This window comes from Phyllostomus hastatus, unplaced genomic scaffold (assembly GCF_019186645.2).
Source record: "Phyllostomus hastatus isolate PE091 unplaced genomic scaffold, TTU_PhHast_1.1 phas_scaffold_78, whole genome shotgun sequence".
Taxonomy (NCBI): Eukaryota; Metazoa; Chordata; class Mammalia; order Chiroptera; family Phyllostomidae; genus Phyllostomus; species Phyllostomus hastatus.
The window spans coordinates 83,415,711-83,647,596 of NW_025334041.1; the positions used below are offsets into that span (position 1 = coordinate 83,415,711).

Sequence of the window (231,886 nt, forward strand, 5' to 3'; positions counted from 1 at the left end):
AAATGCAACATGGCCCCAGCCTCCTACAGCCTGTAGCTCTCTGCCTGAGGCGGAGGAATCAGAGGATCCTTGTTGGTCCACGCTCCTGACCTCCCGCCTGGTTGTCGGGTTGAGGGGGCTGGCATAGCCCAACTCGGGGGGACAGAGGCCTGACTGCCCAAGCTGGTTACATCTTGGCCGATGTTCCCCTAGACCAAATCCCCACTCACTTCCAATGGAGTCTTTTTTTAATTTTATTTTTCAAGTACAGTTTACATTCAATATTGTTTTGTATCAATTTCAGGTGTGCAGCACATCAGTTAGACAAGCATATGGTTTCCAAAGTGATCCCCCTGGTGTTTCCAGTACCCACCTGGCACCGTGCATAGTTATTACAATATTACTGACTGTGTTCCCTATGCTGTGCTTTAGGTCCCCATGACTATTTTGTACCTGCCAGTTTGTACTTCTTCATCCTTTTACTTTTGTCACCCAGCCCCCAATATCCTTCCCCTCTGACAACCAGCAGTCTCTTCTCTGTGTCAGTGAGTCTGTTTCTGTTTTGTTTGTTCATATTGTTCTTTAGATTCCACATGTAAGTGAAATCACATGGTATTTGTCTTTCTCTGACTTATTTCACTTAATACAATACCCTCTAGGTCCACCCATTCAGTTCGCCGCATATGGTAAGGTTTCATTCTTTTTTATGGCTGAGTAATAATCCACTGTGTATGCACCACCACTTTTTAAACAGTGTTTTCCTGAAGGATCCATGTGAGGGGCCCAGAGCTGTCGAGTGATGCATCTGTCTGTGAACTGGAGGGCGATGACTGGGCCAAGATGGTGGGCTAAGGGTAACGGGAATTAAACTGGGCTTCAGACAGAAGCACCAGATACGACATACAAGAAATGTTACTATGAGACTGAAGACCAAAATGTGGAAATATCAAAGGAGATTGTCAAGACAGTGTAGGGGGTTCCCAAATGTTGCCAGGGGGGCAAGGAACAGGAACTGATGGCTTAATGTGTGCACGTTTTCTTTTGGGGTGATTAGCAAGTTCTGAGACTTAATATACATGGTTGTACAGCATAATGAATGCACTAAATGCCACCAAACATTTAAAAATAGTGTTATATAATTTTTAAAAGATTTTATTTGTTTTTAGAGAGAGGGGAAGGGAGGGAGAAAGAGAGGGAGAGAAACATCAATGTGTGATTGCCTCTCGCACGCCCCCTACTGGGCACCTGCCCCCCCCGCCCCTCCAGGCATGTGCCCTGCCTGACAGGGAATCACACCAGGGACGCTTCAGTTCGCTTCAGGCCTGCACTCAATCCACAGAACTACACCAGCCAGGGCAAATGCCATACTATTTTTTTTTTAATCGGGAAAGAAAGGATGAGTTAGTTGGCCCCTTAATCCAAAAAGAGGATAGAAAAGTTTGGAGAGCAAAGGTGTTGAGAGGTTTTGACTGGGAGAGGTGCCGCTGCGCTGAGCCCGCCCTTCGCAACCAAAGTGTGGAGGGGGCGCCATGTTCAACCCAAGGCCGCCCATAGGAGAGGCCTGGGGCACCTGTGTCTCTCTGTGGTCGGAGCAAAAGCACTGACCCCAAGGAGTCTGAAAGTCATATGGGCGCCTATGGGCCTGGAACTTTGGCAGAGGAAGGATGTTGCTGGTGTGCGCCCGCGTGTGTGTGTGTGTGTGTGTGTGTGTGTGTGCGCGCGTGCTGGCGGCGGTGCTTCTGAACCGGGCTGGGGCTGTGGGTCCTGCCAGCCCCTGGGATGCAGACAGAGGTGAGGCAGGGCGTCCGGGCATCCGCACCGGACAGGTCTGTGATTTGCGCAGGGACCCACTGGGGCAGATGTGGGAGACTGAGTTTTCCAGGAAGCAGGGAGGGCATGGGCCATGGTGATTTTCCAGGTCAGGGACTCGAGCCCAGCAGGAGGAAAACCCAGAATGCTGACTCCAAACTTCCCTTCCCCGTTCTTCAGCTAGTAAGTAATTTGCTCAATCTGAAGGTTGAGGTTTTATTCTGAACTTGGTTAAAACTTAAAGACATTAAGGTTTCCTTTTATATAACAGTGTATAGTTTATACTAGACTTTTTTTTTCTCCTGCACTCGTCAGTATTGGGTTCATTCAAGCATGGCTGCCCGCTGTGCTCCCCCAGTCTGCCTGCTCTTCTTCTGCTTCGTCCTCTCTTTCCCCTTGTATTCTTTTTATGAACATAAAATTGATCATTTTAACATCTTTTAAATGTATAGATTGGTAGCATTAACTACATTGACAATGTTGTCTACATATCAGCAGTATTCTCTGTCCAGAACTGTTCAACACCCCAAACACAAACTGTACCCATTAAGCAGTAACTGCCCATTCCTCCCTCTTCTCAGCCCCTGGAACCACTTTTCCATTTTCTGTCTCTAGGAATTTGCCTTCCATTTTCTGTTGTCTATTATTTGAGTGGGATCATACACTGTTTGTCCTCTTGTGACTAGCTTGTTTCATTTAGCATAACGTTTCCAAGGTTCATCCGTGTGGTAGCAGGTGCCAGAATTTCATTAATGTTTGGAGGTTCAGTAGTATTCTGTCATATATACATACCACACTTTGTTTAGTAACTCGTCTGCTGACAGACATTTCATTTCCACCTTTTGACAAGTTACTGTATTTTGCTGTGTACATTGTGCACATTTTTGCCCAAATTTTTGAGGGAAAAATAAGGATATGCATTATACAGGAGTGTAAAAGTTATGTATCATGAATTTAATAATCCCATGTAAACTGTGTACAAAAATGTATGTATGTATGGGTAGGCATTATACATGGAAAAAATGCAGTAATTTATTTTTATTTTTTAATATATTTTATTGATTATGCTATTACAGTTGTCCCATTTCCCCCCTTCATTCCTTTCCACCTTGCACACCCCCTCCCACCCACATTCCCCTACTTTAGTTCATGTCCATGTGTCGTAAGTTCTTTAGCCTCTACATTTCCCATACTATTATCGCCCTCCCCCTGTCTATTTTCTACCTACCATCTATGCTACTTATTCTCCATACCTTTTCCCCCTCTCTCCTCCTCCCACTCCCCTGTTGCTAACCCTCCATGTGATCTCCATTTCTGTGGTTCTGTTCCTGTTCTACTTGTTTGCTTACTTTCTTTTGGTTTCTGTTTTAGGTGTGGTTGTTCATAATTGTGAGTTTGCTGTCGCTTTACTATACATATTTTTATCTTCTTTTTCTTAGATAAGTCCCTTTAACATTTCATATAATAAGGGCTTGGTGATGATGAACTCCTTTAAGTGCTGAGAAGCACTTTATCTGCCCTTCCATGCTAAATGAAAGCTTTGCTGGATAGAGCAATCTGGGATGTAGGCCCTTGCCTTTCATGACTTGGAATACTTCTTTCCAGCCCCTTCTTGCCTGCAAGGTCTCTTTTGAGAAATCAGCTGACAGTCTGATGGGAACTTTGACTGTCCCCTTATCTCTTGCTGCTTCTAGGATTCTCTCCTTCATTTATACCTTGGCTAATGTAATTATGATGTGCCTTGGTGTGTTCCTCCTTGGGTCCAACTTCTTTGGGACTCTCTGAGCTTCCTGGACTTCCTAGAAGTGTATTTCCTTTGCCAGATTGGGGAATTTCTCCTTTATTATTTGTTCAAATAACTTTTTCACTGGTTGCTCTTCCTTTTCTCCTTCTGGTACCCCTATAATTCAGATGTTGGAACATTTAAAGATGCCCTGGAGTTTCCTAGGCCTCTCCTCATTTTTTTTAATTCTTATTTCTTCATTCTTTTCTTGTGGTTGTTTTTTTCTTCCTTCTGTCCACTCCATTGATGTGAGACCCAGCTTTCATTCCATCACTATTGGTTCCCTGTGCATTTTTCTTCATTTAACTTAGCATAGTCTTCATTTTTTCATCTAATTTGCGACCAAATTCAACCAATTCTGTGAGCATCCTGATCAGCAGTGCTTTGAACTGTGTATCTGATAGCTTGGCTATTTCTCGGTAGCTTAAAAAAACTGGCTCTGGGGCTTTCAATTCTGTTTGAGCCATCTTTTTTTTTTTTTTTTTCCTTTGGTCTGGTTGTGCCTGTTACATATAAGGGATGGAGCCTTAGGTGTTCACCAGGGTGGGGCACCCCAGTTGTTGGGTTGTGACGTTGTATGTGGGGGGGATGTCTGAGAGGGTATAATGGCGCTTGCTGTGCTCTCCGTGGGACCTCAGTCCCTTCCGCTGCTTCCCCCAATCAAACTGGGCCCCTCTGGTGCCAATTCCCGTGTGGGTGGACTTGTGCACTCTGTGGGACCCTCTAAGGACCTCTCCTGAGGCTGGGAGTCCCTTCCTGTGCCTCAATTCCCACAGGTGTCCTCAATCAGTGCCCCAAGGCTCTATTTCCCAGCGCTGTGATCCTGGGTTGCACGCAGTGCCTTGCTTCGCAATCACCACCTTGCTGGGTCTGCCGGTTACCACCCCTTGGCCAGGGTCGGCCAGCTGCCGCCTGCACATTCAGAGTCCACCTGCTGTGGTCTTGCACACCCAGATGCCTCACACACCTGGTCCCAACGCTCTCTGCTCTCCAAGCCTTGACCTGCACCTGGCTGTCTGACTCCACCCCTCCTACCGGTCTGGATGACAGCATCTATTTTCTTAGTTGTCTGACTTCCATTCAGATCCATTTTCTGTCAGTTTTGGTTGTTATTCTGTTTCTGAATTGTTGTTGTCTCTATCTTGGTTGTGTGAGGAGGCACAGTGTGTCTAACTGCCTCCATCTTGGCCGGAAGTCTATTTTTATTTTATTTTAATTGTTCAAGTACACTTTTCCGCCTTTTACCCCTAGTCCAGCCCAGCCCAGCCCAGCCAGCCCTTTCCACCTCCCTCCCATTTCCACCCCCCACCTTGTTTTTGTCCATGTGTCCTTTAAACTTGTCCCTGAAAACCCTTCTGCTTTTCCCCTGACATTCCCTCTGGTCTCCCCTCTGGTCACTGTCAGCCTGTTCTCTATTTCAGTGTCTTTTGTTATATTTTGCTTGTTTGTTTGTTTTGTTTATTAGGTTCCTGTTAAAGGTGAGATTCTATTCAGCAGAAAGAAAGAAGTAGCTCCTACCCTTTGGGACAGCATGGATGGAACTGGAGAGCATAATGCTAAGTGAAATAAGCCAGGCAGTGAAAGACAAATACTATATGATCTCAGTAATTTATTTTTAAACCATTCAGCAGGAAAAAAAACATTTAAGCTTAAATAGGGGCATAGTGAATTTTTAATCAGGAGTCAGCATCCCAAGTGTGTGGGGTTAGGGGGTGCTGTTCCTGAACAACCCGTGTGCATGTATTCAGGTCTCATGGTTGCCTTCTGGAAAAAATAAGTGTGGAAATAAATGCTCATACTTGTACACTGGGGATAAATTAATTTAGTTAAATAGGAGTCTTGTTATAAGTTTATTTTAGAAACAATTATGTAGGAAACAATGGACTTGTGACCAGGTGGCAGACAGACTTGAGACTAGTAGCTGATTGGAGAAAATGGGAAGACATTTACTTTGAGCATCAGAGGAAACTGGAAAGAGACATGGCCTGTGGTCTGAACTACTTAAAGCTAGAGTTACCCCACAGGGAAGGGCAGAGCCTGAAGGTTGCTCCCTCCAGCCAACATCTCCCCTCTGGGGAACCTTAACTCAGTAGAGTGTGAACCAGGGGCAGGGACACCTACTGCTTGAAGCAGCAGCCCCATTAAGTAGAGAAGCATCCATGGGGGAAAGTGAACCCTCCCCCCACCCCCACCCCGCCATGGCTTGTAGGTCTAGGAAACAGGAGGCCAGAGTAACCTGCCAGGGTGCTGGAATGGAGCCTTGGTGCTACCAGAAGTGTGGGGGTTCAAGGAAACTGCGCTTGGTAGGAAGGTTGGCACCAGTGGAGCTCTCAACACGGGGCATTCTGATTTATTAGTATAATGTCCTCTAGGCCCACCCATGCTGTTGCAAATGGTAAGAATTCATTCTTATTTGTGGCTGAGTAATGTTCCTCTGTATGTGTGTGTGTGTGTGTGTGTGTGTGTATCACCATTTCTTTTGTCCACTCATCTACTTATGGGCACTTGGGTGGCCTTCATATCTAGGCTATTGTATATAATGCTGCAAAGGGCATAGGGGTGCATATATTTTTTTAAATTAATGTTTTGGATCTCTATGAATGGATATATACTCAGAAGTGGAATTGCTAGGTCATAAGGCAGATCTGTTTTTAATTTTTTAAGGAACCTCCATTCTGTTTTCCACAGTGGCTGCACCAGTCTGAATTCCCACCAACAGTGCACAAAAGTTCACTTTTCTCCACATCATCACCAACACTTGTTGATTCAGTGATGATAGCCATTCTGACCTGTGTGAGATGATGATATTGTAACAGGGTGCAGCTAAGGGGGGGACCCCAAATAGGGATTTGGAATGGGGTCCAGAACTCAAGGTGTCCAGGAAATATTAGGATGTCCTCACCCCTACCCCCAGGTGTGGGTTGGGGGATGGGACACATGGAGCAGGGCCTTTGAGAGCTGTTTTGCATAGCAACAGCCTTGCAGCTACCCTCTGGCATGGTCATTTAACATATCTATAGCCTTTAACTGGTTGCATGGATATATTAAATAGCTGTGGCCATGTTCTGAGCCAGGGGAATGGAAGTAACTTCCCCACCAAGACATAACTGGGGGGCAGGTCCCCTGAGTTACAGTGCCTGCGTGGAGCCAATGACTGGCTCCATGATATGGGGCCATGCCTGCCTGGACCCATGATGGCAGCCCAGTAAAGCTGGAAGGATATGAGAGTGCTGGAAATGGGGCTGTAGAGGAAGATTGGCATGGGTATTTAAACCCAGACATGGCAGCCATTGCAGGGGAGAATCATGTGGTTTTGGCTGAATGGAGACTCCCGTGGCCCTGGGAGAGAGAACCACACGCCGTTGCCAGAGCGGGGACCCCCACAGCTTTAGAAGGGGGAACCACCTTCCGGCTTTAGCAGAGATCCCGGCGACACAGCTGATGGTGCCGGGAACTGAGGGAGGCCTACCAGCCGAGATGGAGTACTGAGAAGAACTGGAGGCTGCCTGAGTCTCGGACTTCTTTTTCTTTCCCTGAGATATGGTACCCCAGACTGGGCAAAGGGGGGAAGGAAGGACTGTGTGTATTTGTGGGTGTTTTAAGGGACTTTGGGATTTTGATGAAGACATTAGGTCACTACTTTAAGTTTATACAGCATTAAATAAACATTTCCTTTCCTTTTCATGAATCTCTGGCATTGAGAGACATCTTTCTTCTGACAGCGGACATAATGAACCTGGGGGGTTCCTTTTGGTAATATTATATTGCCTTTGGCCACCCCCCTTGGTGTTCAGTAACAATATCTCATTGTGGTTTTAGTTTTCATTTCTCTGATGATTAGTGATGTTGAGCATCTTTTCATATGTCTACTGGCCGTTTGTTAGTCTTCTTTGGAATGACTATTCAGGTCCTCTGCCCATTTTTAAATTGAATTGTTTGTATTTTTTGTGTTATGTGAATTCTTCATAAATTTGGGATATTAACTCTTTATGGGAATATCTCATTCAGTAGGCTGTCATTTCATTTTGTTGGTGGTTTGGTTGTCTTTTTATTTTGTTAATGATTTCCTTTGCTGTACAAAAGTGTTTAGTTTGATGTAGTCCCATTTGTTAATTTTTTGGTTCCCTTGCCCAAGGAGTTATAGCAGAAAAAATATTGCTAATAGAAATGTCAGAGATTTTACTGTGTTTCCTTCCCAGAATTTTATGGTTTTGAGTCTACTATTTAAGTCTTTAATTAATGGTGAGTTTATTCTTGTATATGATGTAAGAAGGTGCTCTAATTTCATTTTCTTGCATGTATCTGTCCAATTTTCCCAACACCACTTATTGAAAGACAGTCTTTACCCCATTGTCTATTCTTGCCTCTTTCATTAAATATTTGACCAGGTAGGTGTGGGTGTATTTCTGGGCTCTATTCTGTTCCATTGACCAATATGTGTGTTTTTATGCTACTACCATGCTGTTTTGATGACTATGGCCTTGTAGTATAGTTTAATATCAGCTAGCATGATACCTCCCTTTGTTCTTCTTTCTGAAGATTACTGTGGCTATTTGAGGTCTAATGTGGTTTCATATAAACTTTTGGATAATTTATTCTAGTTCTGTGAGGAATGTCATTGGTATTATGATAGAGATTGCATTGAATCTATAGATTGCTTTGGCTAGTATGGACATTTTAATAATGTTAATTCTTCCAATCCATGAGCATGGTACATACTTCATTTATTCCTATCTTCAATTTCTTCCCTCAATGTTTTATAATTTTCTAGGTACAGGTCTTTTACTTCCCTGGTTAAATTTATTCCTGGGTATTTTATATTTTTTGATGCAATTGTGAATGGGATTGTTTTCTGTTTCTCTTTCTGATAGTTCATTATTATTGTATAAAAATGCAACTGATTTCTGAATATTTATTTTGTATACTGCTACTTTACTGAATTTATTTATCAGTTCTAGTAGTGTTTTGTGGAGTCTCTAGGGTTCTTTATATACAGCATCATGTCATTTGCACATAATGACAGTCTTGTTTATCCTTTCCAATCCGAATGCCTTTACTTCTTTCCTGATTGCTGTGGCTAGGATTTCTACATCTTTTAAATTTTAAAACTTCTGTTGATATTTTAAATATTTTAATGTAGGCTTTTAAATTCTGAGAGATACGTATTCTTTTTTATTTTTAATATTTTAATTGTTCTGAGAGATATAATCCACAGATTTCTTGATGTTTGTGATTTTTCTTTCTTTTAAGTTATAATTCCTTTCATTATATTTTATTTATATATTTATTCTGGAAAATACATATTTTTCCACAGTGTGTGTTTTTCCAAACTATGTATTTTACTGTGGAAAATATAACCTGGAAATATACAAAAATAAAATTTGGCATTTTAACCATTTAAAAATATTTTATTTATTTTACTTTTAGAGAGGGGAAGGGAAGGAGAGAGGCAGAGAAACATAAATGTGAGAGAGAAACACCAATTGGTTGCTTCTCATATGCACTCCAACCAAGGACTGAACCAATACCCAGGCACATGCCCTGACTGGGAATCTAGCTGGCCACCCTGTGCTTTGTGGGACACACCCAGCCAACTGAGCCACACTGGTCAGGGCAGCATTTTAATCACTTTTTTTAAAGAAGATTTTTTAAAGTTTACTTTTAGAGAAGGGAAGGGAGGGAGAAGAGGAGGAGAGAAACATCAATGTGTGGTTGCCTCTTGCGTGCCCCCCACTGGGGACCTGGCCTGCAATCCAGGCATGTGCCCTGACTGGGAATAGAACTGGTGATCCTTTCATTCACAGGCTGGCCCCCAATCCACTGAGCTACACCTGCTGGGGCCATTTTAACCATTTTTAATGGTACAATTTAGTGGCACTAATACATCCACATTGTTGTATAACCATCACCAATATCTATCTCCAGAACATTTCCATCATTCCAAACAGAAACTGTGTACCCAGTACATAACTCCTTGTTCCCTCCTTCCTGAGCCCCTAATAGCTGCTATTCTACTTTCTGTCTCTATGAATTTGCCTACTCTAAGTACCTCATATAAATGGAATCATACAGTATTTGTTTATCTGTGATTTTGCCTTTCACTTCACTTTGCTTTTTTGCCTTTCACTTTAAATGACTATTCCTAAACTTTTATGTCATTGGACTTTTGTCCATTTTATTTGCTTCTTTAATGAGAAATTGGTTTATGGTAGGGATTTTTGTTTTGTCATGCTGACAGGGTCAGTCCTTATGGAAGGCTGACCTTCTGCCCTTTGAACATTAGGGAGGTTGTTATCCTAATGCCCTTCAATAGATCTTCTATGCTCTTCAAGGCTGGCTTTCCAAAGGAGTCTCCTGTATGACTGGAGACAGATTCAAAATCCTTCTCGTCTTCCATGAGCAGTATTTCTCTAACCTACACAGCAATTGAAAGGTCTCCTCCTGCTGTTACCCCTGCATGTGTCCTGTTGCTGCTGGCGTCCACTTACAGGCTGCCCTATAATAGCTGTGGACTAGGGTTGCCAGGTAAAGTACAAGATGCCCTAATGTTTGAATTTCACATAAACAATGGGTATTATTTAGTATAAGTATGTCTCAACTATAGCACGGCACAGACTACACTAAAAAAATCGTTCATCTAAAATTCAAATTAAACTGAGATTCCTGTATTCTATTTGCTATATTTGGCAGCCCTACTGTGGACGCTGCTCAGAATACCAAACTCAAATCCAGTCTATAGGCTGCCAGCTTTCTCCTAGAAAATATAGGAGGAGAATGGACTGCACTTTCACCTTTCCTTAGGCTCTACAGAAAAATATAAGATTGGGTTAATCTGTGCCAATTTACTTACCATAGGGCCAGGGCCAGTTCAGAAAAGGAGGATCACAATGCAGGCGCATGATTTCCAGACCGTGGCAGGCCTTCACCACTTGGGCAGCTCGATACACACTCCCTGCAGTTGGAGAGGCTCAGTGGGTCTAGATGGCGAGCATGGGCCTTGCTTGGATATGGCCGTGGGGTTGGCCTGCACTCCCAAGTGTGCTGGGAGAGGCTGCGTGTTTTCTGACGACTAGATTTGGGACTGGCCGGCATGGAGCTGTTTTCAGCCCTGCCAAGGAAACCGAGTCTCCTTAGAGTGACTACCAGAAACCAGGCTTGGAGCAGAGTGGCCAGAGGAAAACCTGTCACCTGCCTCACAGGAGCTATGGTCCAATGTTTCAGTTGAGGGCCTCAGAAGAACCCATGAAAACACTGAGGAAAGTCACTCTGAGACAATGGACTCTCAGGGCCAGAGAGGATGAAGCTGTGCTGCATGCCCCCCGCCACCCCCGTTGACCACACAGACATGCACACACAAAGGTGGGACAGAAACCCCATGACCTGCTGGGGGAGATGTGTCAGCTCCTCCAGATGATGCCTAGTGGGGCTCAGCTGCCAAAGGGAGATTTTAATTCTCAATCAAGTTGGAAGGTTTCATTATCAGTTGGGACTGGACACTTCTTCATATTGAGTGGAGAGTGGGTTTTCAATAAAAAGTGAGCAACATAGAATGCAACTCATCTCAAGGTGCTCAGGACAGTCAGGGGATCCCCGAGCTCTCTCTCTTCTTTAGTCCAAGGAAAGGAATCCCCGATAGGTCACTTAGATGCAAAGTTGAGTCCTGATGTTTCTGGCAGCATTGCTCAGAAGAGTTAGAAATTATGTTTAACTACTTATGGGTGTTCAACAAAATGCTTACTGTAGGGTTAGAAAATATTTGAGACATATAAAACAATCTCACATAAATTATAATGCATAGTTAAATGAATATCCATGAACCCAACTAAAGCACTAGAAAGATGTCACTGCTTTTGATATATAACTATGTCTCTTCCCCAACCACATCATCCTCAAAAGGTAACCACTATTTTTTTGAAACCCATCTTTTTATCCTTTATCATCTGGAAACCATGTGTCCATTCGTGTTCCTAAAGCGATATGCTGACCTTGGCTTGTTTTTGAACTTTAAAATGGTGGTGTTATACAACTTTCTTCTGGAATTTGCTTTTGTCTACTAACCATTGTTTTTAAGATTCATCAAGCTTAATGTGTATGACCAATCATTTATTTTCTTTTCTGTCTGGGATTCCATTGTGTAAATATATAACTTTTCACGTATTCGTTCTCTTGTCAAAGTGTGGGGGACAGTGAAGGCTGGCGTCATAGCCAAGAGTGAGTGCTTGACAAAGCCACACTTGACTGCTTGCATCTGCAAGGTGGATCAAGCCAGCAGCTGAAACAGCCAGAACCTGCGGGGGTTGAGAATGAAATAGCCACAAGCTTCAGCTGTATGCGCTATAACTTTTGCAGAAGACATATCTATCAGTTAGCCTGGGAATGGAACAGCGTCTCCCTAAGTTTGCAAAATGTGCCTGCAGTGTCTCCCTAAGTTTGCAAAATGTCCTTCAGCTGTATCTAACCAACTCCTATAAAATAAGCACAGAGACTGTGTTTGTGGCTCATTGTCTCTCCATCAGAGGACAGTGTCCCACCAAGCTCCCGCTTTTCCTCAAACCATCTGTGTTGTTTCTTTTCTAATCTGCCATCACCCCCACTCAAGGACCCCCACTCAGCGCTGGTCGCGGCATCAAGGGACATCGGGGTTGTTTCCAGTTCTTCGCTATGGTGAGAAACGTTGTTGTGAACATCCTGGGGCTGCTAACAGGTGAGCCCCCTTCCCAGAGCACACACTTAGAACTGCCTGTTGTAGAGCAAATGCCGATTCCCTCATGTGGCATGTAAATTTCATTCCGTCCACATCCTTGCCAACAGGGTCAGAATTTTTTTTCCCAATCCAGTGAGTGTAAAACAATAATGTGCATTTTCTAATTAATAAAGTTAAGCAACTTATCATACTTTTATAGGTCAGCTGTGTTTGTTCTTCTGTGAATTGCCTGCTAATTTTTTCCCAACCTATCTTCCTATAGATTGTGCCTTTTTAAAAACAAGGACTCAAAACGTCTGGCCAAGATGGAGGCGTAGATAGACACACTGTGCCTCCTCGCACAACCAAAATAAAGACAACAACAATTTAAAAACAAAATAACAACCAGAACTGACAGAAAACTGAACTGTATGGAAGTCAGACAACCAAGGTGTTAAAGTAGACACATTCATCCAGACCGGTAGGTGGGGTGGAGTCGGGCTGCTGGGCAGAGAGGGGTCAGGGCACAAAAAGCTGTGGCAACGAGCGCACAAGATGGAAGCTGGCGGACCCTGGGCACGCAGGCGGTGCCTGGCAGACCCCAGGTGTGCGGTGGCTACGGGCAGACGCAGCGAGGTGGCAATCCTGAAGCGAGGCATGGTGTGCAAGGCAGCTGGCTGGCTGGGCGATCCCGCATTCTCATGCAGATAAACCAGGTGAGGCGGCGGAGCGAGACAAACTGCGGAACCCAGGGTCCCAGTGCCGGGAAATAGAGCCTCAAGGCACTGCTTGGGGACATCTGTGGGGGTTGAGGTGCATGGAGAAACTCCTAGCCTCACAGGAGAGTTCGTTGGAGAGACCCACGGGGTCCTAGAATGTACACAAGTACACCCACACGGAATCAGTACCACAAAGGCCCAGTTTGCTTGAGGGAAGTGGCAGAGGGGACTGGGATCTGACAGAGAGCACAGCAAATGCCATTGTTCCCTCTCGGACCCCACCCCCACATACAGCTTCACAACCCAGTGACTGCATTGCTCCACCCTGGTGAACACCTAAGGCTCCACCCCTCATACATAACAGGTGTGACAAGACAAAAAAAAATGGTCCAAACAAAAGAACAGATCAAATCTTGAGAGCAAATACAACTGGGCAACCAAGAGACAGCCAACCTAGCAGATGCATAGTTCCAAGCACTGGTGATCAGGATGCTCACAGAATTGGTTGATTTTGGTCGCAAATTAGATGAACAAATGAAGACTATGCTAGGTGAAATGAAGGAAAATGCAGAGGGAACCAATTGTGAAGGGGAAGAAAACTGAGACTCAAACAAATGAGTGGACCAGAAGGAAGAAAGAAACACCAAACAGAAAAGAATGAAGAAACAAGAATTAAAAATAAAAAATGAAGAGAGGCTTAGGAACCTCCAGGAGATCTTTAAATGTTCCAACATCTGAATTACAGGGGTACCAGAAGGGGAAGAGGAAGAGCAACCAGTGAAAAGTTATTTGAACAAATAATAAAGGAGAAATTCCCCAATCTGGCAAAGGAAATACACTTCTAGGAAGTCCAGGAAGCTCAGAGAGTCCCAAAGAAGTTGGACCCAAGGAGGAACACACCAAGGCACATCATAATTACATTAGCCAAGGTATAAATGAAGGAGAGAATCCTAGAAGCAGCAAGAGATAAGGGGACAGTCAAAGTTCCCATCAGACTGTCAGCTGATTTCTCAAAAGAGACCTTGCAGGCAAGAAGGGGTTGGAAAGAAGGATTCCAAGTCATGAAAGGCAAGGGCCTACATCCCAGATTGCTCTATCCAGCAAAGCTTTCATTTAGCATGGAAGGGCAGATAAAGTGCTTCTCAGCTAAGGTCAAGTTAAAGGAGTTCATTATCACCAAGCCCTTATTATATGAAATGTTAAAGGGACTTATCTAAGAAAAAGAAGATAAAAAACATGTATAGTAAAATGAGAGCAAAATCACAATTATGAACAACCACACCTAAACCAAAAACAAAAACTAAGCAAACAAGTAGAACAGGAACAGAACTACAGAAATGGAGATCACATGGAGGGTTAGCAACCGGGGAGTGGGAGGGGGAAAAAGGGGGGAAAGGTAGAGAATAAGTAGCATAGATGGTAGGTAGAAAATAGACAGGGGGAGGGCGATAATAGTATGGGAAATGTAGAAGCTAAAGAACTTATGACACATGGACGTGAACTAAAGGGGGGGAATGTGGGTGGCAGAGGGTGTGCAGGGTAGAGGGGAATGAAGGGGGGTAATGGGACAACTGTAATAGCATAATCAATAAAATATATTTAAAAAACATGAACTCATACCTCTTTGACTACAAATCCTTTCTTGATGACATGTGGTGCAATTATGTTCTCCCATTTGTGCCTTGTATTTTCAGTCTTTATGGTGTCCTTTGATAAATGAAACTTTTACATTTTATCAATTATCAATATTTTTCTTTATGGTTTGGACTTTTCTGTGTGTCTTAAGACATTTTTAAGTTCTTACAGATACTCTCCTATATTTACTTCTAATGTTTTTTCTTTCATTTACTTTAATTTCTTAATCTTATCAAAATCATAGGCATACCTACCCATTTTAAAGGGTCAGAGATCGTAAGTCTGGGTGAGAAAGAGCGGCCCTCCCACTTGCCCCATGTGCGCTCGCTCCCACCTCTTCAATGGGTGGTGGGCCGGCGTGTGTGGCTCCTTGTTGATTGCTGTTTTGCCACCTGGGGGTTGGACACCTTGTCTCCAATATCCATATGCACTTTTCCTGCTCCCCAGCTTCCCAAAGTGGTTAGGACCACTTCCCAAAGTGGTCACCGTTTGGGGTGCATCAATATTCTGTGTTTAAGTTAAGCTACATATTAAAACCAAGATTACTTATCCTCTCTTGTAGGTTTTTGTTTTGTATTCTTTCCCTTAGAACTTTATCTTTAGTTTTCTATGTATTTATCATGTATCCAACTCCAAACTATCATATATATATATGATAGTTTATATATATAGATACATATATATATGTATAAAATCTCATGACATTCAGGTGCTTCATATAACCTGTCAATTAGATCTCCCTGAAGTCTTTCCCATGGCCTTTGGCCTCCAACCTCAACTGATCACATTCTGTGTGCCATTCAACAAATCCTTATTAAGTTAACCATGTGCCCACACAGTGTGCTAGGCCCTGGCAAAAGAAAGTTAGCAAGACAGTCATGAATGATTCTTGCCTTCACGGAGTTAACTATCTAATAGTTGATTCTGAAACAATGAGGTTTTTTTTTTTCTTAATAAAAAGATTTTTTTTTTTTTTTAGAGAGGGGATGGGAGGAAGGGGGAAACATTCACATGAGAGAAAAGCATCAGCTGGCTGCCTCTTGCAAGCCCCCAACTGGAGACCTGGCCCAAAACCCAAGCCTGTGCTCTGACTGGGAATCAAACCAGAGACCTTTCAGTTTGTGGGGTGATGCCCGAGCCATTGAGCCACACCAGTGAGGGCCAGTGGTTTTTGTTTCCTAGTTATTTCCCAGGGTCCAGAACTGATGCCTGCCTTTCATAAGATAGCACCGGACATGTATCTCCTGAGTATGAGAGGGCTGCTTCCTGGTTTCCTCCCTGGCCAAAGCTCAGCCTCTAAGTTAGGGGCCGACGGTGGGAAGTATATGAACATTTTCCCACTTTTTCTCAACTGGGTCCTGTCTCATAAAATGAAGTTATAGTAGGCATTTTTTTTTTTTTTTGTCCAGCCCCACTTGCCCCATGATTCGTTGAAGTTCTGGACTTAGATTCAGATGTGAGGTGCAATGGTGAGGCTGGGTGAACAGTGATGAGAATGGGCTGGGGATCCTAGAAACATGTGAATCTGGCCACACTTCCCTGGGAACATGCTGGACCCAAACCACAGGCAGAAGTCTAGAAAGCTGGGCTGACCTCTGAAGAGGCTCTATTTTCTCTAAGTTCAGAGCAGACTCAGATTTCCCCTGTGCCACAAGACCACCCAGAGTAATGGAATCTGTGGCAAAGGGAGGGAGGGAAGGAGGGGGAAAGAGAAAAAAAAAACCGAAAAAGAATAATTTACTTCAGTATCTAAGGAGGGGCTAGCTTGGGCTACTACTGGGTATTTTTGGGCCAACTGTTGCTGTCTTAAAGACAGGTAGGAGAGGAACAGATAGGACTACAGCTGTGGACCAAGACAATGAAGAGCACACATCTATGTACCTTGTGACTGTAATCACCTTAAAATGTGGCCCAATCAAATTTGGAAAATGATCCAGCATTGGGGTGTTACCAAAAGGACCCATGGGGGGCCCAGATACTGTTACTGAAACAAGCCCCCTGCCCTGGGGTCTTCCTGTACTAGGTTTGTCTTGCCTACTGCCAGGTAGGAACTGTGGCTCTCAATGCCAGTTTGGTAAAAAAGAAAGGAACTATTTATTCAAAAGTTATACAGGTTTAGAATAATGGTGGAGTCGCCAAAGTCCCTTTAAAACACACACACACACACACACACACACAGAGTTCTTACCTTCCCCCCTTTGCCCAACCAGGCCAGTCAGGGGTACTGTATCTCAGGAAAAAGAAAGAAGTCTGTAGCTTGGCTGGAGTCCTGGTTCCTCCTGGGAATGCGTGCTCAGCTGGGCAGGTCTCCCGCAGTCCCCAGCACCACCAGCTGTGTCCTCGAGATCTCCAGTTCTTAATCCAAAACTGCATGGCACCTCCTCATGGCCACAAGGAAGAGTCCTTTCACCCCTTTCCTTCCTGCATGGTCTCCCATTGTCTTCTCACATTGTCCTGCACTGTCTCTCATCTCACCTGGAAGCCCACCTTTAGTTTAAATCCCAGCCTGGAACATCCTCCAAAACCTCACTTTGGACTGTTCCCATAATTGGCTACACCTGCCAGCATCCCATATTTTCTGCCTTTCTTGGCTGCCATAGTTAGTCCAGGCAGGTGTGGCCCCATGGTGTTGAGCGAACCGTCTCAGTGCTCTCACTCGGGCACTGTAACCAGGGAGCTGCCTCCCAGCTCCATCATGGATCAAAGTCACACCCATCTCCCTAGCTAGCCTGCTATTGATATGTAAAATAACTCTCAATGGCCCTGCTCCATGTCTCCCTCCCCCCAGCCAGGCCTATGGGGGATATCCTATATTCCCAGGCACTCCAAGTTCTGGACCCCATTACAAATCCCTCCTATGGGGGACCCTGGAGCCTCCGAGCCTACACCCTGTTACAGGAGGAAGTGGAGTTTCCTTACATCAGGATCTTCATTTTCAGTTATGGTGGTGGGGAAGCTGTGAGATGAGCCAAGAGTGCCCCCCTAGAGGCCAATAAATTAGTATTGCTATTATTCAGCCCAACCAGAATTCATGAGTAGTGAGAAATTGGTAAAGGGCTGTAAGCAAGGGTTTACAGCCAGTCAAAATAAAACTGTAGCTTAAAATCACCCAACTCCCAAACAGGTAAAGATAAAGACCATATCAACAGTTCAGCTTGGTCTAACTTTCTAAGGACTGTGCAGTACAGTCATTGGGACATAAAGTGCACTGTGTACAGATAAAACACTCCTTCTCTATTTCCTCAGCCCACACCTGTGGATGGTCACTGGAGGCCTTTATGGGGGAGGTGCAGGAACAGAAGCTGCCCTCAGGGAAGAGGAGTGGTTGAGGAGGCTGGAGCTGACCTCCAGGAGAAAAGAGGGCAGTTCTTAGGTTAGGTGTGAACTAGATGTAGGAAGAAGCAATTCAAGAGTAGATCAGAACCTGCAGCAAAAGTTCAGCCTAGGCCTGGGCTTCTTGCATCTGTGCAAGAACAAAAAACAAAACAAGAGTCTCAAGATCCCCACAGGGATAGGAAAAGGCCCTTTCAGAGAAAGATCCTGGAGTGGTTGTTGGGGGTGGGGTGCTGGTAGAGTGTGGGGGCGGAGCAGCCTCATAGCCACAGGAGTGAGGGCACAAGGTGGTGACTTTGTGGCTTTTGCCAGGTGCTCAGCCTGAACCACTGCAGGCACAGTGGGGAAACCATCCTGAGCTCTGGGCGGCAGAACAGATTCTGGGAGAGAACCATGGCCAGTGCTTAGATTCTGCAAGAAGCACTCAGCCAAGGAAAACCACGTTGTGAGAACTCTCAGCACCCCTCCCCCACGCTGTGCTTTGACTTGGCATCCTGACTGTGTGCCTGGGGCTCCTGTTTAAATGATCTTCCCCAAGGCCCCTGTCCTAGCATTCCTAAAGTGTGCTCTGACTGGGGTAGGACCTATGGCTTCCCAGACCCTGAACCTAAAAGCTCTGGGAATGTGCTTGGAAGACACAGCACAGGTGTAGAGAATCACACTCATCATTCTTAAGAGGACTCCATCCTGTCTGTTCCCTTGCAGACCCAGGTTGCCAGACAATGATCACTTTGTCTGTATTCTGAGTAATGACTTCCCATAATATATGTAAACAGCCACAGCATTTGAGAGCTCAAAGGAGGTATAGACATATTTATGCTCTTATTTGGCAGGTAAACTGGCCTGAAGTAGTTAATTACCCTGCCTTCTTCACATCCTCCTTCTGATTTAGGGAGGGAGCCCAGGTGGCACCATTTGAAAGCTTTTGAGCTGTGCTTGGTGGCGGGGCCTCTTCTTTGATGGAGACTCTCAGGGAGCCTTTTGGGGAGGCAACCAGCCCTGCTGCCCTGCTGGAGCTTCACGGAACTTCGAAGAAGGCTTCTGAGCACCTTCCCTGGTTCAACATTAGGCCTTACTTGTAATTCCAGGTCTTTATTAAGTCACAGGTCACAAGATTAAGAGCTTTATGCGCATTATTACATATATTAATTCCTGCTTTTCAGAAGTGGTTTGAAGCTCCAATCCTGCAAACAAGATGGTGAGTGGAGGAAATTCACCAACGGCTGCTTTTCTTCGCAGCCTACAAAGTCATCTTCTGGGGCAGTTCAGACGAGACTAAAGGGAGGCACCAGACATATATGCCTGTGTCTGCTGGGAGTCTCTGGGTATGCCCAGAGAGAACCCTAACTAGACACTCTCTCCGCAAAGCCCATGACAGGGCTCTTGCCGCACCAAGCTGTGTGTTCTAAAGAAAGGCCACATTTCACCCTCACAGACCATTTCCCTTGATTGATCCTTTCATTTATCTTTTAACATTGATTTGAGAGAGAGAATTTGTTGTTCCCCTTATTGATGCATTCACTGGTTGACTCTTGTGTGTGCCCTGACTGGAGATGGAACCCGCAACCTTGGTGTATCACGGCGACGCTCTAACCAGCTGAGCTACCTGGCCAGGGCTTGCCTGACCTTTTAGATTGGGGCTTCCAGTGTGCTTCAGGGGGGACATTACACAGTCCCCTGCACATCTCTAGAAGGGAAAGAAGTGACCCTCTGTGACTTGCTTTACAATGAGCCAATAAGAAGGTATTTATTTTCTAAAAGTATAAAAACACATACAAAAAGGGATTATTTCTTGGCTGAAATTAAGAGATAATATGGTTATAGCAAACATCCCCGTGGACAAGGCCTATGTAGAGAGAGTATTGCTCCCAACCATTAATAATCACCACTCTGCCGCAGACTGAAAGGTCACTGCTTCTAAATTACACATGGATAAGGAGTTAGTTTTATTACACCAGGCTCATAAAAACTAAGGAATGTGCTTCTTCGGGTTGATAAAATAAAATTCCAAGGCTCTGAAGAAAATAATTTTATGTCAGTCCCAGGGAACTTTCCTTCCCAAGAGTCGGTTGGTCACTTTCTGTGGAAGGAAACACAGGCAGGAAGAGGTTAGCAACTTGCGGTCAGAGGCAGACAGACGCTCCTCACTGCAGACCCGTTGCTGAGCCAGCTGGTTCTGCCCAGACCTTGTTCATCTATCTTCCCCAACTACAGAAACTATGGTGATTATACAAAAAATTGTTTCTGAAGTATTTAGGAAAGATGATCTATAATCAATATCTATTGATTATTTCTATATAGATACAGATCTCTATAATCCTGATAGACTGATCCATCCAGTTCACAAACACAGAAGCACAAAGAGAGGCTGACACAGTGACTAGGGCCTGTCCACTTGAGGGGGCCTAGCCTGAGCTTTGGGGTGTGCTTCAGAGGCAGTTTTCCAATCCCACATCAGTCTGGTATGAACTCGTCTTTTGGTTTATGACCTTCAGAGTCCTCTTGGGGTGAAGAGAGGGGGCTGGGAAATAACCAGGACAGTGAAGGATATGGGCCTCCGGGCATAGTAACTGATTTTGTTTCTCAAGGAATAATTGCTAGCAAGTCCCCTGGCCTGTGTGGTCCCGGGATCAGCAGCACTATTGACTGTGCTGGGGCCATGGGCAGGAAATGGTGTGGCCTCGAGGCTCTGGCTCCCCAAGCCACCTACACTTAAGCTATACTGGGACTTTTTCCAGTTTATTGTAAAAGTTCTAGAGGTATAAAACTACCACCTGGGACTCTGGAATAAAAACCAACAATTCACCCTGGCTGGTGTGGCTCAGTGGATTGGGTGCCAGCTTGCAAACCAAAGGCTCGCCGGTTTGATTCCCAGGCACATGCCTGGGTTGCAGGCCAGGTCCCTGGTGGGGGGTACATGAGAGGTAGCCACACATCGATGTTTCTCTCCCTCTTTCTCCCTCCCTTCCCCTCTCTCTAAAAAATAAGTAAAAAAATTTAAAAATAAAAAAACCAAAACAATTCTACTAGACAATAAAACCCCAACATTTCTATCATGATATACATCTAAATTGACTCCCAAAGATGAAATTTGGCTTCTTTCCAAATGTATGCATGGAAGGTTTCATTTTAGACTTGCATTTTTATTTTTAGATTTGAAATCTTATCATAGGTGCTTTTATCTTCTAAATTTCAGCGGTGGTATATGATACATTATGAGCTTAAGTTCACTCCCCACACGCAGTCAATCAAACAGGTTAGATGTGTTTCTCTCAATTTCTTTTCCTTCTGATAAACCCGACCAATCCCACTCTAGGACTGACTGACCTTTTTATACAGCTGGGCTCGCAACCGGTATGACTTATGTTCCAGTCTCCTCTTTTCCTCTTCTCTCTTCTTCTGTACTTCTGGGAGCTGCTCATAAATCCTTAGAAATGGCACCAGTGGAAAGACAGAAAGCAGCGAGGTTACCTGACTACAGGGGCACATGGTGTCTTCTCACCTAAGCTCTACTGCTCTCAAGGCATTCAGTCCCTCACAGTCAGGCCCTGGGCCTGTTGTGTGCCCAGCGTCCTGTTAGACACTTGGACACAAAGAATCCTGGCCTGGGGTGCTTATGATCTGGAAGGGAAGACAAACAAAAACACAATAAAATCCTGCTAACAGTATTTACTTCTGGGAAAGGAGTGGGATCAAGGGGTGGAAATAACCTGCTTTTTACTCTATATGCAAAAAATGTACATCTTTAATATGAATAATGAACATGTATTACTATTATATTTTTAAACATAAGGGTAATAATGGAGAGATAGTTCAATAATAGTCCTATCTCCAAAATGTTATACAATATTATAGGAAATGAAAAAACTTATTCTGAGTGAAGTAGGTTGACGAAGACCAGAGAGGAGATTAAGTCTGAGGTGGGTCTTGAAAAATAGGAGCAGACAGGGGATGGGAGGAGAAGGGAGTAATGGTAAGTAAGAGCTTCACAGAGGGGTGTAGGGGAACAGGTGGGAAGCAGATGGGGTGGAGGTGAGGGAGGTGGTGGAGGGTCTCACTCACAGTGATGTGAAAACTTGGGCTCTGTCCTATTAGGAATTGGTGTCACTGATTTTAAGTAGGGAGGAACATGATCAAACGTACACTTGGTAAACACACTCTAATGGAAAATAACCTAAATTTCCAACAAAAATAGTTAAACAGATTATGGAATAAAATAAAATTATTACAAAGCATAAAAAGATGTCTCAAAGAATTTTTAGTGTTATGGGAAAATATTCAAACCTGTATATATTAATTAGTTTGATCAGTAAATTTGGGGAAAAGTGTGTGTTAACAGCAAGTCTCTGCAGAACCCCTACTCCTGCCAGACACAGGAGTAGTGTGAGTTATGTTTAATGAAAGGAAGAGGGAGTGATATGTATTTTCTTATTTCAAATTTTCTCTGTATTTTCCAACATTTTCTATATCTGAAAAAAATCATTGAAAATCACTGAAAAAAGAGGCTCTGTGGAAAAGAGATCAAAGCAGGCAGAGAGCAGAGGTGGGGAGAACAGCAGTCTTCTGTGAGTGGAGGCCAGCCCACACCAGGAGTGAGAAGAGGCTTCCAGAGAAAACAAGAAGCCTGGTCTCCAGGATGTGCAAGCTGCGAGCATGTGCAGTGATAGGTAAAGTGACTGCTCCCCTGCTTTCTGGCCGTGCAAGTGGGTGTCCCAAGCAAGTATGGGAGAGAATGGGAATTCCATTTTGGACATAGTGAAGGTGATCACAAACTGAAAAAGCAAAAGTGGAGGTCAGGAAAGAGAACAAAAAGGAGTAAGTATACACTTGTAAAAGTCACTGTTCATGGAGAAGGATCCAAGATGATGGAGTAGTAAGTGAAAGCCAACTTTAACTTCCAACTCCCAGGACCAATCTGGAATTACAGCCAAACTGTAGAGAAATCATCCTAAATTGAACACTAGCTGGAGAGAAGCCTTATAACCAAAGACAGACTGAAGAAACCACTTCACCACAATGAGACTGGTAGGGAGTGTGGAGGAGGCGCCAGAGGGTTGGGTGGGTTCCCATGCAGCTGAAGTTCCAGAGGGGTATTTCAGTGGCTGAGGGGACTTTGCCCTGAGAAGTGTGGGGTCTAAACCCCAAGCTGGGCTCACAAGCCCCTAGCAACGGAGCCAGAAAGAAACCCAGAAAACATCCAGCTGTGAAAAGCAGCAGGGTTTCTGTCTGCCAGGAAGAGACTGCTGGAGATGCAGACAGTCCCTTAAAATGCCACACACACAAAATTTTGTTTGCAGCTACTTACCCTGGGTCTATCAGAGGGAGGGCAGAGTGGACTAGAGACAGCCAAGGGAAGTTTGGGGTTGGTGGCTCTGGGGAGAGAACTGAAGGAACAGCTGCCAGGATGCCTATGCTGAGTTATTCCTCACACTGCTGAGGCCATCTTTCTCAGGCAGAGCACTCCTCTCCAAGTGGCATCAACCTGAGGGGAAGCAATAGCTCTGCCCACAGGAATTACTCTGCCCCACCCTGTGGAGCTTAAGCCAGGCTGCTGATTACAGGTTGAGGCTATATCACTGATGGTTTAACAACTATGGTGGGAAATACAAAGAAGCCAACATAAAGAGAAGACAAAGAAAGAGGCCCCAAATGAAAGAACAAGATAATTTTCCAGAAGAAGTACTAGATGAAATAGAGACAAACAGTTTACCAGATAGAGAGTTTAGAGTAATGATTATAAGGATACTCAACAGCATGAAAAAAAGACATAGAAACCATAAAAAAGGGCCAGTCAGAAATAAAGAATAAAATATCTGAAATAAATAACACACTGGAAGGAATAAACAGTAGGTTAGATGAGCAGAGGATCAAATCAGTGATTTGGAAGATAAGATAAAAAAACAAAACAAACCAACAAACAAAAAACACCCAGGCAGAGTAGCAAAAAGAAAAAAGAATTTTTTTTAAAAAATGAGGAGAGCTTAAGAAACATTTTGGACAACAAGAAGTGTAATAACATCTGCATCCTCTGATCACTAGAAGGAGAAGAGCGAGAGCAAGGGATCGAGGACCTGTTTGAAGAAATAATGACTGAAAACTTTCCCAATCTGGTGAATAAAAAGATATATAAATACAGCTAAGAGAATCTCAAACAAGTTGGACCCAAAGAGGCCTACAGCAACGCATCAATAAAATGACAAGGCAATGACAAGGAGAGGATCCTAAAAGCTGCAAGAGAAAAGCAGGTAGTCACCTACAAGGGAGCACCAATGAGATTGCCATCTGATTTCTCAGGAGAAATATTTCAGGCCAGAAGGGAGTGGTGTGAAATATTCAAGGTGATGAAAAGCAATGACCTACAACCAAGGCTACTTTACCCAGCAAGGCTATCATTTAAAACCAAAGGAGAAATAGGGGCTTCCCAGACAAGAGAAAGCTAAAGGACTTTGTTAACACCAAATCAATAATGCAATAAATGTTATAGAGCTTGCTTTAAGGAGAAGAAAAAGAAAGAAAGAAAAAGGAGGAAAATAGTGTAACAATAAAATGGGCTAAATACCTATCAACAATCTTATATTGATAGATATGTACTTATATTGATAGATATATATTGATAGATAAGCCATTTAGATATATGTACCTTACATCTAAATGGTATAAATACTCCAACCAAAAGACACAGGGTAGCTGAATGGATAAGAAAATAAGACCCATATATATACTGCCTCCAAAAGACACATCTCAGACTGAAAGATACACACAGACTAAAAGTAAAGGGATGGAAAAAGATATTTCATGTAAATGGAAAGGAAAAAAAAAAGCTGGGGCAGCAGTACTTATATCCTAAAAAACAGACTTTAAAACCAAGGCTAGTAAGAGACAAAGAAGGACACTACATACTGATAAAGGGAACATCCAACATGAGGCCTTAACCCTTGGAAACATTTATGCACCCAACATGGGAGCACCTACGTATATAAAGCAAATTTTGATGGACATAAAGGGAGAGATCAAGAGAAATGCAGTCACAGCTGGGGATTTAACACTCCATTGACTTCAATGGATAGATCTTCCAGGCAGAACATCAACAAGGAGACAGTGGCCTTAAATGACACCGTAGATCAAATGCATTTAATTGACATCTTCAGAGCATTTCACCCCAAAGCAGCAGAATATACATACATTTCAAGGGCACATGGTACATTTTCTAGGATAGTCCACATGTTAGGACACAAGACTCAATAGATTTAAGATGACTGAAATCATATCAAGCACCTTCTCTGACCATAATGCTATGAAACTAGAAATTAATCACAAGAAGAATATTGAAAAACACACGAAGACATGTTAGGTAAATAACATTATTAAACCATGACTGGATCAACAATGAGATCAGGAAGAAATCAAAATACCTTGATGCAAATGAAAATGAGGATACAACAATCCAAAACCTATGGGACACTGGGAACCCTTTTGCACTGTTGGTGGGAATGCAGACTGGTGCAGTCACTGTGGAAAACAGTATGTGGACACCTCAAAAAATTAAAAATGGATCTGCCTTTTGACCCAGCAATCCTACTTCTGAGAATATATCTGAAGGAACCCAAAATGCTAATTTGAAAGAGCATAAGCACCCCTATGTTCACTGCAGCGTTATTTACAATCGCCAAGACATGGAAGTAGCCCAAGTGTCCATCAGTAAATGAGTGGATAAAACAACTATGGGAAATTTACACAGTGGAATACTACTTGGCCATAAAAAAATAAAAATTTACACTTTGCAACAGTATGGATTGACCTGGAGAACATTATGCTAAGTGAAATGAGCCAGTCAGAGAAAAGACAAATATCTTATGATTTCACCCATATGTGGAATCTAATGAACAAACTGAAATAAGAAGGAAAATGGGGACATACTCATAGATGGAGAGCAGGATGACAGCTAGGTGGTGGGGGGTGAGGTGAGGGGATGGAGGGATTGAGTAAAAAGGACAAAGGACTCACAGGCATGGACTACAGTGTAGTGACTGCTGGAGGGATGGGGTATAAGGGGACTAAATGGTAGTGGGAAAAAATACCATAAAGATTAAATTAAAAAGTAAAATAAATAAAATCTTTTAAAAAATAATGAAACTATAAGTCACTGCCCATGAAAAACATAATGAGATATCACCTCAAACCTGTCAGAATGGCTATTAAAAAAGAGAGAGAGGGAACAAATGCTGGAGAGGATTCAGAGAAAAGGGAACCCTTGTGCACTGCCAGTGGGGATGTAAACTGGTAAAGTACTATGGAAAAGTTTTTCCCCTCAAAAAAATAAACACAGGACCACCACATGATCCAGCAGTACCATTTCTGGATATTGATCCAAAGGAGATGAAATTATAATCTTAATGAGGCACCTGCACCTCCATATTCATTGCAGCAAGTCATTCATTCCACGTCTGCCACCTATTTTTCTTCTTTTTAGTGAGAAAGTACTTTCACAATTAATTTTCTTATAATGTTTTGACTTGAGCAGAATGCCTTTATTCGGGGTCAAGCCAGAGCTCTTGACCACTTGCTGGCCTGACCTGTACTCTTCTAATTACTCTTATTTTTGGGGCCTTACCGTTTAGACCTCTGAATCATTTCCTTCTTTCCAATGGGCCTGCCCTTCTGGGCAGCCAGGAAACCTAAGCAAGAGAAAGAAAGGGTTTTCAGTGAATATTGACTTAACGGGGAAGGGTATGGTATGCAAGAGCTGTGTGAGAGAGCTGCTAGGACTCTGTGGCCCTACTGTGAGCTGAGAGTGCTAGGTGGTCACCAGGGGCCAAGGCCACAGCCAAGGTTAGACTATGACTGTGACAGCAGCCTAAGTCTCCTGAAGACACAACACTGTGGCACAGACTAGACTGTGAACTTAAATACTGCCCAATTTATAGGTGATGTGATGAAAGCACTAGGTATACTTTCATATACTATTTTATATATATTTTCACAGCTTTCATGTATTATTTTATTGATCTTACACCTAGCATAACTGTAAGGAGCACAGATTCTGGAGCCAGCCCGCCTGGGTTCAAATTCAAGATTAGGTGTGTAATCTTGGGCATGGTACTTAATCTCTCTCTGCCTTAGTTTTCTCCCCTCTAAAATGGGGATATTAATAGTATCTGACTCAAGAGGTGTAAGCATTAAACGTGAACAATTCTGGGTAAAACATTTCCGGGTAAAACACAAGGGCTAATAACTATTATTATTATTACCACCACTACTTCTATTATTATCATTGCCACCCCATAAAGTAGCCAAGCCTAGAATCTGCCCCATCTTTAATGAAAAACAAAACAAAACAAAAGGTTATACTACTTTTAGAACTAACCTGCTCACAGACACAGAGCTTCTTTATAAAAACACCATTCTCACCGAACACGCTTGTTTTTAAGATCCAGTGACAGGGCGAGAGTAACTGGGATTATTTGGATCATGCAAGTACTGACAGCTAAACTGGGCAGCGTCTGCTACCTAAGGATATGTAAGTCTCAGCAAGCACAGATCTTGCCTTCCTTGCCCAGTAACGGGAAAGTGAACAGAGTGTACCTCTCTTAGGGAGCGGGCGCATGGGGTCCCGGTGGCCCTGCCATTCTCTCACAGTGTTGAACAGTGCCTCCCGCTCACTCTGAAACATGTTCTGCAGCTTCCTTTCCTGGACTATTAACTTCAGGCGTTTTATTCGCTCCCCAGAGCGGGAGATGAAGTCAGGCCTGTGAAGCTGAAGTGATTCCTGAGGAGGAGAAAATGCCCCCGTCCACACATTAGCGATGCAGTCTGCTCTCCAAGGGTCTGGAAAAAACAGTACCTGACCAACAGATTTGAAGAGCCTGTTTCTAAAGAAAATGAACATATTTTCTATTTCTATTCTCTAGAAATGATCTCAAGTTGAAAAATAATCTAACAATTCTGTAGGGGAGAACTCCAGTAGGGAAGTCAGAGGGATCAAAGATATGCCTTTGGAATAAGCCAAGAACCAAGACTGTGGTAATTACAACTCTTCCAAATGGGACAGAACTTGGCCCATTGTGCTATTTTAAATTTCCCTTCAAACAAATACAGGGTGGAGCAAAAATAGGTTTAAAGTTGTTCATAGGAAAAAAGTAATACAATTAACAAATAATACAAGAATAAACTTACATGTACTCACAACTATAAACTTACTTTTGCCCCACCCTGTACATCATTAAATAGCATTTCCTGTAGCTCCCAAGGGACCTATAGAGAAGAGACTTGGCACCTGCTAAACCCTGTGTTAAACAGGAATAGGAGTTACTGAGGAACGAATACAAGGCTGATGCAAGCACGAGGCTTCCAGAGCACTGCGGGTGTCTACAAACCCCATGAGCAGTGTTGCAACATCTTCCTTTCGACTGCCTTTTCCCCAGAGACTGAGGGTGAGGCATGATTTAAGGTTAGAGTAAGGTAACCTTTAATTAACAAAGAGAGTGAGAACATATGAATGATGGAGGTGCTAGAAAGTAGGGTCACATGACTGTACTTCTGAAGGCCAACTCACAGATTTAACTTCTTTGTGTCTCATCCTTTCTCCCCGCTTAAACACAGGGCTAAAATTAATGCAATGTCATTGTACCTGTAGAGTTGCTCTCACAAATGGCTTCAGAGGACCTCTGCCTGGGCCTGCTAGTGACCCATGGCTGTCTGTGTGCTGACCCTGCCAGTTCTGTTCCCGGAGTGGTTCCCTCCAGGGTTTGATGTTGGTTATTGGTGCAAACCAGGAGATACCGGGGCCACGATGTTTGAGCAGATTTTCCTTCTTAGGACCAGACTTCACATTTTCCACAGGAACAAACCATGAAACTCCTATAGGAAATATTTTTAAGAAAAAAAGATTTTTCTTTTTTCCCATCACTGACATGTGCATAACAGGGCTTCTGCAGAGCCTGCTGTTAGAAGCCATCATGGTGCCCAGGAGTCTGCTTAATTGCAGGTATGACTCTGTAACTGTAGTGCTAGATACTTAAAGTTTGTTTTCCTTGCCATGGTGGTGCTGGGGGTAGAGATGAGGTCAAAATAGAGTCATTCAGAAAAAAGAATCCGAGCATTGTAAGAGACTGAAAATTCAGTAGTTTTTCTGCAAAACTGGGAATTAGAAACTGACCTTCAGAGCAACTCTGCTTGTTCTTCCTTAACTTTTTGTCCCCAAGATAACTGGTAATGAGCCTTTTTTCTTCTATTTTTCCTTCTGACCAAGTAGTCACATCACTGTCCTCTTCCACTCTAACCTCGCTAGAACTTGGCGTTGGGAAAATCACCCCAACATCTCGAGTGTGTTTTCTGACACCATTCACAATCTCCAAGTTACCTGAGGGGAAAGATCACAGATGTCTCTGGGAGCAGCCTTGAGACTTAGTTGGCAGGTACATTCAAAGTTTTTAAGGCTCGAAAAACCCAGTCTGTTATCTTTGCTGGGTGGGTTGGGGCTGTGTGAGGGAGAGAAGGTGGAGGGGGTGGGAAGAAGGGGTTGTGAGAGAGAGGGGAAGAGGAGGAGAGAGAAGAGGGAGAAGGGAGGGGAAAAAGAAAGAGGGTTTGTATTTCTAAGTCCATTTAGATATTAGAGAGAATTAATTACTACTAATATAGACTCAATAGGAAAAGGATTTCAGTTCTGAACCCAAGTGAGAAAGGCAGTAAATGCTTGTAGTCCTACCGGCATCCCCCAGGTAAGGAAGAGGTTGACAGATGTAAAGACAAGACTTGGGGTGGGCGGGGAATCAGGGCAGTTTATTTTTGTTTTATAAAATCAAAAGATGTAGAAGGGCATAAAATGAAAGGTTCCTTTCTACTCCTGTTCTCTATTCAGTCAGTTTATAACCCCATGATTCCAGAGAAATTTTTTTTGTGCAGTTAAGCAATTCTCTTCCTTATTTTTTAAATACATGTAGTAGCATGCTATACACTGTTCTGTACTTCGCTTTTTCTTAATTATATATCTTGGAGATTTTCCATGTTGGTGGAGAGAAAGACCTATATTGTTCTATGCAGAATTTCATTATATAGATGTGCAATAATTTAACTATTTGGCTATTGATAGACATTGAGGTGAATTTAATTTTCTGTGATAATAAATACCTAGATTAACTTTGTGGCTAATTGTACATATTTGTCATTTTGCACGTATGCACAGTATATCTATAGGCTAAATTCCAAAAGTAAAAGTGCTGTGTGAAAGTAGTTTTGACAGAAACTGCCAAATTGCCTGTCACAGGCATTGGGCCTATAACTTATACTCCCACTAGAATGTATGAGTGTATTTCCCTACACTCTTGCCCACATACTTGTTATCAAGCTTAGATTTTTGTCAATCTGATTAGTGAATAATGGCATCTGAGTATAGTGTTAATCTTCATTTTGTATGAGGTTGAGTATCTTATGTTTAATAGCTACTTGTAATTTGAAGAAATGTTTAAATTCAAGTAATTTACCTGCTTGCACTCCCTTATTTAACATATGTACATTTTGCTTGTTGCAAAGGGTAGAGTTTGAGCTCCAGAAACTACCAGTAGAAGATGAAATAGAGTCAGAAGAAATCATATGGTTTGTCACCTAGAAAAAAACAAGAGACAGTTACCATTACATGTAGTCAATGGCACAATTACCCACATGATAAGAAAATATACAAAGTCAGCCAGATGACCCGATTCAAATTGTTGAGATAAAGTTGCCAGGAAGCTGTGACAATGTTGACATGCTGCCACATAATTTCTGATAGGGAGGAGAATGTGATTGAATAAGGGCCTGAGCTCTTTCCTGAAGGTAAGACACACACTCACAAAATGGTATATTCCTAGGATGAAAAGTTCTGAAGAAGATGTGAGCCAAAAATTAGTCTGGTTGGTTTTCAGAATGAAATTCCAACTTGACACCTGCATATGCTTTGATGCGAGAAAGAAGGCTGGGGATAATTAAGGAGATGGAGAGCTGCAGAGTGCTTTCTAAGATGAGACTCAGATACCTACACAAGGATAAATGCCAAAGAGCTGAAAGGCCCCAGGGAAGTCCTGACTCAGAACTGCAAAAAGCACTAATATGCCAAAAAATGGCCTTTTTAGTTACATTCAGAGCAAGGGTCAGAAAGTTTATGGATTTAAGTTGATGGTGGAATTTAGTGGGCGGGTGACAAAAAAATTTATCAAAATGGAGTTGAACAAATATAGTATAAAATAGTATTTCTTAGACTTGCATATCATAGCACTCCTCTGGGGGAGGAACCCTGATTCAAAAAAATGAGTTGAAGTCCTGTGGGGAGGGATGTGGGCACTGTATTTTGAATAAATGCCAGGTGCTTACCTCCTTAAGCAAATGTTGAAACCCAAGTCAGAAAGGAAACTGAAGGTATTTGCTCCCCTGAACTAAACAGATTATATTCCAGGGATTTAGGAACCTTAGCAACAGAATCCTGGAGGAGAGGAGCTATGTTAGATGTCTGGGGACACGAAGTGTTTTAATTTTCAAAAAGATAAGCATTGTAAGCTGGTGGGTTTAACACTAATGACTGGAGAGATTTTAGAATGGGTCACTAACCTGATAATTTGAAGCATCTGCAGGCCAAAGAAAAGATTAGCACATTTCATGTAGGGCTTAGTAAGGCGGGCAGCACAAGCCTTGCCCAGTCAGCCTTGTCTTCCCTCACAGACATGGTCACTAACTGGCAGTTGGAAAGAACGTGTAGTAGAGTACTTCATTTGAGTAAAATGGTGAAACTTCTCATGACATCTTTGAGGGCAAGATGGACTCATTTGGGTTAAATGATAATATGAATTGGTAGAACCCTAATTGGTTGAAACACTCCCAACTATTATTGTCAACACAGTGAGAAGCCTTTACTGAGTGATACACCTTGCATTCAACAACAAATATTCAGTAAGCACTTACTGTGTGCCAGTCACTAAGTTTGCTCTGGCTATTCCTTCTTAACATTTTTATATATCAATGTCTTAGAGATGTAGAAATAAGACTTTCCTACAATGCACATCTGCAAGGGCCTACATGCTGCCACAATCTGAAATAATAACAGGAACGAACAGGTCCAATCAAACAAGAGACAATTGTGAAGTGCCATCCTTAGGCAGGAGGAATGGCAGAGACTTGGATGCAGTACAAAAAACTCTGGGTCTGGAGTCCAAGACCTAAACCAGACTCACACCTTCTTTTTACTAGCTGTCTCTGCTTGAATAAGCCATAACCTCTTTATGCTAGTCTTCCCCATCTAGAAAGGGAACACCTACATTTCTGAAAATACGGAAGTGTTAGAACAAATGATCTAGATCATAAAGAGTAAAAAGCTAATATAAAACAATGAGATTATTACTGTTAAAAAAAAACCCAAAATGTACAAGCACAGAAAGTGTGGTGAGGAAGATGTGACTGACCAGCAATATTCTACACCTTCTTTGCAGCTATAAAAGAAAAAGAAAAAAAGCAGTTTAGATACTGAAATAGATGGATTTTTCAGATAGGTTATAAGTACAAAAAAGCAAAGTATGCTGCCATTTTTGTGAGAAAGGGTATAAAACGAATGCAGGCATTTGCTTTATAATGTGTAAATTAATTACCTGTGAAGGAAAACCCAGATTGAAAAGGGAGAGGTAATGCTGTTTTTTATTTGCAGATGGCATGATCCTATCTGTAGAAAATATGAAGGAATCCATAAAAGGCACTAGAGCTAAAATAAGTTTAGCCAGATTGCAGAATGTAAGATCAATTAAGATAAAAAAATCAATCTGTGTTTCTATATTCTAGCAATGAGCAATCTGAAATAAAATTATAGAAAAATTTCAGTCATAATGACATCAAAAAGAATAAAATACTTAAGAATAAATTTAACAGAAGTGTAAGCTTTGCACTCTGAAAACTATAAATCACTGATGAAAGAAATTAAAGATCTAAATAAATAGTGAGATATTCCATATATATAATTTAAAGGTAGGTAAAGCATCGAATACACATTTCACTTAAGAGATATGAATGGCCAATAAACATATGAAAAGATGTTCAACATTATCAGTCATTAGGAAAATGCAAATTGAAATCACAATGAGGTCACTTCACACCTACTAGGATAGCTGTAATAAAAAAGACAATACTAGGTGTAGACGAGAAAGCAGAGAAACTGGAAGCTTCATACATTGTTGGTGGGAATGTAAAAATGGTAGTCACTTTGGAAAACACTTCGGCATTTTCTTAAAAATTAAACTTAAACTTAACATATTACCCAGCAATTCCACTTGTAGTAGGTATATACCCAAATAAGAACATGTTCACACAAAAATGTTTACATAAATGTTCATAGCATATTACTATCCAAAAATTTTAAAAACCCAATTTTCTAATAACTGGAAGCTGGGTAAGTAAAATGTGGCACATCCATATAAAGGAATACTGATCACTAATGGAAAGGAACTACTGCCCTGACCAATGTGGCTCAGCTGGCTGGGCGCTGTCCTGCCAAATGAAAGGTTGCTGGTTTGATTCCGCATCAGGGCATATGCCTGGGTTGTAGATTTGGTCCTTGGTCACAGCATGTTCAAGAGGCAACTGATCAATGCTTCTCTCACACGTTGATGTTTCTCTTTTTCTCTTTCTCCCTCCTTGCCCCCCTCTCTAAAAATGACATCTTAAAAAAAAGGACCTACTGATATATACCACATCATGAATGAACCGTGAAAACATGCTAAGCAAAAAAAGCCAGATGGAATAAGACGACATATTATATAATTGTATTTATATGAAATGTCCAGAAAAGGCAGAGGCAGGTTAGAATTGTCTGGGGCTGTAATGTGGATTGATTGCACACCTTTTTGGGGGGTGATAGAAGTCTTCTAAAACTGAATTGTGGTAATAGCTGCACAAGTCTGTAAATTTACTAAGAACAATTGAACTGTACACTTGAAACAGATTACTTTTATGTTATATAATTATACTACCATAAGCTGTTTAAAAATCTCTGTAATGATGTGCAAGAACAAGTAACACTGAGTGAATCTGGAAAGCTGGTGCCTTGGAGACAGAAGTGGGAAGGAAACTCCATCAAATACTTTTACACATTTTAAATTTTGTGCCATATGATTGTATTACTAGTTTAAGAAGTGAGAATAAACAAAACAAAAACTTGAAGAGTGTGGCAACATAGGTCTAATGGCTCTGGTGAGTTCAACAGGAGGGAGTAAAATATGTGTTAGGCCATGGAAATGTTCTAATCACAGACAAAATCTGCTGTCAACCTGCTCTCACCATCTGAAGTTCAGCATGCTTAGTGTAAAAAGACATGCTTAAAAATAGGATGACAAACTTAATAGACCCAGGAAAGCTGCCAACTTAGGAAAGGGGAGTAGAAAGCATGACCTGAGGAGACTGGTTCAAAGGGTGAAGACCAGAAAGAATAAAAACAGTTCACGGAATAAAGTGGGGACCCAACAGGTAGAATGATCAGACCTATATTCTGTGACTTCAGTGTGTAAAACTGGGAACAGAGCCAGGAAATCAATGCAGGAAGATTTTGGATCTTTGTAAGTTATACCCTTTGATAACTGAAGTCTTACACAAATGGAACGAGCTGCTCATGAACAGTGAGTGGTGCTCTTGAAGCAGAAGCTGGAACACCTTGTGGTACATTTGCAGCCTGAGTCTGTGAGCCTCTTACACTTCCAAAGCACACACCAAGTTGTGGTATGCAACACCACTGCTGGGAAAGAACACACGTTTACATCTGATAAAATGAGCCTTGGTGTGTGTGTTTCCACTTATAGGTCAAGTATCTCTGTTAATTCCTGCCTAGAAAAAGGTTAACATTTAAAAATAGAAAATAATCTAAAAATAAATTCCTTTTCAACAAAATATATTTAGTTAGTCCTCTACAATGGTGAAGATAAAAAGGACATTAAAAAACAAGTGTTTTCAAGGATGTGGAAAAATCGGAACCCTCATACATTGCTGTGGGAATGCAAAAGGGTAACTATTTAGTAGTTCCTCAAATGTTAAACACAGAGTTATATATGACCCAGAATATATTCAATCCTAGGCATCTGCACAAAAGAAAACATATGTCCACACAAAAACTTGTACATGAACATTCACAGCAGCTTTGTTAATGACAGCCAAAATGTGGAAGAAATCCAAATGTCCATTAACTGATGGCTAAATAAATAAAAGGGTATCTTCATATAATGGAAGTGTTATTTGGTAATAAAAAGGAATGAATACATTTTACAATGTAGAAGAACCCTGAAAACTTTAAGTGAAAGAAACTTGTCTTTTGTATGATTCCATTTATATGAAATGTCCAGGATAAGAAAATCTATAGAGACAGAAAGTAGATTAAGTAACCATAGCCAGAGGCTGGGGCAGGGGTGGGATGTTGGGGAAATGAGGAGTGACTGCTAATGTATACAAAATATTTTGGGGGGGTATTAAAATGTTTTAAAATTAGATTGGGGTGATGGTGTACAACTGTGCTGTGCATACACTAACACCTGCTAAACGGTTTACTTTAAAAATGTATTTATTCATGTATACCAATGGACATACATGTAGATTATGAAGCCTCATTTGGAGGGAAAAGCTTCTCATGCTTTATGGTTCTGCATCTCCTGTGTTACTGAATCAGGGATACAAAAACAATGGAAGGTGGTTGACTTTGTCATTTTCACATAATAAAAAACAGTCCTAATGAAAATGTGGGTGCTGGATGTTGTAGGTATGATGAAACACTATACACACTCTATGGTTAGAGCTAAGTGCCAGTATCAGGATCATGCAATCATGCCATGTGACTCCCACAGACTCACAATAACCACGGGGCACAGGCCTGCATAGTGTTGGACCATTTGTGCTGAGAACCCACCAAGGGATAGAACATTTTCTGATATTGGTAAACCACAACAGTTCACTTTCCTTGGTCCATGGGAAAGGCTCAGACATCTCCTCTAATGATTTTATCCCCCAGGGCCTGGGGTTAGCCAGGAATGGATCAGCCTGCTCAGTTCTCTGCAGTGGGGCTTACATGTGACGATTTAAGTGACTACAAGTCAACTGACATTATCAACTACCATGATTTAAGCTTTCTGTTGTAGAGAATCTTGGAAGGAGAGACAGGCTGGCTTGCAGCTTCTGTTTTAATTTCTACTGTTATGGGAGAAAACTCACTTGCTGATGCTTTATTCCACATTGGGAAAAGAAAGTTAACTGCCATCATCTCAAGAAATGTTTCAGGCTTTGTTGTAGCACTTTTTAATTTAACTAAAATCTATGTGAGACTCATTCCCGTATTTGTTGATCAGAGGCACCATCAAATATATTCAGGAAAAAAAAAGCTTTTCAATTAAAATTTACTTTTTAAGTGTCAATATGAAAACATATCTAACTTTAGGAGAAAAAGGCCAAGTTTTCTTACATGGAAATATGGATCGGTTGCCTCTCATGTGCACCCCAACTAGGTGCCAAAGTCACAGTCTAGGCATGTGCCCTGGCCAAGTACGGAACCCACAACCTTCCAGTTTACAGGATAATGCTCTGACCAACTGAGCCACAGTGGCCAGGTTGGGAGATGTTTTGTTTGTTTTCCCCCAGATGAATGGGTTTAATTAATTTATAACCACTCATATTTAGGACCAGAGATACACAATGGTAAGACAGTCAGAGTCAAAATAAGAAATACAGCCAATGGCATCATCAAACTTTTTCCTTGTGAAAAGTTTTTAGCTATGTGCAGATCAAATTGGCAGTGGTAGTTGCAATAATAAAACTAACCAATAAAGGGTGACACAATCACAAAGTATCTACCCAAAAAATAACATATTAACAGTTTCAATTCCTAGTGACAAGAGTAAAGCTTAAAAAACACTACCAGTAACTCAGGTGATAACAAATCAGTAGAGATTATGGAGATGGAATGATTCTGAATCATGCCAAAATTCAAAGTATGGTCATAAGACCAGATGGTTAAAATGAGAAATGAATTCAGAAACTCTAACAGGATAGTAAAGTTTCCCAGATAATGAGAGGGCTTGGGATAGAAAAAGAGAAAAGGAAACTAGTCCTCAATTAAAATATGGGAAAAACCAGGTTAACAAATGATCAGGAAAATCTTGTAAAGAGTGGCAGAGCTAGATGGCATGGGTCCCAAAAGATTTCCTATCAGGTTTGAAAATTATGGTGTGGAAGAACCTCTCCCCCTTCCTTCTCTGCATTCTCTCAAATCTTTCCTATTGGCTTTAATATTTATGAAGATTATGACCATCTTTACATGATGACTCTAAAATTTTTATTTCACTCATGATATACTCACGAAGTCAGATATATCTATGTTAGATATTTCCATTTGGATGTTCTGATCTAACTTCAAGATTAATAAATGAAGGGGGCAGAAGCATAAAATGGAGTAAGAATAGCCTCTTTAACAAATGGTGTTGGGAGATCTGGACAGCTACATGTAAAAAAAAAATGAAACTTGACCACAAACTTACACCATACACAAAAATAAACTCAAGATGGATAAAAGACTTAAATATAAGTCACGACACCATAAAAGTCCTTGATAAGAACATAGGCAGGAAAATTTCTGATGTTCCATGCAGCAATATTTTTGCCAATATGTACCCTAGAGCCAGGGACATTAAGGAAAGAATAAATGAATGGGACCACATCAAATTAAAAAATTTCTGCATAGGTAAAGAAAACATGAGCACAATGAAAAGGTAAGCAACCTTATATATTTGCCAATAATATATAAATATATTATTTGCCAATAATACCTCAGACAAGGTATTATTATTGGGAAAATATATTTGCCAATAATACCTCAGACAAGGGTTTGATCTCCAAAATGTATAATGAACTCACTTACAGAACTCCACACAAGGAACACAATCCTTAGAAAAGGAACCTGAACAGACACTTCTCCAAGGAGGACATACAGAGGGCCCAGAGACATATGAAAGGATGCTCAGCATCACTAGTCACCAGAGAGGAGCAAATTAAAACCACAATGAGATACCACTTCACACCGATCAGAATGTCATCATTAATAAATCAGCAAACAAGTGCTGGTGAGGTTGTGGAGACAAGGGAACCCGAGTGCACTGTTGGTGGGCATGCAGACTGGAGCAGACACTGTGGAACAGTATGGAATGTCCTCAAAAAACTAAAAATGAAACTGCCTTTTGACCCTGCAATTCCACTGCTGGGATTATCCCCTAAGAATCCTGAAATGCCAATTCAAAGGAACCTATGCACCCCGGTGTTCATAGCAGCGTTATTTACCATAGCCAAGCACTGGAAGCAACCTAAGTGCACATCAGGAAACTGCAGTTTTTTGATCCACACATGGAATACTACACAGCAGAAAGAAAGGAGCTCTTACCCTTTTCGACAGCATGGATGGAACTGGAGAGTATTATGTTAAGTGAAATAAGCCAGGCAGTGAAAGACAAATACCATATGATCTCACCTGTAAGTGGAACCTAATCAACAAAACAAACAAGTGAGAAAAATAGAACCAGAGACATGGAAATAAAGAACAAACTGACAGTGACCAGAGGGGAGGGGATAATGGCGGAGAGGAGGGGAAGGGTCAAGTCAATGAACATGTATAAAGGACCCAAGGACAAAGACAATGGGGTGTGGGGAGAGGATTGAATGTGAAAGGTAGGGGGTGGGTAGGGCAGGAGAGAGTAATGGGGGAAAAATGGGGACAATTGTAACTGAACAATAAAAAATTAAGGAAAAAGATTACTAAATGAAATGTCTTCACATTTTGGTCTGAAATAGTTTCCTTTTTAGATCTCTCCATTATGAAAGGTATTTGTGTATTATTTCAGTTATTTTGAGAATTTAGAAAGAACCATGGCCATTAATTACCAAGTCCGACTAAGATTGGAGTCCAACTTAACAAAGGAATATTAGCTTTTTCTAATAAATTGAGGAATATCACTTTATTTAAAAACCTCTATTGACAATTAGCTGAACATGAAAATAAATCACACCTATACACACAAAAATAAATTTCATGTAAATTAAGGGTTTAAGTGTATTGTTCCCTACCCTAAAAAAAAGTATTAAAAGAAAAACAGGAGGAAAAAAAACTCTTGAGGTTGAGCAAATCTTCCTTAGCATGGATCAAAGAAATGAAACTGCGTATGTGACAGTACTATAGGCATACCTTGTTTTATTGTGCTTTGCTTTATTGAACTTGATACTGGTTTTTTTTACAGTTTTAAGGTTTGTGGCACCCCTGCATCGAGCAAGCCCTGCATCAGTGTTGTTTTTCCAGTAGCATGTTTACTTTGCGTCTGTGTGTCATATTTTGGTTATTCTTGCAATATTTTAAACTTTTTTATTGTTATTCAACTTTGTTATGGTGATCTGTGATCAGTGATCTGATGTTACTACTGTAATTGTTTTGAGATGCCATGAACCTCACCCATATTAGATGGCAAACTTGACAAATTGTGTATATATTCTGAATGCTCCACTGATTAGCAGTTCCCACATTTCTCTCCTTTCTCCTTGGGCCTCCCCATTCCCTGAGATACAATATTGAAATTAGGCTAATTAGTAACCCTATAATGGCCTCTGGTGTTCATGTGAAAGAGCTGCAGGCCTCTCACTTGAAATCCAAAGCTAGAAATGATTTAGCTTAATGAGGAAGACACACTGAAAGCTGAGACAAGCTGAAAGGTAGGTTTTTTGTACCAGTCAAGTTGTGAATGCAAAGGAAAAGTTCTTGCAGGAAATTAAAAATGCTACTCCAATGAACACATGGATGTTAAGAAAGCAGAATAGCCTTACTGCTAATATAGAGAAAGTTTTTTCTGGATAGATCACATCAGCTACAACATTCCTTTAAGCCAAAAGCTAATTCAGATTAAGGCCCTATCTCTTCGATTCTATGAAAGCAGAGAGAGGTGGCAAAGTTGCAGAAGAAAAGTTTGAAACTAGCCGAGTTCAGTTCATGAGAATTAAAGAAAAAAACGCACCTTGATAACATAAAAGTGCAAGGTGAAACGGCAAGTGCTGATTTAGAAGCTGAGGCAAGTTATTCAGATCTACTTTAAGACAATGAAGGTGGCTACACTAAACAAGATTTGCAAGATAGACAAAAGAACATTATATTCAAAGAAGACATCACCTAAGCTTTTCACAGCTAGAGAGAAGTCCATTTCTGGCTCTTTTTAGGAGCTAATGTAGTTGCTGACTTTAAGTTGAAGATAATGCTCATTTACCACTCCAAAAATCTTTTGAGAATTATGCTTAATACTCCACCTGTGCTCTATAAATGGAATAACAAAGCCTGGATAATAGCACACCTGTTTACCACACGGTTTACTAAATATTTTTTAGACTCAGAAAAAAGGTTGTTCTTGAAATATTACTGCTCATTGACAATGCAGCGGGTCACCCAAAAGCTGTAACATGTACGTACTATGAGGTTAATGTTCTTTTCATGACTGGTAACACAACATCCACTCTGCAGCCCATAGGCTAAGGAGTAATTTTGATTTTAATAATGTCTAATTATTTAAGGAATACATTCCATGCTCTGACTGAGTAGCTCAGTTGGTTAGACCATCATCCTAATACACCAAGTTTGTAGGTTCGATTCCTAGTCAGGGCACACACAGGAATCAACAAACAAATGCATAAGTGGAACAACAAATTGATGTTTCTCTTTCTCTAAAATCAATAAATTAAAAAATATACATTTGCAAAGCTATATATAGACAGTGATTCTTTTGAAGGAATGGGCAAAGAAAATTAAGAACTTTTTGGAAAGGATTTATCATTTTAGATGCCACTGAGAACATTTGTGATACATGGAAAGGTCAAAATATCAACATTAACAGGAGTTTGGAAAAAGTTGATTCCAAAATTCATGAATGACTTATGAGTTCAAGAATTCAGTGGAGGAAGTAACTATAGATATGGTGGGAAAAGCAAGAGAACTGGAAGTGGAATCTGAAAATGTGACTGAATTGCTGCAATCTCATAAACCTTTAGTGGATGAAAAATTGCTTCTTATGGATGAGCAAAGAGGTTTCTTGAGATGGAATCTGCTCCGGGTGAAGATGTTGTGAAGATTGTTGCAATAACAAAGGATTTACAATATTACATAAACTTCATTGATAAAAGCAGCAGCAGGGTTTAAAGGATTGACTCCAATTCTTAGAGAAGTCCTACTGTGGGTAAAATGCTATCAAATAGCATCACATGCTACAGAGGAATCACTCATGAAAAGAAGAATCAATCAATGTGGCAAACTTCACTGTTGTCTTATTTTAAGAAACTGCCAGTCACACCAGCCTTCAGCAACCACCACCTTGCCAGTCAGCAGCTATCAACACTGAGGCAAGACCCTGCACTGACAAAAAGATTAGGACCAGTTGAAGGCTCTGTTGATGGTTAGCATTTTTGAACAATAAATTATTATTATTTTTTTTTCAAGAGAAAGTGAAAGGGAGGGAGAAAGAGAGGGAGAGAACATTCAACGTGAGAGAGAAACACTGACTGGTTGTACTGGGGACAGAACCCACAACCCAGGCACGTGCCCTGACTGGAAATGAACCAGCCATCTTTTGCTTTGCGGGATGACGCCCCACCAACTAAGCTACACTAATTTAAGCTACACTAAAATTTAAAGTATTTTAAAATCAAGGTGTGTACATTGTGTTTTTAGACACAATGCTTTTGCACACTTAGAAGACTACAGTATAGACACAATCTTTACGAGCTGGGAAACCAACAAATTCATATGACTTTCTTTCTTGTGATAATTTTTTGTGGTGGTCAACAATTGAATCTAAAAAACAAATTAAGCAAATAAGAACAAAGATTCATGGATATGGAGAATGTTTAGATGGTTGCCCGATGGGAAATGGGTTTGGGGAGATGGGTGAAGAGGTGAAGTGATTAAGAAGTACAAATATGTAGTTACAGAATAGCCATGGGGATGTAAAGTACAGTATAGGAAATGGAGCAGCCAAAGAACTTATATGCATGACCAATGGACATGAACAAAGGTGTGGGGATTGCCTGAGGGAGTAGGGGATGCTGGGTGGATGGAGGTAAATGGGCAAGTATTGGGAAAACTGTAATAGCATAACCAATAAAATATAATTTAAAAAAAGCAGAAATAAAAGTATTCTCACTCCAGGATATGTTTTATTGATAGTTTGGGGGGAAGGGGGAGGGAGGGAGAGGGCGAGAGAGGGAGAGGGAGAGAGAGACAGACAGACATCAATGTCAGCAGAAACATCAATCAGATGCTCTCTTGTATGTGTTCTGACTGGGAATTGAACCTGCAACCTAGCTATGTATCCTGACACAGGATTGAACCTTCAACCTTTTGGTATATGGTATAACGCTCCAACCAACTGAGCCACCTGGCCAGGGCTGAATTAAACCTTTTTTATGTGCATACTTAGTAACTCATTTATTCTATGTTTAGAAATGTATCTTGAGGAAACAGAAATATTCATAAAGATCTAATAAGACTATCATCAAAGCACAGGTTATGATAAAAAGTTCAAAACAATGTAAATTCTGTCATTAGGGAACTAATTAGATAAATACTATATTTATACAATAAAACCCATAAAGCCATTAAAAAGGATCATATAAATCTTCTTTTGACATAAAGAGATGTCTATGATATACTAAGTAGAGCTTTAAAACAATATACATAATATGATTTCATTTTTTACTGTTGTTTCTTTCTACATATGAGAATGGTTGTAAAGACTGATATGAAATCAGTATGTTTTCACTGGGTATTTAGCTATATTAGAAAATGGACATGAAGAAATAGATCCAACATTAGCAGCAGGTATATGAATCATAAAACACAAACCTGGAAGCTTATTTATGAAAATGTTAATCATGACTATTTCAAGACGGTGAGAACTATGGGTGATTTCCAAGGTCTTTATATTTTCTATATTATCTGAACTCTTTATATTTAGTAATCTTTTTACCTTTATACTCAAAGGAAATAAACAGATATCTTTTTGACAAAATATTTGATAATAAAGAGAGAGAAAAATATGGAGTGGTAGAAGGACCGAAAGAAGCTATCCTGACAGGTAAGTCATCCACTGTCTATGATAAGGAAAGACATAAGTATGGCTCTAGTTGAGAGGAAGAAGCCTACAGAAAAAGAAGAAATCCAATATAAAAGATAAACACAGAGAAAATAGATGAATGAATTTTAGAAAATATGACAGTATAATGGCTTAATGAACCTCTTCTTCAATAACTGAAAGACAAACAAAAAGTGAAAAGAATATTCAGAATCTAGGGAAAGGATTCAACTCATACCACAGAATTCCAGAAATACTGTCTAGAGAAACAACTGGGACCAAATTTAAGGAGCTGTCACAAAGCTCTTTCTACACAAAGGATCATACAGAAGAGTCCATTAAATTAAGACATACCCTTCTGGTATCTCAGAAAAGGAATTGAGGTAATAAGTGTCCCTGGAAAAAGATAAATGTTCTAACTGGAGACATGTTCCCTATAAAAAAAAAATAGCACCTTATGCCCTAGCCAGAACACATTCTCCCCTCTGGTCAGGAACAAGTCAGAATAATCTCTTAAATCTAAATACCTTAGTTGTATTACTAAGATTTGCTAGAAAATAAAGTAAGGCCTCAGCCGTATCACTGCTCACACAATGCCACAAAAGCTGCCTCCAGCTGACCGTCAGGTAGTACAATAACAAAATCCTAAGGGAATGTTCCACAGAACTAGGCACTTTCCTTATCTCCACAATTAGTAAGGGGGCCATCAGTCTAAGAGTTTTAAAAACAATAGCAGATAAAACCGTCACCTATAGTAGCTGTCCAGAGTCTAAAATCACCTACTATCTCCCTGCCTTTCCCAACTCTGAGGGAAAAAGAAATACAAGCCATATACAATTTGTCTTTAGGTTCAATTGCTAGAAAGAGGATTGAAGTAGTATCTTGAAAACAGGTAATAAGACAGTCATAGAGAATTCTACATTGCTTGTGGGCAAATAAATGGTTTCCACAGAATTGTTCAGAGATAAAGACAGTAATATGAAAACAAAAGAGAATATGTAAATATTTTATGGCATTAAAGTGGAAGAAAGGGAAGAGAAAAAGAATTTCTTTGCAAGAAGTTTTACCCATTTTAGTCAATAAATCATTTATATTTTTACCTCACAAAAAACAAAACAAAACAAAAAACCCCATGGACCTAATGATATAGGTCCACAAAAAGCTAAGACAATGGAGGGAGATTAAAAGGCAGTTGACAAAATTAACATAATTCCTCAAAAAGACCAGAGAAGGCACTAAAGAAAACAAAGGTAAAAAATAACAGCATTATACCACTTCAGAACTAATTTATGCAATTGAAAATAGAAACTTTAAAAGAAATATTTAAAAGAAAATTAAGCCAGTAGAGTAAATTACAGATTGAAAAGTCTCATGAAACGCAGAAAAAGATGCAGGAAATAAAAATAATCAGAATGCTAGGAGAGGAAGACTACAACAAAGATCAAATACGTGGGGAAGAGGGCTTGCTGCATCCCTCACTCTTAGGATAGAGAACAGCCTGAGAGAAAAGGGAAAAAATATTTAAGGATACAGTTAAAGAAAATTTTCGTTGAAGTGAAAGCAAATCTGAACATACAAGGGATATTGAGTTACTTGGTACCAGAAAAAAGTTAATACCCCAAATACAGGAAGCAAACCTGACAAAAATGAAGGAGAAAACAGACAATTCAACAGTAATAAATGGAGAGTGCAATATAGAACTTGCAAAATGGGTAAATCAGCTAGATAGACCAATTAAGAAACAGAAGGCTTGGACAACACTATAAACCAAAAGATGTGCGCGCGCACACACGCGCGCACACACACACACACACACACACACACACACACACACACAGAATACGTCAACAAAAGCAGAACACACATTCATCTCAAGGGCACATGGAATGTCCAGAAGACCATATGCTAGACTGTAAAACAAGTCATATTACACATATGAGGACTAAATCCTACAAAGTTGGAAATCAGTAACATACAGAAATTTGGAAAGTTAAAAAATATGTGGGAAAAAACATACTCTTAACCAATGGTCAAAGAAGAAACTACAAAGAAAATTAGAAAATACTTTGAGATGAATGAAAATGAAAGCAAAACATACCAAAACTTACGGAATGCAGTGAGGGTAGAGCTTAGAAGGAAATTTATGTATAAATGTCTGTATTAAAAGAAAGATTTCAAATCCATAACTTCCCCTTTTACTTTGGAAAACTAGAAAATGAAGAGCAAACAAAACCCAAAGCAAGCTGACAGAGGGAAATTATAAAGATTAGGGAGAAAATAAATGAAATAGAGAATAAAAATAAAAATCAGAGAAACCAAACATTGGTTCTTTGAAATAGCAACATTTACAAATCTTCAGCTAGATCAACACTAAAAAAAAAAAAAAGATAAAACTCAAATCACTGAAATTGTGAGGCTGCCTTATGCATTGGAAGATGTTTAGCAGCACTCCTGGCTTCTACCCATTAGAAACCAATAGTGGGAGACAGCTGATATACTATACTCAAAATATCCAAATCAATAAAATTATTGGTGAAAATGAAAAAAAATGTGTCTTTTGTGAAAAAATACACAGACATTTTGGCCAACCCCTTAGATTATATGGATATTAAGTTAACAGAAAAAACAAGTCAATTTAAAAGAAAATTGTATAAAGATGTAGTCCAACCCATGTCAGCAGATGACGGCGTACTTCAGATCCTTTCTATATCTCCACAGTGAACTCATCAACTTGTTATAGGGTAGTACTTTGCACCCTGGCTAGTATGGTTCAGTGGACTGAGCACTGGCCTGTGAACCAAAGCATCACAGGTTCAATTCCCAGCCAGGGCACATGCCTGGGTTGCAGGCCAGGTCCCCAGTTGGGGGCGCATGAAACACAACCACACATTGATATTTCTTGCCCCTTTTCTCTTTCCCTTCCCCTCTGTCTAAAAATAAATAAATAAAAATCTTAAAAAAAAATAGTAGTACTTTGCAGGAGCCATTTCAACTCCTTTTCTAAAATTCAGTATGGTCATCCTGATAATGGTCACACTAGCTCTACAGAATTACTTTCTGAAATCTCTAGAGTTCTAACCCACTCAGTTTTAATTTTCTTTTCATTGTTGTTCAAGAACAATTTTCTCCATTTTCACCACACCATGCCCCCTCCACCCATCCCCACCTCCCACCCTCGAACCCACCCTCTTTGGCCTTGTCCACATGTCCTTCATACATGTTCCTTGATGCTCCCCCACCATTATCCCCTATTATCCCTCTCCCTCCTCCCCTCTGATTACTGCCAGATTATTCTTTATTTCAATGTCTCTGGTTGTATTCTGAACAAACGAAAAGCATTAACATGAACCACTTTCAACCCCTTTAATTTAAATCTCAACATGTTAAAATTTGTAAATAAAGATATATTTTCCACCTCTTTGTCTAGGTTGTTCCTTGTGCTTATGATGGGATTCCTAATGGCATTTCAGCCTCTGCTAAGGCCACCATATTTTAATATCAAGGTAGAAAAGAGAGATAATTCCTAGTTAATTGTATTTTAAGTCTCAGCTTAGTTATTGAGTTCTTCTATTTAAATATGCTTCTGTAAATTATGCTGAAAAGTTTGCCTTGAAAACTCTATTTTTAAAATTAGTCATATTTGAAGCTTTTCATGAAAAAAGTAAATGTGAATAGTAGAAATTTTATTCCCTTAGTTGACCCATGTTGTTAATTCATTAGTGCTTTCTAAATTCATAGAGAAGATTAGGAGAATGCATTTCTAACCATTATTTACTGCACTATGGGTAGTAAATATATATCAATGCCAACTTTAAATGTACTGTAAAAATAATACAACCAGCAAAGTTAATCATATATATGCAAAGGCTATATCATTCATATCTAATACAGAAATCAGGAATCAAGTCCATTCACCAAATTTCAAATTGATGTTTAATAATATTTTTATGACAGAATATAAAGTGTGTAAACTAGATACCATTAGCATATTATTATTTAATGTACTTACCACTGGATTGTTGGCATACATTAATCTGGTTAATATATTTAAATTTGCTTTTTTCCCCCTCTTTCTGAAGGTTCTGTTTATAATATTTTGTGACACAACTGTAAAGTTGAACTATATAAATAAAAAAAGTTTGGACAGTAAGAAAAGGAAGGAAGGAAGGAAGGCAGGAAGGAAGGAAATCATATAGCAATGAACAAAAAAGATTGGAAACAGTAAGAAATCATTTAAAAAATCATAAAAAACCCCAAAGAAGCAAAAACAGTTTTGAAAGGAAGAACAAAGGTGGAGGACTCACACTTCCTGATTTCAAAACATATGACGACAGTGGGCCCTGGCTGGGTTGCTCAGTTGGTTAGAGCATTGTCCCAGTATGCCAAGGTTGTGGGTTGAATCCCTGGTCAAGGCACTAACAAGAATCAAACAATAAATACATAAATAAGTGAAACAACAAATTGATGTTTCTCTCTCTCTTACTTCCCCACTTTCTCTCTAAAATTGTAAATAAAAAAATTAAAGAAAAACATATTACAGTGGTATAGTAATATAACAGAGTGGTTCTGGCATAAAGACAAATAGATCAACGAACCAGAGTGGAGAGCCCAGAAACAAATTCTTCTGCAGATGATATATGGTCAAATGATTTTTGACTCTTGACGAGGTGCAAGACAACTCAATAAGGAAAGTGCAGTCTTTTCAACAAACGGTGCTAGGAACACTGGATGTCCACATGCAAAAGTATAAAGTTGGAGCCTTATACCACACACAAAAATTAACTTGAAATTGATTAAAGACCTAACCATAAAACCTAAAACATCTAAGACAAACACAGGAGAAAATTTCATGGCATGTAACTTTGTAATGATTTCTTGGATATGATACTGAAGTATAGGCAATAAAAGCAAAAAGAGACAATTAGGACTACATCAGTTATTGATTTTAAAAATTTAAAAATTACCTGGCTGGTGTGGCTCTGTGGATTGAGCACTGGCCTGCAAACCAAAGGGTCCCCTGTTCGGTTCCCAGTCAGGGCCCCTGCCTGGGTTGCAGGACAGGCCCCCAGTTAGGGGCACGCAAGAGGCAACCACATGCTAATGTTCCTCTCCCTCTCTTTCTCCCTCCCTTCCCCTCTGCCTAAAAATAAATAAATAACATCTTTTTTAAAAATTTAAAAATTATTAAAAAGATCTGTGCATCAAAGGACACAATCAACACAACACAGTGAAAAGGCAACACACTGATTGGGGAAAAAAGTTTCCAAATCATATATCTGACATGGGGTTAATATTCAGAATGTATAAAAGACTCCTACAACTCACTGACCAAAAAATAAATAACCTGGTTCAAGAATGGGAAATGAACAGACATTTCTCCAAAAGTGATAAATAAATGGCCAACAAGCATATGAAAAAATGCTCAACATCAGTAATCAATAGAGAAATGCAAATCACAATTACAATGAGATATTATTTTATGCCTATTAGGGTGGCTAGAACCACTCCCTCCAGAAAATAACAAGTGTTAGCAAGGATATGAAGAAATTGGAACCCTTGTGCACTGTTTGTACACTGTTGGTGGGTTATAAAGTGGTTTGGCCACTGTGGAAAAGTATGGCAGTTCCTCAAAAAATTCAAAACAGAATTATCATATGATCTACCCTTTCCACTTCTGGATATATATACAAATAAAGTGAAAGCAAGGTCCAGAAAAGGTCTTTGCACAGCCACGTCCACAGCAGTACTATCCACAATAACCAACAGGTGAAAGCAACCCAAATGTCCATTGACGGCTGAATGAGGAAACAAAATGTGGTATATACGTACAATGGAGTATTATTCAGCCTTCGAAAGGAAAAAAATCTGGTCACATGGTTTTGTACAACATGAATGAACCTTGAGGGCACTATGCTAAGTGAAATATGTCTGTTCCTAAAAGACAAATATTGTATGATTCCATTTATATGACATTATCTAAGGTAGTCAAATTCATAGAAATAAATAGAATGGTGAGCAGGTGCTCAAGACTGAGGGAAATGGGGAGTTGTTTAATTGGTACAGCATTTCAGTGTTGCAAGATAAATTTCTGGAGATTTGTTTCACAACAATGTGAATATACTTAATGCTACTAAATTGTACACTTAAAAATAGTTAAGATAAATTTTATGCACTATGTTTTTTTAACCACAATAAAACGATCATTTCCCCAGTTTAGAACAGGAAAAAAAGATAGATAAAATTTAAACTAAATGTATTTGTTATAACTTTGAATCTAAATGAAATAAATTCACCTCAAAAAAAAAACCTCCTCATAATTACTGGGGGGAAAAAGTTAAATTCAACCAGATGCTACTTATACTTGAGTGAAGTGACTTAGGAAAGCTAAAAATGAAGTGATGAGCACAGACCAACTGTGCAAATGTACATTTAAAAAATCACATTGGGCCCTGTCTGGAGTGGCTCAGTGGATTGAGTGCCGGCCTGTAAATCAAGGGGTCACAAGTTCAATTCCCAGTCAGGGCACATGCCTAGGTTGAAGACCAGGGCCCCAGTAGGGGGCATGAAAGGGGCAACCACACATTGTCTCTCTCCCTCCCTTCCCCTCTCTAAAAATAAAATAAATCTTTAAAAAATTGCATTGGATGAAACAGAATCAAAGACAAAACATATTAAAAATGGAAAATGAGACTTACTTTGCATGATTTATGGTATAATTCAGAGCTAGTAAAAAACTATCATCTATGCTTATATGCCAGGCATAAACATATACATTACCCTTCAATTACCACAAAGACAAATCAACTTTCAAATATACTCTTTGAAGTCTTTAATAGATTAAAGAAACCAATATTTGGGAAGAATATAATAAGCATAATTAATAAAGATAATTTACTACATAAAATCACAACTAGAAGGTCATATTCTGTATGGAGACTCTGCCTCCTTTATAAATAACCTTGGAGTACTTATTCATACATTAAGCCACAAAGGTAATCTCTACATATCCTAAAACAGAAACAGAACTGAGTACAATCTCTACTTACAATACAATGAAATTATAAATTAATATGTAGTGACAATATACCCAAGCTAATGGAATTAAAAAAAAAACTTGCCCTAAATTCTCTTGGATCAAACAGGAAATCCAAGGCTATGATTAAAACACATCTAAAAAGTACTACTAATAAAAATACCACAGGTCAAAATCTACTAGATATATACATCTGTTTTCCATTTAAAAATCTAGAGTTGAATAAAGTGTGCTCCCATCCTTATAACCACCACCACCACCAACAATAAAAATGTATCAATTTTAATTTCACAGATTTTTCTGGAAGTCAGAGTCAAGGTCAAAGGTCAACCCTGGCCCAAAATATAAAAAGAGTTTGCCACTGCCTGCAAAAAACATCCTCACATGAGTGGAGGAATTTGAGACATGAGCACTAGATTCCCTGGTGATACAACTGGATACAATTAAGAAGGCTGGAGACTGGATTTAATGCTGGACAAGTGTGCACTGATAAGTGTGTATGAAGGCCCTTGGGTGCTACAGAAACTGAGGGAGTCTGCATCCTTTTGCTGCTATTTCTCTACAAACTTCACCAGGAAAAAGAATGAAGAGTTTTAGGGGTGTCCATTACATAGACCCAGGGAAGTGGAACAGCAGCTGTAGTGGGAAGGGCACAAAACTATCTGGGAGGGATGTCAGCAAAACTGGCAGAACAGGGAGAGCTCCAGGGACTTATCCCTCTCCTAGGATCAAAAACCCAACAAAAACTGTCAAAACAAAAAAAATGTGAAAATCAGCCTTATCAACTCTGAAATACAAAGGTTTATGGCAAATAAATAAAAACTTAAGCAGGAGCAAGGCCAATTAAACAAAGTAGAAGAGTTCCCTGTTCCCCAGCAAGGTACAGAGGACAGCCACCTGTATTCCCAGTGTGGGTATCTGCTTCCAAAGGAAGCACAGAATATCTTGTTCCCAAGGAACTGTTTCTTTCAACCTGCCTGAGTATGCCCTGACAGACTGACACAAGGGGGCCTGCCTAGGTTTCATTAAACTTGGAATTCTCTTAGGGAATTTCAGAAATAGAGATTTCCTTGAAAACACTGAAAGCCAATTTAAAAAGGTGTTACTGCATAAAATAAAAAAATAAATATAAACAAACAAACAAACAAACAAAAACAATTGGGGCAAACAATAGCCACAGTGAAAGCCAGAGAGAAAAGCAGTGAAAATTTTGGGGAAACAGGATTTTGGAAATCTCCCCTGTACCCTGGGGAAACTAGAAAACACATGCATAGGGCAGGATGTATGTGCAGGAAAGACCCGAGAAGACCTTAAGGTTTCACTACTGGTTGATGTTTAAGCTTAATACAAGGAAGACATTGCCTAAAGTAGAGTTGTAAATGGCCTCTAGATAACCACTCAAGTCTCTAATACACAGACCATCTACAAAGACCCAGTGAACTCTTTTTCCTTTCCCTTCTTTTTCTTCTTTCTTTCCCTTTCCTGTCTGCCCCATCCCCAGGCATTTCAGGAAATCTGAACAGAGACATTAGAGACCAACAAACAACATAATCTGTACAAAAAATGGTTTAGAAAAGTCCCTAAACATACCAAGATCTTTAACCCATAACAAACAGTAGCAACAAACCCTAGGGAGGGAGAAGGAGAATCTGATTTCCAGATTTATTACATTACGATATCCCAAATGTCTGGTTTTCAAGAAAAAATTATGAAGCATTGCAAGAAACAAGAATGTATGGAACATTCACAAGAAAAAAAATTAACAGAAACTGACCCTCAGGAAACAAACACTGGACTTGCTATACGAAGACTTGAAATCAACTATCTTAAATATGTTTAAAGAGCTAAAAAAATCTATGAACAAAGAAACAAGGAGAATGATGTCTTTCTTACCAAAGACAGAATATCAAAAAGTATAAAGATGTAATCTCTGACTATAAAAATATAAATGGTGAGGGTACAGGCTTATACAGAAGCAGTGTTTTTGTGTACTACTGAAATTAAGTTGGAATCATTTCATATTAGGCTGTTACTGTATTTTGTCATAAATAATGTGTGTTTAAATATAACATGCACCCATGTTTTTGGTTCAAACTTTCAGGAAAAAAGTCTTTAGTTTTAATTTTTTAATTCAATTTATTTATTTATATTTAGAAAGAAAACCAATTATTGTATTCCAAGGTGTTACTTTGCATGTGGATATCATTATTGCTTTCTACAACAACACTTTTAATGCACAGCATAAATAAAAGAATTAAAAACATTTATATAGATATGGAATCAGTACTACCCATGTATAATGTGCACCCTTACTTTTCCCTCAAAAAATTTGGGCAAAAACTGAACATTATACATGGCAAATTATGGTATACGCTAAAGGTATTAACGATAATCCCCAGGTAACTACTAATAACTAAAAAGTATAAAGGAAGGAGAATGAGAAGGGGATCAAAACTGTACATTACAAAAATCAATTAAGTATAAAAGAAGACAGTGATGGAAGAATTGAAAAAGAAAAAAAGATACAAGACATAAACAAGTAGCAAAATGGAAACAAGTCCTTTCCTATTAGTACCTAGTTACTTTAAATGTAAATAGATTAAACTCTCCAATTAAAAGGCAGTAATGGCAGATGGATTAAAAAAAGCACAATATATCTCTATGTTATCTAAAAAAGACCCACTTTAGATCTAGAGACACAGAGTTTCAAAGTGAAAGGATAAAGATGATATTTCATGCAAATAGTAATCAAAAGAGAGTTGTGGTAGTAGTGGTAGCTATACTAAATTCAAACAAAAGAGGAGTTAAATTAAAATTTGTTAAAGGGAATTATTAACTGATAAAAGGGTCAACCTATGAAGAAGTTACATCAATTATGAATATATACACACCCAATAATACAGCCTCAAAATATATGAAGCAAAAATAGACAGAAATGAATGGAGAAATAGTTTCACATTAATAGCTAGAGACTTCAATACATCACTTTCAATATGACAGGAAAACTAGACAAAAGACCAATAAAAAAATAGAGGACTTGAACTATACTACAAACCATATGAAACTAACATATACAGAACACTCCAACCAATAAGTGCAGAATACCCAATCTTCTCAAGTATACACAGAAATTCTCTAGGAGAGAAGACAGGTAGGCCATAAAACCGTTACAAAAAATTTAAAAGGAATGAAATAACACAATATATATTCTTTGACCACAATGATGAAACTAGAAATAAATAACAGAGGAGAAATTTGGGAAATAAACAAATATGTGATAATTAAATAGCCTTACACTATTAATGGTCACAGATGGAATTGTAAGAAAAATTTGGAATGAATGAAAATAAAAACAAAACATCAAAACTTATAGAATGCAGCAGGCAGAGTTTAAAAGGAGATTTATATCTTCAAAAGCAGTTCTCAAAGGAAAATTTATAGCTGTAAACACCTATATTAAAAAACGAATAATAATTTCAAACCAATAATATAATGAAACTCTAAATAACTAGAAAACAGCAAACTGACCCTAAAGTAAGCAGAAATTATAAGATCAAAGTAGAGATAAAATATAGAGTAGAAAAACAACAGAGATGGATAAATTCTTAGAAACATGCAAACTATAAAAACTGACTCAAGAAGAAATAGAAAACCTGAGTAGACTTATTATAACAAAGAGATTGAATCAGTAATAAAATTCCCCTAAAAAAAAAAAAACAAACCCATGACCAGATGGCTTTGCTGATGAATTCCACCAAGCAAAAAGAATTAACATCAACCATTAACACAGTTTTCAAACTCATCCAAAAAACAGATGATGAGGGAAAACATTTTAAGCATTCTAAAGGCCAGTATCACCCTGATACCAAAGACAGACAAAGATACCACAAGGGGACTACAGAACAATATCCTTTACAAATAGAGACTCAAAAGTCCTCTTCAAAATTCTAGCAAATCAAATACAGCAGCATATGAAAAGGATAACGTACCACGACCAAGTGAGATTTATCCCTGGAATGCAAGGCTGGTTCAACACATGATTATTAACATTCATATTAATATTTAGAATAATAATAATAATAATAATAATAATAATAATAGTAAACCATATGATCATCTCAATAGATGCTAAAGTGTTTGACAAAAACCAGAATGCTTTCATGGCAAAAACACTCAATAAAACAAGGGAAAAAAGGTAACTTCCTCAGCATGATAAAGATCATATATGAAAATCCACAGCTAAAACTGTTCTCAATGGCAAAAGATTGAATGCTCTCCTCCTAAGATCACAAACAAGACAATGGTGCCTGCTTTTGCCACTTCCATTTGACAATATACTGAAAGTTCTAGCCAGATCAATAAGGCAAGAAAAATAAAGGGCAAACAAATTTAAAAAGAGGAAGTAAGACTATCTCTATTCACAGATTACATGATCTTATTTGTAGAAAATCAGTTGTGTTATCTATATACTAACAATGAACAATACAAAAAACTGAAGAAAACAATCATACTTCAAATAGCATCAAAAAGAAAATATACTAAAAATCATGGAATCCCAATGGACCCTTAAAGAGCCAAAACAATCTTGAAAAAGAATATGGGTGGAGGTATTACACTTCATCATTTCAAATATTATTTAAAAAAATACAAGTAATGCAAAACAGTGTGGTACTGGCATAAAGACAGACATAGAGACCAGAAATAAACCCTTACATATATAGTCAAATGATTTCTATGCTCAGACCATTTAACAGGGAAAAGACTTTCTTTTTTCCAACAACTGGTGCTGGGACAACTAGATATCCACATGCAAAAGAATAAAGTTAAAGCCTTACTTTACATAGTATACGAAAAATACATCCTGTGTTCAGAGATTGGAAGACTTACTAATATTAAGATGGCAATAAATCCCACAGCAAATACAGACTTAATGCAATTAATATCAAAATTCCAATGACCTTTACAGCAGAAATGGAGAAGCTGATCATAATAGTCACGTGGTGATACAAGGGATTGATTGAATTGTCAAAACAGTGTTGAAAAGAACCAAAGTAGAAGAATCACCTTCTCAGTTCTAAAACTTACTATAAAGCTATGGTAATCAAAATATTGCAGTAATGGCATGCAAATAGGAATGTAGATAAAAGGAATAGAACTGCAAGCCTATAAATAAACTCTCAATTTTATGGCCAGTTAAGTTTAGACAATGGAGCCAAGAGCACTCCAGGGAGAAAGTACTCTACAATATCTGGTACTGAGACAACTGAATATCCATGTGGAAAAGAAGGAAGCTTTGACCCTTAATTCACACTATAGACAAAAATTAACATATGTCAAAGATGCAAATAAAAGTGCTAAAAGTATAAAAATTTTAAAATAAAATATAGGGACAAATCTTCATGACTTTGGATTTAGCAATGGTTTCCTGGATGACATGAAAAGCACAAGCAACAAAAAATACATGCACTGGGCTCTTCACCAAAGGACAGGAACAGTGAGTAAAAAAACAACCCAGAGAGTGGGAGCGAACATTTGCAAACTATACATCTGATAACCGTCTACAATCCAGACTATATAGAGAAATCTTTCACCTCAGAAACAACAATTAAAGAGTAGGTAAAGACCTGAACAGATATTTCTCCAAAGAAATACAAAAGGCCAATAAGCACATGAAAAGATGATGTCATTAGTTATAAGGGAAAGGCAAATCAAAATGGCAATGAGCATGAGATACTACCTCATTCACACTAGGATGACCCCCCAAAAGGTAAGTAAAAAGGGTTGGTGAATGTGGAGACACTGGAACCCTAAGACATTGATGATTCAATATGAAATAGTATAGTCACTGTGGAAAAGTTTGACAGTTCCTCAATGAGCTAAACAGATAATTACCATAAGACTCAGTAATTCCACTCCTTGGTATATTCTCAAAAGAACTGTTTACAGTGTTCAGGGGAAAATTTGTACACTTCATGTCAGCTCTATTCCCAACAGCCAAAAGATGGAAACAACCCAAATGTCCATGAATGGATGAATGGATAAATAAAACATAGTATATAATGAATACATGCAATGAAGTACTGATAAATACTAAGGCATGGATGAACCCCAAAACATTAAGCTAAAGTAAAAGAAGGCTGATGCAGAGGCCACATATGGTATGATTCTGTTTATATGAAGTAACCAGAACAAGCAAGCTCACAGAAACAAGAAAAGTTAGGCAAGTGATTTCCAGGGGCTACTGGGAAAAGAGAATAGAGACTGCTTAATGGATACGAGGTTTCTACTATGATGATGAAAAAGTTGTTGAACCGGACAGTGGTAATGGTTGTAAAACACTGTGAAGACACTCAGTGCCACTAAATTGTACACTTTAAAATGGTTAAAATGATAAACTTTGTTATGTGTATGTATTTTACTACATACATAAAAATGCCTCTACCTGGATCCTTTCCCCTTATCTCCTCTATGGAACAAAAAGCCTTAGTCAGTACTATTCCCAATTCTTTCTTATTTATAAAAAGGTCATACTGTACTATTTATATATGTAATCACTATCATTGAATACCTATCAAATCTCAATTATGAGAAAAAGTATTTATGGTAAACTGTCTAAACTTCTGTGCCTTCTTTCTTCTAGACTAGTGGTCTCTTAAATTATTTGATCATGGGTCCTACTGATAAAAGTATTTTTTAAAGATTTTATTTATTTATCTTCAGACAGAGAGGAAGGGAGGGGGAAAGAAAGGGAGAGAAACATCAAAGTGTGGTTGCCTTTCTCACGTCCCCTACTAGGGACCTGGCCTGCAACCTAGGCATGTGCCCTGACTCAGAATCGAACTGGTGACCCTTTGGTTCACAGGCCAGTGCTCAATCCAGTCAGGGCTGATAAAATATTTTTGAGCATCAATTACCAAAGTAGATATTTACAGGGTGGGGAAAAGTAGGTTTACAACTGTTCATATAAAAATATAATAATTAGTAAATAATAATACAAGAGTAAACTGTTTTTGCATTAATCACAACTATAAACCTACCTTTGCTCCACCCTGTATTTATAAATTACATATTACTACTGTACTCATATATTACAAACATATAAAATATAAATTTTAAATTAGAGAAAAATAAATATAAATTTAAAGTTTTTCTTTCTATACTCCAAAGAACCATTTTGCAAGTATCACTCTTTGTAAAGCACTTCTCTAGATACCCTAAATTTCATTCTTGGGTTCAAGTAATTGTCTGCATTTGTTGACCCCTTGAGATATGTCTTTACTGAACTCCCTAATAAGGTCACATCAGCCTTATAGGCATTGTTACCGAACCTTACTGTAAGGATGCTGCTGAGGACTCTGTTACTGTGGTGCCTTCTAGCTGAGGACAGAGGAGTAAATTTCGCTCAGGTTTCAGTACCAGAAATATGTGATGCTTTTGAAATTTTGTTTTCATACTATAGATACATGTGATTGATTGATCACAAAATTCTAGGGACACTAACCAGCAGAAAAGAAAGCAAAATTAGTGGCTCACAAACATATCTACAAGGTAGGTTTTATCTCCCCTCCAGCATCAACTTGTCTTCCCATTACTCACAATTCTTTATTTATTTTTAAAAATCATGTTATAGCTCACTCCTCTCTGGCTTTCGTAATTTTCTTTCATTCAAATTCTTCATTTATGTTAAAAAAATCATATCGTATTATGTGTGTGTATATGTGTTTAAGAGCAACTCAAAATTTCTTTAAAGACAGGGAAGTATGAATAAACAGAAAACAAAAACAAAAAACCCCAGCAATGTTGCTCAGAATAAAGGTCATTCTAAACTCGAAGCTCCCCCATGCCAGGAATGTACTTTGCGGATTCTGAAGCAGTTAGCAGCCACAGGGTAATTTGTAAATGAACATTGATGAAAAGAAAGACAACTCACAATAGCACTGTACTACACTTTCTCACTCTTTTCCAGTTGGTAAGAAATATAGTGAGGAAAGGGCAAATGGCTTTTTTTTTTCCACCTGTGTGCAAAGCTTAACCAAAAAGTCCATGAAAAAGGAAGTCACACTGCCAGATGCAATTTGTAGCCATGTACCTGGATGCGTTTCCTTCTGGTGTGTTCAGAAGTCATTTGGGGATAACTTGTACTCAATGTTTTCTTCTTGTTCTTGCTCCGTTTCTCAATGTATCTCCTCTGATGGTCAGTAATGCTGCTATATAATTTAATTCGCCTGGGTGACAAACAAACTCTCTCATGGCCAAAAGCCTGGATCAATCGGGCAGTGTCAATGGTGGAAGTAGAGCTGCTCCTCTCATGCAAAATCATTTCTTTATCTGTTTGGGTCAATATATCTGATTCCACGGGAGAGGTGGTGGTGGAAAGGATGTTGGTGGCAGTATCTGTGAGCAGCTCACTGTCCTCTGACGGTCTAGAATCTGAAGAAGTGCTGTTCATATAATGAAAATCTGGCTGTTTTCTCAGAATATATTTATCAAATTTAACCTGTTCAATTTTAATCTGATTGGAACCTCCAGATTCATGAGTAGAGAGCACCTTGCTTTTTTTAATATCTCCTATGTTTTTATAGCATTTCTCCAAGCTTTTATACCGCTTCTTTTTCTGAAGCTTGTTTTTCTGTTGTTGCTGTCTACCCCTGCATTCTTTAGCATCTTGTTGCTCTCTGCTATCATCCTGTGTGCTGTCTAAGGGCCAAAGAGAATGCGTGATGGGATGCTGAAGAAGTTTAGCCAAACGATCAAGTCGCTCCACTAAGGATACTTCTTTCCTATCACTGAACCCTGGAGGTTTCCGCTGCTTCTGTCGCTCCTGATACTTGTTCCAGAGTTCATTCAAACTTGTAATGTGCTGAGCTGTGGGCTCTGGGGTGACTTGAAGATCCTTTTTTTGATCATTAATTTGTTTGTCACACTTTGCAGAATCTCTAGCCTGACTTTTAGTAGGATGCATCACTTCTTTGTTTTCCAAATTTACATCGATACTGACACTCTCTATTCTGGTATAATCGGTCTTTGTCTTTTCCTCATTTTGAGAAGGGGGAGGCAGACAACTATGTTGTTTGTTTGGATGATGGTGAAAGAAATCTTTCCAAGATTGCCTCATGAAAACACTTTTCCCTAAAGATTCATGACAAAAGTCTTGATCACTTGGCAGGTGCACTGGATGATGAAAGTAAAACTTGGCTGACCTGAACACAGAATGGGTAGTATTTTCAAATTCTGAATGACATCTGGACTCTGAAAAGGAGAAAAAAAAGATTTTAAAGGACTTTGAAAATATTTTCATTCCCTTTAGAAACAGTATTCACACTTATAGAGAAAAGGAAACAACAGTTTATATGAAGTTTCAGAAAACTCACTGCCTCACTAAAGAATTTATGCCTAGGCCCTGGCTGGCGTAGCTCAGTGGATTGAGCGCGGGCTGGGAACCAAAGTGTTCCAGGTTTGATTCCCAGTCAGGGTACATGCCTGGGTTGCAGGCCATAATCCCCAGCAACCGCGCATTGATGTTTCTCTCTCTCTCTCTATCTCCCTCCCTTCCCTCTCTAAAAATAAATAAATAAAGTCTTTAAAAAAAAAGTTATTTATAAAAAAAAAAAAAAAAAAGAATTTATGCCTAGTGACCAGATTGGCATGGTAAGCATTTAAGAGACTCGGAGTCAGAAGACCTGGAATCTGGCTGGATGACCTCAAGAAAGACACTTTAGTCCTCTGGACTAAACAGCAGCTGCTTTGTCTTAACTGCTTGCTACGTGCGGGGTATTACACTATGTACGTACTCTGTATCTTCTTCTTCCCCTTTTCATTCAAATGTGTTGATAAAACCAAGCGATAGGTATTGTTACCTCTTTCAGCGAAGAAACCTGAGAATTCATTTTAATCATCAGTAATTAAATGTGTGGGATAAAAAAAGAAAAACTCTACATGTTTTAGAGCCTCTTAATATTCCTTTCTGTGAACCATCCTTACATTTTTTCCCCCTCCAATTTTGTTTATTGTGGTAAAATATACCTAACACAAAATTTACCATCCTCCAAATTCACTTTTTGACAGTTATTATTCCATGTCAAAATGGGCATTTTTAGATGTAATAACATCTTACAATAATAAACCCTAATTGTAAATAGTGATGTAAGATCCATATAGATATATTTTTGGAGAAACAAAGACACATACATGCAACAAAGTAACACTTGTAACTATGGGATTCTTTTCACTTAAACTACATATTATTGGCAACTAGAGTTTTCATTAAATACTTTGGGAATCCCTAAGGCAATTTCCCCATAATATAGTAAGGCACATGAAATCTGCTATTATGTCAGAAGTATAAAAATACAATCAAACTTCCCAATGAACAAAAGCCCAGGACCAGATGGCTTTACTGGTGAATTCTACCAAACAGTTAAATAAAAATTAATATAAAACCTTCCCAAACTCTTCCAAAAAACAGAAAAGGAGGGAACACTTCAAACTCATTTTACAAGGCCAGAATTACCCAGATACACAGAAAAGGACATTACAAGAAAATTACCAGCCAATATCCCTGATGAACAGAGATGCAAACCAACTTCGATAAAATATTAAAAGGGTCACGATAGGTGGAATTTATTCTAGGCAGAGATGCAAGGATGGTTCGATGTTTGTAAATCAGTTATTGTGATACACTACATTAACAAAATGAATAAAAATCATTTGATCATCTCAACAGATGCAGAAAAAGCATTTGATAAAATTCAACATCTATTCATAATAAAAATTCTAAACAAAGCCGGTATAAAGAAAATGTATCTGTATTTAATAAAGGCTATATAGGACAATACCACAGCTAACATTATACTCAATGGTGGAAAATTAAAACTTTTCTTCTAAGATCAGGAACAAGATAAGGACATGTCTATTCAACACAGTACTGGAAGTCTTGTCAGAATAATTAGGCAAGAAAAAGAAATAACAGGAGACTTCTGGCCAAGATGGAGGTGAAGGTAGACACACTGTGCCTCCTCACACAACCAAAATAGGGTTAGCAACAATTCAGAAACAAGGTAACAACCAGATATGACAGAAAATTGAACTGTATGGAAGTCAGACAACCAAGGAGTTAAAATATACACATTCATCCAGACCGGTAGGAGGGATGGAGTCTGGCAGCCGGGCGGAGACGGGTCTCAGCACAAAAATCGGTGGTACCAGACGCGTAAGGCATCCTGAGTGCATAAGGCATCCTGAGTGCAAGACTGCAGCAGGTGGACCCTGAACGCACAGGCAGCTGGCAGACCCAGCGAGGTGGTGACTGTGAAGCGAGGCACTGTGAGCAAGGCACCTGGCTGTCCAGGCCACATACACGTGCAGATAAACCAGGCGAAATTGGGCAATGAGACAGACCTCACAGCCCAGGGTCCCAGCGCTGGGAAATAAGGCCTTGAAACACCGACTGAAAACACCTGTGGGGGTTGAGGCACAGGGAGAGACTCCCAGCCTCACAGGAGAGTTTGTTGGAGAGACCCACAGGGTCCTAGAATGTACACAAGCCCACCCACATGGCAATCAGTGCCAGAAGGGCCCAGTTTGCTTGGGGAAAGTGGTGGAGGGGACTAGGATCTGACAGAGAGCGAAGCGGGTGTCATAGTTCCCTCTCAGACCCCACCCCCACATACAGTGTCACAATCCAGCAACTGGGTTGCCCTGCCCTGGTGAACACATAAGGTTCCTCCCCTCATACATAACAGGTGTGACAAGACAAAAAAAAAGTCCAAACAGAAGAACAGATCAAAGCTCCACAGCAAATACAACTAAGCGACCAAGTGATAGACAACCTAGCAGATGCACAGTTCAAAGCACTGGTGATCAGGATGCTCACAGAACTGGTTGAATTTGGTCACAAATTAGATGAAAAAATGAAAACTATTCTAAGTGAAATGAAGGAGAATACACAGGGAACCAATAGTGATAGGAAGAAAACTTGGACTCAAATTGATGGAGTGGACCAGAAGGAAGAAAGAAACAACCAAACAAAAAAGAATGAAGAAAAAAGAATTAAAAAAATGAGGAGAGGCATAGGAACCTCCAGGACATCTTTTAACGTTCCAACATCCCAATTACAGGGGTACCAGAAGGAGAAGAGGAAGAGCAACAAGTGGAAAGGTTATCTGAACAAATAATAAAGAACTTCCCCAATCTGGCAAAGGAAATAGACTTCCAGGAAGCTCAGAGAATCCCAAAGAAGTTGGACCCAAGAACACACACCCCAAGGCACATCATAATTACATTACCTAAGATTAAAATGAAGGAGAGAATACTAGAAGCAGCAAGAGATAAGGGGACAGTCACCTACAAAGGAGTTCCCATCAGACTGTCAGCTGATTTCTCAAAAGAGACCCTGCAGGCAAGAAGGGGCTGGAAAGAAGTATTCCAAGTCATGAAAGGCAAGGACCTCCATCCAAGATTGCTCTATCCAGCAAAGCTTTCATTTAGAATGGAAGGGCAGATAAAGTGCTTCTCAGATAAGGTCAAGTTAAAGGAGTTCATCATTACCAAGCCCTTATTATATGAAATGTTAAAGGGACTTACTTATCTAAGAAAAGGAAGATAAAAACAATGGACAGCAAAATGACAACAAACTCACAACTATCAGTAAATGAACCTAAAAATATAAAAGAAAAAAACACAAAAACTAAGCAAACAACTAGAACAGGAACAGATTCAGAGAAATGGACATCACATGAAGGGTTTTCAGTGGGGTGGGGGAAGGGAGGAATGGGGGAAAGGTAGAGGGAAGAAGCATAATTGGTAGGCATTAAATAGACGGGGAGAGGTCAAAAATGGTGTAGGAAACAGAGAACTCAGAACTCATATGTACAACCCATGGACACGAACTAAGGGCAGGGGAAGAAAGCTGGAGACTTCAGGGGTGGAGGGTGGATAATGGGGGGAAAATTGGGAAAATTGTAATAGGATAATTAGTAAAATATACTTAAAAAAAAAACACCCAAAATAAAACCAAGCAAAAGAAGTGTTAGTGATAATAGAACTACCATAAATGATCCAGTGATCCCATTATGGGTATTTATCTAAAATAATTGAAATCAGGAACTCTGAGATATTGGTACACCTATGTTCACCGCTGTATTATTCATAATAGCCAAGATGTGAAAACAACCTAAATATCCATGGACAGCTGAATGAATAAAGAAAATGTGGCATATACATAAAAAGAAGAAAATTCTGTAATATGTGACATATGAATGAATCTTGAGAACATTATGTTAAATAAAATAAACAGTCACAGACCCAGTACTGCATGGTTGCACTTACAAAATATTTATTTATATACTGTACCCACAGGCCCCAGTGAAGGCATGTGCCCCAGGTCCTGCTGCTCTGTCTTCACCATGTCTTGACTTCCTGTGTACCTCCTCTAAGACCTGTGAGTAATAAACTCTCAACTTCAATTTCCCTTTTGGTCTTTTGTTGAACCACTGAACACTCCAGTACTCAACAAATGTTAAAAAGAAAGCCACAACAGTTTGGTATTGTCAAATTGCCCTATCCTTCAAAATATGTTGTGGCAAATTTGCATTTGTAACAACAGTATTGTCAAAGTGTATGGATGTTTCCTCATATACTCAATACTGAGGATAATCAAATCTTTTCATCTGTGTTATTCTAATAGGCTTTTAAAGAAATCTATAGTTTTAGTATATCCCTTTGATTATCAAAAAGGTTAAGTACTGTTTCATATCTTTGCTATTTGTATTTCTTTTATAATAAAATTCCTGTTCGCATTCTACGTTTTTCTACTAGATTGTCTTTGGTTTATAAAAAGCTCTTTGCATACTAAGAAAATTAGCCCTCTTAGGTTTATAAATTAAAAATTGTCTTGCCATTTTCTATTTTAAGTTGACTTTGCATTTGGTTATTTTCCATTAGGCAGAAACTCAAATTTTAGTATGTAGTCAAATTTATCAAATCTTTGCCTTTATGTCTTCTAGATTTTGTCACCTCATTTTATAAACAAAGTAATAACAACCCTGCCTTCATCTAGAACTTTTATGATCTCTTTTTTAGTTAGATCTTGACGATACAAAATATGGTAACAGGAGTAAGATAGGGGTACAACTTGAATCTGTACACCAATTCCAAATAGCTAGCTAGTTATCTTAGCAGAACGTATTGAATAATCCAACTTTTTCAAACTCATCTGAAATGGCTTTTACCATAGAATAAATTCTCATTGTATTTGTTTATTTCCATTGATGTATATCACTCAGTCTCTTGCCCCAAGAACAACCTTTTAACTATTATCACTATGTAATTCATTTTAATACCTTATAAAGCCAAACCCTACACCACACCCATCATCTGTTTCAGACTCTGGTAAATCTCATATATTCTTTAAACATTTTATTTAAAAAATTTTTTCCAGCTCTACCAAAAATGTCCAAAAACAGTAGAATAAACTTCCATATATTTCTCTTAGATTCACCAATTGTTAACATTTTGCTACAATGGCTTTATATCTGTCTTTCACAACCTATAATTATATACATATTACTAATATTTTATCTGAGCCATTAGGGAGTAAGTTATTGAGGTCATGTCCTTTCAGTTCCAGCAAGTACAGTATATATATCCCAATGAGAAAGATGTTCCCTTACATATCATGGTATAATTATCAAATACATTTAATTTAACATTGATAAAATATTAATGTGTAATCTATGGTCAAATTTCAGAAATTTTCCCAAAAGCATCATTTATAGTGGTTTTTCTCCATGGACTAGAGTCCAATCTAGGATCATGACTGCATTTAGCTGCCCTGTCTCTTTAGTCTCCTTTATTCTATAATGGTTCAACTTTTGTCCTTCATGACACTAACATAGTTTGAAGAGGACAGATCATTATTTGCGGAAAGTCCTTCAATTTGAGTTTGTCTGAGTTTCATTATGATTAGACTCAAGTTATATATTTTGACAAAAAACTGGGTATGAGTAATGTGTCCTTCTAAGGGCATCAAATCTTAAAGTACTTAATTTCAACTTGCCCCATTATCAGTAATGTTAACTTTGATTCCTTGGTTAAATGATGTCTAGGGATCTCTACTGTAAAGATTAACTTTCCTCCACTTTGTAATTAATGAGTAATGTGGGGAGATATTTGGGGCCATATAAGTATCCTATTCCCTAATAAATTTTCACTCAATGGTTTTATCATCCACTGAAATTTCTTGCTTAAATCTATTGTTACTATGATAGTTATAATACGGAGATTTTCTAATTCTATTTGTCTACATTTAATTAGCACTATACTGTCAAGAACAGTTTCATCCTTTCTTATGTAATCAATCTAATCTATTTTGTCAAACTGTTTTAATATCTGTATGAATACATGAATTAAAAAAATACTCTTTGAGAATACTTTAAATTTATAAAAAAACTGAGAAGACAGTTTCCCTATATTCCATATCCAGTTTCCCCCATTAATACCTTATAATAATATAGTATATTTATTACATTTTAAAAACCTATGAAGTTACATTATTATTAACCAAAGTCCATACTGTATCAGTTTTCCTTAGTTTATACCTAATGTCCTTTTTCAGTTCTAGGATCCCATTTGGTCATCATGTCTCCTGTGACAGTTCCTTAGACCCTCCTTATTTCCCATGAAGTACTAAGAAGTACTGTTCAGGTATTTTGTGGAATGTTGTTCACTTGGGTTTGCCGGATGTTTTTCTTATTAGACTGGGGTTATAGATTTTGAGAAGGAAAACTTTAAAGTACATTTTCATCACATATTAAAGGCACATAATAACAACATGACTTATTTCTGTTGATGTTGACTGTGGCTACCTCTCGGAGATAATGTTTGTCATGGTTCCCTACTGTAAAGTTATTTTTTGCCATCCTATACTAAACTTGTTGGAAGGCAGTTACTTTGTACAACCCATTCTTAAAGAGTAGAGAGTTATGTTCCACCTCCTTAAGGGCAGAGTATCTACAGAGTATTTAAAATTCTGCACAGAAGAGCTGTCTATTTATTTCTTCATCCATTCATTTAATAATTTACTTAGATCAGTATGGATTCCTGAATATTTATACTTTTGTTATAATTCAATACTATTGGGTTGGCTATTTGAAAGCTTGTTTGTTTTTTTCAGTAAGATGACTCTTGTAGTGCTTAGTTGTCTTTGACTTCATTCGAAACAATTTTGTTAGATTGTATTGTATCAGTGAGCATTTAAAAAATCAAAATTTGTAAATTTTTGTGCAGCCACTTTAATATCGAAGATGGATGAAAATATGCAACATTTTGGACATATTATGCTTTATTATTTTAAGAAAGGTAAAAATGCAACGGAAACACAAAAAAAGAATTGTGCAGTGTATGGAGAAGGTGCTATGACTGACTGAACGTGTTAGAAGTGGTTTGCAAAGTTTTGTGCTGGAGATTCTTGCTGGATGATGCTCCACAGTCGGGTAGACCAGCTCAAGTTGATAATGATCAAATTGAGACATTAATTGAGATCAACCTTATACTATATGAGAGACAGCTGACATACTCAAAATATCCAAATCAATCAAGTTATTGGTGAAAAATGAAAAATGTGTATTTTATGGAAAAAACTAAACAAAGTCAGTATACTACTTGAACTGAAGCAATTTTGGCCCATGGGAGCTTTCTTATTGGCAGCTCCCGTGTCCCTTTCACACAGTACTATTACCCATCATAGTGAGCTTTTTTCTTTAGTTTCTAGCATTACAAAATGTTCCAGCTGTATATTCTGTATTTCCTGCTCTAATCCTAGAATCAGCCATTTTTCCAAGAAGCCCTGGAAATTTGTTTCTCTGGGTCTCACTTCTGCTTTTTTTTTTTTTTTTTAAATGTTTGGGGTTTTTTTTGCTCATAGTGCCTTAACTATGAGTTTGGCATTTGGGGGAATATTTATAGAGGTCTGAGGTTTTTTAGGGAGATATGCATTTACTTCAGCCAGGTATGTGAGCAGGCTACCAAGCTAGGGCCTTTTAAAATTTTGGGCTGGAGGTTTTACTGAACACACATGTATTAGTGTACCAATAAATTGTACCAGTGCAAAATTCATGACTATAAACATATGTGAAAGCTGGTTTGTGGTTAAATATTCTCAAGATAAATTTGCTGCTGTCTTATCTTCCCAAACTCATTATCAAGGTTGAGACAGGTAAGTTTCCTTGATTTCTTCTTTTGCATGGATGTATTTCTTTTATATTTATACTTTGACTGCAGCCTACTGGAGGCCCAGCTTTAAGCAGGAGCACCCTTTAACATTTTTCACTATTGGTGTGCCTAAGTTTTATATTTTTCCCCCAACTTCATGTAGGCATCAAATATAAATCTCAGATCTACAGAACTCAGCTAAAACCCTTACAGTGATAGTTTGCTTTAGTCTTAATTACATTTCAGGAGGTTCTTCCTTTCACTCTATTTTTGGGACCTGAAGATGCTTTCTGGCCATGTCAACTCTGTGATGAGTTTAAAAAGAGTTTTGATATTTTTATCCAGCATTCTAGTTATTTTTTTCAAGGGAGTTTTTCAGGATATCTAATTCACCATACTGTCAGAAGTAGATAAATATATTTTTAAAAAAAAGTAAAACAGCAGATGTAATTCTAACTAATTATCAACAATAACATTAAATGTAAATGGATTAAAACTTCAACCACAAAGCAGAGACTGTCAGATTGGTTTTAAAAATCATGATTCAACTATAAGCAGTCTACAAGAGACATACTGTACAATCACAGATACAAACAAACTGAAAATATAGGGATGGAAAAACATGTGCAAATAGCAATCATGAGAAAGCTCTAGGCTACCTGAATAGAAAAAAAATCCTAAAATAAACATTATGACAGATAAAAAACGGAGTATTTCATAATGATATGAGTTCTTTGTGAGGAAAGTACAAGAATTATAAACAAATATCTTTCTACCTGGTAAGAGAATCAAAACACATGAAGCAGAAACTGACAGTAAAGGGAGAAATGGCAAATAAAATTTGAAGACTTAAATAGTCCACTTTTTAATAATAGATAGAATGACAAGATAGTGGGTAACTGAAGTCCTGAATAACTGTAAACCAAACAGACCTAATAGACATCTATGTAAAACATTCTACCCAACAATAGGAAAATGCACATACTTCTTTTTCTTTTTAATCTATCTGTCTTTCTTTTTAGAGAAAGCAAGGGAGGGAGGGAGAGAGGGAGGCAGAGGGAGAAAGAGCAACATCATTTTGTTGTTGCATTTATTTATGCATTCATTGGTTGATTCTTGTATACGCCCTACACCTTGGCATGTCAGGACAATGTTCTAACTAACTGAACTACCCAGCCAGGACTGCACTCTTCTAAAGTGCATATGAAGTAATTGCCAGAAAAGACCATCTGCTAGACCAAACTTCAATAAACTGTTTTTCTCCTTTTTAAAATTAAATTTATTGGGGTGACATTGGTTGATAAGATCATATAGATCTCAAGTGTACATTTCTATGATACATGATCTTTATATCGCATTGTGTGCCCACCACACAAAGTCAAACCATCTTCCACCACCATGTGACCCCCGTGACCCCCTTCCACCCGGGAAGCACCATACTGTTGTCTGAGTGTATGACTTTCAGTTCTATATCCCACATGAGTGAAATCATTTCATTCTTAGCTTTTTCTGACTTATTTAGCTTAGCATAATATTCACAAGGTCCATCCATGTCAGTATTTCATTTTTTCTTATGGCTGAGTGGTATTCCATACTGTATATGCACCACATCTTCTTTATCCAATCCTCTATCAGAGGACACTTTGGTTGCCTCCATGTCTTGGTCACTGCAGATGCTTCAGTGAACATCGGGATGCATATATCTTTGTGAATACATGTTTTTGAGTTTTTTGAATAAATGCCCAGAAGAGGGATTGCTGGGTCATATAGTAACTCTAGTCCTCATTTTTCAGGAAGCCACCAGACTATTTTCCATAGTGGCTGTACCAGTTTACATTCCAACCAGCAGTGAATGAGGGTACCTTTTCTCCAAAATCTTTCCAACACTTGTTTATTACCTGTGTTGTTGATAACAGTCATTCTAACAGGTGTGAGGTGGCATCTCATTGTAGTTTTGATTTGCATTTCATAAGAGCTAGTGAAGTTGAACATCTTTTTATATACTGTATTTTGCCGTATATAATGTGCACCCAAGTTTTCAGGAAAAAGAATCTTTCATTTTAATTTTTAATTCAATTATTTATTTATTTATATTTAGGTATGTGTTTTTTGTATTATAAAGGAGTTTTAGCATTTATTTTTGAACATATTTTGGTACAAGAAATTTTATGTAACAAATAATTACAAAACACAAGAATAGATACAAGGTACAAGAAACTTTATGTACTGGTATCATCCATGTATAATGTGTAATGAGAGAAAAAATTCTTATTTTTCTCTCAAAAACTTGGGCAAAACAGTGTGCATTACACATGGCAAAATATGGTATCTGTTGGCAGTGGGTATGTCTTTTTGGGAGAGGTGTCTTGTTGAAATCCTCTGCCCACTTTTTAATTGGACTGTTTAGTGTTGAGTAGTATGACTTATATAGTCTAGCCACTGTTAATATAATGAGAATGGTTTCTGTGACATCAATGTAACCTGGCGACAAGGAGAGTGGACTGTAATGTGCATGCATCACAATTAAGTAGGGTTCATTCCAGGCGCAAAAAGATGATTCACTATACATAAATCAATCAGTATAATACAGCACATTAATAAAACAAAGGATAAAAATCACATGATCTTATCAATAGTTATAAGAAAAGCATCCATTTATGATTAAAATACTCGATAAAATGGGTATAGAAGGAAAGTATTCAACACAATAAAGTCTACATATGACAAACCCTTAGCTAATAACATACTCAGTGGTGAAAAACAAAGCTTTCCCTCTAAAATCAGAAACCACAAGGATGCTCACTCTCCCCATTCTTATTCAGCCTAGTTCTGTAAGTCCTAGCCACAGCAATCAGGCAAGAGAATAAACTTAAAAGGATAGAAATAATACAAAGTATACTCTCCAACCACAACAGAATGCAATTGGAAATCAAGAGAATAAAATTTGTGAACCTCAAATATGTAAAAATTAAACAAAACATTCCTAAATAACCTATGAATTATGAATAAATCAAAGAGAAATCAGAAAATACTTTTTAATAAATGCCAACAGAGTTAGGGGATACACCTAAAGCTAAAAGGGAAATTTATCATTGTAAATGCCCATATCAAGAAAGACAAAAGATGAAATAAAAAAGCCTAAATTTCCACATTAAGACATTGGAAAAGATCATATTAAACCTAAAGCAAGCAGAAGAAAGAAAATCAAAGTTAAGGTGGAAGTTAATGAAATAGAGAATTTTAAAAAGAGAATAATTGAAAACAAAGACTAGTTCTCTGAAAAGATTAAAAAAAAATCAGCAAACTTTTAGTCAGATTGACCAAGAAAAAAATGAGAAGACTCATATCCAAAATGAAAGAAAGAACATTACCAATAAATAAATTTTATTTATTGAAACAAAAATATTATTAAGGAATACTATAAACTAAACTAGATAATTTAGATGAAATGAACACATCCCATTCCTAGAAAGCCACAAACTATTGAAAATGACTCAAGAAGTAATAGATTATCTGAACAGAACTAAAGCAAGTGAAGGGTCTGAATTAATTTAAAAAATTTCCTTCAAAATAAGTCCAGGCTCAGATGATTTTACCCCTGAATTACATCAAACATGTAAAGAATAATAATTTCTCCAATTCATTTTAGGAGTCCAGTACTACCTTGATAATAAAACTCAGTAAAGATATCACAAGAAAACTACAAATGAACATTTTTATGAATACAGACACAAAAATCCTCATCAAAATATTAGCAAATGAAATCTAACAACATAGAAAAAGAATTATATAGCATGACCAAGTATGACTTACCCCATGAATGCAAGTTTGGTTCAACACAATACAATATACAGATGAGGTTTTATAGAACTGTAACCCTGAAACCTATATAATTTTATTAACCAATGTTACCCCCAAAACTCAACTAAAAATTAAATAAATAAAAACAACAACAAAAGAAAACTTACTTGATAATCTGAAAGACACACAAAAAGCATCTGACAAAATCCAATCACTTTCTTGATAAAAACATTAAAAAAAACTAGCAGTAGAGGCAACTTCCTCAACCTGATAAAGGGCATCCATGAAAAACACACAGCTAAAATCACACTCAACTTGAATGTCTGACCCCTAGACAGGAACGTACAAGGATGTCTTCTCTTACTAATTCTATTTAACACTGTACTTGAGGTGTTAGCCAGGGCAGTTGGGGTTGGGGTAAGGCATGTGGATTTCAAAGTAAGAAGTAAAGCTATATTCAGACATCACTATTTTGTATCCAGAAGATTGTAAGAATACTTTTAAAATCTATTAGAACTAATAAACAAGTTTAGCATGTTGCAGGATAAAAAATAAATATTTAAAATCAATGGCACTGTTATATACTTACATTTAAACTGAAAAAAATTAAGGAAACAGTATTATTCACAACAATGTCAAAACAAAACATTTAGGAATAAATACAACAAAAGTGTAGCATTACTACTCTGAAAACTACAAAACATTGTGGAAAGAAATTTAAAAAAGATCTAAATAAATGGAAAACACCCCATGTTCATGGACTGGAAGACAACATTGTTAAAAAGGCAGTATCTCTAATCTGATCATATATTCAACACAATCCCTATCTGTTTTCCTTGTAGAAACTGCCAAGCTGATAGCAAAATTCATATGGAATTATATGGGATCCAGAACAGCCAACATAACACACACACACACACACACACACACACACCCCAAAGTTGGAGGATTCACACTTCCCAATATCAAAATGTACTATTATAAGGCAAAGATAAGCAAGAGAGTGTGGCACTGACACAAGGATAAATATGTAGATCAACAGAATAGAACTGAGAGTCCAGGAATACACCCAGATATCTACAGTCGACTGATTTTCCAAGAAGGGTGCCAAGCCCATTCAGTGAGAAAGGAATACTCCTTTTTAACAAAGGATGCAGGGACAACTGGATATCCACATGGAAAATAATAAAGTATTATACCCTTACTTCACATGACATAAAAAAAATTAACTCAAAATGGATCGAAGAGCTAAATGTAAAGCTGAAACTAGAAAACTCTTAGAGGAAAATATAGGGCTAAATCTTCATTACCTTGGATTTGGCAAAGGATTGTTAGATATGACACAGACAGCACAAGCAGCAAGAGAAAAAGTAAATCAGGCTTCATCAAAGTTAAAGATCTTTGCTCTTTAGAGGATACCTTATTTTTATAAGCATACTTTTACACATTATCTATTAAATCAACCTTATTACTTGCATTCCCAGATGAATTTTTAACTTTGCTTTTAAAAAATTTTCATTTCTATGACCTAGTATGAGCTAAGTATGTGTGTTCAAGCTCCTAACCACTAGTCTGTATTGTCCACTTCTTCACGAAGGCCCTCTCAAGTTTTGGACAGTTTATGGATGGCTTTGCATTCTTCCTCCCATGAGGAAATCTCCCTATCCCCCTAAGCACCTTTGGCACAATATAGCATAGCAGTTGTTTTCACATAATTCTGTTAAATTCATTCTTTTATAAGGCAACATAAACTTCGTTACTGATGATGCTCCCATTTTTGTTTTGTATATTTTTATGCTCTTTCATGTTTAAATATTCAGGTGTATGATCCCATTGTGAATTGCAAATCAGTATAAAAACATTACTCTTTAGTTCCCATAACACTTTTGATGTTGAATTTAATCTCACCTATATTATCATGCCTCCATATTTCTTCATATGTCTCTAGCTTTCCTTTTATTTTTAACCCTTCTGAGTCATTTTATTTTCAATGTCTGTTATATACAGTAGGACTGAGTTTGTTTTTTAAACTAATATGAGTTTCTTTAAATAGGTGAATTCACCCCATGTATTTATTTATATAGGCTTATATACTCTCCATTCTCTCATTTTATATTTTTTCATTTATTACAAATTTAATGTTTTCTTTAATTCCTGTCTCACACCCCTGTTGCTCCTACCATTTTACTAAATATTTTATTTTAATTGTTGTTCAAGTACACAATTTTACTTAATATTTTGAATGATTTATAATTTAACTCTTTCAGAGGTAACTTTTATAATTTTAGCCTTATACTTACGTATGTATTTCTTGATTCATCAACTTTAAAGATGAAATTAGCTCACTTGCATTTCCTTTGACTTCCATTTACTCTGCCTGTCCCCTTGCTGATTTTCTTTTTGCTTTTTCTCCATGCTTTTTCTGCATGGATGCCTGTACAATTTGTTCTTTCTCTTTGAAGTTCAGTGCTATCACCAACATACATTTGGGTGTTGATTATTACATATAAATTTTTCCTAGGACTTGGTATGTCCTTTCAAATTGCAGGTTTCACTTTCTTTATACATTTTTCCTTTTTTTGTTACCTTCTCTCGAGATACCAACAGACATCATTGTGTTGAGCTTTCACTGAGTCCTGAAGTTATTTTTTCTAATTGTTTTCATCTCCTTTTTCTATTAATCAGTATAATTTTCTCCTTTAATTTGTTCTCTCATCTCCTAAATCTCTTCTTATATCTCATTAGTATCTCAATTTTTATTTAATGTATTTCATGTCTTCTAGAATTATTTTTTGTTCTTCTAGAGTATGCTTTACAGAATAGATTCCCATCTTTTCCAAACTATGTCTCCTACACTACCCATTGCAGAGTTGCGATGTTCTGTTTTTATATCTTATACATTTTTATTGTAGTAAAGAACATATATTAATTAAATTTAACATCTTAGCCATTTTAAGTGTATAGTTCAGTAGTACTGAGTATATTCACATCGTTATGCAACTGATCTCTAGAACATCTTTATTTAAAAATTTTATTTAAAATTTTTTAATTTTTATTTTTAGAGAGAGGGGAAGGGAAGGAGACAGAGAGGGAGAGAAATATTGTTGTGCAAGAGAGAAACAGTTGTCTCTCACATGTTCTCAACTAGGAACCTGGCCTGCAAACCAGGCATGTACCCTGACTAGGAATTGAACTGGAGACCTTACAGTTTGCAGGCCGGCACCCAATCCACTGAAGCACACCGGCCAGGGCTGGAACATCTTTATACTGCAACACTGAAACTCTATATCCACTAAACATGAATTCTTCCACCCTCTCCCTCTCTTGGCAATCACTTTTCTACTTTATATTTCTATAATTTTGACTGCTTTCTATATTTTATATAAATGGAACATCCAGTATTTTTTCTTTTGTGAATGGCTTATTTCACTTAATACAATGTCTTTGAGGTTCACTTATGCTGTAGCAATTGGCAGGATTTCCTTCTTTTTTAAAGCTGCAAAATATTTAACTGTATGTTTTTATCACATTTTCTTTATCCATCTGCTGGGTTGTTTTCATATCTTGATTAATCTGAATAATGTTGACATGAACATAGATGTGTAGACATCTCTGAGATCTGCTTTGATTTTCTTTCTTTTTAGATACATACCAAGAAATGGGACTGCTGGGTTATATACCAAATGTATTTTTAATTTTTTTAAGGAACCCCCATATTATTTTCTTCAATGGCTACACCCTTTTATATTTCTACCAACAGTGCACAATGGTTCCAGTCTTTTTGCATCCTTGCCAACAACTGTAATTTTCTGTTCTGATAGTGGTCATTCTAATGGATGTGAAGGTGTATCTCACTGTGGTTTCAACTGACATTCCTCTGATGATTTGTGAAATTGAGCATCTTTTCGTATGCTTCTTAGTCTTTCATGTATCTTCTTTGGAGAACTGTCTATTCAAATCCTCTACCCTTTTTTTTAAGTTGGATTTCTCTATTATTGTTGAATTAGAGAAGTCCATATATAATCTGGATAAAAAACACCATGATTTACGAATACTTTCTCCCATTTCACAGATTGCCTTTTTGTCCTGTTGTGTCCTTTGATAGTTTTTAATTTGGTATAACTTATTTTTAATTTTCCTTTTGTGGCATGTCATTTTGGAGTCATATCTACGAAATCACTGCCAAATCCAAAGCCATGGAGTTTTCCCCTATGTTTTCTGCTAAGTTTTATAATTTTAGCTCTTATGTTTAGACCTTTGATTCATTTTGAGTTAATATTTATATGTGGTAAAAGGTAAGCATCCAACTCCATTCTTTTGAACATAGATGTCCACTTTCCAACACCATTTGTTGAAGACAATGTTTCTCCCCGACTATGTTGTTTAGGCATCCTTGTGGACAATGATTTATCTTATACATTCTCAGTGTGATCAGCTGCCCCTATACTAGTTTCAAAATAAAATATGGATAGATTATAGCTCCTTGACTCTTTCTTTCCTTATCTGGGTATTGTTCTCTGTCTTCCTCAAAGAGGTAAAGTACAACAGTCAGGTAGTAATGGCTTGTGTCCTCTGAGCTTTTCTTTTGTTAGAAAAATGGGGCCATGAATAAACATAGATAGATACAGTCTTGGCTCTTTTTTACTGTAATTTTTTCAAAGTTTGTACTGAGGTTCTTTCTGTTTTTGTTACAGTCTTCTGGAATACTTTTATGTTTTTCCCTGAGTCAATACTGAGACATAATACCTCACTTGTAATACTATCAAATATTTATTTCCAATCTTGTTTCCGAGTACCTAATATCTTTTCCTAGATATAACAATTTTACAAATCAATATGTGTATCCACGTAAACAAAGTAGCAATGAAGTAATTTATAATTTATATAAGAAAGCAAAAAAAAAGAAATTGATATTTGTTTAAATCATGAGGCTATATTCTCATCAAAATGAAAACAAAACAAAACACATACACACAAAACAAACAAAAACCCACCCCCCAAAAAACCCCCAAAACCAGTCATAGCACCATCCAATATACACACACATCCCAATCCCATTACCTTCAATATTTATCTGCAAGGATTCTTTATCTTCTGTCCAGGCTTCCTTAGGAAATGTCCTCTTACTATGGATCTCCTCTTTCTGTTTAATGGCTTTAGTGTCTGGCAGCCTTTCAATCTTTGTGTCTTGTAGTTGAGCTGAGAGCTTTGCAGCAACAGCATCACTAGAATCTAAGAAAGAGGAATTAACATTCTATTCAAATAAGAATTTGACAAAAATGTTTTAAAATACTTCTCCAGCATCTATTATGTGAAAAGCAATTATTACTGGTGTTGAAAAAAATTAAAAAGATCAATCAGGAATGTTTTTAGAAACAGCTGCCCTAAATTGGAGTTTACAAAAATGTACAAAAAGAAACATCATACAAAATAAAAGAGTTACACTATAAGAGAAAGACAGATAAAGAAATGCAAGTACTCAAAGGAAGTAAAACCAATTCCAACTAGGAGGATCATGCAAGACCTCCGGAGTAAAGTTAACTAAGTTTGCTGTTAGAAGATGGCTGAGGGATTTCCGGTGAAGACCACGGTGTAGGCATATATGGATGGCCTTCTCGCACACCTTTATCAAAATTACAACTAAATTATAGAAAACCATCACTCAGAACTGTTAGAAATTGAATTAAATGGACCTCTGACAACTATGGAATAAAAAGGAACCACATCCATCCAGACTGGTAGGAAGGGTGGAGACATGAAACAGGCTGGTCCCATATCCACATGTGGTAGATAAAAATTTGGGAGGGATATCTTGGGAATGATGAGTCCCAGCCCAGGGTTCCACTGCTGGGAAGATAAGTCCCCATAACTCATGGCTGCAAAAATGAGTAGGAATTGAGTCAGTGGAAGAAACTGCTAAAGACCCAAGTAGTTCCTGTTAAAGAACCTGCACAAGGACTTACTTAGATTCACTCCCTCTGAGCTCCAGCACCAGGGTAGCAGTTTGAAAGGCACCAGCAGCATACAGGGAGGAACTGAAGTGTCTGGCATCAAGGTGAGAGCTGGGAGGGCTTTCTCCCAGACAGAAAGGCGGGCAGAGGTCACTGTTCCTTTTCTGAATCCTCCCTCCACAGAGACAAAGAGTTGGCAGGCAGGTGCCTTATCTGAAACTCCAACCCCACCCTGGAGATTCCCTGAGGCTCCGCCCTACCCCAGTTATGGCCCACTCAAGTTGTTAACAGTGACTTTTCCATGTGAATGGCTGGTCTTGGGTCATGCTTCACAACTTTCTAAATCCTTTCAAACATTGGCAACAGCCAGCCTCAGTGAGCGCACTGACCTGTACCTCTTGCTAAGTGGCTCCAGGCCTGGCACTAGCAGCAGCCAGCTTAGATTCACAGCTTACCTTCACCTGGGAATCTCCAAGCCCTGCACAAGTAGCAGCCATCTTAGACTGCTTTGCAGTTCATGCAGTGTGGTCCCAGGCAGAATTTAGGTAGGGGCTGACCTTGGTCTGCACCACCAGGGAAATTGCAGGGCCTGCAAACCCAGTGGACAGCTACAGACCACGCTGGAGCATCACCACCCTTCCCCTGCACAGCTGATCCTCCACGGAGGGTGGAGGTTGGTGGTCAGTGGTCACAGCCAGACCTTGCATCCTACTAGCCTGGGTAAATCCCTCCCACTGATCTACCAATAACAACAAAGACTACTACAAGAGGGGGGTGTACGCAGCCAACAAGAAGGCATACCTCAAGTACCCAGCTTAGATGATATGGTAGCCTCTGCCACTGGATCCTATAGGACACCTACTACATTAAGCCACGATACTAAGACAGGGAGTCAGTAGCTGTATGGGGAAGCTGCCAAAGTAACTTGGCTGAAATGACAGAACAGATCAAAATACTGGTTATAAGAATGCTCAATGAACTTAGTGAAGATAACAACATAAAAAAGATCCAGTCAGAAACAAAGGACATACTAATTGAAATACAGAACAATTTATAGGGAAACAACAGTAGAGTGGATAAAGCCAAGAATCACATCAATGATTTGGAACATAAAGAAGCAAAAAACAACCTATCAGGACAACAATAAGAAAAGAGAATCCAAAAAAACCCAAACAAACCTGAGGATAATGTAAGCAGCCTCTGGGACAATTTCAAGAGGACCAACATTCGTAACATAGCCGTGCCAAAAGGAGACGAGAAAGAGAATGAAACTGGAAATCTATTTGAAAGAATAATGAAGGAAAACTTCCCTAATTTGGTGAAGGAAATGGACACGCAAGTCCAGGAAGCACAGAGAGTCCCAAACAAGATGGATGCCAAGAGGCCCCTATCCAAGACAGATCAAAATTAAAATGTCAAAGGTTAAATAAAGATAAAGAGAGAAATCTTAAAATCAGCAAGAGAAAAGTGGTTAAGTTAGCTACAGGGGAGTTTCCATAAGACTGTCAACTGATTTCTCAAAAGAAACTTTGGCTAGAAGGGATTGGCAAGAAATATTCAAAGTCATGAAAAGACTGCTCTACCTAGCAAAGCTATCATTTAGAATCAAAGGGCAGATAAAGAGCCTCCCAGGCTAGGAAATACTAAAGCAATATTCATCACCAAGCCATTATTATATGAAATGTTAACAGGACTTATTTAAGAAAACGATCAAAACTATGAACAATAAAATGGCAAAAAATACAAATCTATTGACAATTGAATCTAAAAAACCAACTAAGCAAACAAGAAGAACAGAGACAGAATCACAGATATGGAGAGTGTTTTGATGGTTGTCAGTAGGAAGGGGGGTGGAAGGGAATTGGTGTAGAGGTGAGGGCATTAAGAAGTACAAATAGGTAGTTACAGAATAGCCATGTGGATGAAAAGAGCAGTATAGGAGATGGCATAGCCAAAGTACTTATACGCATGACCCATGGACTTGAACAATAATGTGGGGATTGCCTGAGGGAGTGGGGGGTGCTGTCAGAGGCAGGCAAAGGGGGAAAATTGGGACAACTGTAATAGCATAATCAATAAAATAATAATAAAAAAAGATAGCTGAGCTGGGATACACACTAAGATGAAAGCACAAAGACATTTTAAGGCAGAGGTGACTACATAAGAATAGAGTCAGGAAAGCAACTAAACATCTAAGAAATAGAACAAGTATATGGTTTGATTACAGAATTTATAAGAAACAGAGATAAAAATTAGCATTTGAAAATTTGGGAGCTGACTCTATTGTTCTGAAAGACTGTGGTAAAAGATAAGTTTTATTCTTAAGGGCAATGAAAAGTTTTGATTAGATTAACATGATCAAGAGTATTTCTGGAACACTGAAAAGGAAGATAAAATTTTGAAGTGTTGAGCAGAATACAATATGAGTTTTGAAAAGTAATACAAAAATAAAGACAGGTGGCTAATTATACTCCAAAATATTTTTGTTTACATTGTGGCATACTACCAGCTGTCCTCTGAAATCTATTCTCCTTTTCCTTTAAAATAGATCCCTGACTTAGCTGGCCTTTACTGGAATAAAGATATTTCCCAGCCTCTGTGGCAGCATAGCTTGGTGAGACCATGTAACAAAATCTGTCCAATAGCATGGAAAGGGAATACTACAAGTAAGTACTGAGGAGTATTATAAAGAAGGACTATGTTTTTTTCTCTCCCTTTCTTACTTTTTGCTGGCTGGAATATGAGCCAGATGGCTACAGCATGATAATGGAGGCTAAAAATGTTAGAGCAACAGAAGACCAAAAGCTTTGTTTCCTGATAATATGGAGTACCATGTCATCCCTGGATGTCTACCTCTGGGTTTTTACAGGAAAGAGAAAAAATTTCCTGCTTTCTTTACACCAATGTTATTTTGTTTTTGTTTTCATCTCTTAGAGTCAAAACTAATCCTAACCTAAACATACTGTATTATAGACACTTTTATATAGCACAGTCCCATTAAAGTAAACTAAATGGATAGCTAATTAAGAAAGTAAACAAGCTAAATTCATAAAGCACAGAAGTTTCTGTACAACGATGTTAGAAAGTCAGCATCTCATGGCACTGAATTTTTAATAAATGTCCATTGTGTGAAATTCTGTCAATGAAATTGTGTACTATATTCACAAAATTCTCTAGGAATGCCTCAAAAAGCTTTAAAAATGTTTTATAAAACATTTGGTTTTATACCTGTCAATGTATAATAAAAATTACAGCTAATATTTATCTCACATATGAGCAAGATAGAGAACGGTTGAAGAGAGCAAGAAGAGAATAGAGAATATTGTTCTGCTTATTCTCATTTCAGAAGGCCAGATAATCCAGTTCAGCTACCTGCAGTGTCTTTCTGCAAGAAGTCTGTTTCTTCAGATTGGGCAGGCTTAGTCATTGCCTTTTTATTGTAGATCCCCTTTTTCTTGTTTTTGTCTGAGAGGTTCTCATCTTCACTGATAAGAACTTGAACTTGGGCATCTGAAATAACATCATTTCACACCAGAGAAAGAAAAGATAATAAAAACAAAGGGCAAATAACCCTACTCCCCCTACCCCAAAACACCAAACTGCTTTATATATCAGGAAAAAAGCACCTCTTAGGCCTCATGATGTAAAAGCTGTGACAGTTACGGAGTATTTATGACATGAACTGCAAAGCTTTCTGCATTTTTCTGTATACAACAATAAAATATCACTTTAAATAAAATCTGTCCTTGCAGTTTGATACAACAGTAAATAAAACAAAGTCGAGATAGGTATCTTTTTCAAAGTAGAAAAGTGTATTTCCCCAACTCTTTCAAGTTCTTTGGCCTACTCAAAGTTTTTGTTACTTATGGAGACAGTTTTGATATTCCATCTAATCCTAGAAAGTACTTATATAATGTATATTTTATATATAGTACTCATATAAATTTTAAAATCTTAAATTATAGCCTTTTAAACTTGTCTAATACTTTCAAATTTCTTTTTTTTTCTTGGTCATACTTTCTAGAGATTTATCTATCTTATTGGTCTTTTAAATCAACTATTTACTTTTTTATTATATGAGAAAATGTAAGCATAAACTAATATGTTAGTAAATATATTCAAAATCCACCAATATAACTAAGGTACCAGTTGTCAGTTAATAATGGTTAAGTTTTTATAATGGATTAACAAGAAAATCATTTCCTATCTCTAATTATGAATATTTTCAACAAAAAAATCAGAAAGGCAATAGAGATTACTAAAAATATAACACAATGAATACCAATATGTCTACCACAGCTTAAGAAATAAAACATTACAGATATAATAATTATAATAATTCTATGTATTAAGCCACAATGATTCCATTCTTTCTTTTCAGTAGCAAACTTTGCATAGAGCTCATCAGTCTCAAGGATTTATTTCTATTTGTTTTATTATATTACATGAATTAATCAACAATGTACAGGATTGTTCTGCATGTCTTTAAACTTTATGTAAATGGTATGATACTTTATGTACCTCTAGGCAACATGCCTTTTCACTCAATATTAAGATTTGGGAATTTACTCACACTAATATGAGTATATATGGCTCTAATTAATAGATTTTCTGTTGTCTCTTTGGAACATCTGTTTTTTTGAGATTGAATCTTTTGAGCCAATCTAAATTTTCTTTCCTCACTTTTTTATGTTCTATCTTCTAAGCAATTTCTCATTTTTAGATTTCAGTCCTTCCACTGAGACTTTTATTTCTCATATACCAAATGCAGCCCAGGGGTGAGTTATAGCTGGTGAGTTCTTTATGCAGGCTTCTAATAAAGTTCCCCTAGTCTATCACTTTGTTCCCTGCCAAATTTTCCATTTCCTCTCTGTCCTTCAACTGATTGTCAGTGGGATCAAAGGGTTATCTATATATACCAAATTGCCACTAGTTTGTACCATCTGACAGATAAACTCATCAGGCAATTTAATCAAGATTTTCTATGGATTCTAGTCTCTAAAACGTACTCTACTGGATATTATTTCATTTCAAAAGTTGTAACTTATTTTATCTTCCATAGTAAGAATAAAGTTTACAGGTTTCAAAAATCTGTGAAGCATCTTAAAGATTTTATAAATAATTCTACTTTTTTCTATATACCCATAAAATAACTTAAAAAAAAGTTTATATAACAAAGCAGTAAAAGACTGGATAACATTCTTATTTAAAATGAATGGGAAGTAGAAGCCACAAAATATACAAAGCCAATCCAGTTACCTGCACTATCTTTCTGAAAAGGTTTTTGCCCCACCAATGAGGATGTCTTGGCTGCTGCCCTCTTACTGTAGATCCCCTCTTTATGTTTTATATTAACAGGAAGTGCTAGGTCATCATCTCTGGTGCCTAGCACCTGAGCTGGGAAGTGTGGAGCAATGGCATCATTGGATCCTGAGAAAAATAGGAAAGTAGTGCAATGAACACAAATTTAGACATGAAGTTGAAGGCAAAAATTTACCCCTTAGCCCACTTAAATAAAAAAGGCACTACAACGGGAATGTGTAGGGTAATCAGAAGGAGACGTCGAACTGAAGGTGTCAGACATGTACAATAAATAGCAACAATACACAGTGGAGAAACAAATAAGAAATATAAAGTAGACTAATAGCTCAGAAGGGAGACAATTTCCAGCTCAGGAAGGTTTTGAGAGGAAGAAAATAGACTGTACCTTGGAAAATAAGTGGGCTTTTTGAAAAACACAGAGGAAGGAATAAAGACATTTTAGGCAGAGGTTACAGCATCAGTAGACAAGGAGGCAGGAAAGCAAAGACTATATAAGAGCTGCAGACACATTTGTGGTCAGTTACAGAATGGAGAGTACATAAAAAAGAGTGGTGGGAAATATTAAAAGTAATTGTTCTGGACAAAATTCAGCATGGCATGGAATCCCAAGCTAAAGAGTATAAATTTTATTGCACATGAAATTCTCTTTTTAAATCAAGGGAAATGAAATCAGCTATGTTTTAGGAAGATCAATCTGATAACACAAGGACAAAACAGTGAAAGGAAGCTCATGTGATAAAGAAATACAAGATCTGAAACTATTTTTTAAAAAATTTCAGTGCTCCTATATTCACTGATAAGTTTATCTATGCCACATATAAGGGACAAAAGAACATCTTTGAACATCTAAGAGTTTGCAGTAACTTTAGAATTATCTTGTACAAATGTTTTTTCTTTCTAATCTGGGATTCTGTACTTCATGCATTTTCTGGGCACCTAAAATGTATATGCAATAAAAGTTGGGTAGGTATCAGTATCATCAGTACAATGCAAGTATTTAATACACCATGAAGAATTTTTCAAGACAGATTGCAAGGATCCTTCTAAGCCTTATTAGTTATGATACTGATTGTATTTGGATTTTTCTCAGTTGCTATGGCATCACTTTCTCTTATTTGCTCCCTACCTCTCTGGCAAATCCCTAGTAGCTTTTCTTCCACCAAATCTCTCATTGTAGGAGTTCATCAAGGGGTCAGAACCGGGCTTTCATTAAATCCTGGGTAAAATCAACTTCCCAATGTATGAAACACTATCTATATGCTGATGACCAACAAATACATGTCTCTAACTGGGACCTTTCTTCTGAGCTTCAGATTCTAGCATTCAGGACACAGCTAGTCCTTACAGCATTTTATGCTGAAATTAGAAAACCAGTCCCTTCCTCAATTACAAAAAATTTAAGTTATTATGTATTATGGTAGAATACAAGCAACTATACATGGGGGTCACTCTTCTTACAACTACTTCCAGATAACCAGAGAACACACACTGCAAGAGCAGCATACACATGCACACTCTTCACTACCTTTACTACCACCTTTCATTCTCCAAGACAGGTGACTATGTCAGCTTCCGAGTCAGGTGGGGAACAATAACTAAGTTCCTGAGAGCAGTGGATGGATAAGCAAGTGAATCAATCTTAGTGGAGCCGAGAGGCATCTGAAAGAGTAGAGCTATATACGTGTTTGTGTATGTACTTGTTTTCCTGCACCTGTGCATAGCTCTAGGATGTGTAAAGGTAAATTTATGTTTGGGGCAGGAAGAGTTAACACTGCTATTCCAAGTCTCTGACAGGAGGTCTTGAACCTTCATACCCACCTGTGTGTTTTCATGAAACAACAGCATATGTTTATGATGTGAATAGTGCCACCGTCTTTGTGCTGCCCTGGCATAAACCTCAACATCTGTAAATTGACAATGCCTACATTCAATTGCAGATTTAATATCTCTACGTGGATGTGGAATAGGAATCTCATGTTAACATGAGCAAGGCAGATATTTTGATCATCTTCCTCAAATCTGCTACTTCTTTAAGATTTCTCTATCTCAGAAAATGACATTTCTACTCAGTTTCTAGGTAAGTTGCTTGCTTACTCTAGAACACTAAGTCATTTTTTCACATCCTTATGCCTCACCACATTCTATTGCCAAGTCCAGGAGGAATTACTTCCTAAAAATAAATTGACTCTATCTACTTCTCTCCATCTGTGTCGCCATCACTCTCTAACCCTAGATATTACCATCTTTGGTACTGACTTCTAACTAATTGGTGTCCTTACTTCCTGACACTCCCCACAATGGCTCCCTGCCTTCCCATCTACGTGCTATTCTCCAGAATAAATTTTACAAATGTAAATGAAACCACAATTGCCTATTAGATATTCAAATAGTTTAATATGGTTTACTCTAAACCCTTTATGATCTTGGACCTACTTATATTTACCCATATCTAGCTACCACTCTGTTCTACCTACATTGCTTTTTTTCTCATTTGTCAAAGGTATCGAACTTCCCTGCTTCAGTAACTTAGGCCATATTGTTCCCTCTGGTCATAACATTCATTCTCCATCCTGCCTTCCTAACTCACATTTAATCTCCAGAACTCAGCTCAAATATTTCTTCTGTCTTGGAAAATCCTCCATAAGCTCCTAAAACTAAACCGGGTCCTCCTATTATGCTCTTAGGATTTTGTCTTTTCTTAGCACTCATCATTTGTAATCCTGTACTTATTTGTGGTCTATTTGTTTAATTTGCTTAATCTATCTTTCCACTTTAACCTGCACTTCCTAATTATAGGGGTCACTTTTATTTCCCATACCCCTGAAATGTAACACCTAGCACAGTAACTGCCAGGAACACAGTAAGAGCTTTAACATCTTTTGATTGAATAAAATAAATGAACATAAGCTGAAAGCTTTCTGTCACCTTAAAAAAACCCCGACCTGCTTATCTTAGAAAATTCTTAGAAAAGTACGCAGAAAATAAAAAAACCCTGTAACTTTGATTATATATTCTTCTAAGTGAACATATGAGATCACAATGTATGGTTTCATATATTTTTACTCAGAGACATTTTAAATGGAATTTAGAATTTAAAGTCAGCCCATAAGTTGAAAAACCATGCAGGGTCAAAATCAACCTTGAAGGTTCCTAAAGAAGGCATCATGTCAAAACTGACATCCTATCCGTACAATAAATCCACTGGTGTTGGAAACCGCCCTGCCTGGTTTCAGGAGCTGTAACACCCCATGGCTGAGGCTGAGTGAGTGACCTTTGGACCATAAGTCACTAAGGTGACAAAGCTTATCTCCCTGGCAGGGGCACCGTCTCTGCCTTTTTTACTTCACCCTGCCTGATCGGTTAGCCAATAATGGTTAGCCAATGATGGGTAAAATTCCTCAAGGCAGGGACAACCTAAGACAGGCACAATCACAGGCCCCCCCCGCCCCCGGCCAGGGAAGGACTTTCAGGCTACAGAAAAGGGGTGATGGACCCTTGCCCCTTGGTTTTGATATAGCCTGAGTCCTCATTCTGTCTTCCAGAACTCTCCTAATCTCTTGGCTGCCTTACTTCCCCTGCCTGACTTAAGCCTGAAACAATGCCTTAAGCCTGAAACAATGCCAGTGGTGGGTGCAGCCCTGTGCTAGAAAGGGCGGGTTCCCTCGGGAGATCAGGCCTAAGAAAGAATATGTAAAATACTGTGAAACCCGCTTTGTTTAGGATGTTCTCAATTAAATGATAAGGGTCCAAGCAGGAAGTGAGTTTGTTCCCCAAAGTTTTATGGCCATTTAACTATCTGACCCTGACTCAAAATAGGCCCTCAGAGTTCTTTGTATGTTATCTATTGTTTGATCCTTACTGCCTGATAATGACTAATGAGCTTTATGTATACACCCTGTATTCCTATGCAAATGAAATCCAATAAAAGCTTCTCAAGGCAAGGGTTGGGGTGCTTTCTTCTTGAGAGGGTGGCCAAGGCGCTTTGAGGCTTGCTCTCCCCTTGAGAGAGAAGTCTCACCATCCCTTTTCCCCTCCACAGGACTTGACAGTCCATGTGAATTTATTCCATCTCATCCGTAACACCACGGACACTGCGGGCCAGTGTCCATGTCACACAGGAGTCTGCTCTTTTCTCCTGGCTTGCAATGAGTACCTGAAGAATTACCTGGCTTGGGTTTAGAGGCCATATTGCACCAAAAAGACACTTTTAAACTCTACAATAAGGGAAACAGAATAAAGATAGGATGCTTAAACTATAAAAGGCAAATGAGGACAATGAATTTTGAAAAAGGGAGGTTTCCCATCTCCCATTTCAAACTCCCTCATGGTAATATGCTCATAGAGTATAGTGCACAAAACACTTGCACTTTTTAAAATTCTTTCTTAAAATTCTTTTTTTGTTGTTTTTATTTGTGGATTCTTTCTGTTAAGAAAATATAGAGTACTAAGAGAATAAGAGGATCTATTTTAGTTTTAGGAGTTCATGAAGGATTTTCCAAGAAGAAACTTTCCTTGTCTTTTGTTAAATATAAGCAACTGAATTTGCTTAAGTTAAATGCATGTGAGACAATGCCATTGTATGCTAACATTATTTATAACAGCTAAAAACACTTCATTGTAATCCATTCAGCTGATTTGTTTATGCTATCTTAAGTTTCTATTTCTTTTTTTCTGTTATTTTGCTAATTTTGTACACTCAACAATAACTCGGAAGATAGATATCTAGTTTTAAAATTTAACTGTGGTTTTATTTAGTTGTTTTTTTTCCTAGTATTTTTATGGTGGTAAAATATACATAAAATCTACCGTTTTAACCATTTTTTAAACACACAGTACAGAGCATAAAGTACTTCATTCACATGGCTGTGTAATCATCACACCATCCATCTCTAGAATTCTAAACTGAAACTGTACCTATTAAATAATAATTCCCATTTCTTCCTACCAACCCGTGGTGACCACCATTCCTACTTTGTCTCTACAAATTTATAGGTCCCTCATATAAGTGAAATCTTATAAAATTTGTCCTTCTGTGACTGGCTTATTTCATTTAGTGCACTGTGTTCAAGGTTCATTCACAGCATAGCATATACTAGAATTTCACTCCTTTAAAAATTTTTTTAATTTATTTTTTAAATCTTTATCATTGCATGTATAGGTCATATTTTTATTCATTACTTCATCAGTTGATAGACATTTGGGGTGTTTCCACCTTTTGCCTATTGTAAATAATGCTGCTGTGAACAAGGGTATACGAACATCAGTTCAAATTCCTGAGTTCAATTCTTTTGGGTATATACTTAGAAGCAGAAATGCTAGATCATACAGTAGTTCTTTTTTAAAAAGATATTTTTTTAAACATTTTATTTATTTATCTTTAGAGAGGGGAAGGGAAGGAGAAAGAGAGGGAGAAAAACATCCATGTGTGGTTGCCTCTCACACACGTCCCCTACTAGGGGACCTGGCCCACAACCCAGGCATGTGCCCTGATTGGGAATCAAACTGGCACTCAATCCACTGAGCCACAACACCAACCAGGGCACAGATCATATAGTAATCCTATTTAATTTTCTGAGGAACTATTGTACTATACTGTTTTCCACAGCAAATACATCACTTTAAATTTCTACCAGAAATACACGAAGATTCCAATTTCTCCATATCCTCAGCAACTCCTGTTATTTTCTGTTTAACAGCCATCCTAGTGGACATGAAGTGGTATTGATTGTGGTTGTCATTTGTGTTTCCTTCATAACATGATGTAGAGCATATTTTTGTGTTCTTTTTGACCATATGTATCTTTCTTGGAGAAATATCCTGCATACATTTTAAACTTATATTGTGTTTTACTGTTGTTGTAAAGTTGTTAGAATTCTTCCTATATCCTGGATATTAATCCATTACCAGATACCTAATTTGCAAATTCTTTTCCAAATTCTGTATTACATTTTTACTCTGTGGATAGTGTTTTTGTTTTGTTTTGATTTCACTTCCGTGGGTAGTGTTTCTTGACAGACAAATTTTGAATTCTGATGAAGCCTAATTTATTTTTTCTTTTGTTGCTGTGCTTTAGTTTCATAAAAACTTTTTTAACCAGTCAAATCACCAAGTCATGAATAAAATGAAAGCCCATTAGTTTCTTCTATTAAAAACACAAGATAGAATTAAATTGCTTTTTCTTTCCATGACTTTCATTCCAAAATTAACTTTTGGCATTCTCTTTCCATCTTGAAACTAAATTATCATTTTAAATGGGTGTTATGTTAAACTGGCTTCAAAGTTCACTACTAGACTTTCAGCACTACTTCCTTTCTTTTTGAACTCTTGTTTCCATCCTCCCTTCAGATGGGTGAATCTTCAAGTGAATTTTTCAAGACGGGACGGCGATTGAATATATTTTGTAGTTCTTGCACATTTGTGAGAATGTCTTCTCATTGTCATAATACTTAACGAATATGCAATTGGGTTAATATATCTTTGAATATATAATTAAATAATGATTTTGCTCCATTTATGTTGCATTTTATTTTAAATAAATTTGATTATCAGATTGCATTTTGTTCCCCTGAGTATATAACCTTTTTTAGAAATATAACTATATGTTTGTATAATTTTTTCTTTCATTTTAATTCAAAATCTTTTTCTAGTATATACATCAGTCTTTCTACTGATTTTTGCCTGGACCATATAACTTTTAATCTGCATACTGTGTCCCCTTCTTCAGGAGTAAGAGGTTTTCCTCCATTAAGTCTTTGATACTACTTTTGTTCACATTGTTCTTCAGCTACAGATACAATTCTTGGTTTGTTTTTCTTAGCTGTGACTCTCATGTCCCTCATCTTCTTTTTCACCATTTTCATTTTGTTTTTATTTTTTCCTCTGTATTTTTGGAAAATTTTTTAAGTTTGTCCTCATCACCAATTCAATTCCCTTCACATTAATTTTACTCTTTATTGCCTGCAAATTGTATTTTAAATGTACATAGTTTTTAAGTCCTCATCTGAGAACATGTTCATTGATTTTAGAGAGGAAAAGAGAGAAAGAGAGAAACATCAATCAGTCACTTCCCACACGCACCCTGATCAGGGTATCAAACCCACAATCTAGTACGAGTCCTGACTGGGTATCTAACCCACTACCTTTCCGGTGTATGGGATGATGTTCGAATCAACTGTGCCTTCTGGCCAGGGCTGCAAATGTATTTTAAATCTGCTACCAAAATCTTTAAATGTTCTTGCAGTCTTTCCTTCATTTGTTCATTCCTGCTCCTCTTTTTTTTTAAAAAAATGAGATATAATTCAGGTAACACTTAAATAAGTATACAATAAAGTAGTTCTCAGTATTCTCCCAAACATCACTTCTATCTAATTACAGAACTTTTTTGTCACCCTAAAAAGGAACCCTATACACATTAGCAGATACTTTCCATTTCTCCCTCATCCACAATTCCTGGCAACCAGTAATCTACTTTCTGTCTATATGAACTTGCTTATTCTATAGTTTTCATATAATGGAATTATAAAATTTGAGTACATGACTTTTTGCTTTTGGCTTGAGTAATTTCTCTTGTTGTTGTTGTTTTTTTTCTTTTTAATTCTGTCTGTTTTTCTTTTTGCATTTAGGACTCTGTGGCCAGGTGCATATACATTTAAAACTGTTAATCTTTTTGATGATGAATTGACACTAATCACTATAAAATGACCTTGTCTATAGTAATAGTTTTTGTTTTAAAGTCTTTTAATGAATGTTATTGGGTCAAATAAGTAAATTTCTTTTCTTAAATATATTTTATTGATTATGCTATTACACTTGTCCCAGTTTTTCCCCCTATGAACCCCTTTCCCCGGGGCCCCCCATTCCCTCCAGCAATCCCCTTAGTTCACATCCATGGGTCATGCATATAAGATTTTTGGCTCCTCCATTTTCTATACTGTTTTTTTTTTCCTAAAAAGATTTGTATTTATTTTTAGAGAGAAGGGAAGGGAGAAGGAGAGAGAGGGAAGCACCAATGTGTGGTTGCCTCTCACATACCCTCCACTAAGGACCTGGCCTGTAATGCAGGCATGTGCCCTGACTGGGAATTGAACCAGTGACCCTTTGGTTCTCAGGCAGGCACTCAATCCCCTGAGCCACACCAGCCAGACCCCTATACTGTTCTTGACATCCCCCTGTCTATTCTGTACCTACCAATTTGTACTTTTTTTCCCATGAACTAAAAAAGAAATTTGCTTATTGAGGGCAACAGGATGCAAGCAATATAAAAACCAAAAGCTTATCTGGCTTTAATTGGCTTTTCTTTCTCTTACCAAATGTAGGGTGGGATCTTATTTGTATATTTTCTAAGGGTGCCAATCTGTTCATGAAATCCTTACATAGGAAGAAGCAGCTGGGCAGAGCTGCTTCACCAGAGATTCCTCAGGTGACCTACTGGGAGAATTCTTTATTAGGGAGGAAGTAGCTGCTCAGCAGCCTACTTCTTTCCCTTCTGCTTCAGGTATACTACAAAATAGTCACTGCATGTGATGGTGAGCCCAGCAATCAGCGAAAAGAAGCTCTGGAAGCCCCCTCAGCCATCTCAGCATTGGTCCAGATCTTTCAATATTTTGTCTATGGCCAGAGAGTCTTTTGAGTTTTCAAAAATCCAGGGAAATCCTTTTCCATGAATACTCTCAGGTCCTCTTTTGTTAAGTAGCCTTTATCCCCAGCATATTTGTGAAATGTGAACATCATGGTTTCCATGGTGTGCTCCAGCTGAGACAGGATTTTGGTGAGGTCTTGGCCCGAGGTGCGTCAGGATTGCTAGTCTGGATGGGATGTGTGGCCAGTAAGTCCCAATTGGTACTTCTTAATCCCTGAATCTTTTCCCCCCATTCTCCTCCTCCTTCTTCCCAACTGATAACTCTCCAAGTGATCTCCATGTCTATGATTCTATTTGTTCTGCTTGTTTGTTCAGCTTGTTTTTTAGATTCAATTGTTGATAGATATGTTGTCATTTTATTGTTCACACTTTTGATCTCTTCTTTTCCTTAAATAAATCCCCCCCTTTAACATTTCATATAATAGTGGTTTAGTGATGATAAACTCCTTTAGTTTTTTCTTGTCTGGGAAACTCTTTATCTGACCTTTGATTCTAAATGACAGCTTTGCTGGGTAGAGCAATCTTGGCTGAATGTCCCTGCTTTTCATCACTTTGAATACTTTTTGCCAATCCCTTCTAGCCTAGCTTCTTTTGAGAAATCAGCTTACAGTCTTATGGAAATTTCCCTGTAGGTAACTAACTAATTTTCTCTTGCTGCTCTTAAGATTCTCTATCTTTAACGTTGGCATTTTAATTATGATGTGTTTTGGAGTGGGCCTTTTTGCATCCATCTTGTTTGGCACTCTCTGTGATTCTAGGACGTGCATGTCTATTTCCTTCACCAAATTAGGGAAGTGTTCTTTCATTATTCTTTCAAATAGATTTCCAATTTCTCTTCTTCTTCTCATACCCCTATGATCCAAAAGTTGGTACATCTGAAGTTGTCCCAGAGGCTCCTTAGCCTATCCTCGTTTTTTAAATTATTTTTTCTTCTTGCTATTTTGAATGAATATTCTTTTCTTTCTTATGTTCCAAATCATTATTGATTCTTGGCTTCATTCACTCTACTGGTGTTTCCCTGTAAATTTTTCTTTATTTCACTCAGTGTAACCTTCATTTTTGCCTGGGCCTTTTTGATGTTGTTGAACTACCCAATGACTCCCTTAAGCATCCCTAATAACCAGTGTTTTGAACCCTGCATCTGAGAGATTATTTCTCTCCATTTTGTTTAGTTCTTTTTCTGGAGTTTTTTTCTATTCTTTCATTTGGGCCACATTTCTTTGTCTCCTCATTTTGGCAGCCTCCCTGTGTTTGTTTCTGTGTATTAGGTAGAGCTGCTTTGAATTCCTGTCTTAGTAGCATGGCCTCTTACAGAAAAGCGCACTGGTAAGATGGATGGGTTGAGCTCTAGGTAATCACCAGGATGAGGCAACCTGTGTGAATCAGGTTGATGGAATCTCCAATATAGTGTTCCTGCTCTGTGGCTGTGTGGGGGAGGACTCAGAAAGGGCACAATGCCACTGCCTGGCCTCTGGAGTTTTGTCTGGGAGGAAGCTGTGCCCTGGCACTCACTCTGACGTCAGATAATTCAGTTTCTCCCCATATGCCACTGGTGTCCTTTCAGCTGCTGCCCCAGTGGTGAAGCCCAAAGGGGATAAGTCTGTGTAAGTCCTTTAGTTAAGTCTGTTGCAGGTTCTTTAACAGGAGACTCCTCAGAATTTTGCAGTTTCTTAGCTGCCCCAACCCCCACTGGTTTTTACAGACAGAAGTTATGGGTATTTATCTTCCTGGCACTGGAACCCTGGGCTGGGTGGTCTGGTGTGGGGCTGAGATCCCTCCTGATTTTTATCCACCACATGTAGGTGTGGGGCTACCTATTCCACATCTCCAGAACCCCATGCCTCTCTGCCCCTCCTCTCATCCAGATGAATGTGACTTCTTTAATTCCTTGGTTGTCTGACTTCCATATAGCTCAACTTCTGATGTTTCTGGGTGATATTTGTTTCGTAGTCTAGCAGTAATTTTTGCTGGAGTTATGAGAGGAGGTGAGTCATGTTAACCTACACCTCCATCCTGGGGGGAGAGAGAATTTGCTACTATAATAAGTAAATTTCTGACATCTATCTATTTCTTTGGGATGTTATTACCTTTGTCTTATCTGTATTTTTTAAAGAATTTTATGAATTTAATTGCTTACCCATTCTCAATTAAGGAGTAATCTATTTGGCCCAAATATTTGCTAACAATAACTAACATATGACTTGCCTTGGCCCCAAACTCTAATTGGATTCTTCTCATATCTGTGGATGTACAACACATTAATAAACAATGGGTATTAGAACAATTCCAAGGCTTTCATCTGGAGTAACTTCACTGGTCTAAGGAAGGATTGTTTTCTCAGAATAGATGGAGAACATGGAAAACTACAATCTCAAGTATGTACAGTTACCAGTTCTCTTATCTTATTGAGGCATTCAGTACTTTATTTATAAGAAAAATATTTCTAGGAAAAAATGCACTACCCCACACCTCTGAGTCATTTTCTCCTCCCACCACTGTCCAATTTTACTCAAAGTTAATGCTTCTAAATAGATGAAATAGTCATGGATATGAACAGAGAATAGGAAAAAGTATTGGGACACCTGATCGGATCTGTTGATAAAGACATCTGTCTTCTAAAACAGGGGGCTAAAAGTGATAGAGAAATCAAAGATTTTCATACCTACACTCAATTGAGTGAGCTAGGCTTGTTTCAGTTCTCATAGCCATTAAGTATGTTTTTAAAATCATAGCGTTCCAAGTAATAGAAATTTCTTCCAGTTTCTGGTTAAAGGCTTAGTAATCAATCCTAATATGTGGTAATATGAGCACTTTTATGATTCTTTCTTTCAGTGGTATCATTGTGGGGAATTAAGAACAGTTATACCAGGGACTTTAACTCAATTACTATCAGATACTAGTTTTGTCCTCTCAAAATTAACCAAAACCAAAACCAAAACAAACAAACAAAAAACAAATCCCAAAACAAAACTGCCTAAGACCAGAACAACTTATCCTTTCTGTGTAACTTCTGCACATATAAAGATGCCTATTGACAAGTCATGTAGAAAATAATTTGTATCTAAAACCGAACCAAGTCATCTCCTGTAAACCACTCAAAATGTTATTCCATCAATCAAAACCCCACACCACATTTATTCGGTATCCTTATTTTAAAATCCCCATGGGAAGTATTTATTGAGAACTCCAGGAGGTGTTCTTCATTTTCTAGATTTGCAGTTGCCCTGGGATGATCTCATAGGAACGCTATGGGATATTTTAAAATTCTAGGGAAACAACAATGATATTTGCTATCTGGTATACACTACACAAACTACTAGCTTAAGGCAAAGTTTCAATATTAGATAGTGCTACATTCCTTTCAATACTGTTGTATCTTCATAAATTTGATTTTTGACAGTTTCTGAAATAAAAGCAGGAAAATAGGGTGGTTATGTCCAATTTTATCTTAAGGTGTGAGAAGGTGTACAGTGCCCTAGCTATTTCACATGTCTCATTAGTAAATAACTGCTTATTTCTATATGACTTGTCTAAGGCATCTTTATATGTGCAGAAGTTACACAGAAAGGTAAGTTGTTCTTTAAAAGAGCAAAACCAAAACCTAATATTTTTATTTTTTATGTTGTCACATCAAAACAACAAGCATTTGTATACTAATAACTTACTAGTTATTTGAAAAAATACTTCTTATAATTTTGAGTTCCACATAATGATGAGGAAAAATAATCACTGAAATACAGAGGGCTCTGTAAACAGAGAAAACTTGGAAAACTTTGACCTAGACAGAGTCCAGTAACTCAAACAAAAAACTGTCCATACAATTTTCTTCATCAAATATTTAATATTTTGTTTAAGTGTACATAATATATCTGACCAAATAACTTGTCTATCTGAACCAAAGACTGAAGCATGGAAAGCTCCATATTTCCCAGAAAAATTAAATAGCATGAACTTTCATATGTCATTCCAGAATTAACTAGCCAATTCACATATAACATTTCAAAACAAAAAATTTTAAATAATTCTGTATAGTACCTGAGTGTGAGCTCTCAATGGTGGTGTCTGACTTGGAATCCAGAGATGAAGGAATTTGACCTAAGTGTGGAACATAGTACATCTTCACACTGCCAGAAGGTTTATATGGCAACAGTGAAGGCTGGGCTAAGGAGATAAACATCAGAACAATAAGTAAGGAAACATTTAATAACTCAAAAAACAAATACTGAGTATCTTCAATGTGCCAGATTTCTTAGGATCTATCAGTGAACTACACAGAAAAGTACTTCTGCCTTAAGAGGAAGATTAATAGTAAACAACATACTATATAGGTAAATTACCTAGTATTTTAATAAATTATAAGTGATTTAAAGAAAATAATTAGAAAATGATGAGGGCAATTAGGAATACCAAGGAAACTGGGGCAGGATGTAGGGCTAGTAAAGTCTCAGACTATTTAGGAACACTTATATCACTCCACCAGGCAAAAACAAAACAAAACAACCCCCAAAACAAAATAAAGCAAAACTAAAACCAACAACACACACACATGCACAAAAATCCCCCCAAAACCTAGCCAATGAGAACTTGACTGAAGTTAAGAGGAACAAAGTATCTGTAGAGGGAAGCATTTAAATAACAGAAAAAATTGCTGTAGCCTACATGTCTATTTGGTCACTGCTGCAATCATTATTGTTAGAATATGGTTTTATTAGTTTTTTTCTACCAGTGTACATAAAGCTTGATAGTGATGGTTAAATTTACCATTTATTTCAAAGGTTGCAGAAAATGAGTAACAACACTGAGGCAGAACTACAACGGACCCAGAGCAAGAACAGTTATAATGTGGAGACAGAGAATTCTGAGAAAGATAAGTGGCCTTTTAAAATTCTTATCAAATCCAGTTTATGTTTGGATGTAATAGTCTTAGGGATAGTCTGGACAGCTTATCTTTGGGGGAAAGAAGTGACTACACAGCAAATAATGGTTGCTTTTGGGAAAAAAAGAACAGCAAAGGGTTATAGAAAGTTCAACTATAAATTTCGTCAAAAAAACTTAAAAATAGAACCAAATAGAAACAGAGTAAATTATTAAAAATTTGTTAATTCATAACAAATGGGCAGATAATCATGTATTTAATGTATCATTCTTTGTACTTTAAAATGGCTCCACATACAAAAACCCCATAAAATTTTACTTTTTAAGTCAAGGTATTAAAAATATTTTATTAATAAACCAAATAATATTAATTCTTTAAAGGGTGCTACCAGGTATCTGTACATAAAAGTAAAATCATAAATTGTGGCTCTTATACAGATTAATCCATTTTGATGTGAGGAAAGGTTTAAAATACACTTTCATGGTTGGGTTTCCCCTCCTCTGCTTCTCACACCATCATGAAAACAAGGTACATACCCTAGGGCAGTATTAGCCTGGGTTTCAGAACAAGGCAAGTGGAACAGAACTAAGCCATTTCTGCTGCCTAGAGTCAAACTCCAATTGACACACAAGCCAGTGAGTGAGAAAAGCAAATGTTTGTTGTTATAAAGGACTGAGATTTTTGGGGGTTGTTATGTAGTATCACTGTGGCAAAAAGTAACAGACACATAAAAGTGTTCTTTGTAATATTTATTAAAGTGTATACTTTGGCAGTTTTATTTCACAATAAAAATGTATAAGAAGTATAACCATCTTAACATATAAATATACTTATTTAATATACTTATTTAAATTAAATTCAATGCAATTTAAATGCTGAACCAAGCAATCTTCTTTATCCATTTAGGCATATCCCATCTGTATCCAGATAGATAAACTTTATGCATAAGTAGGAAAATTTTAAAAAGATTTAAATAGATTTGAGCAGAATTCCAGCCAAGATGGAGGCATAGGTAGACATGTTGTGCCTCCTTGTACAACCAAAACAAGGACAACAACAACTGAGAAACAAAAGCAACTAGTACCAACAGAAAATTGAACTGCATGGAAGTCCAACAACCAAGGAGTTAAAGTAGACATATTCATCCAGACCAGTAGGAGGGGTGGAGTCGGGTGGCCGGGCAGAGAGGGGTCGCAGCAAAAAATAAATGGTGGCTGATGGACCCCGGGTGCGCAAAGTGGCGGCTGGTGGAACCCAGGTGTACAAGGTAACAGCTGGCGGACCACGGGCACGCAAGGCAGCAGCAGGCAGACCTAGCAAGGTGGTGGCCTGTGGAGGAGTGCAGCACACAAGGCAGCTGGCAGACCAGGCGGTCCCACATTCACACACAGATAAACCAGGTGAAATTGTGGAGTGAGACAGACCGCGCAACCCAGGGTCCCAGTGCTGGGATATAAAGCCTCAAAACATGGACTGAAAACACCTGTGGGGGTTGAGGTGCTAGGAGATACTCCCAGCCTCACAGGACTACAACGGACCCAGAGCAAGAGTTTGTTGGAGAGACCCACAGGCTCCTAGAAGTACACACTCACCCACATGGGAATCAGCACCAGAAGGGCCCCATTTGCCTGGGGGAAGTGGGGGAAGTGACTGAAATCCAGCAGAGAGCCAAGCAAGGGCCATTGTTCCCTCTTGGACCCCGCCCCTACGTACAGTGTCACAACCCAGCCACATGGGTTGCCCTGCCCTGGTGGACGCCTAAGGCTCTGCCCCTCACTATATAACAGGCGTGTCAAGACATGGTCCAAATGAAAGAACAGATCAAAGCTCCAGAAAAAATATAACTAAGCAACGAAGAGATAGCCAACCTATCAGATGCATAGTACAAAACACTGGTGATCAGGATGCTCACAGAATTGGTTGAATTTGGTCGCAAATTAGATGAAAAAAGGAAGGCTACGCTAAGTGAAATAAAGGAAAATGTACATGGAATCAGTAGTGATGGGAAGGAAAATGGGACTCAAATCAATGGAGTGGACCAGAAGGAAGAAAGAAACATCCAATCAGAAAAGAATGAAGAAACAAGAATTCGAAAAAATGAGAGGCTTAGGAACCTCTGGGACATCTTTAAATGTTCCAACATCCGAATTATAGGGGTACCAGGAGAAGAGGAAGAGCAACAAGTGGAAAAGTTATCTGAACAAATAATAAAGGAGAACTTTCCCATTGTGGCGAAGGAAATAGACTTCTACGAAGTCCAAGAAGCTCAGAGAGTCCCGAAAAAGTTGCAACCAAGAAGGAACACACCAAGACACATCATAATTACCTTAGCCAAGATGAAAGATAAGGAGAAAATCTTAAAAGCAGCAAGACAAAAGGAGACAGTAACCTACAAAGGAGTGTCCATAAGACTCTCAGCTGATTTCTAAAAAGAGAGCTTGCAGGCAAGAAGGGGCTGGAAAGAAGTATTCCAAGTCATGAAGGACAAGGACCTACATCCAAGGTTGCTCTATCCAGCAAAGCTTTCATTTAGAATGGAAGAACAGATAAAGTGCTTCTCAGATAAGGTCAAGTTGAAGGAGTTCATCATCACCAAGCCCTTATATGAAATGTAAAAGGGATTTATCTAAGAAAAAGATAAACATTATGTACAGTAAAATGACAGCAGACTCACAATTATTAACAACCATGCCTAAAACAAAAACAAAAACAAACTAAGCAAACAACTAGAGCAGGAACAGAACCACAGAAATGGAGAACACATGGAGAGTTAGCAACAGGGGAGTGGGAGGAGGAAAGAGGGGGAAAAGGTGCAGAGAATAACATAGATTGTAGGTAGAAAATAGGGGGAGGGTAAAACTAGTATGGGAAATGTAGAAGCCAAAGAACTTGTAAGTATCACACATGGACATGAACTAAAGGGGGGAATGTGGGTGGGAGTGGGTGTGCAGGGTGGAGGGGAGTGAAGGGGTGAAAATGGGACAACTGTAATAGCATAATCAATAAAATATATTAAAAAAAGAAAATAAATAAAATTAATAAACATATCCTTGGGTGAGGATTAAAAAAATAAAATACATAGATTTGTGCAAACTATTATACTTTATAAATAGTAATCTATAATTTCCATTCTCAGTTGGGGGAAGAATGGAAACTTAATTATTAATTTTCCTGTTACTGGTCTGAAAAAGAAAATAACTTACTCTAATTTTGAATATTATATAGTGTAAGTACTACTGAAATATCACTGTCACAGTAGCATTCTCAATGTAGACCTTATGTTAGAGATGGCTAGCTGTTCACCAAAATCCGTCTCTTCTTCACCATGAAAAACACAGCTAAACTATTCCTATACTGTGGAAAGTCATCCAAGCCACTTTCTGGTCTACCCCATAAAAACTTCCCACATGCACTCTCCCATGATTTTTGTCCCTTCCAGTTGACTGTGATAGTGAACTCAAGGTCATAATGGGTTCCATGTTTCAAGAACAGCAGGGCCACAGCTAACCTGGGTATCTGATCATTGTTTTATGATATTGTATTTGCATTATTACATTTATTTGTACCTATTTATTATAATATATAACATTAACTATAAGACAAAATGCCAAAAATTCACCTGCCTACCTAAATTCGAACCACTACAGTTTTTTTTTTAAATCCTCACCCAAGGATATACTTATCGAGAGACAGAGAGAGAGAGAAATAGAGAGAGAGAGAAACATTGATTTGAGAGAAACATCGATCAGTTGCCTCCCATACATGCCCCGACCGGGGACTGAACCCACAGCCTAGGTACGTGCCCTGACTTAGGATCAAATCTGCAACCTTTTGGTGTACGGGACGACACTCCAAGCAACTAAGCCACCTGGCCAGGGCAGGAGCTCTGTAGTTTTTAAGTTTCTACGTAATATCTGTGTTCTTATTACAAGTATTATGAGTTAAAAAATATATCAACCACAAGCATCATGAGTTCCATATTTGTTAACTCCACTAGAAATTAAGGTAAAAACATAATAAATCATATTCTCTTCATGGCTGTGCATTTAAAAGTTAAGTATAATCATGTGGCTCCTAATGCTTACAAGTAACACTAGGTTTTCTGACTACAAAGATACAATCACAAATTTCTAAGATAATTACACACAAAAGTTGATAATGTGACCTAAAATGCAACCCAATTCTCTTACCTCCATTTGTGCCATCAGGAATAGTAACCTGTGGGACTGAAGATGATGAAGCAAACCTGACAGGAACTTTGCCCACCTTCTGGGAACTGGGCTTTGAAATTTCATGTCCGCGATCTTCACTATTAATAAAAATCTCAGATGAAAACATAGCCTTTCCTGGACTTTCTGTTGTAATCTGAGTGACTGCATCAGATGATAATTTTCCAGAGAAGGCAGAAAATGCGGGTTTAATCTCCAGTGATCTGAACAAATAAGAGAATGGGACAGCAGGTCATATCTTTGGCTTATAAAATACCATAATATTTTCCCAAAAGTGGCTTCTAGGAATACTTAAGTATTTTCAAGGAATGTTTTGTACATACATACCAACCTTAAACGGTTATTTCTGCAGTAACCTTTGCTTTCTTAGATACTTATTACAATGCAATCATACAGGAGTTTACTTTTGTTTGTTTTATAATCTACTTTTAATTTAAATCAATGCTATTGCATAATTTAGCTAAGGAAAGAGTATGTTTCAGTTCAAGCAAAAATCCATTTGTTCATTCATTCATTTTTATAAAAATTACTAGAGATCCAGTATAAATTAGGGGACTGTGCTAAAGTATAGAGTACATAAACAAGAAAAAAAGCCTTCCCTCAAGGAGTTTATGTCAGTGGGGGAAACATAAGTTTTCAAAGTTGTAATTACATATTAAGGTTATAGAGAATGCATATTAAAACAGAATGGAGCAAATAAATGACTGAATAAATATCTAACAGGAGAGAAATGACAAATCTTGCTTACAGAAGAATTCCAAATAATAAATGTAGATTACCATCCTCCAACCCTCTTCACAAGGAGGTGAAGATTAATCTCTCCTTCTCCCTTGAGTATGGACTAAAATTTAGTGGCTGGATTCTAAAGAACAGAATATAAGAAGGGAGAAACAGGTCCTGACTGGAGTGGTTCAGTTGGTTGGTCGCCAGTTCAATTCCTGATCAGTGCACATGCCTGGGTTGTGAATTTGGTCACAGGTCCGGGCATGCAGGGAAAGGCAACTGACTGATCAATGTTTCTCTATGACACTGATGTTTCTCTCCCAGTCTTTCTCCCTCCCTTCCCCTCTCTCTAAAAGTAAATACATAAATAACACCTTAGAGCAATTATCCTAATTATTTTGAAATGTAGAGAATGTGCACTGTGAGAGTAGCAACAAAGTAAGGATGCCAACTCTTACCATTTATACTCAACATTTTACTAAAGGTCTTAAATGGTATCAGCAGTTAAAACAGGAAAAAGAATGATAAGAAAGGAAGAAATAATACTGTCATTTTCATATTTGATATAATTTTGAGAAAAAACCTAAAACAATCTATAGATAACTTATTAGAATGTTTTTAAAAAATTGCCAGATATGAAATTATATTTAAAAAAAATATATTTTTCAGTATTAGAAATTATGAAATTGAAAGCTAAAAAAAATACCATATATAATATTATAAAAAATACCTAATAAGTATACTAAAAGATATAAACACTCTAAGTAAAATACTGTTAATACATGACAGATAGAAATTAAAAGTAATCTAAAACAGGATCCACTTCCAGGAGGTTGTTGTAGATAGCCACAGGCCATCATTCCTACTGTAATAAGCAAACTAAGTTGAATAAATTATAAAAATCATACTAAAAAATTAGAGAGTTATGGGAGCAATAGGAAAACAATGCCAACTGATATGCTAGAGAAGGGCATCTTAGAAATTATGGGCAGGGGCTTGGTATAAGCAGACACTCCACAGGAAAAAGTGAAACCAACAGAGTTTTTGCTGAACCCATGGGCTGGCACGATAGAGTGAATTCTAGCAGAATGCCAAGTTGATTTCCTCCACAGGTCATTTCCTTAGTGTTAGAGTGGTATGGGAAGATGGGGAACTCAGCCAGAAAAGCAGAGTGAAATCTCCTGCATAATCATGGCACCAGTAACAAACTAATTCCCACTAAATAATGGGGCTTATGATAAACCTCAGGTCTCCTCACATTTGCCAGATTTTGAACCTACATAAGGCAGGAAGCTAAATAACTAATGCTGGATGTGGAGAACTTTCAAGGCGAAAAATAAGAGGTCTACCAGACTTGCATTAAAAAACCCATAAGTGCTGCCTCTAAGAAGGGAGCTGAGAAAACAGCGAAATATATCTGTAACCTTTTGAGTGCTTATGAAACAAATTTCCATTGAGAAAGTATAACCACAAAAACATATAACTAGTTTTCCCTTACATTCTGAAGCTGGGAAAGCTGAGAGTCCAAAGAGCTGAATTCAAACATCTGAAAGACTGAACTGAATATCTCTCACTATAATTTAATTACTGAAGAATAAAAACCTTGTCAGCTTAAAGCAAAAATCCAAACCGATCATTAACAATCATAGGTATTGTGAGTCAACTAAAGCTCCAAGCCTATTCTGATCTAGTAAAATTCCTGAAATTTTGATCAGGCATTCTATCTTGTTAACAGAGAAAAGGGCAAATCTTTTCTGTTGCAAAGTGATAGCATCTTCAGTCTATAATTTTTCTATTCACAATGTCAAGCATACAAGCAAAAATTATTTGTGAGGCAGGAAAAAAGTAAAAATTGTACGAATACAGGAATTGATTTACAGGGGATTCAGACACTGAAGTCAGCACAGAAGTACTTTAAAATGATTATTAATGTACTAAGAGAGCAAAGATGGTTGATAATAAAAAATATAAAGAATCTCAACAGAAAATTACAATCTATTTTAAAATAGAAATAAATAAAAAGGAACTAATTCCCCAACAGACCTCAGGAAATACCAAAAGAAAATTTTTTTAGGCTAAAGTTAAATGATCCAACAAAGTAAAGAACTGCAAAGAGTAAAGAATAATAAAGAGCACTTAATGAGTATCATATACATGTACATATACATACATATACACCTTTTATATATACATATAATTATATACTGTATTTCACATATATTTAATGGAATAAACAAGGAACAGTAATAATGTCTTGTGGGAATTTATAAATATGTAGAACAGTGGAGAATTTTGGTAGATACCACTTTACTCAGTGATCATGGTTAATGCATAATGCATGTCAATATCACCCACAATGCATGTCAATATAATGTGCTCCCTGATAAAGTACATTAAACATGCCTAACCCTGGCCATGGCTGGGTAACTCAGTTTGGAACAACAAATCAGATGTTTTTCTTTCTCACTTAGAATTCAATTTTAAAAAATGCCTAAGCTCAATCTAATCTTGAGACAGTATCACACAGCCAAATCAAAATACTTTCTCTAAAATAACTAATCAATTCTCTTCAAAGTGGCAAGGTCATGAAAAACGAGGAAAGACTGAGAAATTGACACAGGTTGGAGGAGACTAAGGAGATATGACAACTAGAATGCAAGCTCTTAGATTGGATCTGAAACAGAGGTGGTTCATTTGTGGAAAAACCAGGTAAAATCCAAATCTATCTATAATTTAGCTATAATTTTGTATGAAGGATACTTTCCTGGTTTTGGTAAATGTTTTGTGGTCATAATGTTATTATAAGATGTTAACATAAGCAGAAACTTCTGTAAAAGGAATACTGGCAACCTGATATTCCCCAATAATCACTGCCTCCTGGTGTTCATACCCCTGTGTAATCCCTAACCCTCCAGGGTGGGCTAAAAATAGTGATTCATTTCTACCAAAAAGAATGTGGCAGAATTGGTGAGATTCACTTCCAAGATTAGGTTACAAAAAAAAACTGTGGCTTTTGCCTCAGGCACCCTCTTTTGCATTCTTACTTGCTTTGCTCATTTGAGGAAAACTTAGCTTTCATATTGGAGCAGACTTATAGAAGGAAGGAACTGATGTTTCTTGCCAACAGTCACATAAGCAAGCTTGGATGCATATCCTCTCAATCAAGCCTTGAGATGAGACCACAGCTACAGCCAATACCTTGTTTGCAACCTTGTGAGAGACCCTGAGCCCAAAACACCCAGCTGAGCTATGCCTGGATTTCAGACCCACAGAAACGTTGGGATAATATTGTTTTAAGTTGCTATATTTCAGGTAAATATGTTACACACATCAATAGATAGTACAGGGACTCAACTATCCTTTGCAACTCCTCTTTAAGTTGAAAATTATCTCAAAATAAAAATTTTTTAAAATATTTAATACTTGTATGTTTTATCCATACAAACACACAAAATCATACCTTGCATAATAACGGGGGTACATTCTGAGAAATGAATCCTTAGGTGATTTTGTTGTTGTGTGAATATCATAGAGTGTGCACTTACCCAAACCTAGGTGGTATAGCCTACTACACATGCTATATGGTATAGCCTATTCTTCCTGGGCTGTAAGTCTACACAGCATGTTACCGTATTAAATACTGTAGGCAACTGTAATACAGTGCTAAGTATTTGTGTGTCTAAACATATCTAAAGACAGAAAAGGTACAGTAAAAATATGGTATAAAAGATGTAAAATGGTACACATGCACAGGGCAATTACCACGAATGGAGTTTATAGGACTGGAACTTGCCCTGGGTGAGTCAGTGAGTGAATGTGAAGACCTAGAATATTACTGTACACTACTATAGACTTTATACACACTGTATACTTAAACTACACTAAATTTATTTTTAAAACTTTTCTTTCTTCAATAATAAATTAACTTGGGCTTACTGAACTTCTTTACTTTTTAAAATTTTGACTCTTTTGTAACAGCACAGCTTAAAAAATACAAACAAATATTGTACAGCTGTACAAAAATATTTTTCTTCGTATCTTTATTCTATAACCTTTTCCTATTCATATAATTTTTTATTTTAAGACTTTTAAAAGACACAGACATACACATTAGCCTAGGCCTACACAGGGTCAGAATCATCAGTATAACTATCTTCCAGTTCTACATTGTGTCCCACTGGAAGGCCTTTGGGGGCAATAATGGGCACCTCCTATGATAATAATGCATTTTGGACTACCTCCTGAAGGACCTGCCTGAGGCTCTTCTGAAGAGGTGGGACTCTTTTCAGAAATATGTCCATGGTGGTTTGCTTTGCTGTTTTTTTTTTTTCATCATATATTTGCTCGTAAGGAGATAATGCACCATGAATACTCCTTTCTAGGAATGAAAACATTTCAGCCTCGAGGCCCATATTTTCAAAAATTTTTAAGGAGCTTGTTGAGGTCTGCAAAAGCTTCTGCTAAAACTTTCACTGTACATTTTCTAGGAATTCCTTTTCTTCTGCAGTCTTACTTTCTCTTGCCTCTTCAGTTAAGCATTCCTTTTCCAGTTCCAACAACTCCACTAATTCCTGAAGAATTAGTCAATTCTTCTATGAATTCCTCAATGTCATCCTCACTCATACCCAGGTTACAGTTTGTCATCTCAACCACAAGTTTGTTATTCTTGAAACCTCATCTTTGGCAAATCATCTGGAGTTACAGATATCATCAGGCAATAAGAATTTTTTAGCTCCATTATAATCTTGTTAGACCACTGTCAAATATGCCATCCATCAGTGAGCTAAACGTCATTATGTGGTATATGACTATATACATAGTTTGAATTATGTATGAACTCTGGAGTCAGACACACCTAGGTTCAAATGCTACCTCCAACACTTAATGCCATGCAATGTCAGGTAAAACAGTTAATTTCTTTAAGTATTAGGCCTTTTAAATCTATAATTGAAGTAATACTATCTATCTCTGATTATACTGAATAAAAAGAATGATATAGGCAACCACTACGATGCCTGGCATTTAGTACATTTTGAACAAAAGGCATTATTAATAGTTCATATTTATAATTATAATTTACTTCTCATTAAAGGAACTCAACTCCAATAAGTATTTTATCACTTTGATGAGTTTAAATATTATATATAAATTTGTCAATCTTTTAATTTCTAAACAATTTTCAAAAAAATTATCAATAGTGGTTTCTACTGCACCTTACTATTTACAATATTGAAACTACAGATTCACCATTTGTTTGTTTTGCCCCAATTCAATTCTCAAATCATTAACTTTTAGAGCTGAAGGGACCTTCAGGATAGAAACCCTTTCCCTTCCACCATCATCCACATGAGTGCCAAAGATATTAAATGACTTGTCCAAGAAGATAGTTGGTAGAAGAGCTGGAAGTAGGGTTCAAGATTTGGAGAGACAGTATAATGTGGTAAACAAATTCTTGCTTTGATTAAACTTACATTTGAATGCCCAAACTGCTGCTTACAAACAGCATTATTTGAGACAATGCTGTTTGCTGACAAAGTAGCAATGTCTATGTCTCAGTTTCCCAGAGTGTAAACATGGATACCACCATCTACCCTGTAGGGTTATCATGAGTGTTAAATGATATAACATGTTTAAGTCTCTCATTGCCGAGACTACTACATGTGGATATTGAAAAACATTTTTTCCCTTTCTCCTTTCCAAGGCTAACTGTGACATGCTGGCTTTCCAACTCTAAGATGAAAACATTAAATGTACAGGGTGGTTCTGTTTAGCCATAACAGAAAGTTATTAGTCTCTTGTAAGAGACTAATGTAAAACTGAATTAATGAGCCTTAAAATTAGGCTAAATAATATAAATCTAATGTATTTCTCCCCCGAACTGGATTTCTTTCATTACAATACATTATGAAGTAGGGCATCACATGAGAGAGAACATTATGCATTACTGGTAATGTTAACTTTGATTATTTGGCTAAAGTGATGTCTGCCATACTTCTCCACTGGAAAGTTACCTTTTGACATTGTTTATACTAAATATTTGAGGTAAATCATGAAATGGAAATGAAAAGAGAGGGAGAGAGAAGGGAAGAGAGAATGTGCAGGAGAGCAAGCATGCACATGCATCCCCCCGAAAGCCTGGTCTTCAGCATGTCTCTAACACAATGAGGAATTGATAACTTGTACCACTGCACGATCAAAGATTCTTCTCAAAGTAATTCAATGTTTTAAATAGTTGAAGCCAAGTTACTTTCTGGTATTCTTTTTTACTTTGATATTTATCCCTGGAAAAACTTCTAGCAGATTTATCAGATATAATCTCCCTTAAGAGAATCATATTGCTTCCCCCCAGAAACTTACATTTGCTTAGTTATTTAAAACCCTTTATGACAAATTCCATCAGCTTGCTTGTCATCACAATGAGACTCACCGATCTGCAGATATTGAAGTCCCTTCTGGATTGGAATATTCTTCCAAATCTGAAAAGTTCACTTGTGTTTGCCTTGATGTTACTATCTGGCTATTTTGAAAAGGTCTGGTTTTCAAGTCTTTAGTGCCAGTATTACCATCTTGAAGAGACTGTTTGACTTGAAAGTCCGGTGAAGATTTAGGTCCTAGAAAACCTAAAGATTCTTGATCATGTGGTACAGGTTTACTGATCAGTAATTTGGAGGTTGGTCCCAATATTCTTGAAGATATAGTTTGTAGGTCAGGATTAAACTCACTATTCATCCTTGTTTTAGAAGCAGGATCCAATGAAAGAAATCTTTTATCTAAGGCTCTGTTATCCAAGCTGGAAGAAGTCTTGGGGGAAATAGTTATATGCACACAAGAAAGTGCTTTTCTGTTTGAAGGTGGAGTAGATGCAGGAGATATTACTAATGTACGTTGATTTGGGGCTGATTGGGAGGCCACATTATTGACCTTAGTTTCAACATTTATGTTAGAAATGTGTGATTTAGGCTTATGTTGACCACTGTTTTCTACTACACAATCCTGATCTTGAGGAAGAGGGGAATATTGTTTTTTAATGTGGTGATCTATATCTGGGGCCTTGCTTTGTTCAAAGAGCTGACGTTGTTCAAGAAAAATGGAAGAAGGAAGGTCTGAAGCTATATAATCCTCACCTTGAGGAAGGGGAGAGTGGTGTTCTCTCATCTGATGGTCTACATGTGGGGTTTTGCTTTGTTCCAAGGGTTCTCGGTTTTCAAGAAAAATGTGACAAGGAAGGTTTGGAATCACATAATGCTGATGTTGAGAAGGAGGAGAATGGTGTTTTCTAACATAGTGATCTGAATGTGGGGCTTTGCTTTGTTCAAAGAGCTCTTGTTGTTCAAGAAATATATGTGGAGGATTTGGAGTTAAAGTTACATTCTTCTCTTCTACTCCTAGTGTGGAACTTGGTCTGCCCATGCTAATGAGAGTATGGTTATCAGAGAAATGGACTTCTTTGAATTTGCTACAATTTGTATTGGTACTGGGCTCAGAATGATTGCCTTTAAAATCTGGTTTTTCTAAAAGTTTCTCTTCTTGGTGGGAATGCTCAGCAGATAATTTTTGGCCTTGGCTACTACTCTCTGCTAAAATAGTCACAGCTTTATCTGGTGAATGACTAATGATTTTAAATAATGATGAGGAAGAAGTTTTCTGTTTTAGATCTCTAGGAGGACTCTGCTCTTCAGTGGAATGAGAATTAAATACCCCTACAGATGTTCCAGAACACTGGCTATCTTCAGTAACACCAACCTTAAGAACAGAGGAATCTGAAAAGCATTTAGAATGTCGGTGAGATGAAAAAGTGATGGAGGTAAACTTTTTCATGGATTCTGGGGGCAGCATTTGTGATGAAGAATGACAATCCATTTCTTCAGGTGGCAAACAATTAGGTTCTACTAATTCTGACAGCCAAGGGTCCATCTTTTCACGAAATGGCATTCGAAAATCCTTGGTAATTCTGAAGTCGTCACCTGTAAAGTTTTGAAATGGGGAATGATTTTGTAACGGCAAGGAATTCCAAACTTTGAAGTGGGGGTTGCTCTGGTCTAGTGATTTGGAAAGGTTGATGTGTCTGGGTCTCCATGATAATGGGCTCCGTTGTCTTCTGATAATTTCTAAGGGTTCAGCTGATCTGAAGACACAGGGATGGCTGTCCAGCTGTGGTTGTTTGGAAGAGAGAGTCCTGAAACATCCTTTTTCATGGCTCTCAATAATAACATGACTACACAGAGCTTCTGGCTTGCATCCTATTCCCCGTGGACTCTGCAACCCCTAGAAAATATAAATAAGATTTTACTTGAAGTAGTACTAATATTTATACAAAAATCATTTTGTTGATGTTTTATAATAAAACAGGTAAGGACAACAAGAATAAGACAGTTAACTATATAATAAAATGGCCCAAGATGACCAAGACCATGCAGCTAATTTCTTCTGCAAACTGTTCAGAAAAGTAACAACAGCAGACTACTGCTGTCCCCAGTATTCTCACCATTTTTCTTTCAGTAATCACAATTCCATACCACAGCTTTTTCTGGTCCCATAGCCACTAAGCTGCAGATAGTTCTAGTTTCATTTGAAGGCAGGAATAACTATATGACTAGGTTTAGATCAATGAGATATGAGCAAAAGCCGTTAAGTACAAGTTTGCTACTTGTCCTTAAAAAAATTAAGTTCTAGACTTCCACATTCAACCTACTACCACCATCACTACAATCACCATTACTATTGCCAATTGAAATAGGTGATATCTAGAATAATCTTGGAAGCCATGTAAAAGGATGACTCAACTACCCACCCAGCTTGGGTCCTTGGATAACCTCAGGGAGCTTGCTTCTGTTCCTACCCTAAACTATCATGTTAAAAAAAACCCCAAACTATCACATAAATGAAAAATAAAATTCTACCTTATTTGAGTCATTGTATTTTTGGGTTTCTTTGTTGGAGAAATCTAGCCTACACCCTAATATCTTACCACTTAGAAAAGAAAAAAGAATTAGTACCTCTTTCCCCTACGATTGAAGATTAGTATCCAATGCTACCATAAATGTAAGTTTTCTTTGAGATTTCAGAGTTTTACCTATAAAGTCGTGACTTGGCATTCTATTGGATGATATAGCCATACTTGATATTACATAAAAATATTTAAAAATATGTTGTCACTTCTGGCATAATGGAGTAGATGTGATTTTGCCCTATTCTACCTGCTAAGTCCAACCAAAAATCCTGAACATCATACATAAAACATACTAAGAATCTGAAAGATGTAGAAATGAAGGCAGACTGGCTAGGGACCTTGGCACCTGAAGAAGGACATGGTAGTGAGATCCCTGGGTTCTCTTTTTTACCTCATGTACCACCGATGTGGATCTGAAAAAGCCAGCAGCCCAAAAACAAAGGGCACAGACAAAAGTTCTAACAAAACTTTCTCTTATTAGCTAAAAAACCAGTAAAGGTGAAGTCTAGCAAGACAGAAAACTTTTAGACAAAAATGGATCTATTCCAGCCACACACCATAGGAAAAAAATGTGGCCTCACCCTACCCATACCAGTAAAGTCTAAGTGAGGAGCACAGACCATGCAGGAGCCCAGAACTTATTTCCCTCCCTGTGGTGTTACTGGAGACCACGCAGGAAAACTGGATCTTCATTCTTATTCAGCAATAATGAGGTGGCCCTCTACCCAACTACCAACTGGAAGAAAATATTTGCAAATCTCATATTCAATAAAAGACTTGTATCTAATATATACAAAGAACCCTTAAAACCTAACAGTTAAAAAAAAGAGAATTCCATCAGAAAAATGGGCAAAAAACCCATATATACTTCACTAACAAGGATAGAGAAGGGAAATAACGTCATGAAAAGATGTTCAACATGATTAATGCATTAAGAAAATGCATCCCTGATCAGATAGCTCAGTTGGTTAAAGTGTTGTCCTATTACACCAAGGTTGCAGATTCAATCTACAGTCAGGACACATAAAAGAATCAACCAATACATGCATAAATAAGTGAAACAAAAATCTCTCTCTCCCCCCATTCCTCTCTCTCTTTAAGGTCAATAAACTAAAAAGAAAGAAAGAAAAGAAAATGCAAACTGAAGGCACAATGAAATGTCACTACAAACCTATCAGAATGGCTAAAATAAAAAGTCGTGACAATATGAAATGTAGGTGAGGCTGTGGATTAATGGAATCACACATCACTGGTGGGAGTGTAATATGGTACAACCAACCTAAAAAATGGTGTGGCAGTTTCTTAAAAAACTAAACATTACAACTGCCATATGACCCACCAACAGCACTCCTGCGCATTTATCCCACCAAAATAAAGACATATGTTCACCAAAAATATGCACATGTTTACAGCAGCTGTATTTGTAATAACCAAAAACTGGGAAACAACCAAAATATCATTCAATAGGTGAATTTTTAAACAAACTGGTAACCTCTATACCATGGAACACTACAGAGCAATACAAAGAAACAAACTATTGATACACTCAACAACTTAAATATTCTCTAAAGAATTACACTCAATGAAAAATGCTAATACCAAAGGTTACATAATATATGGTTTCATTTATATGACATTCTTGAAATGACAAAATTATAGAGAGGAGATTAATGACTACCAGGTTAAGAAAGGGGTAAGAGCTAGAGATAAGTGGGTGTAGTTGTTAGAGAGCAACATAAAGGACATTTGTACTAATGTAAATGCTAAGCATCCTGACGGCATCAGTGCCAATATCCTGTTTACAATATGTTATTATAGGTTAGCAAGATACTACCATTGGTAGAAACTGGGTAAAGAATAAAAGTATCTATCCATGTTATTTCTTACTACTGACTATGAATCTTACATTTACTTCAAAATAAAATGTTGAGCTTCTTTAAAAGACAATTAATTAAACACCACAGGACAAAACTAATAACAAGATTGTGGTAGATTAGAAGTTACACTCACCTCCTCCCAGAACTAAACCAGAATTATAACTTAATTATAGAACACTCCACCTGAATAACCAACTGTAGACTAGATGAACAGAAGTCTTATAACCAAGGATTTACCGAAAAAGCCACACTAAGACTGGTGAGAAAGGTGGAGACTCAAATTTGGCAGGTCCTGCACCCATGTGTGGTAGCTGAGGATCCAGAGGGATAATCTCAGGTGCAAAGATCCTCCTATAAGGAGCAACAGGGTTCAAACATGTGCTAGGCTCCTCAGCCTGGAAGATCAAAGCACAAAGGAAGAGCCCATATAACATCAGGATGTGAAAATCAGCTAGGATTATGTCTGTCAGTGGAGGGAAGGTGGCTCAGAGCAGACCGGAGTCATACAGGGAGAGAGTGGGTTGTGTGGCTTTGGGGAGAGGGCCAAATAAACAGCTGCCAAGGTTCCTGTACTGAGTTCCTCTCCCACACCACCCGCAGAAGTCATCTTTCCTAGCTTGAGGACTAGACCTACCATCCCAACTCCCTGTGGCCCTGCCTGCCCTGCCCTGTGGAAGAGTCAGCTGGCTAAAACTAGGCTGGGACCACAGTGCAGTCTTTCTTGGAAGGTTCTCCAGGTCTGGGTAGATTCAGGGGATGGCAGAGATGCACAGGGAGAGACTTAAGTTGCATGGCTCTAAGGTGAGGGCCTTTTTTCCTTCGACAACTGGCACCACTTGGCACCACTGCTCTGTGCAGAGACTTCCTTCTATGTAATCAAAACCTTGACCTGTTTTACCCTGATAAACTCAGCTGGCCTCATGCTGATGACTGCATGAGGCCCCACCCCACCTAAAAGATCTGCAGGTGACAGCTGGCCTTGGTGTACACTGACTGAGATTTTTGTTGAGTGACCTCATACTCAGCACTGACACTTTGAATCTGTATCAACCTGGTGACCACCACTTGCCCCTACCTGGTGACTCTCTGAGAACCTATCTTATGGAACTCCCATACTGCCAGAGGCTCTTTCAGGGCCTTGGTATGCAGCTGGGCAACTCCCACACATACCCAGGCGCAGCAGAGGTAGCCCCAAACTGTGGGATCACTTTGTAGCTCCAAACAGATAGCCCAGGGCTGGTCACAGGCTGGTCACAGGCAACTTCTGACATTGATCTGCATTGGAGGCTCTCCCATAAGGCTTGAAAACCAACATACCCTGGTGGCAGGCTATAGGCCCGATCAGGGAATGACCAAATTAGTTCCACAAGTGACTACACAAAGGGAGATCTCAGCATGCACCAGAACCTGCACAGCCACTTGTACACTGTGGTTGGGGGAGGCGGTCAAAACTCATAGCCAGCCAGACAGCCAGAGGATCTCCTACCCATGGATGGACCAAAAGCAGTTGAGACTAAACTACAACAAGAGGGCTCACAAAGTCCACACAAGAAACACTCCTGGAGCAACTAGCTCAGGTGATCAGACTCTACAGCACTGAGACCCAGAGGATACCTACTACATAAGGCCACCATACCAAGAGTGGAGACATAGTAGATCTACCTAACACAAAAATACAGAGAAGCAGCCAAAATGGGGAGACATAAAACATGCCCCAAATAGGCAGGAAAGGTGGCTGGCAGACCCAGCGAAGTGGTGGCTTGCAGACTGGGTGGTCCCACATTCGCATGCAGATAAACCAGGAAGACAACTAGGGAGTGAGAAAGACCATGCAACCAGGGTTCCAGTACCGGAAATAAAGCCTCAAACCTCTCACTGAAAACACCTGTGGGGGTTGAGGTACAGCAGAAGAAACTCACAGCCTCATAGGAGAATTTGTTGGGGAGACTAACAGAGTCCTAGAACATACACAAACCCACCCACCAGGGAATCAGTACGAGAAGGGCCCAATTTGATTGTGGGTAGTGGGGGAAGTGACTGAAAACCGGCAGAGAGCAGAGTAAGCAACACTATTCCCTCTTGGACCCCTCCTTGACATATGGCGTCACAACGCAGCAACGTGGGTTCCCCCACCCTGGTGAACACCTAAGGCTCCGCTTCTTACTACATAACACGTGTGCTGAAAAAAACGTCCCAATGAAAGAACAGTTCAAAGCTCCAGAAAAACTACAACTAAGCAACAAAGAGATAGCCAACCTATCAAATGCATAGTTCAAAACACTGGTTATCAGGATGCTCCAGGAACTCATTGGATACTTCAACAGCGTAAAAAAAGACCCAGGCAGCAATGAAGGTTGCATTATGTGAAATAAAGAAAAATCTATAGGGAACTAACAGTGACGAGAAGGAAACCAGGACTCAAATCAACAGTCTGCACCAGAAGGAAGAAACATTCAACCAGAACAGAATGAAGAAACAAGAATTTGAAAAAATGAGAAGCTTAGGAACTTCCAGGACATCTTTAAACGTTCTAAAATCAGAATCATAGGGGTGCCAGAAGGAGAGGAGGAAGAGCAAGAAAAAACTTATTCGAAAACATAATGAAGGAGAACTTTCCCAATCTGCTGAAGGAAATAGACTTTTAGGGAGTCCAGGAAGCTCAGAGAGTCCCAAAGAAGTTGCACCCAAGGAGGAACACATCAAGGCACATCATAATTACATTACCCAAGATTAAAATGCAGGAGAGAATCCTAGAAGCAGCAAGAGAAAAGGAGACAATTATCTACAAAGGAGTTCCCATCAGACTGTCGGCTGATTTCTGAAAGGAGACCGTGCAGGGAAGAAGGGGCTGGAAAGAAGTATTCCAAGTCATGGAAGGCAAGAACTTACATACAAGATTGCTCTATCCAGCAAAGCTTTCATTAAAAATGGAAGGGCAGTAAAGTGCTTCCCAGATAAGGTCAAGTTAAAGGAGTTCATCATCACCCAGCCCTTGTTAAATGAAATGTTAAAGGGATTTATCTAAGAAAAAGAAGCTAAAAAATATGAACAGTAAAATGACAACAAACTCACAGTTATTAACCGAACCTAAAAACAAAAACAAACTAAGTAAACAACTAGAACAGGAACATGATCTCCATAGAAACGGAGATCATATGGAGGGTTATCAGTGGGGGAGTGGAAGAGAGGGGGAAAAGGTACAGTGAATAAGTAGCATAAATGGTAGGTACAAAATAGACAGGGGGAGGTTAAGAATAGTATAGGAAATGTAGAAGCCAAAGAACTTATTTGTATGACCCATGGACATGCCCTGAAAGGGGGGAATGCAGGTGGAAGGGGGTGCGCAGGGTAGAGGGGTATAAAGGGGGGAAATGGGACAACTGTAATAGCATACATAATTAATAAAATATATTTAAAAAATGCCCCAAATAAAAGAACAGGAGAAAGCTAAAAAACACCCACAAAAAGAGCTAAATGAAATAGAGGCAATCTATTAGATACAGAGTTTAAAAAAATAGTTATAAGGATGCTCAAGAAACTTAGGGGAAGAATGGATAAGCTACTAAGTGAGAACCCCAACAAAGGGAGAGAGAGAGTAAACAAAAAAGGACAGAGAAACCATAAAACATAACCAGTCAGAAATGAAGAATACAATGTCTTGCTTACTACAACACTTTCTATTCAAGTGTGAGGTGGTACTGAGACTTCTAGGCTGTTCTCCACTGACTCTTGGTCTTTAGAAAACCAAGATACATGTCAAGTCTCATAACCTTATGGGGTTCCCCCTTTAAACAGCTTACTTAGTTGCTTGCCCTCACTACACCCATTAGATGGGTCCACATTTTGCACCCTACTGAGGGTTAGTGAATTTAATTTCTGTTAGGAGGACCTCTACCATGCTGTAGATGCTATCATCACCACAGCACCCCCACCCTGACACACCCTCCAGGATCACAACCACAGGGTCACCTGTCTACCTCACCCTAAGCAGACCCTTTCCTACCATCACCACTCAGGACTCTACAATCCTCCCATTCAAGACCTCTAACAGTCCAGAATTATTAATAGTTATTTTCTTTCTCTCTTCAAACTGTGTATCAGGGGCTGACTTTTGGTAGATTGTAGTGAGTCTACCATTTTTACACAATCGGCAGGAACCAGAGCTCATTTTGGGCGACTGCGATAATTACTAGGCACATTAGCAAGCTCAACAAAAACTTTCCCCCACCTTATTGGCCTACCTGGCTGATTTTTTAAAAAAGATTTATTTAGTTTTAGAGCTAGGGGAAGGAAGGGGGAGAGGGAGGGTAGGGGGACAGAGAGAGAGAGAGAAACATCAATGTGAGAGAATCATCAATTGACTGTCTCTCACGCATGCCCCAACCAGGACCTGAACCCACAACCCAGGCATGTGCCCTATCTGGGAATCCAACCACCAACCTTGCGCTTTGCCGGATGATGCCCAACCAACTGAGCCACATCAGTCAGCGCCCTGGTTGAGCTTTTAACACTGCCTCCATTTGCCTAAGAGAAGGCACACCATTCAATCCTGCAGCTTTCCCAGATACTCTCTGTGGGGCTTAACTACTTCCATGCAGTACACTTGCCATACAGTATGTGGCATTTGGCAGGAGTACCACAAGTGCTTTATAATCTTCTGGATGTGCCCAGGCATCCATCACAAAGAAGAACATGACCTACACCATGTCCCAAGGAGCATAATCCCCAAAGCACTGAGCCTCACAGTCTAGTCACTCAGGGGGAACCCTAAATTACATCAGCTTCCCCAATCAGTTAGTGACCACTGCGCATCTAGGGCCCTGGGTCCATTACACATTTGTGGTTCTCCATATGTGCACTTCTCTTCCGCTCAACTTCTTTGCTAGTCCAGAGAAGTCCTGTATATTCATATCAATGTACTTTAGTCTACTTGTCACCACACTTACACAAATCAGTAAACAGGACCCTCAATCCATCTCTTTTTCTGTCTATCACATGAAAAGGATGTGGTATACACCCCCATTATGCTGGAAATAGGTCTGTCTGCTACTATTTCTTACAGGAACTGGGTTACATATCACAATAGGCACATAAGAACAAATTATTGAGGCAAACACCAACCTGTCACCTACATTGGCTGAGCATACTAAGCTGTTACTCTAAAGTGTAATATAATGCAACAAAAACATGCTTCTTCAGTGCAGAGAATTTTAGATAACCGTTTGGCTTTAGATTACTGATTGGTCAAGGAAAGAGAAACACATTTTAAGTATACCACTTGCTGCATGTATATTAATAATTCTGGACAAAATAAATTTATAAAAGATGGCCGAACATGTACCAGTATTCCATAATCTCACCCAAGTTTTTAATCAAATACCTACCATAACCTTATCCATGGGCCTTGATTTTTTTCTTGGCTGCAACCCAACAAATATGGGGATGGTTACAAACAGGACTTCAAACTATCCGTCATCTACTGATGTTCTTGATTGGCATTTTTACTTTACTCAAATGTTTCATATGCTAGGTGACCAAAACCCTGCCAGTGGCTGTTAATATCTCCACCATCTAGACAGTGCCCATGATTTCCCCTAAAGACTAAGGCCTAGGCATCACAGGGTCAATTGTGATGAGAAAAAAGCTATTTTGAGTTGCTGCCTAGGCATTTTACAGTATGACAACCCTGCTCACACTGTCCAGAGTATGGACAGTTACATAAGGACTTGACTTTAGGATTCTTGCCAGAAGTTCCCTCTTTGCTTTCTCCAGGGTACCTTAAAACAATCACTTAGAGTCGAGCCTGTGGAAAGTCAGTGACCTCTGCCTCAACAACCTTGTAAGAAATAAGTGCTTACTACCCTGCTCTCTAGCTCCTGCCTGGGACCTGGACAGAGGACTGCCCTTCCCTCAACTCAATGCACCCCAACCCCCAGGCTTCTGGAATTTGTAAGTAATAAATCTTGTGTCTTTACTTCCTTTGTGTGAGTATATTAAAACTGTACCTTCAAGCAAAATGACCCAGGGGGTTTTAATTCCTCAAAGTGGGAGCTCAGATGCTGAGAAAGCTACCTACCTACCCCAGTGGCTTGTGCCTGCACACTCAAAGGTCATAATCTACATATTAATTTAATACACCAGTTACAGGGTCTGAAACATAAAATACTACAAAGCAAAAAAAAAAAAGTTTGAAGAGACAGAGCTAGAATAAAACTAAATATGGCAGGAATGTTGGAATTACCAGACAAAGAATTTAAAATAACTATGATTAATATGCTAACGGTTCTAATGGCTAAAGTGAACAGCATGTAAGAACACAAACACAATGGAAGCAGAGAGATAAAAATCCTAAGAAAGCATGAAAAAAAAATGCTAGAGATCAAGAACATTGGAATGGAAATGAAGAATGCCTTTGATAGGTTCATTTGTAGACTGTACACAGCCAAGCCAAGAATCTTGAGCTTCTGATATCTCAAAAGAAACACCCAAAACTGAAAAGCAAAGAAAAAAATTTTAAAAGCCAGACCAGAACATCAAAAGACAATAGGACAACTACAGAAGATATTAATACATGAGCAACAGAAATACCAAAAAGAGAACAGAAAAACTTAAAAAAAATACCTAAGAATTTTGCCCAAATTAATGTCAGATACCAAAATACAGATTCAGGTATTTCAAAGAACATGAAGTAGGATAAATGTCCTCTACCCCCAAATACCAGAAAAACTACACCTAGGGTATAACATTTTCAAAATAAAGAAAATCAAAGATAAAGAAAAAATATCCTGAAAGAGGGACAAAATATCTCATCGACAGAAGCAAAGAATTACATCCAATTTCTCCACAGAAACCATGCAAGCTAAAAAAGAATAGAGTGAAATATTTCAAGTGATAAGATAATAAAAAACCCAGCAACTTAAAATTCCATAGCCTATGAAATTATCCTTCAATCTAAAAGAAGTAAGACATTCTCAAACAAAAATTGAGGGAATTTGTGCCAGTAGACCTGCCATTCAATATATGTAAACAGCAGAACTTTACAGAGGGGAGTTCTGGCCAAGATGGAAGTGTAGGTAGAAACCCTTTGCTTCCTCACACAACCAAAAGGAGGATAACAACCAATATAAAATCAATAAACAACCAGAAGTGCCAGAAAATCAAACTGCATGGAACTCCAACAACCAAGGAATTAAAGAAAAAATCATCCAGAACAACCAGACAGGTGAGAACCTATGGCGAGGCCATGCAGGTAGGGCTAACTTAAGGGGAAACTGAGACTCAGAGTTGACTGTGGAATTGGTAGGCATTAAATAGATGGGGAGAGGTAAAAAATGGTATAGGAAACAGAGAACTCGAAGAACTTATATGTACAACCCATGGACATGAATGGGGGGAAGAATGCTGGAGGGCTGGGAGCATAGGGTGGAGGGGGGATAAAGTGGGAAAAACTGGAAAAACTGTAATAGCATAATCAATAAAAAATACTTAAAAAATAAAATCGTTCTGTAAGAAAAAAAATACCAAATTTGAATTATGGTTGACTTTCAAATGGAGAATATAGATTTTTAATTCTTAAAAAAATAAAAAGAACTTTACAGGGAAAACTATAGGTCAAAAACTCAGATCTACATAAAGAAAGAGCATCAAAGGAGGAGTAAGTAAAGGTTAAAAAAAGCCCTAAACGTTTTTCTTATCCTGAATTCATCTGATAAAAAATAGTTTGTTTGAAATACTGCCATGTACCATATTTTGCCGTGTATAATGCACATGTTTTTTGCCCCAATTCTTGAGTGGAAAATAATGTACATTATGCATGGATACTACTAATTTGTTACCAGTACATAAAATTTCTTGTACCTTGTATCTGTTCTTGTTTTGAAATTATTTCTTACATAAAATTTCTTGTACTATAATATGTTCAAAACTAAATGTTAAAATTCCTTTATAATACAAAAACAAGTATCTAAATATAAATAAATAAAAAATTGAATTAAAAATTAAAACAAAAGATTTTTTCTCTGAAAGTTTGGGCCAAAAACATGGGTGTGCACTATACAGGGGAACACATTATACAAGGCAAAACATGGTGTGTGTGTGTGTGTGTTTGAAATGAATGACAGGAATGACACAAGGGATGGGGGGGAAGAATTAGGATTATTTGATTGACAGGTACTCACACTACCTGTGAAGTGGCAGTGTTATTTGAAAGTGATTTATTTGTAAGTATACATATGTTACAATCTCTAGGGCAATCACTAAAAAAAGTAAAAATAATATATTTATAACTTATATGCTAAGAAATGAGAGAAAATGTAAATAGCAAATGCTCAATTAAAACAACAAAAGGTAGGCCCTGGCTGAATAGCTCAGTTGGTTAGAGCATCATCCTGATATGCCAAGATTGTGGGTTCGATCTCCTGTCAGTACACATATAAGAAGCAACCAATGAATGCATAAAAAAGGGGAACAACAAATTGATGTCTGTCTGTCTATCTCTCTCTAAAAAAATCAATTAAAAACATTTAAAGATAAAAAATAAAACCATCAAAGGCAGAAAAAAATGGAAATAAAAACAGGAACAAGGGCAACATAACAAGTACAAAACAGTAATAAATATGCTAGATATTAACTGAACTATATCCATAACTGCCTTAAAAGTCAATGGTCTAAGTGCACTAATTAAAAAACAGAAACTGTCAGAGCATATCAAAACATAACGTCCAACTACAGGGTATCTAATGAGAAAGCCACTTCAAATATGAAGACATATAATTTAAAACTAAATAAATAAAAAAAATACCATGCTCACTACCATGCTCACTCTAATCAAAAGGAAGTACGAATACTATTACTCATTTTAGAGAGAACAGACTGCAAAACAGGAAAGGTTATCAGGAATAAGGAAGGACACTACATAATGATAAAGGGGTAATTCTCTAAGACATGACAACCTTAATGTGTATATGTGTAAACATGGAGAAACAGAAAAACCTACTTACAGACTTCAGCAACCCTCTATCAGCTGAACAGATCCATCAGGCAAAAAATCAGTAAAGATATAGTTGAGCTCAACACCTCCATCAAGCAACTAAATATAATGGGCATCTACAAACTATTTCAGATAACAACAACAAAATATGCATTCTTCTCAAGCTCACACAGAACAGTCACCATAAAACACACCTTTTAAAACACAACAAATTACAGGCAGTTTTGAAAAGGCAAAACTATTTTATCACAAAAAATATATTTTTTAAATCCATGACTTTTGATTATTTGAATAGCTTATATGACCTGAATAAAGGGTCAGCATAATTCTATGAACATACCAATGGCATTGTTCACAGAACTAAAACAAAGAACCCAAAAATTACATGGAATCACAAAAGAACCCAAAAAGCGATGACAATTTTGAGAAAGAACAACAAAATCAGAGGTATCAAGCTACCTGATATCAAATTGAACACATTGCTAAGTGAAATAAGCCAGTCAGAGAAAGACAAATACCATATTAATTCACTCATATGTGGATTCCAATGAACAAAATAAATAAGCAAGCAAAATACAATCAGAGACATTGAAATAAAGAATAATCTGAGAGTAACCAGAGAGGTGGAGGGAGAAGGGTAATAGGAGATAATGGAGGTGGAGGGAGCATCAAGGAACATATATGGACACATGGACAAGGCCAAAGAGGGTTGGTTCAAGAGTGGGAAGTGGGGATGGGTTGGGATTGGGGCATGGTGGGGTGAAAATGGAGAAAATTGTACTTGAACAACAATTAAAAAATAATAAAAAAAATGTAAGCCTTTTAAAAGGCCTATTATACCTACTGCACTAGCTGTTTAAGGAAAGAAAGATGAGTAAGATACCAATCCAACATGAGGAAAATTAGTTTCATGGGGAAACAGGAAAAAGAAAAAAAAATGGACAGAAGACCTGAATAGACACTTCTCACAAGAAGATATACAGATGGCCAAGATACCTCATACCTGTCAGAATGCCTATCATCAATAAATCAACCAACAAGGGACCCCTCCCCCACATACAGCCCCACAACGCAGCAACATGGGATGCCCCACCCTGGTGAACACCTAAGGCTCTGCCACTTACTACATAACAGGCCTGCTGAGACAAAAAAATATGGCCCAAACAGAAACAGATCAAAGCTCCAGAAAAAATACAACTAAGTGATGAAGAGATTGCCAATCTATCAGATGCCAAGTTCAAAACACTGGTAATCAGGATGCTCACAGAAATGACTGAGTATGGTCACAAAATAGAGAGAAAAGTGAAGGTTATAAAAAGTGAAATAAAAAAAAAATTTACAGGGAACCAACAGTAAAGGGAAGGAAACCAGCACTCAAATCAATGGTCTGGACCAGAAGGAAGAGATAAACATTCAACCACAACAGAATGAAGAAACAAGAGTTCAAAAAAATGAGGAAATGCTTAGGAACCCCCAGGACAACTTGAAACATGCCAACATCTGAATCATAGGGGTGCCAGAAGGAGTAGACAGAGACAAAAAGTGGAAAACTTATTTGAAAACATAATAAAGGAGAGCTTCCTCAATCTGGTGAAGGAAATAGACTTCCAGGAAGTCCAGGAAGCCCAGGGAGTCGCAAACAAGTTGCACCAAGGAAAACACACACCAAGCCACATCATCATTACATTACCCAGGATCAAAGATAAGGAGAGAATCTTAAAAGCAACAAGAGAAAAGGAGACAGTTTCCTAAAAAGGAGTTCCCATACGACTATCAGCTGATTTCTCAAAAGAAACCTTGCAGGCAAGAAACAACTGGCAAGAAGTATTAGAAGTCATGAAAGTCAAGGACATACATCCAAGATTACTCTATCCAACAAAGCTTTCATTCAGAATGGAAGGGCAGATAAAATGCTTCCCAGATAAGGTCATGTTAAAGGAGTTCACCAAACCCTTATTATATGAAATGTTAAAGGGACTTATCTAAGCAAAAGAAGGTAAAAAAAAAACTGTGAACAGTGAAATGACAACAAACACAACTATCAACAACTGAACATAAAAAAAAACAAAAATCAAAAAGGAACTAAGCAAACAACTAGAACAGGAACAGAATCACAGAAATGGAGATCACATGGAGGGTTATCAGCAGGGAGGGGGAATGGGGAAAATGGGGGAAAAGGTACAGGGAATAAGAACCATAAATGGTAGGTACAAAGTAGACAGGGGGAGGTTAAGAACAGTATGGGAAATGGAGAAGCCAAAGAACTTACATGTACATCCCATAGACATGAACTAAGGTGGAGGAATGATGGTGGGAGGCAGGGTATAGGGCGAAGGGGAATAAAGGGAAGAAAAAAATGGGACAACTGGAATAGCATAATCAATAAAGTGTATAAAAATTTTTAAAAAGAATGAAATCCCACCATCTGTGATAGCATGGATAGGCCTAGAGGGTATTATGATAAGAAAAGAAGGCAGACATAGAAAGACAAATACCATATGATTTCACTTACATGTGGAGTCTAAAAAACAATATAAATGAACAAGCAAATCTGAAATAGGCTTGGATACAGAGAACAATTAGTGTTTTCCAGAAGGGAGAGGAGTTGGAGAACTGGGTGAAAAAGTGAAAAGATTAAGATGTACAAGTTGGTAATTACAAAACAGCCACAGGGAAGTAAAGGCCAGAATAAGGAATATAGTCCATAATATTGTAATAACTATGTATGGTGCCCAGTGGGTACTTGAATTATCGAAAGGTCGCTTTGTAAATTATGTAACTGTCTAACCACTATGCTGTACATCTGAAACTAACATAAATATTGAATGTCATCTGTAATTGAAATTTTTTTAAAGTCCTGCTATTAATAAATATGATGTCTTTCTAATTAATTAGGTTTTTTTCTCTTTTAGTAGAAATTTTAATATTCTTCAATAACAATCATATATCTTTTGTTAGACTTACCCCTTGATATTCTTTAGGTTTTTTAGTGCTATTAAAAATAGTTACCTGGACTTCTGGCCAAGATGGAGGCATAGGTAGTCACAAAGTGCCTCCTTGCACAACAAAAATTTAGAAATAAAATAACCACCAGTACTGACAGAAAATTGAACTGTATAGAAGTCTGACAACCATGGTGTTAAAGTAGACACATTCATCCAGACTGGTAGGAGGGGTGCAGCTGGGTGATCAGGCCGGGAGTGCTCCCGGCAAGGCGGTGGTTGGCAGACCAGGTGGACCCACATACACATGCAGATAAACCAGGTGAAACTGCGGAGTGAGACAGACTGTGCAACCCAGGGTCCCAGCACCAGGAAATAAAACCTCAAAACACCGAGTGAAACACCTGTGGGGGTTGAGGTGCCAGAAGAAACTCCCAGCCTCACAGGAGAGTTCGTTGGAGAGACCCACAGGCTCCTAGAAGATACACAAACCGACCCACATGGGAATCAGCACCAGAAGGGCCCAGTTTGCTTGTGCATAGGGGGGAAAGTGACCAAAATCCAGCAGAGAGTGGAGCAAGCCCCTCCCCCACATCCAGCATCACAACCCAGCCATGTGGGTTGCCCCACCCTGGTGGACGCCTAAGTCTCTACCCCTCACTATGTGACAGGCATGTGTCAAGACCAAAAAAAAAAAAGGAAAGCCCAAATGAAAGAATAGATCAAAGCTCGAGAAAAAATATAAGTAAGCAATGAACAGAGAGCCAACCTATCAGATGCAGAGTTCAAAACACTGGTAATCAGGATGCTCACAGAATTGGTTGAATTTGGTCGCAAATTAGATGAAAAAACGAAGGTTATGCTAAGTGCAATAAAGGAAAATGTACAGGGAATCAGTAGTGATGGGAAGGAAACTGGGACTCAAATCAATGGAGTGGATCAGAAGGAAGAAAGAAACATCCAATCAGAAAAGAATGAAGAAACAAGAATTCAAAAAAATGAGGAGAGGCTTAGGAACCTCTGGGACATCTTTAAAGGTTCCAACATCTAAATTATAGGGGTACCAAAAGGAGAAGAGGAAGAGCAACCAGTGAAAAGTTATTTTAACAAAGAATAAAGGAGAACTTCCCCAATCTGGCAAAGGAAATAGACTTCTAGGAAGTCCAGGAAGCTCAGAGAGTCCCAAATAAGTTGGACCCAAGGAGGAACACACCAAGGCACATTGTAATTACATTAGCCTAGGTAAAAATGAAGGAGAAAATTCTAGAAGCAGCAAGAGATAAGGAGACAGTAACCTACAAAGGAGTTCCCATCAGACTGTCAGCTGATTTCTCAAAAGAGACCTTGCAGGCAAGAAGGGGCTGGAAAGAAGGATTCCAAGTCATGAAAGGCAAGGACCTACATCCAAGATTGCTCTATCCAGCAAAGCTTTCATTTAGAATGGAAGGACAGATAAAGTGCTTCTCAGATAAGGCCAAGTTGAAGGAATTCATCATCACCAAGCCCTTATTATATGAAATATAAAAGGGATTTATCTAAGAAAAAGATAACATGTACAGTAAAATGACAGCAAACTCACAACTATTAACAACCACGCCTAAAACAAAAACAAAAGCAAACTAAGCAAACAACTAGAACAGGAACAGAACCACAGAAATGGAGATCACATGGAGAGTTAGCAACAGGGGAGTGGGAGGAGGAGAGAGGGGGAAAAGGTACAGAGAATAAGTAGCATAGATGGTAGGTACAAAATAGACAGGGGGAGGGTAAGAACAGTATGAGAAATGTAGAAGCTAAATAACTTGTTAAGTATCACATATGGACATGAATTAAAGTGGGAGAATGTGGGTGGGAGGGGGTGTGCAGAGTGGAGGGCAGTCAAGGGGGGAAAATGGGGCAACTGTAATAGCATAAACAATAAAATGTATTAAAAAAAGAAAAAAGAAAAGAATTATATGCACAGGATATGAGAGTAGAATTTGGTCAGTTCATGCTTTTTAAAAAACACCACAGTATGATATGACCAGAAGTAATCAAAAAATACATTAGCTAAAAGAGAATTACTACATATACTTTATGCTGGTCAGAACATATGAAATTTTGTGCTTGATGTTATTTAAAACAATGTATTTTAAGAAGAATAGCTTTTAAAAACTAGAGTTGAGCATTATGCTAAGTGTAATAAGCCAGGCAGTGAAAGACAAATACCATATGATCTCACCTAGAAGTGGAACCTAATGAACAAAACAAGCAAATGAGCAAAACAGAACCAGAGACATGAAAGTAAAGAACTGACAATGACCAGGGTGGGTGGATGACAGGGAAAAGAACGGAAAGGGGCAAGTCAAGGAACATGAATAGAGGAGACAAGGGCATGGACAATGGGAGGGTATTGACTGTGGGAGTTGGGGGGGACAGGGTCGGGGAGAACAATGAAGAAAAACGTGGGACAACTGTAACTGAACAATTTAAAACAAACAAACTAACTAACTAACTAACTAGAGTCTACTCAAAGAAAGGTAATTTGATTGCTGCAAGGTCTGAAAACATCAGCATTATGATCATTAATGAAACAAGGAAATGGAGATCACTGGGAGAAGTATGTACTTTCAAACGATGACAACAAATTACCCATATTTATTAATTGTGTTTTTCATAAGCATATGTGTGAACCTAAAATTCAATCTAATCTTTCCAAAATTGCTAAACCAAATAATTATGCCATATCTCTGATGAACTATATTATAAGAAACTGTATGAATTAAAGTCTATGCATTTGGTAGCTATATCAATTTTTACAGGAGTAATAATAATGACAACAGCTGCCAATTGCTGAGCACTAGTCAGATATCACACATTCTATTAAGCATTTCTTAATGCTTAGATATTAAGCATTATCTCATGTAAGCCATAGATAGATATGGCTTACATATTATCTCATGTAAGCCATACCAAAACACTATAAGACAGGTATCATTATACTCTATCACTATTTATAATAGTGGACCAAATGCCCTATCAAGAGATTGAATAAACTATGATATATCCATACACTGAGTATTTACAGAAATAAAAAATAAACTAAAACTATACACATCTACATAGAAGAATCTCAAAAACCTAAGACTAGATGAAAAACAGACATCTCAGAATATACACTACATTAATTCCATCTATTAAAGAGTTCAAAACCATACTGAACAGCAAAAAAATCAATACATGTCCCCTGGCTGGTGTGGCTCAGTGCACTGAGTACTGGCCTGTGAACCACAGGGTTGCAGGTTGGATTTCCAGTCAGGGCACATGCTTGGGTTGCAGGCCAGGTCCCCAGTGGGGGTTGCGTGGGAGGCAACCACACATTGGTGTTTCTCTCCCTCTCTTTCTCCCTTCCTTCCCCTCTCTAAAATAGATAAATACAATCTTAAAAAATAAAAAAATAAAATCAATACATGTCAAAATAAGGAGTAAAAAGAGTTATGACTAGGGAAGGGGGCACACAGGACTTCAGTGTCATTTGATAATATTCTATTTCTCAAGATGTGTGGCTGATATACAGGGATTAACTTTAGTTTATATATATATATATTTCATGTTTTTTCCTATGCATGACACAGTTCGAAGTGGAAGGAAAATAAATACTCTTAAAAAGGAAGTGAGCCCTAACAGGTGAGGCCCAGTTGGCTGGGCATCATTACTCAAAAGGGAAAGGTCACCTGTTCAATTCTGGGTCAGTGCACATGCCTGGGCTGCAGACCCAGTCCCTTGTTGGGGTACATGAAAGAGGCAACCAACTAATGTCTCTCTCCCTCCCTTTCCCTCTCTCTAAAAAGTAAATAAATAAAATCTTAAAAAAATAAAAGTGATTTATACATAGGCTATTATAGTTCTCTGTTCCTAAGCAGAAAATATATATTTGAAAATAAGTGGACTTTATCTGCATCTCAAGATATCACCTTCAAGAGAAAATAAGATGGACAACAATATATTGATAAAACAAACCTATTCTTATTTTCCAAAGGAGGTAATTTTTTTCTTTTTTGTTTTAATTGTTGTTCAAGTAGTTGTCTCCATTTTCACCCCAGCACTGCCCCCCTGCCCCACCCAATCACACCTCCCACCCTTGAACCTACCCGCTTTGGCTTTGTCCATGTGTCCTTTTATACATGTTCCTTGATGGACCTTCCCCTACTTTCCCCCATTATCCCTTTCCCCCCGTCCTCTGGTTACTGTTGATTTGTTTTTTATTTCAGTGTCTCTGGTTATATTTTGCTTGTTTGTTTTCAATAGATGAATTTGAAATTAATCAAAAACTTACAGAATCTAATCTTAATCTTAATTTTTGAAGAATTAAGACTCTTAATACTTTAAGCCAAACACTATCAGTGACTCAGCTAGTCATGAAAGCCGAGGTAAGAGATCTAAATTCTACTACCCTTTCTTTTACATTTTCTCTTTTCACTTCTACATTTTTTTTTATACCTTGGATAAGTCATCTTGGCCAAACAATTTTGCTTTGATCTCTTCTACTTTTCTCCTGTCATCTTCATTTAATTCGGAAATGGAGTAGCCACACTCATGAGCCATATTAAACTTCAGATTCCAGGCTGTAGAGAAAGCATAAGACACTTGAGATAATACAATGCAAAAAGTGATCATTTATCAGTCATTTTAAGAGCACACATCATCATACCTACTTTAATGCCTAACATGTACTTATCAAAAGTGAGTGCTCTAAATTATATGACAAACTGTTAAGTTGTTGAGAGAATATTTCATTGAAAAGTCTGACTTTTTAAAATCACATTCTACAGACTTTTCTCCAAAGAGGCTCCTTTAAATATGGTATTCAATCATTTTTATCATAATCATCCTTCTAATCAGGACAGTCCCTTTGCCGTCCCTATTAGCTCCTGCTATAGTTACTGCCACTTCCATAAGAGCTAATATTTTAAAATAAATAAAACTTGGGAGTTTTTTTGAGAATCAAAATATGCATAAGTGATTAAAGGAATAGTTTAGGAAGATAACCTCAAGGAAAAGATTCCCAGATAGGCATCTATTGCTTATAAGTTGTACTCTATTATATATTCCCCACATTGCCCTAAATATTTTTAAAAGAATTCCACTATTAGAGATTAAAAGGATCAATATTCTTTTTTAAAACTGTAATCCAAGTACTAGTATAAAATACCCCGGTTAGTTTTTTCCAATGTCTACCTAAGATCTGCTCCAAGAATTTTATTAGCAAAGGGGATGAGAAAGTATATGTAGTTTTATGATACAAAGTAATTTAGCGCAGAACAAACTGATTTTTTTTTCATCTCCAAAATAAGGGTACTATAATGGATCAGAAAAACATGAGAACTTTAGGAACACTCAAACTCCCTACCCTCCTTCAGACATCAGAACTTCCTTTTCCTAAGACCCCAAATTCAGACTAGCATTAATAATATAATTAATATTGTGATTTAGCTACATTATTGATTAAATGGGCTTATTCTGGATTACTGTAGAAGATGTAATCATCCTAACAGTTCTATAAGAAAATAAATTCAGAATGCCAAACACTTAACTTTAAATAAATTATTAAACTACAATGTTTATAAACTTCACCTGCCGTTATAACAAATTATCAGTTCCTACCTCGTGCGCGTACCCGGCATTCCTCTTCCTCTGCATTTCTGAGTATTTGTTTAGCATGGTTCAATGAGGATTCACATTTCAGAAGGTTTTTCACATGTGCAGCCAGTGAATCTACACTACTACCACCCCCATCATCACTCTCGGACACACACTCTTCCTCTCTGCTATCTGTCATGCTTGTCTTCTGTGAAGCATATGGAAATAAGTTTAGTAGAACGTCAGAAACTGACTCTAAGGAATTACTGTCCCATGAGCAGGAACTTGCATCACTACTTGAATCACTTTTTATGATAGTCATCATAGGGAAAAGAATTTTATTTCCAAAGGTTCCACTACACCCTTCAGGTTCAGATCTCATTACAGATCTGGCTGCTTTATATTGCCTAAGGGTTTCATCTAATGCCACTCTGGCTTTGCTTTCTGCTTCCTGTATAGGACTTCTAACTGTAGTTGAACTAATAAACTCCCAATTTTCAATGCCTCTCTGGCATTTCAGATTCGCCTCTGTGTTAATATCCTTCTGTATGTACTTGCTGCTTGGGTTCTCCTCTGTGAATGGCTTTCTCTGAGGCAAATCACCATTGGATTCATCAGGTGTACAGGGTTCTTTGAAGCAAACAACCTTCTTAGATTGAATAAATGAAATATCACTAACATCTCTGAAAGGTACAAGGGGAGCAGGAAAATTACATCGTTTCAGTGCTATATTTTCTGCCTCCATTAAAAGTGTCTGAATCTGTTTAAGAGTTTTAGAACTATTATCTGTATATTGGATTTCCTCAGAGCCAACATCTTCAAAACCTGAAGGTTCTGTCTTATTTACTACAACTCTATAATCACCTTGAGAATTTAAAGGCATATTGTTTGAGATAATACTAGAGTTAGAAGAATCCAAATTATCTATTAGCCTTTGGACATGGTCTGAAACAAGTTTGTGCTTCTCACTATGTGAATAAGTACCAGAGTGACCTGTTGATAACCCAGTATTCTCATCAGCTTGCCCAAGACCACTTGAGAACTTTGGAGAATCTTCAGTTAGATGTCTATCTGGCAAATCCTGTTGATAGAATATATTTGGTTTTTCTCTGTGTGGAAAAAAATGAGGAGGAGCTGTTGGTAACACAGTTTTCTGGTTATCTGGTTCTAGAACTGTGGATACCTTCAGTACATCTTCAGTTAGATGTTTCTCTGGCAATTCCTGTGCAGATAAAATATTAGATTTCTCTCTGTTTGAATAGGAACTAGAAATAGGTATCTCAGAATTCACGTCAGTTGGTTCAGGGACAGATGAAGCCTTCACGATATCTTCACTATGATGCCCACCTGGCAAATGCTGTTTAAAGAAAATACTAGGCTTCACTCTCTGAGAATAAGAATTACGAAAAACTGTCAGTAACGGAGTCTTCTGGTTGTCTGATCCAATCACAGTTAAATTCTTGGGCTTTTCTCTATGTGAGTAGGAAGTAGAGGAAGCTGTTGATAACTCAGTCTTCTGGTCATCTGGTAAAACTACAGTTGAAATCTTGGGTTTCTCTTCAAGGGAGTGAGAACTAGAAGGTCCTGCTGATATCTCACTCTTTTGGCCAGCTGGCACAGGAAGAACAAAAACTTTTAAAGCTTCTTCAGTAGTATCTGGCAACTCATGTTGGTAAAAAGTACCACCCTTTTCTCTGTATGAGTAGGAACCTGAGGGGATTATTCGTATTCCAGTCTTCTGTTCAGTTGGTCCAGCAACAGTTGAAACTTCCAAAGTTTCTTCAGTAATATCTGGAAACTCCTTCTGGTAAGAAGAGATGGGGACCTCTCTATGTGAATAGGAAGAAGAGGGAACAATTCGTATATCAGTCTTCTGGTCAGCTGGTCCAGGAACTACTAAAATTTTTAAAGCATCTTCATTATGATCTGGCAACTCTTGCTGATAAGAAATGATGGGCTTCTCTTCATGAGAGTAAGAAGTAGAGGTTACTACTGGTATCCCAGTTTTCTGGCCAGCTGGTCTGGAACCCCCTAAAACTTTTAAAACCTCTTGAGTAAGATCTTGCTTATAAGAAATGATGGGCTTCTCTCTATATGAATAGGAATTAGATGGTACTGCAGGTATCCCAGTCTTCTGGTCAGCTGTTCCAGGAACACCTGAACCTTTCAGAGCCTCTTCAGTTAGATGACTACCTGGCAACTCCTGTTGGTAAGAAATAATAGGCCCATCTCTATGTGAGTAAGAATTAGAAATTGCTGTTCGTTTTCTGGTATTCTGGTCACCTGGTAGAGGAACAGCAGAAATTTTCAAAGCCTCTTCAGTTAGCTGACTATCTGGCAAGGCCTGTGGGTAGAAAATAAAGGACTTCTCTCTTTGAGAGTAGGAAGGAGAAGATACTGTAGGTAACCCAGTCTTCTGTTCAGCTGGTTCAGGAGAAGCTGAAACATTCAGAGCCTCTTCTGTGATACGTCTATCTGGTAAGGCCTGTTGGTAAAAATTAATGGACTTCCCTCCAACTGAGTAGGCACTTGTAGGTACTGTTGGTATCCCAGTCTTCTGATCACCTGTTCCAGGGACACCAGAAACTTCCAGAGCTTCTTCAGGTAAATGACTCTCTGTCAAGCCCTGTGGGTAGAAAATAATGGGCTTTTCCCTATGTGAGTAGGAACCAGAAGGTTCTGATGGTATCCCAATCTTCTGGTGACCTGGTTCAGGAACAGCTATAACTTTCAGAGCCTCTTCAGGTAAATGACTCTCTGTCAAACCCTGTGGGTAGGAAATAATGGGCTTTTCTCCATGTGAGTAGGAACCAGAAGGTTCTGATGGCAACCCAATCTTCTGGTCAGCTGGTCTAGAAACAGCTGAAACTTTTAGAGCCTCTTCACGTAGATGACTGTCTGGCAAGGCCTGTGGCGAGATAAAAACATGCTTCTCTCCACGTGGATACGAAGTAGAGGGTACTGTTGGTATCCCAGTCTTCTGGTCAGCTGGTCCAGAAATGGTGGGAACTTTCAGAGCCTCTTCAGTGAGATGACTGTCTGGTAAACCCTGTGGATAAAAAATAATGGGCTTCTCTCTATGTGAGTAGGAACCAGAAGGTTCTGATGGCAACCCAGCCTTCTGGTCAGCTAGTTCAGGAACAGCTGTAACTTTCAGAGCCTCTTCAGGTAGATGACTGTCTGGCAAGCCCTGTGTGTTGAAAATAAAGGGCTTCTCTCTATGAAAGTAAGAAGCAGAGGTTATTGTTGGTGTCCCAGTCTTCTGTTCAGCTGGTCCAGGAACAGCTGAAACTTTCTGAGCCTGTTCAGTTAAATGACTGTCTGGCAACTCCTGTTGGTAGGAAATACCGGGCTTCTCTCTATGTGAGTTGGAACTAGAGGGTACTGTTAGTATACTAGTCTTCTGGTCACCAAGAAGAGATGAAACTTTCAGAGACTCTTCAGTCAGATGACTATCTGGTAATGTCTGCTTATAAAAAACACTGGGTTTCTCTTCAAATGAGTAGGACCCAGAGGCTCCTGATGGTATTCCAGTGTTCTGCTCAGCTGGTCCCCGAACAGATGAGACTTTTAGAGCCTCTTTGCTTAGATGACTATCTGGAAACTCTTGCTGGGAGAAAAAAACGGTCTTCCCTCTATGTAAGTAGGAAGTATGGGGTATTACTGCTATCCCAGTCTTCTGTTGAGCTGGTCCAGGGACAGCTGGAACTTTCTGAGCCTCCTTAGTTAAATGACTAATTGGCAACTCCTGTTGGTAGATAATATGGGGCTTCTCTGTATGTGAGTAAGAAGTAGAGGATACTGTTGATATTCCACTCCTTTGGTCATTAAGTCCAGAAGGAGCTGAAACTTTCAGAGCTTGTTCAGTGAGATGATTTCCCGGCAATATCTGTTGATAGAAAATATGGGGTATCTCTCCATGTGAGAAAGAAGTAGAAGTTCCTGTTGGTATCTCAGTCTTTTGGTCACTGAATACCGAAACAGCTGCAGCGTGCTGAGACTGTTCAGGTAGACGACTGTCTCTCAGCTCTTGCTGGTAGAAAATAGTGGCCTTCTCTCCATGTGAGTAAGAAGTAGAAGTTCCTGCTGGTATCCCAGTCTTCTGGTCAGTGAATACAGAAACAGCTGCATCTTGTTGAGACTGTTCAGGTAGATGACTCTCGGGCAACTTTTGCTGGTAGAAAAGACTGGGGTTCTCTCTATGTGAATAAGTAGAGGATACTGTTGGTATTCCTGTTTTCTGCTCAGTGGATCCAGGAGCAGCTGAAACTTTCTGAGCCTGTTCAGGTAGATGACTTCCTGGCAATGTCTGTTGCTGGAAAGTAAGGGGTGTCTCTCCATGTGAGTAAGAAGTAGAGGTTCCTGTTGGTATCCCAGTCTTCTGGTCAGAAAATCTGGAAACAGCTGCAGCTTGCTGAGACTGTTCAGGTAGATGACTCTTGGGCAACTTTTGCTGGTAGAAAAGACTGGGGTTCTCTCTATGTGAATAAGTAGAGGACACTGTTGGTACTCCTGTTTTCTGTTCAGTGGATCCAGGAGCAGCTGAAACTTTCTGAGCCTGTTCAGGTAGATGACTTCCTGGCAATGTCTGTTGCTGGAAAATAAGGGGTGTCTCTCCATGTGAGAAAGAAGTAGAGGTTCCTGTTGGTATCTCAGTCTTCTGGTCAGTGAATACAGAAACAGCTGCAGCTTGCTGAGACTGTTCAGGTGGATGACTGTCTCTCAGCTCTTGCTGGTAGAAAATAGTGGCCTTCTCTCCATGTGAGTAAGAAGTAGAAGTTCCTGTTGGTATCCCAGTCTTCTGGTCAGCAAACCCAGAAATAATTGCAGCTTGCTGAGACTGTTCACGTACATGACTTTTGGGCAACTTTTCTTGGTAGAAAAGACTGGGGTTCTCTCTATGTGAATAAGTAGAGGACACTGTTGGTATTCCTGTTTTCTGCTCAGTGGATCCAGGAGCAGCTGAAACTTTCTGAGCCTGTTCAGGTAGATGACTTCCTGGCAATGTCTGTTGCTGGAAAATAAGGGGTGTCTCTCCATGTGAGAAAGAAGTAGAGGTTCCTGTTGGTATCCCAGTCTTCTGGTCAGTGAATACAGAAACAGCTGCATCTTGTTGAGACTGTTCAGGTAGATGACTCTTGGGCAACTTTTGCTGGTAGAAAAGACTGGGGTTCTCTCTATGTGAATAAGTAGAGGACACTGTTGGTATTCCTGTTTTCTGCTCAGTGGATCCAGGAGCAGCTGAAACTTTCTGAGCCTGTTCAGGTAGATGACTTCCTGGCAATGTCTGTTGCTGGAAAGTAAGGGGTGTCTCTCCATGTGAGTAAGAAGTAGAGGTTCCTGTTGGTATCCCAGTCTTCTGGTCAGCAAACCCAGAAACAGTTGCAGCTTGCTGAGACTGTTCACGTACATGACTCTCCAGCAACTTTTGTTGGTAGAAAAGATTGGGGTTCTCTCTATATGAATAAGTAGAGGACACTGTTGGTACTCCTGTTTTCTGCTCAGTGGATCCAGGAGCAGCTGAAATTTTCTGAGCCTGTTCAGGTAGATGACTTCCTGGCAATGTCTGTTGCTGGAAAATAAGGGGTGTCTCTCCATGTGAGAAAGTAGTAGAGGTTCCTGTTGGTATCTCAGCCTTCTGGTTAGCAAATCTGGAAACAGCTGCAGCTTGCTGAGACTGTTCAGGTAGATGACTGTCTCTCAGCTCTTGCTGGTAGAAAATAGTGGCCTTCTGTCCATGTGAGAAAGAAGTAGAGGATACTGTTGGTATTCCTGTTTTCTGCTCAGTGGATCCAGGAGCAGCTGAAACTTTCTGAGCCTGTTCAGGTAGATGACTTCCTGGCAATGTCTGTTGCTGGAAAATAAGGGGTATCTCTCCATGTGAGAAAGAAGTAGGGGTTCCTGTTGGTATCCCAGTCTTCTGGTCAGCAAATATAGAAACAGCTACATCTTGTTGAGACTGTTCAGGTAGATGACTCTCTGGCAATGTCTCTCGAAAGAAAATATGGGGCTTCTCTGTATGTGAGTATAAAGTAGATGATACTGTTGGTATCATAGTCACTTGATCAGCTGGTCCAGCAGTGGCTGAAACTTTCTGAGCCTGTTCAGTTAGATGACTGTCTGGGAGTTGTTGCTGAGAGAAAACAATGTGTTTCTCTCTGTGTGAAAAGGAGCTAGAAGGCAGTGCTGTTTTCTCACTCTTCTGGTCAGCAGGACCAAGAACAGCTGAGACTTTTGGAGCCTCTTCAGTTTGATCACTATCTGGCAATGCCTGTTGGGAGAAGATACTGTGCTTCTCTCCAACTAAGTAGGAACTTGGAGGTATTGTAGATGGGCTGGTCTTCTGGTCAGTAGGTCCAGGAACACCTGAAACTGTTAGAGTTCCTTCAGTTTGATTGTCTCTCAAGGGCTGTGGGTAGAAAATACTGGGCTTCTCTCTTAATGAATAGGAACTAGAGGGTAGTGTTGATATCCCAGCCTTCTGGTCAGATAATTCAGGAACAGCTAAAACTTTTAGTGCCTCTTCTGTTACATGGCCATCTGCCAATATCTGTTTGTTAAGATTGTCAGTATGTAGATGAAGAGTATTCTCCACAGAAGATCTTACAACAAACTGAGGAAAGTCCTCAGGGGTCAAGGGTAAATAAGATCCAATATCTGAATCTCCAGAAGTGGTAGTGATGCCTGCCTTCAAGTTGGATAGAGTAATTTCAGTTATGCTTCCTTCAGAAATATCTCCTAAAAAAATGAAATTACTTAATACTGATGATAGTATATGTTTTTTGAATTAAAAATATTTCTTTTATTCACTAAAAGAAAGGAAGCATTCCCTCCTTGGGACTTTACACTCTAGAAAGGAATCCTACAGAAATAGTCATCAAAGGACACAAATATTTACACTCAAAGATATTTCTTACAAAGTCTCTTAAAGCAGCAATCTAATATATGAATAATTTAAATATTTAACTACAGAACAAAAGATTAAAAACAGCAGTATAGGCCCTGGTCAGGTAGCTAATTGGGTTACTGCATTGTCCAGGTATGACAAGGTTGTGGTTCAATCCCCATCAGGGCACATACAAGACTCTTCCTCTCTCTCTAAAATCAGTAAATAAAAAATTAAAATTTAAAAATAGCAGTATAGTCATTTCATAAAATATTATGCAAATCCTTAGGTGATTTTTAAAGAATTTTCAACATGGTTATGAAAATGCTGTCTACTTTGGGATTTGATTTCACACTGCTTATAAGCCGACAAGGTACCCTGTTACTGTGTCACATATGCTGGCATAAGAATGACACTCCTCAACCAAGACAAAATATTTAATTCCATGGAATAGCAAAGGATCATCAGCTTACTTTCATGGGTTGCCTTTCTTTCAAGTAATACAAGGGCAATGCAATATGGCCCAGATGGATGCTATGCTAGTAAGTGCACCCATAATAAGATATACATTTTTAACTATCTGAAACTGTAAATCCTCTAAAAGAAATTGTAAATCCTGTTGAACTTAACTCATTATGGCATATACAGACAGAATTATATTGCAGAAATAGAAGTTCTGGGTGGGAAGGGGACGCAAAACTGTAAGTAGTACTAACTGAACTTTCTGTAACAACAGAAATATTCTATGTTTGTATTGTCAAACACAGTATCTCTAAATAAAAAATAGTTCTAAATGGCAGTGGAAAGTAAATGACTGCAATAGCAATGACAAGATTTTAGAAATAATGCATTCATTCATTTGTTCATTTAAAAAAACCACGAATGTTTACTATGGGTCAGTCACTGTTACAGATGTAGAAAGTAGGAGAGAGAAATATACACAAAGCTTACAATCTAATTCTGTCTCACAAAGCTTTTATTCTTATACGAAGAAACAGACAAAAAGTAAATTGGTAAAATATATGGTATATACAGTAAATATTAATCTATACTTTGCAGATAGAAAAATTGAGTTTCAAAGGTAACAATGTAACAGTGCTACTCCATGTAAAGATCTTGTTAGATTCTGATTCAGCAGGTCTGGAGTGGGATCTCAAATTATGAATTTCTAATAAGCTCCTAGCTAGTGCCTAGTACTTTTGGTCCACAGAGTTGTACAGTGAGTAAATAACAAAAACTGGCACTTTAGTTTTCTAATTCTAACGGATAATTCTGAACTCTTTTCACAATAGACTGCCATTCTAAACCCATTGGTAAGCTTCAAAAAGGTAGCTGAAAATAGACTAAAAAAAAAAACAGAACAATATACAAAGCCCAAAGGTACCAGAAGGAAGGAAATAACAAAGAGCAGAAATAAATGCTTAAAAAAGACTTAAAAGGTCAACAAAACTAAGGTGTGATTCTTTCAAAAGACAAATAAAATAGACAAACCTTTGGCTAGGCTCACCCCCCCCAAAAAAAAAGAAAAGACAGGACTCAATTAAAATCAGAAAAGGGGAAAGGACGTCCAAGATGATGGCAAGAGTAGGTGGAAAATATATTCACCTCCTCCCAGTATCAAACTAAAATGTAGAACAATCAACCTGAATAACCAACTGAAGACTAGTTGAAGAGAAGTCTTATAACCAAAGATTTACAGAAGAAGCCACACTGAAATTGGTAGGAAGGGCAGAGGTGCAAACAGCGCTGGCCCCACCCCAGGTGAACCAGCTGAGATTCCAGAGGGATAACTTAGCTGCAAAGGGTCACACTTGAGGAGTGTGGAATTGAGATCCCAGACCAAGCTCACCAGCCCAGAGCACCACAGCCAGGAAGAAGCACCCACATAATATCTGGCTGTGAAAATTCACCATGGAGAGAAAGCAGTCTGCTGGAGACACAGAAACCCTACTAAAAAGCCAAAGCACAAAATCTCTTTTGCATTTACTCACCCTAGGCTTTGGCAGAGGGAGGGCTGAACAGACCAGAGTTGCACGAGAAGACACTGGGGGGTTGTGGCTCTGGGAAGAGAGCTGACGGCACAGGAGCCAAAATCCCTGTGCTGAGTTCCTCTCCCACATCACAGACATTTTCTTAGGTGGAACACTCTCCTCCATAGGGCATCAACTTAGGGGGATGCAAAAGCCCTACCCTCTAGACTCCCTGTCCCTCCACCCTGCCTCTCCCTTTGCTGAGTCAGTTGTCTGGGCCAGAACCTAAATGTCTGGGCAGAGTCAGGGGATGTCAGTGACTGAGTTGTGTGGCTTTGGGACAGAGGCCATTCCTCCAACATTTCTGTGAATGACACCGAAGCTTTCCCCTCACAGGAGATTTGCTAGACCTACCCTCTGGTATCCCAGTGGCCCTGTCCTGAAAAATGCCTGCTCCTCAGGAAGTCTGGGCAAAATTCGAGATAGACTTAGTTGTCTGGCTCTGGAGCAGGGTCACTCCCCACTCATTCCCCCCCAAGACTGACCAGTGCCTCCTTCATGGGAGATCCTTTAGTCCCACCCTCCTGAATCCTGGTAGCCCTGTTTTGCTAAGCTCTGGCTTCTGGAAGAATCTGGGACAGACTGAGTTGTGTGGCTCTAGCACAGGGAACATTTTTCCCTTGCCCGTCACACTGGTACAGAGCCTTCCATTTACATGGCCAACTCTGCTGGACTCACCCTGATGATTCCCTGAGACCTGAACCCACCAAATAGGTCTGCAGGCACTGGGATTGGGGTGTGTGGATAGACTTGGTATACCCTGGGACTTCTGCTGAGTGGCCTCAGAATCATTACTAGCACTAAGTTTGACCTAGTATCAGTCTAGTGAACAACATTCACCCCTACCTGGTGACTCACTGAGAACCAACCTCAAGCTACTTGAATACCACCAGAGGCTCTTTCAGTGACTGAGCCAAAAAGGCAGCCAACAGGCAAAGGAATGACAAGGCAAACCATGGAGTGCCTTGGGCCGTTTGCTGACCTGTCCCCAGGCTTGGTACTGGTGGAAGGCTGGTCTTGGTGCAGCTTGCCCTTCCTATGCACACCAAGGCCCAGCAGAGGCAGCCACAGCTTTGGATAGCTTTATAGCTTGAAACAGGTTGATCAGGGCCAGTCACATGCTGTGTCTAAGAATGACCTAAACCAGAGTCCCTCCCAAGAGGCCTGGGAAGAGACACACCCAGTGGCCAGCTTCAGAAAACATCAGAGCAGAATCCAATTAGCTTAGCAAGTAGCATATCCAAAAACAGATCTCGGCAAGTACTGGACCCTGCTAAGGTGAATTCTACTTTGTGTAGTCAGCACCTGTGCAGTAACTCCTACACTGTAGACTAGGTCAATCCTCACGGTCAGCCACTGTGAGAGATGACTTCATGCATGAGCAGACCAAATGCAATTAAGACTCAATTACAACAGGAGGGCTTGCATAACCACACAAGACAAATTCTTGGAGCATTCGACTCAGGTGGTCAAGCAGACTGTAATTACTGGGTCTCATAAGACACCTACTACATAAAGTCACCCTACCAAGACTGGGAGACATAAAGACCTACCTAGTACATAGAAATAAACACCAAGAAAAGGATGCCATAAGAAGGAAAAAATGAAACATGTCCCAAATGAAAGAAGAGAAATCTCTAGAAAAAGAGCTAAATGAAATAAAAGCAAGCAATTGGGAATTGCTAATTGATAAATATACAGTTCAAATAAATGGTTATAAGGATGCTCAAAGAATATAGTTAAGAACTTCAAGGAATAGTGAGAACTTCAACAGCCTGAAAAAGGACACAGAAACCATAAAAAAGCAAAACAAAACAAAACTCAGTCAGAGAAGAATACATTAAAAGGAGTAAACAGTAGGCTGGATGAGGGGTACATCAAACCAGTGATTTGGAGAACAAGCAGCGAACAACAAATTGGAGCAGCAAAGAAATAGAAATAGAAACAGAAATACAAACAAAATGAGCATAGTTTAAGGGACCTTTGAGACAACATGAAGTATATAACAACACCTGCATTACAGCAGTACCAGAAGAAGACAGAGAGCAAAGGATTGAAACCCTAGCTGAATAAATAATGGCTGAAACTTGCCTAACGTGGTGAAGAAAAAAGACATAGAAGTCCAATAAACACAGAGAATCCCAAACAACATGGACCCAAAGAAACATATGCCAAGACACATCATACTTACAATGGCAAAGGTTAAAGACAAAGAGCGAATCTTAAAAGCACTAAGAGAAAGACTTACCTACAAGGTAGCTCCCATAAGACTATTGGCTGTTTTCTCAACAGATACATTTGATGCCAGAAGATACTGATGAAAAACAAAGACCTACAACCAAGACTATTTACCCAGCAAGACTATCATTTAAAATTGAGGGAAAAACACAGAGCTTCCTAGACAAGAAAAAGCTAAAGGAGTGCATTACCACCAAACCAATATTACAAGAAATGTTAAAGGGTCTTCTATAAGAAAAACAACAACAAAGAAACATTACTATAAAAAATAAAACGGCAATAAACACGAACATAACATTAACTGCTTTAAATGTACCCTATTTTGCTGTGTATAATATGCTCCCGTGTATAATGCACACCGATGTTTTTGTGTGGACTATACACAGGATTATTATACCATTATACTCATGGTATATAATCATTATACTCATGTATAATGCACATCCTTATTTTTCCCTGAAAAATTTGGGCAAAAAAGTGCGCTTTATACACAGCAGAATTTGGTGATGGCTTAAATGCTCCAACCAAACATAGAAAACAAGACCCATATATATGTTGTCTACGAGAGACCCACCTGAGAATGAAAGATACACACAGACTGAAAGTAAAGGAATGAAAACATATTTCATGCAAATAGAAATGAAAAAAAAAAAAAGAAAAAAAAAAAAAGCTAGGATAGCAATACTTGTATCAGACAAAATAGACTTGAAATAAAAAAAATACAGCTCTGGCCGGTATGGCTCAGTGGGTTGGAGAGTCATCCCATTAAAAAAAAACGGTCACAAGTTCAATCACCAGTCAGGGTATGTATGAGAAGACAACCTATTGATGTGCTTGCCTCCCATGCCCTCTCTCTCCACCCCCACAGCCTGCCCCCCTCCCCGCCCCCACCAATCCACTCTCTAAAAGCAATATAAAAAAAAAGCCCTCAGGGTAGGATAAAAAAAAGGGGCTATAAGAAGAGACAAAGAAGCACATAATAACAAAAGAGTCAATGCAACAAAAGGATATAACCCTTGTAAACATTTATGCACCCAACAGAGGAGCACCTAAATATATAAATCTTGATGGACATAAAAGGAGAGACGGACAGTAACAAAGTCATAATAGGGGATTTTAACACCTCACTGACAAGAATGGATAGATCTTCCAAACAGAAAATCAATAAGGAATCAGCACCCTTAAATGAAATACCAGATCCCATGAATTTAATTGGTATTTTCAGAGCATTTCACCTCAAACTAGCAGAATATACAACCTTTCCAAGTACACATATAACATTTTCTAGGATAGACCACGTTAGGACACAAAATAAATCTCAATAAGTTTGACAAGACTGAAATCATATCAAGCATCATTTCTGACCATAATGGAAACTAGAAACCAATCATAAGAAAAAAATTTAAAAATACACAAAGATGTGGAAGCTAAATAACATGTTACCAAACAATGAATGTGTTAACAGTGAGATTAAGAAAGAAATCCAATACCTTGAAAAGAATGAAAATAACACAACAACCCCAAAATCTATGGGACACAGCAAAAGCAGTCCAAAGAGAGGAATTCATAGCATTACAGGCCAAAGTTAAGAAATAAAAAAACTCAAATAACCCAAATTTACACTTAAAGGAACTAGAAAAAGAATAAACAAAGCCCAAGGTGAGTAATAATAATAATAAACATCAGAGCAGAAATAAATGAAATAGTATCTTAAAAAAAAAAAAACAATACAAAAGCTCAATAAAACCAAGAGCTGGTTCTTCAAAAAGATAAACAAGATTGACAAAACTTTTGCCCTGGCTGGTGTAGCTCAGTGGATTGAGTGCCAGCCTGAGAACCAAAGGGTCACTGGTTCCATTTGCAGTCAGGGCACATACCTGGGTTTCAGGCCAAGTCCCCAGTAGGGGGCGCACAAGAGGCAACCAACAACACATGGATGTTTCTCTCTCTTTCTCTCTCCCTTCCCCTTTCTCTAAAAATAAATAAATAAAATCTTAAAAAGAAAACACAACTTGAACCAGAGTCATTAAAAAGAGATAAAACCAAAATAAAATCAGGAATAAAAGGAGAAATAACAACTGACACTGCAGAAATAAGTATACAAGTTTGTAAGAAAATATTACAAACAACTATATGCCCACAAATTGGACATTCTAGACAAAATGGATAAATTCCTAGAAACATGCAATCTTCCAAAAGTGAATCAGGAAGAATCAAATATCTGAATAGACAGATTACAACTAATGAAATTGAAGCAGTAATAAAAAAACTCCAAAGAAACAAAAGTCCTGGGCTGGATGGCTTCACAAGTGAATATTACCAAGCATTCAAAGAAGAACTAACACCTATTCTTCTCAAACTATTTAAGTAGGTTTTATTCTGTGGATGCAAGGTTGGTACAACATCTGGAAATCAATAAATGTGAAACAACACTAAACAAAATGAAAACTAAAAATCACATGGTCATATCACTAAAAGCAGAAAAAAGCATTCATTAAAATCCAGCACCCATTTATCATAAAAGCTCTCAGCAAAGTGGGAATAGAAAGAACATATCTCAACATAATAAATGTCTTATCAGACAAACCCACAGCCAATATTATACTCAAAAAGCAAAAATTAAAAACTTTTCTGCTAAGATCAAAAACAAGTCAGGGATTCCAACTTTCACCACTCTCATTCAACATGGTATTGGAAGATAGCTTCAAGCACCCAAACAAGAAGAAATAAAAAGCATCCAATTTGGAAAGGAAGAAGTAAAACTTGTTATTTGCAGATGACATGATACTATAAATAAAGAACACTAAAGATTCCACGAATGGGCAATCTATCTATTAATGTTTCTCTCTCATATCAATGTTTCTCTCCCTCTCTTGCTCCCCTTCTTTTGCCTATCTCTTAAAAAAAATCAATAAGCCTATCCTCTGGTGAAGATAAAAAGAAACTAGACCACCTTCTTAAACCATACACAAGAATAAATTCAAAATGGAATAAAGACTTAAATGTAAGACTCGAAACTATAAAAATCCTAGAAGAAAACATAGGCAGTAAAATCTGGAACATTTATCATAGCAGTATTTTTTCTGATGTATCTCCACTGGCAAGAGAAACAAATAAAGAAAAATAATAAAAAGTAAAACTACATCAAACTAAAAAGGTTTTGCATAGCAAAGGAAAACATCAGCAAAACAGACAATCCACTAAATGGGAGAACACATTTGTCAATAATACATCTGATAAGGCATTATTATCCAAAATTTATAAAGAACATATACAACTAAACACCAAAAAACCCAAACAACTCAATTAAAAAATGGGCAAAGGACCTAACAGACACTTCTCCAAAGAGAACATATAGATGGACAATGGACATATGAAAAGGTGCTCAACATCAATACACATTACAGAAATGTAATTTAAAACCACAGTGAGCCCTGGCTGATGTGGCTCAGTGGATTAAAAGCTGGTCTGTGAACCTAACAGTCACTAGTTCCATTCCCAGTCAGGGCACACGCCTGGGTTGCAGGCCAATTCCTAGTTGGGCACATGTGAGAAGCAATCAATCTATGTATCTCTCACACATTGTATCATTCTCACACATTGATATTTCTCTCCCTCTCTTTCTCCCTCCTTTCCCCTCTCTCTAAAGTAAATAAATAAAATCTTCAAAAAAAACCCCACAATGAGATATCACAGCGTACTGGTCAGAATGGCTGTCAACAAAGAAGTGCTGGGGAACCCTTTTGCACTGCTGGTGGGAATGCAGATTAGTACAGCCCTGTGGAAAGCGGCATGGAGATACCTCAAAAAATTAAAAATTGAACTGCCTTATGACTCAGTGATTCACTTCTAGAAATATATCCGTAAAATCCAGACCATTAATACGAAGAAATCTATGAACCCATGTTCATTGCAGCATTATTTAAATGAGCCCAGATTTGGACGCTGCCCAAATGCCCATTACTAGATGAATGGATTAAAAAAACCTGTGGTATATTTACAGCATGAAATACCACTTACACATAAAAAACAAAAAAATTAAAAAGGAAATGTTATCTTTATGTGACAGCATGGATGAACCTAGATGGTATTGTGCTAAATTAAATAAGCTAGTCAGAGAAAGACAAATATCCTATGATTTCACTTACATGTGAAATCTAATGAACAAAATAAATTAAAAAACAAAATAGAAACAGAATCATAGATACTGACAAATGACCGACAGTTGTCAGAGGAAAGGCAGCTAGCTGAATGGCTAGGTGAAAAAGGTGAAAGGACTAAGCAAAAAAAAAAAATTCATAGACACAGAAAACAGTATGGTGATTGTGAGAGGGAAAAGGGAGTCGGATGAGATAGAAGAAGGCAAAGGGGAACCCTGAGTGGTGTGGCTCAGTGGGTTGGGCTTCATCCCATAGACCAAAACATTGCCAGTCCAACTTCCCGAAAGGGCACAATGCCTGGCCAGGTCCCTGGCTGGGGGCATGCCAGAGGTAACCAATCAATGTTGCTCTCACACATCGATGTTTCTCTTCCTCTCTTTCTCCTTCCTTTCCCCTCTCTCTAAAGATAATAAAAACAGTAAATGTTTAAAAATTTTTAAAAAGAAGAGAGTAAAGGGAGGATAAATGGTGATGAAAGGATACTTGACTTTGGGTGGTGAACACACAATACAATATAGAGATGATGTATTATAGCACTGTACACTTGAAACTGATATAATTTTATTAACAAATGACATCTGAATAAATTCAATAGAAATTGTTTCAAAAGAAATAAAAGAGGAGACTACAACTAATACCACAGAATTACAAAAAATTATCAGGTTGCTATAAACAATTATACACCAACAAATTTTACAACACAAAAGAAATGAACAAAGTCTTAGAAACACACAACCTACAAAGACTGAATCATTAAGAAATAGAACATTTCTATTGTCCTATTTGTTAGGAAGTATCAGTAAGCTAATACCTCCTAACAAACAAATGTTCAGGACCAAATAACTTCATTGGTGAATTGTACTGAACATTCAAAGAATTAATACAATCTTTTTCAACCTCTTCTAAAAAAGAGAAGCAAACAATTCTGAATTCATTTTACAAGGCCAGCATAACCCCGATACCAAAACCAGAAAAAGATGCCACAAGAAAAGAAAATTAAACGCCAATATCCCTGATGAACAAAGATGCAAAAGTCCTCAACAAAAATATCAGCAAACCAAAATCAACAGTACAGTAAAGGATCCTCTACCATGACCAAGTGGGATTTATCCCAGGGACACAAGGATAGTTCAACATCTGCAAATCAATAAATGTAATAGAAAACATTAACAAAATGAAGTTTAAAAATCGTATAATCATCTCAGTAGATATAAGAAAAGCATATGACAAAATTCTATACCCTTTATAACAAAAATGTTCAACAAGGGGCAGAAAGGGAATTATCTCAACATCAGGTATGCCATATATGACAAGCCAACAGCTAACATCATATCCAATGGTGGAAAGGTAAAAGCTTTTCTTCTAATAACAGGAACAAAACAAGGATGCCCACTCTCACACATTCTTAGCACTTTTATTGAACATAATACTGGAAGTCCTAACTGGAACAATCAGGCAAGAAAAAAATAAAATAAAAAGCATCCAAATCGGAAAGAAAGAGTAAATGTGTTTTATTTTCAGATGATATGATACAGAAAGTCCTAAAGTCTCTGCCAAAAAACTTAAAGTAAATGAATTCAATAAAGTTGCCGGGTACAAAATCAATACACAAAAATCAGGTGTATTTCTATACACTAATTATGTGCTATCAAAAAAAAAAAAAGAAGAAAGAAAGAAAGAAATTCAGCTCTGATTGGTATAACTCAATTGGTTGGACATCATCCCACAAAGCAAAGGTCTCTGGTTCAATATCCAGTTGAGGTGCATTAGAGAGGCAACCCATTGATGTTTCTCTCTCACATCAATGTTTCTCTCCCTTTCATTCTCCTTCCCTTCCCCCCTCTCTCAAACCAAATAAATAAAATCATAAAAAATGAAATTCATTTACAATTAAAAAGAGTCAAATATCTAGGAATAAATTTAATCAAAAGGAGAAAGATCTGTACACTGAAAACTACTAGACACTGATAAAAGAAGTTGGAAGATAAATATAAATGGAAAGATATTCTGTGCTAACAGACTGGAAGAATTAATATTGTTAAAATGTTCTTACTACTAAAAGCAATCTAAAGATTCAATGCAATCCCTATCAAAATTCCAATAACATTTTTCACAGAAATAAAACAAGAAGTTCCTATTTGTATGAAATAGCTCAAATAGTTCAAATTTGTATCAAATAGTTCCTATTTGTAGTTTCAATTTGTATGAAACCCCAAAAGACTCCAAATAGCCAAAGCACTATTGAAAAAGAAGAACAAAGCTGGAGGCATCATGCTCCCTAATTTCAAACTATACTATAAAACTACAGTAAACTAACTATTGTGGTACTGACACAAAAACAGACTCATAGATTAATGGAATAGAATAGAGAGCTCAGAAATAAACCCATGCATATATGGTTAATTAATTTACAACAAGAAAATCAAGCATATACAGTGGGGAAAGGGCAGTCTCATCAAGAAATGGTGTTGGCAATCAGAAATGAAAGAGGAGAGATTACAACTGATACACAGAAATACAAAGCATTTTAAGAAATTACTATGAAGAACTATATGCCAAGAAATTTGAAAACCTAGGTGAAATGGACAAATTCTAGAAAAACATAATCTTCCAAAACTCAATGAAGCAGAAAGCCTGAACACACCAATAACAGCTGACGAAACTGAAGCAGTAATCAAAAATCTCTCGACACACAAAAGCCCTGGACCAGATGGTTTCACAGAAGAATTTTACAAAGCATTTAAGGAAGACCTAACCCCTGTCCTTCAAAGATTATTCCAAAAAAATTCAAGAAGATGGAAGACTCCCAAACTCTTTTTATGAAGTGAGCATCATCCTAGTCCCAAAACCAAATAAAGACATAACAAAGAAAACTTTAGGCCATTATTTCTGATAAACATAGATGCTAAAATCCTCAACAAAATATTGGCAAACCCCATCCAACAATATGTTAAAAAGATCATACACCATGACCAAGTGGGATTCAACTCAGGGATACAAGGATGGTACAATATTCATAAATCAATAAATGTAATACAGCACAAAAGCAAAGACAAAAATCACGATCATATCAATAGATGTGGAAAAAGCATTTGATAAGGTACAGCACCCATTTATGATAAAAAACATTCAGCAAACTGGGAATAGAGGGAGCATTCCTCAACATAATAAAGGCCATATATGAAAGACCTACAGCCAACATTATACTCAATGGGCAAAAACTTAGAGCTTTCCCAGTAAGATCAGGAACAAAACAAGGATGCCCGCTTTCACCACTCCTATTCAACATAGTATTGGAAGTCCTAGCTACAGCAATAAGACAAGAAAAAGAAATAAAAGGCATCCAAATTGGAAAGGAATGAGCAAAACTGTCATTGTTTGCAGATGACATGACAGTGTACATAGAAAATCCTATAGACTCCACCAAAAACTACTTGACCTAATAAGTGAATTTGGCAAAACAGCAGGATACAAAGTCAATATTCAGAAATCAAAAGCATTTTTGTATGCCAACAATGAAATATCAGAAACAGGAATTAGGGGAAAAAATCCCATTTAATATAGCAACAAAAAATAAAGTACCTAGGCATAAACCTAACCAAGGAGGTAAAAGACCTGTACACAGAAAACTATACAACAATGAAGAAAGAAATTATGGAAGACACACAAACAAATGGAAGCATGTACCATGTTCATGGATTGGAAGAATTAACATCCTCAAAATGTCCCTCCTACCCAAAGCAATTTACAGATTCAACTCAATCCCTATTAAAGTACCAATGACATATTTCACAAATATAGAACATTTCAAAAATGTATATGGAACCATAAACAACCCCAAATAGCTGCAGCAATTTTGAAAAAGAAGAACTAAGTAGGAAGGATCACAATATCTGATATCAAACTGTATTACAAGGCCACCATAATCAAAACAGCCTGGTACTGGCATAAGAACACACACATAGACCAAGGGAACAGAACAGAGAGCCCAGAAATGAACCCAAGTCTCTACGGTTAATTAATATTTGACAAAGGGGGAAGAAGCATAAAATGGAGTAAAAATACCCTTTTCGGAAAATGGTGTTGAGAGAGCTGGACAGCTACATGCAAAAAAAAAAAAAAGAAAGAAAGAAAGAAAGAAACTCAATCACCAACTTATACCACACACAAAAATAAATTCAAGGGGGATAAAAGACTTAAATGTAAGTTGTGACACCCTACAAATCCTAAAGGAAAACATCAGCAGGAAAATCTCAGACATTCCATGTGGCGACATTTTCACTGATAATGTCCCCTAAAGCAAGGGACATAAAGGAAAGAACAAACAAATGGGGACCTCACCAAATTAAAAACTTCTGCATGGCTAAAGAATCATCTCTAAGACTAGACCTTAGAGATGAGCTGGGACCCTCAGTTCTGACATCAAAATTACCTCTGAAAAAATTAGTATATTTGAGGCCACTCGTTTCAACTCTCTTAATCACTGTAATCCCTGGTCCAGAAAAAATGCAAATATTGCCACTCTCTTGTCCCCATAGTCTATTCCTGCTGTTTTCTTCTTACCTAGATTCCTCCCCACTGTTTATTCCTTCCCTCCCTTTTTTCCTCTGTGCTCTTGGAAACCATTCTGCTACTTAATAAACAACCTTTCTCAATTTTTTCAGAGAATACTCTCCAACTTCCTGTCTTAAAAAACCACTTGAATTTCCTCTTGATAATCTTATTGTTTGTGCAGCCCTCTTCCATATACCATGACTAGAAACTAGGAGAGATGAACAATGGCATTTAACTACCTCTCACAATGATTTCCTTACCAATATTTTTTATCTTCCTCAAATAAACAAAAACATAAAAATAAAACCTTTCTTTGGCTTAGGCCACATATAGCTTCAATACCATCCTCCATCTATCATGCCTTGCAACTCCCAAATGCTTCCATTCACTTTAAAGACTTCAAGGTCTAATACACAGGGTTTCTTTAAACCCTAAATCCCATAAAATCATAAAATATTTAAACATAATGAATTCAATAAGCTAGCCTCAAAGCTCTCATTTTACTTTATCCCAATGATCTTTATTCAACTCCTACTATCTAATTCTCTCAGGGCCAAGCAATGAATCTTCAAACTGATTCACAATTAAATGTACTAACTCACTCTGATCAAAACTGCATGTTCCTCTAGCTCTCTCAGTAACTCATACCCACCTCATGTATTCAACTTCATAAACAAACCTCTGTTCCTTTATTTTCTCCCAGACTAACAACTCTCCTGACTTCTTTTCTTTCTCTGTGCTGGCTGAAACCAATAGTTGATCAACTCTTCTCTCACTGATTCCTTTCCATTGCTATCTTTCCACCACACCCAATTCCTCAACCAAGGATCGATTCTATAATTCAACTTCTCCATTCTTGAGTTTTAACACAGAAAAATTAGATAGATAGGCTGACATTATAAAATCATTTCTAGTCTCTGCTGACTTCTCAGAACTACCTGCCAATTCTTTTGCTCATTTTTAGCTCCTGTCCTTTTCACTGAAACATAAATTCTGAGCCTTCACCAAGCCACTCTCCTCTAAATACCTAGCACCTCCACCAATCCCCACCTCCCATAGCAGATAATCTTGCTTTCTGTCTCAAAACTGAGCTCTCAGTTTCCTCTCTACAAACTTTCTTGTATCTACTCTTGTCCTCTTGTGCTCAATTTTTTCCCTTTAAATCACAGAAAGGAATATAGAAACAAACTGACTCTAATTTAGAATTCTCCATGTAATTCAGTTCTAAATACCGTCATGAAGAAAGTGATGAAAAGTCAAATGGTTCATCTAATAAAAGAGACCTGGGCATTTATAAACATACTTCATCAAAAGTTAACATTACTGCAGGAGTTCAAAAATAAAAAATTAGCCATAGCAAGATATATTTAACAAGCTAATCATAAGGACCCAGTATCCCCTTTTCTACATACCTGATAAATGTTTGAGAGTCTTTGGTACAATCTCAGGAGACACCCTCAACATTCTGAGATCTGAAGACTGATACTCCAACTCTCCGATTGGCTCCTGAGGAACAAATGAAGGCAATACAGATGCAAAAGACCGATCAATATCCATATCAGAATGGCCTACCTATGAAAAGAGATAAAAAATAAGATTAATTTTTTTATCTGCTAAAATACAAGTACAAATCTCACTTTTATGAAAATAAATACTAACCAGTTATACCAGTCCTCAAGATTATATTCGCAATCATCCTGAATTCATATCCAGGTCATACCTTGTTTGGTCACTTCCAAGAAGACTATAAATTATTCTAAGGGTCTGGAAGTCTGTCTGTATAGAATATGACAGATAGGAGGCCTAGAAATATTTTATTACTCAGAGTTTTCTCCTTATAATAGTATGATCACTGCAGAATTTGAACTATGGTACAAGGATTTTTTAAAAGAAGTATGTTGTGGAAAGAAAAGAGGGGAGGAGGGAAGAAAAAACAGGAAAATTTTCAAGAAATCCACAAATGTTTAGAAAAACAATAAGAGCATCAAAAAACTGTACCTGTGATCAGTTACCAAAAAAAAACAAAAATCTTCAAATTTCTTGAAACAAAAGTAGTGGGAAATATAAACTGATAGTGAAGTAAAGGTTAAATGCTGATAAAGAAGTTCCTAAACTTCTACCAGATCCCAACAAGTCCTTGCTAAAAAAGGAATTAGTTCCCTGGCTGGTGAGGATCAGTGGATTGAGCATCAGTCTGGGAACCAAAAAGACACAAGCTCAATTCCCAGTCAGGACCTGTGCCTGGGATGCAGACCAGGACCCCAGCTGAGGGAGTGCAAGAGGTAAATGATCAATGTATCTCTCATATATTGATGTTTCTCTATCTCTCTTCTCCCGCTCATCTCCCTCTCTCTAAAAATAAAAAAAATAAAAATACAATAAAAAAGGAATTAGTAGACATTATTGGTGATGTTAGTACATAAACATATATGACTTTTCACCATATTAGGGCAAATAAAATTTGGAATGTGGTCAGAGTTAACTTCACCATATTGCTATTAACTGAATATATTTTCATTTTTAAAAAATATTTTTTCTCTATATGAAAAAGTTGATACAAGTTATAAAAGTAGCATCAAAAATATAAAAACTATGTTTAAAACTAATCAGATTTTGTTTCTCATTCTTATTGAAACTAACTTCAAAACCTTCTCTCTTGCCAAAATAATGCAAAATCTTAGCCTCGGTTTCACTGAAAAATAGCCAAACAGGGAGAGAGTTTATGGCATAGTGGTTAAGTACACAGATAAAGTTAGTTTTAAATTAGTTTCCCTACCTACTAAATGATCATAAGCAAGTTCCTTAACTCTGTCAACTACAAAAATGGGGGATGACAATAATTCCCAATAATCCTACCTAGTAAGATTGACAAAAAGACTAAACAAATTGATGTTTATAAGTAAAATTTAGCATAGTATTTCAGCACAAAGTTCTACTTTCATCCCCAATGTTATTAGATTGAAAATTAGAATTAAACAATGCCTACTGTACAATGAAGAAAATAACACTACCCTAACAGTTCTCCATATTAAAATCTTTTTTAAATACAACAAATTAAAAATAAGAGGAAAGTTCATCATAATATCTTTTTCATCTTCTCTTATCAACTGCCTGAACCTAAAGGTGTAATAGTTGCAACTGCAACTAGTAGTTTTCCAATACCATGCTGATCTTATACCTGGGAAAACAGGAAAAGGCAAGTAACATTATATATAGCACAAATATCTATGCATAATATATAAAAATGCATAGGATATTAATATATATTATAAGGAAGTGGGACCCAGGTTAGAGCTGACAGTATCAGACAAAAGAGGATGGGCAATGGGACCAGAGGGACGTTAAAGCCAAGGAATCCAAAGACCCAGGAAAATGAATCCTTGTATAAAAGAAACATTGACGCAGAATTTTTATTACCCCCTCAAAGTTATAATCTTTTGGTACACACACAGACAATAATGATGATATAGAGAGTAAGGGAATGTAATTATACATAAATAAGTTGCTTATGTGGGAATCAGGGAACTAGTTAGCTCCCTTTGAGGACACTAACTAGTTTGGACAGTAACCACCTCAGTATCCTTCCTGGGGAAATACAGGTTCTTAAAATTTTCAAGATACCTCTGAAATCAAATCTTTCAGGAGTGTCTAAAAAGAAATACTAGAATATTTCCAGGGCCTATTCCAAGAATTGTACACTGAAAGGCAGAGGGGGTAGAAAAAGCAGATATCAATGTCTCCATGAACAAGCCTACAGGTTTTAACTCTACCCCAAAGGATCTTTCTTTTTCCATTTTTTTTTTTACTTATTTGAGAGAGAGAAAGGGAAACATCAATTTGTTGTTCCACTTACTTATGCATTCATTAGTTGATTCTTGTACATGCCCTGGCCAGGGACCAAATCCACAACCTTGGTGTACTGGGCTGATGCTCTAACCAACTGAGCTACCTGGCCAGGGCCTGTCCCAAAGGTTTTTGCTGGCACAACCTGGAAGAGTTAGGATGCCTCAAGATGAAAGACCTAGGTGTGCCAAAGGATGGCTTTGTCCAAGACACCACTGAACTCACTAAGTCTTACAGTCCACAAAATACAAACATTTCTTTTATGCCAATCTCTAACAAATTAATAAACCATACCCCTGCATATCAGATGAAGACCAGGTTACAAATCACAAGTTGGTATTAGAGAACATAAACAGGCACTTTTATCCCCATTTTCAACTAAAATATTTCTTTCACTGCCCCATAAGAAATGTCAAATGGAAAAACTTACAGGCTTTTCAAAACTGCTCTCTTCCTTGGGTGGTTGTAAAACAGATTGCCAGGGCAAGGAGCTGTCACAAATCTCTAGATCATCAAGCATATTTTCTAAATGTGCTACCTCAATGCACTCACCACTCAAGTCACCTTGGTCACACATCTGAGAAATAGCAAAAAAAATACAACCAAATAACAATGCAATTTCCTGAAACAATACTGGAAAAGATCATGTTTTCCCCAACTGTCATCTTATTGTATCTCACCTCTCTTTGTAGCTCAGTAGATCTTTTACTGCATACAACAGCATTTTCATCTAGGCTATAGCATTCAGTATCATCACCCAGAGTACCGATGTCAGACTCAGACTCAGACTTCCCTTGCAGGCCTTCTACAAAATAGGAGTCATTTTGTATAATTGTATGTACTGTAAAACTGGACTTGGCTCCCATAGGCCGAGGAATTTCACCTAGGCCTGTATCAGCTTTCAGCAATGTCTCTTGGCCAACTGCAATTAATGATGCATCACTGGTCATTGGTAAAGCACCTTGTGACTTTGCATCATATGCCACCAAGTTTGCTGAAAAGCTGCTTCCTATAGCTGCAGATGGACGTTCAATGACATGACTAGAATTTACATTCTTACCCAAAATATAGTCTGAAGAATCTGCAACTTCTTCAAAGGTTTGCTGCTTTAAATCTTGCAAAAACAAAGAATCTGAAGTTGATACTTTCAGTGGGTAAATAATGTTTGAAGATCCTGCCTTCTCTGCAATGGGAAGAAATGGTTCATTGTCTATACCACACTGAAATAGAGGGCTTTGTGTTTTGCAAAGACCAACAACCTGGCTGTGAGATTTTTCACTTAAAGAAGCAGAAGAAAGTGGCTTAATGAACATTTCCTGAGGAGCGCTGGGGAGTAATTCTGCATTAGTATGCCAGTACAGGGAGCTAACACCATCATCCTTTTTATGCAACAATGGTTTTGAAGCTGCTGGTTCAAACACCCCAGGAGTAGACTGACAGCGTGGATGACTAAATTTATCAAAGAAAGAGTTGACATCATTATAATTTAATAAGAAAAGATCTGAATTTTTTGGTTCACTATCTTGCCTATAATTTGTTAAAGATTTAGTGATATCAGTTTGGATTTCATTTCCTGTATTCTCTTTCTTGGAAGGTTCAATAGAGGCAATAACTGCCTCAAAGGCTACATTTTCAGTAGCATTAACATTTTTCCCACCAAAAGCAGCACTTGCCTTTTGGTTTCTTTCCTCTTGAAAATACAGTTGTTCTGATGTCTCATCCAAGGTGGATGTAATAGTCTGAAGAGGACTACCAGAAGTCTCTACCTTAGAGATATCATGTTCCCTGGAGAGTATATGTGTTTCTGAAACTTTTACAGAATTATCAGGAACTACAACATTCTCAATATACTGTACTTCTGAAGAACTGGGACACAACTTCAAAAATACTACAGTATTGCTATTTTCCTTTAGTTCAAAACTTTGAGATAATTCTTTCCCCAGACCTTCTTCATTTCTTTCATAACCCTCCAAAGAAACCATCTTTTGTTTTACCTCATTCTCAGTGGAAGCCCTTAAATAAACCCTCTCCAAATAATGACTATCAGACATAAAGGGAGCACTTTTTCCTCTCCCTTCCAACAAGCAATGCAAGAAAGAATATGACATTTTATGAGAAGCAACTTCAGGTGGAAAAGAAACATGATCCTTACTGACTGCACATGTTTCTGGATGGTGTGAAGCTCCCTGTTCACTCCATGGCATACATGAAAGGGGGACACTGAAATTGCCAATTCCTTCAGAAATTTTATTTTTATCAATTGTGTCAGATGAATCTGAACAAGAATCATGGTCTTTACTGGTTAAATATTTTTCTGACTGCTGTAAAGCTTCCTGTTTCCAATACTGCACATATAAACAAGAAGCATCAAAACTGTCTCTTTCTTTAGGAGTTACATATTCCTCCTCACTTGTATCAGATGAAGTTGAAAAAGAACGTTGATCTTTATTAGCTAAAGTGGTTTCTGGCTCCTGTGTAACTTCTTGTGTCTTCCATGACATACATGAACAAAGAGCATCATAACTATCAAAGTCTTTGGGGGTTTTCAGTTTATCAATTGCACCAGATGAAACAGTCTCTTCTTTGGTTCCTTGTTCAGGATATAAAATAGAGCCCTGAGACTCAAGAGCTGTACTCCCTATAAGTGTGTGCTGAGATACACTAAAGTGACCATTAACTATGTCTGAAGCTACTTCTGAGACTGCCTGCAATAAAGCCTCACTAACTTCCGACGGTCGAGAAAACCATTCTGTGTCTTCAGACTTACCAGGAATCGCCCTGAAAATACACAGTTAAAAATAAAAAAGTTACACATTTAAAACATTTTTTAAAATAACAACATAAAAAATACAAAATTGATATATTATTGATAAAGATTATTTGAAGTATGTTCAAAAACAAAGTTCTAATTTCAAATTCCTTTAAAGTAGTTAATGACTGAACAAAGCAAATATTTTATAAACAGGTGAACTACCTACCATCCTGTGACCCTAATATATTCTCAGGCTACTCTAAACCATTATTGCCAAAAAAATGACTAATTTCATATTGGCAAAAAAATGGTTCTTTAAATGAAACTTCAAATTTTACTATTTAAAATGTTTGATTTATTACCTACTATAATTTAAAATTCATTTAACTAGTTCTTTTACTAGTTTATTATGCTCTTGAAAACCACTTAAGTGGTTTAAGAGTACCTCCCCCGCCCCAAAATACAACAATAATCTAATCATCAGTTGGCTGTTGTATACAAAACACTTTTCATAAAAGTAATTTTAAAGTAATACATGTAGAAGGGCAGAGATTTTTACTCAGTAAACATTGACAGTTTTTAATTTAAGGTGTCTTTTTTTGCTCTAAAAGAGGAAAACTTATAATTCTTGGATAATTCCAGATTTGTCTGCCATTATGACTATTCCAAAGGGTACTAATTTAGAGTAATTTTTAATTTAGACATGTCAGTTAGAAAAATCTTGTTACTTCATATTCACACCTATCAGACGAGGCTTATTCAGTATCAGCTGACCAAAATGAGAGTGCCAAACAAGTTAGTGACTGTGAAACAAATGCTTTTTGCACAATGAGGTTGGGTGATGGAAAGCAAGAGGGGAAATTTATCAAAAAGAAAAACTCAGTGTGCCTTCTAAATTAAAATATGCCTGAAATGCTAGAATATATTAGAAATTATTTTTAAATACACTACAGTAACCTGGCTCATCTTTACACATACATATGTTACTATGCCAAACTGCTATGCATCATGTCTTACTTAACTCAGGGTCTTGTTACCTTCAGAGTGTGAGCTGAGACTACTTAACCCCTACCCTAAAGTCTCACCTTAGGCTGAAGTCATTAATATTAATAGTAACTAAGAACAAGAAAGAGTAGAAAGGTTACATGCAAATAAAAACATAAATCATCCTACCTCAGAGGCGCAAAATCTAGTTCACTTTGGTGAAATAAGGAATCAAGTCCAAACTCTTGGTCTTGTGTCAAACATGTCAGCAAAGGCAAATCAGGAGAAGCAAAGCTGTCCTGTATGACTGCAAGTTTCAAATGTAAAAATGTTAGAAATACTAAAAATTAACTTTGTAGCTTACTCACATAATACTTTAAAGAACCTAAACATGCTGCCATCTGGAAGTTTCTACAAGCTTTACTATGGTAACATAACAACAGCAGCAGCAACTACCTGACAAGGTCTAAGCAACTAAACCTACATTTCACTTAATCCTCATGACAAGCTTGAAGGATGAGTAAGTATTATTATATCCATCTTATAGGTAAGAAACATTACAAAATGTAAGGAATATAAAGTAGTCTGCCCACATTCAAATAGCGGTAAGTGTTAGAGTGAGATCTGATCCTAAACACTAATTTTTAGAAAGTGCTCTTAACCATCATGAATGTTTTTTTCCATCTTACATCAAAGTGTAGCTCATGGGCTCCCTGGCATCCCTAAGACATTCTCAGGAAGTGCCTATGGTCAAAATTATTATCAAAATAATATTAAGATATCATTTGCCTTATTCACTCTCATTCTCTCACAAAGGTATAGTGGAATTTTCCAGAAGTCATATGTATGATATGGAATGTAGAAGCAGATATCAGAAACTACCTGTTCTCTATGAAGTCAGACATTACAGATTTTTTAAAGTAAAACAATGATACTCTTCTAAATATTTTGGTTTTGAAATATAGCTATTATTCTAAAAAATATGTAATTTATGTTAAATGCAATAAAGGTTATTTTTAATGAGTTCTTTTTTTAAAAATTGGTGAGTTTTAATTTCTAATATGGAAAAATATCAATAACCTGCATAAACAAAAGGTCTTTATAGTCCTTAGTAACTTTAGTGTGTCAAGTAGTCCTGTGACCAAAAAGTTTAAGAACTATTAATTTAAAAAGAAAAAAAATTCTTGTGAATTCCCGAATGCCAGCTTAAATAATTCTTATTAGAATGCCTTTGAATATGTACAAAATAGGTATAAACTCCTTATTCCTTATAGCATTCACATAATTACAATGAAAAAAATTAAATATTAATAGAAACAAATCTATATAACCAATAGTATCCTATTTAATATTAACTTGGATGGATGGGTTATATTTTGTTAAAACTAAATGGTTCTTTCAATATGCATGTAATAATACTGTTGCTACAGTTCACTTTCTTGATGTCAGAACGCCTACAACTACTATATATCTTCCCTATCATCACTATCCCAGTCTTGTTTTAATTTTCTGTCTTGTCCATTTACCACCTAGATCGAAAACTCCATGTGAGCTTTATTCACACCTGTATCTTCAGTGCCTAGAAAAATACCTGCTACACTTAGTAGGCATTCAAAATAAATGCATTATTTATTTACTGAATCAATTAATTAAAAAAGAGAAACTTTTGCCACCGAGGACTAATTGGTATTTCCTCTTTGGTCTTGACTTTAGGACTCAGTCATAAACCTTTGTAACCTTGTTTTCATAATTTTCGTATAAGTCCTTCACCCCTCTAAGAATCATTAAATTTTTTTTCACAAAGACCCCACATTTCCACATATTTGGATGCTGCTAATAGTTTTGATAACTCTTTTCTGAGATATCCAACTGATCTGGAACCAGTTCTCATTATGACACTTGCCAGTGGGGAGACTAATGTCCCACAATGACTGCAGTGTTCACGCATAACAAAATAGCAATGATGGAATTTCTTTGGTCATCAAGATCTATGGATCTGCTCTAAAAATCAAAAATGTTTTGCTTCATCTGTAGTAAATGAGAAGACAGTTATAAAACTTTATGTTACAAAAAATTTTAGAAGCCAGACACACAATCTCCTACCAAATGCTGAAATGCTATTTTAGAAAATTTTACTTGACATTTTGCTGTGACATAAGCTCACTTTTTTTGTTAGTAGATTTTGCACTAATAAATGGCTCTAGTAGTAAGTTCCTTATTTTTTAAAAGATTTTCTTTTCTTTTAGAGAGAGTGGGAGGGAGGGAAATAGAGAGGGAGAGAAACATCAGTGTGACAGAGAATCATCGATCAGATACCTGCTGCATGTGTCCCGACCAGGGACTGAACCCGCAACCCAGGCATGTGACGTGAACAGAATCGAACAGCAGCAACTTTTTGCTTTGCAGGACAATTCCCAACCAATTAAGCCGCACTGGACAGGGTAAGTTCTTTCTTATATCAAGTCTAAAACAGCCTTTTTACAAGATATGTACTCTCATTTTAACCTCTAGACTAGGAATTAGCAAATATTTTTGTAAAAGGCTAAGCAGTAAATATTTTAGGCTTTGCTGGTCATATGTGGTCTCTTGTCACACACATTTTGTTTTTATAATCTTTTAAAAATGCAAAAACCATCCTTAGCTTGTAAAAAAATCAGGCCTTGGCCTGTGGCCTGTAGTTTGCATACTCTTGATACAGACCAGTAAAGTACTCATACATGGTCTATTATTTTGCTTACTGGATTGTCTTCCCAAAAGGCGATAGCTTTCATTTATATATCCCTAGCATCAAACACATAATAGGCACTTAGATATTTGTTAAATAAATTAATGAATGAAATAAGTTGCTTCCTCTTTGGCACGACAGCTCTTTGAATACCTGATCATAGCAAAGTCTTCTCTTTCATCTACTATCATAGTCATCTCCTCCAACAAAAAAACACTAATGTTGTCAATATCTTTCTTAAAATGTGAAACTGAAATTAAAACTGACTTTGATGATCCACATCACAGAAAACATTGGCACTAATATTTTGATTAGAATAGCATTAGCTTATGTTTGAAAAGAACTTAACTCCTATTCCTGCTCCTCTAAAAATTTCTGACAAGATAACTTCATGGTTGAACCCATTTCTCTGACAACAGCTAATTCCAAAAAATCTGGTGGTAGTATTTTTTCAACTTTTGAAAAAAACTCTGAAGGAAGGAAGAACAAAGTACTATTTGTCTGAACTATGATTTAGGCATGAAAAAAAATTTAAATTACCATATTGGTTTAGCACTCATATATATCCAGCAAAGCATTCATATGGTCCAAAGTAGTTAACAGTACAATTTATTCTATCTCCTACTTTGATGATTTGAGATGAACTTAGAGATTACCATTTGTAAAGAGCTAATAAATCAGTTCCATATACAGAAAAGGAAAGCAGTAAGAACTACCCTCAGACAAGTCATTTAACCTCTTTATCTCAATTTTTGACTCTGAAAACTGAGAATAACATATGCAGTAATCAAGTATAAGAATCTAATAAGGTAAGCATGAATATTTGGTTTTTGCTTGTATTTACTGAATAGTCAAAGGTTTATATACAGTTTACACCAAGAAAAACTTCCACAAATTCAGAACTGAGGAGGCATAACCACTAGATTGGAAGTTATCAACCTTCTGCCTTCTGTGAGCAATAGTGCATGATAAAATGAGAGGCAACTGCACATTTAACATAACTACACCAGCTGGGCTGTATGGAAAACCAAAAATAGCCTAATACCTTTGAGTAGGGTGCTACAGAGCTCCTCAACTCAAGAAAGGATTTCATGGACGTGGACAACAGTGTGGTTTGCAGGAAGAGGATAGGATGGTATAAAAGAAATAAATGGTAATGGGAAAAAATACATTAAAAAACATTAAAAAAAAAAAGAAAGGATTTAAATGCAGGACTTGATCCTCCAAAAGTAAGGATTTTAAAAGAAGTATTAATACTAGTTTTTTAAAAAAGAGGCATTACCTAGCAATGAAGAACAAAAGAGATCTCTGTTGGGTTCCTTTACTTGATTTTCTGATTGGGTCAATATACCTTCCTCCACAGAGGGAAAGTCTGTCATTTCTGTCCCTTCCTCTCTCACTTTAAACCTGGTGTGGGTTGTATCCGAGGTGTGGGAAGAGTCGATTTCTTGAGGAAGAAAATGCCAAGATTCTGTTTTCTAAAACAATAATTTTGAAAGAAAATATGCTAAGTTATTAACTGAATTAACATAAATATCAACATTCAGATTAAAATATCCACTCACACATTTCCTATTGGATAACATTCTCATCAAAGTTTATAAAAGGTAAAGCTTTTCTTTTTGTTTTTCACAATATTAACTATATTTTATACCTCATACCCATATCTTAAGAATTTGAATCTGCCAGTGATTCCTGAAAAATTGGTTCTCATCAATGAATAAATATGGTTCTATACAATGAAATTCTTACAATTTCATTATAAAACTGAAAAAAAAATCCAAACCTAAAGCTACAATATTCTCTACATGTGACCACTTTATTGAATTTTTATTAGCTATACCAGTTTCTACTGGACTCTCTGCTCCTCTCAATAACAGTATCATATCATCCATAAATAATGATAGTTGTCTTTCAAATGTTTATACTCTTATATTAGTGGCATGATTCACAGCAATACCTCAAAAAATAACTATGGGAAGGATCAGTTTTTCCTACTTCTAATTCACCACAGGAAGAGGTCTTATTAAAATGTTAATAAAAATAATTAGTAAACAATTTAAAAGCTAGTAAAAATAACTAGAAAAGTAAAATTTAAGCCCAAAATACAAAACACAAGTCTAAATGTTTCATTGTTAGTTCTAAAAAAACACATAAGATCATACTGTCAAAATACTATAAAAGTTTCTAAACACCTCACCTCAACTTTTGTACTCATCTCTTGAAAAACCAGTAACAAGAAATTCATGGACTGGCACCAGTCTTCAGACCATATTACGTAGCAATATGTTAAACTAAAGTTGAATTAAATACTAATGATAACAAGTTTTATAAGGTTATTTTTCTTCTAAATTTGGTATTGGTTAATAAAAATATTCTTTCTATGATGCTAGGAAAGCATTCTTTTATTTTCATATTGAATTAATTTGATTAGGAGTGAGCACTGAATATGATCAAAGTACGTTATAGCTCTCCCCCCAATTCTGATAAAGTACAGCAATAACTTTCATTATATTGCAATGTCTTTGCCTTTCTTATTTGGCAGTGGTAGACCAGACTTTCAACCACATTTGCTAGCAGTCTTTAACATATTCTGTCATACAACAGTCATACTAGGATTCATTAATGAACATTTACAATTTTTTAACCTATTTAAACTAATAATTAAAAAAAAACCCCAAAAACAAAAACAGTTCACCCTTTTTTCCCACTCCCTACCCCACCCACCCTGAAATCATCAATTTGTTCTCCATATTTAAGGCTTAGTTTTTCGTTTTGTTTTAGATTCCATATATTAGCGAGATGATGCAGTATTTATCTTTCCCTGTCCCACTTATTTCACTTAGTATAATACCCTTAATGCCCATCCATGTTGTCCCTAATGGCAAGATTTCATTCCTTTTATGGCTGAATAACATTCTGTTGTATGTATATAACATATTTTCTCTATTCATTCATCTATCAATGGACACTTAGGATGTTTCTGACTATTTTGACTATTATTTATTAGAAATAATAAAATGCAGTGAACATGGGGGTGCATATATTTTTTTGAGTTAGTGTTTTAATTTTCTATGGATAAACACCCAGAAGAGAAACTGCTGCATCATATGGTAGTTCTATTTTTAATTTTTTGAGGAACCTCCATACTGTTTTCCATAGTAACTATCAATTTACATTCCCACCAACAGTGCAGTTCTTTTTCTCCACATCCTTACTAACACTTCTTTTCTTTTTTTTTTTTTTAAGATTTTATTTATTAGCCCTGGCTGGTGTAGCTCAGTGGATTGAATGTGGGCTGTGAACCAAAGCATCGCAGGTTCGATTCCCAGTCAGGGCACATGCCTGGGTTCCAGGCCACGGCCCCCAGCAACTGCACATTGATGTTTCTCCCCCTCTCTTTCTCCCCCCTTTCCCTCTCTAAAAATAAATAAAATCTTTAAAAATAAATAAATAAATAAATAAATTTTTAAAAGATTTTATTTATTTATTTTTAGAGAGAAGGGGAGGGAGGGAGACAGGGAAAGAGACATCAATATGTGGTTGCCTCTCATGAACCCACTATCTGGGGACCTGGCCCACATGCCCGGCATGAGCCCTAGACTGGGAATCGAACCAGTGACCCTGTGGTTCACAGGACAGCATTCAATCCACTGAGCCACATCAGCCAGTGCTCTTTTCTTTTTGATAACTGCCATTCTAACAGCTGTGAAATATTACCTCATTATGGTTTTAATTTGCATTTCCCTTATAATTAACGATATTGAGCATCTTTTCATGTATCTGTTGGCCATTTTTATCTATCCTTTGGAAAAATATCTACTCAGATATTCTACCCATTTTTTAATTGTTTGGTTTTTGCTATTGAGTTGTATATGTTACTTATGTATTTTGGATATTAATCCGTCTTCAGATATATGAATTGCAAATATTTTCCCCAATTCAGTAGGTTGCCTTTTCATTTTGTTGATGGGTTTTCTATTGCTGTACAGAAGCTTTTTAATTTGATGTAGTCCCATTTGTTTATTTTTGGTTTTTGCTGCTTTTCTTTTGGCATGAGATTCAAAAATGCACATGTCAAAAAGTTTACTGCCTATGTTTTCTTCTAGGAGTTTCAGGCATTATGTTCAAGTCTTTAATCTTTTTTGAGTTAATTTTTGTGTATGGCGTAAGATAATGGTCCAGTTTCATTCTTTTGACTATGGTTGTCCAGTTTTCCCAACATCATTTATTAAAGAGCCTGTCCTTTCCCTACTGTGTATTCTTAGTTCCTTTGTTGTAAATTAATTGACCATATATACATGGGTTTACTGCTGGGCTCTCTATTCTGTTCCATTAACCTATGAGGCTGTCTTTATGTCAATACCATACTGGTTTGATTGCTGTAACTGTAATATATGGGTTGGCCAAGAAGTTCCTTTGGTTTTTCTTTCCGTAAGATGCCTCTAATAGCACTTACTTATCTTTAACTTCATTCAAAACAATGTTAGACTGCATTGTGACAACTGTCATATCAGCTTTCATTTAAAAAAAAAAACTTACCAAAACTGGTGAATTTTTGTGTAGCCACTTTAATATTTAAATGGGAAATAAGCAACATTTTCAGCATATTATGCTTTATTATTTCAAGGAAGGTAAAAATGCAACTGAAACACACATAAAAAATAAGATAAAAAAAGATTTGTGCCATATATGGAGAAGGTGCTGTGACTGATCTAAGGTGTCAAAAGTGCTTTGCAAAGTTTTGTGCTACAGATTTCTCGTTGGATGATGCTCCAAGGTTGGGCAGACCAACTGAAGTTGACAGCAATCAAATTGAGACATTAATTAAGAACAATCAATGTTATACCACGCAGGAAATAGCCAACATACTCAAAATACCCAAATCAATACAGTTACTAGTGAAATGAAAACTGGAAAATACCATATGAACTTTTTGGCTAACCCAGTAGTTTAAAATTAGGGAGTGTGATGCCTCCACTTTTGTTCTTTCTCAAGATTGCTTTTGCTATACTGGGTCTTTTGTGGTTCCATACAAATCTGGGGATTTTTTTGTTTAATTCTGTGGGAAAATAATGCCATTGGAATTTTGATAGAGATCACAGTAAATCTGTAGATTGCTTTTGGCAGTCTAAACATTTTAACAATATTAATTCTTCCAATCCATGAACACAGAATATCTTTCCATTTCTTTGTATCTCCTTCAACTTCTTTCATCAATGTCTTAGAGAGTTTTCAGTGTACAGATCTTTTACCTCCTTGGTTAAATTTATTCCTAGGTGTTTTATTCTTTTTGATAAAATTATAAATGGGATTCTCTTCTTAATCCCTTTTCTGATAGTACATTATCAGTATCTAGAAATACAACTGATTTTTGTGTCTGATTTTATATCCTGCAACTTTACTGAATACATTTATAAGTTATAATAGTTCTTTCTCATAGGCACTTTTAGAGTATCATGCCATCCGCAAATAGAGACAGTTTGCTTCCTTTTTGATCTGGTTGCCTTTTATTTCTTCTGCTTGCTGAATTTTCTGGGTAGGACTTCCAGCTATGTTGAAAACAGTGGCAAGAATGGTACCTTGTTAGTCAGTGTCCCTGATCTTGGAGGAAAAGCTTTCAACTTTTCACCAAAGTATGATGAAATCAAAGTATGAGTATGATATTAGCTGTGGGCTTGTCATATATTTTAGATATATGATTTAGACCTTTATTCTGTTGAGGTACATTCTCTCCATACCCACTTTGTTCAGCTTTTATCATAAATAAATGATGAATACTGTCAAGTGCTTTTTTCTGCATTTATTGAGATGATCATACGATTTTTATCCTTCATCTTTTAATATGGTAGATCACATTGACTAACCGGAGAATGCTGAAATACCTTGCATTCCTGGAATAAATCCTACTTGATCATGTTGTCTGATCCTTCTGATGTACTGTTTAATTTGGTTTCTTAATCCTTTGTTGAGGATTTTGCATCTCTCTTCATCAGAGACAGTGCCTATAATTTTCTCTTCTTGTGGCATCCTTGTCTGGTTTTGGCATCAGGATACTGCTCACCTCATAAAATGAGTTTGGAAGAGTTCCCTCCTCTTCTATTTTTTTTTTTTTTTTGGAAGAGTTTGAGAAGAACTAGTATTAACAAGGTTTGGTAGAATTCACCAGTGAAGCCATATGGTCCTGGACCTCCGTTTGTTGGAAGGTTTTTGATTACTGAATCTTTACTAATATTTGGTCTGTTCAGATGTTTTGTTTCATCTCGACTCACTCTTGGTAGACTGTATGTTTCTAGAAAAATACCTGTTTCTTCTAGGTTTATCACAATTTGTTAGTGTATAATTGTTTCTAGCAGTCTCTTATGATCCTTCGTTTTTCTGTGCTATCAGCTGTAACATCTCTTTCATTTCTTTTTTCAGTTAAGTCTGGTAAAGTACAGCAATAAATTTATTTATGTTGCAACATCTTCACATTTCTTACTTGGTAGTGCTGGATCAGACTCTTAATCATATTTTCTAGCAGTTTTTTTTTAAAGAAAATTTTATTTATTTATTTTTAGGGAGGAGAAGGCAGAGAGGAAGAGAAACATCAATGTGTGGTTGCCTCTTGAGCACTCCCTACTGGAGACCTGTTCTGCAACCCAGGCACGTACCCTGACTGGGAATAGAACCAGTGACCCTTGGATCACAGGCCAGCATTCATTCCACTGAGCCACACTAGCCAGGGCTCTACCACAGTTTTTCACATCTTCACTCATATATAGTAATAGTAAGGCTATAACTAATCCCTATTTTAGAATGCCTGCTTTGTTTTCTAACCTTGTTCCATACATAACTTTGTTCCATATTTATTTTACACAGGGAAATTCAATTTTCCTTAAAAATATAAAGGATTTCACCAGTGAATCTATTCAGTCCAGAAATCTTTTTGATGGCTGGTACTATTATAACTTTGTCCATTTCCTCCCTAGTTGTACTAGTCCATCTCTATAAGCTTTAATAGGTCTAAGCTTTTTTTTTTTCCTCTTAACTGGATTTACTAGAAATATATCCATTTTTCTATCTGTAATTTAACAATTTTATTATATTTTCTAACTTAGTTATTTGTTCTTCTCTTTACCATGTTTTCCCTACTTGTAGTTTTTCTTTATCTAAAATGTTTCATTAAATAATGAATTCACTTGATTTTACATTTACTTATTTAAATATAAAGATGGCATTATATTGACGGTGACCTATATACTTAGATATATAATGTATTGATTTTCATTATTTTGTAGTCTATTACTGGAGTCTTCCTCCTTGACCAACATAAATGTTTTTTAAGAGAATACAGATTTTTTTTCATTCCCAAATGACCAGAATCCATAAAGATGTATTACAATTAGAAAAATTTTCACAAACATTTTCAAACAAGATTTGTCTTTGAAAAGCTATTTTTAGTATTACTTTATTAAATATATTTTATTGATTATGCTATTACAGTTATCCCATTTTCCTCCCTTTATTCCCCTCCACCCTGCACACCCTCTCCCACCCACATTCCCCTCCTTTAGTTCATGTCCATGGGTCATACATATATGTTCTTTGGCTTCTACATTTTCCATACTGTTCTTACCCTTCCCCTGTCTATTTTCTACCTACCATCTATGCTACTTATTCTCTGTACCTTTTTCCCTTCTCTCCCCCTCCCTCTCCCCTGTTGATAACCCTCCATGTAATCTCCATTTCTGTGGTTCTGTTCCTGTTCTAGTTGTTTGCTGTTTGCTTTTGTTTTTGTTTTAGGTGTGGTTGTTAATAATTGTGATTTTGCTGTCATTTTACTATACATGTTTTTTATCTTCTTTGTCTTAGATAAGTCCCTTTAATGTTTTATATAATAAGGGCTTGGTGATGATGAACTCCTTTAACTTGACCTTATCTGAGAAGCACTTATCTGCCCTTCCATTCTAAATGATAGCTTTGTTGGATAGAGCAATCTTGGATGTAGGTCCTTGCCTTTCATGACTTGGAATACTTCTTTCTAGCCCCTTCTTGCCTGCAAGGTCTCTTGAGAAATCAGGCGACGGTCTGATGGGAACTCCTTTGTAGGTGACTGCCTCCTTTTCTCTTGCTGCTTTTAAGACTCTCCTTCATTTTAGTCTTGGGTAATGTAATTATGATGTGCCTTGGTGTGTTCCTCCTTGGGTCCAACTTCTTTAGGACTCTGAGCTTCCTGGACTTCCTGGAAGTATATTTCCTTTGCCACAATGGGAAAGTTCTCCTTTATTATTTGTTCAAATAACTTTTCCATTTGTTGCTCTTCCTCTTCTTCTTCTGGTACCCCTATAATTCGGATGTTGGAATATTTAAAGAGTCCTGGAGGTTCCTAAGTCTCTCCTCATTATTTTTGAATTCTTGTTTCTTCATTCTTTTCTGATTGGATGTTTCTTTCTTCCTTCTGGTCCACTCCATTGATTTGAGTCCCAGTTTCCTTCCCATCACTTTTGGTTCCCTGTACATTTTCCTTTATTTCACTTAGCGTAGCCTTCATTTTTTTCACCTAATTTGTGACCAAATTCAACCAATTCTGTGAACATCCTGATTACCAGTGTTTTGAACTGTGCATCTGATAGGTTGGCTATCTGTTCATTGCTTACTTGTATTTTTTCTGGAGCTTTGATCTGTTCTTTCATTTGCCCCCCTCCCCCTTTTCTTTTTGCCTCAATGCAACTGTTAGGTAGTGAGGGGCGGAGCCTTAGGTGTTCACCTGGGAGGGGTAACCCATGTTTCTAGGTTGTGACACTGTATGTGGGGAAGGGGCCTGAGAGGGAATAATGGCACTTGCTCAGCTCCTGCTGGATTTCAGTCCCACTTCCCCCAAGCAAATTGGGCCCTTCTGGTGCTCATTCCCAGGACTGAGGGTTTGTGTACGTTCTAGGAGCCTGTGGGTCTCTCCAATGAACTCTCCTGTGAGGCTGGGAGTTTCTCCTGCTGGCGCCTCAACCCCCACACGTGTTTTCAATCAGTGGTTTGAGGCTTTATTTCCCCGAGCTGCAGCTCTAGGTCTCGAGGTCTGTCTCGCTTCCCAACTGTTCCTTCTGGTTTATCTGTGCACAAATGTGGGACCACCTGCTCCACCAGCCACCATCGTAGCCTTGCCAGCCGGCTGCAGCCTTGCGAGCCCCACTCCACAATCTGGCACTGGGTCTGCCAGCCACTGCCTTGCCTGCCCTGGTCCTCTAGCCACTCTCGGTCCTCCTTGCCATGAGTCCTCTCTGCATGTCCATCTCTGCCCTTCCTACCGGTCTGGATGAGTGTGTCTTCTTTTAACTCCTTGGTTGTTGGACTTCCATATAGTTCAATTTTCTGTCAGTTCTGGTTGTTTTTGTTTTTAAATTGTTGTTCTTCTTTTGGTTGTGTGAGGCACAGTGTTTCTAGTTACACCTCCATCTTGGCCGGAAGTGTCCTGAAAAGCTATTTTTAGTATTTAAAATACACTAACCAAAGGCTTTTTTGTTTTTTATTTTAGAAATAACTATCCACTACCTAATAACTGTTATACAAATATATACAGAGAAAAAATGGAGAGAAATACTCTAAAATATTAACATTACTCATGGCTTGTGGGATTCTGAAACAGTCCACTTTTGACATTCCAAAATGTCTCAATTTCTTCTATTCTGGATAAACTAGTCAAATCTATAGCACCAAAATGCTATTTGAAACATGTTTTTTTAATTTTTAATACTTGAAAATAAAAGAAATGATAATCATTAATTTTAGATTTTTTTTAGATCTAGAGTGGAGAGCACTCCACTCTATAGGGAATAGTAGGCCAATAAAGGGCTTTAAAGCATGGGAGTTCCAGTCATTTTTTGACTCTTACTACAACAAAATCTCTAGTCCCTGACTTAACTCTCAGTTCCTTTGACCAGGGTTTGAGCCTGGTCCCAGTTTACTATTCATTGCTAATAAGAGATGTTATCTATTTGGTCTCCTGCCCACCCTGTATGGTCCACAGATCACTTACTCTACTCCAGGTCCTTAACTGTAATAATTATTTAACCTCATGAAGACAACCACCCTATCATATTTACACTTTTCATAATACCTTTCTTACTTGTATTTCCTTCTTTACCATCCTGAGAGTTCATAATCATCCTTATAATTACTACCTTGCAAACATTTTTAACTTTCTTGCCCTTTTCACACATTATCCCACTAAGCCTGGCAAAAGCTTAGTTCTGGTTGAATCTTCTTACCTGGATCCAAGGAGCAGCACATTGCTGAAGAAAATACATACCCAGACAGGTTTAAATTGATGACATTAAACAACAAGGGCACTCAGCATTGCCTGAAAAAACCCTACTGTATTTTCAGTTGACTTGCTAAAATAACTAATTTCTTCTCAAAATTCAACTGAACTCTCCTTCCTCATTTTCTTTTTTAAATTATTTTAAATCTATATTTTAGAGACAGAGAAAGAGAAACACCGATAGTGGTTCTACTTACTTATGCATTCATTGGTTGACTATTGTATGTGCCCTGACTGGCGATGAAATCCACAACCTTGGGGTATCAGGACTTTACCCCAAGTTGGGGTATCTAACCAACTGAACCACCCCACTAAGACCCACCTTTCCTTAAAGTCAACTGATGACTTCATTTCATACTGCAATAAGTAAATAGCAGAAGATGAAAATTCCTAATCTTCCCACTACCAAATCTACAGACCCATTATGTATACAGATTTTCATTTTGTGGCTTAAAAAAGTCTAACTATCAAAGGCATTCTCATCTCCCAATTTTTTGGGGGTGATTTCCTTCCTATATGTTATTCTCCCACTTTCCCTCTCTATGATTCATTCATCTCCCCAGGCAAACATACTTGCATAATTTTCCATCAAAAAATAATTTTTTAAGTCTCTGTTCAACATTCCTCTTAATTTCTGCATATTTTGTTGCTATGTTTCTGTCACACAGTGATTCCTTGTATAATACCTTTCAAATGAATATAAAAAGGCCCTCAACTCTCAATATTTTGACATGTATAAGGAGGGAGGGCATATAAACAGTTGGATAAATACAAATTCTAAGGGAAAAGTATAAACTGAAGATATAAATTTAGGATTTTTAAGTATAAAGCCCTGGATCTAGATGAGAACCATAGCATTCCAACATTTCAAGCAGAGGTCAAAAACTCAAATGTGTACTGGGGCAGAGAGGTAAATAGAAATGAGTAAATCTGTCTGGAATTAGAGAGTGATAGGACTTACGGCCAACTATGCATTACATGCACACTTTACAGTGTTCTACTTCAAAAATTTTAAAGGACTGTGCTAAAAAAATTGTTTCTGCAAATTATATTTGGGCCTTATTCAGGTCCACAGCTTGTAACCTTTGATTTCAAGGTTTATTTATTTATATATTTTTCTTTTCTTTTTAAAAAATTGTTGTTCAAATACAGTTGTCTCCATTTTCATCCCATCAAACTCCCCCACCCTGCACACCCCCACCTCCCACCCTCGAACCTATACTTTGTCCATGTGTCCTTTATACATGTTCCTTGATGGCCCTTCCCCTGTTTCCTCCCAATATCCCTCTCCCCCTTCCTCTCTGGTTACTGTCAGTTTGTTCTTTATTTCAATGTCTCTGGTTGTATTTTGCTTGTTTGTTTGTTTTGTTGATTAGGTTCCACTTATAGGTGAGATCGTATGGTATTTGTCTTTCACTGCCTGGCTTATTTCATTTAGCATAATGTTCTACAGTTCCATCCATGTTGCCGCAAAGGGTAGGACTCCTTCCTTTCTGCTGAGTAGCATTCTATTGTGTAAATGTACCAAAGTTTTTGATCCACTCACTCACTGATTGGCACTTAGGTTGTTTCTAGCATTTGGCTATTGTAAATTGTGCTGCTATGAACATTGGGGTGCATAGGTTCTTTTGAATGGTGTTTTGGAATTCTTAGTGTATAATCCCAGCAGTGGAATTGCTGGTTTAAAGGGAAAGATAGAGCAGCAAAGAAAACTGAAGGAGAATGAATAGCTAGAGGAGTAGGAAGGAAACCAGGAGAAGCCAAGAAATGATTTTTAAGAAGTTATGCAATGGTTAACAGTGTCAAATGCTATTTTTACTTCATGTACCTAAGATGAAGATAGAGAAGTATTCACTATATTCAGCTACATAAATATTGTTGGTAATACTTGTTTTTACCGAGTTGAAGTCAGATCACAAAGTATCAACAGATCAAGCAGAAGAACAAGTAGATCCTAGCAAGTGATAGAGGGCATATACAATTGACCCTTGAATAACACCCGGGGTTAGGGGCGCCAATCCCTCTGTGCAGTTGAAAATCCTCTATGACTTTTCACTCCCCCAAAATTTAACTGCCCAGAGTAACCACAGGGGATTGGTTCCAGAATCCCCATACATACCGAAATCCACAAATGGTCAGGCCCCTATATAAAATGGCATAAATCAATGCATACAGTCAGCCCTCCCCATCCAGACTCCCAACCATGGATTGAAAACATTACAGGTACTTATGAAAAAATTCCATGTATAAATGGACCCACATAATTCAAACCTCTCTTGTTCAACAGTAATCTGTATATTAAAAAGGAAAAAATACAGTTGTTATGATTGTCTACATATAAAGTCCTAAAGAATCTATAAAAAAGCTAGTACTAAAACTAGTAAATGAGATAAACAAGGTCGTAGAATATAAGGTCAACATAAAAATTCAATTATATTTCTATATGCTTGTGATGAACAATAGGAAATTGAAATTTTTAAAAATGCCAGTAATTCTAACAAAATATGTGTTAAGTTTGGTACATTGAAGATAACAAAATACTGATGAAGAAATTAAAGACATAAATAAAACTGAAAGAACTACTGTGTTTGTGGATTAGAAACCTCGGTATTAAGATGTCAATTTTCTGCAAATTTATATACAGGCAATGTTGTTTTATACTTAAGGCAATGCTAATCAAAATTCCAGCAGACTTTTTATATAGAAATTGACAACCTGACTCTGAAATATACATATAGAAATTCGAAGAACTTAGCATAAACAAAACTATTTTTAAGAAGAAAAAAAAGTGAGAAAACTCATTTTACCTGATTTCTAGACAGTCCAGTAATCAAGAATGTGGTATTGAGATGAGGAGAAACAAATAAATCAATGACATAGAGAGTCCAGAAATAGACCCATACATAAATGGTCAAACATGGGGAGTATTACTTATATCTAGTGGGAAGAGACCAAGAATGCTGCTCAACATCTTATAATACACAGAACAGCCCATACAAGAAAAAATTATCTGGCCTAAAATATCAAAAGTGGCAAGATTGAGAAATCCTGTTTTAATAAAAAACAGGAGAAAATCTTTGTGACCTAGAATGAGGCCAAAAATTTCTCAGGGCACAAGAAGTACAAACCATAAAAAACAAAAATCAATAACCCAACTTCATCAAAATTAAAACTTGTGCTCTTTGAAAGACAGATAGAAAAATTCAAAGAAAAACCATACCTTGGGAGGAAATATTTGTAAAACATATATTTAATAAAGAGCTTACATCTAGAATATATAAAGAACTCTCAAAACTCAACAAATGGAACAAATTGGCCAAAAAATAAAAAATGGGTAAGAGACTTAAACAGATACTTCACTAAAGATACATGTTTGGCAAATAAGCACAAAAAAAGATGCACAATATTATTAGTCATTATGAAAATGCATATTAAAACCACAATGAGCCCTGGCAGGGTGGTTCAGGTGGTTGGAGCATCATCTCTACACAAAAAGGTTGAGGGTTCGATTCCTGGTTAGGGCACATGCCTAGGTTGTGGGTTTTATCCCCAGTTGGGGCGTGTACAGGAGGCAACTGATCAATGGTTCTCTCTCATATCAATGTTTCTTTCTATCTTCCCTTTCCCCCTTCCTTTCTCTCTAAAATCAATAGACATATACGCAGGTGAGGATTAAAAAAAACAACACACCTAGACACCATAATACACCTAGAATGATTAAAATGTAAAAAACTGACAATAATACTAAGGGCTCACAAGAAGGCAATGCAACTAGAACTCTCATACATTGTGGAGTATGTAAAATGATACAGTCACTCTAGAAAACAGATTGGCACTTTCTTACAATGTTATTAGATAATCAACTTTAAATATCTAACCATTATGAGTAAGGCTTTATTTTTTCCTCCAAAACATATACTACATATGACCTTTTTCCTATATGTTCATAATTTTTCCATTTCTTCTAAGTTTATGACTATGTTCTAAATCAATGGTTCCCAAAGTGTGGTCTGAGGCTTCCTGCAGGTCACTGACATCCTTTCAGGGAGGGAATCTATGTAAGCCTTCCTTTTATAATTTCTTACATTTCTCTTCTTACATTTCCTCTTACATTTCTCCTCTTACATTTCTATGTAAGACCAGATTTTCTTTACGTATTTCAACTGAAACAGTATATCCCAAAGGACGAAATGCAGAAGCAGATATGAGAATCTAGTTATGATGGTTAATTTTATGTATCAACTTGACTGGACCACAGGGTGCCCAGATATTTGGCTAAACATTTTAGAGGGTATGTCTGGATGAGATTAACATTGGAAGAATCTATAGACTGAGTAAAGCAGATTGCCATTCCCAATGTGAGCAGGCCTTATCCAACCCATTAAAGGCTTGAACAGAACAAAAAGCTAAGTAAGAGAATTTGCTCTCTGCCTAATGGTCTTTGAGCTGGGACACTGGTCTTCCCCTGCCTTTGGACTTGGACTCAGAATGAAATTTAAACCAACAACTGGCCTGGTCATCAGGCCTTTAGATTCAGAGTGTAATTATACTATCAGCTCTCCTGAGTTACCAGGTTACAGATACTGGGAATTCTCAGCCTCCATAATCATGAGCATATATATGTATATGCTCATGATCATATATATAGTCATGAGCATATATATATATATATATGCTCATATATATATATATTCAACATATGTGGTATATATTATTTCAATAACACATATATATGTGTCTCCTATTGGTTCTATTTTTCTAATAGACTGTCTTCTATTAAGCCTAACATTAAACAGATATGCAAAAATGTAAAACAATGCCACTCTTCCAAATAATTTTGTTTTGCTTTGGAAAACAGTCATTTTTCACTTTAAAATACATTGTTTATGTTACTATATAATGGGCTTGGTATTTTTAAATAAGTATTTTTTAATGTTTTAATTTCTAGTAAGCTATCAATATAGATAACCCATATAAGCCAAGCTCTTTAAAATACTTTTGAAGAATGTAAAGGAGTTCTGAAACAAAAAAAGAAGCAACAGCGAGCTGCTGTTTCATAATTAAGATTGCCAAAGATCTATTAGAGGAATGGAATATTAAAGTAACTCAACTTTTTCTACTATTCACAGCTAGGTAACAATTTTTCATGCTGTTTACCAAAGGAAAGACAGTTTGCCAGTTACATAAGACATACCTGATCATCCTCAGAGTCCCACTGAGCTGTTTCTTCCAAAGAGACCACATTAGAATCAGAAATAGGTGTTCTGTTCTTGTCTTGATATGACTGCTGCCATACATGACTGGTCAATGGAACAACCTGAAAATCAAAAGCAGATTTAAATAGAGCAGTAACAAAATCTAACATTTAGATTATATTTCTCAGTTTATAAACTCTTTCATAATGTCATATATAATGACATTTCAACATCACAACCACAGTTCAAGTTATTATTATCTTCACTTAAAAATAAGGAAACACAGGGACTTATGGTTATCCTGTTAGGACACAACATACTTTCCAATAAACCATGGCAGCTCCTTAACAGCCTATGCCCCCAGAGGTAAAAGAAGCAAGCAGAAACAAGCAAATTAGGTGTTTTAAAATCTTAATGTTTGAGACACCTAAGCAATTAACTCTAATAATAAGGACTAAAATAAAAATCAGGCTCATTTTGTGAAACTGGGTTGAAACAGAGCTCTCCCACTTGCATTAAAGCTGTGATGCTGCCCAAGGCTGACACAATGCAAATGAAAAACAGCAGAGGCAATCAAACAAAAACAAACTAGGTCAAGTCACTCACTGGCACAGGACTGGTTTTTGAGATTTTACCCAGTATCCCTGGAAAAGAAAAACCCAAAGCTTCCAATATTAGACTTCCTCCCAAAGAAGTAGATGCAGGGGTCAAGATAGAGACAACCACAAAATACCAAGTAGAGAATGGTGCACCAAAAAACCAAAAGTGAGATTACAAACTATGCTTTCAAAACATTTTTAAAATAAGAATATCTCAGATTCTCAAACAGGCAAAGAAAAAAGATAAAATGTCCACAGAAAAGAAAACTTATAAAATAGGCAGGTATGAGTCAAAAAAAAAAGACTAATGCTAATAAAATATTAATAATAACAAATGTGAAAGAGCCTCTGAAGGAAACCCAGGGTCATCAGATTTTTTCAGAACTAAAACTGTTACTACAGTAACAAAACACTTTTTACAGAGCACTTACAAGGTGTTTTTGGTCATAGAAAGGCCTGATTAACTGAACATCCATCCAATAACTAAAGAGATTTCTAAGATATCAAGTCTTCCAAGAGGTTCTTCTCAAAAGATGGAATACCATGGGGCACACCCACATTGCTTCAATGGTTTTTTCCCCCCTTCTTATTGAATGTACTGGGGTGACACTGGTTAACTTTCAATGGCAATTTTCAAGAGATAAAGCATAAAAAAAACAAAGAAAGCTGTTTTACAAACTCATTTTGGCAATTTGAAATCCATAAATATATAACATTACGGCCAATGTTGTGGCACAGCTATTCTTTGGGCCCTCCAAGAAAGAAGAATGCTCAAATTAAAGTTCAAAATGCCTATTTACTGCAGCTAAATAATACTGGGGGTGGAGCATGGGAGTTCTTGTCTTTGAAAATGGCTGATTCATAACAGCTTACAAAGAGAGGGTTCAATTCAAGAATAGTTGTAGAAAACTAATGATACAATATGAAAAAATTAGCACTTTTGACAAGTATCCCAAAGTGCAAGAATAAGAACATCCCCCTTAACTGTATTGTCTAAAAGGAAATGCAAAAGTAAAAATTAAGCATTAGAAAGTCCATTTCCCAGAACTCCTGATTTTTATTACCTACCTGACTGTTTAGACTTCATCAAAGACACCATTTGTAATACATATGTTTGATTGGCTTTCCCACAGTTACCTCTGGATCATAGTGTAACCAAAATTCTAGAAGGATGATTCTTAAAATAAGTGCTCCAAAAATAAGCAGGCGTCATCAGCAGTTCCCTGATCTGAGGTTAAATGCCTTTTGATATAAATTAAGTTTATTTTATTATTATTTTTTTTAATCTTCACCAGAGGATATTCTTTCATTGCTTTTTAGAGAGGAAGAGAGAGAGAAAAACATCAATCAGTTGCCTCCCAGGGATCATACGCTCTCAGATCAGAGATCCAACCACAACTTAGGTATATGCCCTGGTAGAGAATCAAACCAGCAACCTTTCAGTTACAGCATGACAGTCCAACCAATTGAGCCACATCGGCCAGGGTGATATAAATTAGGTTTTAAAGAGTCCTTCCCTGAGCCAGTTTTTAATATTAAAAGTTAACTGACTTCCAACTGTATGCTTTCTAGAAGAGAAACAGTTTAGATCTAAGATCATACAGGCTGAAAGTGAAAGGATGGAAAAAGATATTTCACGTAAATGGCAACCAAAAGAGAACAGGAGTATCTATGCTAATACCAGACAAAAAGACTTTAAATCAGTAACTGTTACAAGTGACAGAGAAGGACATTATACAATGACAAAAGGGTCAACTCACGGGAAGATTTAAAAGTATTTATGCACCAAACCTCAGAGCTCCTAAATTAATGAGGAAAAGTTTGAAAGAATTAATGGGAGAGATGCTCAGCAACACAATAATATTAAGAGACTTCAATACCTCACTTTCAATGAATAGAACAATTAGAACAACAATAAGGAGAATAGAGGAACTAAACAAACACTATAGACCACTGGACCTGACAGAAATATACAGAACAATCTACCCCAAAACAGATGAATATACATTTCTCAAGTACACATGCAACATACTTCAGGATAGAATACATAAAGCCACAAAACAAGTCTTAACAAATTCGAGAAAATTGAATTCATACACACTATCTTTTCTAATCACAATAAAATGAAGTTAGATGTCAACAGAAGAAAAACTTGAAATTCCACAAATGTGAAAATTAAACAGTATACTCTTAGAAAAACAATGGGTCAAACAAATCACAAGAGAAATTATAAAATACTGACACAATAAAAATAAAAACACAAATTACCAAATCTTATGGGATGAAACAAAAGCCTCTGCTTTGTATAAGAAGAAGTTTATGGCTCTCTGTAATGGCGTCATTTTCTTTTTTTTTTTTAAAGCAAGATCACAAATTCACAACCTATAATATACATCAAGGAACTTGCAGAAGAACAAACTAAACCTGAAGCAGGCACAAGGGAGAAAATAATAAAGATTAGAACACAAATAAACAAAATAGTGAGTAGGAAAAAATAATTAAACTAAAAGTTGTTTTTAAAACATATTAACAAAACTGACAACCCCTTAGCTAGACTAAAAAAAAAAAGCAAATAAAATAAAAAATGAAAGAGAATATTATAACCAATACCACAGAAATAAGGATAGGAGAATAATATGAACAACAGTACACTAACAAACTGGGGAACCAAGAAGAATGCATAAATTCCTAGAAACACACAACTGCCAAGGCTGAATCATGAAGAAATAGAAAATGTGAATAAACCTACAATTAGAGAAATTAAATGTGTAACAAAAGAACCTTCCAAAAGTGAAAACCCAAGGACCAGATGGCTCTACTCCTGAATTTGACCAAACATTTAAAGAATTAACACTAATCCCCCTGACACTCAAAAAAAAAATGAAGAGGAAGGAACATTTTCTATCTCATTCTATGAGGTCAGATTACCCTGATACTTATAGCCAGATGAAGATACTACAAGGGGAAAAAAAACACTACAAAACAATAGCCCTCTTAATGGATACTGATGTAAAAGTTCTCAACAAAATACTAGCACACAAAATCCACAGCACATTAAAAAGATTATACGTTATCAAGTAGGATTTAACTCTGGAATGCAAGGATGGTTCAACATATAAAACTCAATGTGGAAGAATTAATACTATTAAAATTTCAATACTATCAAAAGTCATCTATAGATTCAATGCAATCCCTATGAAGATTCCAGTGACTATAGCCATTTATATAGAACCATAGAAGACCCCAAAGAGACAAAAAGAAAAATTCCTAGGGAAAAAGAAAAAAGCAGAAAGCATCATACGTCCCAATTTCAAACTGTATTATACAGCTACAGTAATTAAAACAGTATGGTGGTGACATAACAGCAGACAAAATAGACCACGTAGCAGAACTGAGAGCCCCAAAATAAACTGATTACATGGTCAATTAATATTTGACAGGAGAACCAAGTATACTAAAAGGAGATTTAAATGACAGTCATTTCAATAAATGGTGCTGGGGAAATTGAATATTTGCATGTAAAAGAATGAAACTGGACCCTATGTTACACCACTCACAAAAATTAACTCAAAATGGATTAAATACTTAAATGTAAGGCCTGACACCATAAAACTCCTGGAAGAAAACAGAAAAAAAGCTTTTTGTCATGGGTCTCGGTACTGATTATTTGGAAATCATACCTACAGCACAGCAACAAAGTTAAAAATAAACAAATGGCACCACATAAAACTAAAAAGCTTCTACACAGCAGAAGAAACCATCAACAAAATGAGAAAACCTGCAGAATGGAAAAAAATTTGCAAATTATATATATAATAAAAATAATATCCAAAAGATATAAAGAACTCCTACAAATCAATATGAAAAATAATAATAATCCTATTTAAAAATGGGCAAAGGACCTGAATAGACATTTTTTCCAAAGAAAATATATGACTGGCCAAGATACATGAAGAGAGGTTCAACATTACTAGTCATCAGGGAAATTCTAATGAAAACCACATTAAGATATCACCTAATGCCTGTTAGAATGGCCATGGTCAAAAAGACAAGAGATAAATGCTGGGGTTGATGTAGAGAAATAGGAACCCTTGCGCACTGTTGCTGAGATTGTAAATTGGTATAGCCACTATGGAAAATACAATATATGGAAGTTTCTCAAAAAGTTAAAATGGAAGTACTGTAAGATCCAGCAATTCCACTTCTGGGAATATATCCAAAGGAAACAAACACACTAACTCAAAAAGATATCTGCACCCCCACAGTCATAGCAGCATTATTTATAATAGCCCAACTACAACTGAAGTACCCATTAATGGGCAAATGAGTTAAGTTGTGGTATATATGCTATGGAATATTATTCATCCAAAAAAATTCAAAAAAGGAAATCCTACCATTTCCAACAACATGGATAGACCTTGATGGCATTATGCTAAGTGAAATAAATCAGACAGAGAGACAAATGCTGTATGATCTCATTTACATGTGGAATCTAAAACACTCACAGAAAAAGAAATCAAATTTGTGGTTACCAGAGACAGGTGTTGGGGAGAGGGGGAAATGGAGAAAAGTGGTGGAAAGGTACAAACTTCCAATTATAAGACTGAAAAGTACTAAGAATGTAAAGTGTAACATGATGAGTATAGTTAAAACTGCTGTATGGCTACATTCCTTTTGATTTCAAAATATCTTTGTGAAACTGGGTTTTAGGAGATCCTTCCAATAAAAACAAAAAGCTTTTGTGAAAATCGGCACAGAACAGGAAATGGGGGTAGCATGGCTGAATTCCGAAGTTTGAGAAGCTGTATAGTATCCAACAAGGAGCATGAATTCCATTAGTAAGTATTTGTGGCTAGAAAAATGTTTTTTCTTCTAAAGCAAAACCAAAAACTGCTATATGATATACAGGAAAGTTGTTAGAGTAAATCCTAAGAATTCTCATCACAAAGTGAATTTTTTTCTTTTAATTGTATCTACAGGAGATGACAGATGTTAACTAAATGACAGTATTAATCATTTCATAATATTTAAACCCTTTCATGATAAAAACAACAAACTCAGAATGGAAAAAATTACATTAACATAATAAAGGCCATTTATGAATACCCACAACTAACATCAAACTCAATGATGAAAAACTGAAAGCTTTTCCTCTAAGAAAAGAAACAAGGCAAGCATGCCTGCTCTTACCATTTCTATTCAACATAGTACTGGATGTCCTAGCTAGAGCAATTAGGCAAAAAATAAATAAATGGCATCCAAACTGGAATGGGAAGAAGTAAAATCATCTTTGTTCACAGATGACATAATTTTATATATTAAAACACCCCAAAATATTCCACATGAGTTGTAGTAGAACTTATAAAAGAATTCAGCGAAGTTGTAGAACACAAAATCAACATGCAAAAATGAGCTGTATTTCTATACACCCACAATAAACAATACAAAACAGGAATTACAAAAACAGTCCCATTTACAATAGCATTATAAAGCTTAAAATACTTCAGAATAAACTTTACCAAGATGGCAAAAAATCTGTACATTGTACTACAAAACAATGCTGCCAAGAAAATTTTTTAAATGAAAATAAATGGAAAAACATCGTGTTCATGGATTGGAAGACTTAATATTGTTAAGATGTCCATACTATCCAACACACTCCATATCAGATTTCAGAGAAAAATAAAAAAATCCATATGAAACCTCAAGGGACCAAAAATAACCAAGACAAATTTGAAAAAGAATAAAGTTGGAGGACTCACACTACTTGATTTTTAAATACATTAAATAGCTACAGTAACCATAACAGTATGGCATTGGAATAAAGACAGACAAATAGATCAGTGATTTTCAACTTTTTTCACTTCCTGGCATAAAGTAATTACTAAAATTCTACAGCATACAATGTGTGTGTGTGTGCGCACGTGTGCGTATGTGTGTATACATATACTTTTGGTGGGGGGGAAATCTGACCAAAAAAATTGGTATAATTTTGATCCATTCACACTGGACAGCTATTATTGTATTGGTTGTTGACATTTTTTTCGTTGACAATCTAAGGGAATAAGAAGTCATTGCCCCTGAATAAATAGTCAGGTTATCTCATGTTTTAAAAATTCTTGCAGCACACTGGTTGAAAATGCCTGCAATAGATCAATGAAACAGAATATAGAGCCCAGTAGTAAACCCTCACATATATGGTCAAATGAATTTTGACAAGGGTGCCAAGATCACTCAAAGGGTAAAGATGGTCTTTTCAACAAATGGCACTGGAAAAACTGGATATCCACATACAAAAGAATGAAGTTAGACCCTTTTCTAACATCATATACAAAAATTAACTCAAAATGGATCAAAGACTTAAATGTAAGACCCAAAACTATAAACTCTTAGAAGAAAACAGAGCAAAATCTACACGACAAGAGATTTAGCAATGATTTCTTGGATATCCTACCAAAGGCATGGGCAACAACAAAAAAATGAACAACAGACAAATTGGACTTCATTCAAATTTTAAAATTTTGTGTATCAAAAGACACTACCAACAGAATAAAAGGCAACCCTTTTTACTCTGAATGAGAAAAATATTTGCAAATCATATACCTGATAAAAAATAATATCTAAAATATATAAAAAACTCCTAAAACTCAACAGAAAAATCACCTGATTAACAAATGGACAAAGAACTTACACATTTCTCCAAAGATATACAAATGGCCAATAAGTACATGAAAAGATGCTCAACATCACCAATCATCAGAGAAATGCAAATCAAAACTACAATGAGATATCATCTCACACTAATCAGGATGGCTACTATTAAAAATAATATTAACTGTTGGCCAGGATATTGAAAACTTGGCACCCTAGTTGGTGGGATATAAAATGGTGCAACCACCATGAAAAACAGTGTGGAGGGTCCACAGGAAATTAAAAATAGAACTGCCATATGATCCCACAATCCCACTTCTAGGTATACATCCAAAAGAACTGAAAGCAAGTCACTTTGTAAAAAAGTTTGGCAGTTTCTCACAAAACTAAACATAACCTTACTATACATTCTAGCAACCACACTTCTTGGTATTGACCCAAATAGACTGAAAATTTATGTTGGGGGAGAAGGGTATAAGGGGACTAAATGGTAATGGAAAAAATACAATAAAAATAAATTATAAAAAAAATGTTTAAAAGGAAACTTATGTGTACACAAAAACTTGTACATGGATGTTTAGAACAGTTTTATTCATAACAACCAAATCTGAAAGCAACTGAGATATCTTTTAGCAGGTGAATAATAAATAAACTATGGATATCCAGATAATAGAATATTATCTAGCACTAAAAACAAAATGAGCTACCAAGCCATCAAAAGACATGGAGAAACCTTATGTAGTACTATAATGGTGGATACACATCCTAATACATTTTCCAAAAACAACAGAATTTACAATACTTACAGTGAACCCTAATGTAAACTATGGACTGTGGATGTCAATGTAGGTTCATTTATTATAACAAATGCACAACGGTGGGATGTTAACAGTGGAGGAGGGTAGTGGCAGTAGGTAGATGGGAAATTTCTGTATTGTCCAGTCAATTTTTCTGTGAACCGAAAAGTGCTCTTAAAAACAAAGTCTGTTAAAACACAACAAAAATAAAAGAGCCCTGGTCCAGTATGCAAGTGGTTAGGAAGTCGTCATTCCCATCTCTACCAAAAGAAAAACAAGCTAAATAAATTGAAAATCAGTATCTTGTCTTACATCCATCAAAGAACTGAAATCAAGGGCAAACTACAGCCCCCAAAACCATGGAGACAGACAAGCAAATATAGAGAATCACAGCTTACTGGAGCAGCATTCCAGAAGCAGACACCATCACAGGAGCCAGCACTAGGATAGGAAAATCTAAATGGTAACTAACAATTTGCTAGAGGCTCAGGGTGGAATTTGCTAGAGGCTCATTTTGAAATGTAAAAGCTCCAGGTAAACTCTTAGAGGGGGTCCCTACACTTTTTTGAGTTCTACCTCCAAGAACTATACAGGGTTCCCACAGTTGAGAGAAAACTCTTGTCCTGTTTCTGGCAGGAGGAGGAGAAAAGAAGCCATTGTGAAATAAGCCCAGAGCATTCTGTTAATATATCTGCCCCCAAAGAAACTGTTTTACCAGAGCCTAGCCGATTGGAGTTATAGCAGAGACTAAGTGACCCAGGGAAAGAGACAAATACCCAACTCTAGCCCCCTTCTAGCCTTCCTGTCTCACCTAAGAAAAAAACTGAGGAACCCTAGTGAAGCTTAGAGCCCAAGGGGAAGACTGAGACCCAAAAATGGAATTACAGAACATCTCCCCTCCACCAACATTTTACCACATGAACTGGGCTCCTCATACTAACAAGGGACTATAAGTGAAACAGCACATAACAGACCTTATTTAAGAGGTCCTTGGAGGAACCCATATACAACAAAGGAGACACAAATAAGGTCATGAGGGCAAATTTCAGTCTCTGGCAACTACAGGTTCAACAAACAGTAAAAACAACCTCACCTCTAGCCAGGTAAAGATAAAACTTCACACTAAAGGCCGACTTACTTCAGTACTTTTCATATTCATTCAGTACATGTCTGACTTTCAAAAAATTACAAGACATACTAAAGACAAAAACAAACAAATGAAAACAGTTTGGATTTCCAGCCAAGATGACACTGTGCCTCCTCGCACAACCAAGATAGGGACAACAACAATTTAAAAACAGAATAACAACCACAACTGACAGAAAATTGAACTGTATGGAAGTCGGACAACCAAGGAGTTAAAATAGACACTTCATCCAGACTGGTAGGAGGGGCGGAATTGGGCAGCCGGGTGGAGAGGGGTTGAGGCATAAAGAGTAGTGCGACTGAGCATGTAAGGTATGCCAGGTGCACAAGACCACAGCCGGCGGACCCTGGGTGCCCAAGCGGCAGTTGGCAGACCCTGGCCTCAGGGTGGCAACCAGCAGACTCAGCAAGGTGGCGCTTGTGAAGCAAGGCACTGTGTACAACCCAGGGTCCCAGCACCTGGAAATAGATCCTCAGGGCACTGATTGAAAACACCTGTGGGGATTGAGGCATAGGGAGAGACTCCCAGCCTCACAGGAGAGTTCACTGGAGAGACCCATGGGATTCTAGAACGTGCACAAGCCTACCCACATGGGAATTAGCACCAGAAAGGCCCAGTTTGCTTGGGTGAAGCCGCAGAAGGGACTGAAGTCCGACGGAGAGTGGAGCAAGCGCCACTGTTCCCTCTCAGATCCTGCCCCCACATACAGTGTCACAACCTAGAAATGTGGGTTGCCCTGCCCTGGTGAACACCTAAGGCTCCGGCCCTCATACATAACAGACGTGACAAGACCAAAAAAAAAAAAAAGGTCCAAACTAAAGAACAGATCAAAGCTCCGCAGCAAATACAACTAAGTGACCAAGAGCTAGCCAACCTAGCAGATGCACAGTTCAAAGCACTGCTGATCAGGATGCTCACAGAACTGGTTGAATTTGGTCACAAATTAGATGAAAAAATGAAGGCTACACTAAGTGAAATGAAGATGCACAGGGAACCAACATTAATGGAAAGACAACTAGGGCTCAGATCAATGGAGTGGACCAGAAGGAAGAAAGAAACAACCAAACAAAAAAGAATAAAGTGACAAGAATTTAAAAAAATGAGGAGAGTCTTAGGAACCTCCAGGACATCTTTAAATGTTCCAACATCCAAATTATAGGGGTACCAGAAGGGGAAGAGCAACAAGTGGAAAAGTTATTTGAACAAATAATAAAGAACTTCCCCATTCTGGCAAAGGAAATAGACTTCCAGGAAGTCCAGGAAGCTCAGAGAGTCCCAAAGAAGTTGGACCCAAGGAGGAACACACCAAGGCACATCATAATTACATTAGCCAAGGTAAAAATGAAGGAGAGAATCCTAGAAGCAGCAAGAGATAAGGAGAAAGTCACCTACAAAGGAGTTCCCATCAGACCGTCGCCTGATTTCTCAAGAGACCTTGCAGGCAAGAAGGGGCTGGAAAGAAGTATTCCAAGTCATGAAAGGCAAGGACCTACATCCAAGATTGCTCTATTCAGCAAAGCTTTCATTTAGAACGGAAGGGCAGATAAAGTGCTTCTCAGATAAGGTCAAGTTGAAGGAGTTTATCATCACCAAGCCCTTATTTTATGAAATGTTAAAGGGACTTATCTAAGAAAAAGAAGATAAAAAACATGTACAGTAAAATGACAGCAAAATCACAATTATTAACAACCATGCCTAAAACAAAAACAAAAGCAAACTAAGCAAACAACTAGAACAGAAACAGAACCACAGAAATGGAGATCACATGGAGGGTTAGCAAGAGGGGAGTGGGAGGAGGAGAGAGGGGGAAAAGGTACAGAGAATAAGTAGCATACATGGTAGGTACAAAATAGACAGGGGGAAGGCAAGAGTAGTATGGGAAATGTAAAAGCTAAAGAATTTATGACACATGGACATGAACTAAAGGAGGGGAATGTGGGTGGGAGAGGGTGTGTAGGGTGGAGGGGAATGAAGGGGGGTAATGGGACAACTGTAATAGCATAATTAATAAAACATATTAAAAAAACAGTTTGAAGAGAAAGCAAGAACCAGACTGAAATATGGCAGAGATGTTGGAGTTTCAGTTTGGAAATATGAAAACATTCTGATGATGAATGGTAATAATGGTTACAGAACAATGTGAACGTACTTAATGCCACTTAAAATGGTTAAAATGGTAAATTTTATATTATGTGTATTTCACCACAATTCAAAAAAAAATCAAGAGTGAAAAAAAGGATGCCAAACTATAAAAAGACATGGAGAAAACGTAAATGCATATTGTTAAGTGAAAGAAGCCATTCCAGAATGGCTACATTCGATATGATTCTAACTATAGCACATTCTAGAAAAGGCAAAACTATAAAGACAGTAAAAATATCGGTGGTTTCCAGGTTTTCAGAGGAAGGGAGGGAGAGATGAATAGGTGGAACAAAGAGAATTTTTAGGATAGTGGAACTACTCTGTATGGTACTGTCATATATATGTCATTATACATTTGTCAAAACCCAGGGAATGTACAGAAAGAACCCAAATATAAGCTATGAACTTTAATTAATAAAAATGTGTCAATGTCGGCTTACAAATTATAATAAATGTACCACACAAACAAGGAAAATAGGGGAGGGAGAGAGGGTATATGGGAATTCTGTACTTTCTGCTCCATATTTCTGTAGACATAAATTGTTCCAAAGTCCTGACCTGTGTAGCTCAGTGAGTTGAGTTTTATCCCACAAAGCAAAAGGTTGCTGGTTTGATTCCCGATCAGGACACAAAACTGGGTTGCAGGCCTGAACAGGGTTGGGGCACGTGCAAGAAGCAATCTATTGATGTTTCCCTCACACATCAATGTTTGTCTCCTTCTCTTACTCCCTCCCTTCCCTCTCACTAAAAATAAATGAAATCTGTTTAAAAATCTTTTTAAAAAAAAATTTTTTTAAAAAATTGCTTCAAAAAGAGTTGACTAATTTTTTTTAAATAGGCACTGAGACAGAAGACCAACGAAGAAATATAAAGCAACATTCATATATTACTTAAACTATTCCAGGGCATAAATAAAAATGTTCCCAATATCTTGTATGAAGGCAGCATAATACTGATGTCAAATTTGACAATGATAGGTCAAGAAAACAATTAAAAAATTATCATTTCTAAAGCATCTCCAAATAAAATCCAGCAGTTCCTTAAGAGAAGAATACACTATGATTAATAGTTTTTAGCCTAGGAGCCCAGGAAAAGATTAAGAATAAAGTATGTGTTAATGGGTCAAAAAAGATCAGAATTGTGCAGTGTAAATAAACTTGGTGATGGGGAACCGAAAGGTGAAGGCACTCAGGCCTTTTTCCTCTCTTTCTAAGCAATGATAACCTGCTGATGGGAGGAGGATCTGAACATTGGGTAAGGGCTAGAGAATAACAGTGAAGATGGGAAAGCTAAGGGGGAGACATAAAAAGATTTCCCAACACTGTTGATGACCCTCCCCACCACCCTGACCCGTTTGGTTCAGTCGGTTGGGCGTCACCCTGCAAAGTGAAGGGTCATTGGTTTCACTGCAGTCAAGGCACATGCCTGGTTTGCCAGCTGGGTCCTGGTTGGGGCATGTGCAAGAGACAACAGGATCAATGTTTCTCTCCCTCCCTTCCCCTCTCTCTAGAAATAAATAAATAAAATCTTGAAAAAAAAAGGTCAGAGACCAAGAATTTCTAGTGATTGATACCACTCCGCAGAACTGAATTATTTTCCCTAACACAGCTCAGAAATTTAGGTTTGAAATGATTCACGTTGAATGGTCTGCAGGACCAGCATATAAGACCAACACAGCAAAGGCTCTGAATTTTCACTTTCCTGAACTCTTAAAAAGACATGGTTGTAAGTGTGGTCACATTTCACTTTGAATTTAAACAGTTCCCTGCCTTAGCTCAATTTCACTACCAGAACTACAAAAGCAATCACTACTGTATACAACATCACTACAACATCCTCATTATGAATCAGATACTACAATTTTGTCATTTAACTTGAACTAAACTGAAAGAAATTATTAATGTTTCCTATTATTTGGTCTCATCCTTTAAATATAGTGCATTAAGTACTACACAACAAACTCATCTTCAAAAAATTTTATGGTTCAGAAATTTCTAGCAAGAAACATTAAAGTTTCTCCCTTATACATTTTGCAACTTATTCCAGTAAGTTTTAATGTATCAGTGAACTAAACAAAAAAATCATAATACTCTTCATATTATTTTAAAACTATCTTTAACATAGCACACCATTTACACCTTCATATTTTGAGGTAAATAAAAGAATATTGGATTTTTCTTTTAAAAAAGAAACCCCCTGGGGGAAAAACACTCTGGGCTCAAAGAAGCAAAAATTTTTTTATTATACTTAGATAAGTCCTTGTTAAACAGGATAATTTTTCCATATCTCATGTAAAAGTGTTAAAAGTGATTTAACTAAAACATTCCCCTTTAGGCTTAAAGATATAAATTAAATTTAATTAAATGAAGTCTTAAAACATAAAAGTTAGAATTTGTCCACAAGTGTGGCTTTAATTACGGTCTATGTGTATGGAGACAACTCACAACTTCAAATCTCCAGCTCAGACCCCTCCTCTGCTCTCCAAACCCAAACTGATAACCTTAACAACCCATCCCAACTCATCCCATCACCAACCCCCATGGCCACCACCCACACCATATACCTGGCCATATCTCAATATCCAGTACAACCACTGATCCAATAACCTAACACCTGGATACCTTCTTGCCCTTATGTTCCACATCTAATCCATTATTAGTGTAATAATAATGTAAAATTACTGTATTAAGTGTGGTGATTTTACCTCTTAAATGTCTATTGAATCAGTCTATTTTCTGTACCCACCAATAATTCCCTATTCCAAAATAGCAGCATCTTTTTCCTGGCAATACTGAAACCTCTCCTAATTAGCATCCCGGATCTATTATTGCTACCGTCCACCCCACCCTGCTGTTAAAGCTGTTTTCCACTCTGCTACAAAGTGATCTATCTAAAACACAAACATTATCATATATGGCCCCCTTGTTTAAAACATTTTCATTGACTTCCCAAACCTCCAAGGATTGGGAAAACCTGCACATAGCACACAAGCTTCAACTGAAGTCTGTGCTCAGCCCACATTGGCCTTCAGTTCCCTGAAAAATACCATGCTTCCTCTAACCAACGGTACCTTTACCTGTGCTTTCTCCTCAACTACAAGGCTCTTTCCCTTACCTTTCCTAGCTAACCTTAATCTGACTTCAGATCTCAGCTCTACCACATAACTTCCCAAGGGAAGCTTTCTCCAGCTTCACTGACAAAATCAGATTCCCTTACTGTATGCTTTTGAAACATGTTAACACATATCAGTTTTATTTATGGCACCACCTACATTTTTTCTGCCTTTCTCCCTAGACTAAACACTCAAAAATCAGACATAAAAAATGTTTGGGTTGGTGCTCTCCCTCCCAAGAGCACGCCCATGCCTTTCTTCCCCCCTCACGCCTGCATCTCCTAAACTCGAAGGATCCCCACAATTCTTGCAAATAAGGGAGCAATAGGCAGCAGCAGGCGCCGACCTGGGTAACCCCCTTAAACCTGTCTCCAAGTGCCCCTTTCCAGTGAGCCAAAGGAGCCCCGCTTAGGCTCTCTTCAGTTGCTTCTATCCTAAGCCCTTTCTTGTTTCACCATCCCCAGCTTTAATAAACATACTAAAAAAAAAAAAAAAAAAAGTTGGGTTCACCAAGGGTCATTTGCATCCAGTACAAATGCACAGCCGGTGGTGAATGCTCAACAATAATATGCTCAATGAATTAGAGTTCCACTGGAATATATACCAGGCAAAATAACTATTAATATTCTTTAATGATCAATAGTTCATAGCATCACTGACCAACAGAATTTTCTGTAATGACGGAGGGATTCTATATCTGCATTGTCCAGGACGGTAGCCACTAGTCAAGTGTGGCTACTGAGCACTTGGCAAGTGATTAGTGCAACAGAGGCACGGAATTTTTTAATTTATTTACTTCTAATGCTACTGACTACTGGATTGAACAGCACAAGTCTATAGAGCTTTTTCTGTCTTTTCAGTTGTACTTTTTTTGTTTTACTCTTCAGTTTACATGTTGCCTAAGGGCAGCCCTAGCCAATAAACCCTAGGCTTCTTTTAGTCCTCACAATGTACACTGTACAGCATAGAAACTTAATAAATGATAGCTTGCTATCTGAGTCTCTTTTTTTTCTCGCCGAAAAGCAATTCATTAAATGCAATTATTTTCAAATTGATCTTAGGGAGGCAACCATAAAATCAGCTCTTTCTCCATTGTGGCGCTTTATAGTTTTCCAGACTGGACTTGTGGCAAAAACCACCTGCACTTATAAGCTCCTCCTACTCACTGGGAGCCCCTTTACTGCTACAAAGAGGGTCCAGATAAACACAATCCGCGAGGAGCCGCTAGAGACTAATTACTCAACGCCAGTGTACGTAACCCACACTACTCCCGCAGGGCAGTCCCGCACTCAGGCGAACTAATCTAATTGTCTTCCCAACACGATAGTCCCTGGGCAACCACCCTCACCACTCCGACACCGCCCTTTCCACCTACTCCGAAGCACGATAGAACCCACCTCCTCCCAAAAGCTTTTCTTAACTATACAAGCTGGTAATACTGGCTCCTCTGAACACCTGGTGTTATTCAAAAGGCCCGGGACCCACCGAAGGGCAGAAACGTTTGGTCTCTGCCAAAAAGAACGAGAGGTTGTACTCAGCCAGAAACTAAGAGCCGAGAGAGCCCTTACAAGCCTTTTAAAAGCGCGCTTATTCTATGTCAGAAACGGTGACAGGCAGAGAGCAGGAGGGAGCACGGTCAGAGCACCAGCGGAGCGCTCACGATCGACCCGTCACCCCTCCCCGTCGGCGGCCCACACCTCCTCCCGGCCTGGCCCACCTTATCCGGGCCGGCTGGCTCGATCTCGGAGTAGCGGTGCTTGGGCAGCGACGTTGGAGGCAAGGTCCCGCCGGGGTGCGCCTGCAGCCAGGCTTTGGCCTCCTCATCCTCCTCGTCGTCGTCGGTACTTTCCAGAGGCTGGCTCTCATAGTTAAAGTCCGCGTCCAGTTCCCGCCTTTCCTCTACCTCCTCGTCCTCCACCGTTACCACTTCATCCTCATCCAAGTTCTCCGGCTTCTCCACCTCTTCCTTCTCCTCCTGTACCTCCTCCTCCTGTACCTCCTCCTCCTCTCCCGCCTCCTCCTCCTCCTCCTCCTCCTCGAGCTCTCCAGGCCAAGGCAGGTCTTCAGGCTCCATGTTGGTGTCACGCTCTCCGAGGTTGAGGAGGAGGAGATGGGAGGGGGGAGGGAGAGGAGGGGAAGACAACTGACTGGCGGTTGCGGCCTCACGCAGGCGCAGAGACCGCCACCACCTTGAGTCCCGCGCCGCCTAGCGCGGACGGGGCGGGGCCGGGAGAGGGCGCGCGTTGCTAAGGACGCCCCGCGGGGGCGGGCGGGAAGGCTGGAGAAGGGGGCGGGGTTGGTGACGCCACTGCCTCGTCCTCGTCACCGGCTGGTATCTTGCTCACAGAAGTGTAAGCTCACAATAAACTCAGACTAGGCTCCTCTCACGGGATGGGGGAACTTAGTACTCGGATGGGCAGTGCCAAGGCTGAATTTTGCCCCTGCATGGAGGGGAGAGCATAGACTAGGACAAAATTATGACAAACTTGCAAATGATAAATTTTTAAAAGTTGAGTGCCAAAGGTGTGACAAACTGTAAGAGGTGACACGTTCAGGGCACTTGAACCTTAAGGGTAGTATAGGAGTTAAGAAAGGAATGGGCGCTGGTATCAGAGAAATGGGGAGTTTGAATTCTGACGTCACCCCTTGCAAGTGGTGTGACTGAGCCTCTATCAAACGAGGATAATGGCCCATTGAATAGGATAGTTATGATAATCAAAGGAATTAACCAATTTGAAGGACTTAGTAGTAGGTATTATTCATTGACTATTAGGCAGTAACTCATTAAATGCTTGCAGTTCTTGAGACATATTATCATTTTATATTTGAAAAATCTAAGGGTCAGAAAATAACTTGCCCAAAGCCTCTTACCTAGAAGGTGGCTGGCTGAGTCAGTGCCATCCCAGGTCTTCCGTAAGTCCAGTAATTGCCCTGGCCCAGACCTATCAGCTAGTGAAGGAGAAAAGAGCAAATATTTATTCAGAGAGTACTTAAGTTCTGGGGTTAGTCAATGACTTTGAAATGCTTTAGAAAAAAAGATTTCCTGATCATGACAGGAACCCCTATAAAATGAATGGCAAATTAAAGAATCTTTAGATGCTTTGCTATTACTAAGGACATGGGCATAACTAACACAGAATCAGCAAATATTCTTCATGGTATTACCCACAATAGCAGAGGTAAATTGTCAATGATACTGGACCAATATCGACAGGGTAATTTTAGGGGTATTTCCAAAAATGTGTTTCCTTTCCACCAAAGACTCAATCCTGGCAAAACTGTAAAAGTAGAACTCGGACTGGGGCCCAAGGCCTCTCAGGACTGTAGCATCCAGCAAACTCAAGAACAAATATCGGAGACTTTCAGGGTATCAAAGATGTTACTTTATTGGCCAAGTTTAACCTGCGCAGGGGCGAACTCTCAAAGTGTCCAGCGACACAGTGCCCACAAGGAGCTGCAAACGAGAGCCGCGCCGAGCGCTTACAACTACATTCTTATATATGGGCGGGCAAGCAAGCGTTATACAGAAGCAGACGTGGCAGTTAGTAATTCACTTACAAAGACCGCGCGCGGGAATTTCAAACCAAGCATTCTTTCATAAGGCAGGATGTTTGTTCATTAACCTAGTAATCTCCTGGCTCTAGCTAGCTAGTTTTCTATTTTCTCATTAAAAACTACAAAGCACTGCTTATCTAGCCTACCTAGGGGAGAGCGTCTGCTAGACACAGGATGTTTGCTTTAACTGTACTTTGTCTCTTTTATCATTTCTTTTTAGCTACAATGTGGTTCTTGTCTATTAAGGTTAAATTTAGTTCTTAATTTCCTTGTTCCCAACAAGGACCCCTTCTCACACCTCTCATACCTCACACCTCTCAGGGCCCCTTCTCATACCTCTCGATGGACAACAAGTACCACTGACCCTTGAGCAATGTGGGTTTGAACTGTGCAGGTCCACTTACATGCTGATTTTTTTTCAACAAATTCTGTATATGTATTTTCCTTGTAATTTTCTTAACAATTTCTTTTCTGTAGCTTACTTTAGTATAGGTGTATGGCATATAATACATATAACATACAAAATATGTGTTAATCCTGTTTATATTATTGGTAAGGCTTCTGGTCAACAGTAGGTTATTAGTAGTTAAGTTTTGCGGAAGTCAAAAGTTATACACAGATTTTCAGTCATGCAGGGTGGGAAGTGGGGACTTCTGCTCTTTGCCTAATGGTTGAACTTCGAAACCTAATTAGCCCTGCCTGGTGTGGCTCAGTGGATTGAATACTGGCCTGGGAACCAAAGGGTTGCAGGTTTGATTCCCAAGTAGAGCACATGTATGGGTTGTCAGCCAGGTCCCCAGTTGGGGGTACATGAGAGGCAACCACACATTAATGTTTCTCTCTGTCTTTGTCTCCCTCCTTTCCCCTCTCTCTAGAAATAAATAAGTAAAATCTTTTAAAAAATAATTAAGACTTCCTTATTCTTAAGAGACAACTTTTTGCTCTCCGCACCATATGTCTAATGTGCCACAGACCTGAAAGGCTACTCGGTTTGGACCTGCCCACTCATGGGGCAAAGAAAATTGACCCAAGGGAAGGAAAGACATTGAAGCTAGAAAAGAAAACCAAAAGAGAATTGACAAAATCAGAGAAGATAATGGTGATTCAGGTGAAGGGATCACCTCAATCAAGCAGGATAAGTGTGGGGATTTCTCATATAGCAGAGGAAAGACAGGTGCCAAAAAAGATCCTTTACTCAGGTAAGTGGATTGTTACTCAGGTAACAAGTTGCTTTAATTCATTTCCTGTTTTTTTTATTCATGTTAATTGAAGTGTGGTCCACAGACCACCTTCATCATAATTACCTGAGGTGTGTGTTTTATGAAGAATCCCAGCTCTCTTGCCCAGAGAACAAGATTTAGGAAGTCTGGGTTGGCTCTGAGGATCTGATCTTTAAGGCCATACCACCCCCAAGTAATGCGGATGCACAGTAATGGTTGAGAACCACTGCTTTCTTTTCCCTGTCAAACATCAAGGACAATACATTTCCTCCTCACCTACTCCAGAATTCTCTCTCTCCCTGCCACCTAGCAGCCAGAGCATGGACATGTGATCTAGATTCACACATTCGTATGCTGCCATCTGTGACTTTGACTCTTAAGGGGGAAAACAGGAGAAGTTCAGAACTTTGCTTCTCAAAGTATATTCTGGATACCAATAGCATCACCCCAGATCTTGTTAGAAGTGCAGAACCTTAGGCACCACCCAGACTTACCTAATCTGCATTTTAACAAGATCCCCAGGTGACTCATAGACACATTGAAGTTTGAAAAGAACTGGCTTAGAACCCATTCATAGTGATGGAATTTAGAGTTCAACAGTAGCAACAGCCAGTGGAACAAGCAGAAATATCCTCACTAACTGGTTCTTACGGCATGACTTTTGTCATGGGTCCTACTCCCCAGCTCTCCTTGGTTCTTGCCTTTCTTGGTCAGCTGTTCACAGTTAGTGCATTGTAACAAGCAATCACAAAATCTCAGTGACCTAATTTTAAACAAATACTATTTCCTGTTTTTTCACTAGCTGGTTGACTGAGGATATCTGTTTCAAGTACAGTGTGTGAGTTGGCTGGTGTGACTTGACTCCACCCTGTCTTTCATTACTCTGGGGCCAGCAGGTGACCCAAAGAATGTTCCAACCATGACAGAGGAAGCTCCAGAGGAAGTAGAAACACAAATGCACTTCCTCCTACAATTCATTGGCCAAAGCAAATCACATGGGCCACTCAGCCATAAAAAAAAGAATGAAATCTGTAAGATCATGGATTTCTAGAGGGTATAATACAATACCCTCTAGAAAAAAGTCAGTCAGAGAAAGACAAATACCCTATGATTTCACTTATATGTGGAATCTCAAGAACAAAATAAATGAATAAACAACATTGAAACAGACTCACAGATACAGAAAGTGTAGGATAGTTGCCAGAGGGGAGGAGGTTTCGGGGACTGGGTGAAAAAGCTGAAGAGATTAAGAAGTACAGATTGGTAGTTACAAATTAGTAACAGGGATATAAAGTACAATAGGGAATATAGTCAATAATATAATAACTATGTTTGGTGCTAGATAAGTAGAAATATCAGGGTGAAGACTTCATAAAGTATATGACTGTCTAACCACTATGCTGTACACCTGAAACTACCGTAACACAAAACAATATTGAATGTAAACTATAATTGAAAAAAAGATTAAAAAAATAAGACATGATTTAATCCTTTTCTGATTGAGAAGTTAAAAAGAAATTTACATGAGCCAATCCAACATCGTATTTCTCTCATGGCGGTTAACAGAAGAAAGGGAATAAATGTACTGAATGATAAGACCAATATAGTATACCACCCCTTTTCCAAGCCTGGTTTCCAGCTTTCCCACTGGTTCTAGGAGTCCTACAGTATCCGTCTAGTACAATATTGTTGAAACTAGCCAGTGTCAGCTTCTGTTGACTGAAACCCAAAACACACACTGATCCACGGGAGGAGGTCTAAGCCAGAGGGAGGAAAGGCGTAGCCCTGGGATGCAGCTGTTGGACCTGGAGAAGAAGCACTCAGAGACTAAGGGCACAAAACGGTTGATGGCACAAATGGGTGAATGGAGAAACAGGAGGGTTTTGACAGGAGGCCCAAATATTGAAGTGTAAAAGGCCCCAGGTGTGGCTGTGAGAGTGAGTTCCTGAAACAGGTTTCCCCACATGGTTATTAAAAACTCCTAGGATGGTGGGAGCATTTGAGATCTTGCTCCCCTACATGTCTCATTAGTTTGGCTCAAATAATCTCATAAAAATTGGTGGGGGTGGGTGGACCTAGGATGGAGACAGGTGCTGAATTAGGGAGAAGGTGGGTCAGATGCCACCTTCTCCCCCCACACTACCCAGGTAAGTAACATGGAGTGCCACATGGTCATCAAAGGGACAGGAGGGAAGGAAAGACTAAGGTTTTTTTGAGTGCCAGTCACCATGAGGAGTATTTTACAATAATTGACTCCTCTGATCTTCATAACAATTTGGCAAAGCATTTTACAGACGAAGAAACCAATGCTTGGAGAAGTTAAAGTAATTTGTCCAATGTAACCCAGGCAATAAGAGGGGGTACACCACAGCTTCAAGCCCAGTCTGTCTGGTTATACAGCCTATGCTGCTTCCCATCAAACCACACAGTGGAGAAGCTTCCAGTGGGGCAGTGGGAGCAGGCACAGCCCAAGTCCTAGCCCCGCTGTATGTGGAACATGAGAAACTGTCAACCTCCATGCTGCAAGGACAGCTGTGTCCTCAGGAGCAAACTGGGTTCAGTTAAGGGCAGGATGAGGCAGGAGGCAACAGAGCAGCGAAGGTGGTCTACAACTCTGGACAGGTTTGGAGGAAAGAGGTCAGCAGTGAAGGACAAGCCAAAGAACACTTGCAAAATTGTTTAAACGAAACCCCTGCAGTGAGAGGAAATGGGAAGAGCCTGCAGTTTTTGGACATGGTGGAAAATGAAACTTAGAGGTATGGAACTAGTTTCCATCATAGATTATTCTCTATAGGGGAACAAGAATGCTGGTTAAATCATTAATCTGAGCATATTGTATCTCTATTCAAACCCCTCAAGGGCTTTCAGCCTCACTCAGAATGAAATCCAAAGTCCTAACCCAGGTCTGCCAGAGCCTAATCAGGGGTGTTCAAACTTTTGGCATCTCTGGGCCACACTGGAAGAAGAAGAGTTGTCTTGGGCTACACATTAAATACATTGCAACATGTAATCACAAAAAATCTCATAATGTTTTAAGTAAATTTACCACTTTGTGTTGGACTGTATTCATAGCCATCCTGAGCCGCACGTGGCCAGCAGGCTGCAGGTTGGACACCCCTGGCTGTGATCTGGCTCCTAACCAATGTCTCCACTTCTAAACTCCTGCCAATCACTCAAGCCACGCAGGCCACTTCATAGTTCCACAAGACACAAAGCCTCTCCCACTGTAGGGCCCTTGCACCTGCTGTTCCTACTGCGTGGAACACACTTCCACAGTCTCTGCTCACATTAGCAGAGAGGCCTTCTCTGATAACCTGATATACCCACACCCATACCAATGCTTTATTTTTCTTCTTACTACTTATTCCTACCCAACATTTATTTGTTTGCTTATTGTCTGTCTCCCCAACTAGAAGGCAAGCTCTGTGAGAGAAGGGACTTTGTCTTTCTGCATGCCACTGCATGCCTAGTGCCTGTGACTGTGTTGTGCATATAGGAAGGTGCTTGAAAAACATGGTGGAATGAAAGTTGGCTGGGCAAAAAATTCCAAATAGAGCTTCAGAATAAGTCTGGCTTCACTGGGGCAGATAAAGATGTCTGCCTACTGGGGAACCTTTCATTCCTTCTTCCAGCTGGCGGCTGGGGGCATTCATTGGACTGAAAGTGAAGTGGACTCCAGGTGCTTGAATTTGACCCTGCAGTTGAATCCTGGTGGTAAACTTTCCCTTAGGATGAGTCATTTCCACTGATGGCTAAGTTAATAGTTTCATTTTTATAATGCTTTATAATCAGAAAAATAAATTATAAAAGTTAATATGTAGTATAAGTAGGCAAAAATTTTGTTTTATATATGTATATGTGTCTGTATATAAATATATATACATATATATAAAATTTAGTATATGATAAGCCAGTGAGGACAACATGAAATATGCAATAAATTTCTATTCCTGTGAGTACAGAATTACTGTCTCAACTCACTGATCCCCTTAAGGCTTGCTACCACACTGCTGGTTCACAGCTGGATGCTGTTATCAGTAACTGGATACTTAAAAGTGCTGATAGCTGGGTCAGCTTTAGTGACGAGAAGTCATATTGTTGAGTTCATACACAGTATTCATCTCTGCCCCTAAGACCGCTTTGTTCAGGTACCGCTGTTTTCAAACACCCAGCATGCTTCCGGAGTGTGTTCTAGGCACTTGCTACCCAATTCCGTAGAACTTTGGTGTTTCTCCGCTGGGTTCCATGAGCTATTAGCTTCCTCTCCCCCAGTATTAACTGGAGTCTCACTGCCTAATCTTTACCTGATGATCAATTCCAAATACCCCATAATTCTTCAGGGGCCTTTTGCTTGGGACATACTCTCAGGTACCAATTTCTGTCCCAGTTGGTGTTCTTTGGTACTAAGCCATAGAAATTAATCTGGCCAACTTAATTTTAAAAAGAAATTATTTGGTAGACAGGGTATAAACGGTGACAGAAGGAGACTAGACTTTGGATGGTGAGCGCACCATACAATAGGCACATGATGTGCTTGTACAGTTGTGCTTGATGTAGAATTGTACACTTGAACCCTATATAACTTTATTGACCAATGTAACCCCAACAAATTCAATTAGAAATTAGATTTACTGGAGCCTGGACTGGTGTGGCTCAGTGAGTTGGGTGTTCTCCCACAAAGTGAAAGTTTTCCAGTTTGATTTCCTGTCAGGGCACAAGTCTGGGCCCTGGGCCCTGGGCCAGGCCAGGTCCCTGGTTGGGGGGTTAGGAGAGGCAACCAATGGATGTTTCTCTTACACATAAATATTTCTCTCCTTCACCCTCCCTTCTTCACTCTCTAAAAGTAAACTTAAAAAAATAAAATCTTTTTAAAAAATAAATAAATTTATTGGAAAAATATAGTCTAGCTCCATACTATGTGAACCAAAACTATCCAGTCAACTTATAGAATTGTGAAAAGTAATAAATTGTTGTTGTTGTTGTTTTAAGCCATTAAATTTAAATATCTATCTATCTATCTATCTATCTATTTATAGAGAGAAGGGAAGGGAGGGAGAAAGAGGGGGAGAAACATTGAGGTGAGAGAGAAACATCAGTTGGTAGCCTATGATAGGACCAAAGCCACAACCTAGGGATGTGCCCAGACCAGAAATCAAACCAGTGACCTTTCACTTTGTGGGATGATACCCAAACAACTGAGCCACACTGGTCAGTACTTAAGCCATTAAATTTTGTGGTGGCTTGTTATACAGCATCAGCTAACCAAAACATCCACTTTATATAGAATAGTAGAAGAACACTGACTTGTGTGGCTCAGTGGACTGAGTGCAGGCCAGTGAACCAAAAAGTCGCTGGTTTGATTCCCAGTCAGGGCACATGCCAGGGTTGTGTGCCAGGTTCCTACTTGGGGCATGTTAGAGGCAACCAATCCATGTATCTCTCACACATTGATGTTTCCCTCCCTCTCTTTCTCCCTCCTTTTCGCTCTCTCTAAAAGCAAATAAATAAGATCTTTTAAAAAATTACTCTACCTAATACATAGAAATAAACACAGGGAGGCTGCCAAAACAAGGAGACAAAGAAATATGGGCAAATGAAAGGACAGATCAAAACTCCAGAAAAAGAGCTAAAAGAAATGGAGATAAGCAACCTATCAGATGCAGAGTTCAAAACAGTGGTTATAAGGTTGCTCAAAGAACTTAGTGAGGACCTCAGCAGCATAAAAAAGACCCAGTCAGAAACAAAGGACACACTAATTGAAATAAAGAACAATTTACAGGGAAACAACAGTAGAGTGGATGAAGCCAAGAATCAAATAAAAAATTTGGAAACTAAGGAAGCAAAAAACAACCATGCAGAACAACAAGAAGAAAAAAAGAACCCCCCAAAATGAGGATACATACTTACTTGACAGGGGAGATACCATCATCGTGAAAGTGGTTTTTCCAGGGTGAGACTTATCCATTGCATCTGGATATGCTGATCCCTGCGATTTCTCCAAATGTGGGAAACTTGACTGCATAATTTGTGGTAGTGAGGGGCTGTATTCATGACCTCCCCTGGGGGAAAAATGGGGATAGTATAAACAGTTTCTAGGACAACTTCAAGCATTCCAATATCCACATCATAGGGGTGCCAGAAGGGGAAGAGAAAGAGCAAGAAATTGGAAATCTATTTGAAAGAATATGAAAGAAGACTTCCCTAATTTGGTGAAGGAAATAGACATGCAAGTCCAGGAAGTGCAGAGAGTCCCAAACAAGATGATCCCAAAGAGGCTCACTCTAAGACATATAATTTAAAAGCCAAAAGTTAAAAATAAAGAGGGAGTCTTAAAAGCAGCAAGAGAAAATTTAGTTACCAGATGGTTGCCCTATGGAAGTGGGAAGGAGGAGAATGGGTGAACAGGTGAGGGGATTAATAAGTACAAATAGGTAGTTACAGAATAGCCATGGGTGTGTAAAGTGGAGTATAGGAAATGCAGTAGCCAAAGAACTTATATACTTGACCAGGGATGTGAACAATGGTGGGGGATTGCCTGAGGAAGTAGGTGGTGCTGGATAGAGTGGGGCAGAGGGGGAAAATCCAGACAACTGTAATAGCATAATCAATAAAATATAATTAAAATAAAATAATTTTTGATCAACAATAAAAAAGTACTAGAAAAATTTCACCAGACAGCAACTCTTATCCAATTAACCTTTTCCCCCAAACCTGTTACCTATCCTTTCTTTTCCTCATAAAAAGGTTGGCTTGAAATGAGATTTTTTTTAAAGACTTTTATTTATTTATTTTTAGAAAGGGAAGGGAGGGAGAAAGATAGAGAGAGAGAAACATCAATGTGCAGTTGCTGGGGATCATGGCCTGCAACCCAGGCATGTGCCCTTACTGGGAATTGAACCTGTGACACTTTGGTTCACAGCCCGCGCTCAATCCACTGAGCTACGCCAGCCAGGGAAAATGAGATTTTAAGATGGTTTTTGAGACTACATTAACTGCTGTCTTCTCAGATTGCTGGCCATCTGAATAAAGCTCGTGTAAAAATTTAATCTTTATCTACTTATTGGTTCTGGTAGTGACCAGCAGCCTTTTCCAGTTTCAAGATCAGTAACAGCCTATCAGTTACCAGAAAATTTGTTGATTTTTCTCCAGTAAAGAGATCACGTTTGAATCAGCAGCTACAATTAAAATTACCATCTGAACAAACTTATGGTAATCCAATAAAATGATCTGAGACACACTTCAAACAGGTGAGTGAAATGGAGATGTGATAAGAATAATCACGTAAAAATATTTTGTCTTCAATGGCGCCTAGTCACTGAAATTTCCCCAAGGGATGTGGTATTGTCTTTATGGTTTTGGTAGGGAGGGAAAAATCTTAAGACCTTCCTTTGGTTCTTTCTACTATAATAGACTGGCTTCATGGGTCAGAGACCAATGCATTCTTTTCTACCAGTAGCTAAGTATCTCTACTCCCACTATAAACTCAAGAACTAAGAAAATGAACACAGGATGGATCTGAAGACACTTTGGGCCACTGTGAGAAGAATGGTGGCCTCCTAGCCCTCATAAGCCCCACCCTCACTGGTTGACTACAGTGGAATTCAAGTTCCTTAGGAAGTAACTTTGGCTAAGATTCAATAACTGATAATTCTTGAGAGATCTGGGTATTTTCCTTTCCCCAGATTCAGTTACCATGGTAAATAAGCATGAATCTTTCTGGGGAAGACTAGGAAAATGAATTACTGTATGTATCTAAGTTATCACAGGTCCTTTCTCAAGGGTTCTTGATCTCTCCTTCATTCAAGGGGTCCTGAGGGGTATTGAACTGACTCAGAAATGGAAAATGGCTAAGAGGCCATGAATTTTCATTGTGATGGCTTATGTCAAGACTCTTTGTACACTGAAACTTTTTTTTTCAGTTAAACAGTTTAAGTAGAACCTTAGTGGGCTGTCCGTTTTGGCTCTGAGCAGCCCATATTAGGCACTATCAAAGTTTCCTGTGGGTCAGACTATTCTGATTGCCATCTAGTCCTGCTGCCAATTACAGTAGCCATCCATGCCCACTTTTCTCTGTTGATTAAGTGCCACTCTATGGCCTCTGCCACTCTGGATGTGATTATCTCCATTGAAATTGAAGAATGCATTCCAGTAGCAGAATATCTAACCCCACCCCTGACCTACAGAGGACAGCTACTATGGTTCCTTTTAAAAATATGGGTCTCTCCTCACTAGTGTACTTTTCTATGCCATAATGAAGGGAAGGTTTTTTGAGCTTTCTTGAATGGTTTAATCAAGAAAGGGGTGGATGATAAATCCACTACAAAATACCAAAATCTTTGGATTTCTCTGTCATACCAAAGAGTTTCTGGTATCTCAACTTCATGTAGCATAAACCACACTGGATTTCAATCAATCAATCAAGCGGTTAGATCCTCTAAAATTAAATAAGTTTAGGCCAATGTAAAATTATGTCCTTAATCTCTTGAACTTCACGCTCACATATATTATCCATGTTTTGAAATAAATTAGCAAAATCTTGCAATTTTTTTAAGATTGGACTTCGTAATTTGTCCCCTGGGACATGGGACTGTGTGACTCCATTCACAAGTCTGTGTGTAATGAGAGGAGATAGAAGGGGTATGAATAGAACTGGCATTCACTTGTAAGTGATTATCCCAGGTGAGGTCATAGAAAAGGTGTCAACCAGGGCAGGAAAAGGCACACAGGCCAGAGGTGGGGAGGAGGCTCAGGGGGTTTGAAGTACTTGGCCAGATCCTCCCATTTACCTATTCCAATTCTCATGGTACCACCCTTTCCCAATTGGTGCCTTAGCTTTTACTTAAAAGATTAGACAAGACAGGAGTTCACCTTGTGTTAATCCAATAATACATTCAACCACGTGGGACTGCATGAAGAGATTATTTTAGGGCAGTCATAGGAACTTCCTGGTTCTCTAACCAAGACAAGAATTTAATACCCAAAGACTTTCATTTTCTTTAGGCACAATTAGAAATAGCCAGCCCAGGCCACAGCCTTTATATTCCTTATGCCGTTCACATGGTGTATCACAGCAGCCACTTTGATCACTAAGGAACTATCTTTAATATGTACTTTCCTTCAGGTAACCACAGATGATAGTTGAAGTAATTGTCCACCACAGTGGACCATAAACCATGCCAGTAATCCATTCTCTGAAGTTGAACAGGTTGCCACAGCTTTCAGCTGCAATCAGGTTAGATAACCAATCCTATCTTCCCATTCCACTGAGGTAGTGTCACCTGCAATTATCATAAGGGAAACTCAAGAGTTAAAGATTTTAGCTGTACTTATGGTTGATAATCTTACGTGATTAATGCATGTGGAAGGCTGTTCTTCCAGGAACTGGAATGCGTGACCTACGTGATCCAGGAGGTAGATCAGCAATTCACCTTTGTGCTCCAGGGGTCTGCAAGTGATTGAGATGGTATCTGAGTCATTGTGTTCCAGAGGGGGAATGTCTATGACATAGATAAAGAATTCTTTAAAAAAATTTTTTTAGCCCTGGCTAGCATAGCTCAGTGGATTGTGCATGGGCTGGGAACCAAAGTGTCCCAGGTTCGATTCCCAGCCAGGGTACATTCCTGGGTTGCAGGCCAGAACCCCCAGCAACCGCACATTGATGTTTCTCTCTCTCTCTCTCTCTATCTCCCTCCCTTCCCTCTCTAAAAATAAATAAATAAAATATTTTTTTAAAAAAGAATTCTATATATGAAAAAAATTTTTTTTAGATTTCATTTATTTATTTTTAGAGAGAGGGGAGGAGAGGGAGAAAAATATCAACATGTGAGAGAAACATCAATCTGCTGCCTCTTACATGCGCCCCAACGAGAGACCTAGCCAGCAACTTAGGCATGTGCCTTGACCAGGAATTGAATTTGGTGAACTTTTGCTTTGCAAGATGATGCTCAACCAACTGAGCGGTGGTGGCCAGGGTGCAGATAAAGGATTCCTGATTAACAGATAAAGAAGTACTAGGAAAATTGCCACTGGACTATGACTCTTATCTGATTAACCTTCTTTCCAAACTCCTCACCTACCTTTTTCTTCTTCTTATAAAAAGGTTGGCTTGAATTGAGGTGCTAAGATATTTAGGGTACATAATCTGCTATCTTCTCAGATCACCAGCATCTGAATAAAGTGCCCGTAAAGATTCAATTCTTATCTCTATTTATTGGTTCTGATAGTGACAGGTAGCATGAACACCAACTTTTCTAGTTTCATTCAGACTTGGTATTATCATTATTTGTTTTAGCCAACAGAATCTACTCTAGCACGTTTTAATTTATTATAAAATATTGTCTTAAGAATTTCCAAGAAATTTGGGGTGATAATGCAGCTAGGAGAAATCCAACCTCATCATGGATGATCCAGTGGAAACCTCACTGCTGCCATTACCTGTTATGGGCATGGATGAGAGTAGAAAGAAGACGGTAGGAAGGAACTCCAACATAGCTTTCCCCAAGGGAATCAAATGCTTCCAGCACATGTCATGTATGACCACTTCTCACATAGTTTACATAGAGCATCTAATCTAGCACAAGTGTATTTACTTAGATGAACAAACCAGGGTCTGGGATTTTTGGCTTTCCATCCTCACTTCAATGGGAAACCATGCTAGAAGGGGATGCAATGGCTATTAAATGACCTCATCTTTATTCCTGCAATAATCAGAAACACTTTTGCCCAGTAAATATACTCCTGAGTGTCTATCTCCTAGAAACAGAGGCACTGACATGTAAGGGCCTATGTAATGGTGTCTATCACAGATGCTTCTGTGGCAGCAAGAATCCAAAGTGAAGGCCATCACTAAGACCATTGTTAAATTAATTATAACCCATGCACCCCTCTGCTGTTGTTAACAAGAAAGAAAGAGAGTTCTATGGGGGTGATTTGGAGAAATTTCCTCTGGTTGTTCCTGACTGAGAAAAGCATGATGAAGGAAAATGTATAAATAATCTTGTTTTTGTTTAAAAAATTAAAAGAAAACCATATATATAATGCATATGTGTGTAGTATTATATAAAAATAATAAAAAGTATAGAAAAAGACATGTTAAGTTTATAACTTTGGTTAAGAGATATGGAGTGATGTATGAGTGTGTGTGAGGGAAGGGAGGACTTACACTGAGGAGGAAGGAAGCAAGGAAGAAGGCTACATTTGAAATTAGGTGATGGGTCCTGGGAAGGTGGCAGTGGCAGCATCAACATAGTTTTTCAGTTTCTACAAATCTTTGATCTGGACTCTTGGGACTTGGATTCATTATCCCCTAATTCTCTTGTGTGATGTTATTGCTGATTGTTTCTGAGTGATTATTGTTGTTACTGGGCTATTATAGATTTGGATTGAATTTGCATTAATAAAAGTTGAGTGAATAGCATAGTCACATGTGTTGACTCACTGTTATTTCTTGGTGCTGGTGTTGCCTGAAGGGTTGGTGGCGGTATATGCAGCCTGACCTCTCCAGTTGGTGACAAAGGCTGGGGGCTGGCTTATAGGAAAGACTACAACGTGGATACTCCTAAGGTTAGTCTCTCTTGCTTGAGAGCCAGGAATGCCTCTGATATTCAGTGCTCAGCCGTGAACCAAGCTTTCCAGAAAGTATGCTGTTGAGGGGATGATCTGTCCACAACTGGCTTGTGGGTCCTTAGTGAGGCTTTATCCATAGCCGGGGCAAGAGGGTTTCACCCTTTGTTCTCACAGGGGCCTGACCTGACAAATTCTTGTCTATGTGGGGATGATAGTTCTGGATGGTTGCATAAAAATGCTACTAAAATTTTAGTAACAAAAGAGTAAACGACAGAAGAGGCCAGACCTTCCCCAGGTCACACTCAAGATCTCTGAGAGCCTTTGCTCAGCAAGTTCACATTAGTCCTCACAGTTCCAAAGATTCTCACACTTGAAATTAAGACTCTCATCATTGTGGCCCCTTCTTATAGAAAGATCCTGCTTAAATAGCTATATTGAAGAGAGACCAGTCTCAGAAAAATCACACTCTAAGCTTCCTTATTTTTAGAACTTGTCTTTCCTTCTTTTTCTTTTTTTTTAAATAAAACCCCTTACCTAGATACAAAAGAAGTAAAGGGGTATTTCTCCCCTATCAAAAAAAAAAAAAAGAAAGAAAGAAAAGAAAAAAGAAAAACACCTTGATCCTTTCCAAGAGATCCTATTTTCCTTTTATAATGCAAATGAAAGCAAATAACGCATATGCACTCGTAAACTCTGACCCTGTCACTGACCCTGTCACTGACCCTCCCCTTGCCCATAAAGAGAATTCTGGAAATTCTAGCATTGTTGACTTGGCCTTTTCCCTTTGACCATGCTCTCCTCCCTACTATTTTTTTTACCCTCTTTACCTACCTCCCCAAAAGTCATTTTTATTTTAAGGATCTAGTTTATTAGAGAACAGGAGAAGCATTAACTAGAGAATTTGTACTGGAAACAAAGGGAAAAACAAATCTAAAAATGAGTTAGAGTGCTACAAGAGTCTAGTGGGGTAGGTTTCACAAAATTTTAAGTTGGGAGTTGAGAATGGGAGAGAAAACATTCCCTGGGGGTAACTTCCATCTTCATGGAAGATACTGAGCATGGAAGAGCTGAAGAGAGAGGATGACTAAGATGTCCGAGTATGAATTAACAAGGTGGCTTTTCAAGAGATGGAGCATTAGTTAAATTAGTTCGAATTGTTTTTAACAACTCTGTAGTTGTCTGACTTTTTCTTTGAATTGGGAAGCATTGTTTAAACTATGGCCCAGGAAAAATGTAGTGAACCTATCTTTGCAATAAATGCAGAAAACATAATATAAGAAAGAAGTACTTCTTTCAATTAACGATCAGAAGTGTGCCGAGTGCCAGTGTGCACTGGCCTCACCTTATCCTCCAAAGCTTCTCTTTCTCGGGAGCTGGTTAAATTGTAGTTAGTTGCTCTCACTGCTGCAGCAACACAGTGCTTAATTACTGCTGACCATACTTTGCTGAGTGGGCAAGGGTGCAGTCCCTTGCCAAGAACCAACTCCATGCCATTGCCATTCTTGCCCCTCCTCACCCAACACATTTCCTGATGGTGTTCCAAAGATGGCAGGAACTGTAGTCTTTACTCAACCAAAATTACCAAAATTGGTTGTCCTCTAAAAGAGTTCCCAACTACTGTCAGAACCACCTGATTTGGGGGCAAAAAGAGAAAAGCCATTCTTTATAATTCCAATTATCTTCTAAGGAAGGTTGCCCCTGGTGAATGGAAGGATCTCAGCTATGTTGATTCCTTTGATGAGTTCTATCAGCAAGTTTCAGAGCAACATCTATAAGAGAGAAGAAATGCTCTGCATAATAGGAAGGGAAGAATTTGAGGTTTGCAGGGTGTGTACAGGGAAATGAAGGAGAGAGGGAGAGAGCATGTGGATTAGTGGAAGGATGTGTGCTATCCATCCTAACTCCAAATTTGTAGCAAATCCTGTTAAATTAAAAAATCATGCTGACTTCCAAGTCCAAGTTGATGCATGACAGAGACAGTACACATGGACTTGGTATCCATTGGCAGAGACTACCAAGAGAATAAACAACACTTAAGACTTCACAAACATCATAAAGAGGGCTGTGGAGCTGGGGGTTTTGAATCAAGTTTGCCTGGGTCTCTTGGACAGCTGATACTGGGTTTTCACTAAAAAAGAAGATTTTTCAGGATACAGTTGGAAATAAAGCTACAGAATGCAAGTATTCCTGACAATTTATTACCATAAATAAAGAACTGATGTCGATTGAAAGGACTTATTTAGAAGTCCATGTGGGAGGGTAGTAGTAATCTGAAGTCGAAGAAGTGTGAAAGAGAAGAGATGCTAAGAGGGAAAGGTGGGTGGCGAGAAGGTGGGTATGTCTGAATCTGGGCTAATAAAAATTTGCAACATATATGGAAAAAAGGGGTACTCATCAGGTGACTAACACGTGTTAATTTTTCTATATGGCTATATAAATTGTGAATTTAATGAAAAAGAATTTAAAGGTTCTCAAATTCAGTTCTTAAATCTCAGTGACATAAAATAATATCCATTCTCTTACATCTTCTTTTTAATGACCTAAAAAAATCAGGTGTGAGAACTTGAGATCTTGTGATCTATTACAGTATATACATTCTGAAGTTAATACTCTGTGTGTATCTTATTTTCCATTTTGAGCATAACACACAAAAATGAACATATTCTTGTAAAAATGCTTTTTATATTCTCTTTAGTTTCACTAAAACACTTCCAAGAAATGATTTCTTGGTTAGATTAATGACCTTTTCTGTTCTTGACATTGAACACATGTTCCTCCACCATCTCCCCAGTCCCTAAGATAAAACCCCGCAAATGCCAGTTAGTACAATTAAGATGAGATAATTCCTACTGCATCATGACAATGTGAAGCTGCTTTGCATTTTTCTAAATTACTTTCAGGGAAAGCACTTTTGTTAACAAAAATTTATTTTCAATATGGAAATTGCAATTGGAGTTTCAGCCTATTACATGAGTTCGGACATATCTGGTTAACTGGAGGACAGGTCTGACAGATGGCTAACTTGCATTTCGGGCTAATAAGTCTTCTAACTAATGTTGTACCTGGGTGCGGGATTCAAGCTGCATTTACTGCTGATGTTCAGAAATAAGTGGGGATTTCTGGTGAACTGGTAAGTGGTCTGAAAGAAGCCTGCTGTGAGAGGTTGTGTCCTGAGGGAGAAAGGAGTCAAGCATGATGAGTTTGAAACAATAAAAAGATGTACTTCCCAGAGGGGTTAGAGATAGGAGGACACAACTGTGATGAATTAAATCTGCTGTTAGCCTAGATATCCACATTGAAGGAAAAACTGGAAATTCTGTAACACATCAGACTCAAGAAATGCTGCTTTGGGATTTCTCCTACAATACCTAACACAAAAGGGAGGGAGTCATTCTCTCTCATTCCTTTCTAGGACATAGCACAGCTCTGCTGCCCTGTGCCTCACTGCTTACAATAGGGTAGTCCAGGGGGATGGCAGTGATGCTCGTCCCTGTTAGAACTGTATTGGAGCAGGTGCAGGGTCTGCTTGGTGGAGTATTCATGGCTACAAGGCAGGAAACTGCTATGTCCAGGTGGAGAGTTGACGAGAGACCATGGTGCAGAGGCTATGCTATACACCTACTGAACTATGCAGATTTTAAGGGAGTGTGATTTTCTTAGGTACACAGCCCATGAGGACTAGCAGAAATATTTGAGCTGGAGTAATTTTATGGGCAATTGATCTTCCACAGACTGTGTGAATACCATTCTCTCTGCTATGAACATTCTCTTGGCCACCATGATGGCTTCCTTGCTAATATCATCTTCCACGTAAGTGTAAGCTCTTCCAAGAAGCATTCCTGAACCATTTTAAGTAAGTTAGTTTCACTCCCACTGTGACCAGCTTCAGAGGGAACTCACTGACCTTAGCAAAACCCTTAAGGAGAAAACCAGAAAAACAAAGGGGAGAAAGTAGCAAGACTTCAGAAACTTGGATACAATGCTGAGTTGCTATTATTGGGTCCTGAGAAGATTTCGGGAAGATAGGAACTGTGAAGAAAGAAAAATGGAATTGGGGATTTTAGCCTGAGGAAGCAAGGCCATAGATGCCGCTTAAAAAAACCAAGCATATTGGGTCAGGTTAATGATTGGGCATTCCTCCCCACCTCCCAACACACACACACACACACACACACACACACACACACCCTGCAAAATAGATGTAAATTTGAACTGTAGCAACTGGAATATACATTAAAGATAAAACAGAATTTAGGACCAGTGGTTCTCAACCAGGAGGTGCTGCAGAATCACCTGGGATTCTTTCTCAGAGTACACGTGCCTGAGGCCCCATGTCAGGGTTACTTTTTTGTCAGGTGGTCTGGAGACTGTGCAGTTTGGTTTGGACTCGCCATTGGGAAGGCCCCTCTTCCATTTTCATTTTTTGCAGCATTGGATTCCTTGAAAAGTTTTTCCCAATTGGCGTGGACTTAATTTCCCTATCAGTTTAGCTCCTCAGGAAGATGGGCCTCTGTAGGCAAAGCACGGGCTCTGGTCGGTAAGGGGACAAATTATTTTCTGAAAGGCCAGCAGGGGGAGCTATAGAACAAGTTTTTCCTCTTGCCAAGTATTTCCATGGCTGCAGGTACAGAAAAACAGTCAACATTCCTCTACTGGGTTATATTGTAGTTTGGAACAGATTAAACCATCGCAGATATAGAAAAACAGTCAACTTTTCTCTACGACGTTATAATATGGTAAAGATTATACCAAGATCCTAATATCCCAGAATTCGACAACTTAGTGTTTCTGGGATTTTAGTCTCACTTTTGCCTCCTTGAGATAAGCATGCGGTCCTTGTTCCCAAGGGATAGGAGGACTCGGTCGCCTAGTGCATGCCAGGCGACAGGGACCTCTGTGTTACCTTATGGTCCTCTTCCAGGCGGAGCCAAAGACAAGCATAAAATTTGGCTTTAGATTACAAGCAAAAATGGCCAATATATTTCTCTTCAAAATTTTTTCTGATAAGTTGAGTGACTTTTCTGAAGATAATAGTGTTGTTCTTTTAGAGACAGAGAAATGCATTAGTGAAGAATCTGATGACAAGCCCTTCTGTTTGATCCATACAGGAAACATCTAATTATTCAGAGCAAATAGCATGAGGTTGATTTATGCTAGTTCTGCAAATGGGCCAAATGAATGATTTATAAGTGAAAAGGAGAACTGGCCATAGAAAGGGAGGAAAGAAATGAAACTCAACTTAGTATTGCAATTGCAAACAGAAATGGAAATTGTTAAAGAAAAAAGATACAAACTTGAATTATGAAAGAAATGTATTGATGACTAGAATCCTTTAAGTTCCTGAGCAAATGGAGTAATAACATTGATTTTGTACTAATGGCAGAGCTTCAGATTGTTTCCTGGGTAACAGTGAGGAATGATGACCAGAACCAAATGGAATATAAGTGTTATTTTAATCAGAGTCCCTATTCTTCAGATGGAGAATGAAGTAATGTGAATCAGACTAAAAGTAGCTCTAGGGCTATTATTTATTTACAGAGGTGGGCAAAAGTAGGTTTATAGTTTGAGCACCCGAAACACAGAGATTATTCTTGTGTTATTATTTCCTAATTATTGTGTTATTTTCCACATGAACAACTGTAAACCTACTTTTGCCCATCCTGTATTTACCTATTTATTTACGTAGAGAGGCCTCTGAAATGGCTCCAACTTGGCTTTTCTGGTTTCTGTGTAGATGAAAGCCAGCCCAGGAGCTCTCAAGGTGTCTCGTTTGAAGGACACACACAGTTTATGGTCTCCAGCTCCCAGCCCAGGTGACTCTGGACACTGATGAACATCTCCTCTTTCTAAGAGATGTGTCCACATCAGGTAAGTGACAGTTCCTTCTCAGGAGATCAGAGCTCTCAGTCATCTGGTGATTTCAAAAGGTTGAAATATTTGCTTCCTGACATGAACTTGGTGGCCATTTCTAACTCTTATGTAACTGGGTTTCAACTGGGATACTTGCCCCTTAAGATATAAGTAAAATTACCTGCAACTCTCTAATAACTGGATCTATGGAAAGTGAAAAACCAAAATTTCAGCTAGGATGAACCAACCTGAAGTTGTTTTCCAAGTCTCATCTGAGTCCTTGGCCTTCTACTTCCTCCCGAGTTGTCTGGGTCACCCATGTCAATTGTAAAACAAGGCTGCCTTAGTTTCCACCACAAAAACCCAGTCACACAAGGTATAAGTGAAGGTATTCTTCACTGAAGAAGGTTTTGGGGAAGTGATGAAAGATGTCCAGGTGAGAGTTACAGCTCAAAATGCACCCATCAATGGCACCCATTTTTCCATCCCCTCCCCTCTCCTCCCCCCTCCCTCCTCTTCCCTTCTCCTCTGTAGATATCCCAAGGAGGTCCAAAGGCTTTTCCCTTTAACCGCAGAGCTTCTCTCTTAATTTCAGCCCTTTTCCCCTGAGCTTTGGTGCTGGCATTCATGGAGTCCATAGTGGTGGCGGCGGCAGCGTGAGGATTAGTGAAAGTGGATTTTTTCCTAGGTTCTTCTCAAATTATCTTTCAAAAAGGGAAGAGTGCCCTTCAGAAGGCAAATTTTGGTACAAGTAATAGGTTAATATTTTGTCAACATCATTATGATGATTTTAACATAATTTCTGGCATTCTGGAAACAATAGCTGCTCCCATCTACATTAAGGTCCATCAACAACCTTCATCTTGAAGCATGGAAACTGCTGGTTGGAGAAAGGAAGAAAGAAGCAAATATTCTTCAGTAGGAAAAACATGTACTCCAAAAGTATTGTTATTAAAGCACAAATGGAGATAAAAGATTTAATCAATTCAGACGAGCACATAATCATAATAAAATATTTTATTAGTTTCCTTCTTCTCCCTCTCTCACACCTGCTCCCCAGAGGTAGCCACTTTTGACAATTTCTGCTTCTAGCTCCTGTGATGGTTACAACCATAACTTCCTTGAATGACAGGGATGACTAAGCTCTGAGCATGAGGGTGGGCCATGGGCACTGGAAGGCTTAACTTGAAACAAGGTGGCAGGAAGTCAGGTTAGAACCTTTGTAGAAAGGGAAGGGGCCCTTTCACTGTTGGTTGCCTCCTCAGATCCACTGATTTCTTAAACCAACACCATCAGTATCACCTGGGAACTCAGCAGAAATGTAAATTCTCCAGCCCCACTCCAGGACTTACTGAATCAGAACCTATGGGGGTGATACTCAGCAACCAGTGTTTTAATAAATTCTTCAGGCCATTCTGATATGCACCCATTTTGAGACACATTGCTCTAAGGCAACAGGAATCCCATTCTTCTTGCAGTGATTGGTTTAGGGGTGGACATGTGACCCTGTTCTGGCTAATGAGATATGATGGAAGGTTTGTTTTGGAGGCTTCTGGGGGAATTATTGTTCTTAAAAGAGATGCATGGAAGAGTGAGGGTCATCTTCAACCCCTCTACCAGACATTGTTGCATCCAGGTGAGATGGAGGAACTGCTATTGACTACTTATGGTCGTGGGGTGGGTTGACACACCAAGCAGGGTGGAGCTGAAAAGTGGACAGATCTAGATGCATAATGATCCTAGAGCCCTGACATGATCCATCTTGGAGTCATCCTGCTGTGGACATCTTGGGGGAATGGGGAGAAGAGGGGATAGGATAATGAACCTACACCACGATTTTTTCCACAGTTGTTTATTCATTCAGTTTCATATCTGCCACCCCAAATCCAGAGCCCTTCCAGACCCCTGTTCTGTTGCAGCATTGTGAGCATGTTCTGGGCTGATGTCCATCCTGCCAATATATCCCTTAGTGTCATTTCACCTGTCCCCTGGCTTCCAGAGAGTCATGAAAACCCTTGGCCTGCTGATCATCCCTTACGCCCTCCCTTCCTGCTTGCCTTCTTTATTATCATTTACAAGGGGCTTGGGGAGGGCAGAAAGATAAAAGAGTATGTTTACTTTGCCATGTGAATCAGAAGGCCCAGGTGTTTGTTTGCTCTTATTGAGAGTTGACACCCATTGTCTCTGAAACCCATTTCTAAAAGAAAAGATGAAGGGCATCAACAAGGAGAGCTGCTCAGTGAGGTCTACCTGGAACACTCATGTAATCTTGTAGGATGTACTTGGATGCTACAGAAATTATTCTTCACTTTTACATGCTGTGGCTTTTCCCAAAATACAGATCCTTCAAGTTAGTCAGGTATAGTGAAGTGAGTCAGTGTGGCAGTGGAGGTCAGCAGGGCTCCCAAATTTGCCTTAGGGGCTTCTACCTTCCCTTCAAGTGTGGGCCAACATGCTTCTCTTCTAGGAAACAACTCAGAACATATGGAATGTGGGTCCGTTTACCTTCATAATTTTACAAAACTGAAGTTTCAGTTGTCCAGCATAAACAGACTGAGAATGTATAAACAGTTTTATTGAAACCCTCAACCACATGAGGCAGTCTTGAGATAGCACTTTCATTGGTGAGAAACCACTATGGGGTCTCTAGGGCCATCTCAAATAGGCATTTGTATTCTACTTTATTGAGGTTTCTTTTTTTTAGTATATTTTATTGATTATGCTATTACAGTTGTCCGATTTCCCCACTTTATTCCCCTCCACCCTGTACCCTTCCATCCCACCAGCATTCCCCACCGCCTCTTAGTTCATGTCCATGGATCAAACATATAAGTTCTTTAGCTTATACATTTCCTATACTATTCTTAACCTCCTCCTGTCTACTTTGTACCTACTATTTATGCTACTTATTCCCTGTACCTTTTTCCCCATTCTCCCCACTCTTCCTCCCTGCTGATAACCCTCCACATGATCTCCATTTCTGTGAGTCTGTTCCTGTTCTAGTTGTTTGCTCAGTTTGTTTAGGTTTGGTTGTTGATAGTTGTGAGTTTGTTGTCATTTTACTGTTCATATTTTTATCTTCTTCTTTTTCTTAGGTAAGTCCTTTTAATGTTTCATATAATAAGGGCTTGGTGATGATGAACTCCTTAACTTGACATTATCTGGGAAGCACTTTATCTGCTCTTCCATTCTAAATGATAGCTTTGCTGGATAGATTAATCTTGGATGTAGGTCTTTACCCTTCATAACTTCAAATACTTCTTTCTAGCCCCTTCTTGCCTGCAAGGTTTCTTTTGAAAAATCAGCTGATAGTCTTATGGGCACTCCTTTGTAGGTAACTGTCTCCTTTTCTCTTCCTGCTTTTAAAATTCTCTCCTTATCTTCAATCTTGGGTAATGTAATTATGATGTGCCTTGGTGTGTGTATTCTTGGGACCAACTTCTTTGGGATTCTCTGAGCTTCCTGGACTTCCCGAAAGTCCTTTTCCTTTGCCAGATTGTGGAAGTTCTCCTTCATTATGTTTTCCATTTCTTGCTCTTCCTCTTCTCCTTCTGGCACCCCTATGATTCAGATGATGAAATGTTTCAAGTTGTCCCAGAGGTTCCTAAGCCTCTCCTCATTTTTTTAAATTCTTGTTTCTTCATTCTGTTCTGGTTGAATGTTTATTTTTTCCTTCTGGTCCAAATTGTTGATTTGAGTCCCAGTTTCCTTCCTATCACTGTTGGTTCCCTGTATATTTCCTTTATTTCACTTTTCATAGCCTTCACTTTTTCCTCTATTTCACAACCATATTCAACCATTTTTATGAGCATCCTTATTACTAGTTTTTTGAACTGTGCATCTGATAGGTTGGCTAGCACTTCATCATTTAGTTGCATTTTTTCTGCAGCTTTGATCTGTTCTTTTATGTGGGCCATTTTTTTTTTTTTTGGTCTCAGCATACCTGTAATGTAGTAAGGGGCGGATCCTTAGGTATTCACCAGGGTGGGGCAAACCAGGTCGCTCTGTTGTGATGCTGTATATGGGGGAGGGGCCAGAGAGGGAACAATGCTGCTTGCTCAGCTCTCAGCAGGCTTTCAGTCACTTCCCCTGCTACCCACAAGCAAATTGGGCCTTTCTGGTGCTGATTCCCCAGGTGGGTGGGTTTATGTATGTTCTAGGACCCTGTGGATCTCTCCAGCAAATTCTCCTGTGAGGCTAGGAGTTTCTCCTGCCACCACAACCCCTACAGGTTTTTTCAGTCAAAGATTTTGAGGCTTTATTTCCCCACACTGGAACCCTGGGTTACACAGTCTGTCTCACTTCCCAGTTGTTCCTCTTGGTTTATCTGCATGCAAATGTGGGACCACCTGATGCCCCAGCTACCACCTTGCCATGAATCCTCTACACCCTGGCTGCCTGTCTCCACCCCCCTACCAGTCTTGATGAATGTAGCATCTTTAACTCCTTGGTTGTCGGACTTCCATATGGTTTGATTTTCTGTCAGTCCTGGTTGTTTTTTGTTTTTAAATTTATTGTTGTCCTTGTTTTGGGTGTGTGAGGAGGCACAGTGTATCTACCTATGCCTTCATCTTGGCTGGAAGTTACTTTATTGAGTTTTCTGATCTAAACTTTCTTCAACGTGATGGGGTTTTGCCACAGCTGATGTTGTAGCCTTCTTCACTCTTTAATCGTAGTCGAACAATACACGGGGGTTCAGAAAGATTTGTTTTATGTGTATTTCCTAATATTTCTCTAATAGTTAACTACATGTTAAGCGATCAATTCTATGTGTCCCTTTTAAAGGGCAACACATGCCCTGACCAGTATGGCTTAGTTGGTTGGAGCATCATCTGGTACCCAAAAGGTTGTGGATTCAATCAATTCCTGGTCAGGGCACATACCTACATTGTGGGTTTGATTCCTTACCCAGGCGTGTGTGTGTGGGTTCATGTGCCCCTCTCCTATTGTGTATGATCCCAAGTCCTGGCTTGGTTCCCCATCTGGGTGTCTATGGAAGTAAGGCAAACCAATTGACACCTTTCTCTAAAAAAGCAAATGAAAGAAATAAAATAAAAATAAATAAATAAAGGGCAACACATCACAGAGGCATCACGACCTGACTATTGGTTAGGATATTGAGGCTTTTACTGGCTCTAAAACTGAGTCAATTCACTCCTCTCTTTGTGAGTTTCAGATTGTTCCTCTGCAAAGATGGTGATTAAAGGCAGTCTCTGACAGTTTTGTGGTGCTGAGGCCTGATAGGCTTGAGGTATGTAAGAACATCAATGTATAAAAAAAACCCCAGAGGTCTGAACTGTAGGCAAGTGCACCATCACCACCACTGAGAGAGGCAACAACGACTTGACCTTTAGCTTTTCACTTAAAAAGTAGATGCATATCACTACAGCTCTTCTTGTCTAAATCTTATTTGTAATGCACTGCAGGAAAGTTCCTGTTTCTTTAAAGCAGGAGTAAAAACCTAAAGGCATGTTTTAAAGCATGCTAATTGTTGAGATTTTTATGACACCCCATCCACTTACCCATATGTGATATGACATATTTTATAGTGCTGTACATTTAGTCTCTCTTTCCTAAGCCATTGATTTCATTTTCATAAATGAACTCTGTGTTTTTCTTTGCACTTATATTTCATTGGTTTAAGTCATTGACTTCATCATATAATTAGAATAGTAAGCGCAGCTTGTTTTCCCTTGGGAGGTACCATTCTTTTGGGAACAGATCCAGCTGAGTTAATTCACTTGATGAGAGTAGAAGTGAATGATGTGTTACCAGTCATGAGTACTCAGCAGACCCTGGCCACCTGTCAAGAAGGTTTACAAAGGACTGTACAGAGTAAAGAAGTTAGTTCAGGGCAGGTCCACCAATGGAGCCTCTTGTGTGCCAATCAAATACGTTCCCTTCAAAGTGCACCTCTAGAGCCTGGCTACCACAGTGTGGTCTGGGGACCAGCAGCACCACGTCATCTGGAACACGCTAGTGTCTCGGACCACACCCCAGGCCTCCTGAATCAGGACCTTCATTTTAACAAGATCTCAGATGACTCAAAAATCATAGGAAAGTCTGCAAATCACTGCTCTAGGTGTACTTTAGGGCCTCTCATTCTTCCCATCGCACACACTCTTCTTTAGTGGGCTCATTGACTTTTGAACTCGGTACAAAATAGGTGTGTCATAAACATGTGATAACCTTGTTCTGAGAAAAATGAGAAATATTGTTTTGTTGGAAATTGCATCCTGAGCCAGCTCATGAGCCACCCAAGAAAATCAGTTTCATAATCTCTATATGCATTTCCGCTTGCTGCTATAATAAATCACCACAAGCTCAGTGGCTTAAAAAAAAACAGAGATTGAGTCTCTGATAATTCTGGAGGTCAAGACTCCAAATTTGTCTCACTGGGTTAAAGTCAAGGTGTCAGCAGGGCTGGTTCCCTCTGAAGTCTCTGAGGGAGAATGTTTCCCATCTCTTCCAGCTTCTAGAGGACACCTGCACTGTGTGGCTGGTGCACCCCTTTCTCACATCACCCTAATCTGTGCTCTGTCCTCACAGCAGTCTCCCTCCGCCTCCCTCCTACTGGGCCCCAAGTGATTACACTGGGCCCACCTAGATAATCCAGGGTAGTGTTTTCATCTCAAGACCCTTGACTTCATCACAGCTGCAAAGTCCCTTTACCATACAAAGTAACACATTTTCAGGTCCCAGGGATAAGAGTGTGGACATCTTTGGGGAGCCATTATTCTCACAACAACCTTGTCAGATGTTGTTTTAAGGAAATTTGGCATTATTATCATTACTATTTAACAATATCTGCTGTGTCTCAGGTGCTTTACATACATGAAACCTAATCCTCACAAGAAAAGCCCACGGTAGATATTATCATCCTGCCCTTGTAGATGAGAAAGCTGAGGTTCAAAAATCACAGGGACTGGCACCCTGACCCTCATGCCAGGGTAACTGAGTACCTCTTTGTACCTGGCTCATATCATCAACATAATCACCTGATTAATTCCCAAGCTAGTGGAGCACAAGTGACGTCAGAGAGTCCAGGGTTGTCCAGTTACCCATTAAGACCACTGTCTAAAGTGCAGGCTTATTTTGAGAAAAAACTTTTAAACGTTATGCAAAGACAAATGTGATGGTTTTGCTAGACCAAAGCCCTAGCAACTTCCTGTGCACTATCAGCTGACTGATCAGGACTCATTTCTAGAAATCACACACCCAGACTGGGATGGTTCCCATCTTTAGAAATCACAGAAGTCAGACATAAATGCTGTGCCTCTGCATATCCCTCTGACAAGGTGCCATAATAAACGGTGGCTCAGACTTTTGGTGGGGCAGAGGAATGAAGTTGGGACAGAACAGAGATTGCAGGGATGAAAACATTTCCAACAGGCTTTTATAGAAATAGCTCCTATATTTGCTGTGGAAGCTTTGCAATGGGCAGAGATGAAATTCCCCTCAATTATGTGGCTATAATCACTTTGTTGCTGAAATCATCCAAAAAGGCAAGTCATTTGTGCATAGGACCGCAGTTTGATCTCAGCATTTCCACACCTCCCAGACTCAAATGTCTCTCAGCAAGGTAGGCAAAATCTGTGTAGTTAAAAACTTGCAGGCTATTTTCTGATATACTCTCTACCCCAGATGTTTTGGAATATTTGAAGGTGGCTCTAATAAACTCCGTTGCTTGACCAGCATTATCTTTCAAAACTGAAATAAGTTCTGTTGAAATCCAATTGGCTCACAGATGTGATTGGATGTGAAACACTTAAGACACCCCAGACTCCAAGGCCCTATTACAACCTCATTCTTTTTTCCAGCCCTGTGAATCTGGAACCACGTAGAAAACTTCTTGGGGATAACTTTAATGTATCAACTGTACATTAGCATTGGAAACAGCTATGTTTCAAATGAAAACGTGTACAATTTTTAATTACCCTGGCTACTTAAAATCTTACAGAGGGTTTTTTTTTGAATAACACAAAACAGACTCTGTTATGAAACTGGACCAACCCCATCTCTCCTTTTTGTCATCAGAACTAACAAGCAGAAATTAATTCCTTGTTTTATTTTGAATTTTATACTTTATTTTCTGACTAAGGTTTGCAACAACTCATGGACAAAACTATAGATTTCTGATCTGACCTTTAAGCATATTTCCTCTCTGGTCCTTGCATTCATTTGCTAATCTATAAAATGGGACGGATAATATCTGCCCTATTTATATACAGGATTATGATGAAAATCACGAGAGGAAAATGGATTTACATTGGGTATGAAAGCCCAGTGCTCTCCTTGCCAATTGTGGAGTTAGTTTAAGGTGAAGTCACACACATGTACTAACTCTTCCTTTCCTCTAGCAGTTTGGCTGTTCTACATGTAATTACTCAATGTGAACCTTGGGTTTCTTATCACCAGCCAAATCAGCTGTCACTTCCTTTTCTGGCAGTGCCCTGCTGAGTACCTTGTGATCTCAGGAGAGTAGATGCTGGCTGGCAGAGCAGTCCAGTCTTGGCTTAAAAATACATTTCTTGGACTGTTGGATTGGATTTCCTCTCAGTAAAACCTCAGGTAGACAGAATATTACAATTTTGCCTTTTTGTCCCTTGGATCCCTTTCCCTTCTCTGGATGTCTCTACCACCGCCCACGACACCACCACTTCCTTGCCCCCAATATGTCCAAGCCCATAAAATTGGGTGTGTCATTGTTTGCACATGTGCCGGGCTGCAGAGCAGGCCAGAACAGGCTCTTGAAACCACATCACTGGTTTGTGGTCCAGAATTAGTCACCACCCCCAGTATCTCAGCACTGCAATGCTTTGTGGACAGATAGCTCCCTTCCTCACTCCTCTCTCTGCCCCTCCCCAACTGTCTCCAGTCGGCTTTGCAGCTTGATAGACCTTAGAAACAAGAACGGCAGGACCCTCCTGTTTCCCAAGTTGGAGCCAATATAGCATATTTTTACTTGTTAGCTGTTAGCTTACTTTCTTATTAAGTCACATGAAATGGAGCTTGGAGGGTTCTTCAGGACACATTACTTCACCCAAAGGAAGTTATTTTCTTCTCTAACATTTTTTAAGGAATTGCTACATTCCAGACACCCACTTGAGTGTTCTTGACATATTATCTTACCTGATCTTCTTTTTTAAAAAAAAGTACACTTTATCGTTTATGCTATTATAGTTGTTCCATTTTTTTCTCCCCTTCACTCCCCTCCACTCTTCACTACCCCTCCCACCAGCATTCCCCACCCCCTTAGTTCATGTCAATGGGTTGTACTTATAAGTTCTTTGGCTTCTACATTTTCTATACTATTCTTAACCTCCCCCCGTCTACTTTGTACCTGTCATTTATGCTTGTTATTCCCTGTACCTTTTCCCCATTCACCCCCCTCTTCCTCCCTGCTGATAACCTTCCACGTGATCTCCATTTCTGTGAATCTGTTCCTGTTCTAGTTGTTTGCTTAGTTTGTTTTTGTTTTTACGTTCAGTTGTTGATAGTTGTGAGTTTGTTGTCACTATACTGTTCATATTTTTTTATCATTTTCTTTTTCTTAAGTAAAAACATTTACTTAACATTTAACATTAACATAAAGACATTTAACATTTAAAATGTCTTTAACATTTTATATAACAAAGACTTGGTGATGATGAACTCCTTTAACTTGACGTTATCTGGGAAGCACTTTATCTGCCCTTCTGTTCTAAATGATAGCTTTGCTGGGTAGAGTAATCTTGGAAGTAGGTCTTTACCCTTCATGACTTGGAATACCTCTTTCCAGTCCCTTCTTGCCTGCAAGGCTTTCTTTTGAGAAATCAGCTGATAGTCTTGTGTACTCCTTCATAGGTAACTGTCTCCTTTTCTCTTCCTGCTTTTAAGATTCTCTCCTTATCTTCAATCTTGGGTAATGTAATTATGATGTGCCTCGGTGTGTGTGTTCTTGGGACCAACTTCTTTGGAACTTTCTGAGTTTCCTGGACTTCTTGGAAGTCCATTTCCTTTGACAGATTGGAAAAGTTCTTCATAATTTTCTCAAATAAGTTTTTAGTTTCTTGCTCTTCCTCTTCTTCTGGCATCCCTATGATTCAGATGTTGGAACGTTTCAAGTTGTCCCAGAGGTTCCTAAGCTTCTCCTCATTTTTTTGAATTCTTGTCTCTTTATTCTGTTCTGGTTGAATGTTTTTTCTTCCTTCTGGTTCAAATCATTGACTTGAATTCCAGTTTCCTCCCCATCACTGTTGGTTCCCTGTATATTTCCTTTATTTCCCTTTTCACGGCCTTCACTTTTTCCTCTATTTTGTGACCATACTCAATCATTTTTGTGAGCATCCTAATTGCCAGTTTTTTGAACTGTGATAGGTTAGCTATCACTTCATCATTTAGTTGCATTTTTTTCCGCAGCTTTGATCTGTTCTTTTATGTGGGCCATTTTTTTTTTTTTCTCAGTATACCTGTTAAGTAGGAAGGGGTGGATCCTTAGGTATTCACCAGGGCAGGGCAACCCACGTCAGTGTATTGTGGCACTACATGTTAGGGAGGGCCAGAGAGGGAACAATGCTGCTTGCTCCGGGCTCGTCCCACTTCCAGTCACTTCCCTCATTACCCCAAATCAAATTGGGCCCTTCTGGTGCTGATTTCCAGGTGGGAGGTTTGTGTATGCTCTAGGACCCTGTGGATCTCTCCAGCAAATTCTCCTGTGAGGCTAGGAGTTTCTCCTGCTGCCACAACCACCCCAGGTTTTTACAGTCAAAGGTTTTGAGACTTTATTTCCCCACACTGGAACCCTGGGTTACACAGTCTGTCTCACTTCCCAGTTGTTCCTCTTGGTTTATCTGCATGCAAATGTGGGACCACCTGATGCCCCAGCTGCCACCTTGCCATGAATCCTCTACACCCTGGCTGCCTGTCTCCACCCCCCTACCAGTCTTGATGAATGTAGCTTCTTTAACTTCTTGGTTGTTGGACTTCCATACAGTTTGATTTTTGTGGTTGTTTTTTGTTTTTAAATTTGTTGTTGTCCTTCTTTTGTTTGTGAGAGGAGGCAAAATGTATCTACCTACACCTCCATCTTGGCCGAAGTTATCTCATCTGATTTCTCATCAGTATTATAACATAAATATAATAATTACTCTAATTTTGCATATGAGAAAGGTAAAGCTTAGAGATGTTAATCAACATACCCATGGTCAGCCTAGGAAGCAGGATTCAAACCCAGGGAGTTGGTTCAAAGACCCCTGATTCCTATAGTGGTTCTCACCACCAGCTCATGCTCCTGAACTCCCAGACCCTTCCACATCACTGTGGGCACATGAGTACTCAAGAAGAGCTATATACAGCACTGTACAAAGGACTTGGGGCAAACACGAGCTAGTCTACTTGGTGTAGATGCCCCCTAGGCAGGTGGTCAGCAGGCACCCTATTGCTCCACTCTCCAACCTGGGGAGAGGGGAGCTTGACCTGGGGTTCAGCTGGATTCATACCAGCCTGTGTTCCAACAGAAAGGCCCTACCACCTCTTTGTTCTCTCTTTTTATGGGGTGAATGTGACAATGGCTGTGTTTTACACTTGAACTGGCTATTCCAGTGCTCACTTAGATTCATTGACTATGGTTGCTAAGGAGTGTAGAAGAACCAGAAAATTCAATGATGCTGAGTCCATTGGGAGGCAGTGGTCATAAATGGAGTTCCTATAGTCAGAGGTAGTTTATAATCTAATAGTCTGTGGCAATCCACTTAGGAGAGGTAGAATTCATGCCCTGAGAATGTATTCAAGGAAGTGAAGCCCTCCATTCAGGATCAAAGGACCTGTAAAGTTAGCCTGCTAGGTGTGGTCTACACTAGACACTGAATGTAAACTCAGGGGGTTGAATCCTGTTCCCTTGGCTGTCACACAGTGCAGCTCTATGTCCAAGATTCCTTGTTGGCTTTCCCAGTCCTTGGGGACAGTTGCATCCCTGTGCTGGGTCTGAGCAGGGATCCCTCAAGCTTCTGTGGTGTGCTGTGGATATACTATAATGGCTTCCATATCCGAAGGCTCCTTGGGGTTTTTCATTCCAAAAGCTTTTCTCAGAACTGGTCCCTTCTGTGGAACACACTGCATGGATGTGGCTGAGAGGAGGGGGACCACAGATACCCATTCTGCCTGTGGCTCCAACCTGTACCAGTGACAGGACCAGTATAGGGAGCCTATCGGCATGGACTGACAAATGTAGCCCAGCCCTTTGAAAAGTTGATGGGCGTGTGTCGGCACGCAGGATGCCAAACCCACGGATTGGCTTTCCTATGAGAAATCAGGCCTGCATATACCTAGGCTGCTTTGAGTCTTGCTCTTGCTAAAACTCCCTCACCCTGATTTGAAGCAGCAAATGCTTATTGCATGTCTTTAGAATAACTTCCTGAAGTCTGTGCTAATTCTCCCAAGGACTGAAGTGTAATCAGGCCTATTACTCTTATTGTTCTCTTTCATTTGCAACATTTTTTCCTTGTTAATCTGTAAAAAGTGATCAGTAACATCCTCTCCTTTGTTATTTGTAAAAGGTAATCACCTAAAGCAAACCTCAGCATAATGAATGAAAACCTTTGATGTATGCTATTAGAAAGCCAATAAAAGCCTGTTAAGGCAAGAGTCGAGGCGCTCTCCCCTTGAGGGAGTGGCCGTGCTGTCCCTTTTTCTCCACAGGACTTCAGTCGTCTATGTGAATTTGTTTTGTCTCATCCACAACACCGTGGACACTGATGGCCAGAGTCCACATCAGACCAGTGTTTTCTCTGGCAGAGTGTGCTGATATGGGATGAATGTTACCCACCTGGACATGTAGAAGGGGTTGATGAGGTCCTCCAGGTGGAAGATATTTTTCCAACCCAAAGGGCTATAGCAAGTCAGAGGAGAGTCATAACCAGGGTAACCACAATGTCTGTGGGTCAGCACAACCCCTGACAGCATGGGTCACTGGCCCTAAGAAGGGTTGGTGGTCTGGTGGCTACGTGGTCATCCCTCAGGAACCCTGTGTGTGGATTACCCATATGGGGATATAGGCTGCTGCCTTCAATCCTTTGATACCTCTCACGATCATGAAGAACTAGGGGAAGAATGGGACCAAAGACACTTCCCCGGGAAAAGTTACTGTGTAGATGTACTTGGGGCCTTCTGGGGTAAGAAAACTAGGCACCCTAAGGCCCATACCACAAAAATCTCTAGATGGAATCATTATGAAGGTGAATAAGGCCAATGACAGACAGTAGAGAGGTAATGCACAACCTTTTGTCATAGAACGAGGGGTGGCCGATGCAGAGGGGTGGGCACACCTGCCTTGATCTTGCACTGGACTAACAGTGAATAAGTTTACATACCTATATGTAGTAACAACTTCCCAGAGACTCCAGATGCCACATTGAACACCCCTGCCGGGACTCCAGACACCACCTGGGCTCAGCCTGACTTGTCATCATGGACTATAAGATCCTTGGCAGGATGGGGACAGTTGCCAGGTTCCACCCAGGAAAGAATTAGGAGAGAAAAGGCAGAGGAAGCCCAGAAAGGGAAAAGTGGGTGTGCCAGATCTGCCATGAGCACCCTTCACCTAAGGCAGGGTGGCTAGCAGCATTGTTGTTAAAGGAAAAATGGAGGAGTTTCTAATTCTTAAGCCTGGGAATGGTACTGAAAGCCTAAAAGGGTAAGCCAGACTCAGCAGAGCCTTCAGAGAACCCCAACTTGTTTTTAAGGCCAGGAGAACAAACCTGCACTTAAGAGAGCCACTGTGGTGCTGGCCAAGGTGAGGGAAGAAGGTGGTCAACCAGAGGGAGGGGTGTTCTGCTGGCTGAACAGGCTCTGGGCAGCCTGCCCAGGTCTGTAGACCCATTGTGGGACTAACTGAAAAAAATGCTCATGGACTCCCCTGAAACCTGGAGGGGCCTTTGGAAAACTAGGAATAGGCTATATTTATTGGGAACCTCCTTGTGGTGGTTTGTAATAGTTGAGACAGTGTAAGGACAGCAGATAAAAACCTAGAGCAGTTATGAGAAGGAGAGGGACCATCAGAACATGGTCAAGGGGGGAGAAGGGCAACAAGGGTTCCCTTCTTGCTCTAGGGCTCCCTCTAGGGATCAGTGAACAAGCTCCTGCTCCCCATTGAGTTCCCAGGACTTGGAAGAGAAAGGCAAGGACACTGAATCTTGGCATCTTGACAATTTCAATTGACCTCTGCCAAGGTCTCAGACCCTTTGGGGTCTGGTGTGAACTGAGTGCTTGGGAAATTCTGAGATGGAGGGACTCTCCAAGGGCGAGATCATGAGGCCCAGGCTCTCTGTTCTGGGGAGGCTCCCAGATCCTTGAGAGTGGAAGCATGAGGGATGGGAGCAGTTATCCAGCTAACCACTTGCTTACCTGGCCTGCTGGCCTATTTTTCCTGCAAGTTGCTCTGACCTGTCCTAGGGGTTAGTGCTCATAGCTGCAGGACTGTTTAAAAAGTAGTTTTAAGAGGGCTTAAGGAAGGGGAGAGGGAGGAGACAGGCTCTTTCACTGCCTACAGGCAGTCAGTCTGGAATGGACACAAACTGGACACACAGGTGTGTCTTGGTGATTTTACTAACATTCTTTCTGGTCCTGAAAGTCACCTACAATGGCAAGATAGAGACTCCCAGAGCTTATTGCTCTAAAGAGATGAATAAATGCAGCTCATTTGGAAGGAGAGAAAGAGCTCAGTTGGTTGAACATGGACATGTCTGACACTGGGAAGTTGGAAGGGTGGGTTACATAATCTCCCTCTTCTTACTCCAGATACAGCACAGTTGTGCTCCTGACAGATGAGCCTCTGGGGTCAGTGGACAGAACTTGAACTAAGCAGGACCATCTGATGAGTGACCTGAGCTCTGTGTGGCCAAAAAGCCCAGCTTCACCTCTTCCAGTGAGAAAGGTTGAAACTGCCTGGACTCAACTTCTCACTGGACTTGGACCCCCAACTCTCCAGGTGTTAGAGAGCTAATATTTTCCCCAACTTCCATAAACACTTGCCCTGTAATTCAGGCCTCTTAACATCTGAGCCTATAATATTCATTTCTCCTGGGAAAAACCTCTCTCATACTAGCCCCACAAAAAGGAGAACAACCATGGGCAGCCACCCCAGCTGGAGGTTGCCTCACAGTGCATAATCTGTGCAAGATGCTGAGAGAATGGGGGCCCCGGGCACTGGGGACTCTTCAGGTCATTACTGATTGCATCTGCTGATGTTCTTCCTGAGCCACTTTGGGGAACCAAAAAATGCAAGGTCAAAGAAGTGTCTTTTTAAATAATCTAAAAATGTCCATCCAATTGACCTCAGCCCTGAACACCAGACCCACATCAAAGTGCCCTCTGGACCATCTCCACTCTGGTGTTTACGGGGCATCTTTAGCTCACTATGTGCCAACCTCCATCCCCTCTCCCCAGCCCACTCCTTCCCAGTCTTTCCCAACTCAGCAAGCTACAATCCACTATTCCAGTTTCTCAGGCCTTGGTTTCTCTCACACTTCTCATCCAATCTGTTAACAGAGTTGAAAGGATTGGACCAGGATTTCGGCAATTCTCACCAACTCACTGACTACCACCAGAGCCTGTGTTGGTATTGCTTTTGTAAAGTTTAGAAGAACATCCTCCTCATGATTAATGTGTACTTTGGAGGGATGTGGCTCCACATTAGGCCCTGGCTGGATTCCAGCCTCTCTCCAACCCCCTTGGGGCCTGTGCAGTGATCAAAGGCACAACCATGGGTGGTGGTGTGCTGGCTAGTCCACGCTGGTGCAGTCCCACTGTCCGTCTCTCATGCGCCCTGTTACATGCGAGGCCTCTGAAGTCTCTGCTCCTGCCCTTGCCCTTCCCCACCTTTCATATTATTCCCCTCCTTTTACTTCCTCCCTGCCTGCTTTAGCTGGGACCTCTCATCTCATCTCCTCTGGTGTTTGACATGGTTGCCATAATGATTGTTTAAAAGTACAGTTAAGTGAAGTCACTCCACTGCTCAAAACCTCACTCCAAGCAAAAGCTAAAGTCCTGGACAGGTCCTAGAAAGCCCTATACACTTTCCCCAGTAGCATCAAGTCTGTCCCCAACAACCTCCTTCTTCCCTTTGATGCAGGCACATGGCCTCTTTGCTGTCTTTGATCGTACTTGGCTTGCTCCCACCTCCCGTGGGGCTCCTGTACTCCCTCTCCCTTCTGCTGGAAGGTTCTTCTGTAGATATTTACCTGGCTCGTTGCTTGCTTTCTCTAGGTCTTTTCTCAAATGTTGTACTGTCCAGCTATTTAGAACTGCAGCCACCCCTCTTGGATCCTAGAACTTCTTCCCCTGAACTTATTGTGTTTATGCCTGTCTCTTCTCACCAGAATAATCCTCAGAAAAGCAGGAATTTTTCTCTTTCTCACTTTTGGCTATATTCCCAGTTCCTAGAACAGTGCCTGGTACATAATAAGTGAATGATGTATTCAATAATTTTTGAATAAATGAGTGGCAGGAAGAAGAGTAGGCATCTTACCTTGAACCATATGAAGTTATTGTTTTTACAGGTCAAAAGCAGTCAAGTATCAGCAACTTCATGTGGTTCAAGCTAAAATAATGTAATCTAAAACAGTACCCCAAGGGAGTTATTATGTGGGGGACATTTTCCTCTGGTTTGTTCTGATTCTGTTTTACTTACAATTCTTTGGCAACAAATTTCTCATTGAAATAGACATTTCTCTCCCTAATCCCATGATCCTTGGAACAGACTTCCTCCAGGCAGAGCCTAGGCAGCAACTATACCAGTCTTGACAAGCAGGATCTAGATACAGTTGGCAGGGCTATAGGGTAGGTAGAAAATGTAGAGGTTAATAGACTATCAAATTGTGACCAGCCATCAGGACCAACATCAGAGACCTCAGCAGAGGTGAGATCAGTAATAAGGTGGGGCATGACCACCTCACTGCACCAGCCCTGGAGGAAGGTGACACTGAACCAAGACTCCTGACCAAGTCCCCTGAACTTAAGCAGAGTGTTCAGAAGGCAGAAGTCTCTTCCTCTGTCAGGTTGTTTAGTTTGTTTGTTCATTCCTGTTTTCTCCATATAGCCAAGGGAAAGGGAATACAACCTTGAACTCGTGCTTTTTAAATTCAACTCTCTTAAAGACATAGATTATTAAAGTAAATATGAAAAAGATCTTTCTTTTGGTGTCTCCAAATACCATATTCAAGGACACACATATGGGGGAATCTGGGAATTGGGGTTTCTTTTAGGGATGATAAAAATATTCTAAAATTGATCATGTTAATGGTTGTACAACTCTGAATAAACTAAATATCCATCAATTGTATGCTTTAGAAGGGTGGATTGTATGCCATATAAATTATATCTCAATAAAGCAAAACCAGTGAGATGAGTAACAAACACGAGAAATTGTCTCAAAATGCAGAGAACAGTAACATAGGTGATGAAGTGAAAGTAGGAGGTGACAAAGCGGAGGGCTAGCATGCAGATCACTGTAGTTTCTGAAGGAGATGTGGGGGCGAGTGGAATGAAAGTCACAAATAAAGACATAAGAACACCTACTTTGCAGATTCCCTACAAAATCACTGACTCATAGATACCTAGACATATCTGACCTCTACAAATGACCAGTAAGCATATTAAAAAATAACATCAGTTTTACTATTTGATAAAGAATTGTTTGCTTGAGTAATTGGCAATGATTTAAAAAAAAAACAATGCCAACCTTAATGAGGCCATGTGGCAATCAGGACCTTAGATCTCACCCTGATGGGACATAAACTGGTAGAACCTTCCAGAGGATAGTTTGGAAATACATATCAAGTCTTAACATTTCTTGATCCACTTTCCCACATTTCTGCCTCTAAAAATTCACCTGGGGGTGGAGAAGGGAAGAATAAGTTGATTTAGATATGTACAAGAATATTGTGAAAATTTATAGACATCTCAAATGCTCAATGATACAGAGGTTTGTTGAATATATTTATTTGGCTCTCACCATAAAATTAAAAACAATAAGGTTATTAATTATGATGTTTCAGAAAATGCTTCATGACAGATCTGCTTTTTGTCAATGAAACATAACAGCTTAAAATATAACACACACTATATTTTATTTTAAAATACATACATATAAGATCTAATGCATAGTATGGTGACTATATTTAATAATATGGTACTGTGTACTTATGTAGTTGCCAAGAGTCAAGTAGATTTGAAGCATTTTCTCACACACAAGAAAAGTGTAACTTAACTATGAGATGATGAGTATATTAATTATCTGGGTCTTGGTAATCATTCTACATTGTATATGTATATCGAATTGTCATGTATGCTTTAAACATATACAATTACACTTGCCAATTATTCCTTAATAAAGTTAAAAAATGAATACGTACACACAACATCTGTCAAAATGTATCCATCCATGTGCTATGAAAAAGAGACATTTATTGAATAAGATACAAGAAACATTGTACATAGGACAATGATGCCTCAGTCCCCTTCAAAGTAGGCACCTTAGGACCTCACACAGTTGTCCCAGTTGCTATCACCTACCTTGTTGTACTTTCCTGAATCTCATCGATAGCCTAAAATTTCTTCCCTTTCAAAGGTGATTTTAGTTTTGGGAAAAGACAGTGAAGTCACAGGGCACCAAATCTGGGCTGTAGGTGGCTCAGTTACCTTGGTGATTTGATGTTTTACAAAAACTCTTCATGAGACTTGTTGCATGAACAGGTGTGTTGTTGTGACGAAGCTGCCAATCACCAGTAGTCCATATCTTCAGCTTTCTGAATCATCCAAATAGTTTCCATGGGGAAATGTTCAAGCTTAATGCAAAATCTGATACACATTCATTGCTCTACTCTCTCAGTCATTTTCAATGTGATGGCCACACAGTACACATGCTCACTCAGTAGTGTCTACCACCCCCACTGATTAGTACAGTGAAGTTGTCACTGTTCACGCATGTGCATTCTGGTCCACTCTCCCTGGCTGCCAGATTACATTGATGTCATGCAAAAGGGTCTCATTATAGTAATAATATCTGGACTTTTTCTAGACAGACCTCATATACTACATATACACATAAACAGAAAGAGTAGGAGAGATGAAGATTGGGAATGGGAAAATTTTTCATTACACATTAAATGGTAACAGTAATTTTTATTTTCTTTATCTTCATTTAAAAATTTCATAGACTTCTCGAATGGTAAAAATAACAATGAAAGAGATGTTTAGAAAATTTTCCAATGGATGTCACCTCAAGGTGGAGTCCAATCTCTTAGCCAGTGCCTGAGGCCCTGGCCAAGTGACCCCTGCCTTCCCTGCTGCCCCCTCCTCCAAGCTTACCCTGCAGCCACACATCATTCCAGGTACTTCCCTACTTGAATTCATTATTTTAGCAGCTCTCTGCAGTTTCATCTGCCCAGAACCTCCTTCTCCCACACTCCCACCTTGCTTCCTGCCTGACTGCTCTTTCCTGGGCCACCTTTCCCAGGAAACCATCCTGGGCCACCCAAGTAGAACTCACTGTTTCCTGCTCTCACCCTACACTATGTGCATGCACTATCTTCGTACCTCGAATACCACTGCTATTATGTTTACACTTCTCTGTTATGAGTCATTTGAGGATTAGGCTCTTAATCATCCTTGTTTACTCAGCATCCAGCTCAGTCCTGGATAAATGTTTATGGAGTGAATGAGTGAATGAATAAATGAGTTCCTCTACTGAGCTCTAGGCTCACATACCTGCGGAACAGCTGTACTCAAGTGCCCCTTAGGTCTCTAAACACAACATTCCCCAGACTGAGCATGGCATCTTCTCCCTGGGGAACCTCGACAACACTCCCGGCTTCACATTAGTATCCCTCCATCTGTGCACTCCCCACCTCTGTGACTGGAGCCTTCTACCCTTCATGACTGGTGCCAAACTGTTGGCATCTCTTTTTCCTCCCATAGAAACTCACCGGGGCTCTCAATTCCATCAGTGGAATGGCTCTTGAGTTGTTTTGCCTTCTTTCCTTTCACACTGCTGCTGACGACCTCCCTCCCTCACACTCCGCTTACCTGGAAATCTGCTACAGCCTCATCATCCTGACCCCAATAAAAACTCCTTATGGCTTCCATTTCCTCCAGGGTGAAGTCAAAACTCCTTACTAAGGCTTGCCAGAGATCCTGCCTCTGTCCAGCCCTGTCTGTCTCTTCAGCTTCATCTCTCCTCCGTCCCACCCCTTTCATCCTTTCATGAACAACCTGATGAGTCCTTTTCTGACTCTAGCATGCTGTTTGCTTTGTCTGGAAGCCATTTTCCAACACTTCTGCCCCCATAACTCATTCATTAAGTCTTAATTTAAAACACATTTC

The 231,886-nt window shown here is 38.5% G+C and overlaps 1 protein-coding gene, 1 long non-coding RNA gene, 1 other non-coding gene and 1 pseudogene across 10 annotated transcripts; 2 read left to right on the top strand and 2 right to left on the bottom strand.

The window, feature by feature from the left end:
• The first annotated feature begins 1,455 nt into the window (after nt 1-1,455).
• On the top strand, nt 1,456-12,592 carry LOC123812077. The gene is made up of 3 exons (XR_006784480.1): nt 1,456-1,971; nt 12,171-12,275; nt 12,538-12,592. It is a non-coding gene; the product is annotated as an uncharacterized LOC123812077 (long non-coding RNA).
• Nucleotides 12,593-19,662: 7,070 nt separating this feature from the next.
• On the bottom strand, nt 19,663-191,412 carry ALMS1 (ALMS1 centrosome and basal body associated protein). 8 transcript variants are annotated; one of them, XM_045827155.1, is made up of 25 exons: nt 191,056-191,412; nt 174,890-175,012; nt 160,681-160,876; nt 156,863-156,980; nt 155,705-155,715; nt 153,998-154,051; nt 153,618-153,742; nt 153,368-153,514; nt 150,507-150,666; nt 129,251-135,964; nt 128,087-128,211; nt 107,277-109,114; nt 100,088-100,329; nt 95,057-95,182; nt 82,321-82,491; nt 80,434-80,571; nt 76,172-76,342; nt 58,191-59,350; nt 30,421-30,541; nt 29,097-29,300; nt 28,569-28,798; nt 27,524-27,707; nt 26,553-26,616; nt 21,269-21,368; nt 19,663-20,021 (listed from the first exon to the last, which is right to left on the bottom strand). In XM_045827155.1, the coding sequence occupies exons 1-25, from the start codon at nt 191,410-191,412 to the stop codon at nt 19,977-19,979; spliced, it is 12,924 nt and encodes a 4,307-aa protein (XP_045683111.1). In that variant the 3' UTR covers nt 19,663-19,976. The 8 variants fall into 8 exon arrangements, with proteins under 8 accessions (XP_045683111.1, XP_045683110.1, XP_045683107.1 ...); XM_045827154.1 differs by having other exon boundaries at nt 153,998-154,120; XM_045827151.1 differs by having other exon boundaries at nt 153,618-154,120; nt 160,750-160,876.
• On the bottom strand, nt 90,854-93,162 carry LOC123812110 (annotated as a pseudogene).
• Nucleotides 191,413-200,012: 8,600 nt separating the features above from the next.
• Nucleotides 200,013-200,175, top strand: LOC123812304. The gene has a single exon (XR_006784579.1). It is a non-coding gene; the product is annotated as a U1 spliceosomal RNA (small nuclear RNA).
• The last annotated feature ends 31,711 nt before the right edge of the window (nt 200,176-231,886 follow it).

Excerpts from the sequence above, each read along its gene's own strand:
- ALMS1 (XM_045827149.1), bottom strand. The coding sequence starts at position 191,412 with ATGGAGCCTGAAGACCTGCCTTGGCCTGGAGAGCTCGAGGAGGAGGAG. Across the intron at positions 160,877-174,889 it reads GGGACTCTGAGGATGATCAG|AAAACAGAATCTTGGCATTT; the intron begins GTATGTCTTATG and ends TTATTGTTTTAG. Across the intron at positions 76,343-80,433 it reads CTTGCAGAAAGACACTGCAG|ATTCTAGTGATGCTGTTGCT; the intron begins GTAGCTGAACTG and ends CCTCTTTCTTAG.